Raw genomic sequence first — 238159 nt, forward strand, 5'->3', positions numbered from 1 at the left:
GCCTCTCACCTGTAATCTATAACTCCCGGGCACTGCTGAATATAATCCTGTGTGTCTGGTAGTGAATAGACAGTAGGCCTATATACAGTCAGCTATATCTGTATTCATTCATTCTGAATTCATTCATTTATAGCTTGCACCACCACTGTAAGGCCCCTTGCACACAACGGGGTTTTGGTCTGTACATCTGTTACTCATTTCTATGGCCCCATACATACATATACATATATAGTGTTTATGGACCCGTGTGGGGGCCGAAGGACCAAGGTACAAAACATGGAGCAGGTCCTATTCCTGTCTGTGGGTCACACTGTCTATTCTAATGATAGGGGAAAACACAGACTGCATACAGACGCCACGTGTGTTGTGCATTCTGTTTCCCATGAACCCTATGGCCAGGTTCTCAAGGCCATTTTTGACCCAGGGAAACATGGTTAATGCATTTGGTGCAGTTCAGCAGAGCCACGGTTGGGCTGGTATATATGTCCGATTCACCTGGTCTTACGCTGTTTGTGACAAGAATAGTGCGGAACCATACCTGATGTCTAGAGATGAGCGAGTACTGTTCGGATCAGCCGATCCAAACAGCATGCTCGCCTAGAAATGAATGGACGTAGTCGGTACGCGGGGGGTTAAGCGCCGGCCGCCGTCAAAGCGGAAGTACCAGGTGCATCCATTCATTTCTATGGAGCGTGCTGTTCGGATCAGCTGATCCGAACAGTACTCGCTCATCTCTACTGATGTCCTAAAAGAGGGCAGAACCTCCACTAATGGGGTCAAGACCAACCACACACAGTCCAGTTGCTGTCCTGTGTACAAGAGGGCCTCCAGGCAGATGTGTATGTAAGTTTATAGAAGTCTATGGAGAGGGGAAGGAGGAGGAATAGGACAGAGTAACGTAACTACCTCACCAGACCTTTATTCCCATCTACGCGGCTCCTACTGCATTTATACCTGCTATAAACTTGCATGTATTTTTGCTTCACGCACTAACTCCTCTTCTTCCTTTCCATAGACTTCTATGAAGTGCAGTCTGTCTTCATTGAAAACAAATCTGAGTAGTGAACTGAGCAGTTTAGCAGGCAGGAGAGGAGCAGATAGCAGGAGGTATATGGGTTCTGGTTGTACGACGTCCTAAATAATCCGGAATTAGTAAAGGCCAAGTTATAAGGATTTCCACAGTAAGACTTCTATATTATGATATACCCTACTATATGCAATGAACATACTGCCTGATCTGTCAGGGCAAGGAGCCGGCAACAAGAGTGTATTCCCGCACATCTGGCAGACGATGGCTTATCTACTTATGAGGAAGCAGAGGACGGTATACAGAACAGGCAGATGTCCATAGACTGCTGTGTACAAGCACTTCACTGCTCCTTCTGTAGATTTATATAAACCCTTAATCCTGAGCTTTGCACAAAACCTGGGAATTTATGTTCTGCTGCCAGAAATGAAATGAAAGCCGCAAGAATGGAGCCATGTGACAGGGAAGGAAGAAGAAAGCAGGGATCGGACAACAACCAGCAGCACGCTACAGTAGTTCTCCTATTCTTACTATATACAGTATATATATATATATATATATATATATATATATATATATATATATATATATCTGAAATTGTAACTGTCCCATTACCAGTCCACAACAGGGAAAGCAGAGGTTCCAGCGCTATCTTCTCAATGGCCCCCATATCCCTGCTGTTGCACACTGGCTGCCGGTGGCTCGACCCCTCGATCCCTACTCTACTAACTGAGCATTAGAGATGGAGTCTCATGAGAACACACATTGGAGACTCTAGCATGGGAAGAAAATTGCAATTTGAGTCCTCTTGTGCATATATACAGCCCCCCTCCAACCTGTGCTGATGTCGCTGCCTTTGCCAAGCACCGCATCCTCCTGGGAAAGCGAGAGACCTTGCGGGCCACATAGTGACACAGATGGCCGGGTTCAGTCCATGGGCCTTGTATTTGACATATGTAGTATAGACAATTTTTACCTTTGCAGAATGCAGTGAGGAGGGGGAAACTGGAAGCCTTAGTCCATGGCTCCCCTCTTGAGGTTTCGACCGTTGTTCACTTGACCAACTCCAAGTATCTGCAGCCAGAGTAGAGCAGAGCTGGTGATGTCAGAGAGCCAGGGCAACAACAGTGGAGGCTGAGCACAGAGACGCCCGGGCCTTACTGCACTCTGCAAAGCTAATAATCAGGGTGCCGTGTTAGACACGTATAGTATAGACAATGGTCTTCCGGCAACCCAATGCTGTGACCTCACAGGCACCTAAAATAGCACGGAGGGCACGGAGCCAGCGGCCACTGTCTCTGACACATGGTATAGACTATGGTCCTCCAGTGCCCCAATTGTTAGCTTTATTAATATCACCGCATGGTGGACTGGAAATCTTATTCCTAAGCTTCCCTTCCTGGTCACATGACTAACTCTGCTCTACTCTACACACCCGCCACCAGAGTACAGCAGAGCTGGTGATCATGTAGAAGCATGGAGACTCTGGACACATCTATACACTAAGCACATTATTACTATGTATAGAGTTCTGTATCCCCCGCACCATCCCTTTAAATGCTCAGTCCAAAGTACATCGAAATAATAGATGCACGAAAAAAGCAACGCAAGAAGAAAGAGGGCGCAGCCTGAAGGTAAGAGTTTAATGTATAAAAGAAGATTAGATAATGGACATTAACACGGGATTATCAGTGGTGTGCGTTACAGGTCAAACACTCCGTACCCACCCCGGCCGTATACAGCGCTCCCCTTCATAAACCTCGATCAGAGACCGTACAGCAGCACTCCCGTAACGTCAGGCCACGACCACAAGAACACACACTTTGTCTATGTCCTTGGCCCGGGCCACATCGGGTATCTTGAAGTTTGAGGTTGCGAGGATGTGAACCCCAATAATGACCCACAATAACTGTCTCACAGAGTCCGAGTCCTTCACTCCAGCACAACCTTCCCTCCCGCAGCCTCCAGCGCTGCCTTTATCTTCTCCGCCTCCTCCTTGGCCACATTCGCCCTGATTTCCTGCGGCAGGGACTCCACCATCTTCTTGGCCTGTTTAGAAAATGAGGCGTTTATTGAGATGGATGTGTGCGCGAGGAGTCGTGTACTGTAAACTTTACACTCTGCTGCTCATGCGTAACAATGTGTCAGAGGGGAGCGGGCCTGTAACTTATTAACCCATCAACGATCAACAGCCATGTTATTAAAGGGGTTATCCAGTTTCTACTATTGATTGTCTATCCTTAGGTCATCAGTATTAGATCTGCGGTACTACTGACGTGTACGGGGCAGCGCTGCACTATCTACACCCGCCCTACAGCTTGTACAGCGAGTGAGCAGAACCAGAGGGATCACACATTTACGGTACGTCTGGACATGGATTGTTAGAATACGCTGACTTTTCAGATGGCACTGCCTCTTTAAGAGGAGCTTTCATGTCCCCATAGACGTACGGTATTATATACCACCAGACCGTGCGGCTTTTCCGGTATACACCCCAGTCCTGGAGATATTGGAGCTGTTAGTTTTGGCACCGATATCCCTCCACTGTCAGAAGGCCAGGCCTTACAACCTAGTGTCATCATTCGTAGGTAAGGAACGCCCCCCTGACGGTTCTTCCATAGCCTTGTACTGTCAGAGGGGATGTTCCTTACCGCCCAGTGATGACACTAGGTTGTAAGGCCCGCCCTTCTGACAGTGGGGAGATACTGGTGCGGATATCTCCGGCACTAGGACACATACTGGAGGTTTGTAATACCGCACAACTATGACGATATAAATGGTCCTCTTTAAAGGGATTCTACCATTAAAACCCCTTTTTTTGTGTGGATAAGACGTCGGAATAGTCTTTAGAAAGGCTATTCATCTCTTACCTGTAGACGTGGTTGTCACTGTGCCGTTCCTTAGAAAAACGGTTTTTTACCGGTATGCAAATGAGTTCTCTCGCAGTGATGGGGGCGTCCCCACCGCTGCCAGAGAAGTGTCTCCAGCGCCGCCTCCTTCTTCATCCGCAGCGTCATCTTCAATGTCTTCTTCCGGTGCAAGCTCGTAACTTCTAGGCCTCGGGCAGAGCAGACTGCGCAGGCGCACAGGAAAATGGCCGCTTGCACAGTATCGTTAGCGGCCATTTTCCCGTGGCCTGTGCGCCTGTGCAGTCTGCTCTGCTCGAAGTTACGAGCCTGCGCCGGAAGAAGACATTGAAGATGACGTTGCGGATGAAGAGGGAGGCGGCGCTTGGAGACACTTCTCTGGCAGCGGTGGGGACGCCCCCATCACTTTTTGAGCGCTGGTGCTCACCCCCATTGCTGCGAGAGAACTAATTTGCATACCGTTAAAAAACGGTATTTCTAATGAACGGCGCAGTGGAGACCATGTCTACAGGTAAGAGACGAATAGCCTTTCTAAAGACTATTCCGACGTCTTATCCACAAAATAAAAAGGTTTTAATGGTAGAATCCCTTTAAATCTACCTACTGCCCCCTATGAACAAATGTGGATACAGCAGACAGATCGAGAATGAACCCTTTAAGGACACTGGGTAGGTCTGTATGCGGATGCTAGGTGGCATCATATATAGACTCTCTAGTGTGATGTGTATAGGCAGTGGAGGAGGCTGTTGATAAGGGGTTAAAGTAGTAAATGAGCCCCTATGTCTAAGGCCCTTCTTTATGGCGACGCCATCTTACCTGCACTAGGTTGACGCCCTGCACGCAGTTCTTGACTTCCTTGATGAGTTTGACTTTATCGGCCGCGTTCACCTCCGTTAGTTTCACCGTAAAATGCGTCTTCTCTTTCTTCGCCGGCGCGGCCTCCTCTTCTGCCGCCTGGTAAAACCCCAGGAGAGAATATTCAGAATATTTCTTTCTATCTCCACCATCACATGATCAATACATAACATAAGTGATCAATACATAATTACCTGGGCAGGCGCTGCGGCTGCACCCGGCAGGACTGCGCCCATTGGCATCATACCCACATCCTGAATGTTCAGCGTTTTCTAGAGGACAAAAGCACAAGGTCACCATGTTGTACGCAAACCGGCAGTCCTATGTAACGAAAGCCGCATCTGTGCTTCGAAAGGTATAAGACACATGAAGGGCGCTGAGAAGACAGAGGATGCCGGGGCTCTAAATATACAGAGCCCGGTTCCTTTGGCCGCCTGACCACAGTAAATTTGGATGGTGCAGTGGTCACGTGCGCATGACTAAAGGGACTGTAACATTGAGCTGCATTTCCTCTTCTCAGCCCAGTGACATCACGTCCATTGGTGACATGGTCATACTGCAGTGTAGCCCTGTTCACATGTCTGAGCTGCAATACCAAGTACTACCACTATACAGTGTATGGCGCCGGGCTTAGTAGCCGTTCACATGTCTATGGAGCTGACAGATGGTCAAGTACTCCATGTAGTGGTCACACCGGGTATTGCAGTTCTGCTCCTTTTCACTTGAATGGGAGCTAAGCTGTAATGACTCAATTCAGCCACTACATAGAGAACGGCGCTGTCTGCTTCCTGCTCCCTTCTCTGTGTACTAGCTGCCGATCGATGGGGAATCAACCCTCCGACAAATCTGATATTGATGACGCATCCTTATAGGTCATCAATACTTTCCGCTTGTAGTAAACCTGACATGACTTGTAATTGTTGGTTAAATCTGCACCATTTCTGCCACATCCATCTACCCATCATGTTAGAAAAGCCATAGCGCGCCCTAAAAAATCCCGCAGTTCTCTCTCTGGCCACTAAGCCAAATAATAGGCTGACACTTCTCGTTTCCTGTAGATTTCTTTGCAGCAGTCACTTCACTTACAGCACACTGATGATCGCTGCTATTATGTCTATGTAGATAAGACACAGAATCCGCCAGTCACAATCTTATCTACTCCCCTCACTACACCATGACCTCTGCACAGGTCACAGAGCATGCCCAGAAAACTCTCTCTGCTCCATAACATTTTGAGACTGGAAGTTGCAGATTAATTTAGGCTTAGTGGCAAGAGTCGGAATTTGCAAGATTTTTTAGGATTTTTTTTTTTATTCAAATATAGAGAACATGGAAAATTAAAAATAACCAGCAAATTTCCATATATAATATTTTTTTTTCCTATCAGTAGGTCTTTGTAGAATGGGAGGAAATCCACGCAAACACAGGGAGAACATACAAACTCCTTGCAGATGGCGGGATTCGAACCCAGGACTCCAGCGCTGCAGTGCTAACCACTGAGCCGCCATGTTGCCCCCGATGATGTACGTTGTTGCCACCCCCCTACTATACCACTAGTGCTCTATCAGTCCCCGGGTCACAGGTTGTCCTTACCTTGAGTAGCTCATTGAGGTCAGAGACTTCCAGGAGGGTCAGGCTTGCTATTTGGTCTACCAGCTGTTGGATTTTCGGAGGGTACACTTTGGGTGCATTGTCCAAGGCCGGGCTGGGTAAGGGGTCATTGTGAAGCGCACTGGACGTCCGTAGATACCGCGCTGCAGATAACTCTAACCTGCACAACAAGAAGCCGTTATCAAAACTGGAAGAAAGCGCCGAGGACATTTCCCACCTCCTCCTCGGCATCTCTCAGTACATGCCCATCCATTGATTCGGGCACAGACGGAATATCTTTCTCTAGCCCCCACCATTCCAGAACAAGCAGTGATGTTTGTTTTGAGGCCTGATACGCTTACTAGACTCCCTAATGTCAAGTGGGCGGTATCAGGCAAGGGGGCGTGGCTCTAGCGCTAACACCGTCTGCCTCCGATTGAGCGCCAGATATATTACAATGTACTAGGAAAAAATCTCAATGGAAAATCAAGAAACTGCACTTGTGCGACTGTCTCACAGGATTTGATTTTACATTGTCCATTTTGCAGCCGAAGGGTCTGGTCCCCTGTGTTCTGCGGGTCGGCACGATGACAGAGAGTCCAAATTTATTTAGTTTTTGGTACAATTTAACCCCCGAAAAAATAAAATAAAAATAACTTTGAATAACGCGTCTTTTCTGTGGGGCCAGATGTAGCGGTACGTTTTATTTATTAACTTTGGGGAATGTCTATTGTTTTGCAAAAAAAATTTTTTATGGGAGGCGAAACAAAAAAAAAAAAACAGCGCTAAAGCTCTTGTTTTTTTTTTTTGTTTTTTTTTTTAATGTAGAGTGTGAGTCCCATACAGGGATCACAATGTACATGTTTTTCCCTATCAGTATGTCTTTGTAGAATGGGAGGAAATCTGCGCAAACACGGGGACAACATACAAACTCCTTGCAGATGTTGTTCCTGGCGGGATTCGAACCCAGGACTCCAGCACTGCAAGGCTACAGTGCTAACCACTGAGCCACCTTGTTACCCTTTAAAGCTCTTATTTATACCCGTTACGGCAGTCACTGTACCTTGCAACACATTGAGAGATCCCTGCACTCCTTTTACAAGCTGCCTAGCACAACCTGTAGTAGAAGTATACAGAGGACAACCCTGAGCTGTCTCCACCCCCGCATTTCACTCCAGGGTCCGGTGATCCACCCCAAAATGGCACCTCAGTCATTGTTATATAATACAGCGAAGACATGGAGGCTATGGCGGCCAATCAGTGGATCTGCTGTAGCGTGTACTAGTATGGTGGATGTCAGCAAAGGGTTTTCTTGTGAACAATATCATATTTACATTTGCAGACATCTGTAATACTGATCACTAGAGAGGAGTGAGTACTAGTACTAGAATAGCACGCACCCATAGGAATGAATGGAAGCGGCCGGCATGCAGACTTTGCCAGCGGCCGGCCGCTTTACCAGCCGGCTGCGTCTATTCCTTCCTATGTGTGCGTGCTATTCGAAATGGGATAGTACTCTCATCTCTACTGATGACCTCTCTAGGACCCCCCACAGCTGCTCCAGGACATCGCAGCCCCCTGAAAGGTTTACTAGCAGTGACTTTAGGCCCCATTGCAGTCTTAGTACCTAAAGCCAGCGCCACCCTTTGTACGCTGAGTGAGCAGCGCTGTCCTGAACCAGCTGACCTGCTTACGTCCCGGCTGACGGACCCCCAGAGTGAGTACCCCGAGGTGAGACAATCAATACCCATCACTGAAAAAGAGGAACAGAACCCTGCAGATAAAAATGCAGGTGTGAATGAGGCCTATGACTCTTATCCAAGTGGATGAAACTGCATAATAAACAGATGGCCAGCGAATGGAAGAAAAATGGAGGCTTTCATGTTTTTTTGACCACAGTCATGTGACTATAGCCTGTATTTTTATCTCTCCAGGTCTATGCACATCTGATTTTTTCAATCTTCCAATTTATTATCCGGCATGTCCAACCTAAAGGGGGTTTTAAGGCCCCAAAGCTAAATTTTCATACAGCGGATTAGTCATCAGTATGTGATCCGTGAGGTCTGACACCCAGACCCCCATACAGATCAGCTGTCCTAGCAGCATAGGAGCGGCGCTTCAGTGCGTCTGATCCACCACTGTGCAGTGGATGGTGCTGTTGTGCACTAGTGTGTGTGGGGTCTGCGTATCAGACCCCCCCTTTAGATTTGGGGCCAGAAAACCCCTTTAAATGAGATTCTTTGCTGCAGCAGGGTGTGCAGGTCCGTCTACGTCCGACCCCAGTGTGCAGATATCATCTGACAGGTGCCAGATCTTCTCTGATCGCAGACCTATGACATCGTCAGTCTCTACCAGACTACGCCAAGAACCTCTTAAAGGAGTTTTCACTTCTAAGCAAGTCATCGGCTGTCCACAGGATAGGAGATGCCATGCCGATCGGTGGGGTCAATCGCTCAGACCCCAATTCTGGAGTTGTGTCCTCTCAATGTGGAAGTGTTTGTGCACATCATGCTATTCCATTCAAGGGGATGAGCGCTGTACTTTGACTCTCCGTCACTCCCACTGAAATGAATGGAGCCCGACCACCGCTCCTTTAAGGACAGGATCTATGGTGCTGAATGCCTGATGACCAGGACTCAGGACCCCTCAGCAGTGTGGCGCCCTCATGTGGACAGGGGATACAATTGTGGGGCATCACATTTCTCCAATCCCTGCAGCCACAACAAGTCAGTGTCTCCGTCAGGTATTGTCTGGGCAGGATGTGTCATGGATGTGCAGAACACACCGCGTGCCCCTGCCCCTCTCTCCCACCTCCTGGCAGACAGCCTGCACCGCTAGTTATTACCTGCACCGGGAGGTGGCGCTCCGCAGTCTCCAGCAGCAGCGGGCGGCGGGTAACATGGCTACAGGCGGACTAGGAGGGCAGCAGGACACACGAGCTCCGCACTGCTGTCACCGGCTGTAACACATGGAGTCCTCCACACTGTGACCTACCCAGAGAGCAGCGCGCCAGCGCCCTAACAAGCAAAACTTTATTGTTCTCCGCGTCGCGAACATTCCACATCAAAGCAATGCGGGGAAAGAGCAGGCTGTGTGTGTGAGCTGTCACGTGACTGCCTCCTAGCGGTCAGCTCCTGAACTGCAGTAACATTCTGCGGCTACACAGAGATTTGGGCTAAATAGCGACCACTGTTAGGACCTGCTGCACGGGTGATGGCTCCTGTCATGGAGACTATCTATCCTCTATACAGAAGCGAGACCCCCACCCAATGACAATGTAGCAGTGGACACAGAACCCCCCCTACTACCCCTTATTTATTTGCTGGGCTTAGGCTATTTCCAGCACTCCCTCTGAAAGCTAGGATGTACATCATGTAGCCCAATTATATATATACTAGCTGGTACCCGCAACTTCGTCTGCGGTGATTGTAGCAGTGGGTATATACAGGTGCGGGTAAGGTTTTCGTACTGTGTATATGGGATGGGATATGAAATGTAACTTTGTATCTTGTTTTTGCTGTAATTCAGAGAATCCGTGAGACTTTTGTGTTGAAGTTACTTTGTATTTGAGCTGCTATATATACGGTGTTGGTATAAACTTTACATAGTGACTTTGGGACAGAAGTATTTGAAGTTAACCCTTTCCCGCCGATGGCATTTTTTGATTTTGGTTTTTCATTTTTGACTCCCCTCCTTCTAAACCCCATAACTTTTTTATTTCTCCGCTCCCAGAGTCATATGAGGTCTTAGTTTTTCCTGGGACAAATTTTTCTTCCTGATGCCGCCATTATTTATTCTATATAATGTACTGGGAAGCAGGGAAATTATTCTGAATGGGGTGGATTTGAAGAAAAAATGCATTTCTGCGACTTTCTTACGGGCTTTGGTTTTACGGCGTTCACTGTGCAACCAAAATGACCTGTCCCCTGTATTCTGTGTTTCGTTACGATTCCGGGGATACCAAATTTATATGGTTTTATTTACATTTTGACCCCTTTAAAAAATCCAAAACTATGTTAAAAAATTATTTTTTGAAAAGTCGCCATATTCTGACAGGCGTAACTTTTTTATACGTCCGTGTACGGGGATGTATAGGGCGTCTTTTTTTGCGGGACTGGGTGTACTTTGTAGTTCTACCATTTTCGGGAAATGTTATTGCTTTGATCACTTTTTATTCAAATTTTTATCAGAATCAAAACAGTGAAAAAACGGCGGTTTGGCACTTTTGACCATTTTTCCCGCTACGGCATTTACCGAACAGGAAAAATATTTGTATAGCTTTGTAGAGCGGGCGATTTCGGACGTGGGGATACCTAACATGTATGTGTTTCACAGTTTTTAACTACTTTTATATGTGTTCTAGGGAAAGGGGGGTGATTTGAATTTTTAATCCTTTTTATTTGTTTTTATTTTTTTTTTACTTTTTTTAAACTTTTTTTTTTGCATTTATTAGACCGCCTAGGGGTATTGACATGGGTGGGTGGTGTCGCAGATTGTCAGAGCGGTGGGGGTCGGCAAACATGGCTGCTCCGGAGCGTTATAGAGAGCCTCCTGGAGTATCGGTACGGTGAGGGGCAAAGTGGTAAAGTATATGTATATGTGATTGTGTGGGGTTAGGGGGAGGCTGTAGAGGGCAATAGGAATTTTGTGGCTTGCTATGGTCCAAAGTGTGTGAGATTGCAGAGATGGTGATGTGAGTTTGGGTTTTGTGGGGTTCCTGGCACAAACGTATGTGCGCTATTGTGACGAAAAGTAGCCTATTGCGCAATCGGGTGTATTAACTATGTTTGTGGAAAATTTCAGCCAAATCGGTGGAGCGGTTTTTGCGTGATTGAGGAACAAACATCCGAACATCCAAACACACAAACTTTCACATTTATAATATTAATAGGATAGGATATAGCATTGTGGTCCCCACACAGTATAATGTCCCCTCATTGTGGTTTCCACATAGTATAATGCATAACCCCCAACTTTTGAAGAACTGAAAGAGGGACAAAATGTGCGTTGCGCGTAGCGCGCTGCGGAAAATTTAGCCCCGCCCACTTTTGTGTTGACTCCGCCCATTCTTATTAATTTTTCATGTGCCCGCACACAGTATAATCCTCCTACAGTCACCCGTAAATTATATGTCCCCCCTCTATCTCTCCCCCAGTTTCATATACACCCTTCATCTGCCCCCAGTTTCATGTCCCCCATCTCTGCCCCCAGTGTCATGCCGTCCCCTCCATCTCTGCCCCCAGTTTCACGTTCCACCTCCACATTAAACTTACCTTCTCCTCCGCTCCCTCGACGCTCTCTGCGCGCTGACACATATGCGGCTGAAGCGAGGAGCTGACACAGCTCAGCTCCTCGCTTCAGCCGCATATGTGTCAGCGAGAGAGGCGCGCAGCGGCGAAGCGAGGAGCTGACCTGTGTCAGCTCCTTGCTTCAGCCGCAAATGTGTTCAACTCAGATCTGCGTCCTCTGGACGCAGATCTGAGTTGAAATCGGGACATACCTCCCTGCAACTGGGACCGCGGGACATGTCACCCAAATCGTGACTGTCCCGCGGAAATCGGGACGGTTGGGAGGTATGTATAATGTCCTCTCATTGTGGTCCCCACACAGTATAATGCCCCCCTCACTGTAGTCCCCATACAGTATAATGTCCCCCTCATTGTGGTCCCCACACAGTATAATGCCCCCCTCACTGTAGTCCCCATACAGTATAATGTCCCCTCATTGTGGTCTCCATACAGTATAATGTCCCCATTGTGGTCCTCACACAGTATAATGTCCCCCTCACTGTAGTCTCCACACGTTGTAATGTCCCCCACATTGTGGCCAACACAGTATAATGTCCTCCTCATTGTGGTCCCCACACAGTATAATGCCCCCCTCACTGTGGTCCCCATACAGTATAATGTCCCCCTCATTGTGGTCCCCACACAGTATAATGCCCCCCTCACTGTAGTCCCCATACAGTATAATGCCCCCCTCACTGTAGTCCCCACACAGTATAATGTCCCCTCATTGTGGTCTCCATACAGTATAATGTCCCCCTCACTGTAGTCCCCATACAGTATAATGTCCCCTCATTGTGGTCCCCACACAGTATAATGCCCCCCTCACTGTAGTCCCCACACAGTATAATGTCCCCTCATTGTGGTCTCCATACAGTATAATGTCCCCCTCAATGTAGTCCCCATACAGTATAATGTCCCCTCATTGTGGTCCCCACACAGTATAATGCCCCCCTCACTGTAGTCCCCATACAGTATAATGCCCCCCTCACTGTAGTCCCCACACAGTATAATGTCCCCTCATTGTGGTCTCCATACAGTATAATGTCCCCCTCAATGTAGTCCCCATACAGTATAATGTCCCCTCATTGTGGTCCCCACACAGTATAATGCCCCCCTCACTGTAGTCCCCATACAGTATAATGCCCCCCTCACTGTAGTCCCCACACAGTATAATGTCCCCTCATTGTGGTCTCCATACAGTATAATGTCCCCCTCACTGTAGTCCCCATACAGTATAATGTCCCCTCATTGTGGTCCCCACACAGTATAATGCCCCCCTCACTGTAGTCCCCACACAGTATAATGTCCCCTCATTGTGGTCTCCATACAGTATAATGTCCCCCTCACTGTAGTCCCCATACAGTATAATGTCCCCTCATTGTGGTCCCCACACAGTATAATGTCCCCCTCACTGTAGTCCCCACACAGTATAATGTCCCCTCATTGTGGTCTCCATACAGTATAATGTCCCCCTCACTGTAGTCCCCATACAGTATAATGTCCCCTCATTGTGGTCCCCACACAGTATAATGTCCCCCTCACTGTAGTCCCCACACAGTATAATGTCCCCTCATTGTGGTCCCCACACAGTATAATGCCCCCCTCACTGTAGTCCCCATACAGTATAATGCCCCCCTCACTGTAGTCCCCACACAGTATAATGTCCCCTCATTGTGGTCTCCATACAGTATAATGTCCCCCTCACTGTAGTCCCCATACAGTATAATGTCCCCTCATTGTGGTCCCCACACAGTATAATGTCCCTTTCAGTGTTCCAGACACAATATCATGTTCCAATGGAGTTGTCTCCTCATCACGTCTCCCTAAACCGCAGACCTATAAATTGGAATCCACTGCCCAGGACAATACCCAAAATACCGGACTGTCCCACTAGATCCAAGGCAGTAGAGAAGGGCCCGGCTGTTGTCAGGCCTAGGGCGGATTTACCATTTGCTCGTGTTTGGGTCTGTTGTTCAGTCAGATCATAATGGAAGTGACCAGGGGGCCGATCTGAGGAGGGTCAAGCACCTGAAATTGGGGAGTCATTACCTGTTGGAATAATCCAACGGAGTCTCGGTCTAGGTCTAGTCTAAGTAGATGGAAGTGAAGAAATCAGGGAGAAGCGGCCATGTTTCATACATATTTATTGTCACTAAACCAATAGATTACTACAAGCAATAGTTCTGCGGCGCTCGGGTCACATCGGGCGGCCCGGACCTTCACAGTTTACAAGCACATAAAGCAGCAAAACACAAGGGGACCCTGGGATGGTGGTCGGTCACCCCAAGAACATACCTGTGCCCAAAATGAACATCCCCACTGCCATGTACATGTAGGACTTGTAGGGAACACGCGTGTCATATACAGTTACATAAATCAAGTCATAAAACCGAATGGCTTAAAGGGAATGCGGCGTCAGGAAATGACCTACTGGATAATTCACGTGTTAGTAAACAGATTTTCTGAGAATTTTTGGCGATTGGTAATTTTCCGAATTTTTTTAAAAAAATCCTTAAAATCCTGCAATTCTAACTCTTGCCACTAAGCCTAAAATAGTTTGTGACTTCCCATTTTCCTAGGCCATAGACAGAATGGTCTGGAGTAGACGTTTTGGGGCAGTCTTCTAGGCCCGCTCTGTGACCTGGGGTAGGTATCATCATGCAGAAAGGGGGAAGAGATCATCTTCATGACATCACTTACTGGACTCTGTGTCTTATCTACCTATACATGATAGCTGCGATCGTCTGTGTGCTTAAGTCAGGTGGCTGCTGCAAAGAAATCTACAGAAAACGGGAAGTCTCAGCATATTATTTGGCTTAGTGGCCAGAGTCGGAACTGTTTTTTTTTTAGAAAAATTTGTGCAGATAACATGAAAATTTTTTAAACACCTTACCAAAAATTCTTTAAAAATATATTTAACGTAAAAAAGTCATTTTCTGGCAACATATTCCACAAACCTAAATTCTAGAGTGACAGCTCTGTAGCTGTCAGCAGTACGGAGGGGTTAATACTGCTGACAGACACCAATAAGAACATAATAATGAAGGGAATCAACTACCGTAGATCAGAAAATCAACAATTTTTTTTTTAAATAAGAAACAGCGCCACTCTAGTTTATAGGCTGGGTCTGGTATTGCAGCTCCATCTTATTCAACTGCAATAACAACCTACGAGAGTGACGCTGCGTCTTTTCCCCCCATTTCGACCATTGTATTAATTTCTTTAAAAAAAAACAAACAAAAAACAACCTAGTTCAGCACCCGGTGCTGAACTAACCCGGTCAGCAACCTAACAGATATAGACACACACACACAAAAATAAATCAGTGATGGCGACATTGATCTCTTCTATTGAAATACACTACGAAAAACTAAAAAATAATGCTTTGATCAAATTTTTTTTGCATCAATTAGGTCAAAAAATTTTCAAAATGTGTCATGTGAACCAATTGGAGAAATGCTTTTAATGGCGTAACGAATATAAAACAAGACTAATATGTGAATCTGTAAATTTCCTAGTCGACATTCCCAGTGGTCCTTATAGTACAGGAGCAGCACGAGATCTACGAGACGCATCACATTGTAAGACGTAACAGGGAGGTCGTCTGTCTTTACATGGTAGGAAAACCTAAACCCGTTTAAAGGGATTCTACCATTAAAACTTTTTTTTTTGTGTGTGGATAAGACGTCGGAATAGTCTTTAGAAAGGCTATTCGTCTCTTACCTCTAGACGTGGTCTCCGCTGCGCCGTTCCTTAGAAATACCGGTTTTTATTGGTATGCAAATGAGTCCTCTCGCAGCGATGGGGGCGCCCCACCGCTGCCAGAGAATTGTCCCCTAGCGTCGCCTCCTCCTTCCTCCGCAGCGTCATCTTCAATGTCTTCTTCCAGTGCAAGCTCATAACTTCTAGGCCTCGGGCGCAGAGGCCACGGGAAAATGACCGCTAATAATACTGTGCAAGCGGCCATTTTCCTGTGGCCTGTGCAGTCTGCTTTGCTCAAGGCCCAACACCTAGAAGTTACGAGCCTGCACTGGAAGAAGACATTGAAGATGACGTTGCGGATGAGGAAGGAGGTGGCGCTTGGAGACACTTCTCTGGCAGCTGTGGGAACGCCCTCATCGCTTTTTGAGCGCTGGAGCCCGCCCCCATCGCTGTGAGAGAACTCATTTGCATAGCGGTAAATACTGGTATTTCTAAGGAACGGCGCAGCAGAGACCACGTTTAAAGATAAGAGATGAATAGCCTTTCTGAAGACTATTCCGACGTCTTATCAGAGAATTGTCCCCTAGCGCCTTCTTCGTACACAGCGTCATCTTCAATGTCTTCTTCCGGCGCAGGCTCGTAACTTCTATGCGTCAGGCCTTGAGCAGAGCAGACTGCGAGGGCGTACAGGCCACGGGAAAATGGCCACTTGTACAGTATTGTTAGCGGTCATTTTCCCATGGCCTGTGTGCCTGCTCTGCTAGAAGTTACGAGCCTGCACCGGAAGAAGACGCTGCGTACGAAGAAGGAGGCGGCGCTGGAGACACTTCTCTGGCAGCAGTGGGGACGCCCTCATTGCTGTCTGAGTGCTAGGGCCCGCCCCCATTGCTGCGAGAGAACTCATTTGCATACCGGTAAAAAATTGTATTTCTAAGGAACGGCCACGTCTAAAGGTAAGAGACGAATAGCCTTTCTAAAGACTATTCCGACGTCTTATCCACACAAAAAAAGGGTTTTAATGGTAGACTCCCTTTAAGGAAAGATTTATCCAATTATTATTAGACTTGATTGTTATCATGACAACTGGTTGATCAATGGGGGCCGGCTGTTTTGAACGGCTGACGGATCATTTTTAATGGGCAACATACGGACGCCAGCGGTTCTCCTGAGCGAGAGGGTCGCCCCCCCTATCCTTCCATTTACCCCATAAGCCCCAATACATCCTATGACGGGGCTTATCTAATGCGAAGAGGTCCTTTAATAAAACAGGTCCACCGCCAGGTCCTCTTCGCATCAGGGCCGGGGGACAAATATTTGCAGACTGGATGAAGCAATTCTAAGACAAAAAGAAGCTACAAAGAGTTTACACTGTTAGTGGAGAGCAGTGCGTACCAACGTCAGGTGTGAACGGAGCCGGCGGGCAGACAGGGGGTGAAGCGAGGCAGACACTGGAAATGGCAGGTACATAAATGTAGTGTTTTACTGCGGCAGCACTGGCATAGTATGCATGCTACACACGTCGGGAGGAGTCGGCGGCATGGGCAGGGTCGGTAAACCAATAAGCGCCTCTTCGGGAATCAATCGAAGGAGATGAGCTGGGCCTCGCTTCCGCCTGGCACCTGCTGACCGTGCGCTGCCTGTTGCTGTGGAGGCTGCTGCTGACCGGCACCGACTGGCATCTGCAAAGGAAACGGAACGTGGAGTATTGAAACATAGTAACGTAGTAATAGAGAAGATCGGGGAGATTTACAAAGGCTGGTCGGTGTACCAATCACATGCGCTGGATCTGTGCGCCTGCACTGAGATCTAGGTCATAGGCAGTGCAGATTTGACTGGGTTGGCGACCTCACCCCGTCAGGAAAGTGGCAGCATAAAAGGCCAAAAAGTTGCTATTTATCTTGCAGAAACCTTATCTAAAAAATTTGAGTTTTCATGCCTCGAGTGCCAGAAAACTGAAGTACATGGCAAAATAATATGTGATCGGAGAGGAAACAGCGTTCGGGTGAGCGGTGTGGGATTGTCACCGAATACCAAGTACAGCGGCGCACATATCGTAGAGGTTGTGCGCGGTACTACAAATCAGCCTCATTCACTTCAATGGGACTGAGCTGTTGCTGTACCATGTGACCGATGTACATGATGCCATTGGCACAGAGAAGAGGCTGTAGTGATGACTGGCGGGGTCCAGAGCATCAGACCCCCCCCACTGATCACATACGAATAGGTCATCAATACACAAGACCGTGACTGGCGATATCCAATGCAGATTTGGCACTTACAGGCTGATACATAGGCTGCTGTCCAGGGAGGAAAGGCTGCTGGGAGGGCATGCTGCTCATGGCGGGGTCTTGTCCGGGGAGAGTAGTCATGAGGTTCTGCAAGGAAAAGATAAGCAAGGACTTACCACAGAGGTCACTGAAGAGAATAACTTAAGATACTTCACATCACAGGGACTGACCTGCATATTGTAAGGCTGATAACCCATGGGGACAGGCTGTGCGCCCATGTAAGTCATCCCACTGGCTGGAGGATTCTGGGAAGGGAGGCTCTGCGAGGTCACGTTCTAAAAGTTAGCAAAAAAAAAAAAAAAGGAAAAAATAAAAATACTTAAAATAAAAATAGTGCAATCTTTAATTTACAGGTGACTACTTCCACATGACGCCACTTACTTGGTAGGGCTGTGTCGGCGTGGGCTGGTAAGACGTATACGCTGGGTTGGTCGTTGGCACAGGTTGGCCCTGCTGAGCTGCTGGAGCGGATCCTGCCGGATACATGTACGCATTTACCATGTTGGGATCTGTAATAAGACAAGGTAGACATTGTACAGGACTGGTTTTACCTGGTGACCGTATGAATGTATACCCATCACTGCATAGTAGCTGTACTCACCGGTACCAGGCACTGGCATGTTAGGATAAGGTGTAGACGTCGGCTGTCCAGGTTGGTTCATGTAGACCCCGTGCATAGGGGAGCCTTCCACTGAGCCAGAAGGACTAAATGTTCCAGAATAAGCATTAGGGCCTGAGGGCGGGTACATGACTCCACCGGACGACGGCAGGGACTGCAGCTGCAGGATTGGTAAGAAAGAGTTAAAAACTGGACAACAATCACATTGTATGAAAAGGTAGGAAGAGGAGCCAACCTGTGCGTAGGGGAGCTGGAAGGCTGGCATCTGGGCCCGCATCTGGATGGTCTGCTTCTGCTGCTCCAACCTCATCTGTCTTTCCTTTTCTTGCTCCTGCAGGCGCTGGATGGCGAGTTGTCGCTGCATCTCCAGATATTCCTGGAATAGTAGTAGTAGGTGTTATCATAACAAAAACGGGCAATGGTTTCATTTCTCTGCCCACCAGGCTGGGTATAGCTTCAACGGAAGGGAGCAGCCCAACGGCCCCCGCCACTATTACCCAGACCGGACAATGCAACTCCATACCAGGTGATCATTAGATGTCCAGAGAGACTTCTGTACTTTAGGGCATTGGTTATACACACATTAAAGGGAATGTGTCAAAACAAATAAATAAAAATCAATGTAAATCACTGGATATGAATTGTGGAATTTTTTTTTCATATTTTAGAAAATATTAAAAATAAACTAATTTTGAATTTTATTTATTTTACTTTTTTGGGGTGGTGGTGGATAATTTTAAATATTTTGACTGTTCCCATTGGCCACTACAGGGGTGCAGCCCATAGGAGCGTTAGGACAGGAGCCGACCCCCATCCCCTATGGCAGATGTTGTGATAGAATGGGTATAATACAGTGCGGCCTGCTCTGCCGTGAATACGTTAAGTGGGCGCTGCCTCCTGTGACGCGCTCTATGTGCCCATCAAACTAAGCAGGTTAGGGTTGCATTTAGGAGAGGTATAGCTAGTCTGTACTTGGACCATGCTGCACCCCGAAATGCAAAGGCAGAGGGTGTTGTAGCGGTGATGGATTGGTGGGTAGAGACCACCAAAATGTACAGCGAAGGGTAAATTCACACAGAGTTTTTTGGACCTCAAGTTCTGGTCCAAAATACAGGTAGCTGCAACTGGATGCTGGGTGCAGTGCACCGGCGTCCAGTCGCGCACTCTGCTCAGGATTAGGCCTAAATGAATGAACCTAGTCGGGAGAGAGTATCTTCAGGTGGATGTTGTGAGGCGACTCGGCCTGAAGAATGAGCATGTCGCTTCTTTTTCTGGGAGCTGGATCAAAGGGCTCCCGGAAAAAAGAACTGACCGGCTCCCAGTGATTTCAATGGGAGCCTTCTTTTTGGTCTGGATTTTGAGGTGGATACGGCCTCAAAATACTGACCAAAAAACCCAGTGTGAACCTAACCTCACACTCCCAGAGCTGAGGCAGCACCACTACTGGAGCCACAACTTATTATAACCACTCAATTCCAGACTGAACTTCTCGCCTTTGCTGCTTAAGGACCTGTGATGATATCTTCATAGGTCCTTAAGCAACTGCACTGACACATATTCAGCCCTGAACTGCTACAATGAAGTGGATAAAAAGCTGCTACTATGTACTGCTCATATACTTGTAGCAACCAGATCATAATCAAAAAAGTTTTTTCTGGTGAAACATTCTCTCTAAACGTATAAAGGCTATTGCCTCAGGCCCGTGGATGATCAGAAGGTGCTTGGCCAGATACTGCTAAATGAGAACAGGCCCAAGTGTAGAGGACAGTTTACTGGATGAATGGCTCCGAATAACCAGGTTGCTTCCTGATAGCATTTCGGTAGCGCCCCCTACATACCTGTTTCTTTTGCCTCATAATCTCTAGCTTCTGTGCCAGCTGAATCTGTCGCTGTCGCTCGGCTTCCTCCGCTGCCCGCCGCAGTTTTTCTCTGTGCTCCTCCCTCAGTGCATTCAGCGCTCCGCGAGCATCTCTGATCTGGGCCAGCTTGTCCTGCAGTCCTTCATAGTACACTGTGGAGAACAATCCCATTATCCACCACAGAACATCCCCGCGCACACACGTCATACAACCGCTCTCTGGAATACATACGTCGCCTCTCGTCCAGCTGGTTGAGCAGCTCCAGGAGCTGAGGGTGCATGTTGTTGATAGACTGGAAGAGCGACAGGACCGCAGAGTCATTGGTGATGCTCCGGCCGCGCATGTGGTTGCTCTTCATGCGGTTTACGAAAGTGGTGACCGCGTTCTGCAGAGCCTTTAGGAACTGCTCGTGGTTCTCCTCAGATTCCCCATTCTGGTATTGCTGCTGGAAGAAAGGAGTAGTTCAGTCCAGAACTCACAAACCCGCTTGTAACAAGGTCTGGATGCCCGACCCAATGGCCGTTTATTAATTGCAACCTATTTAAGCAGTCCCTTTAAAAGCAGACATGGGGGGAGGGCTAAAAAATAGAAAGGCGTTCACTGGCCTCAGTGGTTTTTACCTCCATGACGTTGACCATGCTCACAGGCGGGACCTCGGCCACCTGCACTACAGGATCGCTCATCGGGACGGGAGCGGAAGGAGTTGGACTTTTGCGGACTTCCTCCTGCTTCTTCTCCCAGTAATTTCGGTTCAGATACCGGGCCAGCTGCAGAGAAAGAAGTAAGATGAGCGAGAAGCAGAAACCCAAGAACTGCCGCACTTAGCCAGATTCCGGAAAATTTACCTCTGGATCAATTTCTTCAGCAAAAGGGGCAGAAGAATTCTAAAAACAAAAAGAAGAGGGGAACATTAATAATGGTCGAGGAGTTGAGTCTCCTTGGTGCTGTGGAATAAATTCATGTCATAACTCACCACGGCAGAAGAGTACAGAGTACTGACGGGGGGAGCCGAGGACGTGACCGGGGTGGGCTCGGTTTTCGGATACATGCCATAGGTGTTCTTCTGCCTCTGAGAATGAAGAGAGAATTTACAGAAATGTAAGAGTTGATTGATGGATTGATGGATTTACCATAAAGTATAGCAATATTTCTAAGATATCACTCTATGATCAAATGGGGGGGGGGGGTCACCCACTATATTGCGTACTACACCAGCACTCGACCCCCTTTATTCTACCCTCATTACAGGTCCCAGAGGTCAGACTCCATTACTTTATAATGATGAGAGTACCCATTTTATAAGCATGAGACACGAGATTATCTATGGGGGTGGGGGGTAGAGATAAGATTGAATAAACATACAGATCAATTTATATAATCCCAGACATCTTTACTACGATGCCACAGCTCAGTACTTCTCTTTCTCAGAGACCCATATCAGCTACACAGACCAGTAAGTAGCCCCTTCCTCAAATACCCCTGTTTATTATATGTTCACATTCAGCAGAAAAAGTGGAAATAGTGAACTGTTACAATGTAATGTAAGGCTGGATGATGATGATGATGAAGAAGATGGAGGAGAAGAAAGAGAAGGAGAAGAAGAAAGAGAAGGAGGAGAAGAAAGAGAAGAAGATGGAGAAGAATAAGGAGAAGAAGAACGAGAAAGAGAAGAAGGAGGAGGAGGAGATGGAGAAGACGAAGAAGAAGGAGGAGAAGAAGAAAGAAGAAGAAAGAAAGAAGAAGAAAGAGGAGGAGAAGATGGAGAAGAAGAAGGAGAATAATAATAATAATAACAGGTGTGAGATATCAGACGTGGCCTCCTAAGTAATATAAGTTATCCTACGATGGCTCGTGCAGTATGGTGGAGTGTTTGCACTCACCATCCTTTCCTTCTCTTCAGCCTCGGACTGTGACAGGGCTATGGCCAGCTGCAGCTCCTCTTCCTCTTGCAGTGCGGTTTCGTCTCTCTTAGGAGGCATCTAGCACAGATTATACTTGTCAGACAAGCAGTTGCGTCCACCACCAGCTCTACAAGTCTCACTTACACGCATACATGTTTACAGACTTCCACGAATATGAGAAAGGAAGCGCAAGGTGCGAGACCCTTCCAAAGCAGAGCTTGTACCCAAAAATCCAGGAAATCTGAAAGTTCACCTCACCTGTGACTGCTGAGATAAGGGGCTGGTCAGGTACTCGGGGGGCAGTTCACCGCTGGTGGCGGATTTGCCTTCACCCTTCCTGAAAAGAGAAATAAATCATTAAGGAATACCCTTTCCCTTATTCCTTGGCTCCCTGTGACACCCTGGGTGCAGCATTTGTCTCCGGGATCTGACCATATATATTCTTATTTCCTCTGCAGGACTCTTCCCAGGTATACGGCCAAGTACTGCAAAGACTCGGCCGATAGAAAGCTATTTCTATTGTGAGCAGAGGATCACTATGCGTCACTGAGGACGTGCGTCCACCAGCACAGAACTCATCAGGTGGCCGTGCACACTGCTATACCCCGAGAACACTAGGTGGTGCTATTGTACATCTCGTTACCAGGTACATTTAGGTTACTGTAAATTTCAAACTTTATGCAATAATGATTGTATTTATTGGTGGGACAGTTGCTATAATGTCGGCGATCCCTGGCAGTCCTGAGCAGCGGGTCTTACTTGTTCAGCTGTTCGAAGCAGGGCTCACAAACACGCACTTCCTTCTCGATGCCAAACTTGGGGATGGTGGAGTATTTAGAGGAGCATTTGCCGCAAAAAATCTGTCCACAGGCTCTGCAATGGTGCTGTAAAGGAGAAGGTACATGTATAACGATAAAGAGTAGAAGGAGGTGTTTGCCCATACAGTGTAAGACATGAAAGGCAGATGGAAGGGAATAGTTAAAGCTGTGACCTATATTGGGATAAGAGTGAAGTGAAATAATGGCCGCCTCTCACCTTGCGTGTAACCACACCAAACTGAACGCGGCAGCGGTGACACTCCTCAGCATCCACCCAGTCAGGAGCCTGGGAAAGAACCAAAAGGCAACAGGTTAATTCCTCAGGAATCCTAGGCCCCATCTTATCCCCTGACACTTCACCCTACTGACCCGCTCTGCTGCAAACATGGCATCGCTTTCCTTGAACTCAGGGAAGTTGTGTCCTGAAACAAAGAAAGAGGATGAAAAAAAACAACAACTTAGAAACAGAACCGCAGCGCAGGGGATTAGTGAAAGGTCAGTACCAATTATTTTTGTTACGATTCCATATTTAGCTCTTACTGAGGAGCTTTTACACTCTTCGGCACCGGCGGTATTATATAGCATTACAAAGCGGAAAGTGCACTGAATCCTGTGTTAGCTTTTTTTGGTATACGTCTGAGTGACGGAGATATCGCTGTTAGTTTGTTTTTTAATGTAGATTGTGAGCCCCATATAGTGATCACAATGTACACTTTTAGAATTGTATAATGGGAGGAAATCCACGCAAACATGGGGAGAACATACAAACTCCTTGCAGATGTAGTTCCTGGCAGGATTCGAACCAGCGCTACAAGGCTGCAGTGCTAACCACTGAGCCACCGTGTTGTTAGTTTTGGCACTGATGTCTCCACTGTCAGATGGGTGTCCTTCTGAAAGTGGGCAGTACGGAACGCGCCCCCCACCCAACAGTACTCTTCCATAGCCTTGTACTGTCAGAGGGGGCATAAACTCCCCTTAAAGGGGGAGCATATAAAAATTATTTTGGGGCTAGATAATGACTAGAAAAATAAAAAAAATAAATAATAAATATATATATATTCTATTTTACAAGCTATGGGGGACGTACAAGGCATGAAAAAGTTGCAAATTTGACAAGTTGGCTTTTTGTGCAAAATTTTAAGACTTTCTTTCTTCCATGCCACCCTCGCCGCACCCTTTATGCTGCGATTGCCAAACAAATCCTGTCCGTAGTACAATTTTTTTTTAGCAAAAATTTGCAACTTTTTCTCATTTTCAGCAGCCTCGCCACTTTCCTGCCAAGGGGGATGAGGTGGCCCCACCTGATTTACGATCATTTACACTAGATTATCACCCTAGATGATGCCCCAAATCTATGCCAGACATAAACTGGCCTGGATCTCAGTGCGAATACCCGGCCCCGTGAGGCAGGCTCCTGATTTATGAAGAGTTATCAATATATTGGTTTCATAAGAAAAAAGAAAAAGTTACAGCCAGTAAACTAAGCACTGTATAGCAGAAAGTCTCTAAACTTACCTTCCACTTTCATGATCTGGTAGGTGTCCTGCACTACTTTATACTTGGGTTCGTTCCGGAAGGCGTGGGCCCAGGCTTGGATCAGATACAGGATTTTGTTCCGCACATTTGGTTCCACCTGACGCTGAACAAGAAGGTTTATCAGTGAAACAGAACATGTGACCCCGGGTGATGATAAACCGCCGGGCCGGGCCTGTACGAGGTGAAACTCTGCACAGCACGACAGACAGATACAGGAATGAGTCAGGAGCTCAATGACACGGCTCACCTGACCGAGCAGGAAATTGTGACACAGGGTCACATGACAGACACACATCACTGCACTGATAGGGAAGATCAGACAGACTGAGCAGACTGCAGGGGAGTGTACCAGTATAGTGCTGTATGGGGGATCTGTGGGTGCGCCTAAACAACCCCTACCCTTTTAGGATTCTGCAATAAGCCCACCATAGCATTGTTTTATACCTCAAGCAAGAGAGATATTTACAGTGAAATGTTTCAGAGTTGAGCTTGTAGTTGAAAGCGTTTGTCTCGGGGAAAATGTTTGGAGAAACGAGTAAAAACAATTAAACAAAGCTAAACTTCCCTCCCCCCCTTGTGACACCTCTTCATACACAGGAAATGCTGCCCAATCACTGGCTGAGGTCGGCCACCACCCCAAGAAGTAGTGCCCATCCCGTGCAGGGATGTGGTGCAGGGTCAGAGCGCGTGGTGCAGGGTCAGAGCGCGTGGTGCAGGGTCAGAGCGCGTGCCGCAGGGTCAGAGCGCGTGCCGCAGGGTCAGAGCGCGTGCCGCAGGGTCAGAGCGCGTGCCGCAGGGTCAGAGCGCGTGCCGCAGGGTCAGAGCGCGTGCCGCAGGGTCAGAGCGCGTGCCGCAGGGTCAGAGCGCGTGCCGCAGGGTCAGAGCGCGTGCCGCAGGGTCAGAGCGCGTGCCGCAGGGTCAGAGCGCGTGCCGCAGGGTCAGAGCGCGTGCCGCAGGATCGGTAAGGGGAGATTTGCTTCTTTTACTATTTTATTTAACCAACTCTGAGTTCTTTGTATCCCCTGCCAGACAACAAAAAAATGCCCCTATCCCACTGCTAAAGTCACCCTCATAGAGGGTGACTATTCCCTCATTTCCCTCAATCTGGGAAAATGAGATGTTTGGCGGTGTTCACTCATGTTGGACTTGTCTCTATGCGCGAAATAGACCCCATCAAGCTCACCCCACTGTTTGTTTTACTCCCGCACCACATTTGCCCAAGTTTGCTATTCCTTCTCAGCCCCATCCAAGTGACTGGAGCTGAGCTGCAATACCCCTTATGGACAAGAGAGGCAGCGTGAACAGGAACCAAATTAATTTCCTTCTCCCATATAAAGTCCACCAACTCTTATCCGTTTGCACCTTCTGCAGTTCTTTTAGCTCCTCCATTGTTTGCTTATTCGCAACTTCATCGTGTACCGTCGAGCCGCAGTTTTTCACCACAGACTCCAAAACCTGCAGGAGAGAGTGAAGTTGATTAGAACGTGAAAGTCTACGCTGCGGCCAAGGACAATGTAGCTGGAAATGTCTTATCAAGACAAAGGCTTCAGAACATCCCAAAACTTTAAATAGGATATAAAAAGAAAATCTCTGGACTTGTCCGCTTATAAAATCCTTCTAGTCCAAGGACTTTCCATGTTCTCGGTATTATGCAACGCTAGAAAGCTGACGGGGCGCGCTGTGAGATTTGCCGGTCTATGCCAAGGTGCCAGAGATATCGGTGCTGTTAGTTTCGACACTCATATCCCTCCTCTGTCAGAAAGGCGAGCCTTACAGCACAACATCACTGACAGTACAAGGCTATGGAAGAATACGGTCAGGGGGCGATTCTCACTGCCCGAGCACATACCAGCAATTCAGTGCACGGTTAGCTTTCTAGTGGCGTCTAATAGAGCCCATCTCCGAGGACATGAAATACTATGTTATGTATACAAAGCAGACAGTGCTGAGACGCTGAATATGGTCTATGCGTTTCATGTAAGTCTATACCGGGCTCGGATCAGGATGTTGAAAAGCAGGTCCATTGCCATTACTGCAGTGCTGTGCCAATAACAGACCAACAATGGACCTACGTCCTGATCCGAGCCCGGTCTAGACAATGCTAATGTAAAGTATGAGGAATGTGTGACGTCACTTGTGTACACCCTCCTGTCATTCTAATCTAGCATTGTAGACGCTCGAGACCTTTGTTCTCCGCCTCAGTGAGAATTCCAAGGGTCAAACCACAACATATAGAATGGAAAAATAAGATTAAGAAACATTGAAAAAAATCCACTGACCAAAACCAGTTCCTATCCATTTATTCCCACTTAAACCGCCAAGTATCATCAGCCCCCACCCTGGACGTAGCAGTGCTGCCTTCTAGTGCACCCCACAACTCACCTCCAGGGCAAACAGAGCAACATGTGGGTTTTTGTCATTGACTTTCTTCTTGATGGCCGCCACGGCGTACTTGGCTCTAAAAGGAAAAGAGGACGTGAAATGGGACACAAACACAAAATACATCCTGTCCCCGACCCTCCATGTCATAAATGTATTTTTTACTGAATAACAGGCACAGCGCCTTGCATTGCACAGTGGCTAGGCTTGGTATTACAGTTCAGCCCCAGTTACTCGAACAGGACTGAGCTGCAAACAGGCAATATGACAAATGAACGAAACGCCATACAGCCTGCGAAGCAAACGCAACGCTCTTCTGAGTAGGTAATCTGTGGAGATCCTGGGTGTCAGATCTCTACCAATAAGATACTGATGACCAACCCTTAGGATAGGTCAGCAATTCCTTAATGAGGACCTTTCATGGTTTGGGCACAGGCAGTTCTATATACTGCTGGAAAGCTGACAGTGCGCTGAATTCAGCGACTGATGGCTTTCCCGATCTGTGCCCCGGGCAAAGAGATATCGGTCCCGGTACCGTAGCTCTTTACAGTCAGTCAGGAACGTCCTTCTCCACAGCAGCGCCTATAGCGCTGTACAGTGTGAACGGGGAGGAACGCCCCCCTCCCAATAATAATACTTGTCTATGGACGAAAACAGCCTCAGCACCCCTTGCCCTAAGTGAACAACCTGAGTAAATAAGAGCAGCTGGTTAGAGGTTTACTACAGGACTGGACTTACTGAGTGTCTCCTTGGCGGATCATGTCACAGATTTGCAGAATGGATTCCCAGTCCGTCTCCAGGAGAAGCTGGCTGGTGGCTTTATCTGAAAAGAAAGAACAACTCAGCAGGAGAATAAAGAAACCAGAGGGGGCGCTGCAGCCACAGCACAGAAGGGTCATTGACTTGCTCAGGTGACAACCTCCTTGGTAACAGACAAGTCGCACTGCCCCGACCCTAGGGATCGACCTGACAGGTTCTCTTTAATACAATCCACTCTCAAACTCAACATGGAGAAAACAGAGTTTATCATCTTCAGCCCATCCTGTATGGCCCCTCCTCCTGACCCATCTATCAAAGTTAATGGAACCCCACTTACCCCTGTCCCACAGGCCCGATGCCTTGGGGTAACCCTGGACTCCGACTTATCCTTCAAACCACATATTCAAACCCTCAACACCTCCTGTCACCTCCAGCTCAAGAACATCGACCGAATCCAGTCCTTCCTCACCCCAGAAACTACCAAGATGCTCGTCCAGGCCCTCATAATCTCCCGCTTAGACTACTGCAACACCCTTCTCCATGGACTCCCAGCTAACACCCTCGCCCCCCTCCAGTCCACCCTAAACTGCGCTGCTCGCTTAATCCACCTCACCCCCCGATCCTCATCGGCTGCTCCCCTCTGCCAGTCCCTCCACTGGCTTCCTATAGCCCAGCGAATTGAGTTCAAGCTACTAACGCTAACATACAAAGCCATCCACAACCTGTCCCCTCCATATATCTCTGACCTCATCTCCCGCTACCTGCCCACACGTAACCTCAGATCCTCCAATGACCTCCTACTCCGCTCTTCTCTCATCTGCTCCTCACACAACCGTCTCCAAGATTTCTCCCGTGCATCTCCCTTACTCTGGAACTCCTTACCAAGACACATAAGACTGAGCCCCACAATCACAGGATTCAAGAAGGCCCTGAAGACTCCCCTATTCAGGAAGGCCTACAACCTCCAATAACACTATCACCGCACCGCCATCTGTACAGTCTCCCCCCTCTCCTTCTGTCTCTACCCCCTTCCCTCATAGATTGTAAGCCCTCGCGGGCAGGGCCCTCTACCCCACTGTGCCAGCCGATCACTGTTAGTATGATATGTACCTGTATATTTTGTGAATTGTATGTAACCCCCAAATGTAAAGCACCATGGAATTAATGGTGCTATATAAATAAACAATAATAATAATAATAATAAAAAAAATCCACGTCGAATGTCCCCATAGGATTTCAAGCACCCGGCATTTGCCAAAAGTGTGTCCTTCACACCGGGCTGGTGTGTTCTTTTATTATACTGTAGAGGAAAGTGTAATGTGCAGTGCTAGAGACAGATACAGTAATACTATATGGCGCCATATACATTAACACTGCTGTTATACATGGCCATTGCTGTCATAGGATGAGAACAACAGACTTATAAAGAGCACTGTCCGCTCCAACGTACAAAAAAAACAAACAAAACAAAAACATAACGGATGAGAGCAATGGACATTAATAACAACAGTGTGAACTTACTCTAAGTTTAAGGGCCCCTTCACACGGCGTAAGCGCGCCGCTCAATTAGACACGTATCTGAGCGCGGTGCTTCAAAACAGAGCCCATTCATTTCAACGGGAAGCGTGCGTATATCGGCATATACGCGCGCTTCCCATTGAAATCAATGAGCTCCGTTTTGAAGTGCCGCGCTCGGACACGTGTATACCTGTCTAATTGAGCGGCGCGCTTACGCCGTCTGAAGGGGCCCTTAAATACCTGAATTTTGCCTTTTCTGACTCTTTTTCTCTGCAAAAAAAATCTGCGGTAGGAGCAATGCGTCACGCCATTCAGAACAGTGGACAAAATAACCCCGGATCTCCTGATCAGTTTGGTTCTGAGCAGTCGGACCTCACTGATAATATCTTATCCATCCGCTGCCGGAGAGGTGGGAGATCCCTCAGGGACGTATAAGATCCCATTCCCTGTATATAAGATAAGATCCCATTCCCTGTATACAAGATCCCATTCCCTGTATACAAGATCCCATTCCCTGTATACAAGATCCCATTCCCTGTATACAAGATCCCATTCCCTGTATACAAGATCCCATTCCCTGTATACAAGATCCCATTCCCTGTATACAAGATCCCATTCCCTGTATACAAGATCCCATTCCCTGTATATAAGATCCCATTCCCTGTATATAAGATCCCATTCCCTGTATACAAGATCCCATTCCCTGTATACAAGATCCCATTCCCTGTATACAAGATCCCATTCCCTGTATACAAGATCCCATTCCCTGTATATAAGATCCCATTCCCTGTATACAAGATCCCATTCCCTGTATACAAGATCCCATTCCCTGTATATAAGATCCCATTCCCTGTATATAAGATCACATTCCCTGTATACAAGATCACATTCCCTGTATACAAGATCACATTCCCTGTATATAAGATCCCATTCCCTGTATATAAGATCCCATTCCCTGTATATAAGATCCCATTCCCTGTATATAAGATCCCATTCCCTGTATATAAGATCACATTCCCTTCTCCTTGCCATTTTTTTGTCTAATTTCTGCACAGCGCTCTGGATAAATAAGAAGGGACTGGGCCACTGTGACCCCCATGGAAACCTATTTAAGGTTAAGGCCCCACGGGCCGTAATCCCTGTGCTAAAGCGCTGCGTCAACACATTGCGGTTCTTTCCGCAGCACTTTGAAGAGAAACTTCACTGAGTTTTCCATCTACGGGAAAGCCGCCAGCATTTCCGTAGATATAATTGACATGCTGCGATTTGCAAAGCCGCAACGGCTTTGCAAATCGCAGCATGTCCGCACTGCGTTTTTTTCTGCATGCATCCCATCCCCTTTGCTTGCACTGTAAAATGCCGCGATTTTTCCGGCAGCGTCTCCACCGCAGGCAAATCAGGGTGTTTACGTCCCGTGGGGCCCCGGCCTAAAGGAGTTTTTTGGGGGATTTTTTTTTAACGGTCCTATCCTTAGACTATACCGTAAGTATCTAATCAGTGGGAGCCAACATTAGAAGGGTGTCCAGGGAGTTAAGATGGTCGGGTGGACTCTTGATGATGGACCTGGGGTTCTGGCCCTGGGTCATGTGATAGGAACCAGTGCCCTGACCCCTGATCTCACATTATGGGTGGCTATAGTAAAGCCAGGCCCATAGGACTACCTGTGAGATCGCGGAGGGGGAAGGAGTGCTGGAAGGAGCCAGAACCCAAAGTCTCATCAGAAAGAGGATCAAGTGAACTAAACGTAACTCCCCGGACATAGGACTGGGCCGGATATATCCCTGGACCCATGCAGGGTTGGCGGCCCCAATGATCAGATATTGATCACCAATCCCTAGGATAAGCCATAAATATAAAAAAAATCGCCATCTTGGACCTGTGACCCAATCAATGGCCCCAGCTCTGACCTCAGCAGTGCTCACAGGTCAGTAGTCACAGGATGGACAATCCCTTTAAATGGATAAGTGACTACTCTGTGATATAAGTGACTACAGTATACACATACATACACAGGGCAGTGACCATGGCTGTCCATACGGTCACAATGGTCAATGGCGGCCTCCAGACCTGACAGAGATGTCACCGCCCCCGGGGTCACAGCGCCCTCCTAACACCCTGAAGTCTCTTACCCAGAAGCCTCTCGAAGGTTCCGCCGCCCTTTCCCATCGTGACACCGGAGAGAACGAGAGACTGACACCGAGAAAGAAATCCGTCTTCCGCTTCCGGAAACAACAGGGTGGATCCTGAGGGGACGGGCGGAAGTGACGTCACCGGGCAATGCCTTGGTTGCTGAGGCGGGCGGTAGGGAGATCATGTGTTTGGTTCTCGGGCCCTCCGGCGTCGGGAAGACTCTGCTGATGAAGAGGCTGCTCAATATCCTTTAGGGGGAGGGGGGAGTATATAGCAGGGGTATACAGCAGAGCTATACAGCAGGTATATAGCAGGGGTATACAGCAGAGGCAGATATACAGGACTACTACCCTGAGTGTCCAGTGGGGGCAGTAGTGCTACAGCAGTCACATTCTACACATACATATGTATATATACTGTATATATATATATATATATATACCCTGTTCCTGCGACTTCGTCTGCGTGTTGGAGTGGATGACCCGCCTATATTCAGCAAATTGCTGTCGTTTCGGCAGCTCTCAAGCTGTCCTGCCGCTGAACTCATTCCTCGTGCTGTGCCCGTGATTGTTGCGGCATCTCAGCAGCTCGCTGATACGCCATATAATGAGCGTGTTGTTGGTGTTAAAGGGATTCCGACGCCTGCCCGGTTGGCTCTGCCAGTGAGACACCAGCAGAGCCGAGCGCGAATGCCGGCCTGCGGCCATTTTTGGGAGGCCGCTCCTGCATCGAACTACAAGAGCAAAAGCGGCCTCCCAAAAATGGCCGCCAGCCGGCATGCGCAGTCGGCTCTACTAGCGTCTCACTGGCAGAGCCAACTGTGCAGGCGTCGGAGGTGACGCAGGAGGAAGACGACAGAGAAGGGGAGGATCCAGCCGAAGATAGAGGCGTCGCAGAATCTTGTTCTCAAGCAGCACTGGGGACGCCCACATCGCATTTTCAGCGCTGGAGCCCGCCCCCATCGCTGCAAGAGAACTAATTTACATACCGGTATAAAACGGTAAATTCTAAGGAACGGCGCGGCGGAGATCACATCTAAAGGTAAGAGACGAATTCCTTTCTAAAGACTATTCCGGCGTCTTATCCACAAAAAAAGAGGTTTTAATGGTAGAATCCCTTTAATAATCCACCTGCTCCGGGGTTTCAACAGCTCTCAAGTTGGCCTGGCCCTGAAGTTGTGCTTCGCACCGTGCCTGTAATTGTTGCGGCGTCTCAGCAGCTCGCTGGGACGCCATATCATGAATAGAGATGAGCGAGTACTGTTCGGATCAGCCGATCCGAACAGCACGCTCCATAGAAATGAATGGATGCACCTGGTACTTCCGCTTTGACGGCGGCCGGCCGCTTAACCCCCCGCGTGACGGCTACATCCATTCATTTCAATGCAAGCGTGCTGTTCGGATCGGCTGATCCGAACAGTACTCGCTCATCTCTAATCATGAACGTATTGTGTGTGCAAAATTGGCACCGGTTTCCAATACAGGTAAAGAATAAGAATTTACCAAATCTCAGGTCGATAGTAATATTATGGAGAAAAAATAAAAGAAAGCCGCGGACCCCACATCTCAGTATTAGACGCCGATCGCGACTTCTCAGCAAAATACAAAAGTGACCACGGGGTTTTTAGTATACGTATTGATCAAGGAGTATAATCCCACTAACCACTACATGGCGACCGCTGGGTCCCCCCTGCTCTACTGGGGGTGCTTTATGGCTATTGCCGAAACCAGGACCAGCAAAGTGAATAAGATTTCATCGTATGGCAGGGGAAAAATCCCTGTGTCTGTGAAATGTGCATGTTCATTTTAGCTGCGGATTTGCGAGCGTAGCCCTATAGACTTAATAGGGGAAGGAAAACCACAGATAAAATAATAATGTGAAGAATAATCCCCGGAGTGACGTGGCGGGGTGATAATGTGACAAAGCCGCATGTGAGGAGGAAGGATAGTAATAGGTCCGGGCCATTCCGCGGAGAGAAAAGCGTTGCAAGCAGCACTTTTCTTTCTGCATTTCTCATGCGGAAACCGCACAGACTCCATTATAGTCTATGGGGTCTGATCACCAACGGGTTAAGCGCATCGAACATTCAATGCGCTTAACCTGTTGGTGATCGGCCGCTTACACGCATTCCTATGGCAGCGAGGTATTCCATCGAATACCACTCGCTCATCTTTAGTGACAACCTGATGAAAATTCCTATATAAAGGCAATACATGGGGAGGGATGATAGTAATAGAATGTGACAGTAATAGAATGTGACAGAATGTGAAAGTTCCTATATAAAGGTCACACATGCAGGGGACGGGGGCGCTGATAGTAATAGGGTGTGATGTAAGAGAGGTGATAATGTGAAGAAAGTTCCCGTATTCGCCCCCAGGAGGTGACCATATGCAGGTTGTGATTTGGAGGGGTGATGACCCAATGACCTGTTCCTATATAGGGTCTGTATGTGGAGAGGGCTGATAGTAATGGGCTATCACCGTATGGGAAGAAAAGTCATTGAATCGCCGACCCTTCACCCCAGGGCCACTGCAGCCTATCCGTGATCCTTCTTCCTGATGTCACCAGTTTCCTCCATTACATTGTTGTCCGTCTCACTCTGCGACTTGTTTTTTTCTTAGAATTCGGCCTATTTATGTATTACACCGCTCTTGTAATATTCCTTAACCTTTCCTGTAAGACTCTGCACTAAAGACTCCGCTGACCTCGGAGACGTTCCTCCCACCCAGCCCACTGTAAGTCATCAGATTCCTCATGGGGGAGTCGCTCCTCCTAATCCCTGGTCTTTGGGATGGCTTCGCTATAGTCTCCCAGCCCCATAGAACATGGGGGTGGAGCGATATGGGGGCCAGGTACATGTTACATTATTTGACTTGAAAAATATATTATTAAATTTATTTTATTTTTTTTTCTCAATCCTGGAACATTTCCTGAAGGTTGGTACAAACCTGACTGATCTGACAATACACAGGACGCGTGTGACGGTGCGAGAGGTGGGGGGGTCCATGGTCCCCATCTGGCCCAGTTATTACCAGGACTGCCAGGCCGTGGTGGTAAGTCTTTGTCGATGTGATACCGGCTGCCCAAGGTGTTCGTTGGATTTGTTGTCGATTTTTCACGTTCTGTTATGTAATGTAGACAGTGGACAAATCCTCCCCCAAAAAATTGTCCAATCTGCACAAAAATACCGAATGAGGATATTGACCGTCAGTTTATTTGGACGCCATAGGTCTCCCAATGTAATTTACTAAAGAGGATATCCAGGGACTTCAAATTCACTTACCTGGTCTGGCTGTTTGTTGCAGCTGGACCTGGGGGTCCCGGACTGGTTCTGACTACATGTCACATGATCAGAATTAGGCCCTGTCCCCCAGGGCCCTCTCCCATTTTTACAGGTAGTTAGCTGTGCTATGGGGGCTGGCACACTATAGTAAAGCCATCTCCATAGCACAGGTAAGAATGGAGGCGGAGCAACCCAGGGAATGGGGCGGGTCTGATCACATGATCAGGAGTCAGAACCAGCCCGGAACTCCCAGGTCCAACTGCAACAAATCTCCAAGAGAATCCATTTAACCTATTTCTGCTCTGTGCATACTGTAACAGAGTGAAAAGTCTTGCACAGAGAACAGCGGGACCCCATCGCATTGTCCACAGGTGTTCGGGGGTAGCCACTGTTTTAACGGTCCAGCTCTCCGTCGTTTGGGTCCTGTACCCAGCCTGTGTGTAGTTATTCAGCCTTCAGTTGTAGCAGGGGGACTGGGGGTCTGCCGCCCTGGATTGGCTGCAGATCAGCTCATAAGCGATGCAGCCTCTTCCCTCTGCTAATGAGTAACATGCTAGAGTAGTAGTTCAGTCCCATTCAAGTGAATGGAGATGAGCTGCAATACCAAGCACAACCACTATACAATGCATGGCGCTGTTCTTGTGTTCAGTGGCTGCTGCATTTACCTAAATGCTGCCGTCATTCCAGCCAATTGGTGTTAGCCCCTACCGATGACATATTGGTGACCGATCCTAAGGATCAGCCATCGATATTTTAGTTATAGAAAACCCCTTTAAATGCCCGACATACAACTGATAGACTCCCTTTGTTTCTCTCAATTGTAGTTCATTGCGGATGCGGCCAATCCCAACCAGGTCTCTGCGTCTTGTATCCAGCTCCTGTCCGTGCTGTCGGCTCCAGCTCTCTCCACCGTGTCCGTCCTCATTGTCTTCAACAAAACGTAAGTTCAGCGCAATCTACGATTTCTTAACCATTTCAGGAACGGATACATTTTGAAATCGCAGCAAGTCAATTATATCTACGGAAACGCCGGCGGCTTTCTCGTAGATATAACGGTAACATAAAGTCCATGGAGGAAAACTCTGTGAACTTTCTGTTCAAAGCGCTGCAGGAAGAACGGCGATACGTTCCCGTTGCGGTTTTTCCCCCCAGTGTTTTAGCGCTGCGTATCGTCCCATGGGGCCTCAGCCTTAAAGGGAAAGCGTGCACGTTCACCTACACCTTACGCTGCTGACTAATACATATGGTCTGTTTTTTGTAGGGATCTGCCATGCTGTATGTCCCTGGTGGAGATGAAATCTCTGTTCCGATTGGACGACATTATAGCCTGCGCTAAGCAGCCAATCACTTTCATGGAAACTAGCGCCCTGGAGGGCACAGGGCTGCAGGAGGTGTTACAGTGGCTTCATTCATGTGCCGGCCACTGAGGATATGACAAAAGATGTGATATAGAGGAAATATTATGTGTGTGTATATAGATGTGTATATACTATTTTATTATATCATTCTCTGTAACCTTTTATAAGCACTGATTTTTTTCTACATTAAACCTGAAACTTCAATAAGTTTGTCCCTTGTTGCTCTAAACCCGCCCATAACCTCAAAGAGGAAAAGTTGACTTCAGCTGTAATAACCCTTTGAATGCCGCTGCCGTACATCAATTTGTACATAATCAAGTGCAAAACACATACCGTATATACTCGAGTATAAGCCGACCCGAATATAAGCCGACCCCCCCTAATTTTACCACAAAAAACTGGGAAAACTTATTGACTCGCATGACTTATTGAAATGCAGAAGCTACTGGAAAATTTCAAAAATTAAAATGGTTGGAGTTTTTGGGTGCAGTAGATGCTGGGGAAGGGGAGGGGGTGTTTTGGTTGTCTGTCTGCCCCTTCTCTGAGCCTGAGGACTGGTTTTTTTTTTCCCCCACTTGGAATTCAGCCTGGCTGACTATAGGGGATCTGCAGTGCTCCTATTAACCCCTTCCTGATGGAACAGGAGCACTGCAGATACTCTATATTCAGTAGGCCGGGCACTGTCAGACACAGGATACCTAATGTGTTTGTGTTTCACAGTCATTTTCTACTTTTGTATGTATTCTAGGGAAAGGAGGGATTAAGAACTTTTATTTATTTTAAATTTTTGCACTATTTTATGGGAGATTCTATACATTGACATTGTGGCTGGTCATAAACCCCCTCACCCTCCTAAAAAAAAAAAAAAAAAAATTTTTTTTTTTGCTGACTCGAGTATAAGCCGAGGGGGGCTTTTTCAGCACAAAAACTGGGCTGAAAAATTCGGCTTATACTCGAGTATATACGGTAATACGGTGCAAACCATGAGGCATCATGTGAATGAGTGGACTGAATTTGAGATGCTGTTAACCCCTTCCCGCAGCTATTATTCTATTTTCGTTTTTTACCCCCTTAATTTTTTTTTTATTTTTCCCTTCGCAGGGTTGTATGAGGGATTCATCTTCTTAGTGGTAAGAGTTAACACTATGTACGATGTACCGGGAAGCTGAAAAATGTGTCTGATCGTGGGCATTACGGCTGGGTCTCCGCTGTATAATATAGTGGAGACTTAGCCGCCACTCAGTTTCATATATAAGGACCCGACATTTTCCATAATAGTATGGCAGACGTCAGGAAAGGGTTGAAGGGAGGGTCGTCACAGAAGATCCGCATATCACCCCAGTCACGTGAATAGATAAGCTAGGGTCAACTGACTTTCCCTCTTATCAATGGCTGCCTCTATTGCAGAGATATCACTGTTTTTGTTAATGTGCAGATGAGTTCTTTAAAGCGATAAAACTCTAATTGCTCCAAAGAACTCATGTGCACATTGAAAAAAAACTGTGATAGTTGGTCAAAACACTGTTCGATTGAGTCAGGTGACCCTAACCTACCTGCGGGGCCGGGTTCACACGCTGGTCCCGGTGACAACACTCCCTTCAGCTTGTTTTTTGGCTACATAAAAATATTGGGACCTGTTGAAAACTTTTTGAATAGACACTTACTGAGCATGCCTTCCGTAACAAGGATATACACTCACCGGCCACTTTATTAGGTACACCATGCTAGTAACGGGTTGGACCCCCTTTTGCCTTCAGAACTGCCTCAATTCTTCGTAGCATGGATTCAACAAGGTGCTGGAAGCATTCCTCAGAGATTTTGGTCCATATTGACATGATGGCATCACACAGTTGCCGCAGATTTGTCGGCTGCACATCCATGATGCGAATCTCCCGTTCCACCACATCCCAAAGATGCTCCTCTATTGGATTGAGATCTGGTGACTGTGGAGGCCATTGGAGTACAGTGAACTCATTGTCATGTTCAAGAAACCAGTCTGAGATGATTCCAGCTTTATGACATGGCATTGCATTATCCTGCTGAAAGTAGCCATCAGATGTTGGGTACATTGTGGTCATAAAGGGATGGACATGGTCAGCAACAATACTCAGGTAGGCTTTGGCGTTGCAACGATGCTCAATTGGTACCAAGGGGCCCAAAGAGTGCCAAGAAAATATTCCCCACACCATGACACCACCACCACCAGCCCGAACCGTTGATACAAGGCAGGATGGATCCATGCTTTCATGTTGTTGACGCCAAATTCTGACCCTACCATCCGAATGTCGCAGCAGAAATCGAGACTCATCAGACCAGGCAACGTTTTTCCAATCTTCAATTGTCCAATTTCGATGAGCTTGTGCAAATTGTAGCCTCAGTTTCCTGTTCTTAGCTGAAAGGAGTGGCACCCGGTGTGGTCTTCTGCTGCTGTAGCCCATCTGTAGCCTCAAAGTTGGACGTACTGTGCGGCGTTCAGAGATGCTCTTCTGGCTACCTTGGTTGTAACGGGTGGCTATTTGAGTCACTGTTGCCTTTCTATCAGCTCGAACCAGTCTGGCCATTCTCCTCTGACCTCTGGCATCAACAACGCATTTCCGCCCACAGAACTGCCGCTCACTGGATGTTTTTTCTTTTTCGGACCATTCTCTGTAAACCCTAGAGATGGTTGTGCGTGAAAATCCCAGTAGATCAGCAGTTTCTGAAATACTCAGACCAGCCCTTCTGGCACCAACAACCATGCCACGTTCAAAGGCACTCAAATCACCTTTCTTCCCCATACTGATGCTCGGTTTGAACTGCAGGAGATTGTCTTGACCATGTCTACATGCCTAAATGCACTGAGTTGCCGCCATGTGATTGGCTGATTAGAAATTAAGTGTTAACGAGCAGTTGGACAGGTGTACCTAATAAAGTGGCCGGTGAGTGTACTACCGTATTTTTTGGACTATAAGACGCACTTTTTTCCCCAAAATTTGGGGGGGAAAAGAAGGGTGCTTCTTGTAGTCCGAATGTGGCCGCAATACAGACCCGGCATCCGTTGTAATAGGCGGATGCCGGGGAGGGTTAGACGCCGGCACATGTGCCGGGGCCTGAGACATCGCTACACTCCTGTTATTCCGCTGCTCCGTCCCTCCCCGCAATAGCAGCATCGCTCCTGCTGCTGCTGGCTTCATGCAGGGCAGGAGTGTAGCGATGTCTCAGGCCCCGACACATGTGCCGGCGTCTAACCCTCCCTGGCATCCGCCTATTACAGTGGATGCTGAGTCTGTATTGGCGGCCCCTTCCCCCCCCCCCCCACCCAAAGTGTAAACTACCCCCCTGGGGCCGATCCCCACTGGTCCCATACCTGTAAAGTTGCAGGCCGGCTCCTGCGTGGCGATATCGCAGGAGCCGACCTGTTCGGGTGACAGCCGGGAGCCTAATGAAGGCTCCCAGGCCTGTCACTGCTATATTATCATTGCGGCTAGTCTATGACCAGTCGTAATAGTAATATACAGAATACTTGCAATCAAATGACCGCAGGTTCAAGCCCCCTAGGAACTAATAAAATAGTTAAAAAAAAACAAACCACAAAGCTTTAAAAATATATAATAAAAAAATGAAATAAATAAGAGTTCTAAATCACCTCCTTTCCCTAGAATACAATGTGGCCTTGCAGCTGTTGCAAAACTACAACTCCCATATATTAAATATTTTTACCATTTTTTGCTTCAAATTTTTTTTCCCTATTTTCCTCCTCTAAAACCGTCTTATAGTCCGAAAAATACGGTAAGTTTCTGTCTGCAGAAAAGTCCTCAGATTTCGGCAAGAAGGGACCCCAGGACAGTTGGCTGTGGGCAGTGTATGGCATGTCCTAATGTGGAAAAAAAAGACTATTTAAAAAAAAAAAAAAATTGCAATCCAGCCATGGACCTATAATTGTGGGGGTTTTTTGCATTGGGTTTTATCATTTTGGCACATTGTGGCCGTCTCTTCCCGAGGCCATCCTATTCCCTTTATATATTATGTATATGAATGGAGGATTATATGATATGACCTTTATCACCAGGAGCCGCTGGTTTAGTTGGTCGTTTGTCTTTCTCTCAGATTTTTTTTCCCGTGTGTGTGATCACATTTGTCCACTTGGAGTCGCTGTGCGCTCACTTTGTCACTTCCTCTTTTCACTCGCTCCAAAAAGATCGTTTACAATCTCGTTCTCACATTACTTACAACTTTTTATGTGCATTCTATAAATTATATATATTTGTCCCACTATATTATTTAGTTATCCCTTTTTATCATGTGTGCTCGTGTACATGGGCGTAACTACCTGGGTAACAGCTCCCACAGGGCCCGGGACATTAGGGGGCCCGGCGACAGCCGCTACCGCTGCATTTTTTTTTCTTAATAGGCCATTACTGGTTGGAGTTACTCCAGCGGGTAACGGGCCCTATTTACTTACTGATCCTGGCAGCGGCTGGGATCGGTAAGTGACGCCACGGGCCCCACAGACACTATTATTATACTCGGGGGTCTCTTCATTTTCAGTTTCTGGATAGATAAAATTATCTAATATCTGTAAGTTAATAATAAAAATATTGTTTTGATGTCAGAGTTGGTAACTATTTTCTGACCAACTCTAACTCCACAGCCCTACTTTTCTGGCATCCATTCCAAATGCTAAATTTTGACTCATCTGACTATAGAACAGTTTTCCCATTAACCCTCCGCCCATTATAAATGAGCTTCGTTTCTGGATTGTGTTGATATACGGCTTCTTTTTTTACCTGATACAGCTTTAACTTGCATTTGTGGATTGCACAGTGAACAGGGTGCACAGACAATGATTTGCAGAATAATTCCTGAGCAGTGTAATTTGTATGCAGCACCTGGTACCTCTTTTGTCATCTAGGTGCTCGGATAGGGTACCAACCCGTCATCCAAGTGTAATTAGAAGTTCAAGCTCTCCAATGATGAATTTGCAAGTGATAGTTTCATTGTAAACAGTCCAACCTCCTTCTACTGCTGGTAGAAAACAATGTCCACTACGTGTATGTACTGTATGTATGCATCCAAATTGAAAGAACATGGCAGTGGTGTGCCATTCCAACGCCACTTCTGTCCACAGCAGCAGGAGGACGGACTCCACTATCAGGAACAGGCGGCTGTGACCGCTACTCGGACATCCTGGAAATTACCTGGTAAGATTAAGGGTGCCTTCACACCGCTCCTTTAAACACGTATACATGTGTCTGAGCGTGGCGCTTCAAAACAGAGCCCATTGATTTCAATGGGTGCCGGTATATGCACGCAACACATTGAAATCAATAGGTAAAAAAGCCTCCGATGGATTTCAATGGGTAGCGCGCGTATATCGGCACCCATTGAAAACAATGGGCTCTGTTTTGAAGCGCCGTGCTCGGACACATGTATACGTGTTTAAAGGAGTGGTGCGCTACGCTACCCTTACACCTCTGGGGCCAACACAGTGGCTCAGTGGTTAGCACTGTAGCCTTGCAGCACTGGAGTCCTGGGTTCGAATCTTGGCAGATACAACATCTGCAAGGAGTTTGTATGTTCTCCCCATGTTTGTGCGGATTTCCTCCCATTCTACAAAGACATACTGATAGGAAAATAATGTACATTGAGATCCCTATATGGGGCTCACAATCTACATTAAAAAAAAATTAAAATCTACACCTCTGGACATAAAGGACAGTTCTTTTCAGAGACCAACTCAACATAATTTTACTATTTACTTGTCTCTTACTATGGAGACCTTTTAATATAACCGAAGAGTGACTGTATGCATACATTCTCCTTACCTATACTCACCTGACCTCAGGAGATACATAGTCACGGGCTGATTCATCATACATGTATATACATAGAATATTCCTTACCATTATATATAATTGCAGCACAAGACTCTGAGGACTCGCATTCCACGGAACCAACCGTCATAACATTGCTAACTACACCCAACGTGACATCTACGTGTAACCAGACAGACCTGTATTCTTTTTCATATTGAATCTATAGATGAGTCTCAGATCTTTCTGGCTACTTGCCCTTTTCTTGGATGACTAACATGGACTATGTCCTCTACAAGGATGTACTAACCTGATATACAGTAGAACACTTGTTATGTTTGCAAATGTGGCCACTAGGACTTATGATATGTTTTCTTTATGATTCAATATCTTCAATCTAACTTGACTAGGATAATGCCTTGACCTGGAATGATAGATACCGTATATACTCGAGTATAAGCCGACCCGAATATAAGCCGAGGCCCTAATTTTACTACAAAAAACTGGGAAAACGTATTGACTCGAGTATAAGCCGAGGGGGGGGGGGGGGAATGCAGCAGCTGCTGGGAAATTTCAAAAATTAAAATGGTCGGAGTTTTTGGGTGCTGGGGAAGGGGAGGGGGTGTTTTGGCATTTTAGCTGAAAACGTTGACTCCGTATGGATCTCGGTGACTACGATTATACTATCACTTGCAAATTCATCATGGGAGGGCTTGAGTTTCCAGTGACACATATGCAGTGATTTCTATTACTGACCCAAGCCTGTTTGTAATGCAATGAAGACTGAAGGCTAGTAGATCACAAGCACCCAATACTGAATATCAGCCTTGTCCCTTGTGCACATGGATTTCTCCAGATTGTGTGAATCTATTGATATTATGTACCGTAGATGGAGGGATAGTCAATGTCGGTGCAATTCCCCTGATTTTTAGGCTTGCAAACCGGCTTTAGTGTTCAGGGTGAAAATTTCTAGGTTCAGCCACGCCCATTCTTGGGGCACCATGTCCCGAAATGTGATGGTCCCTTTTTGGATTTGACTGCCACATAAAGTGCCCAAGTCGCCTATAAACTGACAGCCACTCCAGCGGCCTAGATTTGCCTTCTCTTCCAGGACTCCTCCCTTTTTTGGGGGGGAGGAGCCACCAGGACAGTTGGCAAGAATGTTATTTGGCCCCATAAAAAAATGCAGTCAGCCATTGTTTGTGGACATGTCTACTTGTGTACAACGCTTTAGTATATACTCGAGTATAAGCCGAATTTTTCAGCACAGTTTTTGTGCTGAAAAAGCCCCCCTCGGCTTATACTCGAGTCAAACAAGGGGGGGGGGGTCTATGACCAACCGCAATAGTAATGTATAGAATCTCCCATAAAATAGTGAAAAAAAAGGAAGCTTTAAAAAATATATACAGTATTTTTCGGACTATAAGACGCACCTAGGTTTTAGAGGAGGGAAATAGGGAAAAAAAATTTTGAAGCAAAAACTGGTAAAATATTTAATATATGGGAGTTGTAGTTTTGCAACAGCTGCAAGGCCACATTGACAGGTGACCCTGCAGCTGTACGGGGATGTATAGGGCGTTTTTTTTTGCGGGGCCAGATGTACTTTTTAGTTATACCATTTTGGGGAATGTCTATTTCTTAGATCACCTTGTATTGAAAAAAAAAACAGGAGGTGATTTAAAACTTTTATTTATTTTATATTTTTATTATATATTTTAAAGCTTTTTTTTTTTTTTTTTTTTTTTTTTTTTTTTTTACTATTTTATTCCCCCCCGGGGGCTTGAGCCTGCGGTCACTTGATTGCAAGTCCCATAGACGGCAATACAACTGTATTGCCGTCTATGGGACATTCTGTCTATTAGTATTACGGCTGGTCATAGAGACCAGCCGCAATACTAATACAGCAGTGACAGGCCTAGGAGCCTCATTAGGCTCCCGGCTGTCACCCGAACAGGTCGGCTCCTGCGATATCGCCGCGCAGGAGCCGGCCTGCAACGTCACAGGTACGGGGCCGGTTTGGACCGGCCCCGGGGGAGAAGAGGCCACCGATACTGACCCGGCATCCGCTGTACTAGAGAGGCGGATGCCGGGGAGGGATAGAAGCCATCACAGGTGCCGGGGCCTGAGTCATCGCTCCTCTGCCCTGCCTGAAGCCAGCGGCGGGGGGACGGAGAAGCGGAATAGCAGCATCACTCCTCCCGCTGCTGGCTTCATGCAGGGCAGGGGAGCGCAGCGATGTCTCAGGCCCCGGCGTCTATCACTTGCCGGCTTCCGCCTCTCTATTACAGCGGATGCCAGGCGCCACATTCAGACTATAAGACGCACCCTTCTTTTCCCCCCAAATTTTGGGGAAAAAAAGTGCGTCTTATAGTCCGAAAAATACGGTAATAAAAATATAAAGTAAATAAAAGTTGTAAATCCCTCCTTTCCCTAGAATACATATAAAAGTAGAAAATGACTGTGACACACATACACATTAGGTTTCCCTGTGTCTGAGTGCGCCCGGTCTACTGAATATAGGGGATCTGCAGTGCTCCTGTTCCGTTGGGAAGGGGTTAATAGGAGCACTGCAGATCCCCTATATTCAGCCAGGCTGAATTCCAAGTGGGGGAAGAAAAAACCTCAGTCCTCAAGCTCAGGGAAGGGCAGACAGACAACCAGAACACCCCCTCCCCTTCCCCAGCAACTACTGCACCCAAAAACTCCGACCATTTTAATTTTTGAAATTTTCCAGTAGCTGCTCCATTCCCCCCCCCCCCCCCCAGGCTTATACTTGAGTCAGTAGGTTTTCCCAGTTTTTTGTGGTAAAATTAGGGACTTCGGCTTATATTAGGGTCGGCTTATACTCGAGTATATACGGTAGTTGGTGTGGTAGGGTGAGGTGGTGTCCCTTAGTACTGTAGACATTAAGGAGGATCTTTCACCACCTTCTTTACTTCCTTCAATAGGCGTCACTCCCATGATTCCGGCGCAGTTGAAATATTTTCTCTAACCCGCACCATTCCCAGTCCATCATTGCTATTAGCTTCAGCACAATTATGCACCCTACTGTCAGGTGGGCGGTCCTAGACTGGAGCAGAAAGACAGGGAACCACCCTCCTGACAATAGAGAGCATAGTGCTGAAACTAACAGCAATGATTGCTCAGGAACGGTGGGGGCTAGAGAACATATTCCAACTGTGCTGGAATCAGTGGAAGGGGCGCCTATGGAAGGATGTAGGAGGTGAAAGGTCCACTTTACATGGAGCGGCAGTATGGAGTATTGGGATATCCATCACTTATCCAGTGTATAGTTGATAAATGTCCTTAACATTCTTACACAAAACATTATTTTAGTGGAAAAATTGGATAAATATATCAAAAATTGGGGGGAAAAAGTACAAGAGCCTTAAAATGCCTTTATAAATTTATTAGAATATCAGGAGTAAAAAAATTTCATACAGAACTGGAAAATATAGTCGTAGAAAACCAAAGGTTACAGCAATGTAGATGGATAGAGGTAGAGATCATAGAAACCTGCAATGCGGAAAATGAAAGTTTCATGTAATACAACCATAGACAGGTCACAGATACAAGGTCAGATAGAAATCGTTCACATATACATGTTACACAGTAGTAACCATAGTAAAGACTTTCCAGGCTAAACATACTGATGACCCGTCCTAAATATAGCTCAGTAATATCAGGTTGGTGGGAGGGTCTGACATCCACCACATCCAATGATCAGCAGGTCTCAGAGAATGGAGCAGGAAGCAGACAGCTCAAGTGAATGGGAGCAAATCAGCAGTACCTGATCTGACCACTACACAGAGAATGGAGCTGTCTGCTTCCTGCTCTATTCTCTGTGTATCAGCTGGTGAGAACAGCCGATCAGTGTGGGGTGTCAGACCTCCACCAATCAGATATTGACGACCTATTCTTAGGATATCAATATTTTTAGCCTGGAAAACCCCTTTAACCACTTAACGGCCAATGACATACATGTACAGGAATGTATGGAGAGGGCTAAGGCGGATGGTGGCGGTATAATACAGCCAGCAGCTGTTAACACCTTAGATGCCGTGATTAAATGCGACCGTGGCATCTAAAGTGTTCAGGCGCCATCTTTTACTGTTCAATGACGTTCCAGAGGGCGGCCATGACAGACAGGAGCCTATTGAAGGGTCCCAGGCTTGTCATTGCCATAGTTCTATTACAAGCCGCCATAGACAGCGTATAATAGAAGGGAATGGACTTTACTCTAAAAATATTCATCCCATAGGAAAAAAAAAATAGCTAAATAGCTTTTTTTTTTTCTGTTTTCAGAATTTTGCCTCCTAAAAATTTGGAATAAATTGTAATCAAACCATCACTTTCCCCTAAATGGTATCAATAAAAACGCCATCTTGTTCCGCCTAAATAGACGCCTTACCCAGCTCCGTACATGTCAATATGAAAAATTTACAGGTTTTACAATATGGCTACACAATTTTTTTTTTCCATTTTGCACAGTTTTAAATTTTATTTTTAAAGATATCAAAACATTACAAATACAATATAAGTTTGATATCGCCGTGTTCGTACTGACTCGCAGAATACAGGTAACATGTTGTAACATCGTAAAAATGAAACCCATATGAAATGCGGTTTTTTTCCAATTCCACATCATTCTGAATTTTTTTCCACCTTCCCAGTACATTGTATAGGAAATTAAATGAAACCCTTTACAAAGTACAATTTGTCCCGCAAACAATAAGGCATCATGTGACTTTGTGAACACCCCCCAAAAAATTACGGGGTGGAAAAACAAGTACACAAAAACAAAAATTGTCTTGGTCTTTGAAGGGTTAAAGTAAAATTAAATTAAAAAAAATAAAAATTCCTTCGCTGCCTCATTTTTTTTTTGTCATCGGTGGCAATTTTTATTTATTGATAAAGTTGGATAAAGACAAGTCCAACCTATAATCCTACCGAGTTGATCGAGATGAGGAATAAAAACGGAGGAATGAACTGCAAAGGACACAGACATACCATCCAAAAATACAATTTTTATAATTTTATAAAAAAATTTTGGAAAAAAATGTCACATGTTAAAGTGCTCATACACGTAAGAGCAAAGTTGGCCAAACCTACCAAATCCAACTGTGTGTGCAGACTAGGGTTGAGCTGATCTTGAGATTTCAGGATCGATTTTAAAATCTGATTTCCGTTCACTTTTCCTGCCGATCCCGATCGTGAAATTTGCTCGATCACCGATCGGGATCTGATTTTTCCCGATCCCGATCGCTCAACCCTAGTCAATGCTTCTCTATGGGAAAAGTCACTTTTAGGGTTGAGATTTCAAAATCGGATTTCCGATCATTTTCCAGACGATCCCGATCGTGAAATTTACTCGATCGGGATCCGATCTTTTCCGATCCCAATCGCTCAACCCTAGTGCAGACTCTTTTACCCCCCCAGCCCCGGACTCAAGATGTTGGGGAAAAGAAGGATTGGGCATGTTCTATTTCAGCATGCCCAATCCTTTGTTCTCACAGGAAATAAGCCATTGTCAGAAATGTCTTGATCCTGTCTTCTCAATGAGTGCACACATGACCGAGCCCTGACGTGTATTAGGAGGCCATAACACCTCGGTGGTCACAGCTTTCGGACAGCTATAGTCAAGCCTTTCCATAGGAAACTGAATATAACAATAAAGCAAAAACCAATGTGGATTTCCATCAAAATCCACATAAGAGGAAGCCCCTTGTTTAAAGTGGATACCCAGTAGGGCTCCCCAAATCGGAGGAACTCTAGTATCAGGTATTCACTTACAAAGCACATACTGTATCAGACACCTTTAAACAGTCAATGTACTTTGGACAAACTTTGCATAAATCTAAGAAAGTTTGTACTTAATGTTCTCAGACTCCTTCCCTTCTAAATCTATCTCGGGAGACAAGACAACTGCTCCTAAACAGGAATCAGATTACATGCTGCCCATAGAAGTCTATGAAGAGGAGAAAGAGAGAGCGAAACAGACACTGCTGCAGCTAGTAGTAAGTTCCCATTTAGCTCAGTGCTGCTGCGTTACGTCCTCCATGCTGCCGCCATGTCGCTCTATAGGACAGATAAAGGTGCTATCTGTAAGAGACGTCATAGCAGCTAGTCTTCACCCATTAAGGCAAAACCGACAATATGAGAGAGACCTCGCAAAGAGGAAAACTGGTAATATAATGACCAGAAATAGTGTTAATAGAACACGATAGCTTTATCAAAAACCAAAAAAGTCCAAAAAACTATCGCTTTTCTTTGTGGAATTCTGTTTCATTACAAATATATAATAAATAATTACATGTAATCTTAAAACAGTTCTCCAAGTAAAACCCTGGACGAGACACAACCGGCCCACAAATTGTTTCCTAAACCTATAAAAAAAGGTGCATTGAATACAATCCGAGTGTGGGCAGCAGCAATCCAGCTACAGTAACCCAGTGTTGTACAAATGGGGACAATACCAGTTGTACCATAATAGTACGTAACACTTTTGGGGTTAAATATAGGCATATACATTAGGAAAATCTCCTGACGCTCATGCTAAGAACAAGAGGTGCGCCGAACAGAAAGTTCTGTATTATACTGAATATACAGTCGGCTACACTGTGCACATAAATACATAACATACAAATATAAGGCCACAGACGTCTGGGGGGGGATACGTTTTGGGATAACGTATGAAATGGTCCTGCTGGGTGTGCACCTTAGAGTAAGTGCTGTGGTCTGTTTGTAGTAATGTACAGGGGGCTCTTTGGTGAAGATTTTTTGTAATATGGGCTCTAAAGTTTTCCCTAACTTAGCATTGTCCTCAAAGCACTATGTACAGATGTAGCACTTAAAGGGGCGAGAGTCCCTTTAAATAGCGGTATACATGTTCATGGATTTGTCCTGACAATGGCTCGGTTAGGGTAAACTTTAGAGCCTATTTCCTATCAAATGTATCATTTAAAATTTGGGAAAAATACGTGAACTGAACCCGGCCTAACACATAGAATTATACATGAAAGACCCGATATTAGAATTCATATAGAGTAAGACGGGGTGAAGAAAATCAATTCCTCGCCGACCTTGAACTTGCGCTCTGCCAGGCGCTCTCTGACTTTCTTGTCTGTCGTCTCCTCGTACTTTTCTTTGAACATGTCCTCTATCTCCTCCCTCCCGCTCAGTTTCTCGCCGTTATCACCGACGATACATATATCTTTCCTCACGTCTTGGTCACTCTGTAGCAGCCTGCTCAGCGACTCGTTTTCTGCACAGTTTCCGTACGGCCATTTCTCATCGTGGCATTGTGCTTGGTGCTCGGGATGGAAGTTTACAACGAACATTTTGACGCAGTTATTACATGGACGCATTGCTCGCTGGGTGTTGAAGTTGTAGGCGTAACAGTGCACGTGCTCTGGGAATGTTATAGGACCGTGATCTTCAGAATACACGGCGTATGAGATGGCCCTGTCCCACACGTGCAGGGCCGATACACCAATCATGATTTCTTTTTGGACGCTTCCTTTACAGGACATTGAGCACCCATACACCATCTTGGGAACCTCGGTACTGTCGGGATCTTTAACACAACAGTAGGCGACCACAGAGGCCATAAAATCATTGGAGGAGGGACCGGTGTTTCCATCCTCAAAAATCCACAGTGACTTATTGATAGCCACCAGTTTGTTCAGTAATGAAACGGGACTTTCTGGTTTTAGATAATTAACCATCTATAACAAGAGAAATACACAATGGTCAGAAAGATCTATCAGTAATATACATTTGTGCTAATACAAGCGGGGTTCATAAAGGATGAAATCCGGGCTGGAAAAGCACAATATACGTACGAAGCTGTGCAGGGATGCATGGAAGTAGCAGAGCTTAGTATGGGGGAAGGATGGAGGTAGCAGAGCTTAGTATGGGGGAAGGATGGAGGTAGCAGAGCTTACTATGGGGAAGGATGGAGGTAGCAGAGCTTAGTATGGGGAAGGATGGAGGTAGCAGAGCTTAGTATGGGGAGGGATGGAGGTAGCAGAGCTTACTATGGGGGAAGGATGGAGGTAGCAGAGCTTACTATGGGGAAGGATGGAGGTAGCAGAGCTTAGTATGGGGAAGGATGGAGGTAGCAGAGCTTAGTATGGGGAAGGATGGACGTAGCAGAGCTTAGTATGGGGAAGGATGGAGGTAGCAGAGCTTAGTATGGGGAGGGATGGAGGTAGCAGAGCTTACTATGGGGGAAGGATGGAGGTAGCAGAGCTTAGTATGGGGGAAGGATGGAGGTAGCAGAGCTTACTATGGGGGAAGGATGGAGGTAGCAGAGCTTAGTATGGGGGAAGGATGGAGGTAGCAGAGCTTACTATGGGGGAAGGATGGAGGTAGCAGAGCTTAGTATGGGGGAAGGATGGAGGTAGCAGAGCTTAGTATGGGGGAGGATGGAGGTAGCAGAGCTTAGTATGGGGAAGGATGGAGGTAGCAGAGCTTAGTATGGGGAAGGATGGAGGTAGCAGAGCTTAGTATGGGGGAAGGATGGAGGTAGCAGAGCTTAGTATGGGGGAGGATGGAGGTAGCAGAGCTTAGTATGGGGAAGGATGGAGGTAGCAGAGCTTAGTATGGGGGAAGGATGGAGGTAGCAGAGCTTAGTATGGGGAAGGATGGAGGTAGCAGAGCTTAGTATGGGGAAGGATGGAGGTAGCAGAGCTTAGTATGGGGAAGGATGGAGGTAGCAGAGCTTACTATGGGGGAAGGATGGAAGTAGCAGAGCTTAGTATGGGGGAAGGATGGAGGTAGCAGAACTTAGTATGGGGGAAGGATGGAGGTAGCAGAGCTTAGTATGGGGGAAGGATGGAGGTAGCAGAGCTTAGTATGGGGGAAGGATGGAGGTAGCAGAGATTAGTATGGGGAAGGATGGAGGTAGCAGAGCTTAGTATGGGGGAGGATGGAGGTAGCAGAGCTTACTATGGGGGGAAGGATGGAGGTAGCAGAGCTTACTATGGGGAAGGATGGAGGTAGCAGAGCTTAGTATGGGGGGGATGGAGGTAGCAGAGCTTACTATGGGGAAGTATGGAGGTAGCAGAGCTTAGTGTGGGGGAAGGATGGAGGTAGCAGAGCTTACTATGGGGGAAGGATGGAGGTAGCAGAGCTTAGTATGGGGAAGGACGGAGGTAGCAGAGCTTAGTATGGGGAAGGATGGAGGTAGCAGAGCTTAGTATGGGGGAAGGATGGAGGTAGCAGAGCTTACTATGGGGAAGGATGGAGGTAGCAGAGCTTACTATGGGGGAAGGATGGAGGTATCAGAGCGTACTATGGGGAAGGATGGAGGTAGCAGAGCTTAGTATGGGGAAGGATGGAGGTAGCAGAGCTTAGTATGGGGGAAGGATGGAGGTAGCAGAGCTTAGTATGGGGGAAGGATGGAGGTAGCAGAGCTTACTATGGGGAAGGATGGAGGTAGCAGAGCTTACTATGGGGAAGGATGGAGGTAGCAGAGCTTACTATGGGGAAGGATGGAGGTAGCAGAGCTTACTATGGGGAAGGATGGAGGTAGCAGAGCTTACTATGGGGAAGGATGGAGGTAGCAGAGCTTAGTATGGGGGAAGGATGGAGGTAGCAGAGCTTAGTATGGGGGAAAATGGAGGTAGCAGAGCTTAGTATGGGGAAGGATGGAGGTAGCAGAGCTTAGTATGGGGGAAGGATGGAGGTAGCAGAGCTTAGTATGGGGAAGGATGGAGGTAGCAGAGCTTAGTATGGGGAAGGATGGAGGTAGCAGAGCTTAGTATGGGGAAGGATGGAGGTAGCAGAGCTTACTATGGGGGAAGGATGGAAGTAGCAGAGCTTAGTATGGGGGAAGGATGGAGGTAGCAGAACTTAGTATGGGGGAAGGATGGAGGTAGCAGAGCTTAGTATGGGGGAAGGATGGAGGTAGCAGAGCTTAGTATGGGGGAAGGATGGAGGTAGCAGAGCTTAGTATGGGGAAGGATGGAGGTAGCAGAGCTTAGTATGGGGGAGGATGGAGGTAGCAGAGCTTACTATGGGGGGAAGGATGGAGGTAGCAGAGCTTACTATGGGGAAGGATGGAAGTAGCAGAGCTTAGTATGGGGGAAGGATGGAGGTAGCAGAACTTAGTATGGGGGAAGGATGGAGGTAGCAGAGCTTAATATGGGGGAAGGATGGAGGTAGCAGAGCTTAGTATGGGGGAAGGATGGAGGTAGCAGAGCTTACTATGGGGAAGTATGGAGGTAGCAGAGCTTAGTGTGGGGGAAGGATGGAGGTAGCAGAGCTTAGTATGGGGAAGGATGGAGGTAGCAGAGCTTACTATGGGGGAAGGATGGAGGTAGCAGAGCTTAGTATGGGGAAGGACGGAGGTAGCAGAGCTTAGTATGGGGAAGGATGGAGGTAGCAGAGCTTAGTATGGGGGAAGGATGGAGGTAGCAGAGCTTACTATGGGGAAGGATGGAGGTAGCAGAGCTTACTATGGGGGAAGGATGGAGGTAGCAGAGCTTACTATGGGGAAGGATGGAGGTAGCAGAGCTTAGTATGGGGAAGGATGGAGGTAGCAGAGCTTAGTATGGGGGAAGGATGGAGGTAGCAGAGCTTAGTATGGGGGAAGGATGGAGGTAGCAGAGCTTAGTATGGGGGAGGATGGAGGTAGCAGAGCTTATTATGGGGAAGGATGGAGGTAGCAGAGCTTAGTATGGGGAAGGATGGAGGTAGCAGAGCTTAGTATGGGGGAGGATGGAGGTAGCAGAGCTTAGTATGGGGAAGTATGGAGGTAGCAGAGCTTAGTATGGGGGAAGGATGGAGGTAGCAGAGCTTACTATGGGGGAAGGATGGAGGTAGCAGAGCTTACTATGGGGAAGGATGGAGGTAGCAGAGCTTACTATGGGGAAGGATGGAGGTAGCAGAGCTTACTATGGGGAAGGATGGAGGTAGCAGAGCTTACTATGGGGAAGGATGGAGGTAGCAGAGCTTACTATGGGGAAGGATGGAGGTAGCAGAGCTTAGTATGGGGGAAGGATGGAGGTAGCAGAGCTTAGTATGGGGAAGGATGGAGGTAGCAGAGCTTAGTATGGGGAAGGATGGAGGTAGCAGAGCTTAGTATGGGGAAGGATGGAGGTAGCAGAGCTTACTATGGGGGAAGGATGGAAGTAGCAGAGCTTAGTATGGGGGAAGGATGGAGGTAGCAGAACTTAGTATGGGGGAAGGATGGAGGTAGCAGAGCTTAGTATGGGGGAAGGATGGAGGTAGCAGAGCTTAGTATGGGGGAAGGATGGAGGTAGCAGAGCTTAGTATGGGGAAGGATGGAGGTAGCAGAGCTTAGTATGGGGGAGGATGGAGGTAGCAGAGCTTACTATGGGGGGAAGGATGGAGGTAGCAGAGCTTACTATGGGGAAGGATGGAGGTAGCAGAGCTTAGTATGGGGGGGATGGAGGTAGCAGAGCTTACTATGGGGAAGTATGGAGGTAGCAGAGCTTAGTGTGGGGGAAGGATGGAGGTAGCAGAGCTTAGTATGGGGAAGGATGGAGGTAGCAGAGCTTACTATGGGGGAAGGATGGAGGTAGCAGAGCTTAGTATGGGGAAGGACGGAGGTAGCAGAGCTTAGTATGGGGAAGGATGGAGGTAGCAGGGCTTAGTATGGGGGAAGGATGGAGGTAGCAGAGCTTACTATGGGGAAGGATGGAGGTAGCAGAGCTTACTATGGGGGAAGAATGGAGGTATCAGAGCTTACTATGGGGAAGGATGGAGGTAGCAGAGCTTAGTATGGGGAAGGATGGAGGTAGCAGAGCTTAGTATGGGGGAAGGATGGAGGTAGCAGAGCTTAGTATGGGGGAAGGATGGAGGTAGCAGAGCTTAGTATGGGGGAGGATGGAGGTAGCAGAGCTTATTATGGGGAAGGATGGAGGTAGCAGAGCTTAGTATGGGGAAGGATGGAGGTAGCAGAGCTCAGTATGGGGGAGGATGGAGGTAGCAGAGCTTAGTATGGGGAAGGATGGAGGTAGCAGAGCTTAGTATGGGGGAAGGATGGAGGTAGCAGAGCTTACTATGGGGGAAGGATGGAGGTAGCAGAGCTTACTATGGGGAAGGATGGAGGTAGCAGAGCTTACTATGGGGAAGGATGGAGGTAGCAGAGCTTACTATGGGGAAGGATGGAGGTAGCAGAGCTTACTATGGGGAAGGATGGAGGTAGCAGAGCTTACTATGGGGAAGGATGGAGGTAGCAGAGCTTACTATGGGGAAGGATGGAGGTAGCAGAGCTTAGTGTGGGGGAAGGATGGAGGTAGCAGAACTTAGTATGGGGGAGGATGGAGGTAGCAGAGCCTACTATGGGGGAAGGATGGAGGTAGCAGAGCTTACTATGGGGGAAGGATGGAGGTAGCAGAGCTTACTATGGGGAAGGATGGCGGTAGCAGAGCTTACTATGTGGGAAGGATGGAGGTAGCAGAGCTTACTATGGGGGAAGGATGGAGGTAGCAGAGCTTACTATGGGGAAGGATGGAGGTAGCAGAGCTTACTATGGGGGAAGGATGGAGGTAGCAGAGCTTACTATGGGGGAAGGATGGAGGTAGCAGAGCTTACTATGGGGAAGGATGGAGGTAGCAGAGCTTACTATGGGGAAGGATGGAGGTAGCAGAGCTTACTATGGGGAAGGATGGAGGTAGCAGAGCTTACTATGGGGAAGGATGGAGGTAGCAGAGCTTACTATGGGGAAGGATGGAGGTAGCAGAGCTTAGTATGGGGGAAGGATGGAGGTAGCAGAGCTTAGTATGGGGGAAAATGGAGGTAGCAGAGCTTAGTATGGGGAAGGATGGAGGTAGCAGAGCTTAGTATGGGGGAAGGATGGAGGTAGCAGAGCTTAGTATGGGGAAGGATGGAGGTAGCAGAGCTTAGTATGGGGAAGGATGGAGGTAGCAGAGCTTAGTATGGGGAAGGATGGAGGTAGCAGAGCTTACTATGGGGGAAGGATGGAAGTAGCAGAGCTTAGTATGGGGGAAGGATGGAGGTAGCAGAACTTAGTATGGGGGAAGGATGGAGGTACCAGAGCTTAGTATGGGGGAAGGATGGAGGTAGCAGAGCTTAGTATGGGGGAAGGATGGAGGTAGCAGAGCTTAGTATGGGGAAGGATGGAGGTAGCAGAGCTTAGTATGGGGGAGGATGGAGGTAGCAGAGCTTACTATGGGGGGAAGGATGGAGGTAGCAGAGCTTACTATGGGGAAGGATGGAGGTAGCAGAGCTTAGTATGGGGGGGATGGAGGTAGCAGAGCTTACTATGGGGAAGGATGGAGGTAGCAGAGCTTAGTGTGGGGGAAGGATGGAGGTAGCAGAGCTTAGTATGGGGAAGGATGGAGGTAGCAGAGCTTACTATGGGGGAAGGATGGAGGTAGCAGAGCTTAGTATGGGGAAGGACGGAGGTAGCAGAGCTTAGTATGGGGAAGGATGGAGGTAGCAGAGCTTAGTATGGGGGAAGGATGGAGGTAGCAGAGCTTACTATGGGGAAGGATGGAGGTAGCAGAGCTTACTATGGGGGAAGGATGGAGGTATCAGAGCTTACTATGGGGAAGGATGGAGGTAGCAGAGCTTAGTATGGGGAAGGATGGAGGTAGCAGAGCTTAGTATGGGGGAAGGATGGAGGTAGCAGAGCTTAGTATGGGGGAAGGATGGAGGTAGCAGAGCTTAGTATGGGGGAGGATGGAGGTAGCAGAGCTTACTATGGGGGAAGGATGGAGGTAGCAGAGCTTACTATGGGGAAGGATGGAGGTAGCAGAGCTTACTATGGGGAAGGATGGAGGTAGCAGAGCTTACTATGGGGAAGGATGGAGGTAGCAGAGCTTACTATGGGGAAGGATGGAGGTAGCAGAGCTTACCATGGGGGAAGGATGGAGGTAGCATAGCTTAGTATGGGGAAGGATGGAGGTAGCATAGCTTAGTATGGGGAAGGATGGAGGTAGCAGAGCTTACTATGGAGGAAGGATGGAGATAGCAGAGCTTACTATGGGGGAAGGATGGAGGTAGCAGAGCTTAGTATGGAGGAAGGATGGAGGTAGCAGAGCTTACTATGGGGGAAGGATGGAGGTAGCAGAGCTTAGTATGGAGGAAGGATGGAGGTAGCAGAGCTTACTATGGGGGGAGGATGGAGGTAGCAGAACTTACTATGGGGGAAGGATGGAGGTAGCAGAGCTTAGTATGGGGGAGGATGGAGGTAGCAGATCTTAGTGTGGGGGAAGGATGGAGGTATCAGAGCTTACTATGGGGGAAGGATGGAGGTAGCAGAGCTTACTATGGGGGAAGGATGGAGGTAGCAGAGCTTACTATGGGGGAAGGATGGAGGTAGCAGAGCTTACTATGAGGGAAGGATGGAGGTAGCAGAGCTTACTATGGGGGGAGGATGGAGGTAGCAGAACTTACTATGGGGGAAGGATGGAGGTAGCAGAGCTTAGTATGGGGGAGGATGGAGGTAGCAGAGCTTACTATGGGGGGAGGATGGAGGTAGCAGAACTTACTATGGGGGAAGGATGGAGGTAGCAGAGCTTAGTATGGGGGAGGATGGAGGTAGCAGATCTTAGTGTGGGGGAAGGATGGAGGTATCAGAGCTTACTATGGGGGAAGGATGGAGGTAGCAGAGCTTACTATGGGGGAAGGATGGAGGTAGCAGAGCTTACTATGGGGGAAGGATGGAGGTAGCAGAGCTTACTATGAGGGAAGGATGGAGGTAGCATAGCTTAGTATGGAGGAAGGATGGAGGTAGCAGAGCTTAGTATGGGGGAGGATGGAGGTAGCAGAGCTTACTATGGGGGAAGGATGGAGGTAGCAGAGCTTACTATGGGGGGAGGATGGAGGTAGCAGAGCTTATTATGGGGGAAGGAAGGAGGTAGCAGAGCTTAGTATGGGGGAAGGATGGAGGTAGCAGAGCTTACTATGGGGAAGGATGGAGGTAGCAGAGCTTATTATGGGGGGAGGATGGCGATAGCAGAGCTTACTATGGGGGAAGGATGGAGGTAGCAGAGCTTATTATGGGGGAAGGACGGAGGTAGCAGAGCTTACTATGGGGGAAGGATGGAGGTAGCAGAGCTTACTATGGGGGAAGGATGGAGGTAGCAGAGCTTACTATGGGGGAAGGATGGAGGTAGCAGAGCTTAGTATGGGGGAGGATGGAGGTAGCAGAGCTTACTATGGGGGGAAGGATGGAGGTAGCAGAGCTTACTATGGGGAAGGATGGAGGTAGCAGAGCTTAGTATGGGGGGGTGGAGGTAGCAGAGCTTATTATGGGGAAAGGACGGAGGTAGCAGAGCTTACTATGGGGGGAAGGATGGAGGTAGCAGAGCTTACTATGGGGAAGGATGGAGGTAGCAGAGCTTACTATGGGGAAGGATGGAGGTAGCAGAGCTTACTATGGGGGAAGGATGGAGGTAGCAGAGCTTACTATGGGGGAAGGATGGAGGTAGCAGAGCTTAGTATGGGGAAGGATGGAGGTAGCAGAGCTTAGTGTCGGGGAAGGATGGAGGTAGCAGAGCTTAGTGTCGGGGAAGGATGGAGGTAGCAGAGCTTAGTATGGGGGAAGGATGGAGGTAGCAGAGCTTACTATGGGGGAAGGATGGAGGTAGCAGAGCTTAGTATGGGGAAGTATGGAGGTAGCAGAGCTTAGTATGGGGAAGGATGGAGGTAGCAGAGCTTACTATGGGGGGAAGGATGGAGGTAGCAGAGCTTACTATGGGGAAGGATGGAGGTAGCAGAGCTTAGTATGGGGGGGATGGAGGTAGCAGAGCTTACTATGGGGAAGTATGGAGGTAGCAGAGCTTAGTGTGGGGGAAGGATGGAGGTAGCAGAGCTTAGTATGGGGAAGGATGGAGGTAGCAGAGCTTACTATGGGGGAAGGATGGAGGTAGCAGAGCTTACTGTGGGGGAAGGATGGAGGTAGTAGAGCTTAGTAAGGAGGAAGGATGGAGGTAGCAGAGCTTACTATGGGGGAAGGATGGAGGTAGCAGAGCTTACTATGGGGAAGGATGGAAGTAGCAGAGCTTAGTATGGGGAAGGATGGAGGTAGCAGAGCTTAGTGTGGGGGAAGGATGGAGGTAGCAGAGCTTACTATGGGGGAAGGATGGAGGTAGCAGAGCTTACTATGGGGGAAGGATGTAGGTAGCAGAGCTTACTATGGGGGAAGGATGGAGGTAGCAGAGCTTAGTATGGGGAAGGATGGAGGTAGCAGAGCTTAGTATGGGGGAGGATGGAGGTAGCAGAGCTTACTATGGGGGGAAGTATGGAGGTAGCAGAGCTTACTATGGGGAAGGATGGAGGTAGCAGAGCTTAGTATGGGGGGGATGGAGGTAGCAGAGCTTACTATGGGGAAGTATGGAGGTAGCAGAGCTTAGTGTGGGGGAAGGATGGAGGTAGCAGAGCTTAGTATGGGGAAGGATGGAGGTAGCAGAGCTTACTATGGGGGAAGGATGGAGGTAGCAGAGCTTAGTATGGGGGAGGATGGAGGTAGCAGAGCTTACTATGGGGGGAAGGATGGAGGTAGCAGAGCTTACTATGGGGAAGGATGGAGGTAGCAGAGCTTACTATGGGGGGAAGGATGGAGGTAGCAGAGCTTACTATGGGGAAGCATGGAGGTAGCAGAGCTTAGTGTGGGGGAAGGATGGAGGTAGCAGAGCTTAGTATGGGGAAGGATGGAGGTAGCAGAGCTTACTATGGGGGAAGGATGGAGGTAGCAGAGCTTACTGTGGGGGAAGGATGGAGGTAGTAGAGCTTAGTAAGGAGGAAGGATGGAGGTAGCAGAGCTTACTATGGGGGAAGGATGGAGGTATCAGAGCGTACTATGGGGAAGGATGGAGGTAGCAGAGCTTAGTATGGGGAAGGATGGAGGTAGCAGAGCTTAGTATGGGTGAAGGATGGAGGTAGCAGAGCTTAGTATGGGGGAAGGATGGAGGTAGCAGAGCTTAGTATGGGGGAGGATGGAGGTAGCAGAGCTTATTATGGGGAAGGATGGAGGTAGCAGCTTAGTATGGGGAAGGATGGAGGTAGCAGAGCTTAGTATGGGGGAGGATGGAGGTAGCAGAGCTTAGTATGGGGAAGGATGGAGGTAGCAGAGCTTAGTATGGGGGAAGGATGGAGGTAGCAGAGCTTACTATGGGGGAAGGATGGAGGTAGCAGAGCTTACTATGGGGAAGGATGGAGGTAGCAGAGCTTACTATGGGGAAGGATGGAGGTAGCAGAGCTTACTATGGGGAAGGATGGAGGTAGCAGAACTTACTATGGGGAAGGATGGAGGTAGCAGAGCTTACTATGGGGAAGGATGGAGGTAGCAGAGCTTACTATGGGGAAGGATGGAGGTAGCAGAGCTTAGTGTGGGGGAAGGATGGAGGTAGCAGAGCTTAGTATGGGGGAGGATGGAGGTAGCAGAGCCTACTATGGGGGAAGGATGGAGGTAGCAGAGCTTACTATGGGGGAAGGATGGAGGTAGCAGAGCTTACTATGGGGAAGGATGGCGGTAGCAGAGCTTACTATGTGGGAAGGATGGAGGTAGCAGAGCTTACTATGGGGGAAGGATGGAGGTAGCAGAGCTTACTATGGGGAAGGATGGAGGTAGCAGAGCTTACTATGGGGGAAGGATGGAGGTAGCAGAGCTTACTATGGGGGAAGGATGGAGGTAGCAGAGCTTACTATGGGGAAGGATGGAGGTAGCAGAGCTTACTATGGGGAAGGATGGAGGTAGCAGAGCTTACTATGGGGAAGGATGGAGGTAGCAGAGCTTACTATGGGGAAGGATGGAGGTAGCAGAGCTTACTATGGGGAAGGATGGAGGTAGCAGAGCTTAGTATGGGGGAAGGATGGAGGTAGCAGAGCTTAGTATGGGGGAAAATGGAGGTAGCAGAGCTTAGTATGGGGAAGGATGGAGGTAGCAGAGCTTAGTATGGGGGAAGGATGGAGGTAGCAGAGCTTAGTATGGGGAAGGATGGAGGTAGCAGAGCTTAGTATGGGGAAGGATGGAGGTAGCAGAGCTTAGTATGGGGAAGGATGGAGGTAGCAGAGCTTACTATGGGGGAAGGATGGAAGTAGCAGAGCTTAGTATGGGGGAAGGATGGAGGTAGCAGAACTTAGTATGGGGGAAGGATGGAGGTAGCAGAGCTTAGTATGGGGGAAGGATGGAGGTAGCAGAGCTTAGTATGGGGGAAGGATGGAGGTAGCAGAGCTTAGTATGGGGAAGGATGGAGGTAGCAGAGCTTAGTATGGGGGAGGATGGAGGTAGCAGAGCTTACTATGGGGGGAAGGATGGAGGTAGCAGAGCTTACTATGGGGAAGGATGGAAGTAGCAGAGCTTAGTATGGGGGAAGGATGGAGGTAGCAGAACTTAGTATGGGGGAAGGATGGAGGTAGCAGAGCTTAGTATGGGGGAAGGATGGAGGTAGCAGAGCTTAGTATGGGGGAAGGATGGAGGTAGCAGAGCTTACTATGGGGAAGTATGGAGGTAGCAGAGCTTAGTGTGGGGGAAGGATGGAGGTAGCAGAGCTTAGTATGGGGAAGGATGGAGGTAGCAGAGCTTACTATGGGGGAAGGATGGAGGTAGCAGAGCTTAGTATGGGGAAGGACGGAGGTAGCAGAGCTTAGTATGGGGAAGGATGGAGGTAGCAGAGCTTAGTATGGGGGAAGGATGGAGGTAGCAGAGCTTACTATGGGGAAGGATGGAGGTAGCAGAGCTTACTATGGGGGAAGGATGGAGGTAGCAGAGCTTACTATGGGGAAGGATGGAGGTAGCAGAGCTTAGTATGGGGAAGGATGGAGGTAGCAGAGCTTAGTATGGGGGAAGGATGGAGGTAGCAGAGCTTAGTATGGGGGAAGGATGGAGGTAGCAGAGCTTAGTATGGGGGAGGATGGAGGTAGCAGAGCTTATTATGGGGAAGGATGGAGGTAGCAGAGCTTAGTATGGGGAAGGATGGAGGTAGCAGAGCTTAGTATGGGGGAGGATGGAGGTAGCAGAGCTTAGTATGGGGAAGTATGGAGGTAGCAGAGCTTAGTATGGGGGAAGGATGGAGGTAGCAGAGCTTACTATGGGGGAAGGATGGAGGTAGCAGAGCTTACTATGGGGAAGGATGGAGGTAGCAGAGCTTACTATGGGGAAGGATGGAGGTAGCAGAGCTTACTATGGGGAAGGATGGAGGTAGCAGAGCTTACTATGGGGAAGGATGGAGGTAGCAGAGCTTACTATGGGGAAGGATGGAGGTAGCAGAGCTTAGTATGGGGGAAGGATGGAGGTAGCAGAGCTTAGTATGGGGAAGGATGGAGGTAGCAGAGCTTAGTATGGGGAAGGATGGAGGTAGCAGAGCTTAGTATGGGGAAGGATGGAGGTAGCAGAGCTTACTATGGGGGAAGGATGGAAGTAGCAGAGCTTAGTATGGGGGAAGGATGGAGGTAGCAGAACTTAGTATGGGGGAAGGATGGAGGTAGCAGAGCTTAGTATGGGGGAAGGATGGAGGTAGCAGAGCTTAGTATGGGGGAAGGATGGAGGTAGCAGAGCTTAGTATGGGGAAGGATGGAGGTAGCAGAGCTTAGTATGGGGGAGGATGGAGGTAGCAGAGCTTACTATGGGGGGAAGGATGGAGGTAGCAGAGCTTACTATGGGGAAGGATGGAGGTAGCAGAGCTTAGTATGGGGGGGATGGAGGTAGCAGAGCTTACTATGGGGAAGTATGGAGGTAGCAGAGCTTAGTGTGGGGGAAGGATGGAGGTAGCAGAGCTTAGTATGGGGAAGGATGGAGGTAGCAGAGCTTACTATGGGGGAAGGATGGAGGTAGCAGAGCTTAGTATGGGGAAGGACGGAGGTAGCAGAGCTTAGTATGGGGAAGGATGGAGGTAGCAGGGCTTAGTATGGGGGAAGGATGGAGGTAGCAGAGCTTACTATGGGGAAGGATGGAGGTAGCAGAGCTTACTATGGGGGAAGAATGGAGGTATCAGAGCTTACTATGGGGAAGGATGGAGGTAGCAGAGCTTAGTATGGGGAAGGATGGAGGTAGCAGAGCTTAGTATGGGGGAAGGATGGAGGTAGCAGAGCTTAGTATGGGGGAAGGATGGAGGTAGCAGAGCTTAGTATGGGGGAGGATGGAGGTAGCAGAGCTTATTATGGGGAAGGATGGAGGTAGCAGAGCTTAGTATGGGGAAGGATGGAGGTAGCAGAGCTCAGTATGGGGGAGGATGGAGGTAGCAGAGCTTAGTATGGGGAAGGATGGAGGTAGCAGAGCTTAGTATGGGGGAAGGATGGAGGTAGCAGAGCTTACTATGGGGGAAGGATGGAGGTAGCAGAGCTTACTATGGGGAAGGATGGAGGTAGCAGAGCTTACTATGGGGAAGGATGGAGGTAGCAGAGCTTACTATGGGGAAGGATGGAGGTAGCAGAGCTTACTATGGGGAAGGATGGAGGTAGCAGAGCTTACTATGGGGAAGGATGGAGGTAGCAGAGCTTACTATGGGGAAGGATGGAGGTAGCAGAGCTTAGTGTGGGGGAAGGATGGAGGTAGCAGAACTTAGTATGGGGGAGGATGGAGGTAGCAGAGCCTACTATGGGGGAAGGATGGAGGTAGCAGAGCTTACTATGGGGGAAGGATGGAGGTAGCAGAGCTTACTATGGGGAAGGATGGCGGTAGCAGAGCTTACTATGTGGGAAGGATGGAGGTAGCAGAGCTTACTATGGGGGAAGGATGGAGGTAGCAGAGCTTACTATGGGGAAGGATGGAGGTAGCAGAGCTTACTATGGGGGAAGGATGGAGGTAGCAGAGCTTACTATGGGGGAAGGATGGAGGTAGCAGAGCTTACTATGGGGAAGGATGGAGGTAGCAGAGCTTACTATGGGGAAGGATGGAGGTAGCAGAGCTTACTATGGGGAAGGATGGAGGTAGCAGAGCTTACTATGGGGAAGGATGGAGGTAGCAGAGCTTACTATGGGGAAGGATGGAGGTAGCAGAGCTTAGTATGGGGGAAGGATGGAGGTAGCAGAGCTTAGTATGGGGGAAAATGGAGGTAGCAGAGCTTAGTATGGGGAAGGATGGAGGTAGCAGAGCTTAGTATGGGGGAAGGATGGAGGTAGCAGAGCTTAGTATGGGGAAGGATGGAGGTAGCAGAGCTTAGTATGGGGAAGGATGGAGGTAGCAGAGCTTAGTATGGGGAAGGATGGAGGTAGCAGAGCTTACTATGGGGGAAGGATGGAAGTAGCAGAGCTTAGTATGGGGGAAGGATGGAGGTAGCAGAACTTAGTATGGGGGAAGGATGGAGGTAGCAGAGCTTAGTATGGGGGAAGGATGGAGGTAGCAGAGCTTAGTATGGGGGAAGGATGGAGGTAGCAGAGCTAAGTATGGGGAAGGATGGAGGTAGCAGAGCTTAGTATGGGGGAGGATGGAGGTAGCAGAGCTTACTATGGGGGGAAGGATGGAGGTAGCAGAGCTTACTATGGGGAAGGATGGAGGTAGCAGAGCTTAGTATGGGGGGGATGGAGGTAGCAGAGCTTACTATGGGGAAGTATGGAGGTAGCAGAGCTTAGTGTGGGGGAAGGATGGAGGTAGCAGAGCTTAGTATGGGGAAGGATGGAGGTAGCAGAGCTTACTATGGGGGAAGGATGGAGGTAGCAGAGCTTAGTATGGGGAAGGACGGAGGTAGCAGAGCTTAGTATGGGGAAGGATGGAGGTAGCAGAGCTTAGTATGGGGGAAGGATGGAGGTAGCAGAGCTTACTATGGGGAAGGATGGAGGTAGCAGAGCTTACTATGGGGGAAGGATGGAGGTATCAGAGCTTACTATGGGGAAGGATGGAGGTAGCAGAGCTTAGTATGGGGGAAGGATGGAGGTAGCAGAGCTTAGTATGGGGGAAGGATGGAGGTAGCAGAGCTTAGTATGGGGGAGGATGGAGGTAGCAGAGCTTATTATGGGGAAGGATGGAGGTAGCAGAGCTTAGTATGGGGAAGGATGGAGGTAGCAGAGCTTAGTATGGGGGAGGATGGAGGTAGCAGAGCTTAGTATGGGGAAGTATGGAGGTAGCAGAGCTTAGTATGGGGGAAGGATGGAGGTAGCAGAGCTTACTATGGGGGAAGGATGGAGGTAGCAGAGCTTACTATGGGGAAGGATGGAGGTAGCAGAGCTTACTATGGGGAAGGATGGAGGTAGCAGAGCTTACTATGGGGAAGGATGGAGGTAGCAGAGCTTACTATGGGGAAGGATGGAGGTAGCAGAGCTTACTATGGGGAAGGATGGAGGTAGCAGAGCTTACTATGGGGGAAGGATGGAGGTAGCAGAGCTTACTATGGGGGAAGGATGGAGGTAGCAGAGCTTACTATGGGGAAGGATGGAGGTAGCAGAGCTTACTATGGGGAAGGATGGAGGTAGCAGAGCTTACTATGGGGAAGGATGGAGGTAGCAGAGCTTACTATGGGGAAGGATGGAGGTAGCAGAGCTTACCATGGGGGAAGGATGGAGGTAGCATAGCTTAGTATGGGGAAGGATGGAGGTAGCATAGCTTAGTATGGGGAAGGATGGAGGTAGCAGAGCTTACTATGGAGGAAGGATGGAGATAGCAGAGCTTACTATGGGGGAAGGATGGAGGTAGCAGAGCTTAGTATGGAGGAAGGATGGAGGTAGCAGAGCTTACTATGGGGGAAGGATGGAGGTAGCAGAGCTTAGTATGGAGGAAGGATGGAGGTAGCAGAGCTTACTATGGGGGGAGGATGGAGGTAGCAGAACTTACTATGGGGGAAGGATGGAGGTAGCAGAGCTTAGTATGGGGGAGGATGGAGGTAGCAGATCTTAGTGTGGGGGAAGGATGGAGGTATCAGAGCTTACTATGGGGGAAGGATGGAGGTAGCAGAGCTTACTATGGGGGAAGGATGGAGGTAGCAGAGCTTACTATGGGGGAAGGATGGAGGTAGCAGAGCTTACTATGAGGGAAGGATGGAGGTAGCATAGCTTAGTATGGAGGAAGCATGGAGGTAGCAGAGCTTAGTATGGGGGAGGATGGAGGTAGCAGAGCTTACTATGGGGGAAGGATGGAGGTAGCAGAGCTTACTATGGGGGGAGGATGGAGGTAGCAGAGCTTATTATGGGGGAAGGAAGGAGGTAGCAGAGCTTAGTATGGGGGAAGGATGGAGGTAGCAAAGCTTACTATGGGGAAGGATGGAGGTAGCAGAGCTTATTATGGGGGGAGGATGGCGATAGCAGAGCTTACTATGGGGGAAGGATGGAGGTAGCAGAGCTTATTATGGGGGAAGGACGGAGGTAGCAGAGCTTACTATGGGGGAAGGATGGAGGTAGCAGAGCTTACTATGGGGGAAGGATGGAGGTAGCAGAGCTTACTATGGGGGAAGGATGGAGGTAGCAGAGCTTAGTATGGGGGAGGATGGAGGTAGCAGAGCTTACTATGGGGGGAAGGATGGAGGTAGCAGAGCTTACTATGGGGAAGGATGGAGGTAGCAGAGCTTAGTATGGGGGGGTGGAGGTAGCAGAGCTTATTATGGGGAAAGGACGGAGGTAGCAGAGCTTACTATGGGGGGAAGGATGGAGGTAGCAGAGCTTACTATGGGGAAGGATGGAGGTAGCAGAGCTTACTATGGGGAAGGATGGAGGTAGCAGAGCTTACTATGGGGGAAGGATGGAGGTAGCAGAGCTTACTATGGGGGAAGGATGGAGGTAGCAGAGCTTAGTATGGGGAAGGACGGAGGTAGCAGAGCTTAGTGTCGGGGAAGGATGGAGGTAGCAGAGCTTAGTATGGGGAAGTATGGAGGTAGCAGAGCTTAGTATGGGGAAGGATGGAGGTAGCAGAGCTTACTATGGGGGGAAGGATGGAGGTAGCAGAGCTTACTATGGGGAAGGATGGAGGTAGCAGAGCTTAGTATGGGGGGGATGGAGGTAGCAGAGCTTACTATGGGGAAGTATGGAGGTAGCAGAGCTTAGTGTGGGGGAAGGATGGAGGTAGCAGAGCTTAGTATGGGGAAGGATGGAGGTAGCAGAGCTTACTATGGGGGAAGGATGGAGGTAGCAGAGCTTACTGTGGGGGAAGGATGGAGGTAGTAGAGCTTAGTAAGGAGGAAGGATGGAGGTAGCAGAGCTTACTATGGGGGAAGGATGGAGGTAGCAGAGCTTACTATGGGGAAGGATGGAAGTAGCAGAGCTTAGTATGGGGAAGGATGGAGGTAGCAGAGCTTAGTGTGGGGGAAGGATGGAGGTAGCAGAGCTTACTATGGGGGAAGGATGGAGGTAGCAGAGCTTACTATGGGGGAAGGATGTAGGTAGCAGAGCTTACTATGGGGGAAGGATGGAGGTAGCAGAGCTTAGTATGGGGAAGGATGGAGGTAGCAGAGCTTAGTATGGGGGAGGATGGAGGTAGCAGAGCTTACTATGGGGGGAAGGATGGAGGTAGCAGAGCTTACTATGGGGAAGGATGGAGGTAGCAGAGCTTAGTATGGGGGGGATGGAGGTAGCAGAGCTTACTATGGGGAAGTATGGAGGTAGCAGAGCTTAGTGTGGGGGAAGGATGGAGGTAGCAGAGCTTAGTATGGGGAAGGATGGAGGTAGCAGAGCTTACTATGGGGGAAGGATGGAGGTAGCAGAGCTTAGTATGGGGAAGGATGGAGGTAGCAGAGCTTAGTATGGGGGAGGATGGAGGTAGCAGAGCTTACTATGGGGGGAAGGATGGAGGTAGCAGAGCTTACTATGGGGAAGGATGGAGGTAGCAGAGCTTACTATGGGGGGAAGGATGGAGGTAGCAGAGCTTACTATGGGGAAGCATGGAGGTAGCAGAGCTTAGTGTGGGGGAAGGATGGAGGTAGCAGAGCTTAGTATGGGGAAGGATGGAGGTAGCAGAGCTTACTATGGGGGAAGGATGGAGGTAGCAGAGCTTACTGTGGGGGAAGGATGGAGGTAGTAGAGCTTAGTAAGGAGGAAGGATGGAGGTAGCAGAGCTTAGTGTGGGGGAAGGATGGAGGTAGCAGAGCTTATTATGGGGGAAGGATGGAGGTAGTAGAGCTTACTATGGGCAAGGATGGAGGTAGCAGAGCTTATTATGGGGGAAGGATGGAGGTAGCAGAGCTTACTATGGAGGAAGGATGGAGGTAGCAGAGCTTATTATGGGGGAAGGATGGAGGTAGCAGAGCTTAGTAAGGAGGAAGGATGGAGGTAGTACAGCTTATTATGGGGGAAGGATGGAGGTAGCAGGATTGAGTGTAGGGTGTGTGAAGGTAACAGAGCAGAGTGTGGGGTGGATGTGGATGTATCAGTGTTAATGTGCGATTTGCTACATTATATGATATGGTGCCACTGCAGGAACATTTTAAAGGGATCCTATCATTGGATACCCTTTTTTCTGACTAACACGTAGGAATAGCCTTAAGAAAGGTTATTCTTCTCCTCCCTTTAGATGTCTTCTCCACGCCGCCGTTCGGTAGAAAATGACCGCTTACACAGTAAACTGGTGTAAGCAGCCATTTTCTTGTGGCCTCGGGCAGAGCCGACTGCACATGCCTAGATTGAAACCCAGGACAGAAGAAGACGCAGGGAGAGGCCGTTCCAGAAGATGGAGGCGGTACTGGAGAGTTCTCTCGCAGCATTGGGAACGCCACCAGTGCTGCGGGAGAACTCATTTGCATACCGAAGTAAACCCAGATTTCTACCGAACGGCAGCGCAGAGAAGACATCTAAAGGTAGGAGAAGAATAGCTTTTCTTAAGCACAAAAAAATTTGCTAATCCCTCTTGGAAGACATGTCTTAGGTGGCGTAAGGCACTTATGAAACCTTTGCTATGCCAAGCACTTCTTCTTTTCATATACTACTATATACAAGTGGAATTAATTTCTGCCTTCCCGATTGCTGTATACATAGTGTTCAACAAACACTGTGTATACAGCTATAGGAGCCGCCATGATGCGGAATTGACCCCCATCCTGCAGAGATAGTCATTATGTAGCATGCACATGTAAGCTTGTAGGAGTAGTAGTGAGATAAGGACACTTACATATTCCAGAAGAATGGAGTAAGGGCCGAAACGGGGGAGATGGGTGTCGTACTCCACGAAAGCCTTTGGGAAATGAGCTTTAAATGGTTCGTACTGTCCATCAGGAAGGAACTTATCTGGTGAGATTTTTGGTTTGTTAATATGTCCCAGAAAGAAGATGCAATGTAGGACCTGGAAGGAGACGTATAGGTAAGTCATAGATAGGTTGTGTGCTTATAGAATATGTCCACAGATAGAACTTCTCAGACCAAACGCCCCACCCCCTTCTTAAAAGGATCCTATCATACACTTTTTTTTCTGAGTAACAAGTTGGAATAGCCTTAAGAAAGGCTATTCCTCTCCTACCTTTCGTTGTCTTCTCCGCGCCGCCGTTCCATAGGAATCCCGGTTTTTGTCGGTATGCAAATGAGTTCTCTCACAGCACTGGGGGCATCTCCCACTCTCCATCTTCGTTAGCAACAGCCTCTTCTTCCGGCGCAGCTTTCAGGCTTCTAGGCCTTGGGCGGAGCAGACTGCACATGTCCACAGGCCACGAGAAAATGGCCGCTTACGATACTGTGTAACTGGCCATTTTCTTGTGGCCTGTTGGCATGCACAGTCTGCTCTGCTCGAGGCCCAAGGCGTAGAAGTCTGAAACCTGCACCGGTAGAAGAGGGCGTTCCTGATGACGATGGAGGCGGCGCTGAAGAGAGTTCTCTCGCAGCATTGGGGATGCCTACCAGTGCTGTTTGAGCGCTGAGGCCCGCCCCCAGTGCTGTGAGAGAACTCATTTGCATACCGACAAAAGACGGTATTCCTACGGAACGGTGGCGCGGAGAAGACAACGAAAGGTAGGAGAGGAATAGCCTTTCTTAAGGCTATTGCCACGTGTAAATGTGTTAGAAAGATAGGATCCCTTTAATATAAATGGCCGCCATGTTATGCTACATTTTCCCTATCTTTTGGGGGGGTTTTTTCATAACATTTTTTTTTTCCTTTGGGTTATTCAGATAATTTTTGCGCCATTTTCAGTGGGCTTTATTTTTGTTTTTATTTTTGGTTGTTTTCTTCCTTATTTTAATATCCGAGAAAATGTAAACAAAAGAAGGAGGAGAAACCTGTCTGTCTTTCACATTTTTCATGTTTTTTTTTGTTTGTTTTTAGCAATACCCATAACCTACAACCCATACGGTTGTGGGGCAGGACTAGAGCCTTTGGGCGGGATAGCGGCAACTTTTTTTTTTTAAACTTTTTTTCTATATAGATAATATCGTGTAACTAGAGCTGATCCATTAGTTACAGGAGGAATGCAAACCAGTTTGGCATGGGACAGGTTCAACCTATTTCAAATTGTTCACTTTTAACCCCTTCCTGCCCCGATTTTCATTTTGGACTCCCCTCCTTCCAAACCCCATAACTTTTTTATTTCTCCGCTCCCAGAGCCATATGAGGTCTTAATGTTTGCAGGACAAATTGTTCTTCATGATGCCGCCATTATTTATTCTGTACAATGGGAAGCTGGAAAAACAATCAGAATGGGGTGGAATTGGAGAAAAACTGCATTTGTGCGACTTTCTTACGGGCTTCGTTTTTACGGCGCTGGTGCCCTGAGGGCGGGCCTTCAGCTCCCTGGAGCACTGCTCTTGCTGCTCAGACTCCTCCCATCTTGCAATGACATCACCCATCCTACTTGAGCAGCAAAAACAGTGTTCCCAGGGCTGAAGGCCCGCCCCCAGTGCACCAACTGCCTCATTTGCATAAGACTTCAAAGTTGACCAGACACATACCCGTTCCATGTAGTGACATACGACATCCTTATCATCCTGTGTCTCCTTCAGCACACGCATGAAGACTTTAATAAAGACATTTCCACTTTTTATTAGGCTTTCCTTTTGCTTTTTGCTATTCAGGTAAAGCTTCCTGCAGAAGAGAATCCATATTGTAGATAAGACTGACAGGTCACCAATCCCTCCCTACCATGCGGAGCAGATTATTAAACATACTTAACATACATACTTCACAGTGTTTAAAGGGGTTCCCCAGGACCTTAAATATTGATGATCTATCGTTAGAATTAGTAATCAATATTAGATTGGCGAGTCTCCTGCCAGTCAGCTGTGATATCACATTCACTGGTCACATTGCCTTGTTATTTACAGAAGGTGAAAATTTGGTCCTGGACATGTGGTGATAACATGAAGCTGTACTGTATGAACTCCTTAAAGGGAGTCTGTCACCAGAACCAGCATATCACCCCAGCCCTGCAGATAGATAGGTTACTGTCACCAGACCCAGCATATCACCCCAGTCCTGCAGATAGATAGGTTACTGTCACCAGTACCAGCATATCACCCCAGCCCTGCAGATAGATAGGCTACTGTCACCAGACCCAGCATATCACCCCAGCCCTGCAGATAGGTTACTGTCACCAGACCCAGCATATCACCCCAGCCCTGCAGATAGATAGGTTACTGTCACCAGAACCAGCATATCACCCCAGTCCTGCAGATAGATAGGTTACTGTCACCAGTACCAGCATATCACCCCAGCCCTGCAGATAGATAGGTTACTGTCACCAGTACCAGTATATCACCCCAGCCCTGCAGATAGGTTACTGTCACCAGAACCAGCATATCACCCCAGCCCTGCAGATAGATAGGTTACTGTCACCAGTACCAGCATATCATCCCAGCCCTGCAGATAGATAGGTTACTGTCACCAGAACCAGCATATCACCCCAGCCCTGCAGATAGATAGGTTACTGTCACCAGTACCAGCATATCACCCCAGCCCCGCAGATAGATAGGTTACTGTCACCAGAACCAGCATATCACCCCAGCCCTGCAGATAGATAGGTTACTGTCACCAGTACCAGCATATCATCCCAGCCCTGCAGATAGATAGGTTACTGTCACCAGAACCAGCATATCACCCCAGCCCTGCAGATAGATAGGTTACTGTCACCAGTACCAGCATATCACCCCAGCCCCGCAGATAGATAGGTTACTGTCACCAGAACCAGCATATCACCCCAGCCCTGCAGATAGATAGGTTACTATCTCCAGAACCAGCATATCACCCCAGCCCTGCAGATAGATAGGTTACTGTCACCAGACCCAGCATATCACCCCAGCCCTGCAGATAGATAGGTTACTGTCACCAGAACCAGCATATCACCCCAGCCCTGCAGATAGATAGGTTACTGTCACCAGAACCAGCATATCACCCCAGCCCTGCAGATAGATAGGTTACTGTCACCAGAACCAGCATATCACCCCAGCCCTGCAGATAGATAGGTTACTGTCACCAGAACCAGCATATCACCCCAGCCCTGCAGATAGATAGGTTACTGTCACCAGACCCAGCATATCACCCCAGCCCTGCAGATAGATAGGTTACTGTCACCAGAACCAGCATATCACCCCAGTCCTGCAGATAGATAGGTTACTGTCACCAGAACCAGCATATCACTCCAGTCCTGCAGATAGATAGGTTAGTGTCACCAGAACCAGCATATCACCCCAGCCCTGCAGATAGATAGGTTACTGTAGATAGGCAGCTTTTCATAAGAGAAAAACACTGTATGATAAGTGACTCTAACCTATCTATCTGCAATGCTGGTTCTGGTGACAATACTCCCTTTAAGGACCAGGCCTATTTTATTCTTGAACAATAAGAAAAAAGCATAGCACCAAAGAAGAGCAAATACAAAGAGATGGAAATAAATATGCTGCAAAAACAATACAGGCCCTCCTGAAATATGTCCTTACCATACAAAGCAAGAGATACACAGGGCTAGAGAACCAAGTAAGTATGACACTCACAGTTGAAAAAGTAAATATACAAAATTAATTATGCAAAAGTATAAATACAACTTTATTAAAGTCAAATTACAATAAAATTCACACGAATGGACAAAAAGGACTGCATATAAAACCAGACCACTACATCTAAGACACCCTAGGTGAATCACCCCACGTGCAAAAATACAAAAACATGGGAATGTCAATGCATGTACAAGTAAACGAACCCAGCTATATCAAATGACAAGTATACAAAATGAATAGTATAGATCAGTGATGGTGAACCTTTTAGAGACCGAGTGCCCAAACTGCAACCCAAAACCCACTAATTTATCGCAAAGTGCTAAGAATTGTGGACAATAAAGGACCCGCAAAATACAGTCGTGTGAATGGGGCTTTACAGAGATTTCAATATTGCAAACAACTTTGTACTGCATTTGGTACTTTTGAACAATTAATGTTCACTATTTACATTGCACAGATCTGGTTGATAGTGACCACATAATGTTGTTATTACCTGTAATAATATCATATCTGCAATAAAAATAGATACTGTGAAGGACTCCCACACAGTCCAATCTGCTCCACAGTGGCCCCCACACAGTCCAATCTGCTCCACAGTGACCCCCACACAGTATAATCTGCTCCACAGTGACCTCCACACAGTACAATCTGCTCCACAGTGGCCACCACACAGTATAATCTGCTCCACAGTGAACACCACACAGTTCGTCATGGCCATGACGAAGAAACAAACCTAAGTTCCGAAACGCGTAGCAAATCAAGATCTTTGTACGTGTATACTTGCCACTATGTGGTATGCTGTAATGTCTTTTTAATGGACGAATAAAAGTTATTTTTTAAAGAAACTTGGTGACGCTGGAACCTCTACTTGTTGTCTACTGTGGATTATGTGGAGTGAAGTCCGTCCACATCCGAGCAGCCCAGGATAAGATCCATTTACTTAAGGATGAGCTGGACTTTTGCTGATAGTATATACCACACAGTATACTCTGCTCCACAGTGACCCCCACACAGTACAATCTGCTCCACAGTGACCTCCACACAGTATAATCTGCTCCACAGTGGCTCTTACACAGTACAATCTGCTCCACAGTGAACACCACACAGTACAATCTGCTCCACAGTGATCCCCACACAGTATAATCTGCTCCACAGTGGTCCCCACACAGTACACTCTGCTCCACAGTGACCCCCACACAGTATAATCTGCTCCACAGTGGCCCCCACACAGTATAATCTGCTCCACAGTGGCCCCCCACACAGTATAATCTGCTCCACAGTGGCCCCCACACAGTATAATCTGCTCCACAGTGGCTCTTACACAGTACAATCTGTTCCACAGTGGACCCCACACAGTACAATCTGCTCCACAGTGACCCCCACACAGTATTATCTGCTCCACAGTGACCTCCACACAGTATAATCTTCTCCACAGTGGCCTCCACACAGTATAATCTGCTCCACAGTGGCCCCCACACAGTATAATCTGCTCCACAGTGGCCCCCCACACAGTATAATCTGCTCCACAGTGGCCCCCACACAGTATAATCTGCTCCACAGTGGCCCCCCACACAGTATAATCTGCTCCACAGTGGCCCCCACACAGTATAATCTGCTCCACAGTGGCTCTTACACAGTACAATCTGTTCCACAGTGGACCCCACACAGTATAATCGGCTGCAAAGTGTCCACCACACAGTACAATTTGCTTCACAGTATAATCTGTTCCACAGATGGGTGCCCACAGAGAGGGAACTGAGTGCCGCCTCTGGCACCCGTGCCATAGGTTCGCCATCATGAGTATAGATCAATGCATATAAGAGAAAATGCCGGCTCTAAGGCTGGTCTTACATGACCGTATTGGTTTTACAGTCCGCAAGTTGCAGACCAGCAACACTGGTTGCTGATCAGCAACATAGACACCGCAGACGCCCGTGTCCTACCGCACTCACTCATAGAGTTCTAAGGGCGAGTCCGTGCAGTGCCATGATTTCACCTGCTCTATTCAGTGCGGACCTCAGTTACGTTCCGGCACACCGTGGATAAAATATCCGATGGTGTAAGACGCCGCACTGAATATGTATCCGCAATTGAAAACCCTCAATTACGGACTTAAATTACGGTCGTGTAAGACCAGCCTAACAAACGGGACTCTATAAGTCAAAAAATCGCCAATGTGGCGAGGATAGATAGCCACTGTTGTATATAAGCATGAATATGAGGAAGTTGACCAATAAAACGCCATGAAGTAGTAAAGTGCTAAGTTCCTACCAAAGAACATTGGCCCATAAAATGCCAGTATTGGCTTCTAGAAATTAGTAAAAATGACAACATGTTTCATCTTACCCATGATGTAAATGATGACGTAAAGGGCACTGATCTAGTACCTGCACTGATCCAGTACCTGCACTGATCCAGTACCTGCACTGATCCAGTACCTGCACTGATCTAGTACCTGCACTGATCCAGTACCTGCACTGATCTAGTTGTCTCTCTTCGCCCTGTATCTAAGGGAAGTTGGAGCAGGGCACCCGTCCCACCGGGATCTTACTCTCTAACCCCACAATCCCCACCACCGCTACAAGCCCTGGTTCATGAAGAAGACTTACCTTTTCCTCAGAATATTCTGGGGAACATCCAAATTATTATTCTGCTAGAAAAGAAGAAGAAATTGCAATGAGGATATGATCAGTTTAAGTGCATCATATACTGCAGCAAATCTTCCTATATGACATGTCCTACAGAAGGCCAATGGCCTGGCCCACTTGTAACACAAGCTGCAGAGTTCTGGCAGCTACTTCTTCCATTTTTATATATTCAATGTTGAAGCAGCCGCCAGAGTGAATATAGATTGTGACCCCCCCATTAAAGGAGTTACAGGACATTACAAAAATACACAGAAGCTGATGGACCGACGCTCTGAAATCTCTTGCTACTAAGTCTTTCCTTTATGGAATCCACAAAACAGGAACATAACATCGGGCCGGCATTCAATCCCGCTTGTGCTTCCAGTCTAACCGACTCTTAAAGGGGTTAAAGGGGGCTACAGACCAGCGGTCCCAAATCTGCTCAAGCAAAGTCATTACTTATACATTTTAATAAATTAAGGCTTAGGTTGGAGCTCTATAAACACTATAATGTCCCATAGTGGCCTCTCTACACAGTATAATGTCCCATAATGGCCCCTCCAAACAATACAATGTCCCATAGTGGCCCTTCAACACAGTATAATGTCCTATAGTAGCCCCTCCATGCAGTATCATGCCCCATTGTGACTGTTTACACAGTATAATATCCTATTGTAGCTCTTACACAGTATAATGTCCCATTGTGGCCCCTCCACACAGTATAATGTCCCATAGCGGCCCCTGCACACAGTATTATGCCCCATAGTGGCCCCTGCACACAGTATTATGCCCCATAGTGGCCCCTGCACACAGTATAATGTCCCATAGTGGCCCCTGCTCACAGTATTATGTCCCATAGTGGCCTCTCCACACAGTATAATGTCCCATAGTGGCCCCTGCACACAGTATTATGTCCCATAGTGGTCCTTGCACACAGTATTATCCTCCATAGCGGCCCCTGCACACAGTATTATGCCCCATAGTGGCCCCTGAACACAGTATAATGTCCCATAGTGGCCCCTGCTCACAGTATTATGTCCCATAGTGGCCCCTCCACACAGTATAATGTCCCATAGTGGCCCCTGCACACAGTATTATGTCCCATAGTGGTCCTTGCACACAGTATTATCCCCCATAGTGGCCCCTGCATACAGTATTATGTCCCATAGTGGCCTCTACACACAGTATAATGTCCCATAGTGGCCCCTGCTCACAGTATAATGTCCCATAGTGGCCCCTGCACACAGTATTATCCCCCATAGTGGCCCCTGCACACAGTATTATGTCCCATAGTGGCCCCTGCACACAGTATTATCCCCCATAGTGGCCCCTGCACACAGTATTATACCCCATAGTGGCCCCTGCACACAGTATTATCCCCCATAGTGGCCCCTGCACACAGTATTATGCCCCATAGTGGCCCCCGCACACAGTATTATGTCCCATAGTGTCCCGTGCACACAGTATTATGTCCCATAGTGGCCCCTGCACACAGTATTATGCCCCATAGTGGCCCCTGCACACAGTATTATGTCCCATAGTGGCCCCTGCACACAGTATTATACCCCACAGTGGCCCCTGCACACAGTATTATGTCCCATAGTGGCCCCTGCACACAGTATAATGTCTCATAGTGGCCCCTGCACACAGTATAATGTCCCATAGTGGCATTCTTAGGAATTTCTGACAATTTCAGGTTGGTCCAAATGCAAAATTTTGGGGGTTTGCCACCCATTAATTACAATGATACTCTGGGGTCTCTTCAGAGTATAATAGTAACAGTGAGTAACACTTTGTTATAGTTATTCACCTCCCCTGGGCCTTTGCTAATTATATTCCGGGGATCTGAAGAGTCCCCAGTAGACCCCACAAACTACCATTTTGGGGGAGCTCTCACTGCGACACATACCCCCGAGGGTAACAAGGCATATCCCCACCACCAAGAATGCTTCACTGTGCTAGAGCCAAGGCTGCGGAGTCAGAGTCGAAGTCAGGACCAGTATTGGATAGAGTTGGAGTTGCAATAAAAGTTCCTGACTGACTCCAGCTTCAGAATAAATTGATTATTACATATTATACAATTACTCATATTGTATTATTGATTGGAGATATAGTTCGTAACATATTTACTTTCAATGGAAGGAAACGCTATTGTTTTTTGTAAATTAGAATTTACGGCAAAATCGAGGAGTCGGTGGCTTGGGCTGCACTGTATTTTGGTATTAAAGGTGTTATCTATTATTAGTATAGGCCATCAATACTGAATGAATAGGCGTCTGACTCTTGGCACCCTTGCTGATCAGCCATTTGCAGGGGTCTTGGTGTTCGGACAAGCGCTTCTGCCTCTTTCTTGTTTACATACTCCTGCACGACATACATTTAATAGCAGCCATCTTGGGAACTCTATTGTGTTTAAGTGAATGCAACAAAGCTGCAATCCCCGAGTCACTACTAAGCGTGAGGCTTTCCGGTGTACAAAGCCTTGTCAGAACCGATCGGTGGACTGCTGAGAGTCGGCCCCAACTGATCTACTATTGATGAGGTTATCACATCAATATTGGAAGCACAAAATCTGTTAATAAAGTATATGCCAATCTTTCTTAATATCACAAATCCCTCCAGAATATCCCTGTATATTGGGGGGCAGTGATGTATACAAGCACACCCGGACTCGTCTCTTTTGCAGATGCATTGCCATAATAACCACTGGTTGGAGTTGTGTGTTAGAGTTTTGGGTTGGAGTTGTGCCCTGTAATACACCGGGGTACCCGCACTTCACTATAATGGCATCCCTTAAATTCTTTACTTACATTGTCCTGTATGTCCGGACTCGACTCCTCCGTCTCAGTGGGGTCTGGATCTCGATCCCAACTATCCATTGTGGTCAACTATAAATTATACGTGATAACAAAAACAAGGAATATATTCAGGACACGGCACCGTTATATATAGATACAGATAAAATCCACACTCCCCATAGTGCTAGAAGCCGATAGTAAAGTGACCTCTAGACTTTGCAATATGCAGCAAACTTGTCGACTTGGTATCTCTATATGGGGTCATCCCCCCCCCCCCAAAAAAAAAAGCATAAATTCCATATAAATGCTATAAATCTCTGCATACTTTCTTATTTCCCCCTGGATTCTGCCTTTCATGTCTCTTACATTGAATCTTACCTTCTCTATAGTTTGCATGTCTTCAGTCCGACGCGCTTTCTCGCATAGACTGCGAGATGAACAGTGTCAATGAACTAAATCCCTGACTGTGAAATGGAAACTGAACTTGGAGGGAGGAGGAGGAGGGGGGAGAAGGCAAGCAACCCGGCTACAACAGGAAGAGCGAGCCGCTCACTGTCAACCCTGCCCATCACAGGGAGCAGCCTATACATACCATAGGCTAGTGCAGGGGATTTCCATATCAGAGACCTGTAAGAGATCAGTCGTAGACTCTTCCACCATAATATTCCTATGTACTGATTTCTGCTTATCAGGGTGGTCCGGGGTGTCTACACTTTTGCAGCACAGGATTTATTTTTTCTAATATTCATTATAAGCGATGGCGATTAATATTTTTGCACAGGCTCCTTTGATAACTATAGCAGATACGTTTTGTTCCTTTTTGCATATTCTCTAAAGTTGTACCTCCCCCATGCTCCTCCCCTGTGTTTGTGTATATATGAGCCTATCGGGGGGACGGTATGAGACCCACACCGTCTACCAAGTCTCCTAGAATGTCTGGGAGACCCCTGAAACCCTCCTCCGCACCACATCCTCATTCACATATACTCACCTCTCCCTTTACCTGCAGTCCTATTCACTCCAAGGTGTCGGAATGGGGAGAGGCGAGTATCAGAATGTTTGGTCTGGGGTCTGTATCAAAGGGGGTTTGTGATATTTGCAAAAAAAAATTGCAAAAGAGAGGGAAAGTTGCAAAATATCAAGATGGTCAATACTTACCTGATTTGTCCTTGCATCATCGCTCCCTATAGTTTTCACTATTAGCCGCAGTGGTCAAGGCAAGTAAACAAAGACCTGGGGTAAGCGGTGGGGGACTTAAAGGGGTTTTCCAGTCCAAAATATTTGATCATCTATCCTTAGGATAGGCCATTGATATCAGATTGGTGGGGTCTGACACATAGTAGCCCTATCGATCGGCTAGGTAGCTAACAGCTATCTCACTAACTGCGACTACACAGTGGACGGAGCTGTCTGCTTCCATCTCTGTGCACCGTCAGGCTCACCAATCTGATATCGATAACCTGTCAATGGCACCGATTGCTCAGGAGTGGTGTGAGCTAGGGAAAAAATTGCAAAATTGTGCCAAGATCAATGGAGCAGCATCTCATGATGGATGCCAAGGGGTGGGGGTTGGCCAAGGTGGTGAAAGGTCCTTAACAGGTTATTTAATGTGAAATGTAAAGAAATATAATAGTTGAAACAATGGAAAAAAATTACTCTATTATTTATTCCGCTAGGTTCACACTAGCGTTCGGCTTTCCGATTTTCGGGTCCGCTTGGGAAAGCTAGCTCGCTTAAAAAGAGGTTACCCCTGGAAGCCCACCGAGTCAAGCCCATAGACTATAATGGAGTCATCCGGGTTTGTACCCGAAAATGAGGAGAGAAAACTCAGGGACGGAAACCCCAAATGGAATTGAAGCTGTATACAGTATATGGATCCGAAGCCCATGAATATGGCTGAATCAGCTAGTCAGTGCAGGATCCTCAGTAACTATTATGTCTAAGCCTTGGACAACCCCTTTAAGGAGCTATAACTATGCACCCAAAGATCTTGGGAGGTCGAATTTTAACGCATTTGTGATCAATGCAATAAACGTCATGTAAAAGACAGAACAAAAGTGACAAGTCCCGCCTGTGTATAGAGCGTATTGTCATGTACACAGAGAATATTTATAGTACTTGCATTGTTATTAAAGGATAGTCCTGAAACACCAGAAAATCTATTCGGAGACCTGCAGAATGCATCTGTGTACGTAAATATGGTATGATCTGTGATGTCAGCCGGCTGGGTGTGCCAGGAGAGACTTTCATTTCAATAGAAAAGAATCTTAACATGCCATTACATAAAACAACCACTAGGGGCACTTGTCTAGGCATTCAATGATATGGGTGTGACTGCAGATAAGTTTCGTTTCTATAGAAATGAAACTTAGTTAACATGACATTACATAGAACAGCCAGTAGAGGGGGTGTTCTACTAGTTATGCGTGAAGGGAACGGCCGCCAGAGGACTCGACTGATTTTCGATTCCAGTTACATGAGTCATTAATATCTTTACATGATGGCGTCCACCATTATAGGGCCATGACGTGCAAAGAGCCATACGAGGTCTTAATCTTTGCGGGACAAATTTTTCTTCATGATGACGCCATTAATTATTCCGTAGAATGTACTGGGAAGAAGGAAAAAATTCAGAATGGGGTGAATTTGAAAAAAAAAAAAAAATGCATTTCTGTGACTTTCTTATGGGCTTCGGTTTTACGGCGTTCACTGTACAGCCAACATGACCTGTCCCCTGTATTCTGTGTTTCGTTACGATTCCGGGGATACCAAATTTATATGGTTTTATTTACATTTTAACCCCTTAAAAAAAAAATCCAAAACTGTTAAATTTTTTTTTTCTACAAATCACCATATTCTGACAGCCGTAACTTTTTTATACGTGCGTGTACGGGGATGCATAGGGCGTCTTTTTTTGCGGGGCCGGGTGTACTTTTTAGTTCTACCATTTTCGGGAAATGTTATTGCTTTGATCACTTTTTATTCAAATTTTTATCAGAATCAAAACAGTGAAAAAAACGTCCGTTTGGCACTTTGGACTATTTTTCCCGCTACGGCGTTTACCGAACAGGAAAAATATTTTTATAGATTTGTAGAGCGGGCGATTTCGGACGCAGGGAGACCTAACATGTATGTGTTTCACAGTATTTAACTACTTTTATATGTGTTCTAGGGAAAGGGGGGTGATTTGAACTTTTAATACTTTTTAATTTTTTTTAACTTTTTATTTATTTATTTTTTTGCTCCCCAGGGGGTCTGATCACTAATGCAATGCTAATGCATTGCAAAAAATCGTCATTTCTTTTGCAGGCTACATAGACCAGCCTGCAAAAGAAAGTGAATGCAGACAGGCCCGGAGCCTTTACAAGGCTCCCAGCTGTCATGGAAAAGTGACGTCGGCTCTGGAGCATGCTCCAGGCGCCGGCGATCACCAGCAAAATGGCGGTGCCCACACGCCATCGGGAAAATGGCGCCTCCGGTGTCCGGGGACCGATCAGAGACATTAGCGCTGGTTGTCTACTTCATAAAGCAGTAGATACCCGGCGACTATGGCGGCCCCCGGGCGGTCGCCATAGTTACACACCCGGCATGCGCCGTACTATTATGGTGGATGTCGGGAAAGGGTTAAAGATTTCCATCAGACCCCCCTTCCTTTGCCTTCTTTCATTATGGCATATACAGATTAGGGGTCTTTAAGTCTCTCCTGATATATATTATGCTTCGCACCCTTTGTAATTTTTGTAGTCCATCATACTGATTATACCTCTAGCTATACAGCCAAATATCCTACTGGTTATACCTCTAGCTATACAGCCCAGCATCCTACTGATTATACCTCTAGCTATACAGCCGAATATCCTACTGGTTATACCTCTAGCTATACAGCCCAGCATCCTACTGATTATACCTCTAGCTATACAGCCGAATATCCTACTGGTTACACCTCTGGCTGTACAACAGAACATCCTGCTGATTATACCTCTGGCTATGCAGCCGACTAGCCTACTGGTTATACCTCTAGCTATACAGCCGACTAGCCTACTGGTTATACCTCTAGCTATACAGCCGACTAGCCTACTGGTTATACCTCTAGCTATACAGCCGACTAGCCTACTGGTTATACCTCTAGCTATACAGCCGACTAGCCTACTGGTTATACCTCTAGCTATGCAGCCGACTAGCCTACTGTTTATACCTCTAGCTATACAGATGACTATTTTACTGTGGTGGAAGTTAAAGAAAGTGGTCCATGACAAGGCTCCACCCTGCAAAGCTGATCTGGCAACAGCACGGAGAGAAGGCTGGAGCCAGATTTATGAAGAGTTCTTTTTATCACTCATGAAGCTACAAGCAGTTATAAAAGCCAGAGGTGGTGCAACAAAGTCCTTGTGATGTGTTGGAGTGTTATTTTGTTTGCTTTTCATGATTCCATTTTTCCCTCAGAATTGAGCGATTCCATAATTTTGTTCCCTGTGCTTGTTCTAAAAATCTGTTAGTGGCTACCACAAATATTTTTTCTTGATTTCTTTTAATGTTTTTTAAAGCCAGAAAGTTGGCATATGAAATACCTTTAGTTTTTTCCATGGTTGTAATGGTTTTTATTTTTTTTCTACAAAATTAAACAACTGAAGGAACATCCTCAGGAACTGGCGATTCCATGATTGTTGCCAGGGGTTGTGGAGTTTCCTTATTTTACTATTGCCGATGTCAAACTAATTGGTCTGTAGTTTCTTCTCCGCTACCCTTTTTATGGATGGGTACAACATTGGCCATTCTTGTCTTCAGGGATATCACAATCACAGATCGGAGGTCTTTATGGAACTACCTTCAGTTTTCTTTTTTTAAGAAATCGTGAGCCCTCCCTATAGTTTATATTTGGGTAAGAATTACGTATAACATTTTTCTACACAGGTCATAAAGAGGTTCTAGCATCAACATAAGCCCACTGAGGGCCCTGTAGTAATGTAGTAGTGTGTGTTGTGCCCCAATTCTGAAGAGAAACATAGAAGTGCTGACGAAAGGGAGTGGCTTGTCTCCAAGGGACTGAGCTCGGATGGTCTGCACACAGTATCAGTATCTAGAAGACTTGCAACAGGTCTGGAGCTTGTTCATTAGAGGTTTGTTGATCTGGAGACCAGATCAGCTTATTCATTGTGGGCGCAATGGTGGACTGGAGGATAGCGTAGTTTGCTAATCTCGAAAGACAATAGACTGGAGTGAGATGGCAAAGGGCTTATGGAGATGTTACAGAGTGGGGAACTTCAAAGTCCTCTTTGTCTTATAGATATCACAGGTGGGAGGTCACAGGTAGTAATTGGGGGTTCAGAATCAGATTCTTGGCGTTATAAACTAACATGGAGTCTGTACTCATCTTCCTTCTGTAGCACTCCAATCACCTGACTTGAACAGGTTTGTACCTTCTGCCTTTGTGTTTTACATTGTTTGTAGGTAGGTGTTTTTATTACATCTTTTTTTTTTATTTTTTTTAAGCACTGTACTTTTTGTATACCGTATATTAAATCTAATACGTAATAGGATTTTACTTTGGGTCCTCCCGATTAATCCAGCAGCACTAAGGACTAAAGCAGGGTTCACACTAGCGTCGGTGTCTTACAGCTAGTGTCCGCGCAAAATCCATCAGCAGATATGGGTATGGTTAAGGTACCTGAATAGGCAGGATATATGCTGCTAGCTATGTAGAGAGACAATTGGGGCTTTGATGGGGACAAGTCAAGATATAACGTAGAGGTGGATGTTACTACCAGGCGGCTGTACCTGCAGCAAGTTTCTGATCCTCATATAATACATGGTCACCATTCATGTACATTATTACGCTTCAAAGAAGTTCCATTGTGGAACCGAAATGTTCTCTGAGCAATGCAACTTTTCACTTATTAGGAATAAAGATTTGCAAAAAACACAAAATATGCTTTAAAAGTTTATTTTATACAAAAATATATTTTAACCAACATTCACAAATTATAGACACAAAGAAGGAAGGATATAAAACATCCTCTTATGCTATAAACAAGATCAAGACTCTAAAAAGCCGAAAGTTATGGCGTCCTCCAAACTGGAAGAAGCCTTCTTATTCTCACTCACATCATCCTGTAAGGTTTATAATGAGTATGAAGATATATAACATTAGAAAAAAAAAAATCCCATAATATATATTTTCCAAAACCTAAAGAAAGTTCTCTTCTGACAGGTCTCGGTATAAGGATTTTAAAGGTTTTTTTTTTTTTTTTTTTTATCATAGAGATGTATCCCCTATCAGCTAGACACCAAATCACAGGGGGTCCAGTCAAAGGGATGTTACTGGAGCGCCGATCACGGGCTACACTCGAGTTTCATTGGCATGGCATACTTAGGGGCTCCCTAATGATCACAACAGGGACTCCAAAGTGGACCCTTAAGGATAAAACCCTAGTAAGATGGTGAAAAAGATGAACAATCCTGTTCTCTCATAAATCGTATTTACAACAGTCATATATACAGTATATACCCTATTGTAAATATACATATGGACACTGACTACATATATACAAATGGCGGATTCCAGTTTTAGAGGACTTTATACTTTCACTTTTCGACTCGACAAGTCTAGTGAAGCTGCAGGCACTGACTGTGCAAAGGCAATGGATTGTTATCCTGGAAAATGGTTTTCTCCAGACCATCGTGTGCCATACACAAACATTATATATGGGCAGCTCTCCTCATTGTTTTGTATAGATTGTGAATGTATAAATTCCACTAGAAGCGGAATCACGCCCTAAAGGGACTTCTTACCCCCAAGCTCTGGCATCCATGTCCTAAGACGTTGTGATGCATTAACTACGACTTCACCTGAACATGGTCATCACAAGGACTATAGAAGGTGTCAAAACCACCAATCTATAGAGCTTAGCTAGTGAGAAGTCCCCTCTGAAAGTGCAATGCTGTTATTTAGAAATCACATTTGGAAGACGAGAACCGTGTGCAGCTGTCACCTGCTCTGAAGTGAATACCTTTGCTCTGTGAGACACATAAGAACATGAAGGCAAAGGTTTGAGAGTCCCAAAGTCTTGGAACAATTCCTATGCACTGTATACACGTAGCAAACAGTAGTAGAAACTGCACACGTCACGTTATAGGAATCCTGAATGTGCTCTTGGCATATCCAAGCATAATAATTCAGGGACGCTTATTCAACATGAGGAGATCCAAAGTCACCTGGATCTAGTAAGCGCCTACAGTTATACCGAGTGGATAAATGCTGCTTTTAGAAAGTGCAATTCTAGTAAACTGCTTTATACAGGCATATTTCACTCCACGAGCAAGTAAACTGTAGGCAATATTTCTGGAAGCTAGGATAGAACACAAAAAACAAAAGTGCGACTACTCTGGGTGCAACTTTGTGGTCAGTATTTCTTACACAGAATTGAAGTCTCGATAGTCAGACAGAACATCTGCTGAAAGTGGCCACCAGGTCAAAGAGCAGTCTAGTATAGATGAGTAGATGCTGAGCTTGGGAGGGGATATATTCTATCTAATGGTCTCCCCCACCCAGTCTCGGCACTGCTGACTGACACTTCGGTTTACATACACGTACAGCACTCTGCATGCTGAGATAAAAAAGGGAAACCCACAGGCTTTTGATTTTCTCATAAAAATCCTGAAGTCATAGACCACTTTTTATTCCCAAACTCAGCATCTATCCCTGCATACTGCCACCAAACACTGCTTGGTGAAAAATTAATTTTCTGTATTACAGAAATATATGATGAAAAAAAAAACAGGACACTTCAGATTTTGTGAAAATTCTTGCATTGATATTACAATGGGAACTGAGCTGCAGTACCGGCCACTAGACAGGGACCGCTGGGCAATGTATAATATGGGCGTTGGAAGAGGGCCCAATATACATGATCTGTGCGAGAGCAACCGGCTGCTCCCACCGATCAGATAGTGACAGGCCATAGAAACACCAAATCCTGGCCAGCTCCTTCTAGCTAGTAAAGCTGACGCTACTTTCAATGAGCCAAGAACTTTCACAAAAGGTCGGAGATGCCCTTTAATGCAAAGCTCCACTTTTGAGCAGAATCTTACAGTTTTATATATAATGTGACGTCACGAACTCCATTCTGAAAAATCTACATAAATTCTTCCGCTGTCACGTCTGCTACAGAGTCCTAGCACATTATGTCAGCAGTGCTGACCGCTGTCAGGCCTTGATGGGAATGGAGAAGACGTCACAAGTTTTTCCCGTGTGTAGGACATGTACGCTCGGCTGTGTGAATGTCACTCGCTGCGTTATAGTGAGTTGCGATGCAGCCAGCTCCGATCGGCCACATTGCTATAGTTCATTGCTTTACAGCTTACTATGGCAGCGAGTAACATCCACACAGCCAGGGATACATATCTCACACATGCACAAGACTCGTGTGAATACGGCCCAAATTAAATCTCACACAACGCTATGTGCGGTCCTAAACTGTAAGGTGTTCAGAAGCGGAGCCAGGTCTCATCTCCTCCACTTGTATTAAATGGTCACCACCTCTAGGCAGAAACAAGCCACGAACCGCATCATATACAATATATATCCATGGACATGAAAACATTTAAAGCAAGTGGAGGAAATTAAACATCTTGGTTTTTTTTGGGACTATAACATGGATGACTTATCTTTACGCTAAGTCATCAGTATCAGGTTAGTGACGGCCCAACAACAGGCACCCTGCTGATCAGGTGTTTAAAGCAGCCACAGTGCTGCCACCATTTTCGCTCCACAGACCTGTGGCAGCATGTACAGGATAGCCTGTGTGCAGCTCAGTCCCATGGGACCAAGCACAGCCGCCATGTTTGGAACTACCGTATGCTTGGTAAGCCTTAAAAATGCAGCAGAGCTTGTCATCAAAAAAACGATCAGCAGTGGTGCTAGTGTTGGACCAGCACCGATCTGATATCGATGACATATCCTAAGGATAAGTCATCAATATTGTAGTCTCAAAGTTTTTTTTTTTTTTTTTAAAGGCTAAGGCCCCACATTGCGTAAACACAGCAGAAAAAAAATAAAACGCTATGTTTACATTATCAGCAAAGAGAGTGAGATTCTGGTTAATCTAATCCCGACTTTGGGGTATAAGAAAAAAAAAAAAAAAGCTGCATTTTTAAAAACACAGCATGTTCATTTGAGCTGCAGAATCACAACCATTTTCCTCAAGGGGGGAAAAAAAAAGTGGAGCCTTAGACAAAAAAATAAAACTTTTTTTTTTTTTTTTTACAATTCTAACCTTACAGACTTCTTTTAACAGACCATAAAAAACTAATTATCAGTCACAGAAAACTGTCACGTGACTATATCCTTCTAAGAATGGTGCTGGTCCTTACCAAGGAACTCTTAAGTTAGGATCATAAAAAAAAAAAAAAAAAAAAAAAAAAAAAAATTCTGGTTAACGTTACTGTGCTCACGTTGCGACCACTTGTTCGCTGCATCAATACAACTGAAGCCAGCTCTCCGACCGATGTGCCCTTTGTGCCGCTGTCATGTCCTGGTGGTGTATATATATCCTGTTACAATGGTTCTTTATTCTGTAACAGGAGATATATACACTGCAAGGAAATGACAGCGAGTAACAGTAAGTTCACACACATAACACATTTTGCGGCAGAAATTTTTGTGACTAAGAATCGCTGCCATTCGTCTTAAGGGTTCTTGAAGTTATCCATGTGCAGGCCTACAAAACAACCCCATTGAGATGAATGAAGCGATTTTCACTCACAACGTTCTGCAACAAAATCTATTGCGTGTGAATGCGCTCTTAAAGGGAAAAGTCATTTGGATTAATTTATCCATTAAAAGCAACCTACTGTTACCTAAGGAGTCCGGTACGGTCAAGCTACAAACATAGGGTCAGCCATAGGAGTTAGCATTAGGGTTATTCAATGAATAAAGAGACCCCGTCAGCTGGTTTGGGACCACAAACACGAGGATGCCATTACGCTTCTGAGGTTTAGGGTCTCAACCCTATGGAACTTAATCTTCTCCGGTGACAAGCTGAGAGGTCTGATCACCGAAGTCTGTGGCAGCACATAAGCCCACAGTGCAGGAAAGAAAGTTACCCACAGCACCCTGAAGGTTTAGTGGTCCCAATCCAGCTGACTGGTTCCCTTTCATATATCAGATCCATAGGAAACAGTCACTGCCACTGATCAGCCAATCACAGGAGCTGAAGTTGCGCTGGTACCAGCACCGCTCCGTGCACCATTTACCAGGTTCTGAATAAATTGGGGCACTTTTTTTTTTTTCTTGCTAAAAGCACTTTTGCCTTTGATTCCGCTTTATGGTTTAAGACAGAAAAAGCAGGAAATCTTCAAACTCATCAGCACTTTTGTTCACAAAATCTCTTGTACTTTGTTCGATCTTCTGTACTTCTTCATCTTGTTCCAGAAATTCTTCATCCTGCAAGTGGGAACAAAGATAAGAAGTTAAAGGGAGTCGGTCACCAAGAAACTTGTTCCAGCAGCCAATTTCCATAAATTTCTCAGAACATACAAGTAAAGGTACGTACAGCATTCAAGTCGTGGCCTCTACAACATCATATAATTGGTAAATTTTTCCCCAGCGCCATATACAAGGAGAATGAAAGCCTTTAAGGTGTTTCCAACATGCAAATTTTTAATATACACTCTGTGGAGCTAATGGAGGATGACTGAGTAACCTTACAGGTTATCTAGACTGTGCAAATAGTTGTATAAATAAGACGTCAGAACTGTTCAGCCTTTTAGCCAAGTCTAGTTCTTGCCTCAGCCCTTAGAAGGGCCTGAACATAAATTTTAAAAAGGAACAATAAGACCCAGTCGCATCTTACCTCATCGCTGCATTCAGGATAAAGATACGACTTGTACACTTTCTTTTTGCCGTTGTTCACAAATTCTTGCAGGTTTTTGGCTATGAACTGCAGCACCTCGTCACTGTAAGCGTAGATGTGTCCATCCTCTCCCACCAGTATGATCCACTGCGTACAGGGCTTCAGAACCTCACGGTTCTCTAGTGTGCCAAAGACCTGCATTTTGGTTGTTTTGGGAAGATACAGCTCTTCCCAGGCTTCTTGCATAAATGTCTGTCCCATGTAAACGGTGCCGCTGAGATCACACAATGACAGGTAACTGTCGCTGTTCTTCCACGTTACTGTCTTGCCTTTATGGTTCTTGACAAATTTTGAGACGGCTTCAAGGTTCTTCTCTGTTACACAAGAAAATATAAAATACGAGATTAACTGTAAGATAACAATAGAGAACCCACAAATACACAAGCACTTATATGGGGTTATCCAGGTTAACACCGGACCAATCCGCTTGTCCTTTTTTACAGGACGGGTGCCAGAAGCAGAAAGCTCTGTCTAAAGGACCACTCATTATTATATCGACATTGCTTACCATCCTTTTCCAAGTCCTTAATGAGTTCCGATAAGCTGTCTGGGGGACACGGCTCCTCGATAAATTCATACACGTCACAATCAGAGATGGTGTTTCCATTTGTAGTACTGTATAACTTGTTCAGTTTATTATTCCTAGGAAAGGAAATACGAGATGAAACTAAAGAAACCTGGAGCTTTCGTTTTATTGACCACAATTATTAAAGCCATCTGTGACACGCCAAAACCGTGGAGAATCTGATGCGAACACCTAGCAGGGAATTGCTTTGCTGACTGACATGCGAAGAAAGTCGTAAAGCGGTATTCACATCTCAGTAGGTTATCCCTGTCTGCTTCTGTGTTCCAGCATGACACAGTAACCTGAACACAATGGAGATCATGGCGGGTTTCTCACAAGTGTTCAGACCATAGAAACTTCCTGCATTTATAGTTGGAATGACTGATTAAGAAAACAGCCATCACCACTAAGATGGTTAGAAAAAAAATCTTAAACTTTAAATTTAGATTTGTAGGTGTTTAAAAAAATATGTACTGTGCGTAGCAGACAATGGACAGCTAAAAGGGAGTCTACCACCATCAAAATGGTTTATGAACCACTTGCATGCTGTTGTAGGGGTGGATAGTGACATAGCAAGCAGAACTGGTTTTTGTTTCAAGGTGCAAAGTTGTTGCACAGAAAATGAACTATGCAAGTGAGCCGCTCAGTGGACCCAGGGCATGGCAGTGTCTGCTAGAGCACCCAATTCTTGTCCATCAACACTGCACATCAGGGGACCTGTCAAGATTTATGTTAGGGGACAGTGCCGAGTGGCAACCACAGGTTAAAGGGGATTTCCAAAACGTCTATACTGATGAATTCTGATAGGATCACTAGAATCCAAAACCCACAAGGGTCCCTGTTGAAGAGGTGGCAGTGTTCGGAAGAGTGCTGTGGTCTCTTCACTGAATACCAAGTACTGTGCTGCGCGCTGCATAAGGACTGCGCTTGGTTTTGAAGGTCAGTCCCATTCACTTGAATGGGACTGAGCAGCTGCTGCACCACATGAGTCAGGAATGTGATGTCATTAGTTACAAATTGTGCCGCAAACCTCTCAAAACAGCTGATTGACGAGGCCCTGGCCCCCTACTGATCACCTAGCGCAAGGACAGGTCATTTACATACAAGTCACAGAAATCCCAGGCTATGCTAAATAGCTCAATTGTATAGGCAGTAACAGCTCACTGTAAAGCATTGCAGTGACCAGAACAAAACATGGCGTGCGTATAAGTACAAGAACAATCAGCTTCTGCCAAGTATGTACTCACCACTGTGTACTGTCATCTGTGCACTTCGATAGAGAGGTCTCTAGATGGAAGGATAAAGGCATTGTGTTCCGGGATTTATACAACTTAGCAATGGCTTCCACCCTCGTCTGGTAAAACACACAAAACAAAATAGACAGGTTAGGCTACATTCACATTTCCATACTTAGGCTAAGGCCCCACGTTGCAAGAAATGCAGAAAAAAAAATACATGAACTTTCCTGCAATGTGGGGACTTAAAGGGATTGTCGAGGGGCAGTAAGGTGTTTAGCTTAGGGTGGAAGTATTGTTTTACCCCCCAGACAACCCCTTTAAGAATAATATCAGAACTATAACTAGATCATTTGTGGATGAAAGATTGGTCATACAGGACTGACTTCTTTTCAGATTTGTGTAATCAGTTGACAGCTCGTAGAAAAATTTTACCCAATAAACTTTAGTACTGGATAAATACGCCCATGTTCATTAAGTTTTATATACCACGTATAGGCTCTTTAAAGGGCTTTCCAGCCGACGATGCATAATACCCACCGATCACTAGGGATGATTTTAACGAAACCGAACAAATAACGATTCCCTTTGGACGAACCAAAATGGCTGCCCCAAAGCCAATTTAAGATGTGGTTTGTCCCAAAAACAAGAACCACCCAAAAGAATTATCAAGAGGTTCATCCATCAGATCAGCTTGTGGCCCACAATACAACGGTATTTACATTTATTACGCTGGGTTCACACCATCACCCAATTTCCGTTTTTACAGGTTTCAGTCTTCTGCCGACAGAAGACAGAAACCTGACAGACCGTGTCCGGCCGTGAGCGCTTTGTGTTCTCTGCGGCGAAACCGTTTTTTAACTGGACACAAAGTCCTGCATGTCCGACTTTGTGTCCGGTAAAAAAACGGAAACCTGTATACCGGGCGCAGATGTGAACGAGCCTTTAGCTGCAACGCAGGCAGCATGACAAACAGCACTTTGACCATATGCCAAACTCGGCACGTAGCCCCAGCCTTAAAAGGAAATTCATTTACTTAGACACGGCAAAGACCTTTAGTCGCCACAAAGTGGACCATTAAGTTACGTTTAGCCGTTACTATCGACCATGACTATATACATTATAAGAAAACGTTTCGATCTGTGCCGGAGTTTCCAGAAAAACCGGACTATTTTATCCACTGACGTCTATGACAAACCGAAGCCCCCACACCGACTCCTCCACGACAAACATGGTTCACACCAGCACTTGAACCCCGCTTTGTTTTTTTGTTTTTGGAGCATTTTCTACCTCTTTTTTAAGTGTATTAGGTTTCCGTTCGGGGGGGGGGGGGGGGGGTTTCTAACGGAAACCCGTGAATTTAGCCTAATTCACAAAAAAAATTCCAACGACATCACAAAAATAAAGCAATAAAATTAAACATCTAAATACGATATTAATACATCAAAATTTCAATTCTGAAGCCGGAGTCAGTAACTTTTTTTTCCGACCCCATTATCGTCTACGAGGACGCAACATTCGTTATTTCGGTCATCTGGTCCCACAATGGAGAAAAGGACACAGATGTGAACGCGCCCTTAGTATTACTGCGCCCCTACTTGGCAATAACAAACATAAAAGACGACAACCAAGGCAGTACCCCCTCTACCCCCTAGGGGGCGCCATGATAAATCTAAATTACCCCCAATATTTTCCACATAAAACATATAATCCAGTCACCCTATGATCAAATACCCTAAAACCAAGCAAAAAATTACAACAAACCTAAAGTAGGACCCAGCTCTGACTCTTATCGGTCCCAACAACAAGGCGACGCCGCCATTTTAGAAGTATTAAAAAATAAAATCTGTACTCACCTAAAGACAGAGGAAATGTTACCGGCTCGTGTAGTTGTGGAGAAGAGATAGACGTGTATACATAAGGATATACTCGGGAGAACCGGCCCTGTATATCACTATGTATATACGTCTAACGCTGCTACCAAATCCTCTGATGGCTGAGAAAGGTATGCCTCGCTCTCCTAAGATGGCGCCCGCAGAGCTGAACCCCAGGTCACGTGGCCCCGCCCCAGCCAATCACACGCCGCACACTAAGTTTCGTTTACCAGACGTGACGCAGATAGAGAAAGGGCGGGAAAGAGGACGGGCCGATGTTAGGGCTTGTCATCCCTGAGGGGAGGGCGCCATTACTTACAGACGTGTACTGGAAATTAGTGGTCACCCTGAAGCTGCACTGCTATATCTGACATGGCAGCAAAGGCTGTGCCCCTTTATAGTATAGTTAGCCATTACTGAATTAGCCTTATCTTTCAACTATTACCTCATGTATGAGGGCTGTGGTAACGTGTCACATTACGAAGGGCTAGTTAACACGGGACATGGAATGCCGTGTTTTGGTCCTGATTGGAATTAGAATTGGACCAAAATGCATCAGTCGCGGCTTCCCGCTCCGGAGTAGGCTGAAATGAATGGGGCGCTGTCGCGAGGCGGACGCCGGGGCTGACTCAGCCGCGAAATCCGCCTGATGAAAGGACAGCGTGTTTTTTTTTTTGGTGAGTCGGAACGTACCGATCACGGAAACAAAGAAGCTAACGGTCTACATAGACCTCCATTGTGAGGGGGTGGATTTGGCGCCAGAATCTACCCCCTCTTGCCCCGTGTGAACGAACCCTAAAAAAGTGACATCCTAGTCTCAACTTTTTGGACAGAGGGGGACCTTTTATTTATTTTGCTTACGCTAGGTTCACACCTGCGTTCTTCTTTCCGTTCTGTGCTTTCCGTCTTCTGCATGCCAGAAGACGGAAAGCACAGACCGGGTGCGGCGGTGAGCGTTTTATGCTCTCCGCCGCGAAACCGGATTTTTTTTATCCGGACACAGAGTACTGCATGTCCGACTCTGTGTCCAGATTATAAAACCCGGTTTCGCGGCGGAGAGCATAAAACGCTCACGGCCGGACATCTCTCTCACCCATTCAAATGAATGGGTGAGAGAGACTCCTGCAGGTTTCCGTCTCCTGCCTCTGTTTTAGGCACGAAACGGAAACCTGCATAACGGAGTTCACAACGCTGATGTGAACGAGCACTGTCTTATATTGCGCCATCGTTTTCCACAGCGCTTTATGTAGGCGCTAAGGTTGCGTTCTTTCGCGTCAAATTCCTCTTCCATTCTGTGGATTGGCTGTCGCCCAGAGGCGTAGCTACTTGTACGGCGCAGGAGGGGTAAAGGTATGTGCACATGGAGGAAAAAGCTGCGGAAACCTTTTCCTCCTTGTGAACATACCGTGTGGCTAGCTGCGACGGGATGCTGATGCCAGCAGATGTTGCGGCATCTCGTGCCTGAATGGGAGCAGGTCTCACGACGCGGCTGATTCATATGCGGCAAGATAGGTCGTGTTGCTTCTTGTTTCCGCTACTGGGGAGCCGTTTTTGGCGGTGGATTTTGAGGCAGATTCCAAGTCAAAATCTGCTGCCAAAAAACTGTGAACTAGCCCAAGACGTTCAAGAGGGCCCCCAACTTTGGTATATCGATATTATCATTATATGGTGACTGTAAAGTGGTATATATCGGCTATACAGATGATTTAGGTGGGAGCACAATCCGCTCTAAGTATCAAGGTATTGCAGTCCAAATGAGGGCGAGTTCACATCTGCGCCCTGGTCTCCGCTTTTAGTTTCCGTGTTCTGCCAACAGGTGATGGAAACCTGGCAGACCGTGAGCACCTGTGAACGTTTTTTGGTCTGTGCGGCGAAACAGTTTTTTTTAACCGGACACAAAGTACTGCATGTCCAACTTTATGTCTGGTATAAACGGTTTCGCTAACGGGTGGACACTTTGTAAACCCAGTCAAATGAATGGGTTTGAAATATGACTGCCGATTTCCGTCTCCTGTCCAGTTTCTTGGGCAGAAGACAGAAACTGAAAGCGGAGACTCGGACGCAGGTGTGAAACCACCCTTAAAGGCATTCTACCACTAAACCCACATTTTTTCTAATTACCACGTCGGAATAGCCTTAAGAAAGGCTATTCGTATCTTACTTTTAGACGTTTTCTCCACCGCAGCGTTCCTTAGAAATAACAATTTTTTACCGGTATGCTAATGAGCTCTCCACAGCAATGAGGGCGGGCCCCAGCGCTCAAACGGCGATGGGGACGTCCCCACTGCTGCCCGAGAGCTCTGTTCCAGCGCCACCTCCATCTTCAGCTGCAACCCCGCCTCTTCTGTCTTCCGACATTTTTGGGAGGGCGCTTTTGCTCTTGTAGTTGAATACAGGAGGCTACTGCGGCCGGCGCACATTTTTGGGAGGCCGCTGTACGCTCCTGTATTGAACTGCACAGGCGTCGAAAGTTAAAATGCGTCGGAAGACAGAAGAGGCGGGGTTGCAGCTGAAGATGGAGGCGGTGCTGGAACAGAGCTCTCGGGCAGCAGTGGGGACATCCCTATTGCCGTTTGAGCGCTGGGGCCCGCCCTCATTGCTGTGGAGAGCTCATTAGCATACCGGTAAAAAAACGGTATTTCTAAGGAATGCTGTGGCAGAGACCACGTCTAAAGGTAAGAGACGAATAGCCTTTCTTAAGGCTATTCCGACGTGGTAATTAGAAAAAAAAAGTAGGTTTAGTGGTAGAATCCCTTTAATAATTTTTTTTTACTATAAACAGACAGAGTGTGATATAAATAGGCGCCATGGCCCCTTCTACGGCTGATCAGTGGGGAGTCGCTTATCTCTTATTGATAATCTGTCCAAAGGATAGGTCATCAATAAAAATTAGAAAACTCCTCTAATAAAGCCCAAGTCCCTCCTTAATTACATTAATTGCCCCCTCATATTATGCCCCGATTCCCCCTGACATAAATATTGTGCCCCTAATATACCCTCTTGTATAAACAATGTCTGACTCAGTCGCGGAATCCGCAGCAAGATAGGGCAGCTCGCTTTTTTTTCCCTGCTACTAGCTAGCTAAAGAAGCGAGCGGCTCCCATTGAAGTCAATGGGAGCCAATTTTTGCAGCGGATTTTGAAGCGGATTCCGCGTCAAAATCCGCTGCCAAAAGACTCCGTGTGAAGTAGCCCTTATTGTACTTGTAAGATTTCTGTATTTCATGTTAACCGGTTAAGGACCGCCGTACGTAAATTTACGGCCTGCGGTCCAGGTACCTAAAGACCGGACTATTGTAAAAATACGTCCTGTCTTTAGGTACCTATTTCGCGGGGGGAGGGGTGCGGGGAGGACGGGGGTTAGGTGTTACTAACACCTAACCCCTTCCTCAATAACGTCCAGTCGGAACTGAGTCCGACTGGACGTTTTAACCCTTTCGATCGCGCCGTGAAACATCACGGCGCAATCGAAAGGCATCCGCCGACAATTGAAGTTGATCGGCACCCCCCGCGGCGAGATCGGGGGGTGCCGATAGCAGTAAAAGGTAGTCTGGGGTCTGGCCAGTGACCCCAGACTGCCCGGAGCCCCCACATACCTGGTGATCCTGCCAGGACCTTCTGATGTCAGGCTGTGCGTCTACACAGCCTGACATCCAGCTACGGAATGCCATGTGGGACACCTGCAGGCTGTGTCTCACAAGGCATTCTATATCAGCAAAGTATTGCTGATTGAAGTGTCCTAAATGGACACATGAAAAAGTAAAAAAAAATGAAAAAAAAAATAAAATGAAGTGTATGAAAAAAATTAATAAAGTTATAAAGCCCAAAAATCCCTTTTTCTCAATAGAAAATGAATTATATAAAAAAAGAACTAAAAAGTAATAAAAACAATGCATATTTGGTATTGTCGCGTCCGTAACAATCTGCACAATAAAACTGAAATAATATTTAATGTACACGGCGAACGCCGGAAAAAAAAAAACGGAAAAAACTCGCCGGAAGTAATGATTTTTCGCCATCTCACCATACAAAATATGCTATAAAAAGTGATCAAAAAGTCATATGCATCCGACAACAGTACCAATAAAAAGCGCAGGTTGTCCCGCAAAAAATAAGCCCTCAACCAACTCTGTCAACCGAAAAATAAAAATGTTACGCCTCTTAGAAGATGCGATGCAAAAAACATTGATTTATGTCCCCAAATGTGTTTTTCCTCTGCAGAACTAGTAACACATAAAAAAATAATATAAATGAGGTATCGCTGTAACCGTACCGACCCGCAGAATAAAGGGAACATGTTACTTATACTGTACGCTGCATGGCGCAAAATTAAAAAAGTAAAACTCAATGCCAGGATTGTTTTTTTTTTTTAATCCAGCAAAAAAGGGTTAATAAAATGTATTCAATAAGATGTAGACACCCAAAAATGGTGTCATTACAAAATGCATCTCATCCCGCAAAGAATAAGCCCTTATATGGCCGCGTCACCAGAAAAATAAAGAAAATATAGCATCTCACAATGTGAAGACAAAAACCCTCAAAAATCGCCAAATTATTAGAATACAACTGGCGGCGTCAGGAAGGGAATATATAAGCTGTGCGAGCGGATATCAGGGGACACCCCAGATTTACAGCTTATGAGGGAACAGACACCAGAAGTGACCCCCAGAGTGACCCCCAGAGTGACTCCCCCAATCATAGGTGCTACTGGGACATAGTAGGGAATTTGGTGTCTGCAATGTCCTCCGCACTGCTTATATATTCCCTCTTCGCCATCCGCTGTGCAGTCACGTCCGGGATACTAATACTCACTACACCCCCTGAGAAATTCTTTGAGGGGAGCAGTTTTCAAAATGGGGTCACTCCTGGTACCCCATGGAATCCACTTTTCTGGTACCTTACAGGCTCTACAAACATGACATGGCGTCCAGATACCAAACATCTGAATCTGTACTCCAAAAGCCGCATAGCGCTCCTTCCCTTCTGCGCCCTGCTATACGTCCAAACTGCAGTTTATGACACATGTATGACACATGTATGACACTGGTGTACCCCGGATAACGGACATAATGTCATATGTGGGTATAAACTGATATTAGGGCACAGCCGGACACAGAAGGGAAGAAGGGTCATTTGGTTTTTGGAGCACAGACGGTTTGGTTTTTGGATGCCATGACACTTTTGTAGAGCTGAAACGCTAGTAAAGTGGAATCCCCAGATATGAGACGTTATTTTGGAAACTACACCCCTGAAGGATTTCTCCAGGGGTACAGACAGCATTTTTAACCCCTAAGTGTTGCTATAACTTATTATCCATAAATGAATACGAAGCGGATTGTGAGAGGTGAAAATGACCATTTTTCCAGGAATACGTCATTTCAGTGCGTAATATGTTGTGCCCACCTTGTATCAGAGATGAACGCTCTAAAAGCTGTTGTGCCCGGGATACCCGCTTAACAGTTTTTGGAGTGTCTCTGCTGACATAAGTCGGGCACAACATGTTGCACACTGAAATGGCAAATCTGTAAAATTTTCATTTTTAACTTCTCTATCAGTTGCGATTTCATTTCTGGAAACTAAATAAATGCAACACTCAAGGGTTAAAAATTCTCGCTACACCACTTGATAAATCCCATCAGTGGGGTAGTGTCCAAAATAGGGTGACATGTCTGCGGATTCCACTTTATTGGCAATTCAGGGGCTTTGCAAAAGTGGCATGACGTCCAAAAACCAAACTGTGCTCCAAAAACCAAAATAGCGCTCCTTCCCTTCTGTCCCCGGCTGTGCCCAAACAGCCATTTCTACCCACATATGGTATTAAGTACGTTATCCGGGGTACACCAGTGTCATACATGTGGGCATACACTGCTATTTGGGTACCCAGCAGGGCGCAGATGTGAAGGAGCGCTATGTGCTTTTGGAGTGCAGATTTAGATTCTTCGTTTTTGGACACCATGTCACATTTGCAGAGACCCTAAAATTTCCCCTACAAAATGGGGTCACTTCTTGGTGAATTCCAGTTTACTGGAACCTCCAGGGCTCTGCAAAAACATCATGGCGCCCAGAGGGTCCCTCTAAATCTGTACCCCAAAAGCTAAAACGCACAGTGGTCCTTCCCTTCTGAGCCCTGCTGTGTGCCCAAGCAGCAGTTTACACCCACATATATATTTTTTTGCCCCTCGGGATGGCCCACTTAATAGTTTTAGGAGTGCAGGTCTCTGACAACACAAAGTGGGTGCAACGTATTGGGCACCGAAATGGCATATTTTTAAAAATTTCAATTTTCATTTTTGGGAAGCATTTTAGGCTCAAAATGATAATACCCCTTGATACATTCCTTGACAGGTGTAGTTTCTAAAATGGGGTCACTTTTGAGGGGTTTCCATTGTATTGATACTTTAGGGGCTCTGCAAATGCGACATGGCCCCTGAAAACTATTCCAGCAACATCTGCCCTCCAAAATCCAAATAGCGCTCTTTCCATTCTGAGCCCCACCATGTACCCATACAGCAGATTTTGGCCACATATGGGGTATTGCCGTGTTCAGAAGAAATTGTGTAACAAACTGTGGGGGGCTTTTAATTCTTAAACTATTTGCAAAATTAAAACTATGGCGCTAAATGGACAATTTATTGGGAAAAAAAGTAATTTTTCATTTTCACGTCCCAATGTTAATAAAATCTGTGAAACACCTGTGAGGCCAAAATACTCACTCTACCCCTAGACAAATTCTATGAGGGGTGTAGTTTCCAAAATGGGGTCACTTATAGGGGGTTTCCACTGTATTGGTACTTTAGGGGCTCTGCAAATGCGACATGGGACCTGAAAAATATTCCAGCAAAATCTGCCCTCCAAAAGCCAAATAGCGCTCTTTCCATTCTGAGCCCCGCCATGTTCCCATACAGCAGATTATGGCCATATATGGGGCATTTCTGTGTTCAGGAGAATTTGTGTAACGAACTTTAGGGAGCTTTTTCTCCTTTATCCTCTTGTGAAAATTAAAAATTTGGAGCTAAATTGACAGTTTGTTGGAAAAAAAGTAATTTTTCATGGCCCAATGTCAATAAAATCTGTGAAACAGCTGTAGGGTCAAAATGCTCACTCTACCCTTTAATATGTTCTGTGGGGGGTGTAGTTTCCCAAATGGGGTCACTTTTAGGGGGTTTCCACTGTATTGGTTCTCTAGGGGCTCTGCTAATGCGACATGGCACCTAAAAATAATTCCAGCAAAATCTGCCATCCAAAAGCCAAATAGCGCTCCTTCCATTCCAAGCCCCGCCATGTTCCCATACAGCATACTATGGCCACATATGGGGTATTGCCGTGTTCAGGAGAAATTGTTTAACAAACTGTGGGGGGCTTTCTCTCCTTTAACCCCTTGTGAAAATGAAAACTTTGGAGATAAAGTGACATTTTAGTAATTTTTCATTTACACATCCCAATGTTAGTAAAATCTGTGAAACAACTGTAGGGTCTAAATGCTGACTATACCCCTTGATGAATTCTGTGAGGGGTGTGGATTCTAAAATGGGGTCACTTTTGGGGGGTTTCCATTGTTTTGGTACTCTAGGGTCTCTGCAAATAAGGCATGGCGCTGAAAATTATTCCAGCAAAATCTGCTGTTCAAACACCCAGTGTCGCTCCTTCCCTTCCATGCACTGCCGTGTGCCCAAAAATCAGTTTACACCCACATGTGGGGTATTTCTGTGCACGGGAGAAATTGCACAATAAACTGTCAGATGCATTTTCTCCTTTAACCCTTTGTGAATGTGTTAATTTTGGGTCTAAATGAATGTATTAGTGAAAAAAAATGAAATGTCTAAATTTCACTGCCATATTATTTTTATTCTTATGAAATGCTTAAAGGGTTAACAAACATCCCAAATGCTGTTTTGAATAATTTGAGGGGTGCAGTTTTGAAAATGGGGTAATTTATGGGGGTTTCTATTATACAGGCCTTTATAATTACTTTCAGAACTGAAGTGGTCCCTAAAAAATTGGTTTGGAGAATTTTCTTGTAAATCTGGAAAATTGCTGTTACACTTGTAAGCCTTGTGACGTCCAAAATAAATTAAAAGACAATCAAAAGATGATGCCAATATAAAGCAGAGATATGGGAGATAATATTTATTCATGTATTTGGATGGTATGACTATCTGCCTGAAAAGCAGAGAATTTCACATTTTGAAAATTGCAATTTTTTCAAATTTCCATCAAATTTCCTAGTTTTTTTTTTATAAATAAATGCAAAAATATTGATTAGTGTTTACCACTAACATGAAGTATAATGTGTTACAAGAAAACAATCTCAAATTCATTAGTGTAAGTTAAAGCGTCTCAAAGTTATTACCATTTAAAGTGACACATGTCAGTTTTGAAAAAAGAGGCCTGGTCTTTAACATACTTTTGGGCCTGGTCCTTAACCGGTTAAAATATTTTACATAATTATCCCACCCTCTTTGACGGTCACTTCCTGAAAGAAAATTCTAGTTTTTCTGGGTCGGCTAGCTGTGCATCATCGCATAATGATTCACCACATCATGTTACACGTATGCATGGCTTCTCCCTCTAGTTAGTATTAAGGCTCCGTTCCCACGGAGTAACACGCCATGCATTCAGACACGTATACACGTGTCAGAGTGAGCACTCAAAACAGATCCCATTCACTTCAATGGGTGCCAGCTTACAGGCGCTGCACATTGAAATCAATGGGAGGCTTATTTACCAATTGCTTTCAATGTGATACGCGCATATCTTGGCACCCATTCATGTCAATGGGATCTGTTTTTTACGCTGCTCACTCTGAACAAGTTTTAAGTTCAGAATGAGTGAGCGTAAACTCCGTGTGTAGGCTCCCTAACAGTGTTTTTTTATGTTGGTATCCCCCCTCGGTCTCTGATTATTATACTCTGGGGTCTGAAAAGACTCCAGAGTATAATAATTGTTCATGGGTGTCCACAGTGGGCATAATAGTGTGTGCAGGGACCACTATGGGACATAATACTGTGTACAGGGACCACTATGGGGCATAATACTGTATGCAGGGGCCACTATGGGGCATAATACTGTATGCAGGGGTCACTATGGGGCATAATAGTGTGTGCAGGGGCCACTAGGGGGCATAATACTGTGCACAAGGGCCACTATGGGGCATAATAGTGTGTACAGGGACCACTATGGGGCATAATACTGTGTGCAGGGCCCACTATGGGGCATAATACTGTGTGCAGGGCCCACTATGGGGCATATTACTGTGTGCAGGGCCCACTATGGGGCATATTACTGTGTGCAGGGCCCACTATGGGGCATATTACTGTGTGCAGGGCCCACTATGGGGCATAATACTGTGTGCAGGGGCCACTATGGGGCATATTACTGTGTGCAGGGGCCACTATGGGGCATATTACTGTGTGCAGGGCCCACTATGGGGCATATTACTGTGTGCAGGGCCCACTATGGGGCATAATACTGTGTGCAGGGGCCACTATGGGGCATATTACTGTGTGCAGGGCCCACTATGGGGCATAATACTGTGTGCAGGGGCCACTAGGGGGATAATACTGTGCACAAGGGCCACTATGGGGCATAATAGTGTGTGCAGGGACCACTATGGGGCATATTACTGTGTGCAGGGGCCACTAGGGGGCAAAATACTATGTGCAGGGGACACTATGGGACATAATACTGTGTGCAGGGGCCACTGAGGGACATAATACTGTGTGCAGGGGCCACTATGGGGCATAATACGGTGTGTAGGGGCCACTGAGGGACATAATACTGTGTGCAGGGGCCACTATGGGGCATAATACTGTGTGCAGGGGCCACTATGGGACATAATACTGTGTGCAGGGGACACTATGGGACATAATACTGTGTGCAGGGGACACTATGGGGTATAATACTGTGTGCAGGGGCCACTATGGGACATAATACTGTGTGCAGGGGACACTATGGGACATAATACTGTGTTCAGGGGACACTATGGGACATAATACTGTGTGCAGGGGACACTATGGGGTATAATACTGTGTGCAGGGGCCACTATGGGACATAATACTGTGTGCAGGGGACACTATGGGTCATAATACTGTGTTCAGGGGACACTATGGGACATAATACTGTGTTCAGGGGACACTATGGGACATAATACTGTGTGCAGGGGACACTGGGACATAATACTGTGTGCAGGGCCACTATGGGACATAATACTGTGTGCAGGGGCCACTATGGGGCATAATACTGTGTGCAGGGGCCACTATGGGACATAATACTGTGTGCAGGGGACACTATGGGACATAATACTGTGTGCAGGGGACACTATGGGGTATAATACTGTGTGCAGGGGCCACTATGGGACATAATACTGTGTGCAGGGGACACTATGGGACATAATACTGTGTTCAGGGGACACTATGGGACATAATACTGTGTGCAGGGGACACTATGGGGTATAATACTGTGTGCAGGGGCCACTATGGGACATAATACTGTGTGCAGGGGACACTATGGGACATAATACTGTGTTCAGGGGACACTATGGGACATAATACTGTGTGCAGGGGACACTGGGACATAATACTGTGTGCAGGGGCCACTATGGGGCATAATACTGTGTGCAGGGGCCACTATGGGGGATAATACTGTGTGCAGGGGACACTGGGACATAATACTGTGTGTAGGGGCCACTGAGGGACATAATACTGTGTGCAGGGGACACTATGGGGTATAATACTGTGTGCAGGGGACACTATGGGACATAATACTGTGTGTAGGGGCCACTATGGGGGATAATACTGTGTGCAGGGGCCACTATGGGAGGGGGGTAAATCAGTCAGGGTCTTCGGCATCAGTCAGGAGGGGGGGTGTTTATGTCAAAAGTTCACCACAGACCCCTGCCATTCCTAGTTACGCCACTGTCAACATGTATACTAATCAGGGAGGGAGGAAGTGGTTAAATACTGGCAAAGAGACAGAAATATTTATTGCAGGGAATGGGGAGGATACAGAGGCACGCCTTGGAGAATTAACCCTTACATCTCCTGCACAGCGATATAAAGGAGAGATAAGATCATACAACTGTGTAAAATACTCAATCTCTATGGACATAGGGAGAGGATAGGCAGGACCAGGTCTTAACCGGACTGAAGAAGCTGCAGGGAGACATATCTGCTTTTAACCAGCTATCCCTGCAACTGAACCGATAGACATGAATAGACTGCCACAGATCCTTCCTACTAATATTTTTGTGCGTTTGTATGTTTGTTCCTCAATTACGCAAAAACGGCTGAACGGATATGAATGAAATTTGGCACATAGATAGTTTGTAACCTCGATTAACACATCGGCTACTTTTGATCCTGGTAAATGACATGGCTTTACGATTGTTATGGATTTATGTTCACATACTATATTACACTGCTCTTGGCAGCAGCTTATCTCCATTTCTGATAAAGCCAGGTCTGTTATCTCTCTGTGTAAACACACAGATAACCCTCAGTCCATTGTGTACATGCATTTGCATATTATCTGATTAGACTGGATGGGAAAACACCTTTAATCCAAATTGGCAGTTTGTTAATTTTAAACATTCCGGGAAAAAGAAAATTTAATTTGTCGCAAAATTCTAAAACAACGAGAGCTATGAAGGTTATAAGTCTTCCCAGCGAGCTGCTGAGATGCTGCAACAATCACGGGCACAGCGCGAGGAACGAATTCAGCGGCAGGCCAGCTTGACACCTGCCGAAATGCCGGAGCAGGCAGATCATCAACGCCAACAACACGCTCATTATATGGCATCCCAGCAAGCTGCTGAGATGCCAGAACAATCACTGGCACGGCGTGAGGAACAACTTCTGTAGCAGGACAACTTGAGAGCTGCCAAAACGCCGAAGCAGGCAAACCCGCGACGGCAGCAATTTCCTGACTATAGGCGGATCATCGGCGGCAACAATACTCAGACGAAGTCGCGGGCAGAGGCTAGTTAGATTATAACTGTGTTTATTCAGATGGCCACGCAAAAATACAATGGAAGCACGCTCCCCTTTCATCCAAGAAAAACAGTATTTGAGGTAATTCATAGCACACAAAGAGAGCCTACAAACGGAGTAAACGCTCCACTCATTCTGAACGTAAAACTCGTTCGGAGTGAGCGGTGTTAAAACAGATCCCATTGACTTCTATGGGTACCAGCATACGCACGCTCCCCATTGAAATCAATGGGAGGCTTTTTTTTACCTATTGCTTTCAATGTGATATGCGTATATGCCGGCACCCATAGAAGTCAGTGGAATCTGTTTTAACGCCGCTCACTCTGAACGAGTTTACATTCAGAACGAGCGTAGCGTAGTTGTCCAGTAAAAAGAAAAATTAAGGCTGTCAACCCTAATCCCGATCAACTAAGTACGAGAGTTACAAATGTCATGTACGAAAGAAATAGTCAAGGATGACAATGAGCAGTTTACAGTTATATGTACTACAGTATCGCCCCCTTGTGTCAGAGATGCCACATTACTATGCGTTGTATTATACACGACCGTGCGAAGGTTTAAAGGGATCCTATCTTTCAAACCATTTTTTTTTTTCTAACAAGTCAGAATAGCCTTAAGAAAGGCTATTCTTCCCCTACCTTTTGTTGTCTTCTCCGCGCCGCCGTTCTGTAGGAATCTCGGTTTTTGTCGGTATGTAAATGAGTTCTCTCACAGCACTGGGGTGGGCCCCAGCGCTCAAACAGCACTGGGGGCGTCCCCAGTGCTGCGAGAGAACTCTCCAGCGCCGCCTCCATCTTTGTCTGGAATAAGGTCTTCTTTCGGCGGAGTCTTCTAACTTCTAGGCCTCGGGCCTAGGGCAAGCTGACTGCGCATGCCCACAGGCCACAAGAAAATGGCCCTTAATTACTGTGTAAGCAGCCATTTTTCTTGTGGCCACGAGCATGCGCAGTCGGCTTTGCCCTAGAAGTTAGAAGACACCGCCGGAAGAAGATGCAGTGAAGACCTCATTCCAGACGAAGATGGAGGCAGCGCTGGAGAGTTCTCTCACAGTATTGGGGACGCCCCCAGTGCTGTTTGAGCGCTGGGGCCCACCCCCAGTGCTGCGAGAGAACTCATTTACATACCGACAAAAACCAGAATTTCAAGTGAATGGTGGCACGGAGAAGACAATGAAAGGTAGAGGAAGAATTCTGACGTGTTAGGGTGCATGCACACTACGTAACGCCGGGCGTGTATGAGAGCCGTACACGCCGGCGTTACAGCAGGGCTGCCGAACACTTCCCATTCACTTCAATGGGAGCGCTCGTAACAGCGGCGTTTACGAGCGCTCCCATTGAAGTGAATGGGAAGTGTTCGGCAGCCCTGCTGTAACGCCGGCGTGTACGGCTCTCATACACGCCCGGCGTTACGTAGTGTGCATGCACCCTTAGTTAGAAAAAAGATAGGATCCCTTTAAGGTAAAATGTTTGTAGAAAAAGAAATGTAAATCCCATCAATATTTGGTGTGACCTTTGCCTTCCATCAGTTCTTCTCGATACTTGCAGACAGTTTGGCAGAACTCGGGAGGGAGAATGTTCTGGCCGCCATCTTGAAGAACTAAGCTCAGGTTCTTCTGTGGTTGTAGACTTGCTCAAAACTTCCTGCTATGCTCAAATCAAATTTTTGATTCCAATAGAATGAGCTTAAAGATCTGGGGATGTTTCTTACCTCTTACCCACAACACACCCAGTTCAGTGGAATTTACTCTGCGTATCGGTTTTTGGGGCGGTAAAGGTGACCTTACTTACACTCCAATTGGCAGAACCCTCCAAGAACGGAGGTCCTTACAAGGAGGCGGTTTCCCTGTGGAAGTCTGAGCCAAGCTGACACAAATCTCTATAAGAATAGTCAAAATGTTGCCTGGCCAGGCTCATGGAGGTGACTATATGTACAAAGCAGGAGATGGCCGATTCCTTTGTCCCCCTTCCTTAGCAGTGAACAATCAACCGCCCGCCTCCCCTACGCCAACAAAAACGGAGGAAGTAACCTTTGTATTCGGCTTCCTGACCTCTGAGCGCTGCCCATTGCAATGTAAATCGTATCCAGTGACTGGAGCGGGCGCCATCATAGTCTTCCATTGGTTCCTGTTGTATGATTTCCCCCCGAGGCAGCAGATGGACAGTAAGACATTTATTATATACAGACAAATATAAAAGAGTCATTGAAATGTGCAGTGTTTGGCAGGAACGTCATGTCGCCCCCTCCAGTGTAGCGATGTGAGATGAAGTCTGTGGCGACATCGGCCTCCAGATCCCAGTGTCAGACGTTACTTCTTTACGTTACCTACAGGCATCATCGGTTGTTCGCAATATTTGGCTGAATAAAAAAGGTAACATGGGACAAAGTCAATACAAGCGGTAAGGAAATAATTCCCTATCTGCAATTACCTACCAAAAAATTGTGCAATTCCAACTCCTACCACTAAGCCTAAAATAGTTTGTGATTTCCTGTGACCTAGTGATGGACACAATGGTCTGCAGCAGACCCTATTGACTCCTATGGGAGAGCTTTGTGACCTGTGCAAAGAGGAGATGCAGGTGAGTACAAGTGCCCGACTCCTGACCCCATGTAGTTTTATAATCCTGGACGACCCCCTTAAAAGGGGTTTTGTCATTACAGACACTTATCCCCTATACACAGGGATAATCGGCAAGCAAACCTGCCATGGTGTCCGCAGGGAGGAATCAGAGGGGATCAACCACCTCAAACTCTTCTTCAAACCCCTCCATGTGAATGGCCTCTAAGGTATCTTATCCTAAAAATGAAGGGTTGTGGTGTGCTCCTCATAGTGTTTCCCTGTCTAGTGGCGCCACCTGCTGTGCAATCGACTCAACTGTTGTTCTGTTCAAGTAAATGGGCAACATTGCAGTTGCCTTTAGCTTTGGGGTGGAAAGCAGGGAACTGCTGCGAAGAGAGTGCTGACCCTTTATTTTCAATACTGAGGCGGGTCCCACCATGGTAAAACATCAAGTGATTTTCTGTCGTACCTTTGTGTATATGTTTATCAGGTAGGTGGGTATATAGGTCGTACCTTTGTGTATTTATCAGGTAGGTGGGTATATAGGTCGTACCTTTGTGTATTTATCAGGTAGGTGGGTATATAGGTCGTCCCTTTGTGTATTTATCAGGTAGGTGGGTATATAGGTCGTACCTTTGTATATTTATCAGGTAGGTGGGTATATAGGTCGTACCTTTGTGTATTTATCAGGTAGGTGGGTATATAGGTCGTCCCTTTGTGTATTTATCAGGTAGGTGGGTATATAGGTCGTACCTTTGTATATTTATCAGGGAGGTGGGTATATAGGTTGTACCCTTGTGTATTTATCAGGTAGGTGGGTATATAGGTCGTACCTTTGTGTATTTATCAGGTAGGTGGGTATATAGGTCGTACCTTTGTGTATTTGTCAGGTAGGTGGGTATATAGGTCGTACCTTTGTATATTTATCAGGGAGGTGGGTATATAGGTTGTACCCTTGTGTATTTATCAGGTAGGTGGGTATATAGGTCGTACCTTTGTGTATTTGTCAGGTAGGTGGGTATATAGGTCGTACCTTTGTGTATTAGGTAGGTGCGTATATAGGTCGTACCTTTGTGTATTTATCAGGTAGGTGGGTATATAGGTCGTACCTTTGTGTATCAGGTAGGTGGGTATATAGGTCGTACCTTTGTGTATTTATCAGGTAGGTGGGTATATAGGTCGTACCTTTGTGTATTTATCAGGTAGGTGGGTATATAGGTCGTACCTTTGTGTATCAGGTAGGTGGGTATATAGGTCGTACCTTTGTGTATTTATCAGGTAGGTGGATATATAGGTCGTACCTTTGTGTATATGTTTATCAGGTAGGTGGGTATATAGGTCGTACCTTTGTGTATTAGGTAGGTGCGTATATAGGTCGTACCTTTGTGTATTTATCAGATAGGTGGGTATATAGGTCGTACCTTTGTGTATTTATCAGGTAGGTGGGTATATAGGTCGTACCTTTCTGTATCTATCAGGTAGGTGGGTATATAGGTCGTACCTTTGTGTATTTATCAGGTAGGTGGGTATATAGGTCGTACCTTTGTGTATTTATCAGGTAGGTGGGTATATAGGTCGTACCTTTGTCTATTTATCAGGTAGGTGGTTATATAAGACATACCTTTGTGTATCTGTTTATCAGGTAGGTGGGTATATAGGTCGTACCTTTGTGTATCTGTTTATCAGGTAGGTGGGTATATAGGTCGTACCTTTGTGTATCTGTTTATCAGGTAGGTGGGTATATAAGACATACCTTTGTGTATCTGATTATCAGGTAGGTGGGTATATAGGTCGTACCTTTGTGTATCTGTTTATCAGGTAGGTGGGTATATAGGTCGTACCTTTGTGTATTAGGTAGGTGCGTATATAGGTCGTACCTTTGTGTATTTATCAGATAGGTGGGTATATAGGTCGTACCTTTGTGTATTTATCAGGTAGGTGGGTATATAGGTCGTACCTTTCTGTATCTATCAGGTAGGTGGGTATATAGGTCGTACCTTTGTGTATTTATCAGGTAGGTGGGTATATAGGTCGTACCTTTGTGTATTTATCAGGTAGGTGGGTATATAGGTCGTACCTTTGTCTATTTATCAGGTAGGTGGTTATATAAGACATACCTTTGTGTATCTGTTTATCAGGTAGGTGGGTATATAGGTCGTACCTTTGTGTATCTGTTTATCAGGTAGGTGGGTATATAGGTCGTACCTTTGTGTATCTGTTTATCAGGTAGGTGGGTATATAAGACATACCTTTGTGTATCTGATTATCAGGTAGGTGGGTATATAGGTCGTACCTTTGTGTATCTGTTTATCAGGTAGGTGGGTATATAGGTCGTACCTTTGTCCGTGACGCTCGGCTTTTCTTCTCATAAACTGCATGAAGTCTATGGATGAGGAAACACTTGTCTTCTCCTTCCTACAACAGTCAGAAGAACAAGCGCTTTTCAGCTGTGGGGTATTTTTTACACTGCTACGTCCATACGTCACTGCGAATTCAGTTATATACACTGAGGTATACAGCGGTGCATAGAGGGGTATACAAGCAAACAGTCTACACCTAAACTTTTGCACAGCACAGCACATCATGTGTTAATTTAATTCAGCTATACTTCTAGCGATCAGCCCGTCAGTGACAGACAGACTATTGGGCAACTTCCTATGGCCTTTCTTAGGCCTCTAGATTTAACCTTTAACCCCCCCCCCCTTAGTTTTCATCATTTAGTTGCTGTGGCCATTGACGCAGCTTTGACGCCTGTACATTTATGGGGGGGGCCTCCATTTTCCCATAGCCCGACTTCTGCATAAATGGCTGACGGCGGAGGTCAGATCTATAGTCCTAGTCCTCAGCACATGTTATACGATGCAACCCAAGCACTCACATTTGCGATCTGCTCCTTCAGTAAGTGAATGATTTTTCTCTGTCCTTTGACAATCTGAATATGGAAGTAAATTACAATCCTGGGAAAGGAAAGAAAGAGTTAATTGTTAATGTTTATTAATAAGTTTTTTTAGTTTCTACCCATGATGGCACACGCATTATTATATTTCTGATTGTACCTTGCTACGGAGCCTGTGAAGCTGGTGGAGGAGATGAAAGGATCCAGGACTAGAAAACATGGCTGCTTCCTCCTTCTTCTCAGGAAATGACATCACATACCAAATGAAAGGGGCTGAGCTTCAGCATGGCCATGTGACCAACAGACGTGATGTCACTTCCTGAGAAGAACAAAGCAGCCATGTTTTTTTAATCCTGGATAGCCCCTTGAAGCCTTAACCCAACAAGCAGTCATAGGGCGGGTTCACAACTACGCCCGGTCTCCGCTTCCGGGTTTCCGTCTTCTGCCGAGAGAAACTGGACAGGAGACGGAAACCCGGCAGTCAGTTTTGAAACCCATCCACTTGAATGGGTTTGCAAAGTGACCGCCCGTGAGCGTCTTGTATCTCTCCGCAGGAAAATGGTTTAACCAAACACAAAGTCGGACATGCAGGACTTTGTGTCCGGTTAAAAAAAAAACTGTTTCGCCGCTGACAGGTACAAGACACACACGGGCAGTCAATTTGCATACCCATTCAAGTGATTGGGTTTGAATACTGACCGCCGCGTTTCCGTCTCCTCTCCAGTTTCTCTCGGGAGAAGACGGAAACCCGAAAGCAGAGACTGGGCGCAGGTGTGAACCCACCCATACAGTAACTAAAATACTAGATGTATAATATATGAATGCTACTCTTCTAGCGAGTCCTTGCACTACCCTTATTAAAGGAGAAGTCCGATTTTTATACCACCCTCAAATCCTAGATCATACAACCAGGGTCAAATTCCTCATAACACAACCCACATACCGTATATACTCGAGTATAAGCCGAGACCCCTAATTTTACCACAAAAAACTGGGAAAACTTATTGACTCGAGTATAAGCCGAGGGGGGGGGGGGGGAATCCACCATTGCAGATAAAAAGTCTGGTCATGTGCATTGCAGCTTAGTAACTCCATGGGGATCATAGTAATAGCAGTTAACCCCATCATGTCCCTCACATTAACCCCCAGTGTGCCTCATATAAGAGTTACTGATATGTGGGACATATGGAGGTAATAATTAGGTATCTTCATAATTAAGGTCCTTCATTAGTACCCTCATGTGTCTCACATATTAGTAACCCTTATATGGGGCACACAGGTCCTCCCAGTTTTCTGTGCTCCGTGGACCCTGACTCGTGTATAAGCCGAGGAGAGCATGAAAAATGCGCTGAAAAAGTCGGCTTATACTCGAGTATATACGGTAATTGTTTTTTTTACCATGGACAATTCCTCACAATGTAAATATACCAAGATGGAAGCCATAGTGCATCACACAACAATATGTATACCTATAGAAGTCTTACGACTCGTCGCTCGGTACTTACAGCAGGACTCCGGCCGCCAGGTAAATGAAGAATGTATTTTCCCATAGGTAGTAATGAATCCAGCTGACCCAACTTAGTCGCGGGTTTGTCACTTCCAGCTGCTTGATATAGAACTTGCCCGCTTCATACATAGTATTAAGAGAGCGAAACGGACCACAAGACTCCGAGGGCTTCACACTGAGAACGATACAGAGATATGGAACATGAGGAATAAAGTAAATGTTCTGCAGGAATCGCGTAGAGCAGGATACGGACATGACACATGAATATAGCAGTCTAAGGCTATCTGTGGACATGGGAGGCCACGAAAACCAGAAACTCTGCCCAGGGCCTCTTCTATGTTTGTGCGCATGCGCCGCCCTCCTGCCTTCACAGTGGGCCAAAGTGCGCCTGCACTGGATTTCAGGTGACCGACCCTGTTTCTTACATGGACACACAACCAACTTATCCCAAATCTCCAAACACAACCCATTTATTGGGGCACACCCTTCTGTTATCTCTACAGGAAACTGCACACAAAAATCGTTCTATTAACCCTTCACATCTACTTACGACCACACTGTGTAGGAAAGGAAGACTGAAGCCCCTAAGAAGGAGGGAAAGCACAGGAGCGTGAGGAATGCTGTGCTCATATGTGAAGCTCGCCAGGGTTTGCGTGGGCTGCGACAGTTCCTCATCAAACTGGCCTGGAAAAAGAAAAAGAGAATATGTCAAACAACTTTGGTTTGGTTATAAAATCTCCAGGAATAAAATATATATTTTTATTTTTTATTTTGTAAATCAAATTTTATGTTAAACATATTTTTTTTATTTTTTGTCCCTAACACGTAGGAATAGCCTTAAGAAAGGCTATTCTTCTCCTACCTTTAGATGTCTTCTCCGCGCCGCCGTTCCGTAGAAATCCCGGTTTTCGCGGGTATGCAAATGAGTTCTCTCGCAGCACTGGGAGCGGGCCCCAGCGCTTAAATTGCACAGGGGGCGTCCCCAATGCTGCGAGAGAACTCTCCAGCGCCACCTCCATCTTGTTCAGAAATGGGTCTTCTTCCGGGGGTTGGCTACAAACTTCTAGGCCTCAGGCAAAGCCAACTGAGCATGCCCAAACTCATTTGCATACCGGCGAAAACCGGGATTTCAACGGAACGGCGGCGCAGAGAAGACATCTAAAGGTAGGGGAAGAATAGCCTTTCTTAAGGCTATTCCTACGTGTTAAGGACAAAAAATTCGATTTTGCTGGTAGGATCCCTTTAAAGAATATTTGTGAGGTTTTAAAAAAAATTCCCACATTAACTAGATTTTAAAAAAATCCTAAAAGTCCTGCAGTTCACAGTTAGGGCAATGTAGTTTGTAAGGTCAAGTTCAAGTCCCCAAGGTGGATTAAAAAAGTAGTATTAAAAAAAATTGGATAAAAGTTTTACATAAAAACGTTGACAAATTATAGCACATTAATTCTCAATCCGGCAATGTATAGTAAACAAGAAAAATGGCCGCTTACACAGTATTGTAAGCGGCCATTTTCTTGTGGCCGGCGGGCATGCGCAGTTAGCTTTGCCGTAGGCCTAGAAGATTGAAGAAGACGCGGTGAAGACCCCATTCCAGAAGAAGATGGAGGCGGCACTGGAGAGTTCTCTGGCAGCATTGGGGACGCCCCCCAGTGCTGCAAGAGAACTCATTTGCATACCGGCGGAAAATGGGATTTTAATCGAACGGTGGAGCGGAGAAGACATCTAAAGGTAGGAGACGAATAGCCGTTCTTAAGGCTATGCCAACGTGTTAGGGAGGAAAAAAAAGTTTTTAATGGTAGAATCCCTTTAAAATGGCATTGCTAAAAACATCAGCATATCCTGCAAAAAATGAGCCCGCACACAATTCCATTGTCACAAAAAAAAAAATTATTACGTTATCGGTCTTACAAAGTGGCCATGGGCAAAAAATTATTAGAATAAAGATTTCTACTTTTCAAAAGTAGTAAAACTTTAAAAAAAATATAGAAATTTATAGCAAAAAAGCAATAGAAAATTTGCTGCTTTTCTATTCCTTCACATTGAAAAGTTAATAAAAGTTACTCATTGCGATATATCTACCCCAAAATGGTGCCATTCAACACTATGACAGGTCCCGCAAAAAACAAGCCCTTGGATGGGAAAAAAAAAACAAAAAAACAAGCCCTCAAACAGTAACATGGATGGAAAAAAAAAGTTATAGTTCTTGAGGACCCAAACTAAAAGGAGAGTTGTAGAGCAGGGTAGTCAATGGCTGCCGTATCGGTGCACATCCCCTAACATACGCTAGGACCCTATAAATACTGAAGTGTGAACGTTGCGCTATGCATTACGTATCTGAAAATACACCTTACCTTTTTTACGTAGAACAGCAAAAGCAATTTCAGAGTCTGCACAACGGGTATAATGGGACAAAACAGGACACCCAGCCTGTCCGCAAGATAAGACATGGAAATGAGAGATACATGGATTAGAATAGCGTCAGTAGGTCACTTACTGTTACACTGGGTTACACATTGACTTTACTTAAAGGGGTTGTTCAGTAATTGGACAAACCCCTATGGAGGCCGGGGAGAGAACATAAAAAAGAAGCCATACTTCCCCCTGTCTCTGGTGCTCTGTTGTCCACCACCAGTCTAGTGCGGCACCCTCGTCACCAGAAGTAACTGCACAACGAAATGGACAATGGAGCGCCAGGGACAGGAGAGTATATTTTTTTTTTCCTCCACAGGGGTTTGCGCAATTCTTGGGCAGCCTCTTTAACAATGCTTTGGATTTGTTCTTAACCCTCCTCTGTTCCTGAGCAAGCAGTGTAGTTAGTTTTGGTGTCCGACATACTAACTAGACTCCCTAATGTCCAGTGGGTGGTGTCAGGCAGGAGCAGGCCAAGGGGCTGTCACTCAGAGCTCTGACAATGTCTACCTCTGATCATAGCTCCAAGTCACGTCCCCTTTCCTGCCTGACACCCCCCTACTGGACGTTTGGGAGTCTAGTTAGCATATCAGGTGAACCACAACTAAATGAACCAATTGCTCAGGAAAAGTGGGGGCTAGAGAAAAAATTCCATCTGTACCAGTGGAGGACAACAATTAATTTACTGAAAAGAGCTCGAGTTGATAAATATGGCGAAAGTTCCTCTTTAAGACGGACTACAGATTCCAGTGCAATTGAAAAATTTTTTTTTCCCAAATCTCAGCATTCCTGAGCAATTGGTACTATTAATTTCATCACCCATTGTGCCAATTAGGCTTTCTTCTGTCAGGTGGGCGGTCCTGGGCTTAAGCAAACAGACAGGGACCACCACTTAATAGTAGAGAATCTAACTAGTATATTGGGTGCTGAAAATAACAGAAATGATTGCTCAGGTAGGGGGTAGAGAAAACGTTCCAACTGTGCCGGAATCAATGAAGCAGCACCTACTGAAGGGACCAAAGAGTTGGTGAAAGCTCCTCTTTAAAGGGATCCCATCATTAAAACTTAATTTTTTCTCACTACCATGTAGGAATAGCCTTAAGAAAGTCTATTCTTCCCCTACCTTTAGATGTCTTCTCCGCGCCGCCGTTTGGTATAAATCCCGGTTTTCATCGGTATGTAAAAGAGTTCTTTCGCAGCACTGGGGGCGGTCCACAGCTCTCAAACAGCACTGGGGGCATCCCCAATGCTGCCAGAGGACTCTCCAGTGCCGCCTCCATCTTCTTCAGGAACGGGTCTTCTTCACGTCTTCTTCTGGGGATTGGCTTCCAACTTGTAGGCCTCGGGCCTAGGGCAAAGCCGACTGGCAGTATTGTAAGCAGCCATTTTCTTGTGGCCGGCAGGCACGCGCAGTCGGCTGCCCGAGGCCTAGAGAGAGTTCTGGAGAGTTCTCTGGCAGCATTGGAGACGCCCCCAGTGCTGTTTGAGTGCTGGGGACGGCCCCATTGCTGCGAGAGAACTCTTTTGCACACCGACAGAAACTGGATTATATACTGAACAGCGGCGCGGTGAAGACATCTAAAGGTAGGAGACGAATAGCCTTTCTTAAGGCTATTCCTACGTGGTAGGCAGAAAAAAAATTAAGTTTTAATGATAGGATCACAGTCGTGGACGCCGCAAGCCATCTGTCATCAAGCTGACTGTATAACATTTTGTCGAAAATGCATACAAATTCATGTTTGTAGCTAAAAGTGGTGATACATTACTAGGATGTGGCTTATACTAGTAACCTTGGCTTTATACTATATACTGCAAGAACTGCCGCATTAACGCCTTCATTGCCAGGACCCTGTACGTGACCTACAGACAGATAATCTCACCATGCCAGCGTCTGTCCGTAGATGAGCTCCAGTACGTTCCGAGCAATGTCAAACTCTGTCCGACACTTTTGTTTTTGCTTCTTTTGCAGGATTAACCTGTCACAAAGGATGAGATGTGATATGTGAGCGAACAGTATGGAGGAGGGAGCAAGGCCTCAAATGGTCCCGGGTTCTCAGTCGTATGTATGGTATGTAGTCTGCTGTATAATAAAATGTTTAGGATATTGTACACAAATGCATCACAATTTAACCCTGTTCACACTACTGTACTGGTATCACTGCTTTCCAACAAGACAATAACCAAAAATCTTTTTTTTTTTTTTGTGTTTTTATGTTATTCTTAAAGGGATTCTACCATTAAAACTTTTTTTGTGTGGATAAGACATTGGAATAGCCTTTAGAAAGGCTATTCGTCTCTTACCTTTAGACGTGGTCTCCGACGCACCGTTCCTCAGAAATACCGGTTTTTACCGGTATGCAAATGAGTTCTCTCGCAGTGATGGGGGCGTTCCCACCGCTGCCAGAGAATTGTCTCCAGCGCCGCCTCCTTCTTCGTGCGCCGCGTCGTGTTCAATGTCTTCTTCCGGCGCAGGCTCGTAACCTAGCAGAGCACAGCAGACTGCGCAGGCGCACAGGCCACGAGAAAATGGCCGCTAACAATACTGTGCAAGCAGCCATTTTCCCGTGACCTGTGCGCTTGCGCAGTCTGCTCTGCTAGAAGTTACGAGCCTGTGCCGGAAGACATTGAAGATGACGCGGCGGACGAAGAAGGAGGTGGTGCTTGGAGACACTTCTCTGGCAGCGGTGGGGACGCCACCATCGCTGTGAGAGAACTCATTTGCATACCAGTAAAAACTGGTATTTCTAAGGAACGGCACGGCAGAGACCACGTCTAAAGATAAGAGATGAATAGCCTTTCTAAAGACTACTCCGACGTCTTATCCACATAAAAAAAATGTTTTAATGGTAGACTCCCTTTAAATAAATCCTGCAGATTTCACCCAAGTCACCGAGCCTTACAATAGTCTGACACCTCCTGTTCTGTAGAGATCACTTCTCAACAGTCACTCTCTTATCACAGGCAGGATTACAATCACAGATAACACCTCCATATAGATAACACAGGATCCACCCTGTACAATAGGTGACATTAAAGCTCCCCTCCTCCCTCTCACTGTATAGTGACTTTTGCACAGTCACAGAGCATGCCCACAACACTCTCCTATAGAAGTGAATGGGATATATTTTTTATGCTAGTGTACAAAAAAAAAAAAAAAATTTTTTTTTTTTGCACAAGATGGATTTTGCAACTCTTTTCTGGTTTGCACTACTTTTATGGACAGGAATATGGGCAGTGTGTTAGATTTATTATCACTTACACAGTTTAACTGGTGTAATTGATCCCTGAAATTTCAATGTGCAGGCATATACAGTCCCAGCAGAGGGTGCGCCTGGGTTATATAGAGGCTTGTACCTCATCATAAATGAGTTGCACCCTCCACTGGAGCAAGGGATATGAAGACTGGCATTGAATATAACAGTCTTTATCAATTTTCTCAAAAAAGCCCCCTCTGGGCTATCAATTTCTATGGTCCATGTGGCTGCTGTAAAGCGTATCTCAGAATGCTGTTAACAGACAAGATGGCCGCCACCATCATCATGTACAGAAAATAATAAAAATAAAAGATGATACATTCCCTTTAACCGACAGATATATTTACCTCCAAAGCAGCTCTGCAAACAATGTGTCCAGCATATTGAAGATCAGGTCCATGATCACAAAGCGAAAGAGCTCCTGTCCAACAAATGTCTCCCAGCACTAAATCAGGGGAGCAAAAATATGGAAGGTATCAGAATGCTACAGCCTTTAAACCCGCTCCAGCTCTGCTATGTCACAAGACTGCACACAATATATTTTGTTAGCCATCATCATTAGATTGCTAATGTTATAATATTTCACTCTATAGGAGATTGGCTATGTTACTATTGAGCTCCGACATAGGCAGAGCTCAAAAGCAGCACAGCACTGGTCGTTCTGGGAGCCTTCATTGAACTGGCAACTGAATGGCTCTAGTAACCTTGCCATGCGGGAACCATTCAGTCCTGCAAAATGAAACTGAAGGTAGAACTACCTTTCAGATGCTGCAGTCAAATATGACCGTGGCATCAAAAAGGTTACACCAGGTCCCTGTATACAACAGCAGAGACCTGGCGGCTAGGGTGTCTACTCAGATGCAGAGAGGGTACCATTTTTAAAAACCCTCCCCTGACGTAAAAAAAGGAGTATTAGTGACAGCAGAGGGTTAATACCTAAAATAATACCCAAAATGATCATTTTTATACCGTAGCCATCTGTAATAGAACTCAATGGATTTTACAGTACACTGCAATGCATTAGCGCTGCAGTATATTGTACATATCTGTAAGTAATAAAAATTCCATGGGGAATTTAAAATAAAATATATATATATATTAAAAATTAAAAAGCTATCATTTTTCTCCCAACAGTTGAGAAATTTTTTAATAAAAAACAATCAAAACATCAGACATTCCCCAAAATAATCTAAATAAAAAGTCCATTTGGACCCACAAAAAAAAAAAAATCCCTTCAGGGCAACATGGTGGTTCAGTGGTTAGCAGTGCAGCCTTGCAGCACTGGAGTCCTGGGTTCGAATCCCGCCAAAGACAACATCTGCAAGGAGTTTGTATGTTCTCCCCGTGTTTGCGTGGATTTCCGCCCATTCTACAAAGACATATTGATAAGAAAAAGAAAGCCCCTGTATGGGCTCACAATCTACAAAAAAAAAATCCTTTATGCAGCTATGTATGCAAAATAAAAAAACAAATAAAGCTTACGGGTGTCAGAACATGGCAACTCCAAGAAATTTTAATTTTTTTAATGATTAGGAATTTTTTGAAAGTGTTAAAACATATCAAAGACTTTATAAAACATGTCATTTTGGCTGCATAGCGAACGCTGTAAAAACAAAACCCGTAAGAACATGGCGCAAATTAATTTTTTTTTATCTAAATTCCCTCTTTTACGACATTTTTTCTAGCTTCCCAATTCATCAGATGGAATATTAAATCGTAGCTAGAGTTGATTCGAATAGTATTGAGGGCTTATTTTTTGCGGGACACATTGTACTTCCTAACGCTACAATTAGAGATGAGCGAATAGTATTCGAAAGTATAGTTTCCAATACTTCGCTCCCATAGGAATGAATGGAAGCGGCTGAACAGCGAGGGGTTAAGCGCCGGCTGCTTCCATTCATTCCTATGGAGCTAAACTATAGTTTCGAATACTATTCGCTCGACTCGAATCGTAGCATTAGGAAGTACAATTTGTCCCGCAAAAAATAAGCCCTCATACAGCTCTGTGAATTGAAAAAAAAAAAAAAAAAAAAAATATGGCTTCCAGAAGGAATAAAAAAAACAAAAAAATCCAAAAATGGGATGCAACAGTATGTAAGTGGATGAGGTGACCGCTAACTCTTGACGCCAATGTCTCTTAGCAAGGTGGGCGCCATTTCTGAGTGTACCTTATACTCCATGTATTTTGCTTTTCGCATTAACCAGTGATAACACAGGACCCCGAGGACGACGACCTTCAGGAGGAGATTTCTACGGAGAATGGAGAGGAAGAGGATTAGACTGGGAACGAGCAAGAGCGATAAAGTGGTTCTATATACAGGACCGTCTGTAACCTGCAGATAGCGATGTAGACTTCTAGTATGGGGGAGTCCAGCTTCTCCCAAAGCCCCAGCGCATGATACATGTACGGTAGCAGCAGGTTACATAGAGATACGGCCAACGGCAGCGGCAACAGCATCGCCTCGACTTCTGACTCGCCCCCTGTACTTAGTCGTTCTCGATGATCCTGCAATGTAAAATATAAGCTAAGTTATGAGAGAAAAATGCTTTTTTCTCCACTTATCAGGCTCTTTTCCTCCTTTCCCTTTCACTGTTAAAGTTTTCCCATAAAAGACTCAGGATATGCCATAAATGTCTCATAGATGTGGGAAAACCTCTTTAAATTCTGAAATTTCTGCTGAATCTGCCTTGATCTCCCAAGATGGACTGGCAGTTCACTGAAGTATCAAATTACATGTGTTCATAGAAGCTGAGGGAAACAAGGTTGAATGTAAGAGAGAACAGAGACATAGGCAAATAGGGGCTGCAGCTAATAGTAAGTTTTCTATCTCACCCAAGTACTTTATTTCCATAAATACTGCTTAGTACTGCTCTATAATGCTCTGTAGTTATGAGACAGTTAGGGAGAGGAATAGAGATCAGAAACACAGGCAAACAGAGGATGCTGCAGCTAATAGTAAGTTTTCTATCTCACCCAAGTACTTTATATGTATCACAACTGCTTAGTACTGCTCTATAATGCTTTATAGTTATGAGAAAGTTAGGGAGCAGAATAGAGATTAGAGACACAGAGGCTGCTGCAGCTAATAGTAAGTTTTCTATCTCACCCAAGTACTTTATATGCATCAATACTGCTTATTACTGCTCTATAGCAGGGGTAGGGAACCTTCGGCTCTCCAGATGTTGCAAAACTACAACTCCCAGCATGCATGCTTGCTCTGCTGTTCTTGGAACCCCCATGGTAGTGAATGGAGCATGTTTGGAGTCGTAGTTTCACAGCAGCTGGATAGCCAAGGTTCGCTACCCCTGCTCTATCGTTATGAGAAAGTTAGGGAGAAGAATAGAGATCAAAAACACAGGCAAACAGAGGCTGCTGCAGCTAATAGTAAGTTTTCTATCTCACCCAATACCAGTCATTACTGCTCTACAATGTTCTATACAGTGATGTTTCTGGGTAAGAGAGTTAGGGAGCAGAAACTCCATGTGTTGTGTATGGGAGACATCATAACAGTCACTCTCCACCCACCATTGATTAATTAACAGTCTATGAGCCGATTTAACAAGTAGTGTGCAGCTCCAAAAAAACTGTGCAGGACTGATATAACACAGATACTAGGATGCCGCACTCACTTTGTGTAGTCGTTCGGAAATGATGTGCACGCCCAATGCTGCTCCTATCCAGCTCCCCGCACACAAGATCCATGAGAAGAGCAGAACAAACGCATGTTGTAGCTTCTTCCCGACGTCATGACTGTGCGGACTCAGGCTATGCTCACTCAGTAACTCCTGAAATAGACAGAAGAGTATGACAGATGATATATATATGTATATATATATCCATCATCAATAATGTCTTATACATACTGACTGATCTTCCTAAGGAGAGGCAGAAACGCCCCAAATCTACCGGTATATGAAATGTGTCTCACTTGCCCAGTTGGACTCCTACTCCTCCCTGTTGCGGTTGCCGATCTTGGCTTGTGAACTACCGACAGACATGGCTTCAGGGGCGGATTAATACTATCATGGGCCCAGGGCGGTATTAAGATGGTGGGCTGAAGCTTCACAGGCCTCTTAAATGTGCTGATCATCATAGGAATGCTCATTCTCTATCAATTCCCAGTATTAGGTTGGGTATACACATTGGGCATGCAAATTGGGTGTCCGCCATCCAAAAAACGGCATATTTTAAATCGGCTACTGCATGGCTTCCCCGATCCTAGTTTGGGTCAGAAGACTAAGACAATGTACTAGTATAAACAGAATCGTTGCAGCAGTTGGGCATCCCATAGAGAAGGCAGGGACGGTTTATTACCACTCCTGCTTTCCCAATGCTGTATACACCGTGTACAATGTGCACTACTTGTACGGCTCAGGAAGCCGCCATGATGTGGCCTTCTCTCGGCCCAATGCCCATATGATCTGCTGGAAACTGAATGAACAGCTAGGTCCCAGCAGTGAACATCAGGCTACCATATATACTCGAGTATAAGCCAAATTTTTCAGCACAGTTTTTGTGCTGAAAAAGCCCCCTCGGCTTATACTCGAGTCAGCAAAAAACCAAACAAAAACCTCAGTCCTCAAGCTCAGGGAAGGGGCAGACAGATAACCAAAACACCCCCTCCCCTTTCCCAGCTTCTACTGCACCCAAAAACTCCGACCATTTTAATTTTTGAAATTTTCCAGTAGCTGCTGCATTTCCCCCCCCCTCGGCTTATACTCGAGTCAATAAGTTTTCCCAGTTTTTTGTGGTAAAATTAGGGGCCTCGGCTTATATTCGGGTCGGCTTATACTCGAGTATATACGGTATATTCCTCCTGTAACTAGGAATAATGTACCAGCCACAGATAAAGGAGAAATCTGAAAAAAAGGGGCAATGTTTAAAAAAAATAAAAAACAAACAAACAAAAAACACAATTTTTAAAAAAATTGGCACTACCAACGCCTAAAAAAAGAGCTTCTCACCAGCAAACACAAAACTATTTGTTGGCTAAATAAAAATCTCCATAATGGAAAGGTAAAAACAATGTAAAAATTTTTAGTAGATCTTCGTGCTATTAAAAAAAACGAAAAAAAAATATTCAAAAATAGTCTCCTCCTTTTTTCTTCTACAGTTATTCGGCCATTAAAAAAAAATTAAAAAAGGGAATTTTTTTCAAAAATAAAGCCACCAAAAATACACAAAAATTATTTGAATAACCCATATGAATACAAAAAGTTTGTCTTTAATACAGAATTTAAAAAAATAAAAAAAATTCAGTCATGAACCAGGGAAAATGGGCCGGTCATGAAGTCACATTTTGGCTTATCCATCCTAAACTTACACGTTACCCATGAGGACAACCCCTCAGTCAGCAGACTGTCCCATGACTGGCCTCTCTATTGCCCTGTGACCCTGCGTAGGGCTATAAATTTCCCCTAAATTGACCACTGTAGGAAAAAATTGGCCAAATCCTCCAGAGCCAAGATGCCCAAACAATAGCAGTCACCCAAACAATGACTGTCTCTATGTTGACCGAAGAGCGGGAGGCCCTTTTTGACCACCACATGCCCTTATGATTTTGGGTTGCCTTTACCTTCAACTGCATGAGAATATTCTCCCTCTGCCTCTCCACACTGAGGTTTCTGTTGACTTTGAAGTCCCAGGAGCCGAAAACTTTTAGAGCCAAAGCTCCAGAGAAAAACCCCACTCTGAAACTTTCACCGAATGAACAAGACATCCTGGGTGGGAAAAAAACAAAAATAGAATTAATCACAGAAAAAATTGTAAAAAATTTCAACTGAAAAATGCGAGATTTTCTTACCTATACACCAGTATAATACATGTACTCAGGAAAACAAATCCTATCGTGAAAAGATAAGCCAGGGGCATGTGATACGTCAGCCAACCCTTGTCACCTGGACACTCGGGATTTTCGGACTTTGGGGAACAGCCATCATTCAGGGATTTGTTACTGTAATAACCATAGTACATGACTGTATCCGTAAAATAACCCTAAAAACAAGAAGAAAGGTTTGAGGGGATAAGAAAAATTTATATAAAATAGGTAAAGAAACAAAATATCCCCCCCCCAAAAAAAAAGGAAATAAAAAAGGAATAAAAAATATATTAAAAAAAACCCTAAAAACTAAATAGGGGGTCCTAAATAAAAAAAAACGATCCTCATTGATAACCTGCAGCTCTGGTTCAAACACTGTCCAGTTTTTCACAGATCTTTACTTCCGATTGTCTCTCAACGCTTCTGCGCATGCGCAATCGGCTCTACCAGCGGGCCTCAGGCAGAGACAACTGTACCTACGCACGGCCGCTTGCTACAAAAGCTTGCATAAGCGGCCACAAAAAAAAATAGGCTGCATGCAGGTGCTGCCCAAGGCCCGCTGGCAGAGCCGATTGTGCATGCGTAGAGGATTGAAAGCCAGGCTGGAAGACGACGGTTCCTGAAGAAGATGGAGGCAGCGCTGGAGAGTTCTCTCGCAGCATTGGGGACGCCCTGAGTGCTGTTTGAGCGCTGAGGACCGCCCCCAGTGCTGCGAGAGAACTCATTTGCATAAAGACGGAAAACTGAATATCTACTGAACGGCGGCGGGGAGAAGACATCTAAAGGTAGGAGAAGAATAGCCTACATGTTAGTCAGAAAAAAAGGGTGTCCAATGATAGGATCCCTTTAAATAAGTAGGTGCAAATTACATCTGGTTTCCCTAAACACTTACCGCTCCTGTGAGAAGCTCCAGACTGGTAAAGGTTCGTGGGTTCAGTGACCCATGTGGATGTACAGCCTGGGGCGTTACGATGAACAAGAGGCACAAAAGGCTCATGAAGATGTTAAACCCCAGAAGAGTTTTCAGGAAGAGAAAATATGAGAGGACACTGGATCCAAACCTTCCCCCAATCTGCTTCAGGGCCACATGCCAGGGTCGCAAAGAGCAAAGTGCTGAAAGGAACGTGAGCCGACATCTATGAGTAGCCTGGGGAGGGGAAAAAATATACATAAGAAATCTGGGTACAAAAATACCAAATCCCAGAGCAATTCTCATAGTGTCTCACCAGACTGATCTGATCGGCTATAAAGCTGCAGCAAGAGTAAGTTTTTTTGCGCTTCCCAATTCCACCACTGTCCGATATCAAGGACCTGGAACAGGAAAGTTTTAGATACAGTGACGGACTAAGCAAAGTGCCGGAGAGCTGCGGGGTCATGCCACAGTCCCACTTTTTGTATGTCTACTGAAGAGTCCTCATAAACGGTTCCTCACCTCAATTCTCTTTTTACGCGAAGGTTCAGCGGGAAGCTCCTGAGCAGTCGGATACGTTGCGCGCCCGATGTCTTCTGTAGTTCTGACACCAGTAGTTTTTGCTGTTCTGGTAGAAATATAAAACCATAAACACACCTTTAGTTGGATTACTTTGAATTTTAAGCCAAAATTTTGCAACATTTAAATGGTCACCAACTTCTCAGACAATCTTATTTAATAGATCATGTGATCCTGGACCAAAATGTAATGCAGGTTATTTAAAAATGTTGCATTTTCTGATGGAAAAAAAAAACATTCCAAAGTTGCTGCCACTAGGTGTCACCCTCCTTCCTAATCTGCTGTTCACTGTCTGTTACTAGGGCAAATCCGTCTTTAGAAACCAATAAAGTCAAGACGGGAAGACTGGAAGTGTAAGGGGGAAAAACAAGTCTCTCTTCACAGCCTCTGCAGATTGTCACAGCTCACAGTGAGTGTAAGGAGAGTCTCTCTACTTCTGACTAGCTGTTTGTCTTATTGCTCATGGGATATTAGTCATAGACACTAACCAGAATGCTATTCTGTAAAAGGGAAAAAAAAATTAAAAAAAGTTGTGGTATTTAGAAGGCAGGGAGTAAAAAAAAAAAAAAAAAAAAAAAAAAAGAGAATATAAAATAAAAAAAATACCTGGTTACACATGTAAGATCGGAAGCGGCGCATGCGCAGATAGAATGTTGATGATCAGATCAGACTGCTTCCAATGCACATGTGCAGTATTTTAGCTTACAGTGCCTGACACGCCAATCAAAGGAACATGGATGGAATTACACCCAAAAACTGATGAAATTACTGAATTTAAAGACCAAATGTAAAGGAACCTTAAAGGAGCATCCCAGGAAAAAACATCTACAGTCTACTATGCAGGGCCTGTGTTTCCGGACACAGTGATTCACACTTACGTCCTGTATGTTGAGGTTTTCACTGATCCTGTTCAGATCCTTTAAAGGGATCCTATCATTCAGATGGAATTTTTTGTCCCTAACACGTAGGAATAGCCTTAAGATAGGCTATTCTTCTCCTACCTTTAGATGTCGTCTCTGCGCCGCCGTTCTGTAGAAATTCCAGTTTTCACCGGTATGCAAATGAGTTCTCGCAGCACTGTGGGCGGGTCCCAGTGCTCAAACAGCACTGGGGGCGGGTCCCAGCGCTCAAACAGCACTGGGGGCGTCCCCAATGCTGCGAGAGAACTCTCCAGCGCCGCCTCCATCTTTTTCAGGAATGTCCTCTTCCTGTGTCTTCTCCCGATGCAGGAGTGAAACTTCTAGGCCTCGGCAGAGCCGACCGCACATGCCCACAGGCCATAAGAAAATAGCCGCTTACTCACTGTGTAAGCGGCCATTTTTCTTGTGGCCGCGGGCATGCGCAGTAGGCTCTGCCAGAGGCCTACAAGTTTCACCGCCTAAGCCAGAAGAAGACACAGGAAGAGGATGTTTTTGAAGAAGATGAAGACGGCGCTGGAGAGTTCTTTCGCAGCATTGGGAACACCCTCAGTGCTGTTTGAGCACTGAGGACCGCCCCCAGTGCTGCGAGAGAACTCATTTGCATACCGGCGAAAACTGGGATTTCTACGGAACGGTGGCGCGGAGAAGACATCTAAAGGTAGGAGAAGAATAGCCAATCTTAAGGCTATTCCGACCTGTTAGTCACAAAAAATTCCATCTGAATGATAGGATCCCTTTAATACCTTTTCCTAACAATGTCCTATTTCCTTTGGCTCTGTCCTTACCTTCTTCTGCCTCTTCAGCTGGGTCCCTCTGGCTTATGCTGGGTTTAGCACGGCGCTCCATACTGTACAAAGATGGCCGCTTCTTGGACTGGCGCTTCCTCACGGTGCGGTTATAATATTCGGATAGCATATCCCCTCTACACCGCCCTTTATAATACGGGGAAAATTGTAATCCAGATAAAGAATATTAAGAAGATTTACTTGTTTAACAATAAATCACACCCTAAACGATAAAAACTTTATGTTGTCTACCTATTAGGCTTTCAGAATTCAGTGCAATTAGTTTCTGTGCATAAGTTTAAGGTTTCCTCTAGGGGGCGCTAACAGCTCCGAAATTTAATTCAAATAAGGACAACGGAGGTTAAGCATCAGAAACATTGACATTATGCTCTTCCAGCTTTGTCCTGGCACTCATTACTGAACCACCATGCTACACTAGCCTCGTCCTGGCACCAATTACTGAACCACCATGTTCATTTAGCCTCGTCCTGGCACCAACTACAGAACCACCATGCTACAGTAGTTTCGTCCTGACAACTACTGAACCATCAAGCTCCTCTAGTCTCATCCTGGCACCAACTACTGAACCACCATGTTCATTTAGCCTCATCCTGGCACCAATTACTGAACCACCATGTTCATTTAGCCTCGTCCTGGCACCAATTACTGAACCACCATGTTTATTTAGCCTCGTCCTGGCACCAATTACTGAACCACCATGCTACAGTAGTTTCGTCCTGACAACTACTGAACCATCAAGCTCCTCTAGTCTCATCCTGGCACCAACTACTGAACCACCATGTTCATTTAGCCTCATCCTGGCACCAATTACTGAACCACCATGTTTATTTAGCCTCGTCCTGGCACCAATTACTGAACCACCATGTTTATTTAGCCTCGTCCTGGCACCAATTACTGAACCACCATGCTCCTCTAGTCTCGTCCTGGCACCAACTACTGAACCACCATGTTCATTTAGCCTCGTCCTGGCACCAATTACTGAACCACCATGCTCCTCTAGCCTCATCCTGGCACCAACTACTGAACCACCATGTTAATTTAGCCTCGCCTTGGCACCAACTATTGAACCATCATGCTCCTCTAGTCTCATCCTGGCACCAACTACAGAACCACCATGTTCATTTAGCCTCATCCTGGCACCAACTACTGAACCACCATGTTTATGTAGCCTCATCCTGGCACCAACTACTGAACCACCATGTTTATGTAGCCTCATCCTGGTACCAACTACTGAACCACAATGTTCATTTAGCCTCGTCCTGGCACCAACTACTGAACCACCATGTTTATTTAGCCTCATCCTGGCACCAACTACTGAACCACCATGTTTATGTAGCCTCATCCTGGTACCAACTACTGAACCACAATGTTCATTTAGCCTCGTCCTGGCACCAACTACAGAACCACCATGTTCATTTAGCCTCATCCTGGCACCAACTACTGAACCACCATATTCCTTTAGCCTCACCATGGCACTCACTGCTGAACCATCATGCTTATTTAGCCTCGCCTTGGCACCAACTATTGAACCACGATGCTCCTCTATCCTCGCCCCTGATATCACGCACCAACTTATTGTATACATCACATCTCCTTGGTTGTTCGTAGACGTGATGTATTGATGTCAAGTACAATCCATTGTATTACAGTTCATTGTGTTGCTGTGCGTGCAGATGGTTGCGTAATGAGTAAATAGTGAATAAGAATACAATAAGGAAGATCACAAGGAAACTTCACATGACTAACAGTTTACTAGAAGAGAAGACTTAGGAAATCTAGTAGGTGCAGTCACATCTTACTGCGGTGAGACACGCTCATGTCTAGGCCCCCTGTCCCCCAACACTCAGTGTCTTCATATACAAGTTACAAGGCTGTTAACCCCCCTACACTTGGGTTCCTGTATATAAAAAGTTTAGGTCCCTTCAGTATCCCAAAAACGCCATGCTTACCAATAGTGCGACTTGGCATATTAGCAAGGATTCTCAAGGTGGCATTGTTGTAGTCGCCCGCCATCTGAGGACTGCTCCCTGGAAGAAACGAATAATGCACTTAATTGCAATATACAGTATATTAGGAAATGTAACATGTCTAGTTATCAGTTATTAGTGGGGATTTACACCCTGGCTACACCGTGCATGTGCTTAAGGTCTTGCGCATGCGCACTGACTCCTCTGACGAAATGCGTTGTGCAGGAGCTGGGTAAGTACTGGGGCAGTAAACCCCCGATACATAAGGACCAGTGGGTGGTTCATTGTCTCAAATCAACCTGACAAGTTCCCTTTAAGGGCTCTGAATCTTAGGGCTCATTCACAAGGAGTAAACGTGGCGCGCAATGCGCCGCGTGTACGGGACATTTGCGCCGCGATTTTGACGGTGCATGTTTGCGGTCGCGTTAGCGCCGCGTAAACACAGCGCTAACGCGACCGCAAACATGCACCATCAAAATCACGGCGCAAACGTCCCGTGCACGCGGCGCATTGCACGCCACGTTTACTCCGTGTGAACGAGCTCTTAGATTGTGCTTGGGTCACTTTAACTTGATTTTTTTCCCTTTTCCCCCCAATTTATACTTAGTGCAACTACACACAAGCATAGGAGCCTGACTTCACAGATACGGAGGAATCGCTTTCTACTGCTTACAGCATACTCGGAGGCGGAGTACCTCTTAAAACGTTCCGTAGGACATGTGAGTAATGGAAAGCATTAGGACTCCATATAGGGAATGCTGATGCATAAAGTGATCCATATTTCATGTTTATGGGAATCCATTAGAGTCTTCACTCTCGCTGACTATTTGTGATCTCTCGGTGTCCAGGAACATTCTACATCTCGAATCCTTCCAAAGACTCGACAACTATTGTATTGGAGTATATACTGTGTAGTCAACCAGTCCCTATACAGTCAGATATTGGAACAGCACTGATTGGACAGGGTCGCAGTGTGTACAGACCCGCCCCATTGATAACGGGAATTGTAACATTCAGTTCTCGATTTAATCATGGTGGAATAAGAAGGAATAACAAGCAGATTTCTAAATAAAATGGCTCCAGAATTGCAATTTAGCACAAGAATATATCAAAACAGACTGGTCAGGAGAGGTGAGTCTTTAAAGGGAGTCAACTCCCACCCCCAAGCAAATTCAGCTGCTACCACTATGTTACAGAGAGCGTTACAATGATATATATAATACACCTCTATTATGTCAATTTTGTAGATTTGGAAGAAACAACAAATTCTAATGCAGATGAGGCAGTTGGTGCACTGGGGGTGGGCCTTCAGATAAGGCAGTTGGTGCACTGGGGGCGGGCCTTCAGATAAGGCAGTTGGTGCACTGGGGGCGGGCCTTCAGATGAGGCAGTTGGTGCACTGGGGGCGGGCCGTCAGATGAGGCAGTTGGTGCACTGGGGGCGGGCCGTCAGATGAGGCAGTTGGTGCACTGGGGGTGGGCCTTCAGATGAGGCAGTTGGTGCACTGGGGGCAGGCCTTCAACCTGAGGAGCACAAGTAGGATGGGCAATGTCATAGCAGTGGGAAAATCAACTCGAAGTGCATGGGGTGGTGCAGGCAGAAGATGGTAGGGGTCTCAGCTGAAGACCCGCCCCTAGTGCACTTTAAGAGACTTTAAAGTTACTCTCCCCAATCCTCAAAAGCGACCAACTGTACATATCAAAGATATATTTTTTATCACTGTAATGTTCGGCTATAAATGTTTGGGAGGGGGGGTTGTAGACCAATTTTAAAGCACACCCATTAACCAGGTCCGAAAAGGCCAATGACATCCATTATCAGATCGGCGCCGTCACCCTGAGCATTTTTGTGTTTTGTTTATCCAAATCCGTTCAGCCATTCCAAAGATATAAGCCCTTTCAGTGATTGGTGGGAGGTAACAAAGCAAGAGAAACCACAGCACCGCCCACTTGGCGATTAGGCCCTAATCTGCATCAACACTAAGAGGCCTTATATCTTTGGAACGGCTGAACGGATTTGGATAAACAAAACACCAAAACGCTCAGGGTGACAGGGCCGATCAGAGGAGGTGTTCTCAGACCTGGTGACAGGCCCCCTTTAAGATGCAAGATGTACAACACCCTATCTAGTGATAAGGTCTTCCGATCATGACTGACCCTCCACATCACCGAATCCCTTTGTATCACTACTATAACTTTCTGAATACCTGCGTTGTGGCGGCGCGGCTGAAGCTCCAGTAAGATTTCATTCTCTTCCCCTTCAATGACACTGCAGAAGGAATGGTGCACTTCTCGCTCATCACAAGGACTACAGGAGACACAAGGAGGACACACGTGACACCCTGTATCACCGCTCCAGCAATGGTGCATCAAACGTCACATTACACAGAACTAACCACATCCTTTTAGAACAGTAAAGGGGTATTCTGATGGTTCACAGTTAACTCCTTATATCCGTCTGATCATGAGAAGGGTCTCCCTTGCACCAATGTACGACCAAAGTAGATGGTCACACGTGCACGGTCACTCCATTTCACTTCTATGGGACTGTTGAGTACACTACACAGCTATCTCCGACAGTCCCATAGTGTGTAAATAGGGTCAGTGGGAACGCTTGCCAATCCATTCAGTGGTCGGACCCTCTCGAACATTATCCAGTGCATAGGAGGCTAATGCCCCTTTAAAGAGGACCGGTCCAGTACATATGGACAGAGGCATAACTTTAAGGGCCCCAAAGCAAAATTTGTAATGGGATCCCTTCTTACCATGGGTTATCTATAATACTGGTATCTTCTTATGCTGTAGAGAGGCCAGGTCCAGGGCTCGGTAGCAATTGCACCCCCTAAAGCCATGCCGCATCAGTTTAGGGGGGACTGAGGACCGGACCCCGCACCGATCAGCTGATATAAGGTATACAGGCGGGGGGAGACCTGTGCCTATTCAGAGCTGCAGTTGTTGGTGCCAACACTACAGTGTACAAGGCTCTGTACACTGTATACAGCTTCCAGCCTGTTACCCGGTGACACCTGGTCTCTTCAATAGCAGCAGAGCTGCTTCCGGCCATATGCCTTATACATGGCTTCCATCGGTCGAATTAGGGGATTGGTATGTGGTCCAGATGTCTGACCCCGACCGATAGCATGGTGATGACCCTTCCAGTGGATAGTTCATCTTCAGGTTCTGGACAATCCCTTTAAGGTGTGATAACTCCGATACCCATCTGTCATTAGACTACAGGGACAGGAAACGGCGAAGATCTCCGGTATTACTTACTCTACGTTCACATCTGCGCTGTCCTGTCCGTTCTTCTGATCCGTCGCCGGACCAGAGAAATGGAAAGCAACGGATTGTCCGAAATGACGGACACAAACCTCTATCTATAATGGGGTCAATCGGGCGACTGTTCTTTTTTATGGAAATCGCAGGACGAAAAAAGTGGAGTTTACAGGATTTTTTTCGTCCCACGATTTCTGACGGATCCGTGCCGGGAAGCAATGTCGGAACATTGATATCATCTGTACAATATGGCGGAGGTTATTCTTGTCCGTATACGCAACACAGATTTACCTATATACGTTAAGGGTCTGTAATAACGAATGCCATACAGACGTGTTCTTTCCAGACTACGCGTCCGTTTTTGCGGTCAGTAATAGCCAATATGGTCATGTCCACGTAGTTCCCAATAGCAATGGATAATGGGAGTGCGGGCAGGTCGGGGTACACTGATCCCCACCTTCCTTATTATAGGGGGTAGGTTGTCTATACATTCACGCGTGACCCTAACGCCAGCTATCGAGCGATTTACTCCAGCGCCAAACCTTTACAAACAGACGCCTCGAAGCATTATCATACACATTCATTAAATACGTACAATTCTGCCATATTGTTTCTTAAAGAGACAGTACCTTTGTTCTTTACGTTGCAATAAAACGCCGCCACACCATAAAATCAATATAGCGCCGCCGTGACGTCAGGCTTTTGCACTTACCTGTAGTCCTCTAGAATGTCAGGAATGTCCACAAAAGTGACAGACATCATGAGAGCCTGCCCCAGACACAGGTATCCTCTGCAGGGAGCTGCATACACCTAAGGGGAGGAGGAACAGGACATGGCTGAGGAAGTCAGAATTCAGGAAAAGTTGTAGGAAGAGGCAGCAATGAATGACACCAGGCTGCACTACGGGACAGCTGAGTACAATGCGGCCACGATCACACCCCGCCTTCCTACTATTTGGTCTGATCCACCCCCTCCAGGCATTGAGTCTAAGCCCTACCATCCCATTTAGGAGGGGGGGGAGGAAGATTCCCCGGGGCTAGGTTAGATCACAGAAGCCCCGCCCCAGTAACCTGCCCGGATTTAAGGGAGTGTCCGGGACGTGAAGGTAGAGCAGGCGCTGAGGGGTCGGCAGTATGGCCGGTGCCCACAGCAGGTGCTGGGCAGAGTGACACTGGCACATGGGGCAGAAAATGGGGGGCGGTCACGTGACCGGCTGAGGACACACAACACAGTCCTTTAGTTCACACCGGTGCGGTTTTTTCCTTATGTGGTGAATAATACACACCCTGCGATTTCTGCAGCTCTGCTAGAATGTAGTGAATGGGATTTGGTAAAACTGAGGCAGAACTTCTGAGAGTTACTTTTTGTTGAGCTACATAACCCTCAGACTCAGACCCAAAGCAAACTCAACCCCCCACCCCCCCCACACACTATAACTTTCCCTTGGCCCCTTTGCTCCCATACAATATACTGCCCCACCCCCACAGTATGTAGACCCTTTTTTGGTCCCTTCTCTCATACAGTATACTGCCCCCTTTACTGGACCCCCACACACAGTATATAGACTGTTTTTTTTTTGCCCCCACACAGTAACTGCCCCCTTTATTGCTCCCATACAATGTACTGCCCCCACCCCCATACAGTATATACACCCTTTTATGGTCCCTACACAATATACTGCCTCCTTTATTGCTTCCACACAATGTACTGCCCCCCCACCCCTACACAGTATATACACCCTTATATGGTCCCTACACAGTATACTGCCCCCCCCCCCCAGTATATACACCCTTTTATGGTCCCTACATAATGTACTGCCCCCTTTATTTCTCTCATACAGTATACTGCCCCCTTTACTGGACCCCCCCACACACAGTATATAGACCCTTTTTTGTCCCTACACAGTATACTGCTCCCTTTACTGACCCCCCCCCCCCACACACAGTATATAGACCTTTTTTTTTTGTCCCCACACAGTAACTGCCCCCTTTATTGCTCCCATACAATGTACTGCCCCTTTTACTGCCCCCCACACAGTATATACACCCTTATATGGTCCCTACACAGTATACTTCCCCCCCCCAGTATATACACCCTTTTATGTTCCCTACACAATATGCTGCCCCCTTTATTGCTCCCATACAATGTACTGCCCCCCCCCCCCCACACACACACAGTATATACACCCTTGTTTGGTCCCCATACAGAATACTGTTCCCTTTATTTTTCTCATACAGTGTACTGCCCCCTTTACTGGAACCCCACACAGTTTATAGATCATTTTTTTGTCCCCACACAGTATACTGCCCCCTTTACTGGCCCCCACACAGTAACTGCCCCCTTTATTTCTCTCATACAGTATACTGCCCCCTTTACTGGACCCCCACACAGTATATAGTCTCTTTTCTGTTACCCACAGAGTATACTTCCCCTTTTTATGGTTCCCGTACACTATGGCTAAGACCCCATGGGACTAAATCGCTGCGGGAAAAAATGTGGCGGGAATGCATCGCGGTTCTTCCCTCACAGAATCTTCCTCTGCAGACTTCCTGTTACCATTATATCTACGGAGAAGCCTCCCGGCGTTTCCCTACATATAATAGATATGCTGCGATTTCCGAAACGGCAACCGAATCCCATTCACTTTGCAGTTACTGTAAAACGCTGCGATTTTTCCTGTGGCGTTTCTGCTGCGGGCAAATCGCTGCAGCGTTTCCAGTCCGTGGGGCCCCAATCTATAACACCCATTTACTGGCCCTCCACATAGTATAACGAGCCCATTTTTGGTACCCGCAGAGTATATTTCCCCCTTTTTTGTCTCCACACACCCATTTACTGCCCCCTACACAGTATAACGCCCCTTTTTTGTCCCCACATAGTATAACACCGCCTTTACTGCCCCTTATACAGTCTAGCGTCACCATTACTGACCCTCTCACAGTGACTGCCCCCATACTGGTCCTTTTCAGCCCCCGCTATTTTGGGTGCAGATTTTTGCTGTATATTACGTCCTCAGGGCCGCCGATAGGCCAGTACTACCGCTACTGGCGTCAGGGGCCCGGCCAAATTGAAAAATGGGGGGGGGGGGCCCGGTTTTGGCCCGCCACCGTGTGCCGGCCCCCTGGCGCCCGTAGCAGTCATTGTATGTCCTATCTCAACTCAGATCTGCATCCAGAGGACGCAGATCTGAGTTGAAGACATACGCGGCTGAAGCAAGGAGCTGACTTGTGTCAGCTCCTCGCTTCGCCGCCGCCGCTACTGGCTTGTAGACACGATGTGATCACATCGCGTCTATAAGCCAGTAGCCGGCGAAGCGAGGAGCTGACACAGGTCAGCTCCTCGCTTCAGCCATCGCGTCTACAAGCCAGTAGCAGTGGCGGCAGCGAAGCGAGGAGCTGACACAGGTCAGCTCCTCGCTTCGCCGCTGCGCGCCTCTCTCCCTGACACATATGCGGCTGCAGCGACGAGCTGACCTGTGTCAGCTCCTTGCTGCCGCCGCTGCTACTGGCTTGTAGACGCGATGTGATGACGTCACATCGCTTCTACAACTGTGCGCCAGTGAGAGAGAGGCGCGCAGAGAGCTGTGAGGGAACGAAGGAGAAGGTAAGTGTAATGTTGTGTACGCTGAGGTGGAACGTGAAACTGGGGGCAGATGAAGGAGAGGACGGCATGACACTGGGGGCAGAGATGGAGAGGACGGCATGACACTGGGGGCAGAGATGGAGGGGACATGAAACTGGGGGCAGAGATGGAGGGGACATGAATTTGGGGGCAGAGATGGAGGGGACATGAATCTGGGGGCAGAGATGGAGGGGACATGAATCTGGGGGCAGAAATGGATGGGCGGACATGAAACTGGGGGCAGATGAAGGGTGTATATGAAGCTGGGGGAGAGATAGAGGGGGTACATATAATGTACGGGTGACTGTAGGAGGATTATACTGTGTGCGGGCACATGAAAAATTAATGAGAATGGGCGGAGTCAACATAAAAGTGGGTGAGGCTGAATTTGCCGCGCCGCACAATTTCTCCCTCTTGGTTCTTCAAAAGTTGGGAGGTATGGGTACAGGGGGCAATGGAAAGATGTTAGAAGGGGGGGGGGGGATTGCTGGGGCATCGGGTGTGCGGCACTGCGGAGAGGGAACTGGGGCAATAATATATAATATATAAGATTTTAGCTGGAGAACTACAAAGCACACAATACCTCCACAGGTCTGTGTGCTTTGTATTAATAATGATGTAGGCGGCTATGTTACTAGCATAGCAGCCTGTTTGGGGGTGGGACTTTCACGTTAAAGGAGTATACAAGTTGCGTGTTTGGCCTCCCTTGCCGGGATACGTTGGTAATCAGTCACAATCAGCTCCCCACTTATCCCTGCACGGAGAACTGCAGGCCCCCCCCTTTTTTTTAATGGCCAGTTCTTTGTGCAGGGATAAGTTGACAGCTGATTCTGACTGGTTACCAACGTATCCCGGCAAGGGAGGCCAAAAACGCAATGTGAATAAGCCCTGAGCATTTATTAGGAGGCTCTTATAGATGGTGTTGGCTCTCTATAGGCACTGTCACACGTAGCAGATTGTACCTGCAAATAGAATCTGATTAAACCTTGTAATGCTGCTAAATAAAGGGAAATGTAATACAGAATTGGTATGACGCAAAATAAGGTAGTTTTAAAATGGCGAGGGGGGCCCAGACACTTAGGCTGTATGGGGCCCCAAAATTCCTGATGGCGGCCCTGTACGTCCTAATGCTGAACAATGTCAGCGTCGGGACGTAAGTTGCGGCTCCCCCTATAGACCGGAGTGGAGGAGGCAGAGAGCAGGTGTGGGGATGGGTGAGTGAATATCGAACATGTTGGAGTAATCCCCTAATTTTTGGTATCTTTATTATGATGTACAGGGAACCCCCAGACTTTTGGGACTCTAAACCCCCCACAGGTGCTCTTGGACCCAAGGCTTAGTGTCCCAAATAACCATATAGTAAAACAGAAGCTTATACTTGGTACCTAGTAACTGCCCGACGCGTTTCTTGCTGAAGATTGCGTATTAGGGTACGATCACACGGAGGAATTCGGTGCCGATTTTGAGGCGGATTCCAATGTAGGATGCTGAAAAAATAAGCGCCCTTCACGATCTTGCCTTGGATTGGGTGGAGAGTTGGCCACAGAACTTGCGTCGCCAGTTAGCTGATCCGTCCCAATCATCTGGAAGACGGAGGGTCAGAAAACGAAGACCAATCTGAGACAGAAAATTCTTCATTTTCTAATGTCTAAAAGGGCCCTGACAGGGGCCCCAAGTTTTTTGATCATGAGCTGAACCTCTGGCACATGTCTCTCTAGGTAAGTATGAAGGGTCTTATGTTTAATTGTGGCCCCGGGCCAGGGTTGTGGTTGTTTTTTTATAGATTGCACTATTGTGTGAGGCGTTGGCGGGTCATGGGCACTGACTCCCCTATTGAAGGGCTGCGGGCAGTCGAAGGTTAAAGGTAAAAATTGCAAAAAACAGAAGTGGTAAAAACCACTTTTGGGCGGAGTTGTCGCTGTCCTTCTAGTTTTTACACATTTACATGTGACTGTTAAAAAGGGTTTGAGGCTACGGCCATAGGTAACGGCCCGTCATAAGCTATCCATAGCAGAGTAAGCCGCAGCGGATCCACCCATGGAAACAAAACATCAGATTTTCGCTACGAGTTTAATCCACGTGTTGTGGAAATGCGGTTCCGTGTTTTTTAAGCTGTATTCCGCAACGCAGGGACTTATCCTAAAGCAGTTTTCAACTTTTGCATTTCATAGATTGAAAACCGCTGCAGAATTTGCAGCAATAATCGACATGCTGCGGGTTCCAAACCCGCAGCCCAATACACTTCTTAGAAAACTATAGTGGGCAGATGTGCTGAAACTGCGACAAGATGGGCAAGGCGCTTCACTGTCCCATACTGGATCTAGCACGGACTGTGGAGGCGCGAGAAGGCTGGGTGAGTCAGTTCTCACAGAGTGTTTTGGTAGCAGATATTGACGCGAAATCCGCCTCAAAATTTGCTGCCGTTGACTTCAATGGGAGCCGTTCGCTTCTTTTTTCCGCTACCTAGTAGAGAAGGAACAGATGAGAACCAGGAGATACCAGGAACAGCAACCACAAGGATGGAACCAGGACTAGGTCTCAATAGGACCAGGACAGGACTGAGTCAGAGCCGGGGTCAATGTCCCATAGCACTGGATGGAGGTCATTGTGTCTAAGGTCACAGGAAGTAACAGACTATTTTAGGCTTAGTGGTAAGAGTTGGAATTGCAAGGATTTATTTTTAAATATAGATAACATGGAAACACCGCAACCAATAAAGCACCAGCTGATATCCAATAAATGGATCACTGTGTGAAGTGAGAACATCGGTGGCCCAGCGTGCAGCAGCATCTTAGGTGCCCGTTTACGCAGCTTATTTTGTGATTGGAGCTCAGTGCTCAAAAAATAAGGATCCTGCTCAATCTTGCCATGGATTCCGCAGAGGAATTTGAAGCAGATTTCCTCCTCAACATTGAACTGAAGCCAGAATAGCAGAGATAAATAGTCCACCAGGATCAAATGGCATCCTGCCAGCATGGTGAAGGTAACAGTGCAGTTCGTGACGCAGAGCGTGCAACATGTTGAACAAGTCTGTGATAATTCGGACATTATCAACCTGATTTTGCTGTGTTTTTTTTAATAAATTGCAGCAGTGCTACCACTTCTTACTGCATCACGACCTGCATGAGTAATCTGTACCCTTGCACAAATCGACCACATCCGAAACCGCTCCAAGACGCCTTCTTTGCACTGATAAGGTGTAGTGATTCAGTGACCATTCACAACTGTCTTATTTCTCCATCATTGTGTGACAATGGACGTAACATTATAACATGGCACGATACAGGAATGGGTTAATGGCATCAGAATCACATCCCCTTGCCTACCCCCCTGCCTGAACTAGATTCTCTAATGTCAAGTGGGTGAACCTGGGCTTTCTGCCGCCTGAAGCGGACGTCAGAAAGGCCCCCCGAGGAGGGGGCGGGGTCACAGGAAAGGGGCGGGGCCGAGCGGAAAGGGGCGGGGGTGAGCGGAGCAAGCGGCGTTCGCAGGCAGAGAGCAGGCAGGAAGAGGACCTACTCTCTGCCTGAGTGTGAGGGGCAGCCGCTGGAGCAGCGCTGCGTCCAGCTGGGCCGCCCCAATACACCGCTCACTTCCCGTGTCGGGCTGCAGACACGGTGACGCTAAGCCAGTCCAGGACAGCTTGTCCTGGACTGGCTTAGGTCAGCAAAAATGCCGCCCTCCCGAGGCTGTGGCATAGCGCTGCCTGAAGCAGTCGCTTCAGGTCACCTCATGGGAGGTGTGGCGCTGCTACTCCCTCACAACACCCATGTGCAATTAGAGAGTCTAGTTAGCATATCAGATACCAAACTAACTGCGCAGTTAGTTTTGGAGCCTGATATGCTAACTAGATCCTCTAATTGCAAGTGGGTGGAGGCTTGGCTCAGAGTTGCAATCAGAAGTGGACGGTGTCAGAGCTCAGGATCGCACCACCCACTTGCAATTAGAGAGTCTAGTTAGCATAATAGGCACCTGAATGGTTGGGACTAGAGGAAGAAAATGCTAATTGCACCAGAATTAGTAAAGGAGGGCATATTAAAGAATATAAAGAGCACAATTTGGTGGACGTCGTGAAAGGTCGTCTTTAACCCCTTCCCAACATCTGCCATAATAGTATGGGGATGTCAGGTGTTTAAATATGGCGGCCATTCACCATAGCTGCCTAGTCCCTTCTGTATTATACAGCAGAGAACTGGCACTAATGCCCGCACATGGCGATGCCTGGGTGCCGCCATTTTTCCAGGGATTGCCAGCACCCAGAACAAGACCCGGGGCTGGCATTCCATTGCCATGACAGCTGGGAGCCTACTGAAGGTTCCCAGACTTGTCTGTCATATACTTCTATTGCAGGCTGCTCTATGCAGCCTATAATAGAAGGACTGGTATTTTGAAATGTATTAGTGATTAGACGCCCTGAGGTCCAAGACCCCTAGGGGGTCTCATAAATGCAATAAAAAAAAATCAAAAGAATTAAAAGTTCAAATCACCCCCTTTCCCTAAAAGTTAAAAATAAAACTTATACACATAGGCCCTCCTATAAACACCCCCTGATCATCTAGCCACTAAATATGAGACCATGTATTACGGAGTCGCCCGTCCATATACCACAACTTCCTTCTTTTGTAACAGACACAAATATGGTCATAGGCGTCTTTCATCTGTATTATCAGACAGAGAATCTTCGCTTCTGTCACCATCTTTTCTAGGCCACAAGAAAAACAAGATATTGGGCGCTGTATGGTAACGTAGCATCCGGCTCAGGAAGTTGTCTCACATCAGTGCAGGTTATTTTCTGTGTCCATGTGATATCAGAGACGCTCACGAGTTCAGCGGGGTCTACGTGATATTATAGGCAGTGTATTCAGAATCAGTACATGTCTTCTGAGTGCGTAAACACCACCTGGAACACAAGGCTTCCTATAGCATGTGATGTGTTTGTGCAAGCATTGTGCAACCATGAATTGTTTGTGAGCACACAGAAGCTGGACGGATCTGTGCACATTTGTTATACTTGTAGGGGATCAGACCTTAGTGCTGTCTCTGGCCCGTTGGGTGTTATGCCGCCTTGGGATTGTGTAACCCCCAATTCACTGGACAGGTCATTGGTATATTAATGTGTGGGGCTCTGACACCCAGACCACCCGCACAGATCAGCTGTTCTAGCGGCCTTCAGGTTCTGGTAGATGCCAGTGGATGGGGAGGGCGTAAAGAGTGCCCCCTTGTACTGAGCACTTCCCTGAAATAAGCACTAGGCAGTGGTTAGGGTTGCTGCAACACTCTTGTTACGTAAATAGGAACGGCACTGCATGCACTCCCTAACCACCAGCTGATCTGTGCAGGGTCTGGGTGTCAGAACCCTGACAGATCAAATACGTGACGTATGAAAAATCAATTTGAGGCTGGATAGTCCCTTTAAAGGGGATCCTTCCCCTCCCACACTTTTTCTATCCTTCATTAGGCACCCATTGTCTAATTCTGGCGTAGATGGATTTTTTTTCTGTAGCCCTCACCGTTCCTGAACAATCAGTGCTGTTATTTTCTGCAACCAGTATGGTTATTAGCCTCTCTATTGCCAGGTGGGCGGTCCTGGACTGCAGCAGATAGTCCAGGGCCACCCACCTGACGGTAGATAGACTAGTTAGTGCATTTAGTGCCAAAACTAACAGAAACAATTGCTCAGGAATGGTGGGGGTTAGAAAAAAAAACTATAATTGCTGCAAAAGAAGTGAAGTGGAGCCTGTTTAAGGACGTAAAGAGTTGGAGTTGGTGGAGATTTATATTATATATTGGTGGATATTTATATATATGTGTGTGTATAAATATATAGACATATATATTCCTTTTTTTTGCATTGCATTTGCGTTTTCTCTCTATAAAAAATGTAATAAAAATTATAATTGTAAAAAAAAATTCTAAAATACTACAAGCAGCTCCAGATCTCTGACAGCGCCCGGGCAGCTGCGCTCTACTTGCTGACATCTCGTCTTTCTTGCCTAGACATGTCTTACACTTTGCATTTGCCGTGATATATGTGAGATGGAATGTGTTGTGTTCATTCTGTTAAAGGGGATATCCACCTTTTAAAAATGTATGGAGTAGCCTAAAAATAAGCTATCAATTTAGATCGGCGGGGATCTGACTGTCGGGACCTCCACCTTCTCAGCTGTTTATTGGATCTTGCGGCTCTGACATTGTGACCTATGGCGCACTGTAATGGCGGTTGTGGGTATTGCAGCCTTGTCCCAATGACCCCTCTGTAGTTGTGTATGATATTTTCAGCTGTCTGTAGGTAAATCTCACCAATGTTGCCCTACCCGGAGGCGGCCATGCCTGATTCTGAATTTTGTCCTACTTACAAGAGCTGCAAATCTGGGTCCAACAGCAAAAGAGGGGCTATTATCAAGTGAGGGTGCCCCAGCAGCGGGTGTGCAGCCAGGGTCAGCGCTATACAGTGTACTGAGCCAGAAGCAGGGGCTCTGTATATTATATATTGGCCCATGTGCACTACTACATTATTCACTTCAATGGGGGAAGAGCTGCAGTAACACTAAATGGCCACAAAACGTTGTATGGCGCCCTCTACTTCCAGCTACATGCAGTCATGGCCAAAAGTTTTGAGAATGACACAAATCTTCTATTGTCACATGATCTGCTGCCCTCTGGTTTTTCTGTGTGTTTGTCAGATGTTTTTATCACATACAGAAATAAAATTGCAATCATATTCTGAGTAATAAAAGCTTATACTGACAGTTAGAATGAGTTAATGCAGCGTTGCAATATTTGCAGTGTTGACCCTTCTTCTTCAGGACCTCTGCAATTCTCCCTGGCATGCTCTCAATCACCTTCTGGACCAAATCCTGACTGATAGCCGTCCATTCTTGCACAATCAATGCTTGCATTTTGTCAGAATTTGTAGGTTTTTGTTTGTCCACCCGTCTCTTGATGATTGACCACAAGTTCTCAATGGGATTAAGATCTGGGGAGTTTCCAGGCCATGGACCCAAAATCTCTATATTTTGTTCCCTGAGCCATTTAGTTATCACCTTTGCTTTATGACAAGGTGCTCCATCATGCTGGACAAGGCATTGTTGATCGCCAAACTGCTCTTGGACGGTTGGGAGAAGTTGATCTTGGAGGACATTCTGGTCCCATTCTTTATTCATGGCTGTGTTTTTAGGCAAGACTGTGAGAGAGCCGATTCCCTTGGCTGAGAAGCAACCCCACACATGAATGGTTTCAGGATGCTTTACAGTTGGCATGAGACAAGACTGGTGGTAGCACTCACCTCGTCTTCTCCCAATAAGCTGTTTTCCAGATGTCCCAAACAATTGAAAAGGGGATTCATCAGAGAAAATGACTTTACCCCAGTCCTCAGCAGTCCACTCCCTGTACCTTTTGCAGAATATCAGTCTGTCCCTGATGTTTTTTCTGGAGAGAAGTGGCTTCTTTGCTGCCCTCCTTGAGACCAGGCCTTGCTCCAAGAGTCTTCGCCTCACAGTGCGTGCAGATGCATTCACACCTGCCTGCTGCCATTCCTGAGCAAGCTCTGCACTGCTGGTAGCCCGATCCCACAGCTGAAACACTTTTAAAAGACGGTCCTGGCGCTTGCTGGTCTTTCTTGGGCACCCTGGAGCCTTTTTGCCAACAATGGAACCTCTCTCCTTGAAGTTCTTGATGATGCGATAGATTGTTGACTGAGGTGCAATCTTTCTAGCTGCGATACTCTTCCCTGTTAGGCCATTTTTGTGCAGTGCAATGATGTCTGCTTGTGTTTCTTTAGAGATAACCATGGTTAACAGAAGAGAAACAAGAATGCCAAGCACCAGCCTCCTTTTAAAGTGTCCAGTGGTGTCATTCTTACTTAATCATGACAGATTGATCTCCAGCCCTGTCCTCATCAACACCCACACCTGTGTTAATGGAGCAATCACTGAAACGATGTTAGCTGGTCCTTTTAAGGCAGGGCTGCAATGATGTTGAAATGTGTTTTGGGGGATAAAGTTCATTTTCTAGGCAAATATTGACTTTGCAAGTAATTGCTGTTAAGCTGATCACTCTTTATAACATTCTGGAGTATATGCAAATTGCCATTAGGAAAACTGAAGCAGTAGACTTTGTAAAAATTAATATTTGTATCATTCTGAAAACTTTTGGCCATGACTGTACACTGGAACAGCTGATTGGTGCTGGTGCTGGATGTTGGCTGCCCAATGCTCAGATATTGATGTCTATGGAGCACCCAGACACATAGACATTCTCGCTGCAATTCTCTATACATGGCTTCGGTTTTGTGTCCTGTAGTAACTGTCAGCCCTACAGCTTGTGTCGTGGGGTCAGGGCAGGCGACATGGCGGCCATTATTTTATTCCAGCATGCACAATAGCTGTATTATTCTGCCCCCTCCTCATTATACTGCCCATCTGTACTACAATATACCATGTGATGGTGAATAATGGTGAGAAGGCCCTTTGTCAGGATTACACTGCAGATTATAGCATGATATACAGAATTGTAGGATGTGCGTAGTATAGCAGTATACAGTATAGCAAGGATGTGCGATCTATCTCCTATCTATCTATCTATCTATCTATCTATCTATCTATCTATCTATCTCCTATCTATCTATCTATCTCCTATCTATCTATCTATCTATCTATCTATCTATCTATCTATCTCCTATCTATCTATCTATCTATCTATCTATCTCCTATCTATCTATCTATCTATCTATCTATCTATCTATCTATCTCCTATTTATCTATCTATCTATCTATCTATCTATCTATCTATCTATCTATCTCCTATCTATCTATCTATCTATCTATCTATCTATCTATCTATCTATCTCCTATCTATCTATCTATCTATCTATCTATCTATCTATCTATCTCCTATCTATCTATCTATCTATCTATCTATTATCTATCTATCTATCTATTTATCTATCTATCTATCTATCTATCTATCTATCTATCTAATAGAGAATGTAAATCCAAGAATCTTCTATTAAAGCAATGTATGACTACACTTTTGCAGGGTTTGCAGGTTTTTCCAACAGAACTGTAAATGTGTAGATATATAGTGGTGAAGGGCGATGTAACTACAAGGTACAAGTTGCACCTCGGCCTCAATTCCGGGAGAAGGGAATGGGACTTTTTTGGTGTTATACTGTGTTGGAGCCTGAAGGGGGCCGTATTCTGTGTGGGGCACTAAGAGAACATTATACTGTATGGGGCTTTGAAGGGGTGGGGGCGTTATACTGTGTGGTGGCACTGAGGGGGCATTATAATGTGTGTGAGGATATAAAGTATCATTATACTGTGTGAGGGCACTAGTGGTCCAATATATTGTGCGGGGGACACAAAGAGAACATTATACTGTGTGGGAAACTGGCTGATCTGTGCAGGGTTTGGGTGTCTGCCCCCTTTCCCCCCACAGGATCCCATACTCTTGACTTTCCAGTACGTGACCTATGGGCCCAAACAACCCCTTTAACCCTAAATACAATATAACCGTATACCTACAGACAGTATACAAAGCCCATCCTCTTACCTCTGTACCGTCAGCTGTGACAGTGATGATGTAACATGGTGGCAGATGGCGGCGGTCTCAGACGTCTGCCGGTTATGTCAGCCAGGTTCTTCCTAACACCCTTTATAGCCGTATATATACTGGTGACTTTGCTGCCTTACATCAGATGTATACAGAGCTGGGTGACATGCTTGTGGTTTCCTGTAGCCATACCGTATCTATGTCTTAGGACTTCCTGTCACATCTCCTGATCAACACAAGCGAGAAAAGGAACCAGAGGGCGACGAGAGATACAAGGTAAGGATAGCTGGAGTATGTACGTATGGTGTGTGCTTGGGGTAGACAAAAACAAGCGATAGTCCTAAAGAAAAAACGTAGACCGGGGCGGTGGTCAGAAAGAGAGAAGCTTCTACGGTAGTCAGACTATTTACTGACGACTGGCGACACTATAACCGTCCCACCCATTGTGCTATCTACATATCAGCAGTCCAGAGCACGGCATATCATTACAGAAAAGAGAGCGGTATAGGAGATCGGATGTGGTGCAGGCGGTCTTATTAGGTAACCCGTATATTTTGGATCTTTTCCTTCCCTCTACCGGTTTCGCCAACTTTCACGTTGTGTTTTGCAGTGCACAGTAAAAGTCTGCTATATCAAAACCAAAAAGTATACCAATGCATACCTCCCAACCGTCCCGATTTCCGCGGGACATTCACGATTCCGGTGATGTGTCCCGCGGTACCGGTTGGAGGGAGGTATGTCCCGATTTCAACTCAGATGTGCGTCCAGAGGACGCAGTTCTGAGTTGAACAGATACGCGGCTGAAGCAAGGAGCTGTCACAGTTCAGCTCCTTGCTTCGCCGTTGCACACCGCCTACTGGCTGTGTAGACGCGATGTGATGACGTCACATCGCGTCTACAACTGTGTGCGAGAGAGAGAGAGCGGCCAGGGAACGAGGAGAAGGTAAGTGTAATGTGTACACTGAGGTGGAACGTGAAACTGGGGGCAGATGAAGGAGAGGACGGCATAACACTGGGGGCAGAGATGTGGGGACATGAATCTGGGGGCAGAGATGGAGGGACATGAATATGGGGGCAGAGATGGAGGGGACATGAATCTGGGGGCAGAGATGGAGGGGACATGAATCTGGGGGCAGAGATGTGGGGGCAGAGATGGAGGGGACATGATTCTGGGGGCAGAGATGTAGGGGCAGAGATGGAGGGGGGACATGAATCTGTGGGCAGAGATGGAGGGGGGACATGAATCTGTGGGCAGAGATGGAGGGGACATGAATCTGGGGGCAGAGATGTGGGGACATGAATCTGGGGGCATCGATGGAGGGGGGACATGAATCTGTGGGCAGAGATGGAGGACATGAATCTGGGGGCAGAGATGGGGGACATGAATCTAGGGGCAGAGATGGGGGACATGAATCTGGGGGCAGAGATGGGGGACATGAATCTGGGAACAGAGATGGAGGGACATGAATTTGGGCAGAGATGGGGGGACATGAAACTGGGGGCAGAGATGGAGGGGGGACATGAATCTGGGGGCAGAGATGGAGGGGACATGAATCTGGGGGCAGAGATGGAGGGGACATGAATCTGGGGGCAGAGATGGAGGGGACATGAATCTGGGGGCAGAGATGGAGGGGAAATGAAACTGGGGGAAGAGATGGGGGGTGGACATGAAACTGGGGGCAGATGAAGGGTGTATATGAAACTGGGGGCAGAGATGGAGGGGGGCATATAATTTACGGGTGACTGTAGGAGGATTATACTGTGTGAGAGCACGTGAAAAATTAATGAGAATGGTCGGAGTCAACACAAAAGTGGGCGGGGCTAAATTTGCAGCGGCGCGCTACGCACATTTTCTCCCTCTTTCGGTTCTTCAAAAGTTGGGAGGTATGCCAATATGTATGGGCCTGACAGAAGCCATAGGGCGAAGCCTTTTTGGCCTATGTTGGGTGAATGGTGGCCGATGTATGGTACCGTGCAAAAAAAAAATACTGCACGGTAAGAATGCATTCAGAATTAGAAGGGTTAATAGTTTATACGAATGAAGAAAACAGAAGTGTAAGTCCCATCAATGTTTGGTGTGACCTTTGCCCTTTGCCTTCCAACAATTCTCCCGGGAACACTTGCAGATAATTTTTGGCAGGCAGGTTGTTCCCGCCGCCATCTTGGAAAACTTGGAGATCTTCAGTGGATGTATGCTTGGGTCCGAGGTGTTATCTATAGTGGTATTCTCTTCTTCGTCTGTGATGTAAATCAGGTGACTGCTGCAATGAAACCTATAATCCTATCACTACAATGTGTATAGAACTTGATTATTGTTAGGGCTCGTTCAGAGGGGGTGGATTTTGGCGCGGAATCCACCTCTAAATCCGCCCCCTTGCAATAGAGGTCGATGTAGACCACTAGCGATCTTTTTTCTGCTAGCGGTTTGTTCCCGCTCGCGGAAAAAAAGAAGCGAACTGCCCTCTCTTGAGGTGGACGCCGCGTCAAGACAATCCATTCATTTGGGCCTACTCCGGAGCGGGAAGCTGCGACAGTCGTGGCTAGCTGCAGCAGGCGCATTTTAGTCCTGATTCTGACGCGCTTCCCAGGACCAAAATACGCGGTCACTAACCCCGTGTGAACTAGCCCTCAGTGACTAAGTGGTTTGTTTACCTTACAAGGAATTGTTGAGAGATGAACGAGAAGAATCCACAAACATTGAATATCGGGGAGCAGAGTCTGGGGACGAGGGTTAAACATAATGATCTCCGAAGTAATCCTGTGCCCATGACAGAGAAGCGGAAATTAAGGTCAGTGAATCATAGTAAAGTATCATATGATATATGATGGATGACGTGTGTTGCTGGGTGGTTGGGGACACCTCTATTTCTGCCTCCTTGGTAAGATTGCAGGTTCCAAGGTATTTCCATGGCAGCTTGGAGGCCAATCTACAGAGTCTTGGTTAGCTTGCCCTAATACACCTAGGCAGGTAATATACAATATACTGCAATATACTATAATATTGCAGTATATTGTACAAGTGATCAAGAAATTCCAGATGCAAGTCCCTTTGTGAGTGTAAAAACATGGTGGTGCTCATTCTTCAGGCTGAGTCGTTTCGCAATTCAGCCTGAAGACGCTCCCTCCTCCGGACTAGGACCATTCATTGGGCCTAATCCAGAGCCGAGTGCGCGGCTGGATGCCGGTGCAGTGCACCGGCTTTTAGATGTGGCTACCTGGTTTTTGGTCTGGAACCTGAGGCAGCCTCCGCCTCAGGTTCCGGACCAAAAAACCCCATCTGAACTTACTCTTAGGCTAAGGCCCCACGTTGCAGGCCACAGCAAAAAAGGTGATGCGGGAAAACCTGTGCCGAACTTTCTGTTTCCATTATACCCACAGGGAAACCACCAGCGTTTTCGGAGATATAAGTGACATGCTATGACTTCCAAAACCGTGACGGTTTTGGAAATTTCAGCATTTCCACTGCGCCTATTTTTTTGCAATGTGTGGATGGGATTCGCTGTGCCCCACTTTGGAGTGTCTGTAAAACCGCCACGTGGGGCCCTGGCCTTAAGGGGTTTTTAAGGGCAAATAATGGTTTCAGATTGAAATAGTGTAATGGGTGCAAGTTTTACAGAATGATCTGCTGTCATGATTGTTTTGTTTTTACAGGGCGTTAAGGCAGACTGAAGGCTATAATGCTAGTTTTCGGATTCCGTGGACTCAGAAACACTACTCATGTGTGTGTCCAGCGTGGAACAAGGGAAAAGAGGTCCTCTCCACGTTCAAATTGTGGGAGAAAACACTCATTGCTATTAGAGGTACTCTATGGGTGGATCTGTGGTGGAAACCCAGGGGAGGATCTGGGGCAAGCACTTGGGGGAAGAGCTATGGCAGGTATTCAGGGAGGACCTGTGGCAGGGACTTGGCAAAATCTGTGGTAGGCACTTGGAGGAGGGTCTGTGCCCTTAATACTATCTATCTAGGGCAGTGATGACGAATCTTATAGAGACCGAGTGCCCAAACTGCAACCCAAAACCCGCTCATTTATCACAAAGTGCCAACATGACAATTTAACCTTAATAATGTACGGATCCACAATTGCACACAATTATAGACTTGCAAAATATGGTCATACGAATGGGGCTTTATAGAGCTTTTTTGCTAAACTTTAACCCTCACACAGTCCAATCTGCTTCACAGTGACCCGAACACAGTATAATCTGCTCCTCAGTGGCGCCCACACAGTAGAATCTGCTCCACAGTGGCCCCCACACAGTCCAATCTGCTTCACAGTGGCCCCCACACAGTATAATCTGCTGCACAGTGGTCCCCGCACAGTATAATCTGCTGCACAGTGATCCCCACACAGTATAATCTGCTGCACAGTGGTCCCCACACAGTACAGTCAGCTCCACAGTGACCCCCACACAGCACAATCTGCTCCTCAGTGGCTCCCACACAGTATAATCTGCTCCTCAGTGGCCCCCACACAGTATAATCTGCTCCACAGTGGCCCCCACACAGTATAATCTGCTCCACAGTGGCCCCCACACAGTATAATCTGCTGCACAGTGACCCACACACAGTATAATCTGCTCCACAGTGACCCCCACACAGTACAATTTTCTCCACATTGGCCCCCACACAGTATAATCTGTACTACGGATGGGTGCCCAAAGAGATTGCTCTGAGTGCCACCTCTGGCACCTGTGCCATAGGTTCGCCATCACGGACCTAGGGTAATACAGGACATCCAGTGTTGTATTAATCTTTGCCTATATGTTTTGTTATCCCCTTCCAGCCAGCTTTGGATCCAGTATCAGCTCCTATTTTTTGTTCCTTCATTTCCTGTTACTCTTGAACTTTGCTTCCCTCCTCTTGACCACTGGTCTGGTCATTATTCCCACCATTTATCTCAGTAAGGCAGAAGACAAGGACATCTATCTAGGTATGTATCTAACTGTATAGACTGAGAAAATATTTCATAGAATACGTCTGGTTTTTGTACATTTGCTACCTGATCTTTGATTCTCTTGCTGTTTTCTTGTATTCCAATCTCTTCTTACCAGAACCATGTGGAAATGTATCTACTTTACAAAGGGAACCCTTGCAGAGTGCTCTGCTGGATATATTCACGGGAGAAGTGAGTAGACGTTGATCACTATTTTACACTATATGTAAGCAGTGATTGCCAATAGTCCAATCCTTTGCGCTGCCGGGGTATGTGCGGTGGCCAATTCCATTATTTAGTTCTCAATGTTGAGTATTCTTGGACATAATCGATCAACAAAGTAAAATCCAATTGAGTTTCTTGCTCCATCTGGTTTCTCCAACTATGACATTTATAGACTGATGTCTGAACAGTAAACCTGTAGAAGTTATGCAGACTGAGTTGCATAACTGAGACTGAGACTAGTGTTTCTATATTTCAGGGTTTCATGCAGGACACTTTCCTTTTCTACGGACGATACATCGACGGGATGGAGCAAAAAGACACCTTCAGTCTCCGGCTGTCCTACCTGCTGACTCCCTTCTTCTTCTTACTAATCTGTAGCCTTCTCCTCTTACAGTGGTATGGCCCCTTCACCGCTTAGTTATGAGCTTACATCTCAGCTAGGGTTGAGCCGATCTTGAGATTTCAGGATTGATTTTAAAATCCGATTTCCGATCATTTTCCAGCCGATCCTGATCGTGAAATTCGCTCAATTGCCGATCGGTATCCGATCTTTTCCAAACCCGATCGCTCAACCCTAGTCAATGCTTCTCTATGGGAAAAGTCACTTTTGGGGTTCAGCCGATCTTGAGATAACCTCCAACCTTGATCCCGCTGGAAAAGACGGGGATTGGAATTCCGATCGTGATTGTGAAATTTACTCGATCTCCGATTGGAATCCGATCTTTCCCGATCTCTCAACCCTAATCTCAACATTGTACCACCTACTTATACTTTCCACCCAGACCCAGTAATAATTTAATCGAGGGCCCATTGGTGTCTCAACTCAAGTTTTTAGCATTTGTTAATAGTTGCTAAAAGCTTCACTGATTCTGGCACAGTTGGAGTTTTTTTCTCTAGCCCCCACCATTCCTGAGCAAGAAGTGCAGGTAGTTTTGATGCCTGACTTACCTGTCTCCTATTAAATGATGTTAAGAGCTAGATTTGTTGGAGGTGGTGCAAGGTTGTAACAATACACCAAATTTTTTTCAAAATGGGCCTAGGTTTTTAAAGAGGACCGGTCACTACCTCTACCAACTCCAGCTTATTGCATCCTCCAACAGGCAACCCTCCACTAATTCCGACACAGTTGGGATTTTTTTCTGTAGCTCCCATCGTTGCAGAGCAATCTTATCTGTTAATTTCAGCACAATCGTGTTATTTACTGTCAAGTGGGTGGTCCTGGGCAGGAGCAAAGAGACAGACCCCACCCACCTGAAAGCAGAGAGACTTGTCCACTTTGGCTCCAGCCTCCTATAGAACGTCCTTACTGTTATGCGTTTCGAAACTGAGTGGTTCTTAGTCTTTCCTTCATTGGACATGTATTGGACAGCCCCGACTGGGCCAAGCCACCATAAGACACCTCCAAAGTATTATAATAAGTAATATTCCAGGGTTGCGCTTCATTGGACAGACACCACCATGACTTTTTAACTCTTTACACACAGCACAGTGAAAGGAATAACCCAAAGACGAGTGCGGCGGAGACAGTACAGGACGTCGACCAGCAGCAAAGTCTTCTCGGGTTGGGATTTCTGTGTGAGAGGAACGGAAACCTCTGTCCTGAAGCAGAAGAGTTTCAGCAATGATATCAAGGTCTGTCAGGTCCTCTAGACGTCATGTATATGGCGCACACCCAGTCATTGGTCGCCGTCTAATATCTTCTCTCCTCACAGTCGGATTTGGCCGAAGAGCATTGGCATTGGCTAATGGCTCAGCAGTCTCTTAGTAGACGAGTCCCCATTATTGCTTTACGTGTGTTCCTCAACGCTATCATCCTGGGACTTATGGCCGGAGGTTTTTATATGATATATTTGGCTACCGATGTATCTCAGGAGTATCAAGCGGTGAGTACCATGTCCTCTTACTGATACCTACCCCCTCCCTATAGAGCTGTATGATCTTTAATTTCAATATGTTCCTCAGAAATCACACGGTCCGATCCTCGGCCTGGCGACTCAGTATCTCGTGCCTATTGTCATCTCCTTGGTTCTTCTGGTCCTGCCATATTTCTTCATGTTCCTAGTAAAATTTGAGTGCCTGTCACCGAGTGCGGAGATAACGCTTACTCTCATCAGGTCAGTTTTTACTTATCCCCTTCCTAGTGGCATTGCCCTTATGTTCCTTACCATGGCTAGCAACCTATTTTAATATTGACATATAAGTGCTTGTGTTTTGTGTGCTGAGTTATACTTTTCTATTGCACCATTTTGGGAAACATTTATCTTGTGCTAGGATCACACTAGCATTGGGGTGTCCATGAAACAGACCACTAAAATAGCGGACATTTAGGAGCTCACGGACCCCCTTGACTGTAATGGGGTTGGACGGGTGTCCATTGTTTTTAACTGAAAGCCCCGGATGAAAAAGTCATGTGCGCAGGACATTTTTGTCTGACAATTTTAGGCCTAGCCTGATTGATCAAATTTTATTAATTTCCTGTCTGCCCCATTGGAGGGACACTAACACCTCACCTACAGGAATGGGTTGGACCTGACTTTCGTCTGACTTGGCCTCCACAGAGTACTGATGTGTCCTTTGTACCCCATGTAGTTGACCTTTCCCCTTGTTTTCATTGGTTCTTCATACTTGACCCTTCGTAAAATTGGACATAACGTACAATTTTCTCGCGCAGGTGTGTGTTCCTCAGGCTAGGAACCTTGGGGATTTTCTTATTTTCCTTGGGTCAAAAGATCCTGTGCTTAGGAGGTTCCAAGACAGCTTGTGAGAGTTGTGGCTACAATATGCAATTCCAGGTAAGAGTCCGTGTGTGGAGTTGTGAAGACCACTATTGGGTCATTGGTGGTATGACGCATTATGGCGGTCTGTTAGTTAGTGCCACTCTTGTCCATTGGTTGCGTCCACTGGGAGCTTCAATACCAGTCTCAGCCAATGCATTAAGGTGAAGCTCTTGATAAGGACAAAATAAAACAATCTCGCCCCTTCTTCTAATCTCATACTTTCCTTTGATACCTACTTTTTGTCCACACAGTGCTGGGAGACTTCGGTGGGGCAGGAGTTTTACAAGTTATCCATGTTTAACTTTCTTAAACTTCTAGCAGAGTTCTTCTTCCTGCAGCTTCCTCGCAGGTAAACAAAGACCAGACAACTTTTTTTGGTATATTTTTGTATTGATCCTTCTCCGCCCTGGGAATATTCATAGTCCACTGTCTGTCTGCTTGGTTGATTTCCCAGTTTCACCTTACCACTCACCATCCAATGCCATTTACAGATTCTCATCATCTTCTACTCCTTTCCTTCTCCCGCACCAGTTTCCTCTTTTCCCGATACCAGTATCGTGTCATCCGCTGGCTCGGAAGGGAAAGATTCCGGCTATCCCAGAATGTGCTGGACTCGGTGTATGGTCAGACCTTGGTGTGGGGGGGAATGTTTTACGCCCCGTTACTACCGCTGCTAAATCTCATCTTCATTTTCATCACTTTCTATATCAAAAAGGTCAGATGGCAAAACATGGCAGCTCAAAAATAGTGTATAGGGTCCGATTCTATGACAATATTCGATGCACCTCATGTATTGCTTTTTCAGTTCTCACTCTACTACCTATGTGATGTCTCCAACAAATTATTTCGAGAGTCGACCCTGAGGATCATGTTCCACTTTGTCCTGCTCCTTGGCCTCATGACAGTCTTTCTACCCTTATCTTACCTGTTGACAAGGTAAGCAAGAAGAGACTATCTAGGTAGAGGTTGTGGATGGTAAGAATAAGTGGAGATGAATATTCTTACCGTAAGTAGGTCAAAGATGTTAGATTAATGTTTTCCAATTATGGTCGGACTGGTTGACCATCTTACATATGGTGGGTTGTCCCATCATTGGCGACAAATATCTGGGGGATCATCATAGAGTCATAGATCAAGGAGTCATCATATTGGCATTTTATATGCTGATACTTTTGTCCTCAAAAGAGATTAATCACCTCTCATGGTGTCTGGATGTGGTGGATTATGGTGGGACTGGTTGACCATCTTGTGTGGCGATACGTCCCAACACTCCCTTGATGGCAAATATCGTGGGAAAGAAGGGTCCATCATGTTGGATCTCAATATGCTGATTAGAGAGATAAGCCACCACTAGTGGTCTCTGGATATGTCTGATTATGGTGGGACTTGTTGACCATCTTACATATGGTGGGTTGTCCCAACACTCCCTTTCTGCAAATATCTGGTGGAAAGAAGGAGTCATCATGTTGGAATCTTATATGCTGATATTTTTGTCCTCAAAAGAGATAAACCACCACTCATGGTGTCTGGATGTGGTGGATTATGGTGGGACTGGTTGACCATCTTGTGTGGCAATGCGTCCCAACACTCCCTTGATGGCAAATATAGTGGGAAAGAAGGGTTCATCATGTTGGATCTCAATATGCTGATTAGAGAGATAAGCCACCACTAGTGGTTATGGTGGGACTTGTTGACCATCTTACATATGGTGGGTTGTCCCAACACTCCCTTTCCGCAAATATCTGGTGGAAAGAAGGAGTCATCATGCTGGAATCTTATATGCTGATATTTTTGTACTCAAAAGATATAAACCACCACTCATGGAGTCTGGATGTGGTGGATTATGGTGGGACTGGTTGACCATCTTCTGTGGCGATACGTCCCAACACTCCCTTGACGGCAAATTTTGTGGGAAAGAAGGGTTCATGTTGGATCTCAATATGCTGATCAGAGAGATAAGCCACCATTAGCGGTCTCTGGATAGGTCTGATTATGGTGGGACTGATTGACCATCTTGTGTGGTGACCCTTCCCAACACTCCCTTTAAGACAAGTACCAGCTATTTCCTATCAAGACAATAATATACCGATGATCATGTTGAGGCAAAAAAAACCCCTTCATGTCCGTCCAATCCCAGAACACCATCAGGGTTCACAGTGATTGCAACCTTATGACCCGGTGGTGCCATTCAGTGAACAGAAGCCATACAGTAAATCCAGGGCCAGAAACTTTTTAGGTTTTGATTAATTTTTTTTCTTGTGTTTCTTCTGATTTTAACATGGCAGCGCTCGGCCGTCTCATTCCTGTGGCCTGTTTACTGACTATAACACTCCATGGGAAGCTGTGCAGAACAGTACCCGCTCATCACTGCCCCCTGTGGCCCTGACTGTCCTCACCTGTGTGACATCAGACATCGGTGCTTACACCCTGCTTTTAATCCTGATGTAAGTGAATATATGTGTACTCATTATAATGGTAGATATAGGAAATAATATCCACTGGGCTGCCCTAGTTTTGCACAATTGTGCCAGGGTTTCTAAAGGGAACACCTAATTGATGGAAGGGGACATTAAACCGGGGACAGCCAGAGGGGGGCATTAAACTAGGGACAGTTGAAGGGGGACATTAAACTAGGGACAGCTGGAGGGAGATTGGGGGTACTTCAGGAGAAGGACTTTATACTGTGGGAGCAACTGGAGTCGGACATTATAATGTAGGGGTATATCATGTTAGGGTGTCTGTAGGGGTATTATATTGGGTGGGGGCACAAAGAGAAATGGACGGGAATGGGTGGAGTCAAAATAGAAATGGACGGGGCTAAATTCGCAGTGGCACACACAGCACATTTTGTCCCTATTTCTGTCCTATGAACGTTGGGAGGTTTGCAGATGGCTGCTGACCGGTAAAAAGACAGATATGAAGCACCAGTGGGTGCAAGCAGAGAGATAGTCGGGAACAGACCGAGGGTCAGAGGCAGGCAGCAGAAAGACAAGGTTGGGTCAGGATGGGCAGCGCAGGTTCAATAGAGCAAGACGGGCCGGGGTCATCTACAGGTAAGCAACAGCGCAGAATAAGAAACGTGGTCAATAAATGATATTCCATACATCGTGTAGTACGGAAGCCTCTCAGGATCAGAAGAAGCAGATTCAAAGTTACTTGGGCCTGGTTCAGAGGCCTGGGCAGACTAGTATAGGTGGAAGCCATCACGAACGCTCACAGGTCAGGAGAGAACACGACAATGGGTGCAGACCATTACAGCCAGTCTTAACAATATTATTGCCACTTTTTAATTTGTACACCCATGGACTGTTCTGTGTCTGAATATTTGTTCCTGTTTTCTCAGTCTTCTGCTCACTTGCTGTGTCTCCCGCGTCCGCCAGAATGAACTAGACGTGGAAAAGCTGAAGGACCACTTATCTCATGTAAGCCAGATCAGATTGATGTATGACCTAGTAGTGATATATATACAATGTCCATACTACACCACCACAACACAAATCATTGCAATAAAGGGCAGTAATATATAAAGCCTTCAATGTTCCAGCAAGTAGGTCAGGTGTGAATGTGCCCAATCCCAAGTCACACTGTCTAAGACCCAGGGGCAGATTAAGACTGTATGGAGATTGAGGCCTCCACCAGGCTAAAATGTTCTAGGCTGTTCAGGGGGGGTCATTATCAGATGAAGGAACTGCTCATTCTTCATCAATTCCAAGTGTTAGGTTCGGTTTATACATTGAACAAACAATCTGTACAACGTGCGCCTTGGATGCTGCCGAAACCCCGGAATCAGATGAGGTTGAAGGCAATTTTATGACGGTTTAGCTAGACATGACGTTTGCGTTGGTTAGTCAGGCTGGTGTACAATGGGCGACCATTGGCAAGTTTTGTAGCCGATGAGTGCTCATTATAAAAAATTGACTCGTCTAAAACCGCTTTTAGGTCTCGTGGGGCATGGACTCACTAAAGTAAATGAACGGGTCCATGGAGACAAGGGCGGCACTTGGATGTCATGCACATGGTCATGTCCTTAGGAAGGTTAGCAAAGAAATAGTTGAGGGTCAGTTGATAAAAGGAAGATGATTCCGAAATGTTGATGTCACCCTCCACCTCTAGCGAACCCTTCCATCTATGTATGAAGAACACATCCCAACCATCACCATGGCTCATGTCTCCAACTTGTTTTCTCATAGCAAATAGAAGATAAAGAATTCTTGGTACAAAGACTGAGAAAAGAAGAAGACGCTCAGAGTGACTTGGATGACCAATGATGTGACCTGCTGGAACCCATAGCAAAACCTGGAATCAACACCACTTGGCCATCACCTTTATCAGGAGCTTAAAGGGGTTGACAATTTTGTGCAAGGAGGCCAGGGTAGATGTAAAAAAAACCAACCCATACCCGCATGTGCCCGGTGCTCCGGTGTCACCATCCACTGTCCGCCCCAGTGGCACCCGCATGCTCCTTCCGATGGAAGTCCTCATCCTATGTGAATGCGGAGGCTGGGGAAGGTGTAAAAAAAAAATTGTTTTACAATTTCAAGAATAAAATTTCCAAAATTTTACACAATACTGCCACATTTTTTTTGCCAAATTTACTCTTTGCTCTTGTAGCCTCCGAGGGCTTTGGCGAAACTTAAATTTGTAAATATATGTACATATATGAAATATAAATTTTTATGACTAATAAACTTTATAAATTAACAAAATACACTTTGCTTTTCTGTAATCATTTTAAAATTTTTTTAGACCACTTTGTGTTAAAAAAAAGGTTCTACAAGTCATCTTTCTGCAGAACGCTAGAGATTGCTTGTTTTTTTGGGGATAGGAAAACGGCCCCATCCTCCGGTCCCTACATCCACATTGATTTGTCTGTTGTCAGACCAAACCAATCGGGGCTCACTACATGTGGTCGGATATAGCCCTGAGAATGGTGGTCTACTGGTGGCCTCCAGTCAGACACTGATGACGGATACTAAGGCTACGTACACACGACAAGTGACTGTTTCATGTGTGAGCTCTTTTTTTTAATGGATGTGACACGGCAGCATGGGGGATCTGTGATAATGGGTGCCCCTCGGGTGCAAGGTGGCCATGCAAAATGAATGTTTTTTGTGGCCATTTTGCACCCCAGTCGTGGTAATCTAGTCTTAGACCGAATTTACACGACAGTGATAAATGGCTGTTTTTGTAATATCTGTCGCACTGGTCTTTGGAGAACACTGTTGGGTAAATAAGGCCTTAAAGGGGTTGTTCAGGATAGCCCATTTTTATATGAGGCCGGGGAAGGGGGAAAAAATAAAAACACACCTGTCCCTGTTGCTCCGGCGTCTCCTGGCACAGTCCGGTCCGGATGCTTCACTGGCTTGTTTTAGAACACTGCCATGTCCCATGTTTGTTTCCTTAGGCCGCTGAGGCCGGTGATTGGCCTCGGCAGTCACGTGCAACAGGAACTTCTGCCGAAAGAAAACACCAGAGCAGCAGGACTGGGCTGTCGTGGGAGACATCGGAGCACCAAGGACAGGTATGTTTTTTTTTCACCATCCCCAGTTTCACCAATCCTTACATTCATATGACAATCGAAGACCATCAAGGTATATACTCGAGTATAAGCCGAATTTTTAAGCACAGTTTTTGTGCTGAAAAAGCGCCCCTCGGCTTATACTCGAGTCAAGCAAAAAATAAAATAATTTTTTTTATAGTCAGCCAGGCTGATTCCACGTGGGGGGAAAAAAAACAGTCCTCAAGCTCAGGGAAGGGGCAGACAGACAACCAAACCTCCCCCTCCCCTTCCCCAGCAACTACTGCACCCAAAAAACATTTTAATTTTTGAAATTTTCCAGTAGCTGCTGCATTTCCCCCCCTCGTCTTATACTCGAGTCAATAAGTTTTCCCATTTTTTGTGGCCATGAAGCCTTGATTCCTATGGAAGCAGTAAGGGTGTGCTTAATTTTTCCCACATGGTTTCTCCATTTTGGCCTTGGTTTTTGGTCTTTTGGGGTAATAAGATCTGACCGCAGTGCTCGCTTCTAGTATATACCATATATATCTTTACCTAACCTGCAGTAGGGGAAACTTTTTGCATGCAGTTAGTTTTCCATGAATGAAAGACCTTATAATTTATGGTATTGGGCGAGATAAGGACACATTGGCAGGGTCTCCGCCGACTCCCTTCTACACTTGTTTTCTTTCTGGCCTACACACAGATACCACAACACGTTTCAGCTGATAGCAATATGGCTTCTTATCTGTACACAACATATGGGAAATCTGCAGTTGGGTGAGGTCCTTAGTGGTGGTGCTTGTGTCAGGAGGTCAGAGCTCGGCGGACAGTGGAGGTATCCACATCTTCCACAGGCCGGAGCCATGAGGGGGCATTTGTTATTGGTGACAGCGTACGCCATCAGTAAGTGTTTCGTATTTGTGTTTTGTATTGTCTATACTGTCCTGCTCTCTCTATATCCATAGTGGTCTCTCCATATACTGTTGTACGCAAAGAAAACTTCTCCACCAATCCGGACATCAATCTGTAGACAACTTTTTGGGGGTATGTGCGTATCTTCTCCCCATGGGTCTCCACCATGATAAGTGGCCCCAAAGTCATAGACAATGGAAGACAATGGTTACCATTGAGTGGGTCAAGAATAGTCGGACGTCTTGTCAGCTGGATACTCTATGACCGTTCTTCGGTAAGCTTTGTTATATTGTGGTTTTCACCTTCTTGGAATCCCAAGATTCCTAAACTGGTAACCCCGCAGACCCCCTAAAAAACTGGATCCTGTCCTGTTGACAATATGGTGGGTTCCCAATGGTCCCCCCACCATGTAGGTAGCAGTACAAGGAAAGATGATGAGAGAAGAAGATGCCAGAGTGGTCTGAATATACAAGGAATGGGTATATTGTAATCCGACATGCCCAATCGTCCTACGTACAGTGTCATGCAAAAGTTTTAAGCAGGTGTGGAAAAAATGCAGTAAATAAGAAAGCTAATGTTAAGAATTTATTTTTGTCAATTAACCAAAAAAATCCCATCCATATTTGGTGAGACCTTTGCCCTTTGGAGGAGGAGTTGTGTAAGTGATGATGTGATATAGCCCTGATCTCAACACCGTCCAGTCTGTCTGGGATGACAAGAAGAGACAGAAGGATTGGCGCAAGCCTACATCCACAGAAGATCTGTGCTTAGTTCTCCAAGATGGCGGCCGTAACAACCTCCCTACCATGTTCTACCAAAAACTGTACCTAGAAGAACGCAAAGAGCAAAGGTCACACCAAGTATTGATGGGATTTACATTTCTCTTTTTTCCACACCCGACTAAAACTTTTGCCATTGGGGTAGAGTTGGGAGGACTTGATAAGATCGCATGATATAGCAATAATCTAACATGTATGGCCACCTTCAAGATCACACGTATCTCAGAAGCCCACCAGGAGTGTGGACTTGGTGAATCGGCAATGAATCTACCTTGTGTGATACCTCTATTGTGTGATACGGCTATTGTGTGATACATCTATTGTGTGATACCTCTATTGTGTGATACGGCTATTGTGTGATACCGCTATTGTGTGATACATGTATTGTGTGATACCTCTATTGTGTGATACATGTATTGTGTGATACCGCTATTGTGTGATACATGTATTGTGTGATACGGCTATTGTGTGATACTGCTATTGTGTGATACCGCTATTGTGTGATATGTCTATTGTGTGATATGTCTATTGTGTGATACATCTATTGTGTGATATGTCTATTGTGTGATACATCTATTGTGTGATACGGCTATTGTGTGATACCTCTATTGTGTGATACATTTATTGTGTGATACCTCTATCGTGTCATACGGCTATTGTGTGATACTGCTATTGTGTGATACCGCTATTGTGTGATACCTCTATTGTGTGATATGTCTATTGTGTGATATGTCTATTGTGTGATACATCTATTGTGTGATACGGCTATTGTGTGATACCTCTATTGTGTCATACGGCTATTGTGTGATACTGCTATTGTGTCATACGGCTATTGTGTGATACTGCTATTGTGTCATACGGCTATTGTGTGATACATCTATTGTGTGATACATCTATTGTGTGATACTGCTATTGTGTGATACATTTATTGTGTGATACCTCTATTGTGTCATACGGCTATTGTGTGATACTGCTATTGTGTGATACCGCTATTGTGTGATACCTCTATTGTGTGATATGTCTATTGTGTGATATGTCTATTGTGTGATACATCTATTGTGTGATACGTCTATTGTGTGATACGTCTATTGTGTGATTCCGCTATTGTGTGATACCTCTATTGTGTGATATGTCTATTGTGTGATACATCTATTGTGTGATACCTTGTGTGATACCGCTATTGTGTGATACCTTCCTCAGGCCAAGTTTCTTCTCCTATATCCTTGGTCTTTTTCCATCGTGTACATAGAGCAGGTTCACCTAATGGAGTCCTGGGGCCTTTTCCAGGTCCGATGGTCCTTCATCAGTCCAGGTTTGCGGGGTCTCCCTTACAATATGTCCATTTCTTCTCACTTGCAGTTGTCGCTGTCTGTTCATTATCTCCGTTCCCTAGCAGCACAGATCACTGGATAAGCCACGATCCTCATACAGGTAGGAGCCGATCATCACCCAACCTGCGCAGGCTCATTGCGCTTTTTTTTAAGTTGCGAATTTTTGCGAATGCCGATAGTGGGATTGTTTGTATGGAGATTGCCCGGCTACTGTTTCACCAAAATTTCTGGGTGGAAGACATGCAGAAGACTTATGTGTAAATCACAGCAGGTTATCTGTCGCCATGTTTGTGGTGGAGGCTTCCCATGTGTCTCCAACCGAAATAATTTTTTGTAAATAATATCACACCTGTTATATGAGGTCACTCTGAATCCTAATATTTGTTCCTTCTTTAAAAGATCCCGCTCATATTGCTCACCCCACCGACAGCCATACCGCTATACTAAAGACACACGGTATGTTTTTTCACTTATTTTTTCCTAATTATTTTCATGTACATTGCCCCCCCCCCAAAAAAAACCCAAAAACATTATGTAACGTGACAATATTAACCCTTTCCCTATCTATTTTTGCTGTTAACTCTCCGCCTTCCAAAGACAAAATCGATTTGTTTTTCCATTTATATCGGTTTACAAGGACTTATTCTTTGTGGGACAGGTCGCGCTTTATAGTGATACCATTTAATATTCTGTAGGATGTATTGGGAAGCTGCAAAAAAATTCAAAATGGGGAGGATTTAGGGAAAAAAACAAACAAATCTGCTGCTTTTTCTTATGGGTTTTGTTTTTAGGGCCAACGTGAGATGTCACGTGTATTCTGTGGGTCATTACGACTACGGTGATACCTAATATACAATACCTAATATACAAGGGTTTTGTTGTAGTTTAACATCTTAACAATATCCAAAATTTTGAAAACAAAAAACCAAAAATAAAAAATTTGCCTTATTCTGAAACTTGTAACTTTTTTTATTTAGATTTCTTCGTACTTGTCTTTTTTGTGGCACTAGTTACCTTTTAGTTTTACCATTTTGGGGACGTTTTGATGATTTTTTATTCAGTTTTTTTTGGGGAGGTGATAAGGACGGTTCAGCTATTTAGTTTTTTTTTTTTTTTATTGCTATGACGTTTGCCATACGAGAATGTTTTTTTTATATGTTTTTAAATTAGGTATTTTTGGACACGGATGCACAATTTATTTTTTTTATTTAGGGAAAGGGGTTGAATTTAATTTTTTAAAACTTTCGTAGGGGTCTTGAACCTGCACTTTTTAGATCTCTTGTACCATAAATTGCAATACTACGACTTTATAGACTATGGGGATATCACCATATCCCCATTGAGGCCTTCATAAGGCTCCCAGGTGTCATGAACACTGGACAGCTCCCATGCGCTCAGCCTATGGGATCCATATAGGAAGAAACAAGTAAAGCCGGGTGCAGACGGGAATTCAACCGCGGACATCCGCCTCGTGACACCTCCCTCCCGACTAGGCCCAGTGCACCGGCATCCAGGCGCGCCTAGCCATTTTTTGGTCTGGAATCTGAGGCAGCCTCCGTATCAAATGCCAGACCAAAAAACCCCGTCTTAACCTGGCCTAAGGGTCCATTCACATGGAGGAAAATGGTGAGGGATTTGGTGTGGAATTTCAAAATTCAGCACCAAATTCAGCACCATTTTCCTCCGTGTGAATGGACCCTTATGGAGTTTTTTGACGAGGAAAAATACGCTTCAGGAATTAGGAAATGGTTTTTTGAAGTGGTTTTTGGAGCTTTTTTTGGAGGGGCTTTTCTAGTTTTTGTTTTTCATCCTCCAGCACAGTGTATGGACCTTGAAAACACCACTAGCGGTTTTCCTTGTGGTTTTTACCAATTCCGCGACATGGATTTTCCACCTCCCATTGTTCCCATTGACTGCGTTGATTTTTGCAGGCGGAATCCGCTGAAGGAAGCTTTTTTTCTCCGCTAGCGGAAAAATACCACGAGTGGAAAAATAAAGCGAACGGAATCCATAGAACTCTATGGGGAGGCGTTTTTTTTCCACGTGGATTCTGATGCGGATTCAGTGTCAAAATCAGCACCCAAAAACTCTGTGTGAATGGACCCGAAGAGGCCAGGCGGAGGAAGTCAGAGGGGCACTTATTGCAGTTTGGGTGGATGTTTTAAAGGGTTAATGCCTGTGACTGGACTCCACTGTATAGACCCAGCAGTTATGGTGTCCACTCGGCTTCACATCAGCACCGTATCTGAAGACCCAACAAATCTTTATAGTGAATGTTGGGAAGAGGTTACCCCAGATAAATTTGTGGGCACTTTTTTAAAAACCACTTTAATGGGCCGTGGCCTCCTTCTGGATCCATTTTTCTTGCACATATGTTTATCTTGTATAACATTTTTGCAGTTGGGTTTTCTAAATTTTTTATTTACAGCTCTTGTGTTTCACATTACATTGCAAGCTGCAGGATACGTCTGATGAATTTCCTTGAGGATGGCATCCTGCAGCTTGCTATGTACTAAAAAACACCGAAGTTTCAGAAGTCAAACGGTGCAAAATTTTTAACAAAACCCTATTGCAAAAATGTTTTTCAGAAACGTAAGAAAAAAAGTAGCCGCCAAAAGTCCTCCTAGCCTTTAAGGACATAGAGCAGGAACGTAGAGGGTCAATGATTGAGTAGAATATAAAATTATAGGATAACCCGGGATCTTTACTTTCCAGGTCATAAATGGTTAAAGGTAACAAGGCGTGTACACATACAGTGCGCTGCATCCTGAAATAGTGTTATCTGTCGCTACATGTGCACGTGTGTGAATCGATGCTACGTCATGAAAACTCGTACAAACACGCTTAGTCATTTTCAGTTTTACTCCGATACTTTTAGTTTGTGATGTCTCAAAAAGACTGAAGGGAAGGAACGAAGAAACCCCAAAATATTCCCTGCAGGTTTCCGCGCACGTGATGATGTGGTTATGGGTTATTCACAGTTCGCACAGTAGGGTTTTTTGATGCAGTTTTTAAAACCACCTCTAGTTTTGGCTTTTTTTTATAGAGTTTAAAAAACATCTGTAAAATCTGTAAAAAATTCCAGTTCGCAATTGCAAAATTGTGTCCATAGGCCCTATCTACCATATTGGGACCTCTTTCCAATACCCTGGCCGGCTCGGTGCAAACATTTTACACATTGGAGCAATTCATTTTGGCCATAGTCACATGACCGTTTTGCATCTGTGGAGAAATTGATATGAAACTGGACACAAATTGGACATGTTCTCCTTTTGGAATGTAATGCCGGTGTTGATGTCCCCTGTACCAGCGGAGGGAGTCTTGATTCATGATGAGGCTGTGCCCTGCGCTTCCCTCAAGGGCCCTTGGGCCTAGGTGCAAATCTACGACAACTCTGGGGCTACAAAAGATTCTGGTGGCATTTGCCCCACTGGTGTGGTGTAAAATTTCACGAATATGGTGTGTGGTGGGGACCCCAAAATGGATGACGCATGGATAGCTCATGGATCGGACACGTATGGCATATGGAAATACATTAGGGTGTACAACACGAAAACAGACAGCTGGTGTGAAACCAGCCATAGGCCTCATATACATGACCGAGTCTGCAGCCTGAGGCTCTTCACATGCTCCGATCTAATATTTTATAGGACTCTCCAGATCACATTCTTTCCTTTTGTATTGGACATACACAAAACATAGTATACCATACTTTGTGTCCGTGATCTGAATGGAGCCTTAGTGAGTGCGGATCATTACTGGCTGGAGTTTCCCTTTAAGAAGAATATGGCCCTGTAATATGAGGTCACCTTGAGTCCTAATGTATTCTTCTTTTTCAATAGAAAGTCATACAGCTCCTCCTACTGTCGGCCATACGATATCTAAGACACACGGTAAGTCTTTATCCATTATTTTATCCTAATTATAGTCATATATGTAGGTATACACTAAATATATATATATATATATATATATATATATATATATATATATATGTTGAGAAGATGCCCCATCCCCAAATACAATACATTTTTTAGGGTATTTGACTTAAAGGGGTTTCACCAACTAAATCCCATCAATATCTGGTTTGATCTTTACTCTTCGGGGGAGGAGTCTTGGTAATGATGATCCGGCCCCCGCAGAGCCCTGATCTCAATATCATCCAGTCTGTCTGGGATAACCTGAAGAGACAGACAGATTGGAGCAAGCCTACATCCACATCCAGAATGTCTAACCCTTCCTTCCTCCAACATCTGCCATCATGGAAGAGTCAGGAGCCCCCAACATACATGAGAAGGCCGTCTGGTCTTACAGAAATCTGTGGGTTTGGCCATATGTACGGCCACTCTAATGGTCCATCACATCTACTCTCCTGTGTGTCTCCAGAGCCCACTAGGACTGGGGATTGGTCTATTGGTACTGATCTGCTTTGTGATGCCTCCTCATGTCTCCTTTCTTCTTCTGTGCACATGAGGACAGATTTAGTTTTGAAAAAATACCAGAATTTTGGTGCAATTTGTGCCAAAAACCTGGCGTACATTTACTGTATTAGGGGGCATTCACACGGAGTAACGCCGGGCGTGTATCACAGCCGTACACGCCGGCGTTACGGCAGACTGCCGAACACTTCCCATTCACTTCAATGGGAGCGCTCGTAAACGCCACTGTTACGAGCGCTCCCATTGAAGTGAATGGGAAGTGTTCGGCAGTCTGCCGTAACGCCAGCGTGTACGGCTGTAATACACGCCCGGCGTTACTCCGTGTGAATGCCCCCTTAGACACTTTATAGGATTTTCTCAACCTTGTCCAGCAAGTGGTTGTAGCTTATCAGAGAAGGGGGTGTGTTCTACCAGCAAGTGGGAAGGGCTTAAAATATGCCAAAATTTTGACAAAATTTTGGTAATTTTTTACTTTTTTCGAAACTGTCAACTAATAGACGTCGTAAACTTGGATTACTATTTACTCCACCTTGGATTGATAATCATCCATTGGCCCACTTCCAAGCCCACTTACCCCTGCCATCTGCTCGTATATTGCCTGCCCCTTATGTTTAGTGCTTCTTGCTTGTAGTTTCTACCGGTGTCCACTTACCATCTCCGACCCACAAGATAGATGACTCTACAGTCCACAGTCTACAATCTAAAGTTTCCGATACCAGTAAGTACAAAATCTTTGGGTAATGTGTTTGTGGAAATATAGATAGAAATGTTGGAATTATCCTATAGACCAGGAGGACTGAATCATGTTTGGGTGGCCCAGGATCTTCTGTTAGGTGAAGGTCCAAGTTGAACAACATCTGAACACGTCCTATATTAACCACGCTCTTTGGATTATAAGACCCATATGACTATAAGACGTGTCCCGGGTATAGACAAGGAAAGTTACGGAAAAATATAATGTTTTAATTTAACCTTCCCTTGTGGTCAAATGGACTAAAGGGATGAATGTCACTAAGGGGTCAATGAGGTGGCCCTAAGGAGATCTATACTGTGTGGGGGCACTAATGTGGTATTATTGGTATTATACCGTATGGGGAGCACTAAGGAGTATTATACTATGGAGAGCACTAAGGAGTATTATACTGTATGGGGAGGACTAAGGAGCATTATAATATGGAGAGCACTAATGGGCATTATACTGTGTGGGGAGGACTAAGGAGCATTATACTACGGGGAGCACTAAGGAGTATTATACTGTATGGAGAGCACTAAGGAGCATTATACTACGGGGAGCACTAAGGAGTATTATACTGTATGGGGAGCACTAATGTGGTGTTATATTATGGGAAGCACTAAGGAGCATTATACTATGGGGAGAACTAAGGAGTATTATACTATGGGGAACACTAAGGAGCATTATACTATGGGGAGCACTAAGGAGTATTATACTATGGGGAACACTAAGGAGCATTATACTATGGGGAGCACTAAGGAGTATTATATTGTGTGGGGAGCACTAATGTGGTATTATATTATGGGGAACACTAAGGAGCATTATACTATGGGGAGCACTAAGGAGTATTATACTATGGGGAGCACTAAGGAGCATTATACTATGGGGAGCACTAAGGAGCATTATACTATGGGGAGCATTAAGGAGTATTATACTGTGTGGGGAGCACTAATGTGGTATTATATTATGGGGAGCACTAAGGAGCATTATACTATGGGGAGCACTAAGGAGTATTATACTATGGGGAGCACGAAGGAGCATTATACTATGGGGAGCACAAAGGAGTATTATACTGTGTGTGGGCACTAATGTGGTATTAAACTATGGGGAGCACTAAGGAGCATTATACTATGGGGAGCACTAAGGAGTATTATACTATGGGGAGCACTAAGGAGTATTATACTATGGGGAACACTAAGGAGCATTATACTATGTGGAGCACTAAGGAGTATTATACTATGGGGAGCACTAAGGAGTATTATACTATGGGGAACACTAAGGAGCATTATACTATGGGGAGCACTAAGGAGTATTATACTGTGTGGGGAGCACTAATGTGGTATTATATTATGGGGAGCACTAAGGAGTATTATACTATGGGGAGCACTAAGGAGCATTATACTATGGGGAGCACTAAGGAGTATTATACTGTGTGTGGGCACTAATGTGGTATTATACTATGGGGAGCACTAAGGAGCATTATACTATGGGGAGCACTAAGGAGTATTATACTATGGGGAACACTAAGGAGCATTATACTATGGGGAGCACTAAGGAGTATTATACTGTGTGGGGAGCACTAATGTGGTATTATACTATGGGGAGCACTAAGGAGTATTATGCTATGGGGAGCACTAAGGAGCATTATACTATGGGGAGCACTAAGGAGTATTATACTATGGGGAACACTAAGGAGCATTATACTATGGGGAGCACTAAGGAGTATTATACTGTGTGGGGAGCACTAATGTGGTATTATATTATGGGGAGCACTAAGGAGTATTATACTATGGGGAGCACTAAGGAGCATTATACTATGGGGAGCACTAAGGAGTATTATACTGTGTGTGGGCACTAATGTGGTATTATACTATGGGGAGCACTAAGGAGCATTATACTATGGGGAGCACTAAGGAGTATTATACTATGGGGAACACTAAGGAGCATTATACTATGGGGAGCACTAAGGAGTATTATACTGTGTGGGGAGCACTAATGTGGTATTATACTATGGGGAGCACTAAGGAGTATTATACTATGGGGAGCACTAAGGAGCATTATACTATGGGGAGCACTAAGGATTATTATACTATGGGGAACACTAAGGGGCATTATACTATGGGGAGCACTAAGGAGTATTATACTGTGTGGGGGCACTAATGTGACATTATACTATGGGGAGCACTAAGGTGCATTATACTGTGTGGGGGCACTAAGGAGCATTATACTGTATGGGGGCACTAATGTGACATTATACTATGAGGAACACTAAGGAGCATTATACTGTGTGGGGGCACTAATGTGGCATTATACTATGGGGATCACTAAGGAGTATTATACTGTGTGTGGGCACTAATGTGGTATTATACTATGGGCAACACTAAGGAGCATTATACTATGGGGAGCACTAAGGAGCATTATACTATGGGGAGCACTAAGGAGTATTATACTGTGTGGGGAGCACTAAGGAGCATTATACTATGGGGAGCACTAAGGAGCATTATACTGTGGGGATCACTAAGGAGCACTATGGGGAGCACTAAGGAGCATTATACTATGGGGAGCACTAAGGAGTATTATACTGTGTGGGGAGCACTAAGGAGCATTATAATATGGGGAGCACTAAGGAGCATTATACTATGGGGATCACTAAGGAGTATTATACTGTGTGTGGGCACTTATGTGGTATTATACTATGGGGAACACTAAGGAGAATTATACTATGGGGAGCACTAAGGAGCATTATACTCTGGGGAGCACTAAGGAGTATTATACTGTGTGGGGAGCACTAAGGAGCATTATACTATGGGGAGCACTAAGGAGTATTATACTGTGTGGGGAGCACTAAGGAGCATTATACTATGGGGATCACTAAGGAGTATTATACTGTGTGGGGAGCACTAAGGAGCATTATACTATGGGGAGCACTAAGGGGCATTATACTTTGGGGAACACTAAAGAGCATTATAGTATGGGGATCACTAAGGAGTATTATACTGTGTGGGGAGCACTAAGGAGTATTATACTATGGGAGCACTAAGGAGCATTATACTATGGGGAACACTAAGGAGCATTATAATATGGGGAGCATTAAGGAGCATTATACTATGGGGAGCACTAAGGAGTATTATACTGTGTGGGGAGCACTAAGGAGCATTATACTATGGGGCGCACTAAGGAGCATTATGCTATGGGGACCACTAAGGTGCATTATACTGTGTGGGGGCACTAATGTGACATTATATTATGGGGAGCACTAAAGAGCATTATACTGTGTGGGGAGCACTAAGGAGCATTATACTATGGGGAGCACTAAGGAGTATTATACTATGGGGAGCACTAAGGAGTATTATACTGTGTGGGGAGCACTAAGGAGCATTATACTATGGGGAGCACTAAGGAGCATTATACTATGGGGATCACTAAGGAGTATTATACTGTGTGTGGGCACTTATGTGGTATTATACTATGGGGAAAACTAAGGAGCATTATACTATGGGGAGCACTAAGGAGCATTATACTCTGGGGAGCACTAAGGAGTATTATACTGTGTGGGGAGCACTAAGGAGCATTATACTATGGGGAGCACTAAGGAGTATTATACTGTGTGGGGAGCACTAAGGAGCATTATACTATGGGGATCACTAAGGAGTATTATACTGTGTGGGGAGCACTAAGGAGCATTATACTATGGGGAGCACTAAGGAGCATTATACTCTGGGGAGCACTAAGGAGTATTATACTGTGTGGGGAGCACTAAGGAGCATTATACTATGGGGAGCACTAAGGAGTATTATACTGTGTGGGGAGCACTAAGGAGCATTATACTATGGGGATCATTAAGGAGTATTATACTGTGTGGGGAGCACTAAGAAGCATTATGCTATGGGGAGCACTAAGGAGCATTATACTATGGGGATCACTAAGGAGTATTATACTGTGTGGGGAGCACTAAGGAGCATTATACTATGGGGAGCACTAAGGAGCATTATACTATGGGGAGCACTAAGGAGCATTATACTATGGGGATCACTAAGGAGTATTATACTGTGTGGGGAGCACTAAGGAGTATTATACTATGGGAGCACTAAGGAGCATTATACTATGGGGAACACTAAGGAGCATTATACTATGGGGAGCACTAAGGAGCATTATACTATGGGGAGCACTAAGGAGTATTATACTGTGTGGGGAGCACTAAGGAGCATTATACTATGGGGAGCACTAAGGAGTATTATACTGTGTGGGGAGCACTAAGGAGCATTATACTATGGGGATCACTAAGGAGTATTATACTGTGTGGGGAGCACTAAGGAGCATTATACTATGGGGAACACTAAGGAGCATTATACTATGGGGAGCACTAAGGAGCATTATACTCTGGGGAGCACTAAGGAGTATTATACTGTGTGGGGAGCACTAAGGAGCATTATACTATGGGGAGCACTAAGGAGTATTATACTGTGTGGGGAGCACTAAGGAGCATTATACTATGGGGATCACTAAGGAGTATTATACTGTGTGGGGAGCACTAAGGAGCATTATACTATGGGGAGCACTAAGGAGCATTATACTATGGGGATCACTAAGGAGTATTATACTGTGTGGGGAGCACTAAGGAGCATTATACTATGGGGAGCACTAAGGAGCATTATACTATGGGGAGCACTAAGGAGCATTATACTATGGGGATCACTAAGGAGTATTATACTGTGTGGGGAGCACTAAGGAGTATTATACTATGGGAGCACTAAGGAGCATTATACTATGGGGAACACTAAGGAGCATTATACTATGGGGAGCACTAAGGAGCATTATACTATGGGGAGCACTAAGGAGTATTATACTGTGTGGGGAGCACTAAGGAGCATTATACTATGGGGAGCACTAAGGAGTATTATACTGTGTGGGGAGCACTACGGAGCATTATACTATGGGGATCACTAAGGAGTATTATACTGTGTGGGGAGCACTAAGGAGCATTATACTATGGGGAACACTAAGGAGCATTATACTATGGGGAGCACTAAGGAGCATTATACTCTGGGGAGCACTAAGGAGTATTATACTGTGTGGGGAGCACTAAGGAGCATTATACTATGGGGAGCACTAAGGAGTATTATACTGTGTGGGGAGCACTAAGGAGCATTATACTATGGGGATCACTAAGGAGTATTATACTGTGTGGGGAGCACTAAGGAGCATTATACTATGGGGAGCACTAAGGAGCATTATACTATGGGGATCACTAAGGAGTATTATACTGTGTGGGGAGCACTAAGGAGCATTATACTATGGGGAGCACTAAGGAGCATTATACTATGGGGAGCACTAAGGAGCATTATACTATGGGGATCACTAAGGAGTATTATACTGTGTGGGGAGCACTAAGGAGTATTATACTATGGGAGCACTAAGGAGCATTATACTATGGGGAACACTAAGGAGCATTATACTATGGGGAGCACTAAGGAGCATTATACTATGGGGAGCACTAAGGAGTATTATACTGTGTGGGGAGCACTAAGGAGCATTATACTATGGGGAGCACTAAGGAGCATTATACTATGGGGAGCACTAAGGAGCATTATACTATGGGGATCACTAAGGAGTATTATACTCTGTGGGGAGCACTAATGTGGTATTATACTATGGCGAGCACTAAGGAGCATTATACTATGGGGACCACTAAGGTGCATTTTACTGTGTGGGGGCACTAATGTTAAATTATACTATGGGAAGCACTAAGGTGCATTACACTGTGTGGGGGCACTAATGTGACATTATACTATGGGGAGCAGTAAAGAGCATTATACTATGGGGAGCACTAAGGAGCATTATACTGTGTGGGGACCACTAATGTGGTATTATATTATGGGGAGCACTAAGGAGTATTATACTATGGGGAGCACTAAGGAGTATTATACTGTGTGGGGGCACTAATGTGACATTATACTATGGGGAGCACTAAGGAGTATTATACTGTGTGAGGAGCACTAATGTGGTATTATATTATGGGGAGCACTAAGGAGCATGATACTATGGGGAGCACTAAGGAGTATTATACTGTGTGGGGGCACTAATGTGACATTATACTACGGGGAGCACTAAGGAGCATTATACTATGGGGAGCACTAAGTAGTATTATACTGTGTGTCGGCACTAATGTGGTATTATACTATGGGGAGCACTAAGGAGCATTATACTATGGGGAGCACTAAGGAGTATTATACTGTGTGGGGAGCACTAAGGAGCATTATACTATGGGGATCACTAAGGAGTATTATACTGTGTGGGGAGCACTAAGGAGCATTATACTATGGGGAGCACTAAGGAGCATTATACTATGGGGATCACTAAGGAGTATTATACTGTGTGGGGAGCACTAAGGAGCATTATACTATGGGGAGCACTAAGGAGCATTATACTATGGGGAGCACTAAGGAGCATTATACTATGGGGATCACTAAGGAGTATTATACTGTGTGGGGAGCACTAAGGAGTATTATACTATGGGAGCACTAAGGAGCATTATACTATGGGGAACACTAAGGAGCATTATACTATGGGGAGCACTAAGGAGCATTATACTATGGGGAGCACTAAGGAGTATTATACTGTGTGGGGAGCACTAAGGAGCATTATACTATGGGGAGCACTAAGGAGCATTATACTATGGGGAGCACTAAGGAGCATTATACTATGGGGATCACTAAGGAGTATTATACTCTGTGGGGAGCACTAATGTGGTATTATACTATGGCGAGCACTAAGGAGCATTATACTATGGGGACCACTAAGGTGCATTTTACTGTGTGGGGGCACTAATGTTAAATTATACTATGGGGAGCACTAAGGTGCATTACACTGTGTGGGGGCACTAATGTGACATTATACTATGGGGAGCAGTAAAGAGCATTATACTATGGGGAGCACTAAGGAGCATTATACTGTGTGGGGACCACTAATGTGGTATTATATTATGGGGAGCACTAAGGAGTATTATACTATGGGGAGCACTAAGGAGTATTATACTGTGTGGGGGCACTAATGTGACATTATACTATGGGGAGCACTAAGGAGTATTATACTGTGTGAGGAGCACTAATGTGGTATTATATTATGGGGAGCACTAAGGAGCATGATACTATGGGGAGCACTAAGGAGTATTATACTGTGTGGGGGCACTAATGTGACATTATACTACGGGGAGCACTAAGGAGCATTATACTATGGGGAGCACTAAGTAGTATTATACTGTGTGTCGGCACTAATGTGGTATTATACTATGGGGAGCACTAAGGAGCATTATACTATGGGGAGCACTAAGGAGTATTATACTGTGTGGGGAGCACTAAGGAGCATTATACTATGGGGAGCACTAAGGAGTATTATACTGTGTGGGGAGCACTAAGGAGCATTATACTATGGGGATCACTAAGGAGCATTATACTATGGGGATCACTAAGGAGTATTATACTGTGTGTGGGCACTAATGTGGTATTATACTATGGGGAGCACTTAGGAGCATTATACTATGGGGAGCACTAAGGAGCGTTATACTATGGGGAGCACTAAGGATTATTATACTATGAAGAGCAATAAGGAGTATTATACTGTGTGGGGAGCACTAAGGAGCATTATACTATGAGGATCACTAAGGAGTATTATACTGTGTGGGGAGCACTAAGGAGCATTATACTATGGGGAGCACTAAAGAGCATTATACTATGGGGATCACTAAGGAGCATTATACTATGGGCAGCACTAAGGAGCATTATACTATGGAGAGCAATAAGGAGTATTATACTGTGTGGGGAGCACTAAGGAGCATTATACTATGGGGATCACTAAGGAGTATTATACTGTGTGGGGAGCACTAAGGAGCATTATATTATGGGGAGCACTAAAGAGCATTATACTATGGGGATCACTAAGGAGCATTATACTATGGGGATCACTAAGGAGTATTATACTGTGTGTGGGCACTAATGTGGTATTATACTATGGGGAGCACTAAGGAGCATTATACTATGGGGAGCACTAAGGAGCGTTATACTATGGGGAGCACTAAGGAGTATTATACTGTGTGGGGAGCACTAAGGAGCATTATACTATGGGGATCACTAAGGAGTATTATACTGTGTGGGGAGCACTAAGGAGCATTATACTATGGGGAGCACTAAGGGGTATTATACTTTGGGGAACACTAAAGAGCATTATAGTATGGGGATCACTAAGGAGTATTATACTGTGTGGGGAGCACTAAGGAGTATTATACTATGGGAGCACTAAGGAGCATTATACTATGGGGAACACTAAGGAGCATTATAATATGGGGAGCATTAAGGAGCATTATACTATGGGGAGCACTAAGGAGTATTATACTGTGTGGGGAGCACTAAGGAGCATTATACTATGGGGCGCACTAAGGAGCATTATGCTATGGGGACCACTAAGGTGCATTTTACTGTGTGGGGGCACTAATGTTAAATTATACTATGGGGAGCACTAAGGTGCATTATACTGTGTGGGGGCACTAATGTGACATTATATTATGGGGAGCACTAAAGAGCATTATACTGTGTGGGGAGCACTAAGGAGCATTATACTATGGGGAGCACTAAGGAGTATTATACTATGGGGAGCACTAAGGAGTATTATACTGTGTGGGGAGCACTAAGGAGCATTATACTATGGGGAGCACTAAGGAGCATTATACTATGGGGATCACTAAGGAGTATTATACTGTGTGTGGGCACTTATGTGGTATTATACTATGGGGAAAACTAAGGAGCATTATACTATGGGGAGCACTAAGGAGCATTATACTCTGGGGAGCACTAAGGAGTATTATACTGTGTGGGGAGCACTAAGGAGCATTATACTATGGGGAGCACTAAGGAGTATTATACTGTGTGGGGAGCACTAAGGAGCATTATACTATGGGGATCACTAAGGAGTATTATACTGTGTGGGGAGCACTAAGGAGCATTATACTATGGGGAGCACTAAGGAGCATTATACTCTGGGGAGCACTAAGGAGTATTATACTGTGTGGGGAGCACTAAGGAGCATTATACTATGGGGAGCACTAAGGAGTATTATACTGTGTGGGGAGCACTAAGGAGCATTATACTATGGGGATCATTAAGGAGTATTATACTGTGTGGGGAGCACTAAGGAGCATTATACTATGGGGAGCACTAAGGAGCATTATACTATGGGGATCACTAAGGAGTATTATACTGTGTGGGGAGCACTAAGGAGCATTATACTATGGGGAGCACTAAGGAGCATTATACTATGGGGAGCACTAAGGAGCATTATACTATGGGGAGCATTAAGGAGTATTATACTGTGTGGGGAGCACTAATGTGGTATTATATTATGGGGAGCACTAAGGAGCATTATACTATGGGGAGCACTAAGGAGTATTATACTATGGGGAGCACGAAGGAGCATTATACTATGGGGAGCACAAAGGAGTATTATACTGTGTGTGGGCACTAATGTGGTATTAAACTATGGGGAGCACTAAGGAGCATTATACTATGGGGAGCACTAAGGAGTATTATACTATGGGGAGCACTAAGGAGTATTATACTATGGGGAACACTAAGGAGCATTATACTATGTGGAGCACTAAGGAGTATTATACTATGGGGAGCACTAAGGAGTATTATACTATGGGGAACACTAAGGAGCATTATACTATGGGGAGCACTAAGGAGTATTATACTGTGTGGGGAGCACTAATGTGGTATTATATTATGGGGAGCACTAAGGAGTATTATACTATGGGGAGCACTAAGGAGCATTATACTATGGGGAGCACTAAGGAGTATTATACTGTGTGTGGGCACTAATGTGGTATTATACTATGGGGAGCACTAAGGAGCATTATACTATGGGGAGCACTAAGGAGTATTATACTATGGGGAACACTAAGGAGCATTATACTATGGGGAGCACTAAGGAGTATTATACTGTGTGGGGAGCACTAATGTGGTATTATACTATGGGGAGCACTAAGGAGTATTATGCTATGGGGAGCACTAAGGAGCATTATACTATGGGGAGCACTAAGGAGTATTATACTATGGGGAACACTAAGGAGCATTATACTATGGGGAGCACTAAGGAGTATTATACTGTGTGGGGAGCACTAATGTGGTATTATATTATGGGGAGCACTAAGGAGTATTATACTATGGGGAGCACTAAGGAGCATTATACTATGGGGAGCACTAAGGAGTATTATACTGTGTGTGGGCACTAATGTGGTATTATACTATGGGGAGCACTAAGGAGCATTATACTATGGGGAGCACTAAGGAGTATTATACTATGGGGAACACTAAGGAGCATTATACTATGGGGAGCACTAAGGAGTATTATACTGTGTGGGGAGCACTAATGTGGTATTATACTATGGGGAGCACTAAGGAGTATTATACTATGGGGAGCACTAAGGAGCATTATACTATGGGGAGCACTAAGGATTATTATACTATGGGGAACACTAAGGGGCATTATACTATGGGGAGCACTAAGGAGTATTATACTGTGTGGGGGCACTAATGTGACATTATACTATGGGGAGCACTAAGGTGCATTATACTGTGTGGGGGCACTAAGGAGCATTATACTGTATGGGGGCACTAATGTGACATTATACTATGAGGAACACTAAGGAGCATTATACTGTGTGGGGGCACTAATGTGGCATTATACTATGGGGATCACTAAGGAGTATTATACTGTGTGTGGGCACTAATGTGGTATTATACTATGGGCAACACTAAGGAGCATTATACTATGGGGAGCACTAAGGAGCATTATACTATGGGGAGCACTAAGGAGTATTATACTGTGTGGGGAGCACTAAGGAGCATTATACTATGGGGAGCACTAAGGAGCATTATACTGTGGGGATCACTAAGGAGCACTATGGGGAGCACTAAGGAGCATTATACTATGGGGAGCACTAAGGAGTATTATACTGTGTGGGGAGCACTAAGGAGCATTATACTATGGGGAGCACTAAGGAGCATTATACTATGGGGATCACTAAGGAGTATTATACTGTGTGTGGGCACTTATGTGGTATTATACTATGGGGAACACTAAGGAGAATTATACTATGGGGAGCACTAAGGAGCATTATACTCTGGGGAGCACTAAGGAGTATTATACTGTGTGGGGAGCACTAAGGAGCATTATACTATGGGGAGCACTAAGGAGTATTATACTGTGTGGGGAGCACTAAGGAGCATTATACTATGGGGATCACTAAGGAGTATTATACTGTGTGGGGAGCACTAAGGAGCATTATACTATGGGGAGCACTAAGGGGCATTATACTTTGGGGAACACTAAAGAGCATTATAGTATGGGGATCACTAAGGAGTATTATACTGTGTGGGGAGCACTAAGGAGTATTATACTATGGGAGCACTAAGGAGCATTATACTATGGGGAACACTAAGGAGCATTATAATATGGGGAGCATTAAGGAGCATTATACTATGGGGAGCACTAAGGAGTATTATACTGTGTGGGGAGCACTAAGGAGCATTATACTATGGGGCGCACTAAGGAGCATTATGCTATGGGGACCACTAAGGTGCATTTTACTGTGTGGGGGCACTAATGTTAAATTATACTATGGGGAGCACTAAGGTGCATTATACTGTGTGGGGGCACTATTGTGACATTATATTATGGGGAGCACTAAAGAGCATTATACTGTGTGGGGAGCACTAAGGAGCATTATACTATGGGGAGCACTAAGGAGTATTATACTATGGGGAGCACTAAGGAGTATTATACTGTGTGGGGAGCACTAAGGAGCATTATACTATGGGGAGCACTAAGGAGCATTATACTATGGGGATCACTAAGGAGTATTATACTGTGTGTGGGCACTTATGTGGTATTATACTATGGGGAAAACTAAGGAGCATTATACTATGGGGAGCACTAAGGAGCATTATACTCTGGGGAGCACTAAGGAGTATTATACTGTGTGGGGAGCACTAAGGAGCATTATACTATGGGGAGCACTAAGGAGTATTATACTGTGTGGGGAGCACTAAGGAGCATTATACTATGGGGATCACTAAGGAGTATTATACTGTGTGGGGAGCACTAAGGAGCATTATACTATGGGGAGCACTAAGGAGCATTATACTCTGGGGAGCACTAAGGAGTATTATACTGTGTGGGGAGCACTAAGGAGCATTATACTATGGGGAGCACTAAGGAGTATTATACTGTGTGGGGAGCACTAAGGAGCATTATACTATGGGGATCATTAAGGAGTATTATACTGTGTGGGGAGCACTAAGGAGCATTATGCTATGGGGAGCACTAAGGAGCATTATACTATGGGGATCACTAAGGAGTATTATACTGTGTGGGGAGCACTAAGGAGCATTATACTATGGGGAGCACTAAGGAGCATTATACTATGGGGAGCACTAAGGAGCATTATACTATGGGGATCACTAAGGAGTATTATACTGTGTGGGGAGCACTAAGGAGTATTATACTATGGGAGCACTAAGGAGCATTATACTATGGGGAACACTAAGGAGCATTATACTATGGGGAGCACTAAGGAGCATTATACTATGGGGAGCACTAAGGAGTATTATACTGTGTGGGGAGCACTAAGGAGCATTATACTATGGGGAGCACTAAGGAGTATTATACTGTGTGGGGAGCACTAAGGAGCATTATACTATGGGGATCACTAAGGAGTATTATACTGTGTGGGGAGCACTAAGGAGCATTATACTATGGGGAACACTAAGGAGCATTATACTATGGGGAGCACTAAGGAGCATTATACTCTGGGGAGCACTAAGGAGTATTATACTGTGTGGGGAGCACTAAGGAGCATTATACTATGGGGAGCACTAAGGAGTATTATACTGTGTGGGGAGCACTAAGGAGCATTATACTATGGGGATCACTAAGGAGTATTATACTGTGGGGGGAGCACTAAGGAGCATTATACTATGGGGAGCACTAAGGAGCATTATACTATGGGGATCACTAAGGAGTATTATACTGTGTGGGGAGCACTAAGGAGCATTATACTATGGGGAGCACTAAGGAGCATTATACTATGGGGAGCACTAAGGAGCATTATACTATGGGGATCACTAAGGAGTATTATACTGTGTGGGGAGCACTAAGGAGTATTATACTATGGGAGCACTAAGGAGCATTATACTATGGGGAACACTAAGGAGCATTATACTATGGGGAGCACTAAGGAGCATTATACTATGGGGAGCACTAAGGAGTATTATACTGTGTGGGGAGCACTAAGGAGCATTATACTATGGGGAGCACTAAGGAGTATTATACTGTGTGGGGAGCACTACGGAGCATTATACTATGGGGATCACTAAGGAGTATTATACTGTGTGGGGAGCACTAAGGAGCATTATACTATGGGGAACACTAAGGAGCATTATACTATGGGGAGCACTAAGGAGCATTATACTCTGGGGAGCACTAAGGAGTATTATACTGTGTGGGGAGCACTAAGGAGCATTATACTATGGGGAGCACTAAGGAGTATTATACTGTGTGGGGAGCACTAAGGAGCATTATACTATGGGGATCACTAAGGAGTATTATACTGTGTGGGGAGCACTAAGGAGCATTATACTATGGGGAGCACTAAGGAGCATTATACTATGGGGATCACTAAGGAGTATTATACTGTGTGGGGAGCACTAAGGAGCATTATACTATGGGGAGCACTAAGGAGCATTATACTATGGGGAGCACTAAGGAGCATTATACTATGGGGATCACTAAGGAGTATTATACTGTGTGGGGAGCACTAAGGAGTATTATACTATGGGAGCACTAAGGAGCATTATACTATGGGGAACACTAAGGAGCATTATACTATGGGGAGCACTAAGGAGCATTATACTATGGGGAGCACTAAGGAGTATTATACTGTGTGGGGAGCACTAAGGAGCATTATACTATGGGGAGCACTAAGGAGCATTATACTATGGGGAGCACTAAGGAGCATTATACTATGGGGATCACTAAGGAGTATTATACTCTGTGGGGAGCACTAATGTGGTATTATACTATGGCGAGCACTAAGGAGCATTATACTATGGGGACCACTAAGGTGCATTTTACTGTGTGGGGGCACTAATGTTAAATTATACTATGGGGAGCACTAAGGTGCATTACACTGTGTGGGGGCACTAATGTGACATTATACTATGGGGAGCAGTAAAGAGCATTATACTATGGGGAGCACTAAGGAGCTTTATACTGTGTGGGACCACTAATGTGGTATTATATTATGGGGAGCACTAAGGAGTATTATACTATGGGGAGCACTAAGGAGTATTATACTGTGTGGGGGCACTAATGTGACATTATACTATGGGGAGCACTAAGGAGTATTATACTGTGTGAGGAGCACTAATGTGGTATTATATTATGGGGAGCACTAAGGAGCATGATACTATGGGGAGCACTAAGGAGTATTATACTGTGTGGGGGCACTAATGTGACATTATACTACGGGGAGCACTAAGGAGCATTATACTATGGGGAGCACTAAGTAGTATTATACTGTGTGTCGGCACTAATGTGGTATTATACTATGGGGAGCACTAAGGAGCATTATACTATGGGGAGCACTAAGGAGTATTATACTGTGTGGGGAGCACTAAGGAGCATTATACTATGGGGAGCACTAAGGAGTATTATACTGTGTGGGGAGCACTAAGGAGCATTATACTATGGGGAGCACTAAAGAGCATTATACTATGGGGATCACTAAGGAGCATTATACTATGGGGATCACTAAGGAGTATTATACTGTGTGTGGGCACTAATGTGGTATTATACTATGGGGAGCACTTAGGAGCATTATACTATGGGGAGCACTAAGGAGCGTTATACTATGGGGAGCACTAAGGATTATTATACTATGAAGAGCAATAAGGAGTATTATACTGTGTGGGGAGCACTAAGGAGCATTATACTATGAGGATCACTAAGGAGTATTATACTGTGTGGGGAGCACTAAGGAGCATTATACTATGGGGAGCACTAAAGAGCATTATACTATGGGGATCACTAAGGAGCATTATACTATGGGCAGCACTAAGGAGCATTATACTATGGAGAGCAATAAGGAGTATTATACTGTGTGGGGAGCACTAAGGAGCATTATACTATGGGGATCACTAAGGAGTATTATACTGTGTGGGGAGCACTAAGGAGCATTATATTATGGGGAGCACTAAAGAGCATTATACTATGGGGATCACTAAGGAGCATTATACTATGGGGATCACTAAGGAGTATTATACTGTGTGTGGGCACTAATGTGGTATTATACTATGGGGAGCACTAAGGAGCATTATACTATGGGGAGCACTAAGGAGCGTTATACTATGGGGAGCACTAAGGAGTATTATACTGTGTGGGGAGCACTAAGGAGCATTATACTATGGGGATCACTAAGGAGTATTATACTGTGTGGGGAGCACTAAGGAGCATTATACTATGGGGAGCACTAAGGAGCATTATACTATGGGGATCACTAAGGAGTATTATACTTCGTGTGGGCACTTATGTGGTATTATACTATGGGGAAAACTAAGGAGCATTATACTATGGGGAGCACTAAGGAGCATTATACTCTGGGGAGCACTAAGGAGTATTATACTGTGTGGGGAGCACTAAGGAGCATTATACTATGGGGAGCACTAAGGAGTATTATACTGTGTGGGGAGCACTAAGGAGCATTATACTATGGGGATCACTAAGGAGTATTATACTGTGTGGGGAGCACTAAGGAGCATTATACTATGGGGAGCACTAAGGAGCATTATACTCTGGGGAGCACTAAGGAGTATTATACTGTGTGGGGAGCACTAAGGAGCATTATACTATGGGGAGCACTAAGGAGTATTATACTGTGTGGGGAGCACTAAGGAGCATTATACTATGGGGATCATTAAGGAGTATTATACTGTGTGGGGAGCACTAAGGAGCATTATGCTATGGGGAGCACTAAGGAGCATTATACTATGGGGATCACTAAGGAGTATTATACTGTGTGGGGAGCACTAAGGAGCATTATACTATGGGGAGCACTAAGGAGCATTATACTATGGGGAGCACTAAGGAGCATTATACTATGGGGATCACTAAGGAGTATTATACTGTGTGGGGAGCACTAAGGAGTATTATACTATGGGAGCACTAAGGAGCATTATACTATGGGGAACACTAAGGAGCATTATACTATGGGGAGCACTAAGGAGCATTATACTATGGGGAGCACTAAGGAGTATTATACTGTGTGGGGAGCACTAAGGAGCATTATACTATGGGGAGCACTAAGGAGTATTATACTGTGTGGGGAGCACTAAGGAGCATTATACTATGGGGAACACTAAGGAGCATTATACTATGGGGAGCACTAAGGAGCATTATACTCTGGGGAGCACTAAGGAGTATTATACTGTGTGGGGAGCACTAAGGAGCATTATACTATGGGGAGCACTAAGGAGTATTATACTGTGTGGGGAGCACTAAGGAGCATTATACTATGGGGATCACTAAGGAGTATTATACTGTGTGGGGAGCACTAAGGAGCATTATACTATGGGGAGCACTAAGGAGCATTATACTATGGGGATCACTAAGGAGTATTATACTGTGTGGGGAGCACTAAGGAGTATTATACTGTGTGGGGAGCACTAAGGAGCATTATACTATGGGGAGCACTAAGGAGTATTATACTGTGTGGGGAGCACTAAGGAGCATTATACTATGGGGATCACTAAGGAGTATTATACTGTGTGGGGAGCACTAAGGAGCATTATACTATGGGGAACACTAAGGAGCATTATACTATGGGGAGCACTAAGGAGCATTATACTCTGGGGAGCACTAAGGAGTATTATACTGTGTGGGGAGCACTAAGGAGCATTATACTATGGGGAGCACTAAGGAGTATTATACTGTGTGGGGAGCACTAAGGAGCATTATACTATGGGGATCACTAAGGAGTATTATACTGTGTGGGGAGCACTAAGGAGCATTATACTATGGGGAGCACTAAGGAGTATTATACTGTGTGGGGAGCACTAAGGAGCATTATACTGTGTGGGGAGCACTAAGGAGCATTATACTATGGGGAGCACTAAGGAGCATTATACTATGGGGAGCACTAAGGAGCATTATACTATGGGGAGCACTAAGGAGTATTATACTGTGTGGGGAGCACTAAGGAGCATTATACTATGGGGATCACTAAGGAGTATTATACTGTGTGGGGAGCACTAAGGAGCATTATACTATGGGGAGCACTAAGGAGCATTATACTATGGGGATCACTAAGGAGTATTATACTGTGTGGGGAGCACTAAGGAGCATTATACTATGGGGAGCACTAAGGAGTATTATACTGTGTGGGGAGCACTACGGAGCATTATACTATGGGGATCACTAAGGAGTATTATACTGTGTGGGGAGCACTAAGGAGCATTATACTATGGGGAACACTAAGGAGCATTATACTATGGGGAGCACTAAGGAGCATTATACTCTGGGGAGCACTAAGGAGTATTATACTGTGTGGGGAGCACTAAGGAGCATTATACTATGGGGAGCACTAAGGAGTATTATACTGTGTGGGGAGCACTAAGGAGCATTATACTATGGGGATCACTAAGGAGTATTATACTGTGTGGGGAGCACTAAGGAGCATTATACTATGGGGAGCACTAAGGAGCATTATACTATGGGGATCACTAAGGAGTATTATACTGTGTGGGGAGCACTAAGGAGCATTATACTATGGGGAGCACTAAGGAGCATTATACTATGGGGAGCACTAAGGAGCATTATACTATGGGGATCACTAAGGAGTATTATACTGTGTGGGGAGCACTAAGGAGTATTATACTATGGGAGCACTAAGGAGCATTATACTATGGGGAACACTAAGGAGCATTATACTATGGGGAGCACTAAGGAGCATTATACTATGGGGAGCACTAAGGAGTATTATACTGTGTGGGGAGCACTAAGGAGCATTATACTATGGGGAGCACTAAGGAGCATTATACTATGGGGAGCACTAAGGAGCATTATACTATGGGGATCACTAAGGAGTATTATACTCTGTGGGGAGCACTAATGTGGTATTATACTATGGCGAGCACTAAGGAGCATTATACTATGGGGACCACTAAGGTGCATTTTACTGTGTGGGGGCACTAATGTTAAATTATACTATGGGGAGCACTAAGGTGCATTACACTGTGTGGGGGCACTAATGTGACATTATACTATGGGGAGCAGTAAAGAGCATTATACTATGGGGAGCACTAAGGAGCATTATACTGTGTGGGACCACTAATGTGGTATTATATTATGGGGAGCACTAAGGAGTATTATACTATGGGGAGCACTAAGGAGTATTATACTGTGTGGGGGCACTAATGTGACATTATACTATGGGGAGCACTAAGGAGTATTATACTGTGTGAGGAGCACTAATGTGGTATTATATTATGGGGAGCACTAAGGAGCATGATACTATGGGGAGCACTAAGGAGTATTATACTGTGTGGGGGCACTAATGTGACATTATACTACGGGGAGCACTAAGGAGCATTATACTATGGGGAGCACTAAGTAGTATTATACTGTGTGTCGGCACTAATGTGGTATTATACTATGGGGAGCACTAAGGAGCATTATACTATGGGGAGCACTAAGGAGTATTATACTGTGTGGGGAGCACTAAGGAGCATTATACTATGGGGAGCACTAAGGAGTATTATACTGTGTGGGGAGCACTAAGGAGCATTATACTATGGGGAGCACTAAAGAGCATTATACTATGGGGATCACTAAGGAGCATTATACTATGGGGATCACTAAGGAGTATTATACTGTGTGTGGGCACTAATGTGGTATTATACTATGGGGAGCACTTAGGAGCATTATACTATGGGGAGCACTAAGGAGCGCTATACTATGGGGAGCACTAAGGATTATTATACTATGAAGAGCAATAAGGAGTATTATACTGTGTGGGGAGCACTAAGGAGCATTATACTATGAGGATCACTAAGGAGTATTATACTGTGTGGGGAGCACTAAGGAGCATTATACTATGGGGAGCACTAAAGAGCATTATACTATGGGGATCACTAAGGAGCATTATACTATGGGCAGCACTAAGGAGCATTATACTATGGAGAGCAATAAGGAGTATTATACTGTGTGGGGAGCACTAAGGAGCATTATACTATGGGGATCACTAAGGAGTATTATACTGTGTGGGGAGCACTAAGGAGCATTATATTATGGGGAGCACTAAAGAGCATTATACTATGGGGATCACTAAGGAGCATTATACTATGGGGATCACTAAGGAGTATTATACTGTGTGTGGGCACTAATGTGGTATTATACTATGGGGAGCACTAAGGAGCATTATACTATGGGGAGCACTAAGGAGCGTTATACTATGGGGAGCACTAAGGAGTATTATACTGTGTGGGGAGCACTAAGGAGCATTATACTATGGGGATCACTAAGGAGTATTATACTGTGTGGGGAGCACTAAGGAGCATTATACTATGGGGAGCACTAAGGGGCATTATACTTTGGGGAACACTAAAGAGCATTATAGTATGGGGATCACTAAGGAGTATTATACTGTGTGGGGAGCACTAAGGAGTATTATACTATGGGAGCACTAAGGAGCATTATACTATGGGGAACACTAAGGAGCATTATAATATGGGGAGCATTAAGGAGCATTATACTATGGGGAGCACTAAGGAGTATTATACTGTGTGGGGAGCACTAAGGAGCATTATACTATGGGGCGCACTAAGGAGCATTATGCTATGGGGACCACTAAGGTGCATTTTACTGTGTGGGGGCACTAATGTTAAATTATACTATGGGGAGCACTAAGGTGCATTATACTGTGTGGGGGCACTAATGTGACATTATATTATGGGGAGCACTAAAGAGCATTATACTGTGTGGGGAGCACTAAGGAGCATTATACTATGGGGAGCACTAAGGAGTATTATACTATGGGGAGCACTAAGGAGTATTATACTGTGTGGGGAGCACTAAGGAGCATTATACTATGGGGAGCACTAAGGAGCATTATACTATGGGGATCACTAAGGAGTATTATACTGTGTGGGGAGCACTAAGGAGCATTATACTATGGGGAGCACTAAGGAGCATTATACTATGGGGAGCACTAAGGAGCATTATACTATGGGGATCACTAAGGAGTATTATACTGTGTGGGGAGCACTAAGGAGTATTATACTATGGGAGCACTAAGGAGCTTTATACTATGGGGAACACTAAGGAGCATTATACTATGGGGAGCACTAAGGAGCATTATACTATGGGGAGCACTAAGGAGTATTAAACTGTGTGGGGAGCACTAAGGAGCATTATACTATGGGGAGCACTAAGGAGTATTATACTGTGTGGGGGCACTAATGTGACATTATACTATGGGGAGCACTAAGGAGTATTATACTGTGTGAGGAGCACTAATGTGGTATTATATTATGGGGAGCACTAAGGAGCATGATACTATGGGGAGCACTAAGGAGTATTATACTGTGTGGGGGCACTAATGTGACATTATACTACGGGGAGCACTAAGGAGCATTATACTATGGGGAGCACTAAGTAGTATTATACTGTGTGTCGGCACTAATGTGGTATTATACTATGGGGAGCACTAAGGAGCATTATACTATGGGGAGCACTAAGGAGTATTATACTGTGTGGGGAGCACTAAGGAGCATTATACTATGGGGAGCACTAAAGAGCATTATACTATGGGGATCACTAAGGAGCATTATACTATGGGGATCACTAAGGAGTATTATACTGTGTGTGGGCACTAATGTGGTATTATACTATGGGGAGCACTTAGGAGCATTATACTATGGGGAGCACTAAGGAGCGTTATACTATGGGGAGCACTAAGGATTATTATACTATGAAGAGCAATAAGGAGTATTATACTGTGTGGGGAGCACTAAGGAGCATTATACTATGAGGATCACTAAGGAGTATTATACTGTGTGGGGAGCACTAAGGAGCATTATACTATGGGGAGCACTAAAGAGCATTATACTATGGGGATCACTAAGGAGCATTATACTATGGGCAGCACTAAGGAGCATTATACTATGGAGAGTAATAAGGAGTATTATACTGTGTGGGGAGCACTAAGGAACATTATACTATGGGGATCACTAAGGAGTATTATACTGTGTGGGGAGCACTAAGGAGCATTATATTATGGGGAGCACTAAAGAGCATTATACTATGGGGATCACTAAGGAGCATTATACTATGGGGATCACTAAGGAGTATTATACTGTGTGTGGGCACTAATGTGGTATTATACTATGGGGAGCACTAAGGAGCATTATACTATGGGGAGCACTAAGGAGCGTTATACTATGGGGAGCACTAAGGAGTATTATACTGTGTGGGGAGCACTAAGGAGCATTATACTATGGGGATCACTAAGGAGTATTATACTGTGTGGGGAGCACTAAGGAGCATTATACTATGGGGAGCACTAAGGGGCATTATACTTTGGGGAACACTAAAGAGCATTATAGTATGGGGATCACTAAGGAGTATTATACTGTGTGGGGAGCACTAAGGAGTATTATACTATGGGAGCACTAAGGAGCATTATACTATGGGGAACACTAAGGAGCATTATAATATGGGGAGCATTAAGGAGCATTATACTATGGGGAGCACTAAGGAGTATTATACTGTGTGGGGAGCACTAAGGAGCATTATACTATGGGGCGCACTAAGGAGCATTATGCTATGGGGACCACTAAGGTGCATTTTACTGTGTGGGGGCACTAATGTTAAATTATACTATGGGGAGCACTAAGGTGCATTATACTGTGTGGGGGCACTAATGTGACATTATATTATGGGGAGCACTAAAGAGCATTATACTGTGTGGGGAGCACTAAGGAGCATTATACTATGGGGAGCACTAAGGAGTATTATACTATGGGGAGCACTAAGGAGTATTATACTGTGTGGGGAGCACTAAGGAGCATTATACTATGGGGAGCACTAAGGAGCATTATACTATGGGGATCACTAAGGAGTATTATACTGTGTGTGGGCACTTATGTGGTATTATACTATGGGGAAAACTAAGGAGCATTATACTATGGGGAGCACTAAGGAGCATTATACTCTGGGGAGCACTAAGGAGTATTATACTGTGTGGGGAGCACTAAGGAGCATTATACTATGGGGAGCACTAAGGAGTATTATACTGTGTGGGGAGCACTAAGGAGCATTATACTATGGGGATCACTAAGGAGTATTATACTGTGTGGGGAGCACTAAGGAGCATTATACTATGGGGAGCACTAAGGAGCATTATACTCTGGGGAGCACTAAGGAGTATTATACTGTGTGGGGAGCACTAAGGAGCATTATACTATGGGGAGCACTAAGGAGTATTATACTGTGTGGGGAGCACTAAGGAGCATTATACTATGGGGATCATTAAGGAGTATTATACTGTGTGGGGAGCACTAAGGAGCATTATACTATGGGGAGCACTAAGGAGCATTATACTATGGGGATCACTAAGGAGTATTATACTGTGTGGGGAGCACTAAGGAGCATTATACTATGGGGAGCACTAAGGAGCATTATACTATGGGGAGCACTAAGGAGCATTATACTATGGGGATCACTAAGGAGTATTATACTGTGTGGGGAGCACTAAGGAGTATTATACTATGGGAGCACTAAGGAGCATTATACTATGGGGAACACTAAGGAGCATTATACTATGGGGAGCACTAAGGAGCATTATACTATGGGGAGCACTAAGGAGTATTATACTGTGTGGGGAGCACTAAGGAGCATTATACTATGGGGAGCACTAAGGAGTATTATACTGTGTGGGGAGCACTAAGGAGCATTATACTATGGGGATCACTAAGGAGTATTATACTGTGTGGGGAGCACTAAGGAGCATTATACTATGGGGAACACTAAGGAGCATTATACTATGGGGAGCACTAAGGAGCATTATACTCTGGGGAGCACTAAGGAGTATTATACTGTGTGGGGAGCACTAAGGAGCATTATACTATGGGGAGCACTAAGGAGTATTATACTGTGTGGGGAGCACTAAGGAGCATTATACTATGGGGATCACTAAGGAGTATTATACTGTGTGGGGAGCACTAAGGAGCATTATACTATGGGGAGCACTAAGGAGCATTATACTATGGGGATCACTAAGGAGTATTATACTGTGTGGGGAGCACTAAGGAGCATTATACTATGGGGAGCACTAAGGAGCATTATACTATGGGGAGCACTAAGGAGCATTATACTATGGGGATCACTAAGGAGTATTATACTGTGTGGGGAGCACTAAGGAGTATTATACTATGGGAGCACTAAGGAGCTTTATACTATGGGGAACACTAAGGAGCATTATACTATGGGGAGCACTAAGGAGCATTATACTATGGGGAGCACTAAGGAGTATTATACTGTGTGGGGAGCACTAAGGAGCATTATACTATGGGGAGCACTAAGGAGTATTATACTGTGTGGGGAGCACTACGGAGCATTATACTATGGGGATCACTAAGGAGTATTATACTGTGTGGGGAGCACTAAGGAGCATTATACTATGGGGAACACTAAGGAGCATTATACTATGGGGAGCACTAAGGAGCATTATACTCTGGGGAGCACTAAGGAGTATTATACTGTGTGGGGAGCACTAAGGAGCATTATACTATGGGGAGCACTAAGGAGTATTATACTGTGTGGGGAGCACTAAGGAGCATTATACTATGGGGATCACTAAGGAGTATTATACTGTGTGGGGAGCACTAAGGAGCATTATACTATGGGGAGCACTAAGGAGCATTATACTATGGGGATCACTAAGGAGTATTATACTGTGTGGGGAGCACTAAGGAGCATTATACTATGGGGAGCACTAAGGAGCATTATACTATGGGGAGCACTAAGGAGCATTATACTATGGGGATCACTAAGGAGTATTATACTGTGTGGGGAGCACTAAGGAGTATTATACTATGGGAGCACTAAGGAGCATTATACTATGGGGAACACTAAGGAGCATTATACTATGGGGAGCACTAAGGAGCATTATACTATGGGGAGCACTAAGGAGTATTATACTGTGTGGGGAGCACTAAGGAGCATTATACTATGGGGAGCACTAAGGAGCATTATACTATGGGGAGCACTAAGGAGCATTATACTATGGGGATCACTAAGGAGTATTATACTCTGTGGGGAGCACTAATGTGGTATTATACTATGGCGAGCACTAAGGAGCATTATACTATGGGGACCACTAAGGTGCATTTTACTGTGTGGGGGCACTAATGTTAAATTATACTATGGGGAGCACTAAGGTGCATTACACTGTGTGGGGGCACTAATGTGACATTATACTATGGGGAGCAGTAAAGAGCATTATACTATGGGGAGCACTAAGGAGCATTATACTGTGTGGGGAGCACTAATGTGGTATTATATTATGGGGAGCACTAAGGAGTATTATACTATGGGGAGCCCTAAGGAGTATTATACTGTGTGGGGGCACTAATGTGACATTATACTATGGGGAGCACTAAGGAGTATTATACTGTGTGAGGAGCACTAATGTGGTATTATATTATGGGGAGCACTAAGGAGCATGATACTATGGGGAGCACTAAGGAGTATTATACTGTGTGGGGGCACTAATGTGACATTATACTACGGGGAGCACTAAGGAGCATTATACTATGGGGAGCACTAAGTAGTATTATACTGTGTGTCGGCACTAATGTGGTATTATACTATGGGGAGCACTAAGGAGCATTATACTATGGGGAGCACTAAGGAGTATTATACTGTGTGGGGAGCACTAAGGAGCATTATACTATGGGGAGCACTAAGGAGTATTATACTGTGTGGGGAGCACTAAGGAGCATTATACTATGGGGAGCACTAAAGAGCATTATACTATGGGGATCACTAAGGAGCATTATACTATGGGGATCACTAAGGAGTATTATACTGTGTGTGGGCACTAATGTGGTATTATACTATGGGGAGCACTTAGGAGCATTATACTATGGGGAGCACTAAGGAGCGTTATACTATGGGGAGCACTAAGGATTATTATACTATGAAGAGCAATAAGGAGTATTATACTGTGTGGGGAGCACTAAGGAGCATTATACTATGAGGATCACTAAGGAGTATTATACTGTGTGGGGAGCACTAAGGAGCATTATACTATGGGGAGCACTAAAGAGCATTATACTATGGGGATCACTAAGGAGCATTATACTATGGGCAGCACTAAGGAGCATTATACTATGGAGAGCAATAAGGAGTATTATACTGTGTGGGGAGCACTAAGGAGCATTATACTATGGGGATCACTAAGGAGTATTATACTGTGTGGGGAGCACTAAGGAGCATTATATTATGGGGAGCACTAAAGAGCATTATACTATGGGGATCACTAAGGAGCATTATACTATGGGGATCACTAAGGAGTATTATACTGTGTGTGGGCACTAATGTGGTATTATACTATGGGGAGCACTAAGGAGCATTATACTATGGGGAGCACTAAGGAGCGTTATACTATGGGGAGCACTAAGGAGTATTATACTGTGTGGGGAGCACTAAGGAGCATTATACTATGGGGATCACTAAGGAGTATTATGCTGTGTGGGGTGCACTAAGGAGCATTATACTATGGGGAGCACTAAGGAGTATTATACTGTGTGGGGAGCACTAATGGGGTATTATACTATGGGGAACACTAAGGAGCATTATACTATGAGGAGCACTAAGGAGCGTTATATTATGTGGAGCACTAAGGAGTATTATACTGTGTGGGGAGCACTAAGGAGCATTATACTATGGGGAGCACTAAGGAGCATTATACTATGGGGACCACTAAGGTGCTTTATACTGTGTGGGGGCACTAATGTGACATTATTCTATGGGGAGCACTAAGGAGCATTATACTATGGGGAGCACTAATGTGGCATTATACTATGAGGAGCACTAAGCAACTTTATATTGTGTGGGGGCACTGATGTGGCATTATACTATGGGGGGCACTAAGGGACATTATACTGTGTGGGGAGCACTAAGGGGCATTATACTACGGTATGGGAACTACTAAGGGGCATTATACTGTGTGGGGACACTGAGGAGATCTTTACTGTTTGTGGGGCATTAACGTTACTCTAGATAGGGGCACGAATGTGGTATTATACTGTGTGGGGGCATTGTAGTGGCAGTATACTACACTCACCGGCCACTTTATTAGGTACAGCATGCTAGTAACGGGTTGGACCCCCTTTTGCCTTCAGAACTGCCTCAATTCTTCGTGGCATAGATACAACAAGGTGCTGGAAGCATTCCTCAGAGATTTTGGTCCATATTGACATGATGGCATCACACAGTTGCAGTCGCAGATTTGTCGGCTGCACATCCATGATGCGAATCTCCCGTTCCACCACATCCCAAAGATGCTCCTCTATTGGATTGAGATCTGGTGACTGTGGAGGCCATTGGAGTACAGTGAACTCATTGTCATGTTCAAGAAACCAGTCTGAGATGATTCCAGCTTTATGACATGGCATTGCATTATCCTGCTGAAAGTAGCCATCAGATGTTGGGTACATTGTGGTCATAAAGGGATGGACATGGTCAGCAACAATACTCAGGTAGGCTTTGGCGTTGCAACGATGCTCAATTGGTACCAAGGGGCCCAAAGAGTGCCAAGAAAATATTCCCCACACCATGACACCACCCCCACCAGCCTGAACCGTTACCGATACAAGGCAGGATGGATCCATGCTTTCATGTTGTTGACGCCAAATTCTGACCCTACCATCCGAATGTCGCAGCAGAAATCGAGACTCATCAGACCAGGCAACGTTTTTCCAATCTTCAATTGTCCAATTTCGATGAGCTTGTGCAAATTGTAGCCTCAGTTTCCTGTTCTTAGCTGAAAGGAGTGGCACCCGGTGTGGTCTTCTGCTGCTGTAGCCCATCTGTAGCCTCAAAGTTGGACGTACTGTACGGCGTTCAGAGATGCTCTTCTGGCTACCTTGGTTGTAACGGGTGGCTATTTGAGTCACTGTTGCCTTTCTATCAGCTCGAACCAGTCTGGCCATTCTCCTCTGACCTCTGGCATCAACAACGCATTTCCGCCCACAGAACTGCCGCTCACTGGATGTTTTTTCTTTTTCGGACCATTCTCTGTAAACCCTAGAGATGGTTGTGCGTGAAAATCCCAGTAGATCAGCAGTTTCTGAAATACTCAGACCAGCCCTTCTGGCACCAACAACCATGCCACGTTCAAAGGCACTCAAATCACCTTTCTTCCCCATACTGATGCTCGGTTTGAACTGCAGGAGATTGTCTTGACCATGTCTACATGCCTAAATGTACTGAGTTGCCGCCATGTGATTGGCTGATTAGAAATTAAGTGTTAACGAGCAGTTGGACAGGTGTACCTAATAAAGTGGCCGGTGAGTGTATATCGGCGATACTAATGTGGCTCAATTTAGGAAGCGTGGCTCTCACACACAGATTGTGTTTCCTGGTCTGAACACGGACGTGACATGTTGTATTGTAATATTCAGCATGACATCTGTTATATGACGACTATTCATTCTATAACAGGCCACGATGCTACTCTTGAACCTACCCACCATGAGAATATGGCAGACATACAAGGTAAGTTTTAGTCTAGTTATATTCACATACATGTGTGCACGTCATCCGTGTGGTGATAATATGTGAAATCTGCAAGAACAAATAGTACGCCATTGTTTCTAACAATCCATGTGGATTATTTTTGGAGCATGTGAAGGGGGTTACAAAGACAACACATACAAGAGAGTTGGAGTATCATGGGATCTGATGTGTGACTGATACCTAATACCTATATAGTATATATATATATTTCCTGTATTTATAGCGTATCTTCCAATATGCGGGTTGGGGTGTCCCAGAGAACAGTGTGCGAGGCAATTTTTGTGAGAAACCACGCCCACTATGGCTATGACCATGCCCACTTTTGAGACATTGCGACTCCCTCTTTGCCCACTTTGGGTATGTAATATACCGTCCATGCTCCCTTTCCAGACATGGCTGGCACATAAGGTGCCCATGGACATGTTGGGTTTGATTTGGCTATGGCTTCGATCCCATCTGGAGACTGTGTCGTAGATTCTGCTGAAAATCGGTGGAGAGAAAAGTCCTGCACGGTGGACACTCAACAGCCCCCCCGCGGATCTCAATATACGCACTAAGGAGTATTATACTGTGTGGGGAGCAGTAATGTGGTATTATACTATGGGGAGCACTAAGGAGCATTATACTATGGGGAGCACTAATGTGGTATTATATTATGGGGAGCACTAAGGAGCATTATTCTATGGGGAGCACTAATGTGGTATTATATTATGGGGAGTACTAAGGAGCATTATACTATGGGGAGCACTAATGTGACATTATACTATGGGGAGCGCTAAGGAGCATTATACTATGGGGAGCACTAAGGAGTATTATACTGTGTGTGGGCACTAATGTGGTATTATATTATGGGGAGCACTAAGGAGCATTATACTATGGGGAGCACTAAGGAGCATTATACTATGGGGAGCACTAAGGAGTATTAGGCTGCATTCACATGGAGTAAACGCTGGCGTTTTTTGTGTGTTTTTTGCACATAGCGCCGCGTTTACGCCGCGTAGCGTCGCGTTAACGCCGCGTATACGCCGCGTTAACGCTGGGCAACGCCACCGCTAAATAGCGCGGCGTTAACGCGGCGTATACGCGGCGTTAACGCGACGCTACGCGGCGTAAACGCGGCGCTATGTGCAAAAAACACACAAAAAACGCCAGCGTTTACTCCATGTGAATGCAGCCTTATACTGTGTGGGGGCACTAACGTGACATTATACTATGGGGAGCATTAAGGAGCATTATACTATGGGGAGCACTAAGGAGTATTATACTGTGTGAGGAGCACTAATGTGACATTATACTATGGGGAGCACTAAGGAGCATTATACTATGGGGAGCACTAAGGAGCATTATACTATGGGGAGCACTAAGGAGTATTATACTATGGGGAGCACTAAGGAGTATTATACTGTGTGTGGGCACTAATGTGGTATTATACTATGGGGAGCACTAAGGAGCATTATACTATGGGGAGCACTAAGGAGTATTATACTGTGTGAGGAGCACTAATGTGACATTATACTATGGGGAGCACTAAGGAGCATTATACTATGGGGAGCACTAAGGAGCATTATACTATGGGGAGCACTAAGGAGTATTATACTATGGGGAGCACTAAGGAGTATTATACTGTGTGTGGGCACTAATGTGGTATTATACTATGGGGAGCACTAAGGAGCATTATACTATGGGGAGCACTAAGGAGTATTATACTGTGAGTGGGCACTAATGTGGTATTATACTATGGGGAGCACTAAGGAGCATTATACTATGGGGAGCACTAAGGAGTATTATACTGTGTGGGGGCACTAATGTGGTATTATACTATGGGGAGCACTAAGGAGCATTATACTTTGGGGAGCACTAAGGAGTATTGTACTGTGTGGGGGCACTAATGTGACATTATACTATGGGGAGTACTAAGGAGCATTATACTTTGGGGAGCACTAAGGAGCATTATACTATGTGGAGCACTAAGGAGTATTATACTGTGTGGGGAGCACTAATGTGGAATTATATTATGGGGATCACTAAGGAGCATTATGCTATGGGGAGCACTAAGGAGCATTATACTATGGGGATCACTAAGGAGTATTATACTGTGTGCGGAGCACTAAGGAGCATTATACTATGGGGAGCACTAAGGAGCATTATACTATGGGGAGCACTAAGGAACATTATACTATGGGGACCACTAAGGAGTATTATACTGTGTGTGGGCACTAATGTGGTATTATACTATAAGGAACACTAAGGAGCATTATACTATGGGGAGCACTAAGGAGCATTATACTATGGGGAGCACTAAGGAGTATTATACTGTGTGGGGAGCACTAAGGAGCATTATACTATGGGGATCACTAAGGAGTATTATACTGTGTTGGGAGCACTAATGTGGTATTATACTATGGGGAGCACTAAGGAGCATTATACTATTGGGCGCACTAAGGAGCATTATACTATGGGGATCACTAATGTGCATTATACTGTGTGGGGGCACTAATGTTAAATTATACTATGGGGAGCAACAAGGTGCATTATACTATGGGGAGCACTAATGTTAAATTTTACTATGGGGAGCACTAAGGTGCATTATACTGTGTGGGGGCACTAATGTGACATTATACTATTTGGAGCACTAAGGAGCATTATACTATGGGGAGCACTAAGGAGCATTATACTGTGTGGGGAGCACTAATGTGGTATTATATTATGGGGAGCACTAAGGAGCATTATACTATGGGGAGCACTAAGGAGTATTATACTGTGTGGGGGCACTAATGTGACATTATACTATGGGGAGCACTAAGGAGTATTATACTGTGTGGGGAGCACTAATGTGGTATTATATTATGGGGAGCACTAAGGAGCATGATACTATGGGGAGCACTAAGGAGTATTATACTGTGTGTCGGCACTAATGTGGTATTATACTATGGGGAGCACTAAGGAGCATTATACTATGGGGAGCACTAAGGAGTATTATACTGTGTGGGGGCACTAATGTGACATTATACTATGTGGAACACTAAGGGGCATTATACTATGGGGAGCACTAAGGAGTATTATACTGTGTGTCAGCACTAATGTGGTATTATACTATGGGGAACACTAAGGGGCATTATACTATGGGGAGCAATAAGGAGTATCATACTGTCTGGGGAGCACTAAGGAGCATTATACTATGGGGATCACTAAGGAGTATTATACTGTGTGTGGGCACTAATGTGGCATTATACTATGGGGAGCACTAAGGAGTATTTTACTGTGTGGGGAGCACTAAGGAGCATTATACTATGGGGAGCACTAAGGAGCTTTATACTATGGGGAGCGGTAAGGAGCATTATACTATGGGGATCACTAAGGAGTATTATACTGTGTGGGGAGCACTAATGTGGTATTATACTATGGGGAACACTAAGGAGCATCATACTATGGGGAGCACTAAGGAGCGTTATATTATGTGGAGCACTAAGGAGCATTATACTATGGGGAGCACTAAGGAGCATTATACTATGGGGAGCACTAAGGAGCATTATACTGTATGGGGAGCACTAATGTGGCATTATACTATGGGGGGCACTAAGGGGCATTATACTGTGTGGGGAGCACTAAGGGGCATTATACTATGGGGATCACTAAGGAGCATTATAATTTCGGGAGCACTAAGGAACATTATACTGTATGGGGAGCACTAATGTGGCATTATACTATGGGGGGCACTAAGGGGCATTATACTGTGTGGGGAGCACTAAGGGGCATTATACTACGGTATGGGAACTTCTAAGGAGTATTATCCTGTGTGGGGACACTGAGGAGATCTTTACTGTTTGTGGGGCATTACCGTTACTCTAGATAGGGGCAGGAATGTGGTATTATAGTGTGTGGGGCTATTAAAGTAGCAGTATACTATATCGGCGATACTAATGTGGCTCAATTTAGGAAGCGTGGCTCTCACACACAGATTGTGTTTCCTGGTCTGAACACGGACGTGACATGTTGTATTGTAATATTCAGCATGACATCTGTTATATGACGACTATTCATTCTATAACAGGCCACGATGCTACTCTTGAACCTACCCACCATGAGAATATGGCAGACATACAAGGTAAGTTTTAGTCTAGTTATATTCACATACATGTGTGCACGTCATCCGTGTGGTGATAATATGTGAAATCTGCAAGAACAAATAGTACGCCATTGTTTCTAACAATCCATGTGGATTATTTTTGGAGCATGTGAAGGGGGTTACAAAGACATCACATACAAGAGAGTTGGAGTATCATGGGATCTGATGTGTGACTGATACCTAATACCTATATAGTATATATATATTTCCTGTATTTATAGCGTATCTTCCAATATGCGGGTTGGGGTGTGCCAGAGAACAGCGTGCGAGGCAATTTTTGTGAGAAACCACGCCCACTATGGCTATGACCATGCCCACTTTTGAGACATTGCGACTCCCTCTTTGCCCACTTTGGGTATGTAATATACCGTCCATGCTCCCTTTCCAGACATGGCTGGCACATAAGGTGCCCATGGACATGTTGGGTTTGATTTGGCTATGGCTTCGATCCCATCTGGAGACTGTGTCGTAGATTCTGCTGAAAATCGGTGGAGAGAAAAGTCCTGCACGGTGGACACTCAACAGGCCCCCCGCGGATCCCAATATATGCACTAAGGAGTATTATACTGTGTGGGGAGCAGTAATGTGGTATTATACTATGGGGAGCACGAAGGAGCATTATACTATGGGGAGCACTAATGAGGTATTATATTATGGGGAGCACTAAGGAGCATTATACTATGGGGAGCACTAAGGAGCATTATACTTTGGGGAGCACTAAGGAGTATTATACTGTGTGGGGAGCACTAATGTGGTATTATACTATGGGGAGCACTAAGGAGCATTATACTATGGGGAGCACTAAGGAGTATTATACTGTGTGTGGGCACTAATGTGGTATTATACTATGGGGAGAACTAAGGAGCATTATACTATGGGGAGCACTAAGGAGCATTATACTATGGGTAGCACTAAGGAGCATTATACTATGGGGAGCACTAAGGAGCATTATACTATGTGGAGCACTAAGGAGTATTATACTATGGGGAGCACTAAGGAGTATTATACTGTGTGGGGGCACTAATTTGACATTATACTATGAGGAACACTAAGGGGCATTATACTGTGTGGGGGCACTAAGGAGCATTATACTGTGTGGGGGCACTAATGTGACATTATACTATGAGGAACACTAAGGGGCATTATACTGTGTGGGGGCACTAATGTGGCATTATACTATGGGGGGCAGTAAGGTGCATTATACCATGTGGGGGCACTAAGGAGCATTATACTGTGTGGGGGCACTAATGTGACATACTATGGGGAGCACTAAGGAGTATTATACTGTATAGGGTGCACTAAGGGGCATTATCCTGTGTGGGGACACTGAGGAGATCTTTACTGTGTGTGGGGCCTTAATATTACTCTAGATAGGGGCACAAATGTGGTATTATACTGTGTGGGGGCATTGAAGTGGCCGTATACTATTTCGGCGAAACTAATGTGGCTCAATTTAGGAAGCGTGGCTCTCACACAGATTGTGTTTCCTGGTCTGAACACGGACGTGACATGTTGTATTGTAATATTCAGCATGACATCTGTTATATGACGACTATTCATTCTATAACAGGCCACGATGCTACTCTTGAACCTACCCACTATGAGAATATGGCAGACATACAAGGTAAGTTTTAGTCTAGTTATATTCACATACATGTGTGCACGTCATCCGTGTGGTGATAATATGTGAAATCTGCAAGAACAAATAGTACGCCATTGTTTCTAACAATCCATGTGGATTATTTTTGGAGCATGTGAAGGGGGTTACAAAGACAACACATACAAGAGAGTTGGAGTATCATGGGATCTGATGTGTGACTGATACCTAATACCTATATAGTATATATATATATTTCCTGTATTTATAGCGTATCTTCCAATATGCGGGTTGGGGTGTCCCAGAGAACAGCGTGCGAGGCAATTTTTGTGAGAAACCACGCCCACTATGGCTATGACCATGCCCACTTTTGAGACATTGCGACTCCCTCTTTGCCCACTTTGGGTATGTAATATACCGTCCATGCTCCCTTTCCAGACATGGCTGGCACATAAGGTGCCCATGGACATGTTGGGTTTGATTTGGCTATGGCTTCGATCCCATCTGGAGACTGTGTCGCGGATTCTGCTGAAAATCGGTGGAGAGAAAAGTCCTGCACGGTGGACACTCAACAGACCCCCCGCGGATCTCAATATATGCACTAAGGAGTATTATACTGTGTGGGGAGCACTAATGTGGTATTATACTATGGGGAACACTAAGGGGCATTATACTATGGGAAGCACTAAGGAGCATTATACTATGGGGAGCACTAAGGAGTATTATACTGTGTGGTGGCACTAATGTGGTATTATATTATGGGGAGCACTAAGGAGCATTATACTATGGGGAGCACTAAGGAGTATTATACTGTGTGGGGGCACTAATGTGGTATTATACTATGGGGAGCACTAAGGAGCATTATACTATGGGGATCACTAAGGAGTATTATACTGTTTGGGGAGCACTAATGTGGTATTATATTATGGGGATCACTAAGGAGCATTATACTATGGGGAGCACTAAGGAGCATTATACTATGGGGAGCACTAAGGAGCATTATACTATGGGGAGCACTAAGGAGCATTATACTATGGGGAGCACTAAGGAGCATTATACTATGGGGAGCACTAAGGAGCATTATACTATGGGGAGCACTAAGGAGTATTATACTATGGGGAGCACTAAGGAGCATTATACTATGGGGATCACTAAGGAGTATTATAGTGTGTGGGGAACACTAATGTGGTATTATATTATGGGGATCACTATGGAGCATTATACTATGGGGAGCACTAAGGAGCATTATACTGTGTGGGGGCACTGATGTGGCATTATACTATGGGGGGCACTAAGGGGCATTATACTGTGTGGGGAGCACTAAGGGGCATTATACTACGGTATGGGAACTACTAAGGGGCATTATACTATGTGGGGACACTGAGGAGATCTTTACTGTTTGTGGGGCTTTAATATTACTCTAGATAGGGGCAGGAATGTGGTATTATACTGTGTGGGGGCATTGAAGTGGCACTATACTATGTCGGCGAAACTAATGTGGCTCAATTTGGGAAGCGTGACTCTCACACAGATCGTGTTTCCTGGTCTGAACACGGACGTGACATGTATTGTAATATTCAGCATGACATCTGTTATATGACAACTATTCATTCTATAACAGGCCACGATGCTACTCTTGAACCTACCCACCATGAGAATATGGCAGACATACAAGGTAAGTTTTAGTCTAGTTATATTCACATACATGTGTGTACGTCATCCGTGTGTTATTAATATATAGTACGCCATTGTTTCTAACAATCCATGTGGATTATTTTTGGAGCATGTGAAGGGGGTTACAAAGACAACACATACAAGAGAGTTGGAGTATCATGGGATCTGATGTGTGACTGATACCTACTACCTATATAGTATATATATATGTTTCCTGTATTTATAGCGTATCTTCCAATATGCGGGTTGGGGTGTCCTAGAGAAAAGCGTGCGAGGCAATTTTTGGGAGAAACCACGCCCACTATGGCTATGACCATGCCCACTTTTGGGACATTGCAACTCCCTCTTTGTCCACATAACGACAGGGCAACCCCCGACTCCGACTTTTTTATTTTTCCACAGTCCGACTCCAACTGCTTCCTAAATGGCTGACAGTCTATAGCGATTGATTCTTATGAAAGTAAAGATATAACAAACGATACATCTAACGATACAATATTAATTCTCTAATTACTCGTAGTCGTAGTTGGTAATCTCGTTCCAAATACAACTGGCTCCGACTCTCACTCCACAGCCCTGTTTCCACTTACTCATTGGGGTTTCCCTTTAAGGAGAATGTCACAGTATATCTAATATTTCAATATACGAGGTCTCTATAAACACCAATAACGTTTCCTTCTTTATAAGGGAGCCATACTGTTCTTCCTCCTGATGACGAAATCATCACATCAAACATTCGCGGTAGGTTTTCTCCATTATCTCATTTATCAGGCCTGCTTCACATTTGCATTCGGGTTTTCGCTCGGGGACCCTCTGAATGATAACCTATACGCATTAAAAAGCCTTCACCTGGGAAACCCGCGGACCCCATCGTACATGCAGGACTTTGTGTCTGTGCAAAAAAACGGGTTCCAGGCGGAGAGGCCACGTACGGACACCGGCGGTTACCTTTAAAAACCCTTTGAAATGAATGGGTTTTAAAGGGGCTCTATCAGCAAAATTATGCTGTATGATCCCTTTAAAAAGGCTATTCCGTCACCGCTAATCTTATTTTAACCTCCCCCCCCCTCGTTTTAAAATAATACCCTAAAAATGAATATGCAAATTAGACTCACCGTGCACGGTGGGCGTTCGTGCACTCTCCGACGTCATCTTGCTGTCACGCCTTCCTCTTCTCTCTTCTTCCAGCGACGTCCTCCTGTCCTGGCTCTTCCCCGCCTTGATCTTCTGTTCTTCCGGTGGGTTTGGTTCAAATCCCACGCGTGTGCAGTAGCGCCATTTTTGTTGTAGTTCTGCGCATGCGCACTATGCTCGCGAACTTCTTCATTCTGGAAGAACAGAAGATCATGGTGTGGAAGAGCCTGGACAGGAGGGCGTCGCTGGAAGAAGAAAGAAGAGGAAGGCGTGACAGCAAAAGGACGTCGGACAGTGCACGACCGCCTACCTAAGTATCACTTGCGTATTCGTTTTTAGGGTATTATTTTAAAATGGGGGGGGGGGGGGGTGTTAAAATAACATTTCGGTGCCTGAATATCCTTTTTAAAGGCTATTCAAGCCTATGTGGGGTCATACAACATAGTTTTGCTGATAGAGCCCCTTTAAAGCTGACCGCTTGCAAGCTGTCCCTTGTCCAGTGTCCCCGGGGTTTAGGATGGAAACCCCGGAGTGCACAGTGGTGGAAGAGTGAACGCCCCCCTAAAACGCAATGTTTTTTTCTGCTGCTGTATTTATGCCATGTGGGCCATAGCCTTAAATGGGTTGTCCAGCGTTAACACCATAAATATGTGATTGGTGTGGTCCGGCTGTTGGACCCCCCCACCGATCAGCTACTTATGGTCTATCCTAAGGAGATCGTACAATGGCTTTCTTTAATTTTAGTCTTTGATTCTTACAGCTTATCTATCAGAGCCGGCCATACAGTACAGTCTTCTAGAGAGCAAAGCGGTGCATATAACTTGTTTCTCCAAATCTGGCCCTCTGCCCATTCAGTACCAGTTGTTCATCAATGGCCTTATGCGAGAGGAGAAGCTGGTCCATAAACCAGAATCTGCAAACTTCACCATTCCAATGAGACCCGGAATACAAATCGATCTCAAGTGCAAGGCGATAAGTCCGTACCTCCATCTCGAAAAGTCAAGTGAAAGTGTGACGCTCCGTGGAGGTATGGATACGTGTCCATTGACTTCTCTAATGTTCTCATAATGGCTGATAACAGAGAACAGACCCACAGTCCTATAATAATGGTGTATGTCAGTGAGGCTATGAAGAATTAGCAAGTTTCTATGGGCCAATACAGGTCATGTGATATGATATGGAGGAATGCCCTTGATGTGGGTGTCAGTGATGCTATATTTGTTTTGTGAATATGTTGAGAACAGAAGGTCCTAGAGAGATGAAAGTCTAAAAAAAAAATTAAAAAAACACCCCCCCTCAAAAAAAACCCTCACCGCTATCAGACATCTGCTGCACTATTATGGCGGATGTTGTTATTTAAAAGGATTCTACCATTAAAAACTTTTTGTTGTCGTTGACATGTCAGACTAGCCTTAAGAAAGGCTATTCCTCTCCTACCTTTAGATGTCTTCTCGGCACCGCAAATGAGTATGCAAATGAGTTCTCACGCAGCGCTGGGGGCGGTCCCAATGCTGCGAGAGAACTCTCCAGCGACACCTCCATCTTCTTCTCAAAGAAATGGCTGTGGGCCATATTATATAGGAAGGACCCAGCCCATATCAGTACCCACAAGGATCACGAGCATTAAGGCCTCTGGCGTCTTGGTCAGCTTTGTGGAGGTGCATGGGTGCTGCCATTTTTGTGGCGCCCAGAACAAGAGCTCCCAGGCTTTTCTCCCATTCATTTGTATTGCAGGCTGCTCTACCAACCTGTAATATAAATGCCAGTAATTTGCAATGTATTGTTGATCAGACCCCCTGGGGTTCATGACCCAAATAGATCTAATAATTACAATAAAAAAAACAAAACAAAAACAAAACAAATATATATATATATATATATATATATATATGGTGAAAAAAATACACATTAAGTATCCCTGTATCCAAAAAACTCCCGGTCTACAAGCATAAAAAAAATATTTTTCCCAAACGGTGAACACTGTAGCAGGAAAAAAAATCAAAAGAGCCGAACCACCGTTTTTTTTTTTTTTTGCTGTTTCGCCTTTGTAAAAATTTTAATAAAAAGCGATCAAAGCAATATGGATTCCCCAAAATGGTAGAATTAAAAAGAACACCTGATCCCAGAAAAAAAGAGACCCTATACGTCCCCATATACTAAAATATAAAAAAAGTGATGGGTGTCAGAATATGGTAACTCCAAGAATTTTTTACATTTTTTAGCAAAGATTAGGATTTTTTTAAATGGTTAAAACAAAAATAAAACTATATGAGTTTGGTATCCCCAGAATCGTACCGACCCATAGAATACAGGCGACATGTCATGAATTTTTTTAGGTGGATTGGTCCAAAATCCAGTCCGTAATGGGCACCCTGGCCCGGTTTGGGGCGGCCCTGTTGGGCTGGACTTAAACATCCCTATATCTCTGAATGTCAGGTTGATCTTATATGTGGATAGCTGTAGATTTCGAGGAGATACGTGACGTTGGGTTTCTCACTGGTCGTATCGCTCTACAGGAGACCCAGAAGAATCTGCAGGTACACCAGAAGAGGCTGCTGATAAAAAGGAAAAATACACCGGACTCGAACATCTCATCCCTCTACAGTATATCCTGACATCGGTGACTCCAGAAGTTCTAGCAAGGAACAGCTTGGTGCTGACCATCTGTGGTCCCATTTTTCTTGTACTCTTGGTCATTTTCATCTTTGTTTCATATTTCCGTGAGTCCTGATTTTACTCTGTAGAAGCTGCACAGTGTGAGATATAGAGAGTAATATTCAGTGTGGTTGACTGTGCCTTGGACGTATGTGGTTGCCACAACATGGATGCCGAGTCTTCAGATACTATATAAACCCTACCGAAACACGCTTTTATACTGTGTGGTAACCACTGTCGGACTGAGGCTCCAAAGATTCTGAGGGCCCATCCTTCAACAACCCATATGAAATAGACCACAGTAGCCTTCAGATTAATGAAGATAATCTGTTTTCCCTTAGTCCCAACAGCGGCACAATACGGGGTATTTCTGCCCCCGTGTGCTGGTAGGACAGGCAGAATTTTTAATCAGCCAAATTAACATAATTGCAATGGCTACAGGGACCCCCCTCCACGTGTAAATACAAGAGTAATAATAAGTACAATGATTTTAACAACCATAACAATAACATATAGAGAGGGAACCTTGTGCCGCTGTTGGAACTAAGGGAAAACAGTTTATCTTCATAATCCTCCATTCCCTGTCGTCCCACCAGCGGCACAATACGGAGAGATAGCAAGCAATGCCCCTAGGGAGGGATACCTACTCCACCGAGGCTAACACAGTTCGCCCAAAAGCGGTGGCTTCTGTGGCAAGAGCGCACACTCTGTAGTGCTTGATAAATGTAGACTCCGATGACCAGGCGGCTGCGGCACAGATCTGATCCAGTGGTAAGGCTTTCTTCTCCGCCCAGGAGGTAGAGACCGTCCTTGTGGAGTGTGCTGAGATGAAAGCAGGAGGTGGTAAACCCTCCGCTGAAAAAGCCAACTTCAGATGGAGATGGGGACCTGGACCCTCAGGTACGTCCCTGGCCCGAGCCCCCCTAAGAGGACACAAGGTCCTCCCCACCTGTCCTAGTCTACACAGGACAGAAAAAAAACACGTGGAGAGGAGGTTCCTGTGCCCTCTTATAGGGCTGCAGCCATTGCAACTATGTTAATTTGGCTTATTAAAAATTCCGCCTGTCCTACCAGCACACAGGGGCAAAAATACCCCGTATTGTGCTGCTGGTGGGACAACAGGGAATGTGTCTTCTGCTGGACCATTATTGTGCTAGAGCATGGACCCACTGGAGGGCCAGTCCGAGACTGGTGGTAACTACTGTCCTACATGGACATAAATGTGTTGCACTACTGCGTGGGCATTATAGGACTTACCCTAGCAGTGCACAGGACCATATTTATCTACTGAGGCCTTGTTGCGATGAGTAACAAGGCCTATTCTTCTGGCACATCAATGAGGCCCATTGAATATAGGTATGTGAAGCAAAAATAAACAAACACGTCACGTAGTCGTTACAGGGTCAAAGGCCACCGTAACGTGTTTTATTGCAAGTAAGAGATGAGCGAACTGGTTCTCATCAAATTGGAATTTACCTAAATTTTCCAAAAGTTCTGAGTTCGACATGAATTTCATAGATGTATCTCATGCCAAGCTCAATTCTACAAAGCGATGTGTATGGTGCAAATGGCCCTAAATTCTGGAATTAACGGCCAATTTTTTTGTTCCCCCCGCCAGGTTGCCGAAAAGAACATCGTAGGACGTATAGGACAGCCATCATCTAAATGCTGTAACCGCAGGTCAGTGTCTCCTACATCAGCCTATTCATTCTTACTATAGGTCTCATTATCTACATAGACTTTAGCTAGTAAGGATCAGGACCAGTCTGTCGGGGATGTGTCATGTGTTGGTGCCCCCTTCCCAAAAAGAAAAGCTCTTGCTGTTGTCTATTTCTGCTCACAGCATAATGTAAAACAAAGCTCTTGTGTCTGGGTGAGGGTATTCCGCACATGAACTCAATATATTTAATTGATGTTTTCTCATATGTTATGACAATACTGATTGGAAGCGACACTTAATGCATCATTCCCATTGGATAGAACCTAATTTGCACACTGTAGGGCCTGATATTATATAATAACCTAGGTGTTGAGATGTCATAGACGAGAACACTTCACACCCATGCTATGAGTCCTGAGTATACTTGGCTGGCTAATTGCATGCAAATAGGGGAACAAAAACTATATGACATTGTGCCCTCCTCCCACCTACCCTGATAATTTTTGTCAGATTGCTTCTTCTTTTACTTACCGTAATCTGTTCTGTCATCTCACTCCTACTTTTTTCAGGACCAAAATTTGATTTTTTATACAAATCGAACAGGAAATGGACAGATCCGCCAGGACAACGACTGCAGACCACAAAAAGTGTGCTTACCGCTACCTACTGCCAAAAAGTCGAGTGTTGACTCCATCGATGCTGCATCCAACAAAACTTTTCGTATGGCACTCTCAATTGGACATGGATGAATAAGTTGGCCATACATATGAAATTGCACAAAAATACGGGCTGCTACCATCTGCCAATGAGAAGTGGGGGGCAGCCTCCAACAACCCCTAGGAAATAGACTATAGTAACCTTCAAATTTGGGAGTCTTCTGCTGGACTATTATTGGGACATAGCATGGGCCCATCCGAAGAACGTGTCCGGACGTGTCCGGCCAAAGGAAACATGAGGAAGGACACAAATGTACGGACCACCGTTTAGTACCTTTCACTTTCTTACGCTTGTATTTGTAGTAGCCAGCTCGAGCTGGACGGCATTTCCTGGGGTACGGTCTTACCGAAACGGACAAGCTCTGCCAAGACTGTTCTAGAAAAAGTTGGCAATCCAAAGGATGTAAATGTCTCAAGGTTTATTACCAATATTACCAAGCAGTATTACATTTTATAGCCTTTGACCCTGTTTAGATTTAATCATAGTAATAATGCAGCAATTATTACTGTACCATATGTGTCAAAAATGATCACAAGGAATTCATGACCTTAAAGGGGACCTTCTACCACCTCCAACTCATCACATCCTTCAAAAGACTACGTTCCACTGATTCAGACGCAGTTGGAATTTTTTCTTTAGCCTTCACGGTTCCTGAGAAATCTTTGTTGTTAGTTTTAGAACGATTATGCTCCCTACTCTCAGGTGGGTGGAGCTTGAGTGGAGCAGAAAGACAGAGACCACCCACCTAACAGATAGATAATTGTGCTGAAACTAACAATGATTGCTCGGGAACCGTGAAGGCTAGAGAAAAAATTCCAACTGTGCTGGAATCAGCGGAATGGCGTCTATTGAAGAGTGTGAAGAGGTAGAGATGATGAAAGGTCTCCTTTAAATCTTACACCAAAATGTGACATAATGTTTTCTACCAATTTCATGTATTATAAGTAAAAAACGTGGTAGTATATAGACTATAGATGTAAAGCTTTACAAAGGAGATTTATCTGATTAAGGTAAATCCGTGTTTGTTAGATTTTCTGAAATTATTTGCAAAAAAATACAAAAAATGCATGGCAGATGGCCTGTCCTAGTCTCGAAAAACTTCTGAGTGACCAAATAAAGGCGAAATGTTATAAATATATAGTTTATTGGGAATTATTGGCAATATACACGTACATTCATAAAAATTCTGTAACAGACAGTTAGAGCTTATTCAGACCACAAACTTCATTGGCCATGTGGTGGCGGCATCCATGTGAATACAGCCCAAAACCAGACGGTGTATACAGTATTGCTCTGCTAACAGCCTATAAGGTGGCAGTGATTCCTAAAAAAATACCGTATTTATATAAACTGAACATATATTAACACTTGGATAAATTCTAATAGAAAGTTTTGCCTTAACATTAAAAAACCTTAAAGGGGTTGTCTCAAAATAATAACTTATAACCCAGCTATAGGTCATGTCTGATCGGCGAGGGTCCTGCCGCTTGGATCTCTACAGAACAGGGTCCTATGGATACCTCATGTGTGACTGCTACTCTGTATAATGGATATGGGACTGAAGTGAATAACCGTGCAGAGTAAAAGGGATCCCCGACCTTTTCATCAGTATGAAATATCAATTTGGGGCTAGAGAACCCCTTTAATTGGAGGAGTGGCATGCATGAGTAAAGGTTACGTCAGGCCCCTAATTTTTGTCGGACACCGATTCTGTGCATAAGGGATAAGTTGTTATTATAAGACATCCCCTTTAAGTGGTTAATAATAATATATACAATAGTGGCTCATTCCAGCAATAAAACGGCTGAAGTGCCTGGCGTACTACAAGTACCAAGAGACAAACGTCTGCAGTGTTTGGTCCCCCGTATGTGGAAAGCAAACGTCTGCTAAACCATGTAGTGATGGTCAGAAGGAGAAACCTCAACAGCTCGTCAGCTCCAATAAGTCCCGAGGACTGTCCTCAGTGTCATCCTCCGCCCCGCCCCGGCTCAGGGCACTGATGACCGGGTGACTCCATGATGTGGCCTCAGTGACGTGACTGCGAGAGGAGAAGAAGAAATGCAAGATAAATAAAATATCTGATGCCCAGAGATCAAAGTACTGTAGTAGTGACTAGTATATGTGATATAAGCTGCAGTGATGTCACAGTACAGGGATAATAGCGGTAAGCTGGTGTAAGCGGCCATTTTCTTGTGGCCTGCGCCGGAAGAGGACGCGTGAAGAGCCCATTCCTGAAGAAGATGGAGGCGGTGCTGGAGAATTCTCTTGCAGCATTGGGCCCGCCCCCAGTGCTGCGAGAGAACTCATTTGCATACAGACGAAAACCGTGATTTCAACCGAACGGCGGTGCAGAAAAGACATCTAAAGGTAGGAGAAGAATAGTCTTTCTTAAGGCTATTCCTACGTGTTATCGAGAAAAAATGTGATTTTAATGATAGGATCCCTATCAGAACGGGTCTGGAGCCATGTAAATAAAATGTGACCGATACGACATCAGTGCGGCACGTCTCACCCCATGGTGGTCACACCACACCACACACTTCTGAGCTCACACAACTACTTACTTGATAAAGTACTTGATGCCGTCCGCTGTGTAAGCTTCCTCCCATCCATAAGGGAGACCTGAGGAGACATAGACACATGTACACACTGATCAGGTACTGTATTGTAAGGGAAAAGCCGGCACACTCTGCAGTCTGTAGTGGCCCGGGTTTACATCTAATGCCAGCAAAAATGTTCACATAGAATTGTAGTTTTGGGATAATATATATATATATATATACTCACAGTCCGCTTCTATGAGTGCGCGGACAAACCCTGACAGCTCCTTGGCTTCTGCCGCTAAGGCCGCCATGACGCCCAGTCTGTTCTTGCCGAGGATTTTCATCTGAGACGACAACGTTGAGGTGTGGTCACTACAAAAAAACAGGAAATAAATAATAACTCTATATATACAGGAAACGCTGCCCCCGATTGTCTTATATAGGTATAACAACCCTTTTAACCCTCTAACAGTCACACTAAATTTGGAAAAACCCTCCGAAGATGTCGCTTTTTATTGTATATTTTTATTCATATCTCAAATATAACTGGCAGAACCTTGATATCTTAAAGGGGACCTCCGCCGACACCAGCTCTTTATGTCAATTAATAGCTACCGCTCCACTGATTTCAGCACAGTTGGATTTTTTTCTCTAGCTCCCACCGTTCCTGAGCAATCAGCACAATAATACTCTCTACGATCAGGTGGGCGGTCCTGGGCTACAGCTGAAAGACAGGGACCGCCCTCCTGTCAGCAGAATGCATAAATGTGCTGAAACTTACGGAAATGATTGCTCGGGAACGGTAGGGGCTAGAGAAAAAATTCCAACTGTGCCAGAATCAGTGGAGCTGCCTCTATGGATCGATACAAAGAGTTGGAAATAGTGGAGGTCCTCTTTAAGCCACGTACAGCTCTGTTGTGACTGACAACTGCAAAAGGCCCCATTAGATACTTCTATATACGAATGTCGTTCAGTTTTCAATGGACATATAACTAGGTTTGTTTTGTTTCTCTTTCTTTCTGCCATAAAATCTTACCAAAGACTTAATGTAGAGCCTGAATTGTCCACCAGCACCTCATGGGAGTTCTGCAAGGAAAAAGATATAGGATAGGTCATCAATATGTGATGAGTGGAGGTCTCATAGCTGCGACCCCCACAGATCAGCGAGTGCCGCTGCCAATTCACAAGACACTCAAATTTATTTGTCACATGGCCTGGTCTCAGCTCAGTCCTTTTCAAGTGAATGGGGCTGAGCTACAATACCGAGCACAGCCACTATACAATGCACGGCGCTGTGCTTGGTATTCAGCGACGACCCACTTACCTCTACAAACTGGAGCAGCTTTAACGTTGACATCTCAAATGCTTTTCGTGCGGTCTCGGATTTGCGTAGCTGACAGTCGAGGACTGTGATCCTGCGCTTCAGGTCCTGTATGCAGTCCTGTGAAAAGAAAAACGCGTGAGTTTGGTATTTCACTAGAGACAATGCAACACTACAAGGTGTTATCTTACACACTGGGGGAAGGGGAAGATATTATCGGCTTTACAATAGAAAAATTGGTGCACAAAAAAAAAAATTGCAAAAATTTGGTGCAAGCCTCATTTATGCAGAAAGAATTTGCAACTTTTTTCTGTTTCGTCACTTTTTAAAAAGAGATTAGATAGGTGAGTAGGAGGGGGAAAGCCTAGCGGGGCTTAAGGTAGGTTCACACTGGCATTCGACTCTGTACAAGGCTCCCTGCCACATTCCACTTAAAGGGATCCTATCATTAGAATCCCTTTTTTTTACTGCCTAACACATCGGAATAGCCTTAAGACATCTACCTTTAGATGTCTTCTCCGCGCCGCAGTTCAGTAGAAATACCGGTTTTCTTCGGTATGCAAATGACTTCTCTTGCAGCACTGGGGGTGTCCCCAATGTTGTGAGAGAACTTTCCAGCGCCGCCTACATCTTCTTCTGGAGCGGCCTCTCCCTGTGTCTCCTTCCGTCCTGAGTTTCAATGTTCTAGGCCTCGGGCAGAGCCGACTGCGCATGCCCGGACCAAAAGAAAATGACCACTTACACAGTAAGCTGGTGTAAGCGGCCATTTTCTTGTAGCCGTTTACACAGTAAGCTGGTGTAAGCGGCCATTTTCTTGTAGCCGTTTACACAGTAAGCTAGTGTAAGCGGCCATTTTCTTGTGGCCCGGGAATGCGCAGACGGCGCTGCCCGAGGCCTAGAACATTGAAATCCAGGATGGAAGAAGACACAGGGAGTGGGCGTTCCAGAAGAAGATGGAGGCGGCGCTGGAGATTTCTCTCGCAGCATTGGGGACGCCCCCAGTGCTGCGAGAGAACTCATTTGCATAAGAATCCGTAAGAAAGGCTATTCTTCTCCTAGCTTTACGGCCTCTCTTCTTCGGAGCTGGGTTCAATCTTCTAGGCCTCAGGCAGAGCCGACTGTGCATGCCCACAGGCCACAAGAAAATGGCCGCTTACTTACTGTGTAAGCGGACATTTTCTTGTGGCCAGTAGGCATGCGCAGTCGGGTCTGCCCAAGGCCTAGAAGTTTGAACCCAGCTCTGGAAGAAGATGTGAAGAGAGGCCGATCCTGAAGAAGATGGAGGCGGCGCTAGAGATTTCTCTTGCAGCATTGGAGACACCCCCAGTGCTCCGAGAGAACTCATTTGCATACAGACAAAAACCTGGATTTCTACCGAACGGCGGCGCAGAGAAGACATCTAAAGGTAGGAGAAGAATAGACTTTCTTAAGGCTATTCCTATATGTTAGGCAAAAAAGAGGGTATCCAATGATAGGACCCCTTTAAAATTGGTGGAGAGAAAAGTCCTGCAAGGAGGACTTTTCTCTCTGCGGGTTTCAGTCTAAAATCGTTGGATACCGAGCAGAAATCTAGCGGAGCCCACAATAGTCTATGGGGTGTGTGGGTCTCTGTGTTTCACTGCTTGTTTAGTGGATAGGGTTCCCGCCTTTCGAGTCCACATGGAGACAGATAGTGTGAACCTAGAATCAAAGGGGTTGACAAATACTAAGGAAAACCGGATGCTGATGACCTGAAGACTTCCAGAACCCTCTGGACTCGCCAATCACCATAAAAGATATACAGGAAAGAATTGCCCTGCTGAAAGGCAAAAAGGCCAGTGGCCCTGACGGCATCCTACCAGAGATGATCAAATACAGCCCTCCAGCAATACACGCGGCACTGGCAAAGCTATTCACCCTCGTGCTCAATGCTGGACACTTCCCCGAAGACTGGAACAAAGGCCTCATAACCCCCATCTACAAGAATGGGGACCAATATGACCCCAACAACTACAGAGGGATCTGCGTCAGCAGCACGCTGGGGAAACTGTTCAACAGCATCATCAATAACAGAATCCTCACCTTCCTCACACAACACGGGGTCCTCAGCAAGAGCCAAGCAGGGTTCATGCCAAACCACCGCACCACAGACCATATCTACACCCTGCACAGCCTCATCAAGACGCACGTCCACAACACCAGAAGAGGCAAGATATTCGCCTGCTTCGTAGACTTTAAGAAGGTGTTTGATTCAGTATGGCACCCAGGCCTACTTCTAAAACTCCTAGAGAGTGGAATAGGAGGAAGAACGTACGACGTCATCAAGAGCTCCTACACCGGAAACAATTCACACTGAACGGCTCCACACTGGAGAAAACCAACAGCTGCACCTACCTGGGGCTGGAGCTCAGCCAATCAGGAAGCTTCAAAGCAGCAATAGAAACCCTGAAAGCAAAAGCCTGCAGAACCTTCTACGCCATCAGAAGACAACTGTACCACCTCAAACCACCGGTGAGGGTCTGGCTGAAGATATTTGACACAGTCATCTCCCCGATCCTTCTCTATGGCAGCGAGGTTTGGGGCCCAGCCACCTACCCAGACCAGTCAAAGTGGGATTCCAGCCCAACAGAGAACTTCCACCTGGAGTTCTGCAAATACCTGCTCCATGTCCATCGCAACACCTCCAACATAGCCTGCAGGGCAGAGCTAGGCAGACTCCCCCTATGGCTCACCATACAGAAGAGGGCGCTAGCTTTCCAGGCACACATCCAGGGGAGCGACTCCTACCACCACCAAGCATGGCTAAGCCACCTGAGCAAACCAGACACTCACCAACCAAACAACAGCCAACCACCAAACCAAAAACACCAACAGATGATAACCAAGGCCGAAATAAAGGCGACCACAGAGGCAAACAGAGAGCGGTACATTGAAGAATGGAGAAACGAAATAAATAACTCCAAGAAACTCACCGTGTACCAATCCCTACAAAGGAACTACATTATGGCCACCTACCTGGAGAGAATACGCCACCCCAAGCACAGACAGACCCTGAGCCGGTACAGACTGAGCGCCCACAACCTAGAGATAGAGACGGGGCGATACAGGCAGACGTACAAGCCACGGGAGAAGAGACTGTGCCAGCACTGTGACCAGGGGGTCCTAGAAGACGAGATCCACTTCCTGCTACACTGCACCAAATACTCAGCTGTGAGGGCCGTCTACTACCAAAGACTCTCTGCCCACATCCCAGACTGGGAGAAGAGGAAACTCTACATCCTACTGGGAGAAGAAGAGGCCACTGTGGAGATCGCTGCCCAATACATGTCCAGCTGTCACCAAACCAGAGGAAGATGAGACTCCACGGACTGTTATATTTATCCCAATACACCCGCCCCACCCCCACCCCACCCACCCCCACCTCCCCATATAGCAGTCACCAACGAAGAGGAAGATGAAGCTCCATGGACTGTTATACCCCCCCCCCCCCCCACCCGAGTCCAACTCCCCCCCCCCCACTTTACTAGCTTTGGCAATGCCAAATATCTATTCGGACGTGCCAATAAAGCTTTTTTGATTTGATTTGACCTGTCCACAAAATAGGTCATCCGTAACGGGTAGGTTGTGGTCCGGTTTGATCAGCAGGATCAGTTTCGGCCAATGGAAGCCATATACAGGTATACGGCCAAGAGCAGCTCTGCACCTATTGAAGTGAATGGGAACGGGACTGCGGTGTCAAACGCCACCGTTATAGTGTACAGACCAGTCTCCTAAAATGCCCCTGTGGACCCTTGGGCTTCTGTCGTGGGTGTGCGCACAGATCGGCTTCATACAATGGGTTAACCAGTGTGATGCCATGGCGAACCCAAAGCAGAATCGGCAATTGGCTCCCACTGAAGGCGGATTAGACAAAAATTGCCCCCAAACACCCTAATGGTAGGAGTGAAGCCCGGAGACAGCACCTGCTAGTGTAAAGCTTACGTTATTCTGGCCAGAATGATCGGATAGTCGGGCCTTGAGCTCCATGATTTCGGCTTCCAGGAGATGGATGACCTCTTCATAGTCCACCTCCATGCCCCGGGCTTGCTTCTGCGCCACCTCGGCCAGGTGAATCCTGTTACGGAGCGCCCTGGTCTCGTCAATGGCGGCCTTGGCTTCCTAGAGAGAAGGTGCACTCTGGTCTATCAGTAAGTCTCTCTAACAATTCCCCCCCTTTAACCACTTCAGTACCGGTCTATTCTTGCTGGTTCAGGACTGGACACATTTTGTTTTTTTTTCCACACATGCAGTTTTGGGGTAATTGGAATAATTTTTGCATTTTTTTTGTTTTATTTTTATATTGTTTAAATTAAATTTTAGCATATTTTTCTTTATTTTATAATTTTTTTAAATTTATTTTTTAATAGTACAAATTGTTACTGCCTACAAACCTTAAAATAATTTTTCCCCTCCCTTATAGAAATTTTTAATGGGGATAATATCACTCCTTAAGGAGTCAGCACCTTTACAGGTGTATGGAGACTTACAAAGTCATTTTCGCTCCGCTGGGGGATTATGGGAAAAATATGCCAATCTGTTTTCCAAGCTGTAAATAGGAAAACAGTGCCTCTGCTTGCTGCCCTCTAGGGGGCGCCTTCTTAAACATCATGCATGACTTATTCAACAAGTGTATTGCTATGAGGCCAGGTTTATAGTGGCACACACACTGTTGTGTTGCCAGGAGTGAGGCTAGAACCCGTGGCATGGGCACGATAGTAGTGTTTTTTTTTTTACACATTGTAGACTCCCCCATAAGGTCATAATAGACCTTTGGAGAGTATTTTAATATTAATATTTTTTTTTCTGATTTTTGCCTCCTGTGCTAAACTGTAGCGTTGGTGTGGGCCCATACAGTTCCCGCCCCCTGTGGATCACATGACTGCTGGGCTACAAGAGGAGGAACATCGTGGTGGCTCTCGCAGCTATAAATACAGGGAGGACTTCCGACAACGAGCCCCCGGCATGAGATGGAAAGGGCGCTAGTGGCAGACAATGGAGCATCGGGGACTGGTGGATATAGTTATTTTTTTTTTAATTTTACCTCTCTTCTGCCTCCACATGGGTCGCTCTAATCCCTGGACAACCCCTTTAAGATCCAATTTGGTACTTTAAGACCTTTATTGTCTATTCATTCCCTATTAAGGTATATACAGACATTATGCATGGCTGCTCTCCATAGGGCACCAGATTATGGGGAGATTAAAGGGATGGTGACACTATGGACACTTATCTACCAACCACAGGACAGGAGACAAGTGTCCGATTGCTGGAGGGTGATTACCGTATATATTCGAGTATAAGCCGACCCGAATATAAGCCGAGGCCCCTAATTTTACCACAAAAAACTGGGAAAACTTATTGACTTGAGTATAAGCCGAGAGAGGCTTTTCCAGCATAAAAACTGAGCTGAAAAATTCGGCTTATACTCGAGTATATACGGTAATCGAAAAATAACTGAAGCCAATCATGGACCTGGATGACCAATGTGATTTTTCGTTCACGTTGGTCATTTCGGTTCTGTTATTACAATGTTTGAAGTTTCGTTAGGGCTGAACTGAAACTGCTATTAATATACTCGGAGATCTCTTCCCCATAGTATAATAAGAGCCCAGTGGAGGAGAGGAAGCATAAAAACCAGTGTTACTCACCTCTCCCCTGCTGCTGAGAGTCCCTGCCTGCCTGGCTTTACCCCATTTATTCATTCTGCGCCTCATTTTGAGAGAGTAGGCGGAGTTAGCTGCAGCCTCTTAATAATCGGGTGCACCTTGTACCAGTTGGCGACTTTCTTAAGATTGGTGGAGGAAGCGTAGTCTTAATGAATTTCCCCTTAAGTTCACCACCCTATAATTTCCACCTACCGTTTGTACATTACGGAGCTCTGCTGAGATCTGGGCGTTGCGTTTTTCAGATTCCAAGAGTTGTTGCTGTAAAGAAGAAGAAGAAGAAGAAGAAGAAGAAGAAGAAGAAGAAGAGGAAGAAGAAGAGGAAGAAGGCTTTTTATATCGCATAACAGAGTTACCGTAAGATCGTATTAGGACGGACAGGTCAAATTTGTCGTTTGTTCAGCTAAGCCAAGCATGCATGTGTGTGGGGAGTTGGGGGGAATAGCTGGAGATTTTGGTGAGCTGTATATAACTCTTCAGCCCCTTTTATAGTTGCGGTTCGCCACTTACCTTCAGAGTTTTCATCTCGACACGTAAGTCATCCCTTTCTCTCCTCAATCTATTGACGTCCTCCGTGTCGGAAAGATCACATGACCGGACCTACAATATACACATAGTGGAGAGAAGTGAGGCCATATTCTTATTCCCTGCAGCATATTGCACTCCTGAATCTGCAGGTCACATGACTAGGAGCGGTTTACACAAGCTGTATATGTTGTATCCGGTGGCGGATAATCGTCGACAAGTATGGTGAGTTTGCGACCCAATAGGAGGATAGCACATGGGTCAGACCTGGCCTGGTATCACCTCTGCTAAACATACGTCACTATGGGCAACTTTTCCTTTGTGCCAGCTTTAATACTTTCCTGCCAATATCTGAACATAACGCTGGCAGACTGTTGGCATCTCTCCTCTACCAGGGGTCAGGGCTGTCAGGGTACAGTCCCCATGCACCAGCCTCTGCATGTGAGCACTGTTTCATCCTACATATATCTTCTGAACACCCCCATGAAGTGTCCCTAGGCAATCTCTCTGTCACCAGGATATATAAGACCACTTCCCTCACAGGAAGAATATGGATTCCAGATGTCAATCCATTCTATCTGACTTCTGCCCGATTACCTGACTCTGAATCTGCTCCGCCTGCCCTGACCCCTGCATGATTACCACATTGAATCCATGCTGCCTGTCCTGACCTCTGCCTGTATTCCATTAGGAACGTACTACACCTGCCCTGACCTCTGCCCGATTAGCTGACTCTGAACCTGCTCCACCTGCCCTGACCCCTGCATGATTACCACATTGAATCCATGCTGCTTGCCTTGACCTCTGCCTATATATCATTAGGAACGTACTCCACCTGCTCTGGTCTCTGCCTCATTACCTGCTCCGCCTGCCCTGATCTCTGCCTGATTACCATATTGTATCCATGTTGCTTGCCTTGACCTCTGCCTATATTCCATTAGGAACGTACTCCACCTGCTCTGGTCTCTGTCTCATTACCTGACTCTGAACCTGCTCCACCTGCCCTAACTTCTGCCTGATTACCATACTGTATCCATGCTGCCTGCCCTGACCTCTGCCTGTATTGCATTAGGAACATTTTCCACCTGCCCTGTTCTCTGCCTCATTACCTGACTCTAAACCTGCTCCGCCTGCCCTGACCTCTGCCTGATTACCATATTGAATTCATGCTGCCTGCCCTAACCTCTGCCTGAATTCCTTTAGGAACATGCTCATACAGCCCTCACCTTGTCCTTTTGCCCCATCTCTGCCTGTCCTTTCAGTGCCCTGTGCGGCCATCTCTTCACCCCCGAGTCAGCCGTCGCTGAACTGAGACTACACCTACAGAAAGAGTCTTGAAAGGTTCCTGTATCAAATCTCTGTAAGGGTTAATAACATGGGAACACTTTGACCATGCACTGAGGAGCTGTCTCAAGTCAAGTTGTCCACAGTGGGTCCACATTGCCGTCTTTACACAGGTCAAGTCTTTAACTTCTGCAGGGAGTGTGAAGGACACCGATGTCCCTGAGCAAGAAGAGAATGACACCACACTGCCTTGCTTCATGTGATGTACCTCCGTATTTATAGTGAAGTCCTGTTGTTGTCCACAACTTCCTATATATGTTATAAGTGTCTAATGTATGAGGGACCTGCACTTACCTCTTCTTATTCTCTGCCACATCCAGGCAGAGAATGACTGAGGAGACGATGGCCATGATGGACCTCTATCTATCAAATGTTTACAGTATATCCTATGAAGATGTAAGAAACCCTTGAATTACTAGGAAAGTGTATACTTGCTGCCCCTTCTGCCGCACACTCCAGGCGACTGCAGACACCTTGTGATCATCCCTCTAAGGAACGCTCCATACAATTCCTGCTTAGACCGTATGTCTAGTACTTTAGTGGTAATGCAGGAGGGTTACAAGGACATCTTACCTGACTAGTGACACTGTCTATAGAGCGGGTGTCCTCAGATTCCTCCGACACGATGTACTGTCCGAAATCTCTTTCTTCTAACTGCAGCTGTAACATCTCTTTGGCCGCCTGAATATAATCTTCCATAGAGAGGAGAACATGGGACTGGTCAGACATAACAGGACGGGTACACATTAGACGAAACGGGACTGACGTACTAATCTTGTCTAGGCTTTGTCCACGTTACATCCCCCCCTGCCCCGCTCTAATACCTTTCAGTATAAGTGCACAATTTTTGGTGCACAAATTTAATACAAAGCTGAATTTCCCCCAATATTTTGTCCGGCCTCATGCACCCGCTATGTTCTGTTCCTAGATTTACAGAGCCAGTCCGATCTTGCTTGGTGAAAACGCATCACAATGAAACCGCCCACCGAAATCAATGGAGGACAGAGGTCACTCAGATGCCAGAACCCATAGATTAATGCAATTGCTTCGCACGCCGAAATAAGGATATGAGGTGACTCTGATCCCGGCCGTTTAACCTATTAGATGCCACTCACAACTGCTCATATGCATATTCAGAAATAAATTAGTCACTTGGAGTCTCACAAGTGGAAGGGGGAAAAAAAACAAAAACGACAGATTCAGGTGAGTCTGAGCAATGCAAAGGTAGGATTGGTTTAAAGGGATTCTACCATTAAACTACCTTTTTTTCTAATGAACACGTCGGAATAGCCTTAAGAAAGGCTATTCGTCTCCTACCTTTAGACATGGTGTCCGCCGCGTTGTTCCGTAGAAATACCGGTTTTAACCGGTATGCAAATGAGCTCTCCGCAGCAATGAGGGCGGGGCCCAGCGCTGAAAGGCCGATGAGCGCATCCCCATTGCTGCCCGAGAGCTCTTTCCTGCGCCGCCTCCTTCTTCTGCAGCAACTCCGCCTCTTCTGGCTTCTCTTGCTCTTGTAGTTCGATACAGGAACATAGAGAGGCCACCCCAAAATGGCCGCCGGCAAGCTCCTGTATTGAACTACAAGAGCAGCTACACCAAAATGGCCTCCGGCCAGCTCCTGTATTGAACTACAAGAGCGGCTACCCCAAAATGGCCGCCGTCTGGCTTCTGTATCGAACTGCAAGAGCGGCTACCCAAAAATGGCTTCTTCATCAGAAGAGGCGAAGTTGCTGCAGAAGAAGGAGGCGGCGCAGGAAAGAGCTCTCGGGCAGCAATGGGGATGCGCTCACCGGCGTTTCAGCGCTGGGGCCCGCCCTCATTGCTGCAGAGAGCTCATTTGCATACCGGTTAAAACCGGTATTTCTACGGAACGGCGCGGCGGAGACCACGTCTAAAGGTAGGAGAGGAATAGCCTTTCTTAAGGCTATTCCGACATGTTCATTAGAAAAAAAAGTAGTTTAATGGTAGAATCCCTTTAATGAGTCCACACCTGACTGACAGGGTTTGCAAAGTGACTGCCTCCCTGCGGCGAAACCGTTTTATTTTAACCGGACACAAAGTCGGACATGTCACGTCTCGTGTCCAGTTTTTCGGGCAGAAGACGGAAACCCACAAAGCGGAGACCGGGCATAGGAGGTGCAGACAAAGTAATTCCCCTAAAACCAGATTGGGGGGCGCACCCCCAGTCCCGTATGTCGGTCAGGTATGTAGTAGTGCTGACAGTAAGAGCACGCAGATTCTCCTAGTAATACCCTACCTCCAAAACACACAGTCTCATTCACGTCCAAGTCCATGTGGCTTCTCATTAATTGTTTCTGTTCCTCCGTCAGGTTAATTCCCAGATACCTGAGCGCCTGCGGAAAAGAAGAAGTAGATCATAAAGCACAGAATATATCAGAATTTACAATATTTCGGTGCCTATCGCACCTCTGTGTGTGGTAAGAAAGATGGAGTTAACCTTATAGAGGTCACCGCTGTCACTGACAAGAAATGTGAACCTACCATATAGACATGGGAAGAATATGCAAATCTGTCTTCCATGATGTAATTAGGAAGTCAGCTGCTGCCTCAGTATTGCAAACCAATAGAGGGCGCTCACTGGAATGTGCAAGCCTGTCTTCCCTGATGTGGTTAGGAAGACAGAATCTCAGTGAAATAACCCACTAAAGGTTGCTCCCTTTAGCATCATGCTCGACCTTCCAAGAGGCCTTTGTTTTGCAATGACGCTGGGATTATTACAAGGTATAGTCTCTCAATCGAGGACGGCCGTTTCGATGTACTTGCATCTCATCAGCTCAATGTAGAGAGGACTATAACCTGGTAGAGGTGAGAGGCTTAGACAGGGTTACGGGGATATCGTCACTCCTTGGGGAGAGACCACCATATAGGTGTGTGGAGACTTATTAAGCCTTTAGCACTCCACTTTGCAAAGGACCATGGGAAGAATATGCAAATCTGTCTTCCATGATGTAATTAGGAAGTCAGCTGCTGCCTCAGTATTGCAAACCAATAGAGGGCGCTCACTGGAATGTGCAAGCCTGTCTTCCCTGATGTAGTTAGGAAGACAGAATCTCAGTGAAATAACCCAATAAAGGCTGCTCCCTTTTGCATCATGCTCGACCTTCCAAGAGGCAATTATTTCACTGAAATCCGGTCTTCCTAACTACATCAGGGAAGACAGGCTTGCACATTCCAGTGAGCGCCCTCTATTGGTTTGCAATACTGAGGCAGCAGCTGACTTCCTAATTACATCATGGAAGACAGATTTGCATATTCTTCCCATGGTCCTTTGCGAAGTGGAGTGCTAAAGGCTTAATAAGTCTCCACACACCTATATGGTGGTCTCTCCCCAAGGAGTGACAATATCCCCTTTACCATATAGACAGTGATTGTCCCATGAAGACCCATCCCCTATGCTGTATAGTGATGACACCCGGGTTCTACAGCTCTGCTCCGGTGACTTGAATAGGTGCTCAGAAGTAGTCGGATCAGCAGATCTGCGTGGGGTCCAGTCATGGGACCCCTACTGATCAGATAACCTACAGGTATGGTCATCAGTGTTTGCTGCCACTGACAGCTAGTGACTGGTGTATAAGCGTGAAAATCACATTGCATCTTTATAGAAATCTCTCTTACCATTTCTAGTTTTTCTACTTTGAGGCGATCACTTGTATTGAGAGGAATCTTATTCTGGCTGTGTCCCGGAAGAGGAGCTGCAAATAAAAGGGGTGCGCGTTACTGACTGAGGTCACATGATCCACTCACGACCGACTGTACAACATGGAGGATACGACATTTTTCGGGTCACCTTGAGAATTTTTCTCATCAGGCACCTTCCCAATTTCTCTCTTGCCTTCAAGGTGTTTTGTGTGACTTATTCATTACTGACCTACCCTTAGGATGGGTCATCAGCTAAAGATTAGTGAGGGTCCGACACCCGAGCCCCCAGCTGATCGTGGGTATATATTGTATAGAGACTGTGCTTGGTATCGCAACTCGGCCCATTCTCTTGAACCCGCGGTTTGCAACTTTTTAGAAGTGTTGTTTCGATTCCGGCCTTGACGTTTGTCACGAAGGTCAATGCTCCGCTGTCGCAGGGATCGCTGTAATATAACGGTGTGATGTATTTCAGCGTGCAACGATGGTAACCTAATCTCATTATGTGTCTTCAGATGACTCCAATCACTCGCAGAATGCTCGCCCGCTCCTCTCGCCCATTTTCGAGCTCTCAGCTAACAATTTCCTGGAGGAGCCTATTTTAGGAGCTCCGAGACTTCCAATCCTTTCCTCTTTACATCCGTTTTCTAAAGCAATTCAGATCATTTTCGGAAATGGTGAGAAGGTTTACCTGGCAGAGACACGTCTGACAGACTCCCGGCTACGGCGGCCATCGCTCGCTGCTCCTTAATGTAACCGCTCTGGCCCTGATCAGACACAATAGAGGAGGAATCATGGGAAAAAATCTTAAAAGCTGAAACCTATAGAGATAATGAAGTAGAATACTGAAATAACAAATACGTCCGGGATCATTATATGCAGAAAATCGAAAGGACTGCAGATATAGCAACCGTGAAACAAACGCTAATGCGACAAGTGTTTGGTGACTGCTACATGTGTAAGATCCAGATTCTGCACGACTACATTGCACCTAAGGAATAGGAGGGCGATCTATACATCACAATGACAAACTTACAGGTACGTTAGATTGGATTACAGGTACGGCATTGGATGCACCAGACATGGCAGGCGATGGGTTGGACGTAGATAATACGGGGTCACTGTGGTCTCCAGGTCTGATAAAACAGATATCCCAAAAGGAACATTTCCTGCAGTGAAAAAACATATACGTCAGCCACACAGATACACTGGTCATTGCTTGTTCAGCTTTCATCCATCTCTCCCCAATCCCCAGTACACAACGCTTGGTTTGGCCAAGTATGCATGTATTCTGAATGTGGAGAGGGGAAAAACTCTTCTCAGACCTCACTGGCCATGGCTCAAAAGAACCAGGCCTATAGAAATGAGCCAACCAGAAGTATTAGCTAGGGGCCCACACACAATACGACTGGAGAGGGTTAAAGGGGTTTTCTGCCCCCAGGGTGTTTGATGGTCATCACTATTTGCCATACAGTGGACAGGGCTGCAGCTCTGCACTTATTCCTAGGAGCAGAGCTACTTCTGGCCCCATACAGTGCAGCAGCTCAGTGTTGGGATGTGGCCAGATCAGCTGATCAGCGATGGTCCCAGAGTCAGACCTCCACTGATCACATACTGATGACCTATCTGCTTTACAATGGTCAGGGTTGCCGCTGTGCACTTATTCCTAGGAGCAGAGCTACTTCTGGCTCCATCCAGGGCAGTAGCTTCAGTGCCGGGATGTGGCCAGATCAGCTGATCAGTGACAGTCCCAGTGTCAGACCTCTACTGATCACATACTGAAGACCTATCTGCTTTACAGTGGTCAGGGTTGCCGCTGTTCACTTATTCCTAGGAGCAGAGCTACTTCTGGCCCCATCTAGTGCAGTAGCTTCAGTGTCGGGATGTGGCCAGATCAGCTGATCAGTGACAGTTCCAGTGTCAGACCTCCACTGATCACATACTGATAATCTATCTGCTTTACAGTGGTCAGGGTTGCGGCTCTGTGCCAATTACTAGGAGCAGAACTACCTCTGGCCCCATCCATTGCAGTAGCTTCAGTGTCGGGATGTGGCCAGATCAGCTGATCAGTGACAGTCCTAGTGTCAGACCTCTACTGATCACATATTGAAGACCTATCTGCTTTACGGTAGTCAGGGTTGCAGCTCTGTGCCGGCTACTAGCAGCAGAGCTACTTCTGTCCCCATCCAGTGCAGTAGCTTGAGTGTTGGGATGTGGCCAGATCAGCTGATCAGAGACAGTCCCAGTGTCAGACACCCACTGATCACATACTGAAGACCTATCTGCTTTACAGTGGACAGGGTTGCGGCTCTGTTCCAATTACTAGGAGCAGAGCTACTTCTGGCCCCGTCCAGTACAGTAGCTTCAGTGTCAGGATGCGGTCCTATCAGCTGATCAGTGACGGCCCCAGTGTCAGACCCCTATTAATCTGATTCTAATGACCTATTTTGTGATAGGGCTTCTGTATAAAACCACTAGGCACCAGAAAACCCAACCTTTACAATGCAGAGGTAGAAAGCCACTGGGGGCTGCAGAGAAATTTGCAGGAGTGATTTCTGGCGGCTTCTGCAATGTTCAGGACAACACTTTGCAGCGTTTGCACGGTGTAGCCCCGGCCGTCTAATATTACACAGCGGCCATTAAGATGATGTTCCTCCCAATATTTCCTTTGAATACTTTGGCCATGTGTAGAAGCAGTACATTACCTTAATTTGACCCTATTTAATATGCTTTTGGCTTCCTCGCAGGACACCCCGATCAGCGGCTCTTTATTCACAGATATAAGCTGGTCCCCGGGTCTCAGTCGTCCGTCCTGATGAAAAACCAGATGAAAAAAATTACAGCTGCCGTATGAAAAAAAGAAAAAAGTCACGTGTGATCGATCATGGTGGGTCTCACAAGGTATCGGGGTACAGGACACAGCATTGTATCAGTGGCAAAGCTAATGCTTAGAGGTAGTGTGCCAAAAGTACCAGGAGGAGGCCACTAGGGGGCATTAGGATCTGTATGGGCAGTAAGGGGACATTATACTGTCTGGGGTAACTAAGGGGGTATTATACTGTGTATGGACAATAAGGGGGCATTAAGATCTGTATGGGCAATATGGGGGCATTATACTGTGTAAGGACAATAAGGGGGCATTGTACTGTGTAGGGTCCACTAAAGGGGCATTATACTCTGTGGGTGTAATAAGGGGGTAATATATTGTGTGTGAACACTATGGGGGTATTATACTGCAGGTGGGCACGAAGAGGGCATGATACGGTGTGGGGGCACGAAGGGGGCATTATACTGTGTGTGGACACTATGGGGGTATGAAACTGTGTTGGGGTAGTAAGGGGGTAATATACTGTGTGTGGACACTATGGGGGCATTATACTGCAGGTGGGCACGATGAGGGCATGATACGGTGTGGGGGCACAAAGGGGGCATTATACTGTGTGCGGACAATAAGGAGACATTATACAGTGTAGGGTCCACGAAAGAGGTATTATATTGTGTATGGACAATAAGGGGGCATTGTACTGTGTAGGGTCCACTTAGGGGGCATTATACTCTGTGGGTGCACTAAGGCGGTATTATACTGTGTGTGAACACTATGGGGGTATGAAACTGCGTGGGGGCAATAAGGGGGAATTATACTGAAGGTGGATACTAAGGGGGCATTAAACTGTTTGGGGGTAGTAAGGGGGTATTACACTGTGTATGGACAATAAGGTGGCATTGTACTCTGTGGGTGCACTAAGGGGGTAATATACTGTGTGTGAACACTATGGGGGTATTATACTGCAGGTGGGCATGAAGAGGGCATGATACAGTGTGGGGGCATTATACTGTGTGTGGACACTATGGGGGTATGAAACTGCATTGGGGTAGTAAGGGTCTATTATACTGTGGGGATATTATACTGTGTGTGGACACTAAGAGGATATTATACTACAGGTGGGCACTGAGGGGGCATGATACTGTATGGGGGCACCAATAGGGCATTATACTGTGTGAGAGCCACTAAGATGGGAGTACTACGGAGGCATTATACTATATGTGGACACTACGGGGGCTTCATCACTATATGTTACACAGAGGACGGCACAAGGGGGGCATGGGCAGGACTGTGCATGGGCATGTTCAACCCATCTGATGACCCGGTCACTGGACCTCTACTAAAAGGGGGTCACCTCAGAGAGCTGCCAGCTGAGCGCTCACTCACTGCCATATACCTCTCCCGTGATTCCTCCATAGACATGCTTACTTGACCGAGTGTGCATGTGTTGTGAGAAAACCCCGCCAGATATCTCAGATCTCCTGTATGAATAGGATCGGTGATGAAATTCAGCGTCTCCGATCCCTCTCACCCCGATCAACCCACAAAACTGCGGCTCTTTAACCTGGTTAACTGCAGCCTGACCACAAACCCCAAACCTCTGATACCTGACGGACCGGCTGCTCGAATTGTATTCATGTAGAGGACACCGACCTTGTGACAGTCTCCGCCAGGAATGAGGCTCTTAATCTGGATGAAGGGTCCGTCTGTCGTGCTGATGCCCCCCATGAGGCTCAGGCCCAGGCTGGTTTCTCTCTCGATGGCGATCGTCTGAATGGCGTCCTCGCTTACGAGAAAACAAAAAGGAATAAACCTCATTCACGTAGTCTGTTACTACCACCTAGACGCCATTCTAGAGCATGTCACCCTCGCTTACCTGATATCGATGGCGTCTGCCATGATGGGGCCGATATACCGCACCTACGAGACAGAGAAAACCGTTATCAATAACGTACTGGTGTTACCAGTATGCAACATGGGGTGACCATTAATTTCTCCGTATTCGCCCGCAGTGTTGCAGCGACGACATTCTGCACCGTACGTGAAAACGTCGCAAAAACGTAAACCAACTGCACTGTGAAAACGTATCCTCAATGGACCAGTGTGAATGAGAACCAAGCCATAGGAGGCGTGGCCTAGCTCTCAGGGGCCATGTGGAGGCGTGGCCTAGCTCTCAGGGGCCGTGTGGAGGCGTGGCTTAGCTCTCAGGGGCCATGTAGAGGCGTGGCCTAGATTTCAGGGGCCATGTGGAGGCGTGGCCTAGCTTTCAGGGGCCATGTGGAGGCGTGGCCTAGCGCTCAGGGGCCATGTGGAGGCGTGGCCTAGCGCTCAGGGGCCATGTGGAGGCGTGGCCTAGCGCTCAGGGGCCATGTAGAGGCGTGGCCTAGCGCTCAGGGGCCATGTGGAGGCGTGGCCTAGCGCTCAGGGGCCATGTGGAGGCGTGGCCTAGCGCTCAGGGGCCATGTGGAGGCGTAGCCTAGCAGTGCTTGTGTATTTGCCGCTTGGTAATATCGCAGCGCTGTCTTCAGCCATGTACACATTATACATGTCACTCACTGTCCGTTCTCTCTCTCCCTCGGCTCCTGTGCACACTCCGCCGCCCTCTCCGTTACCGCCGGTGACAGCCGCGCTCCCCCCTCACAGACCGGACGGAGGAGAGCGGAAGTATCGCGAGACTTCTCCGGACCACGTGACCTGCTGTCAGCGCCGCCGTGCGTGATGTCACTGTGGAGGTTCGGGTGCCGGGGCCCCGGGGTGTGGGCTCTGCGGGCCCCGGGGAGACGTGGTCCGGGGGGGCCCCGCGGGTTCAGGAGCCAAAACCAACAACAGCAGCAGCAGCAGCAGGACTGGAGGACGCGGAACAAGACGGTGCTGACCTATGTGACCGCTGCGGCTGTGGGGATGGTCGGCATGTCCTATGCGGCAGTGCCCCTGTACCGGCTGTACTGCCAGGTATATACTGTATACTGTACACTACCTATATACTGTATACTACCTATATACTATATACATGTCCTATGCGGCAGTGCCCCTGTACCTGCTGTACTGCCAGGTATATACTATATACTACCTATATACTGTGTACTACCCATATACTGTATACTACCTATATACTGTATACTACCTATATACTATATACATGTCCTATGCGGCAGTGCCCCTGTACCGGCTGTACTGCCAGGTATATACTATATACTGTATACTATATACCACCCATATACTGTATACTACCTGTATACTACCTATGTACTGTGTACTACCTATATACTGTATACTATGCTATATACCACCTATATACTGTATACTACCTATATACTATATACATGTCCTATGCGGCAGTGCCCCTGTACCGGCTGTACTGCCAGGTATATACTGTATACTGTACACTACCTATATACTGTATACTACCTATATACTGTATACTACCTATATACTATATACATGTCCTATGCGGCAGTGCCCCTGTACCGGCTGTACTGCCAGGTATATACTATATACTACCTATATACTGTGTACTACCCATATACTGTATACTACCTATATACTACCTATATACTGTATACTACTAAATACTACCCATATACTGTATACTACCTATATACTATATACTACCTATATACTGTATACGACCTATATACTACCTATATACTATATACTACCTATATACTGTATACTACCTATATACTACCTATATACTGTATACTACCTATATACTATATACTACCTATATACTGTATACTACCTATATACTACCTATATACTGTATACTACTAAATACTATATACTACCTATATACTGTATACTACCTATATACTACCTATATACTGTATACTACTAAATACTACCCATATACTATATACTACCTATATACTGTATACTACCTATATACTACCTATATACTGTATACTACTAAATACTACCCATATACTATATACTACCTATATACTGTATACTACCTATATACTACCTATATACTGTATACTACTAAATACTATATACTACCTATATACTGTATACTACTAAATACTATATACTACCTATATACTGTATACTACCTATATACTACCTATATACTGTATACTACCTATATACTACCTATATACTGTATACTACTAAATACTATATACTACCTATATACTGTATACTACTAAATACTATATACTACCTATATACTGTATACTACTAAATACTATATACTACCTATATACTGTATACTACCTATATACTATATACTACCCATATACTGTATACTACCTATATACTATATACTACCTATATACTGTATACTACCTATATACTATATACTACCTATATACTGTATACTACCTATATACTACCTATATACTGTATACTACCTATATACTATATACTACCTATATACTGTATACTACCTATATACTACCTATATACTGTATACTACTAAATACTATATACTACCTATATACTGTATACTACCTATATACTACCTATATACTGTATACTACTAAATACTACCCATATACTATATACTACCTATATACTGTATACTACCTATATACTACCTATATACTGTATACTACTAAATACTACCCATATACTATATACTACCTATATACTGTATACTACCTATATACTACCTATATACTGTATACTACTAAATACTATATACTACCTATATACTGTATACTACTAAATACTATATACTACCTATATACTGTATACTACTAAATACTATATACTACCTATATACTGTATACTACCTATATACTATATACTACCTATATACTGTATACTACCTATATACTACCTATATACTGTATACTACCTATATACTACCTATATACTGTATACTACCTATATACTATATACTACCTATATACTGTATACTACCTATATACTACCTATATACTATATACTACCTATATACTGTATACTACCTATATACTACCTATATACTGTATACTACCTATATGCTACCTATATACTGTATACATGTCCTATGTGGCAGTGCCCCTGTACTGCCAGGTAACTATTATATACTACATATTACCTATGTACTGTATACTATATACTGTGTACTACCTATATACTGTATACTATATGCTACCTATATACTGTATACATGTCCTATGTGGTCACAATGTAACTTTTCAGGTGGATAAATGTTGGTTGTTTTTGGACTGTAGAGGCCGGGTGTCAGGGCAGCCGATCTATAGGACATTGATTAACCCTCCTCCTGTTCTCCTTTCTTTAGGCCACAGGTCTCGGTGGGACGGCGGTCGCTGGACACAACTCCGACCAGATTGAGTCCATGCAGCCGGTGAAGGATCGGGTTATTAAAGTCACGTTCAATGCAGATGTACACGCCAGTCTACACTGGAACTTCAGGCCGCAGCAAACTGAAATCTATGTAAGTAGGTGAACCTTGTGGTGTTCTTCTAATTCAGATAAACTCAAACAAGGACCTGTCGCTGCCTCCACCACTTTGCCGCCTCCAATAGGTGGCGCTGCACTGATTCCTGCACAGTTGGAATTTTTTCTCTAGTCCCCACCATTCCTGGACAGTCATTTCTGTTGCCTTCAACACAATAGCGCCCTCTGCTGTTGGGTGGGGAGAGTTTCTCAGACCCTAATAAACACTCTCCTTGGTCCCCATGGTCACCTGACTACGACAACGCCTGTACATGTATGTGACTTGCAGGGTATGTCAGCGCACCGATCACATGCGTGTATTTTATGTCTCTGCAGTTGGTCCCAGGTGAGACGGCGTTAGCGTTTTACAAGGCGAAAAATTCAACGGACAAGCCGGTGATAGGAATCTCTACGTATAACGTCATCCCGTATGAGGCCGGGCAGTATTTCAACAAGATCCAGGTAAGACAAGACAGTCCGGTGTTTCCTCTAGATTGGAAGAAATGACAGTACATGTCAATCAAGTTGTTAAAGGGGTGGTCCGGGGAGTCAAGTGCACTTTAATTCCTCTGGTGGATTCTTCATGATGTGACCAGAGCCAGCCACTGATTCCTGGGTTGGTCACCCCCTCCTCTCCTGATCTCATAGGTGCTGGCTGGTCAGTGAGATCTGGAGAGGAGGGGGGCAGAGTAACCTGGAGATCTGGAGGGGAGGGGGGCAGAGTAACCTGGAGATCTGGAGGGGAGGGGGGCAGAGTAACCTGGAGCTCTGGAGGGGAGGGGGGCAGAGTAACCTGGAGATCTGGAGGGGAGGGGGGCAGAGTAACCTGGAGCTCTGGAGGGGAGGGGGGCAGAGTAACCTGGAGATCTGGAGGGGAGGGGGGCAGAGTAACCTGGAGGGGAGGGGGGCAGAGTAACCTGGAGGGGAGGGGGGCAGAGTAACCTGGAGATCTGGAGGGGAGGGGGGCAGAGTAACCTGGAGGGGAGGGGGGCAGAGTAACCTGGAGGGGAGGGGGGCAGAGTAACCTGGAGATCTGTAGGCAGAGTAATCTGGAGATCTGGAGGGGAGGGGGGCAGAGTAACCTGGAGATCTGTAGGCAGAGTAATCTGGAGATCTGGAGGGGAGGGGGGCAGAGTAACCTGGGGGTCAGAAGATGCTTCTAATCACATGACCTAGGGGTCGGGTCCGAAGCTCCGTAGAAGTGAATGAAGTTCCGGGCACAAGAGCGCAACATCACTTCATTCTCATGGAGGACTTAGGGGAAGTTTTGGTCCCCCCAGATCACTAGGAGACCCGGCGTTCGGACCCTACCCTGGTACTATAGTGGGGCAACCCCTTTAAGGTATATTTAACTCCTCAGACAATCCCTTTAACCCCTTCCCGACATGCGCCATAATAGTACGGCGCGTGTCGGGTCTGTAACTATGGCGACCGCCCGGGAGCCGGGCGGCTGTCATAGCCGCCGGGTGTCTACTGCTTTAAGCAGTAGACAACCGGCTCTAATGCCTCCGATCGGTCCCCGGACCGATCGGAGGCATTAACCCCTCCGGCGCTGCTGTCAAAGGCGCCGGAGGCGCCATTTTCCTGGCGGCGCATGGGCGCCGCCATTTTAGCAAGGATCGCCGGCTCCTGGAGCATGCTCCAGGGCCAACGTCATGTTGCAGTGACAGCCGGGAGCCTTGTTAAAGGCTCCCAGCCGGTCTGCAAATTCTCTCTTTTACAGGCTGGTGTATGCAGCCTGCAAAAGAGAGGATGCTTTTTTGCAATGCATTGCAATGCATTAGCATTGTAATGCATTGCATTAGTGATCTGACCCCCTGGGGTTCAACACCCCTAGGGGGTCTAATAAATGCAAAAAAAAAAAGAAAAAAAAAATATAAAAAAATATAAAAAGTATTAAAAGTTCAAATCACCCCCCTTTCCCTAGAACAAATATAAAAGTAGTTAAAAACTGTGAAACATATACATGTTAGGTATCCCCGCGTCCGAAATCGCCCGCTCTACAAAACTATAAAAATATTTTTCCTGTTCGGTAAACGCTGTAGCGGGAAAAATGGTCAAAAGTGCCAAACCGCCGTTTTTTCACTGTTTTAATTCTGATAAAAATTTGAATAAAAAGTGATCAAAGCAATAACATTTCCCGAAAATGGTAGAGCTAAAAAGTACACCCGGCCCCGCAAAAAAAGACGCCCTATGCATCCCCGTACACCTATGTATAAAAAAGTTACGGCCGTCGGAATATGGCGACTTTTAGAAAAAAAATTTTTTAACACCGTTTTGGAATTTTTTTTAGGGGTCAAAATGTAAATAAAACCATATAAATTTGGTATCCCTGGAACCGTACCGAAACACAGAATACAGGGGACATGTCATTTTGGCTGCACAGTGAACGCCGTAAAACCAAAGCCCATAAGAAAGTCGCAGAAATGCATTTTTTCTTCAAATCCACCCCATTCTGAATTTTTTTCCTGCTTCCCAGTACATTATATAGAATAATTAATGGTGGCATCATGAAGAAAAAATTGTCCCGCAAAAATTAAGACCTCATATGACTCTGGGAGCGGAGAAATAAAAAAGTTATGGGGTTTAGAAGGAGGGGAGTCAAAAACGAAAAACGAAAATCAAAAAATGCCATCGGCGGGAAGGGGTTAAAGAAATTCCAACTGGTCACTTGGAAAAGTAGATCTCCAGTATGACGCCATTACAGCTCTCACAGGGGGTTTATCCAGCTTTCTTATGCTCCTGAATGGGACATCAGTACATATCTAGGCAGACTGACCATTCAGGAGTCTGGAGAGCGTGGTAATGGTTGTCACTGGGGCCCTAAAAATTCTTAAAGGGGGGTTTTCCAGGTTCCCAAACAGTTCTCATACCTATGTCCTGTCCTCACGTTAGGCCTTCAGTATCTGATCGGCGGGGGTCCAACACCTGGGCTCTGCACCGATCAGCTGTTATGGCTGCCTCCCCATGTGACAGTCGGAGCAAGAAGCTCTATCTAGTATACAGTGCCCTCTACTTCTGGTGCTCTATAAGGTTCTAGCGCCCAAAGGTATCCAAAACAGCTGATCAGTGTGGGATCTGGGTGTCAGACTCGCAACAATCAGATACTGATGGCCTATCCCAAGGATAGAGACTCAGTATGAAAATTGGTAAAAGCACCAGCGTCCAGCACACGGGGGCCGCTCCAACAGCTGATGGGACGTCCTGGTGTTAGACCCTTGCATAGGATCCATCATCAGTATAAAAATTCCATTTGGGGCCCGAAAACCTCTTTAGGCCCCGGGGTCCCAGGCAGCAAAAACTGCAAAATGGATGGGATTCTGATTAATCCCATTCACACCTTGCAGAAAAATATCCGCAGCGGAAATGCTGACGGTTTCCCTATTGGTATTCTTGACTCAATGTGTTTCTGCCACGGTTTTTCCTGCAGCGCTTTTGGGTTGTCCCTCGTTACATGGGGCCTTAGCCTAAAAGGGAAAATATAGTGCGTCCTTAGACTGGATCTGTAATATATATATATATATATATATATATATATATATATATATATATATATATATATATATATATATATATATATGAGTAAATTCACACACACAATAGATTATTGCCATAGAAATCACTTCTGTACATGGGACTGCGGCTGACCCATATCAACCCTGCATTGTAGACTAGGCGGCTGTGTATTCCTCAGCTAACTGGGGCTAATATACTGTATATACTCGAGTATAAGTCGACCCGAATATAAGCCGACCCCCCTAATTTTACCACAAAAAACTGGGAAAACTTATTGACTCGAGTATAAACCGAGGGGGGAAATGCAGGACATTCTGGTTTTTCTCTTGTTACTCCTAGCAGGCTTTGGGCCTGTATGATGATGTCCCAGACGTCACGTGGTCTGGGATATTACCCTATAGGCCCAAAGCCTGTGGTAGCAGTAGCAGCCTGTTGCCATACAGGCCCAAAGCCTGTGGTAGCAGTAACAGGCTATTACTACTAGCACAGGCTTTGGGCCTATATGGTAATATCCCAGACCACGTGACGTCTGACACATTACCATATAGGCCCGAAGACGGATAGGATTAACATCGGATCTCGGAGAGGTGAGTAACACTGTTTATGTTCTCTCATTTTCCCTGGGGCTCCGATTATTATAGTCGTGGGGTCTGAAAAAACCTCAGAGCATAATAATAGCGACAGTGGGATCGTGGCCTACTCACTGCCGGCCTCCGTGGCCTTTAGTATAAAGTGACGCAGGGGTCGGCAGTGAGCAGGCCCGGGGAGGTTGGTAAATAGGCCGATACCTGCTGGGAGATACTGCCGTAGGTAGCGGCCTATTATAAAACAAACAAACATAAAGTTCGTATACTTACCGACCTCCCGCTGCCTCCTCTTCTCCTGGCAGTACGCTGCGTCTCAGCGTAGGGGTCGCGATGAGTGGGCAGTAAGACGTCATGGACACACGCCGGGTGTGGGCCTGAGCTTACAAGCCACATCACCCGGCGTGTGATGTAGCTGGGGACTGGAGCGGAGGTCCGCTGCTGACTGGGCGGCCGATGAAGCAACACTGCTGCTGATAGGTGGTCGGTGAGGCAGCGCTGTCTCCAGGGCCGGCCTAAGATGTTTCCAAGGTAGAGAAGACGCTCTGGAAACATCTGGGGGCGGTCCCGGAGACCGCGCTGCCTCACCACTCTCCTATGGGCAGCAGCGCTGCTCCAGCGGCCTCCCACAGGGGTATTTCGGGAAAAATGAGGTGCACCCTCCATTGGCACAGGAGACAACACTTATATGGCTCTTAATCTCTGCAGTATCTAGTCAGTGACTAAGCAATTCCAATTTCGCCCCTTGATGCTTTCCAAAAAAAGAAGGCGTGGTGAGCGCAAGCTGTGGGTTGGGTCCATAGCTTTCTGTTCTGAGCAATGTATCAAAAAATAAATACATTAAAAAATCTAATTTCTCTTACAGAATCACAGTTACTTTGCACTGAGTTCACATCATTTATGTATTTTTTTGTGCTATTTTTCAGTGCTTTTGTTTTGAAGAGCAGAGACTGAACCCTCACGAAGAGGTGGACATGCCCGTGTTTTTCTTCATAGACCCCGAGTTTGCAGAAGACCCTCGGATGGCGGCTGTAGATAACATTATGTTGTCTTATACGTTTTTCGAAGCCAAGGAAGGCCACAAGTTACCGCTGCCCGGCTACAACTGAACTGTGTCTCCTGACTGCTGCTCGCTATGGACTCTCTAAAATATTCACAAATCACTAGAAAAGTCTAAATTTTTATAAATAAATTTTAAAAAAAATTATATAGGTGACGCGCTCCGTCTGTGGGGACCCAGAGCCCGTCAGGACAGCCATTTCTATGGGGGCTGGGTGGTTGCTCTGGCTAAGTTTTTCCGGGTAATTCACATATTGTGTGCATATGAGTAGATTTCGAGGGGGGGGGGGAGTCCACTTAATCTGCTTAAAAAACCCCCAGAGGTTAGCCGCGGACTTTGCAGGATTTCCACCCGAAATGTGCGGAGAGAAAAGCACCACTCTTACCACGGGCTACTTCTCACCTAAAATCTGACAACCCCTTTAAGGCAGACCTGAGGAATTTTCCTTCAAATTTGGAGTCTTCTTTTGCAAATTTCTTGAGCAATGTCACAGCGTGCAGCATTATTTTTGTCCGGTAAAACCAAAGACCGTATAACTAACTAGGCGGACTCCATTGTAGTCAGTGCGGTCTGTCGGGCGCCATCTTGGTCCGGCACTGCTCCTATGACCTCACAGATTAATGGGAAATACCAAGTAGACCCGATCACGTTACAAGAAACATACAGGGGGCATCTAGGTGTCACCCGGGTACATGAAGGCCTGAGCAGCGGATGACAGAAGGTTGGATGAAACATACAGCACAGCAAGGAGTAAAGCGAGACACTCTCCTCAGACTAGTGCTGTAGCCCCTTCCTGGTATGAGTTGGCTAGGATCATTGACACTTCACAGGGCAGCAACATCATGTTTATCGGTTATGTGGCCCGTTTGCACCTCTGTCCCATTCAAGTGAATAGGACTGAGCTGCAATACCAAGCACATCCACTATACAATTCACGGCGCTGTGTTTGGTAAGTAGTGAAGAGGCTAAACACAACTGATCGGTGGGGGTGCCAGGTGTGGGATTACCTGTCCTACAGCACCTCCCATCTGTCCCAAAAGCATGCGTCACATCCCCATTCTGCACCTTGCTCAAAATTTTCTGCAAATGTGGGTGGAATTGGGTAGGGTCAGTTTTCTGGAGGGAGTTAGGCTATGCCAGTTTGTATAGTGATGCACGGTTGTCCGTGCAGGAGACTGCGGTGCAAATGTGAACGTAGTTCTACTATAACATTGTATAACAAGCAAATTCTCAGCCTGCGTGTGTATATATATATATATATATATATATATATACACACAATACACACACAAATCCCACACGCACACACTCAGGTTTGTACACACATTATGCCTAGAACAGATTTGATGGAGCTAAAATTGGTTACTACTTTATTTCCCAGAACCGCGATACCTCCCTGAATTACGAGCGCTCCCTATTCACCTTCAGTCCTATATAAATCACAACGCGCTCCACTCTGCTACCTCTGCGCATACTCATTGATGTGCACAAGAGCTCGGAATAGTAGAGAAAGTTATAAACAAATCCTACTAATGTTATAAAGGTGAAAGTTTGTGGGTTTGGATGTTTGTTCCTCAATCACAGCCAAACGCCTGTACGGATTTGGCTGAGATAGAAGGAAAGATAGGTCACTTCCCGAGGCGCGTACTTCCCTTGACACCCCCGCCAGGACTGGCGAAACGATACTACGGCTCTGCTGTAGGGCCTCTCATGGCATCTTCGCAGGTCTGTCTACGGCGCTCCCATTGGTGCGCGTCAGGCTCTGGGCGGGCCTGTGGAGAAGCAGCGCGGCCCAATACGTCCAAGCCAGTCTGTGGGCGGGCCGCTTTCCGCTCTCCAACATGGTCAACATGGTGGCTACTCGTGGCTCCGGAGCACCGCATCCATGCTGCCTGCTGTGCCTGCCCAGACCACTGTCTCGCTGGTGGCAGCGACTGTGCAACCTCCCTTCGGACCCTACGTGGCTGTGCAGTGGCACTCAGCAATGGACACTGCCTGCATCGGCTCGGCCAGAGCGGTAAGTACACCGGGACACTGTAGGGTGCTGGTAGGGGTCCAAGGTTGGGGTCGCCACGGGGGTGCTGCGGTGGAAGGGGGCCCGGCCTATGGAAGACAGAGGGAGGGGGGGGGGGAGCGCCAGGTTAGGAAGGAGCATCAGTCCCGGGAATCGAAGGGGTCAGGTGCGGGGGTGGGGGGCGGATGCAGCCGGTAGGTAGAGAGACTGCGGTGCCTAGTGAGGGGCAATGGGGGCCGCGGGCGTGCAGGGTTTGGCACGTGTGCGCACCGCGAATCAGAAGCGGCAGCAATTGCGTCCATATAAGCGGCTCAGCGCCACCGCCAACCTGCAGACGAAGTCGTGGGCAGATGCTAGTCCACATTAATCAACATTATCAGATCTAACGAAGTCCCTGTTCACAGTACATGTGAGTGCTGTATACGCTGGGAAAGTATCCGTATATCCATAGGCTTGACCACAATGCTCATGCTTGTGGTATAGGCAAGCCTACTGTAAGGCTGTATTCACACACGGCGTTTTTGGTGCCATCAAATAGGCAGCGACCAAATGTATCAAAATCCGTATCCAAAAATCTGCAAGACATATAGAACTTTCGGGGTAAATACAGCTTTTTTGCATTAAAAACAGCAAAAAAAAAAAAAAAGCCTAAAATTTGTGTTTTCAGTGCATGCATACGGCTCCTAATACTTCATCTAAGACTCTGTTCACATTTGCATCAGCTGCGCAGGACACAAATCTCTCATGTCAGAAACCAAAAATATTTATTAAAATAATTACGACATGTACTAACACAGTTGACCACTAGATGGCACTAAAGCGTCGCGTTTTGCTTTCCTGCAGCGCTCGGGTACATTGTACTCCAGCAAAATCTCTGCCGAAAAACATCTCCCCTGTATGTAATCCAGTGAAAGGTTAAGAAATTTCCTCCGTCTTCGTAACATTTGTGGTACATTTTCTTAATTGCAAAAGAAAATAAAACTACTGTAGTTCTGTATTTCCATCTATTACCGACCGTGCCGGTGAACAAGCAAAGGTTTTAATTTCGGAAGAATGTGACTCCCTCCGTTGCCGCCGCATTAAAAAATGGAAATCTATGGCGAGGAGGTTAATTGCGGCAACGCTTCGCTAAGTCTAAAATTAAACAGATGAGGAACAGTAAAAGTTTCATTTGAAACTAATCAAATTTT

The 238159-nt window shown here is 45.7% G+C and overlaps 10 protein-coding genes across 17 annotated transcripts; 4 read left to right on the forward strand and 6 right to left on the reverse strand.

The window, feature by feature from the left end:
- Positions 1-2661: 2661 nt before the first annotated feature.
- On the reverse strand, positions 2662-9333 carry MRPL12 (mitochondrial ribosomal protein L12). The gene is made up of 5 exons (XM_075278189.1): positions 9185-9333; positions 6343-6520; positions 4944-5021; positions 4711-4848; positions 2662-3076 (listed from the first exon to the last, which is right to left on the reverse strand). Exons 1-5 carry the CDS (start codon positions 9238-9240, stop codon positions 2960-2962), a joined length of 567 nt encoding a protein of 188 aa, XP_075134290.1. The 5' UTR covers positions 9241-9333; the 3' UTR covers positions 2662-2959.
- Positions 9334-13754: 4421 nt separating this feature from the next.
- Positions 13755-31249, reverse strand: HGS (hepatocyte growth factor-regulated tyrosine kinase substrate). Of its 3 annotated transcripts, none has more exons than XM_075279375.1 (21): positions 31136-31249; positions 27468-27552; positions 26733-26808; positions 25713-25805; positions 24330-24447; positions 23184-23236; positions 23032-23100; positions 22756-22880; positions 22255-22333; positions 21976-22074; positions 21069-21164; positions 20941-20979; positions 20716-20862; positions 20327-20540; positions 20075-20247; positions 18472-18612; positions 18219-18396; positions 17999-18126; positions 17788-17892; positions 17609-17704; positions 13755-17008 (listed from the first exon to the last, which is right to left on the reverse strand). In XM_075279375.1, exons 1-21 carry the CDS (start codon positions 31170-31172, stop codon positions 16907-16909), a joined length of 2253 nt encoding a protein of 750 aa, XP_075135476.1. In that variant the 5' UTR covers positions 31173-31249; the 3' UTR covers positions 13755-16906. The 3 variants fall into 3 exon arrangements, with proteins under 3 accessions (XP_075135476.1, XP_075135475.1, XP_075135474.1); XM_075279374.1 differs by having other exon boundaries at positions 20327-20537; positions 24330-24453; XM_075279373.1 differs by having other exon boundaries at positions 24330-24453.
- A 58-nt stretch (positions 31250-31307) lies between these two features.
- Positions 31308-35984, forward strand: ARL16 (ARF like GTPase 16). The gene is made up of 5 exons (XM_075278190.1): positions 31308-31380; positions 33817-33871; positions 34073-34189; positions 35244-35359; positions 35681-35984. The coding sequence occupies exons 1-5, from the start codon at positions 31319-31321 to the stop codon at positions 35844-35846; spliced, it is 516 nt and encodes a 171-aa protein (XP_075134291.1). The 5' UTR covers positions 31308-31318; the 3' UTR covers positions 35847-35984.
- Positions 35985-48561: 12577 nt separating this feature from the next.
- Positions 48562-76826, reverse strand: LOC142209260 (uncharacterized). Its single transcript, XM_075278191.1, has 5 exons — positions 76776-76826; positions 73944-73991; positions 69299-69427; positions 67533-67703; positions 48562-49296 (listed from the first exon to the last, which is right to left on the reverse strand). The coding sequence occupies exons 3-5, from the start codon at positions 69356-69358 to the stop codon at positions 48607-48609; spliced, it is 921 nt and encodes a 306-aa protein (XP_075134292.1). The 5' UTR covers positions 69359-69427; positions 73944-73991; positions 76776-76826; the 3' UTR covers positions 48562-48606.
- Positions 76827-82688: 5862 nt separating this feature from the next.
- On the reverse strand, positions 82689-91494 carry LOC142210306 (uncharacterized). Its single transcript, XM_075279378.1, has 5 exons — positions 91330-91494; positions 89486-89592; positions 88182-88315; positions 87614-87987; positions 82689-87204 (listed from the first exon to the last, which is right to left on the reverse strand). Exons 2-5 carry the CDS (start codon positions 89545-89547, stop codon positions 87091-87093), a joined length of 684 nt encoding a protein of 227 aa, XP_075135479.1. The 5' UTR covers positions 89548-89592; positions 91330-91494; the 3' UTR covers positions 82689-87090.
- Positions 91495-105330: 13836 nt separating this feature from the next.
- On the reverse strand, positions 105331-143604 carry TMC6 (transmembrane channel like 6). Its single transcript, XM_075278192.1, has 21 exons — positions 143406-143604; positions 130945-131042; positions 129164-129264; positions 126940-127017; positions 124970-125116; positions 123208-123313; positions 123002-123086; positions 122668-122922; positions 121761-121951; positions 121533-121677; positions 119587-119742; positions 118290-118462; positions 118125-118206; positions 116304-116401; positions 114583-114678; positions 112645-112720; positions 110844-110977; positions 110292-110468; positions 108769-108847; positions 108228-108305; positions 105331-105688 (listed from the first exon to the last, which is right to left on the reverse strand). The coding sequence occupies exons 2-21, from the start codon at positions 130992-130994 to the stop codon at positions 105665-105667; spliced, it is 2331 nt and encodes a 776-aa protein (XP_075134293.1). The 5' UTR covers positions 130995-131042; positions 143406-143604; the 3' UTR covers positions 105331-105664.
- A 2462-nt stretch (positions 143605-146066) lies between these two features.
- TMC8 (transmembrane channel like 8) lies at positions 146067-155910 on the forward strand. The gene is made up of 15 exons (XM_075278193.1): positions 146067-146194; positions 147057-147205; positions 148189-148335; positions 148457-148530; positions 148820-148959; positions 150048-150195; positions 150276-150446; positions 150526-150677; positions 151235-151355; positions 151592-151689; positions 151872-152055; positions 152146-152276; positions 153626-153784; positions 154684-154762; positions 155531-155910. Exons 1-15 carry the CDS (start codon positions 146079-146081, stop codon positions 155606-155608), a joined length of 1947 nt encoding a protein of 648 aa, XP_075134294.1. The 5' UTR covers positions 146067-146078; the 3' UTR covers positions 155609-155910.
- A 1702-nt stretch (positions 155911-157612) lies between these two features.
- Positions 157613-207623, forward strand: LOC142209264 (uncharacterized). Of its 6 annotated transcripts, XM_075278194.1 has the most exons (14): positions 157613-157743; positions 159891-159962; positions 160262-160318; positions 163705-163755; positions 164933-165019; positions 192869-192922; positions 196995-197048; positions 198640-198693; positions 200288-200341; positions 201028-201081; positions 202235-202501; positions 203991-204194; positions 205748-205809; positions 206359-207623. In XM_075278194.1, exons 1-13 carry the CDS (start codon positions 157704-157706, stop codon positions 205792-205794), a joined length of 1095 nt encoding a protein of 364 aa, XP_075134295.1. In that variant the 5' UTR covers positions 157613-157703; the 3' UTR covers positions 205795-205809; positions 206359-207623. The 6 variants fall into 6 exon arrangements, with proteins under 6 accessions (XP_075134295.1, XP_075134296.1, XP_075134299.1 ...); XM_075278195.1 differs by lacking the exon at positions 198640-198693; XM_075278198.1 differs by lacking the exon at positions 164933-165019.
- Positions 207624-207660: 37 nt separating this feature from the next.
- On the reverse strand, positions 207661-227037 carry STXBP4 (syntaxin binding protein 4). The gene is made up of 17 exons (XM_075279379.1): positions 226961-227037; positions 226281-226324; positions 226058-226190; positions 224286-224392; positions 222617-222749; positions 222272-222347; positions 221560-221636; positions 220181-220277; positions 218494-218612; positions 216562-216651; positions 216247-216312; positions 214331-214507; positions 210374-210490; positions 210086-210135; positions 209294-209421; positions 209071-209128; positions 207661-208544 (listed from the first exon to the last, which is right to left on the reverse strand). Exons 2-17 carry the CDS (start codon positions 226301-226303, stop codon positions 208427-208429), a joined length of 1569 nt encoding a protein of 522 aa, XP_075135480.1. The 5' UTR covers positions 226304-226324; positions 226961-227037; the 3' UTR covers positions 207661-208426.
- A 58-nt stretch (positions 227038-227095) lies between these two features.
- On the forward strand, positions 227096-235102 carry COX11 (cytochrome c oxidase copper chaperone COX11). Its single transcript, XM_075278201.1, has 4 exons — positions 227096-227356; positions 229638-229793; positions 230132-230257; positions 234822-235102. The coding sequence occupies exons 1-4, from the start codon at positions 227123-227125 to the stop codon at positions 235002-235004; spliced, it is 699 nt and encodes a 232-aa protein (XP_075134302.1). The 5' UTR covers positions 227096-227122; the 3' UTR covers positions 235005-235102.
- Positions 235103-238159: the final 3057 nt, after the last annotated feature.

This window comes from Leptodactylus fuscus, chromosome 6 (genome assembly GCF_031893055.1).
Source record: "Leptodactylus fuscus isolate aLepFus1 chromosome 6, aLepFus1.hap2, whole genome shotgun sequence".
NCBI lineage: Eukaryota > Metazoa > Chordata > Amphibia > Anura > Leptodactylidae > Leptodactylus > Leptodactylus fuscus.

Bases quoted from the DNA above. Each gene is read 5' to 3' on its own strand.
- MRPL12 (XM_075278189.1), bottom strand. From the start codon at position 9,240: ATGTTACCCGCCGCCCGCTGCTGCTGGAGACTGCGGAGCGCCACCTCC. The intron at 6,521-9,184 runs GTAATAACTAGC...CTTGTTGTGCAG, and splicing joins AGCGCCACCTCCCGGTGCAG to GTTAGAGTTATCTGCAGCGC. The intron at 4,849-4,943 runs GTAATTATGTAT...GGGTTTTACCAG, and splicing joins CAGCCGCAGCGCCTGCCCAG to GCGGCAGAAGAGGAGGCCGC.
- STXBP4 (XM_075279379.1), bottom strand. From the start codon at position 226,303: ATGGCAGACGCCATCGATATCAG. The intron at 222,348-222,616 runs GTAAGTTTGTCA...GTGTCTGATCAG, and splicing joins TAATCCAATCTAACGTACCT to GGCCAGAGCGGTTACATTAA. The intron at 216,313-216,561 runs GTAAGTGGCGAA...TCTTCTTTACAG, and splicing joins TCGAGATGAAAACTCTGAAG to CAACAACTCTTGGAATCTGA.
- LOC142209260 (XM_075278191.1), bottom strand. From the start codon at position 69,358: ATGCGTGTGCTGAAGGAGACACAGGATGATAAGGATGTCGTATGTCAC. The intron at 67,704-69,298 runs GTATGTGTCTGG...GTCTCCTTCCAG, and splicing joins TATGTCACTACATGGAACGG to GTCCTACATTGCATCTTCTT. The intron at 49,297-67,532 runs GTAAGTGTCCTT...CTCTTGTTATAG, and splicing joins ACTCCATTCTTCTGGAATAT to ATGGTTAATTATCTAAAACC.
- COX11 (XM_075278201.1), top strand. From the start codon at position 227,123: ATGTCACTGTGGAGGTTCGGGTGCCGGGGCCCCGGGGTGTGGGCTCTG. The intron at 227,357-229,637 runs GTATATACTGTA...TCCTTTCTTTAG, and splicing joins TGTACCGGCTGTACTGCCAG to GCCACAGGTCTCGGTGGGAC. The intron at 230,258-234,821 runs GTAAGACAAGAC...GCTATTTTTCAG, and splicing joins AGTATTTCAACAAGATCCAG to TGCTTTTGTTTTGAAGAGCA.
- LOC142209264 (XM_075278194.1), top strand. From the start codon at position 157,704: ATGAGGGGGCATTTGTTATTGGTGACAGCGTACGCCATCA. The intron at 192,923-196,994 runs GTAAGTTTTAGT...ATTCTATAACAG, and splicing joins GAATATGGCAGACATACAAG to GCCACGATGCTACTCTTGAA. The intron at 201,082-202,234 runs GTAGGTTTTCTC...TGATTCTTACAG, and splicing joins CATCACATCAAACATTCGCG to CTTATCTATCAGAGCCGGCC.
- TMC6 (XM_075278192.1), bottom strand. From the start codon at position 130,994: ATGATGTCTGTCACTTTTGTGGACATTCCTGACATTCTAGAGGACTAC. The intron at 118,463-119,586 runs GTGAGTGCGGCA...TTTACATTGCAG, and splicing joins TTTCCGAACGACTACACAAA to GATCATCGAGAACGACTAAG. The intron at 116,402-118,124 runs GTACACTCAGAA...CCCCTGATTTAG, and splicing joins CAAAATACATGGAGTATAAG to TGCTGGGAGACATTTGTTGG.
- LOC142210306 (XM_075279378.1), bottom strand. From the start codon at position 89,547: ATGCCTTTATCCTTCCATCTAGAGACCTCTCTATCGAAGTGCACAGAT. The intron at 87,988-88,181 runs GTAAGCAATGTC...CTTGTGTAACAG, and splicing joins TAAGGACTTGGAAAAGGATG to AGAAGAACCTTGAAGCCGTC. The intron at 87,205-87,613 runs GTAAGATGCGAC...TCCCACTTGCAG, and splicing joins ATCCTGAATGCAGCGATGAG to GATGAAGAATTTCTGGAACA.
- HGS (XM_075279373.1), bottom strand. From the start codon at position 31,172: ATGGGAAAGGGCGGCGGAACCTTCGAGAGGCTTCTGG. The intron at 25,806-26,732 runs GTGAGTTGTGGG...TCTCTCCTGCAG, and splicing joins TTGCTCTGTTTGCCCTGGAG to GTTTTGGAGTCTGTGGTGAA. The intron at 17,893-17,998 runs GTAAGTGGCGTC...GCTAACTTTTAG, and splicing joins CGCCGACACAGCCCTACCAA to AACGTGACCTCGCAGAGCCT.
- TMC8 (XM_075278193.1), top strand. From the start codon at position 146,079: ATGAACGAGAAGAATCCACAAACATTGAATATCGGGGAGCAGAGTCTG. The intron at 148,336-148,456 runs GTATGTATCTAA...TCTTCTTACCAG, and splicing joins AGACAAGGACATCTATCTAG to AACCATGTGGAAATGTATCT. The intron at 150,678-151,234 runs GTCAGTTTTTAC...TTTCTCGCGCAG, and splicing joins ATAACGCTTACTCTCATCAG to GTGTGTGTTCCTCAGGCTAG.
- ARL16 (XM_075278190.1), top strand. From the start codon at position 31,319: ATGTGTTTGGTTCTCGGGCCCTCCGGCGTCGGGAAGACTCTGCTGATG. The intron at 33,872-34,072 runs GTAAGTCATCAG...CATTTCCTGAAG, and splicing joins TTCCTCCCACCCAGCCCACT to GTTGGTACAAACCTGACTGA. The intron at 35,360-35,680 runs GTAAGTTCAGCG...TGTTTTTTGTAG, and splicing joins CTCATTGTCTTCAACAAAAC to GGATCTGCCATGCTGTATGT.